The sequence below is a fragment of the Nesoenas mayeri genome (genome assembly GCF_963082525.1).
Source record: "Nesoenas mayeri genome assembly, chromosome: 1".
Classification (NCBI taxonomy): Eukaryota; Metazoa; Chordata; class Aves; order Columbiformes; family Columbidae; genus Nesoenas; species Nesoenas mayeri.
The window spans coordinates 92087447-92375804 of record NC_137541.1 but is presented as its reverse complement, the minus strand read 5'-3'; the positions used below and the strand labels follow the sequence as shown (position 1 = coordinate 92375804).

At 37.8% G+C, this 288358-nt stretch overlaps 1 protein-coding gene across 1 annotated transcript; it reads left to right on the top strand.

The window, feature by feature from the left end:
* Nucleotides 1–47743: 47743 nt before the first annotated feature.
* Nucleotides 47744–276315, top strand: EPHA3 (EPH receptor A3). The gene is made up of 17 exons (XM_080346111.1): nucleotides 47744–48009; nucleotides 66173–66237; nucleotides 124947–125607; nucleotides 200041–200196; nucleotides 200675–201010; nucleotides 218753–218877; nucleotides 225744–225906; nucleotides 228234–228336; nucleotides 228797–228864; nucleotides 233066–233191; nucleotides 239806–239991; nucleotides 245659–245720; nucleotides 248035–248244; nucleotides 257762–257911; nucleotides 259833–260026; nucleotides 274051–274206; nucleotides 275666–276315. Exons 1-17 carry the CDS (start codon nucleotides 47898–47900, stop codon nucleotides 275769–275771), a joined length of 2979 nt encoding a protein of 992 aa, XP_080202237.1. The 5' UTR covers nucleotides 47744–47897; the 3' UTR covers nucleotides 275772–276315.
* The last annotated feature ends 12043 nt before the right edge of the window (nucleotides 276316–288358 follow it).

Below are 288358 nucleotides of genomic sequence, written 5' to 3'. Positions count from 1 at the left end.
TCTACAGAGATCCAAATCCAGTAATTTACAGGCACAAGATTTACTTTTCTTCTCACAATTGTTTTGCTTTGCATTGCTTTTATATTCTTTTTTCTTTTTAGATTTTATAATGAGCACATGAACTCAAGAAACATGGAATAGCTTAAAATAAATTTTAATTAGCACATTTAAAGCAAAGTTAGGCCCAGAGGAACAAGTGCACTATGCGTATTGTTTCAAGTTACTTTAAAAAAACTAAGCTGAACAAAAATGCCAACATTTATGCTTATTTACACAAGCGAGTGTGTGTTTGTGTATAGTATACATATGTCTTTTTATTATTTAAATGAAAAGTCATTTTCTAGTTGCAAAAACCAGACATTATGAGATCGCTTACCTCATCTAATAGCAATAACTCTATGTTCTCCCCATATTCTGCTTTGTGCTTGGCTGGTGTACCAGCTTGCTCCTTTGGTGTGAGCAATTACTGTCATAAGGCATAAATCTGCTTCATAAAGCGACAGTTTAAGCGCACAATTCTTAATGCTGGGCCTCTTAGTATAATGGTTTCTTAACATAACACTTTGAGAATTACCCATGTGGATCAAAAAGAAGTCTTGAGTGAAAAAAAACTGTTCTGTCTTCCAGATGAGTCTCTGATTGGCTTAGTACTGCTTAAACTGCTGTTGTTTCATGCAGTACTAAAACATGTACTGAGCTCGTGAAAGAACTTTATTTAAAGAAACTAAGAAAAAAAGGAAAGAATTTCGCTTAGCGCTATCTTCTCCTCTCATGTGAAGTCTCTGTTAAAAAAAAAAATTAAATCAATGGAGAGGCACAATGGAAAACAGTAACTCCTTTAAGACATGAGGTTTATGTATTTGTTTGAAAAGCTTCCTTCTGTAAGACATGTTGATTAGTTTAAAAGATATGTTAAGGTAGAATCCTCTCACCTTTCAGTGTGGAGGAAAACAACAAAACAAAACAAACAAAAACAAACAACAAAAAACCCTCTCACAAAAAGCAGATGTCATTGAAAAGCTTCATCAGTCCCTATGTAGACAATGTAATGAAGAAAAATTGGGTGCTTACTGCTCTACTTTCTTATTAGAACTGTATGACGTGTAGATTTGTTTATACAATTGTTGTTATTGAACCATGTGGAAATTTCTAGATGATTGGGTGTTACGGTCCTCAAATTCTGGTCCCAGTTCAGTTTTTGACTTACTAATAAGCTTGGCAACCTCCACTGTCCTTCCCTAATCACAAAGGAGAAATATTGGCCACTTGAGTCGCTGGTAGAATTAATGCCTGATGATTCTGAGATTAATGTAATCTTTATGCAGCAGTTTCCACTGTTGTCCAATATCCAGGATGAATCTCTTCATAGCAGCTGTCATATATTTCAAGAAATTGTAACTTAGTTAAGAGTATGAGGTACAAATCTAATCAGAACTTCTGAATGTAAATCATATTCATGCAAGGCAGGCAGATTTCCTTGGTAAAATAAGTCAATAACACTAACTAGGAAAAATTAATTCTGTTGAATACATAGTACTTCTAATGTGCTCAAATTTTCTTGGGTGCTCTTAGATAGTCTTTTAAATTCAGATTTCCAGACACAGCTAAGCCACATCCTGGATGCAAACCATACCGCAACTATATGTGATTTTGATCCAGAAAAATTACTCACAGTCATCAAGGGCTACAAGGATATCTATATTTAATTTCCTTTCAATACTATCAACATCCAAGTAAGTCTCAGCAAATATGGTTTAGTCAATAATTTTTACTGGCACTACTAATATTGCTTAGAAGAGAGAGAGAGAAAAAGTCACCTGCAAGACATAATAACTGTGTTAGGAAGGATGCCATTTGTCACACTGATCTTGTCTGCCTGTACAGCAGGAGATGAGAAGGCAGCTTGCCTGACTTTGTGACCTTTTTCCCTTTCTCTGATTTGGCTAAACCTAGTTCTACTGAAGCCAGTGGAAATACTTTGCTCATCTCATGTAGCCTTGGCTCATGTAACCTTTCACAAGTGTCTATTTTAGTTCTGTATCTGAGACTAGCTTTCATTCAGGAATCTCAGCAAATATTGCAAAACCCCCAGCATTTACACTAATTTATAAGGGAAATCCTCCATCATTTCAAAAGCCTACAAATCCTGTAAATAGTATCTGAATAACATGAAGCAAATGTGTAAGGACAAGATTTTTGAAAATCCAGACCAGGAAAAGACTCAAAAGTTTTAAGTTTGTGGTAAGGCTGAAAGCAAGAATGTGTTATTTCCTCTCTTAACTTCAGCTGTTGCCACTGCTGACTTGGTTTGTATTAGTTGCTGCAGACTGGCAGTCTCACTGAGTGTTAATTTTTTTGTATTTCTAATATATTTTTAAATTAGAATTTTTAACTTTGTGTTCAAAGTTGGTTTCTTGTTTCATTTTGTTGTTTTTGTGTGTTGTTTTGGTTTGTTTTTTTTTTCCTGTTTGTGTTTTTATAGTCTAAATCAACTACAAGAAAAAAAAAAAAATCAAATGCTTGCTTTGGTGAATCATAATCTGTTTTATCAACTAGACCTTGGTGCCGGAAAATAGGATAAGATGAGATGTACAATGGATGGGCTGCCACTTTTTCTACAGCTGAGTGTCAGCAAGATGGAGACCTTCCTGCCCCAAGGTCTCAGCATTAGCTAAAGAACATTTCCTTTAAAGTAACACATGAGCTAGAGCAGTATAAACAGTAAGGCTGCCAATTCATTGCTATAGAATTCTGTCAGGAATCTGAATCAACTTGGTACTTGATTTTGACATGCATGTTTATTTTACACCACAAGGTTTGCTTTTTCCAATCATACTTCTCCTCAGGGTTTATTTAGTTTTGCCAATACTAACAAAACTATTTGTGTGGTACCTGCTGGATTATTATCAAAGACATCTAGCAAGTCATTCTACACCCTCTTCTTAACGTCTTTTTAACTCAACTACATAAACAGTTAACTTATTCCTTAAGTAACTGCCTTCCAAATCCCAAGTCACTTAAGCATTCTCTGATTATGTATTTACTGGATGTCAGTTGTTAAATTTTGTTTTCTCAACATTATTAGGGTGAAATGCTCTGGCTATCAGAACATACCAGTGGTGTTTCATATACCACAGTCATTCCATGCTTGTCTGGGCCTCTCATCCTTCTTGTACCGCTTTTCCTTGTCAAAATGTTGATTGGAGACAGAATCATTTTCTAAACACTTCCTATGATGTTTGATTTTTTGCTGCCTTTTTGTGTGTATGTGCATGTGTGTTGTTGGGCACTAACTTTAATCTCTTTAAGGACTCCTGAGATGGACAAACAGGTTGCTTTTTCAGCTAATAAACTTGAAAGACTAGTTCAGTGCTTAACAAGAAAGAAAATTAATGTCTATTTGCATGTTCTTTTTGCTTCAGGATACTCTAAATTTACCAGATCTCCAAAGTAATCTCATTCTAAGTTTCATATGCTTAACAGCTCATACTATCTCTGCTTTATTTTCTGCTGGCTATCATTGATCAGTGTTGAGAATTCCTACAGACCCTTGTGTATTTTAGCATTTTTGTGTCATGACTATTATTATGCACTGTGTTTTCCAGGGATGAATTTCACATGGGATTGGTGAATCAATGTTTTCTGCCAAATTTCATGAGTGTTTGGCAATGTGACAGTATTAATTGAAAAAACCTGCTGGCAGTTCATGCATGCTAATGTAAACAGGGGCACTTTTTGTTTTCCAGCAGTGTATTCTAGCCATTTAGTAGTGGAATTGTAGTTCCCAGTCATAAGAAAGCTGTCATGCTGAATGGCAGGTAAGTCTTCCTTCAGGAAGAATCTTATTCCCATTCCAGATGAAAACAGATTATGTCAGATGAAGCTGTCCCCCTTCATGAGAAGACTGGTGTTTATTTCATGATTTGGGAGAGATCTGAGAGAAGAAGAGTAGGTAAGTTTTCACTTGAGGTGATCATCTACCAGGAAAATGAAGTAGGTGAAGAGACACATAATTTTCCATCACCAAGTTTAAATAGGAATTTCCAAATCAATATTGATGTTTCTGCATCATCTGCCTAGAGGACACGCACAAGCCTATTTCACGCTTAAGTGATTTATGAGCTGTATGATACCAAATTGTTGGTGAAATTCAGTTGGGTGGGCACAACTGCAGTCTCCTTTTAAGCTGATAAGCAGGCTTCTATTCTGCTATAAAGGTGTGTTATTATATTCCAGTGGATAGGGTATTCAAATTCAGGTTTGAAAACAAGAGAACATTTATTGTGAGGAGCTGCAGTTACCAGTTACATAATAAGAGGATTTAATTGAGAGCGTACATAAAGACTGCTGTATCTCACTTGTTACAAGGGCAAATTCTTATCTGCTAGGATCTGCTGTGTTTGCTGGGACAGATGTTGATGTACAGCTACAATGTGGTTCTCTTTTCCCCTACAGTTTGAGGGAGAAGGAATTACAACCGAGACAAGCCCAGGGCTCTGCCCATTTACCTGCTTTGGCATCATTTGCCGCCAGGCCCTGGTGCTTGTACTCTGCTCTCCAGCTGAGTAGACTTTCTTGCAGGCAAGGAGGCAACATTTAGAGCTAAGCAACCTGGCCAGAATATTTTAATATGTAGCACTAAAAAGCTATTTCTAGTTCAGAGAGAGATTCTAATTTAAAGTAGCCCTGCTGTTTTTGATGGGACAGGGAAAACACTTGAGCCCTGCTTTAATCCAGTTACTCAGTCCAAGTATCAATAAGAAGGTTCCAGCCAGGGCTCAGGATAATTAGGCCATGTATTTATATGGTGCTTTTTTCTCTTGCTAATACTCATGCTAGTTGTCTTCAATTTATCCTGGGTAAGGATACATTTGCTATTGTCATGCTTCTGACTGCAGTGTAGACATAGCCAATGACTCTTATTTCTCAAGGGAAATAGGCAAGTTTTCCTGGCATAAATAGAAAAAACTAATGACTGCAACTACTTTTCTTCATTATCTTCATCATTTTGCTGCTGCTGTTAGGCAACATGCCAGCATTTACTCATAAACATCTCTGCCATGTAAAAGATGTGTGCTGGCCTATAAACATCATGCTATATTGCAAGCACACATATGTTTTTCCTTCATGACTGCAGGGTTATTTCTGTGGGTGAGATTCCTTACTGGCCTGTATCTCTGCTTTCTTCTATTTTTACTAATTGGCCCTTGCTTTAGAAGAAAATCAAACTGCACAGATTTGTTTCTGATATAAACAGTGAATGTTTCTGGTAACAAAAGCTATTTGTGAACTTACGTGCTCAAAAAGAGGGAAGCACAGAGTTGTGACATTTTTATTTGATGGAAATCAATATGAATCTTTATGAACTTTTCTAAGAAGGAAGAAGGCAACAAGAATTGACTTGTTTGTATAAAATCCCTGTTTGTGCATAACTTCTCAAAAACTAATGAAAACTTGATCCTTTTTAATTAAGCTGCAGCTTAGCAATTGAAATAAAAAATGACTTGGAAGAAATTGATTAAAAATCTTGAAAGGGTTATTATGGAATTTTTCCTGAATTTAAATCTCATGATGTAGTTCAGTAAAATCATTATGTGCCACATTCACAATATATATCAGCTGATTTTAAATGTACTTCATTAGTGTAATGCCAGCAAGAATTTTCTACTTACTGAAAACCTAACGAATGCAAAGGATTTTAAAATCTTTTAATCCACATTAATCTAAAACATGAAGAATCAAAAATAACAATGAAGTTTTCACTTATAATGCACTTGGTCATGTTAGTGATCCACACAGCCTAGAATCTCTGTACCTTTTTTGAGACTTTAAAGATGGTTAAACATAATAAATTTATATACAATGTTTTCCTTCCAGTCTTTCTGGTGGAAACTTGAGCCTAGCTCTGTTCATTAGGCCATCTAGTTAGAACATAACCATTAGTTATTAGAGCACCACTAAAATTCATCTTAAAATTAACAAATTTATATAGAATAAATTCCAGTGCTTCAATACATCAGTCCTTAATGTGAGTTTGGTATGATCTTGAATAAACTTGCGCTTTATAGAGGCAGTGTGCTTACTTTGTGCAATGCTAATAGTAAGTTTGGTTGTTGTTTTTTTCTGTTGTTGTTAGGTTGGTGGGATTTTTGTTTGTTTGTTTGTTTTCCTGTAAAATTCATACTTTTTATTGTATTGCTGTTCCCAGCAGTGAGTTATTATTTCTTCATGGGAAGACTGAAAGATTTCTTAAACTGACATTCTTAAATTGAAAGTTTCTTTTTAACATTTGTAGATAAATGGGATGATTCTGATCTCATACTTTTTATACCTGAGTGACTTCAATGCTGCTATTATTGTTTTTCTGCCATTCAAAGTCATGATCTGGCTCAGTGGGAAATTTGAGACCTAAAGTTCAAATAATTGGCATTAGTTGAACATTATTTGGGGATTGGTAATATTTCAGACTAAGATTTTTAATCTTTTTATTCAATTAATTAAATTTTATTAAGAGCTACAATGAAAACAGGGGTTGATAGTCCTGTTATGTGCCTACATCCAGCTTTAAAGACAAGTCTGAAATTACTTCCTGTCTGCAACTGTTTAAGCAGTCAGATTTAGTTAAACTGGTTGAATAAACCCACAAATGTCACTAAGTAATGATAGCATTTTCCTAGTGATTATAGTAAGCTAATATTGCCAAAAAGGAAAGCCATGGACCTAGAAATCACAGAAATTAGTGTACTATTCAAAAAGCTTCTGAAGTTCTTTTACAACTCTGACACTAGAAATCCATGAATATGCAAACAGTTTTTTATATTAACACAAATCTTCATGTATTATAATGTCGAATGAGTGAAAGGTAAGGCTTCAGCATAAGAATTTTAAGCATTTTGTAAAGACATTTAAAGCATTTCTGTAAAGACGTTTAAAAAGACATGATTTGGTGACAGAGACAGGAATCTTAGCTTGCAGTCTATGCTCCATTAATGACTCTATCTTAGGCAGTGTAATAGTATAAATACAGAGACAGGCAGAGCCAAATGTGATATTTTTGTTCTATGAAGGAATATTGAGAGGTTTCAGTTGTTTTCTGTCTTAAGCTAGGTTAAAATGTTGAAATTTTGAAACTGTAATTATGTTTGTAGAATATTCTATTTATTTCCAAATTATAACATTAGTGATGATATATATACTTTTAAAAGAAATTAGATTTTTAGGGGGAGATTCAACTGACAAATCACATGGGTGTAACATTGCCTTAGAAGCACTACACAATCACACCTGGCCTCCAGAAGGGTGGAGGACCTCAACCATGCATGCTGTCCCAATATGCGTGTCTTAAACACCTTAGAGCAGGAGTGTCAAACTCATTTTCATCAGCCTCGTGGTTGCCTTCAAAGGACAGAATGAAATTTTAGGATTGTATAAATGTAACTACTCCTACATGTGTATAGTCCTAAAATTGCATTTGGTCCTTTGAAAGCAATCGTGAGGCCAATGTGACCCCCGGTGAAAATGAGTTTGATGTCCCTGCCTTAGAGGATCTAAAATGGCATTAGATACATATAGTTAGGCAACTGAATACCATTTTTATATGTGTAGCATACTTATAATTTCTATTGCTTGGCTTTAAGGTCTTGTGGAAAGTATAAATTTTTAAGTTATAAAAATAATTCTATGAAGAACTTAATGAAGTATAACATTTGATTATTTAACTCACAGTTGCTTTCACTTAGAAGAGTTTGCAATAGGAATTTTTTTAATCTTTACTAGCTCTTTGTAGATTAAATGACAGACAGTAGCAGAAGAGATCAACTGGTTAGGTAGTTTAAATTGCTGGGAGTGTTAATACAGTCAGTAGTTCATGAAAAGAAATTCAGCCACAACAAATCAAATGAAACCCAACTGTTTTCAGATAGAATTTTAACACTGTACAAATGATACTGTGCAATGAACACATAAGACATATAGATGCTTTGGTCCTGTGCCGAGCAGCTCATATTCATAGAATCATAGAATGCCCTGAGTTGGAGGGAACCCACAAGGATCATTGAGTCCAACTTCTGTCCCTGCATATGACAATCCCACAGTTCACATCATGTGTCTGGGGGCTTTGTCCAATCTCTTCTTGAACACTGTCTGGCTTGGGGCTGTGACACCTCCCTGGGAAGCCTGTTCCAGTGCTCCACCACCCTCTGGGGGAAGAACCTTTTCCTAATGTCCAACCTAAACCTCCCCTGGCACAGCTTCCTGCCATTCCCTCAGGTTCTGTCATTGGTCGCTAGAGAGAAGTGATCAGCACCTGCCCCTTCTCCCCTTGTGAGGAAGCTGTAGCTGCCATGAGGTCTCCCCTCAGTCTCCTCTTCTCCAGGCTGAACAAACCAAGTGACTTCAGCCACTCCTCATACAGCTTCCCCTCCAAACCCTTCACCAACTTTGTGACCCTATATTGCCTCAGCCATGTTGATGAATCCTGCAATTTGTGTCCATTGCCCCTTTGTGGTGACTTACATATGATATGGGGACAACCCAAGACAGTACCAGTAGTTTACCTCAGAGAGATATTGTAATGTTCAGCATCTACAGTAGGTTATGCATGTAGACATCTGATTAGAGAAGTTTGCCCTGCAGTTTTTAATTTTTGAAGCATTTTGCAAGGCTTACATGAGGTTACTTTCCACCTTTTGTACTGGAAGAGACTGCCTGGCTAGTGTTATGTCGTAAGTGATATAATATGTCCTAGTGGAACAAGAACAAAAAGACGAAGGGAAGAAAGGAAGAGCCTATTAAGGGATTAATTCTAATGAGGGAAAACAGTGCCTTGTCACAGGAAGGTGAAAATCAAGAACTGGTTCTCCAGTGCAAGGAAGAGGAATGTTGACAAAAGATCCATCAGCACAGACTGAGTCACATTGTTTTTCTTAAAATTGCAGACACTAGTTTCCCCAATTTTCATAGCTAAGTCACTAAAATTAGAATGTAGTTAAGGTAGAGAAAGTAAATATATGGGTATATATAACTGGTGTATTTAATCTTTCTTGTGGAGAACACAGTAGGGAGAATACATTATGAAAAGACCTTGTTGAGCATTACTGACAGAAGTTGTAGCAGACAAAGCCAATAAAGTTAACATGCAAATAGTGACTCTCATGAATCAGCCCAGTCTTCTGTTTGTCAGCGTAGGAGAAATACAGTATGGTAGACATAGGAAATCAATGAAACTGCCACACTTTAAATACTCTGAGCTTCTAAAGGTCAGAGCAGCCTGGCTATTCTGCATTCACTCTCTTCTGTTACAGTCCCCTTCTCCCTCTGCTGAGCTTGTCTTAAAAAAAAAAAAAAGAGAAAATTCCTTAAGTTTTTCTCTTTTTTTGTCCCTCCCTCTTGTAATGCTGTTACTCATGGTAACTCCATGAATAACTATTGTCAGAACTATGCGATGCAATAATTTTTCCCTCTTAAGAAATCTTGTACTCATGGAATTTCTGGGAATATATGCCGAAGTGTCATCTTTTCATTGGGTGTTTGTACAGCACCTGCTACTGCATCTGTGCATCCCATGCAGAGGGGATGCACAGATATCCAAGTGTGCATGCTTGTTACTATAGCTATATTAATAATAAGCAAAACTGAGTTGGCAGTTAGATTTAGGCTGTGGTCATCACTACAGGTCCACCCTAACAACTCTCCTTAATTTCTGAGGGAAGTGCTTGTTTTTGAGTCAGGACAGGGTCAGGCAGTTGGTGAAAGGAGGATTGCAAGTATCTTAATATTGGTACAAGAATGGCCTTGACAAGCATGAAAAGAAAAATCTTAGTAAAGACAAGGATGTTTAGACAGAAAAATCATGCTGCACTAGAAAAGAGAGCGCAAGAAATGTGGTGTTAACTTCCAAGTTCACATATAAGGCTCTGATTTCATAATGTAGAATCACAGAAGTGTTGGCTGGAAGGGATCTATGAAAGTCCAGACATATGCTGGATGAAGGACTGTCACCAATGGTAAATTAGCTCAGCTGTGGCTTTATTTAGCTGAACATCAAAACATATAAGAACGCAGATTAGAACATCTCTCCAGCCAGAAAAATTAAGAAAAAAATGTGCCCCATAGACCGAACTAAATCCAGGTGATGAGTTACTTCTGATCAGTGATTTTTTTGCACAGTCCTTAAAGAATACCTACAATTAGAAGTGAGAATTTGATTATTCTGTTTGTTTTAATTTTCATAGGTACCTGGAAATCCATAATATGTTGATAAAGAGATGTGTTATTCTTGACACAACCATGTTTCTTCACTAGTGCCTACATGATTTATGCGTGGCAGTAGAAGGCATTATAAATAAGCCATAGATACAATTTGGATGACCAGGTAAAAATTTGGTAGAGAGCAATCCTTTATACATTAAACTACCATTTGTCAGAAAGCGTTATACCTATATGCTGCTATGGGCTGCACAGAATAGATGTCAATATATAGAAGAGAAATATAACCATTTCCTCAATAAATGTGACTTTACTTGTACCTATCAGCTGGACAACAGATTGATCTGAAGGAGCCGTGTACAGCAGGATGTGCAGTGATCCATGTTGCAGGCACTGTTGGATTACTTTCCTCTTTTGCAGTAGTGACAGTTATCTGGATGGCTGAGTGTGTGCTGTTAGTGCTGCACAAAGTTTTTAATGATTTATACTGCTGGGAGAAAGCAAAGTATGGGGATTTTTTTTTTCCCTCACTTGGTGCAAAACATTTGCAATGTCTGAGTACTTCTACTGAAATTCTAGGGTTTCCTGAAGACTTAAGAGGTAAAAGCAAACTTCAAAAATGTGCATGCAGGGGATAGCATAGGAAAATGTATGCTTCAATGTCACATAGCAAATATTTTTCAATTGTATGATCACTTTTCTCTTTTTTGCCTGAGATCTTGTTTCTACTTACTGTGTCTGAATGCTGTGAATTTCTGGTTGCACAACAAGGCAGTTAATTTAAATTACTGTTAATAGTACTTCTACATAGCTCGCTATGGGTTTTAAGAGCTACATGGATGATAATTACTAATGTCACATCACACTTATGAGATGTGCATAATAAAAAGATGAATCTACAATGCTTCAGTTATGAGAGTAAACTGGAGTACATTGTCAAAGCAAATTGATAAAGCTGAGGATTCTTGATGTAATAGTGGTGTATTATTTTGTCTTGGTTCACATTTCTAAACTAGGAAAAATACTTATTCAGGTACAGATTCTGATGTTAACTGGAATGGAGACCATCGAGTTTCTATAAGGTTAGAAAGATACATAGAGCAGAATGAAACCAAATTGTCACCATGGAATTCAAATTCAGAACTTGGGGCATCTGTACCACCACATCTTGCAAACACTGCTTAGGAAAACACAGTAATATCTAGTGTCATGCACCTTAACTAATCTTGCCAAGTTTTGGATAAAATAATTACCACAGAACTATTTGCAAGTTTTGTCATATTTCTAAGTTTGTTGATACTCTCGAGTTGATTGTAGGGGGCTAGGAGAATCACTGAGTTTTCGATGCCACAAGAGTACCAAATACCACTCTAAAGAAACCAAACAAAACCAACAACAAAAACCCTTTTTGTCCATGGAAGGCAGAAAATACTAATTTTGGTTTCTTTAGTATTTCAACGGTGTTTGTGAACATCATAGGATACACAAAAGTGTGAATATTCTGCATCCTATTGCCTTACAATAGTCAAGTGATACTATCCTCAGCCTGAAGATGAAAACAGATAAAAGTGAGAAGCTGCTAATTTGACCTCAAAAAACAAGAGAAGTTCTGTGTGAGGGTATTCCCACATCCTCGACTGCTTTAGTCTTTAGCTTCCTGACTGAGATTTTCAATTCAGAAATATTTTTTTAAATCTATTTTAGACAGGTAAAAACTGGTGTCAGTTTTACAGAATTGCTACTCTAGATTAGTTTGAAAGTTGTGATCTACAGCTGAAGTGGTATTCCTAAATTGATTCATATTTGTCTTTGTTAATGGGATTTTATAAAAGTGAATACTTCAAGCTCTGCTCTGTATTTGCTCCAGGTGGGACTAAAAATCTTGCATGAAAGGAGCTGAATCTGCTTGTGTTTTGATGGGAGAAAGAATGTATGGTTTTGCTTGATCTGGTTGTACTTAAGCTCATTAAGTCTAAAAAAAATAATCTGGCAAATGCAGGGTCATGTGTAGTTTTGTTTATTTGTCTTTAGCCCAAAAATGCTTGTAGCAGGAGTTTATGTCCATCTGCAACTGTCTCAAAACTGGGCTTTCTCTTGTGAAGTATGCAGAAGTTATGTTTTTTCTTCCTTCGTTTTAGTTCTTAAGATTTTACAACATTCTTTCTGGTTGAATAGCAAAGCAGAAAGTCAGCCATTTATAGCATGTAATTAAGTTCTTTATATGCTGAACATTTGTCATTCATATAGGAAAAATGTTTGCTTCTCTTGTGTAGAGTTCTGACAGTAAATACTGTGAATACAATCCTTTCATTGTTACAGGTGGATTTTGAAAAAATCACATTTTAAACAGAGCTTTGCTTTTCTTTGCAAAGAAAACAGCTGAAATACAATAGAAGAGGCTGCAAATCAGAAGTGATTTATAATGCAAGGAACATAACAAAAATCACACTTCCATTGCACATCTTCACAGAGCACTGTGTATTACATTTTATGACAGTGCAAATCAAGTGCCATGCACTCTGTTGAGCTTGGAATCAGCCTTCCACATGCAACCCTCAGGACAGAAATAGGTGGTACTGGAGGGGATGAAAACTGATTTGGATGAAAACAATGAAAAGTAGAAAAATAGATCTCCTAACAACAAAATCACACTTGGTGTTAAAACCTAGTCTTTCATTAAGCAATGATTATTGCCTGCTGTGTATAAAAATAGCCAACACAAATAGCATAGCTTAGCAGAGTTAATTTAGTAGTTGAATGTGCTTATGAGTGTTCAGTGGAGCAGAGCGAATAATCCAGCAGGAGTAGTATATTCAATGATTTTAGTCCCTCTTTTCTACTTATGAAATAACCACAAACAGATCACAACTTACTTGTGTTCATCTCTTCGAATATTTTTTATTAATAGCTTTTCCTAGATACAATTTACTGAGTTGATTGATCATGGATATTCTGAATTTAAATGATAGTGCTTACTTTTGGCTAATCAGGTAAGTCATATTTTATCATTCTTGTTAACTGACTGGGTTGAGTACACAGCAGCTATCAGGGAGCTCAGCCCAGGCATATGTAAAAGAAAGCAAATGTGCCAAAAGTGAGTGCCATGAGGATGGAGCCAGGCTCTTCTCGGTGGCAAACAATGATAGGACAAGGGGTAATGGGATCAAGCTGGAACACAAGAGGTTCCACTTAAATTTGAGAAGAAACTTCTTCTCAGTGAGGGTGCCAGAGCACTGGAACAGGCTGCCCAGGGGGGTTGTGGAGTCTCCTTCCCTGGAGACATTCAAGAACCACCTGGACATGTTCCTGTGTGACCTCATCTAGGCGTTCCTGCTCTGGCAGGGGGATTGGACTGGATGATCTTCTGAGGTCCCTTCCAAACCCAAACATACTGTGATACTGTGATACAAAAGCACACATATGACTAAAGTATGATATTTCTCAAAACACATTTGCATTATTTATTTTTAATATAGGTAGAACAGAATCTTCACCGCATGCAATAGCTATGAAGTAGAATGGAACCTGTAACTTTAGTCTTAATGAAATGTTGTATTTTACTACTGCAGATGTGTATTTTGGTGGGTAATGTGCACGCTATGTTTTGTTCACAGGGTAAAGTGAAATAAGATATATCCAGTGACTTTCCAATACAGGATGGAAAAGTCACACTGGAAAGGCACAGAAGCCAAACATAAATATTGTATCTTTAAACTGAATGGGAAGTCATGCACTGGCCAACAGCCTGCACACCCAGTGATGAATCCTAAGTGAGAGAGTAGGATGATGCAGTGCCACCAGGCAGGGCTGCAATGTGCAAGGATTTGCTTCAGAGAGCAGTAAGTCAGCGGCGAACATTGTGCAATAAACAGGGATGAACACAATGGTGATGACCCTGTGCAGAAAAAGAGGCCTGCTGGTAGATTAGGAGAGTCCCATGCGAGATCTTGGTGCATCTATATGGTCCCATTCTCTTCATTTCTTCCACTTTAACTTTGGGTATGTTGTCCCATCTCCAGGTGCATGCTTTGTAAAGTTTTTTAAAAGCTAACTAACTCATTTGGACTTGGCGAGCAGTTCAGCTTGGGCTCCATAATATGTTCTTAATATTATGAATTTTCATTTTGCATGAACCTACAGGGATCCAGTCCCAAACGGGTTTTTGGAGGCAATGGTAATCAACTGAAGTTATAACCACCAAAATATAACATAGTTTGGGGCTTTACAGATCACTCTTATGTACTTATTTATGTATGGTGTGCATCACAGAAGATCAAGGCTCAGTGTGTGAGCCAATGGGGAAACCTGGGAGGTGTTTTTTTGTGGAAAATCCACTATACCTCAATTACATTTAGCTTGCACATAATTACTACTAAATTTTATCACTTGTAGCTGCTACTTCTATGCCTAACAGATGCTCAGGAATATTTTCCATAATGACAATAAAATAAAGTCACGGGTACATCAATGTATTCTTCTTTGTTTAAAAGGAGAAATCTCCAAGCTCTTGGTCCCAATTTTACCTAGATTACTTGAAAACTCAAAACAGCCATTACTGTATTGAGTATTTCTCTTTCACGCTTTGACTTCTGCTGGAGAAATAGTTCAAACAGATGACAAAGGCACTGTTATGTGTATGCTACCCTATGGTCATGTTTTACTCTGAGACCATAGGACGAAATTAAAGATGAAATAAGAGGTGAAAATAATCTTGAAACGTAGCTAGTATTGATTATCTTATTTAATGTTTTGCCAACTCTTTCTGCCTCTGGAAGTTGCTGAAAATTTATCCCTATAAAAGGCAGGAGGCAAATTAACAGTAGCTGGGAAATAATATATTAAAAAGGATGCTTGAAAGAAGAAACTATTAGAGTTGTTATATTTACAAAAACAGATCTGGAGCATCACTATAGACCTCTGGACATAAGGGGTTTTTTTTTAAATTCAGCTTTCCAGTCTCTTCCCAAGATCTTTAGGTACTTATTCAGCTATAGGAATTTAAGATTTCATTCAAAAGGCTGGGAAGGAGGAACAGAAGCTGGGAAGCTCCTAATATTAATACATTGGAAATTGATGGTGCTGATTTTATAGGTACTAAAGGTGGAAGGTATTGTCTGCTTTCAGGTAGGGCATAACTCTGCTCCATTTAAACTTGCTAGGCTGTTCTGCAGTGACTAGAATGAGACACATGTAACCATAACATTTAAGTATTTATTTATAAAAGTGAGAATACTTATTCTGAAATCAACCCCTTTTTTCTGAGAGCATTTCTTTGCTGATAGTGTTCACATATGCTTTCCTCCATTTGCCTCCCCTCTCTCCTTTAAAAATAAATAAACAAATAGAATCTTGCAAAAGGCTTTTTCCTAGCCAGATGCATTTGCTGATCCAATTTGCTGCAGAAGTAACTGTGTTTGCCCAGCAGGAAGAACAAGCATGAGAGGATGCTCCAGCTGGTTTGAAGTTACTTGTGCAGCCCTTTTCTCAAATGTATGAAAATGCAACTCCAGCACCTTTTGACACAAGGTAGCATATGAAAGACTGCCATCAAATGAATGTCTCCTTTTGTCAGGAGAAGTAGGACAAAAATTGAATTTTTATACTGAGAACTGCTGAGCAGTTTCAGCATTTAGTGATTCACTGACAAATACCTGTATTCCATTATGACTAATCCAAGGTTGCTTTTATTTGTAGATTTAAGTTTGAATTTGACATTCATTTCATTGCAGACTGAAAACAAACATTGAAGTTTACCACCAAATAGAACTTTAGTTCCAGTTGCGGCAGGCGAGTCTTTAAAACGTGCCTAAATAGGACCCGCATTGACAGGAGATGTAGGACTTCAAATTTCTCTTGCTTATTGGACAATTGATAAAGTTTTCAGAATGTGGATAGCAAGTCATAGACACAGATGACCTTGCTGTAGCAGAAATGAAAGGCAGGAATCTTGAAACTGATCTGTATCAAACAAAGGTACTGTTTCACTTTAATAATAATAACCTGAATTAAATATTAATTAAATAGCCAGAATTACCGTATGGTTTTAAAAATATCCGTTAAGTGTAGTGAGCTCAGTGTCTCAGTGAGCTCAGAGGGATATGCATGCATCATCTTTTCTCAGATGTCCTCCAGTCATGAATTCCCAGCTGATCTCCTTCAGCCAAAGCTGCTGTAAGCTTTGGGAGTGAACTCAAAAATCCTCTCTCCATACCTATGTACTTTAACTGGAAATTATTAAAAACTGTTGATTCAAAAGTTGCTACAAAGCTTGCTCTCTCATTTATCCCTTGGATGAAAATGCTTTCTAAAGATGGGTGACAGATTATATTCTTTATTTCCTGGTTTTGGAGAGACCTTTAGTTTATTTACACAGCTTTCCTTTATACATAAACACATCTAGGCTAGGTAGGTGCCATTTTAAGTAAGTGTGTTACAGAAGTAGACATTTCATACAACTCATCCAGCCTGGATTTACAGACCGTTGTAATCTCCTATTCCCTTCCTCACACTAGTATCCCTGCATTGTGCATGCTACATTTTCTCCCCTTTCTGTTCCACTCAGTCTTCTCCCTTCCTTCTCCACTATCCTCTCATAAAATCTCCTCTACTTCACAGGTACCAAATAACTTTACTCAGAAAAGTCCCAGCTTGTATTTATCTCTGCTTTGTCTCAGTTCTTATATCTCACATTCGCCTTTGAATATCCTGCATATATTAAAGACCAGAAGAAACCTGCCTAGTTTTCCTAACTGTATCTATTTGCCTTATAAATATTTTTCTTCTGTCTTCAAATCTATTTAAGTACTGAACTCATCCACATTAATTTGTATCTTATGCATATAATCTTCTTCCTCAGGAAGATAACATCAAGTGTAGAGACAAATCTTTAAAACTTAATTACAAGCATCACGAGGAAAATGGAATGATCGAGTCTTTCAACTTGCTGGGCCATAAGTAAGATGTGATATATAACAAACATTAAAACTGGAGATGACACACAGTTCATTCAAGAAAATTTAAACACTGTAGGATAATGTAGACACAGATGACTGTTTTCTAGAATCACTGTGATGATTTATAAACTTAGTGATTTCTAAAATGCTAGATGAGAAGCTTTCATTAAAAGCTGTCTTTACTCCTCTAAATGACAAATAGCTGACAAATAGAATAAGACAGAGAAGCCTGCTGTCATCACAGGTATGAGATTACCTCAACTTTTGTTGTAGTGGACGTTTAGAAAAACAAAACAAAAAAATGCTCAATATTATCTCAGAGTGCTTTACGCTACACTAGTTACACCACTCCTGCTTATTTTTTCTGAACTGAGAGCTCTTGGGTGAAGTTCTAAAACAATGCTTCATTATATTTTCTAATTAACTGTGTAGATAGCTGTTGTTAATTTGGCTAAAGCTTAATTTCAATATATATGGAGGAATAACATTACTAGCAGAAAAATGAACTTTCTTTTTTAATGTATTAAATTTCTAGATTGGTTCAAATAAGACTTTTCTTAGAATTACGAAAAAAAAAATCTGAAACAATAGAGCTTTGACTAGTTTTACTTGATCCAAAATTGTTGCTTCATCCTGTTTCATATACCTTGTATAATTTGTCTTTGAAAGACCTTTCATTTTTTACAGAAACTAATTCTATGTGTGGTGTTCAAATCATAGAGTTAAAATGAAATTAGTATTACATGGGGAGGGGATAATACAAAGAAAAACATATTGTCTTAATGGGCTATAAACCGAAGTGAAGCACTATTTTCAAACTGATGAGACAACTGTATAGTCATCTTTACTATCTGTGATTCGAGTTATAATTTATACCTTAAAGAAAAAGACTGTAGAGACTGAGAAACTACATTTTGATGCTGTGAGATGTCTTCCCTGGGTCAGCAACATAAGGCAATGTTCTTAGGCTGCTCAGGAACTGTAAAAACTTCCTAGAAAAATTAAATAGGGGCACATGTACCTTGTGTCATAGCATTAGCTAATAACTTACTTGTAGTCAATTGTCCAGCACAGAAAGATGCTGTAAGATTCTGGGCCACATGCATGTTTCAGCAACATGACAATAAGGCTTAGAGAGTCCATGGCTGTATGGATTACAGCTGAGATAAATTAAGTATTTTACTAAATTTTAGTGCCAAGGATTGACGTGTTAAGTTTTTAATATGTTCTTTGAAGAAAATTCATGTTCCATTATATTAATATGAATCTTTGAGTTGTGCTCTTTTTTTTCTTAAGAGCACATGTTGTAAATTAATGCAGCTTTCATTTTCCTTGTTATACAGTGCGCTTCACTTTCACAGTGTACACAGAGATCTGATCTTAGCTTGTTTGCTCTGAAGATAATGTAAGTTTTGCCAATGACTTTGACAAAGAAAAGCACTTTGCCCAGTAATTGCTTGTAATATGCAGATATAACTATCTATAATAATACGTGCTGTATTTCAAAAATAGAAGGAACAAGAAATATAAAGCCATAATACTGAAGAACTCTGGGTCTTCAATTCTCATTTGCACTACAACCCCCTTTTATACCAGTTAGCTCTGGGAATGTAAAGCACTCTTGAAATAGTGCAGTTATAAGCTAGGCTCAGTTCAAGGTTGTTTTACTGTGACACAACATAAATAAGTCTTTGTGTACCAAGGGACTAGCACCTAGGAAGACTTGCCACCTCATCCCTTCCTTAGTGCACCTATCTATAGGTGTACTAGAATGTATTCTTTGGGCTCTGTACACTTCAAGTAGTTGCACTTCCAGTTGTGATGCTCTCTTAGGTAATAGAATAGGAAAGTACAAGAAAAAAATCTGTTTTAAATATATTTTTTTACATTTGAAAATAATTAGATATTGTCTTCAAACCCTCTTCTGTAAATAGCAACATCACATTGAAGAGTTTAAAGCACAGAAGCCCTTGTGGTAGTGGGTCTATTCTGTGTTCTTGTATCCGGCTAAAATAGTCTTTGCTTACCTATCTACCATCCTCATCCAGAAGGGTCTGCTGCCATTTCAGTACTTACTGCACTTTGGTTGGGCAATAACTTAAAAATGTTGGTTTAAAAGAAAAATGTCTGAGCTGTAGAGCACTGCTGCTTCTTCACTGTGGTGAAAGGAGACTTCCAAGGATACACAGAAATGTCACCTCCATCGGGTGGCGGCACGCACAGTACTCCTGCTTTCCAGCCACTGTTACGCTGGAGCACAGTTTGGGCAGAGGACAGCTGCTCCTTGCAACTGAATTGCTGACTGTGGTAGTGAGCACTATCACCATATCCCACTGGATTTTAGCTGTTGTGGATATCATCCTAGACTGGGCTCATGGTCACCTGGAAAAATCTCTAGCTGAGATGCTGAAAAACAAGTGTCAGGTGTACATAAAATGAAATCATTGTTTGGTAAACCCCATAAATAAGTATGAAGATCTTAACTAGTTTACTTATGTCAATAAGAACCTAAAGTGACATGTCCTATGTGTTTTCCATCCTCTACTTTGGAAATATTATTCAGTAGACTGAAACAGAATGAAGTTCGTACCACTTCTAAAAATATGTTACATGTGCAGTGTGAAGATAGCTTTCTAGAAATGTTGAAATATCAGATATGATAACCTGCCCTCTGGAATATTCAAAGACATTTAGAAAGACTACTGGACAAGAATTATACTTGTTGCTACTCCTGTGATATGCATTTAGCAGGGATTGTTTTTCCCTTTTAAAGCTATATTTCTAAGCTTATTTGTTAAGTGGAAAAAGTCTCAGCTTTTATTTACACAAACAAACTTCTGCCTTTAGAGAAAGACTTACAAGTGTAAAATCAAAGGCAAGAAAAACAAAATTCTTGTCTTGGACTTTTCTGTAGTGTGTTCCAGTTTTAGCTACTCTCAATATTTGTGCATGCCTAAAGCTGACAATACTGATTAGGCATAGTCCTGAGACTGTAGAAAACAAAGATGACTGTTTGTATTGCGTCCTTCCACTTATCTTACTGGATTGCAGAGAGAGTGGGAAATGATAACAAAATTATTTCCTGAAAAGTAGCTCTAGCAGATGTATCACCTCTGCAGAGTTTCTGATGTGAAGTTGCTAATGTGATTGCTGGAAAGGAGAGCATCCCATGGTCACCTCACTGGCAGCACGTCAGTAAACTTGCACCTATTTTGATTCAGCTCTATTGAGCTTCTTCCCTTCCATGGCATCCAAAGTGGAGAATTCTGGCAAGATGGCTAACCCAGGGAAAATAAATATAATTTTCCTTTGTAACTTGAGCAAAGGAGGGAAGGTGGTCACCACTGAATTACTTGGATGCCCTTTCTTACTCAGGTAACGCCTATTTGTTGTCTGAGAGTGAGAAAGCATACAAAGCAAATGAGAGCTGATTGCACAAAATTAAGATATTCACATCCACATACATCCATCTTTTAATAAATAAAGCAAAATAATGGCCTCTTCCTACATCTCTGTGGTGAAATTCTGAAGTTGCATATGTATTTGAGAAAGAGATTTGAGTAAGCATTGCTTATCAAGAAAGGCCTGATCTTGCAAATTGCTCATGAATGAGTACTCACTTGATCCTTTCCAGTTCTTTGAAGCTCCTTTAAACTGAGTAAAAAGGGCTTGATTCATCTTAAAAAATGTGGTATCTCTTCCATATACATTCACATTTCTTTAACTTTTCTAGCTGAGGGGAGTTGTTCAGAGATATTGATTAAATCTGTAAAATATATACTATTAGTATACAATTTCTAAGACGAAAAATGTTTGAAGTACAAACCATACCAGTTCACACTTCTGGACTCTAGTTTCTAATTTATTTCTTGTCAACAGTACAAAATGTATTTGGCATCTTTGTTTAATGTTCACACATCTGAAACTGCTGCTGTGGCTCTTTCCAACAGGCACTGCAGTTATGCTCCACTGAAATTAAAGGAATTTCATTTGCTTATATCTTTGGCAACTGGACAAGAGAGTTGATAGGAGAAAGTCTTTGCCAATTGTATAATAGCTTAGTAGTGATAGAGGATAATGTATGTGAGCTGCATCTGCAAATCAGCAAATGATTGGACTAAGTATGTTTGTCTGCAGCTAAAAAAAAAACAACTTCGTTGTTTTTTTTTTTTAATTCACAGAATTCTACAGAATCTTTTGGATGAAGGAAGGTGATTTAATTTATATGTTGTAATTGTCAATTTATAGTTGAAAGAATGCTTGTGCTTGTTAGCAATGACTAATAACTATACAAAAGAAATATAGCAACTTTAAGTGATATATTGTTTTTTTCAGTACTTTAGTTGTTATTCTTCTAAAAGCAAGGATTGATTTATAATTTACAGATGCAAAAGCATCGCTGTTAGTAACCAAATCATTAACGTCAAATGTCACATTTTGAAAAGTTAGAAATAATGCAGTCATTGCTTCAAACTGAAGGTTTTCTTAACCTTCATAATGCTGTAAACTATCATTAACTTCAAAAGGATCTGAATGTATTTTTTTGTACTTTCCATTTCAGAGTAACTGAGGGGAATTGTGATCACTGTTCACATTGAGAGTAAAGATGATTAAACATGAGGATGTAGCTGAAGTACAGTATTTTCAAACAAAGGTGGGTTTTTTCCATGGAAAACAGTGGAAGTATGCAATATTTAATCACATGTAAGAAACTTTTTTTCCTACCTTTTTATCAAATAAGGACTACTGTGAAATCATTCAAGACCTTGAAAAATTAGATTGGCATTTTATAAACAGAATCTTTTAAGAAACTTTTAGGAAAAAAACCAGCTCTATTCCTTTAAAAACAAATGGACTTGATATAAATTGAAAAATTACTTCAGCTGATCTGAGCAGCAGTGTTGGTGTGGGCAAATAGCTCAGCTGTATAAAAATCAAAATGTGTGTATTTTCAATTTAAAATTATATTCAGAGAATATAGATACCTTCCTGACTGAAGGACACAAGATGAAATTTTAAACATATTTACAGAAAAATGCAAATATTTTGCATGCAAATTATTATGTGGTTGTAACTTTATTGTTTATAGCTGAAGTTTAAGATACGTGATACACTCAAAGTGAAAACAGTTGTGAGTGAATGGGAAATTTTTCTTCATTCTGCAGAAGTATTAGATAGATACTGACAGTCAGCAAAGCAAACTCTTGAGTTCTACGTCTACAGCCGTTAGTTCAAGTCAGGTTCCACCAACCTGTTTTACCATGAGCAAGGGCCACACAAACATCAATTTCAATAGCGGAGTCTACAGAGTTCAATTATATAGCATCACCCCAAGGGTAATAAGCTGAAACACAAAAAGGATGCCCATTTCTATGTTGATTATCAGAAAAAAAATTTAGGATCATTAAAACAATTGTACTTGGTGAAGTTACTTACAGCTGGAATTGACATAACAGAGAACTCAAGCCCTATTAATTTATTCAGTTAATAGTGAATTAGTTGAAACCTAAGGACAGTGTTTTCTGGGAGAACCACAAATGGCAACACAGACTAAGAGGTTTTTTGTTTTTAGTTTAAGTGTTGGTCTTAGCTGGAAACCATAAAAAGAACAACTCTACACTTTTAACACTGTATTTTGATTTTTGTGATGATTTGGAGGTAATCTAACAACTAAATTGGCTTCACACTTTTCTACAGGTAATCTGTGGTAGAAAAGGAAACTGAGGAGATAGAAGCATTATCTAAATGATATGAGGAAAAGCAGTGGGACATCCAAATGAACCACAATTGCCCATGTCAGTAATCAGAGCAGTAGTATTTATAATTGGCATAATGTTAACCTCATTTCAGAGTGTAACTCAGCACATATTTTGTTTCCTTTCTAACAGGAACAGAAAATTCTTACAGTATTAATTTAGTTATAGTACATTATGAACTTTTAGACAGGGAAACACATCCAAAACTTTGTGAGAGTCCTCAAAAATTAAGTATTCGTGACAGTTCCAAAATTCTTCTTTTATAATCCCACTGTGTAAAAGTAAGAGATTGCTGGAAACAATATTTTCCCTTAAAAAGGAAAAAATGTAGTCACTTTCCCTTGCAGATGGGAGGTATCAGGGAAGCAGCCTTAACCATGGAAAGAGAATGGTTTTGCTGCAAGGGGTAACGTAAATCAGATGCATCTTCAAAATTATTTCCACTACAATTTTTTTGCCATTAGTTTCAGAATCTAGGAAAAATAACCCATAAAGAAATGAAAATGTGGTTGTTTTCTACCTTAGGGATATAGAATGGATTAAATTACTTTAATTAGATTAATCTGCTTCTTAAGTTGAAAACATTTCCTTGGTGGAGTAAACAGACAGGAAAGTTAAACTTGTGAAACTTTGTTGAAGTCCAAGCTAAGCTACCTCTAAGAAGTTTCCCTTTGATTCCTCGAGAAAGATGAAAAAAACAGCATAGAATAGTAGCCATTCTCCATGACCACAGAGATGAAGGGATTTTTTTAGTTGTACAGAGCTGTTACCCCTTCACATCTTTTTGTCTTCAGACTCAGTATATATTCAGTTTTACAATTTACTTTTTTTCAATATCACAGTCATGTTAACTATTGACTGTCCTTCTCTGTAGTAGAGATGAGGATGAATGTCAATATATACCGTGACCTGATTTTTTTCAGACAGGAAAAAATCCTATAGGAATGCCTGTTATGCCTATATAATAAAATTAGTACTTTATTAGTACTTTTTTGTGAAAGCAGAAGGGGAAAAATATGAATATGACAACAAAGACATGACTTTCAGTATGTATGGCATCTTCCTCCCTTATTTCTGTAGCTGAGACATCAACCGGATTAAAAGCCCCACATTGGCTGTAATTTTTGCATGTAATTGCAATTTAAACTTTAATGTTCTTGTAGTACTATTAAGAAACAAATAACAAAACAAGTTTTGTGCTCTCATACACACACACACAAAGATCTTATATCTGAAAGCAGAATTAGGGTGTTTTCATTCTCTTACCTGCTTTAGATGTTTGCTTTGTTTACGTATTTAATTTTGCCTGCCTGAAATCAGCTCTAAAAGACCCTAGACTATGTTCTGTCTTCACTGCTAAATCTGGCACAGGATATGGAATCAGTGCTGGGAAAGATTATTTCTTGTGCAGAAATGATGAAGCAATAAGAACATTTTTTATTATTATTATTTTTTTCCCCCTGGATTTGAATATACTCAGTGGTTTTGAAAGATCATATACTGAAGTTTCCTTGAAAAGTCCCATGAGGAATTAGATGTTTATTCTTGGATTTATTTGAAAATGCCAGCTCAAGTTCATAAATTTGACCTATGGATAAGAAACCATATCAAATGTGGAGTAATTTCAGTCAGGATAGCAAGAAGTGTCCACACCTAACTTACTGCAGGCAACAGGAGATAAAAAAGAAGAAAGACATATAGTGATTCAAACTTATCATTTAGGAGTATTGATGGTACTGCCTGCTTAAGAATGAGTTTTGAAACATTTCTGTGAGAATCCTTTGACTAATCTATCATGAAACATTACACTTGAGAGTCCCACTCCTGTTGTTTAGTCCATTATTTAATTTCTCTTTCCTCTTTCTTTTTGCTTCTCCTTTTCTCTGAACAAGTTTCTCTTGGACTTCAGTTTTTTAGTGATGGTTCATTTCTGCTCAGAACAATTCTACTGCATTACAAAATGTATTTAAATTTATTTAATTTAATTTAAATCATGCCTGTGAAGTCCCTACCAGCTGTCACTTGGATCCACCTGAGCAGAAGCTCTTTTGATTTAAATGAGTCATAACATCCTAAAAAGCCTTTGCAGATCTTCATCAAGATACTATTGTGTAACTAAAAGTTAGCTTTATATTGACTATCACAGAATAACGAACATTGCCACTATGGGAATGTGGACCTCATCTTGTTCTTCTGCCCAAAGTGTCTTGACATTGGCAAAAGTTTTTGTGCTGTGAAATCACAGTTATTGACCAGCTCTGGGCGACTTAAACTTGTTGTCTTGTGAACCTTTCATCAGCACTATTAGATCATTATTCTTCTAAACTACATGACTTGTGTGTGATAGTGCTGGTCTGTGGTATCAGTAATACTAATTAAATGACATTCTGATAACCTTTTCAAATGGGTTCATTTTGATTCACAGAGAACATAGCACTGCTGAAGAGGCATTGTTTGCATCTTACATGGCTGATGCTTTTCTGACTGAACAACATGGATGATCAAAATACGCTATTTATACTTTCCTCTTTAATTCTAAGTTGTTTTTGTATTTTTTATTTAAATTCTTGAAGTAAAATTAGTTTTAAAAAATTCTTGCTGGAAAAAAAGACTGAAAACTCATCTACACATTTCCAGTGTGTAAAAAACCCAAAGACAGATGTTCCAAGCTCCCACTTCAATTTATGGTAATTTTAAAAATATCTAAGTAGCATGTAGAAGTTTTGGAAATGTGACTAAAGACTTGTGATGTTTTCAATACTGTACACAGTCCTAGAAAACTCTGAAATGGTTACTCAGAATGATAGATAAGAGAAGATTAAGAATTGCAAGGCTGGGTGGACTGATGCAGATGATGTCTTGGCAGAAGCTACAGGTGTCACCATGTTTTTGTGAAGAAGCAAGCCTTGCAATTGTCCAAAGAAGAGGAAATCTTGTAAATGTTCTTTAAAGAAATGAGGAATCGTAACATGTAAAAAGTGTTCAATATCTCTTCCTCAGAGCAAGCTGATATTTTGATCCTTCATAGTTTTCCTTCTTGGTATAATTTTGGTTAAGGATATTTTGGGACAAGAAAGATCCTTAACACTTCTCATTCCTCTAAGAATGGTATGAAGAAGTCAGAGGTAATAACAAATTTGGTGGCTTTATTGCATACTCCAGCTGCAACATGTAAAATATGTGACATAACTACCTATATAACTCCCAAGCATATGTGTTTTCTCATTTGTCTTTTGGCAATTGCTAATGTAATTGTGAGCCATGGCATAAGGTATATAGTCTTCCTGGGATCAATGCAAACGTGCATTTGAGTGATTAAATGCGCTAACTGGGTATGGAGTATGCTGCCTTTATTTGGCTTCCGTGTGTGATCTAACCCAAGGTGTAGAAAAGCAAATGAGGATCATTCTCTTACTCATTGCTGCACAATACTGGTGGGAGATGTTTGGCTTCACTGTGTTGACAAGGGTCATGACTTTACTGTGACTCAACCTAGTTACACAGGTACCTTGTTCATCTGTGTAAACCAGGAAGGAAAGCACAATTGTTTTCCAGTGTTCTGCATAGAGCAATAAATGCAGCTTTAAATAGACAAAAATGTGATCAGCATGTTTATGAAAATACTGAAACTGCCCTGATTAGTATTTAGAAGGTGAAAAATTATTTAGGCTCTGTTTAATTAAAAATATAGCTACCAATTTCTTTGAAAAGCAGTATGCATTATCTAAATATTACACTCAGAATATTCTGTCATACTTGTCAATTTTGCTGCATTCTGTCATGTTGCTGATGAACAGTGACAAAAACAAATGGCAGTTCCCTTAGAGACTCTTGGTATCTGAGCTTTTGCCTGTTTGAAAGAGCTGGGAGAATAAAGCATGTGAATCTTCTTCTAAATGTGGTCATTATGTCCCACAAACCATGTCTGTATTCTAATGTACATGTAATGTCATTCCTTGGGTTGCTGCTGATGGCAATTGGCTTGGACACACTGGCAAAAATAGTTGTAGGCAAGAGACTTCAATTTTAACAGTGAATTGTGACTTCAATCAATGTGAAGTAGCATATCCCTCATTATCGTTACATTTACAGCTATTCCTAGATAAAGGATGCCCCACTTTATGACCACATTTCAGAATACCAGAATCACTTACTTCCTTTAGTGGTGATGTAGAGCAAAGAATGAGGAGAACGTCTGCTGTAGTTCTTGGAGCCCCCAAACCATGTGCTGCCTTGGGATAGCCCTGGTCCAGGACCTCAGGTTCGTATTTGAGTCAGCCTTGATTATCTGGTTGCTTACAGTCACATCCTTTAAACTTGTGGCAGCATCCACAAAGCTTGTCAAGCAACTCCTGCTTTTTCTGGTACTATGAAGAACCTCAGAATCCTGCTGGCTCAGTGCAGCCTTATTTCCCAAGAAAATTCTCTTATGGTCCTGCTACTTCAGATAGTGCCAACATGGTCCTGTTTCTGGGACCTAATGAAGATAAGTTTTGCAGCTTCGCAAGCTGAGTGCATTGACCTCAGTGTTAGTCAACGTATATCAGTTCTTTTTCCATATAACCACCTTTACACTTCAGGCCCTACTAAGGGGATTGACATTGCAGTAATAGTGATTTGCTTTGAATTGGGACTGCCTAGCTGTGTCATTTGCTTAAGGCAGCCAACTCCTACACCTGACAAAGTTTTTTTCTATTGCAATCAAATTAAACAGAGATGTAAACAATCAAACAGTACATCAGCAGTCAGAAGCAAATATGACAAACACTGCTTTAGCATGTAGAGGTTAGTACAGTTTAGTACTGCTATTCTACCAGGAAACAGCTTAGGAGAATCGGTGTAGAATGGTGCAGTTTGTAGTTTGTTACCTGCCAGTATTGTTTGTGGATTGCCACAGCCACTCAGCAGCACGGGAGGGATGATGCAGGAGCAGGAAGGAGAGGCAGAAGAAGCAGAGGACCTGATAACCGAAAGCTAAGGAGCCTGGCAACTGCAGATAAGCACTCACCTAACAAGATGCTTATTACTTAATCTATGAAGAAGTATCATGAGACAAGTAGTAGGGCTGGCACACTCCAGAATTTATTTAATATCTTATTTTTTGTTTTGCTTCTGATTCCTCTTTGGATTTTAGAGCTAAATTTTCACAGATGCGGAGACCTGCCTCTTGGCACAGGAATGCACTGAGTTTCATGCACTCACACTACAAAGCTTATAGACTTCCTTCACAGATCATGGGTTCTGTCATATCTGCAAATAAAACTGAAAGCACAAATGTTCTTTTTTTGGATGCAGGCGTACTTCCTGAGCCACAACTTTTCAGTCAAAACCATAGTCCTTGTTGAACAGAACTAAAGGATGAAATTCCATTCATTTCTATAAATCTGATGTTTTACAGGACAGCTGCAATGTGGACAGAAATAGAATTGCCTGTGACATATAGCTACAATATAATGTACCACCTCTATTTAAAAAGAAAGTGTCTTACAAAGTCTGCTGTCCCTTAATAAATATAAATAGTGATAACAATAAAAAGCTTGATGTAATTATACTTGATCCTGTTCAAAGCTTTTTTCTGTTGACAGAAACATGAAAGACTTTGTAGCTACGAGAATGCAGGGGTTTAGTAGAGAAAGATTATTTCAAAAGCATGCAAAGATGGAGAAATAAGCGAATAAAAAGGGAGACACATTACGGGTTTCAACCACAGAAGTCAACACGAGTATTCAGCCCCAGGAAATTCAAAGAAGGGGGGATCTCCTGTGAATTTAAGAACACTGTGGTTTCACTGTAGTTTATATCTTGTGGCATGCAAGTAATCTAGTTAGAAACTTTTTCTGTGCTTAGCAAAAAAAAAAAAAAGAAAAAAAGAAAAAAAGTTTTGCTTTTTAATATTGAAAGCATTAAGATCCTAAACAATAGCATGGTTTAATCAAGTTTTACAATTAACTCTTAGATTTGTTCCAAAAGTTCCTAATGTTCTGGCAACATTTCCCCTTTTTCATCTACCACCCATAATCCTCATGACATTCTCTCTAGTCTCATCTAATGCACACAGGAGTCATCGAAGAGATCACTGTTCCTCTGATCACAGTTCTTCACTGGTGAAACTGCTTTCTATTATGAGCTTAAGTTTTGGGGTAAATGGATACCTAGTCTCAGCAGTAGCCTTTTGATAACATCAAGAGTCATTCCACTAAAGTAACTCTGGGACGGTATCTTTTAAACTTCTTATAGTTTTGAAAGCATCTGTATTTTTGCTTTTTGTGTTTTTATTACGAAGCCAAAGATATGTGATGATTTATGTTACATGTAAACACATTTGATTCACATACAGTTGGATAATAAAATATACACATTGTAAGGTAAATAGCACTGTTGTTCAATTTAGATACTCTCATTTGTTGCATTGTGTTTATCAAGCGGCATCTCTAGAGAGTATCTTTTCTGGAACCTTCTCAGATGCTTTGATCAGAGGCATTTGCAAACTTTTCAGCACTATCAAGAGCACCCAACTTAAAGAAATGTCATTTCTTTGTTAAGGTGCTTACAAAAAGCACATAGTCCAACATATGTGTAAAAGCCCATATTTTACTGAATTTTTAGGGAAGTTTACATTTATAAGTAAGGAATTGCTATGCTGGGAAACTTACTGCTAAACCTGGACTTGCAGCATTGGTACACAACAGTATCGATGTTTGACAGAAGTGAGTTCTGATCTTTTTCTGACAGTCCATATAAAATGCTTTACAAGATTACTTTGCTATAAGGTTGCACATCTCTTTCTTGGTCATGTGATTTGTTCTTTTACATTTACACATAAAACACGTGTTTTGGTAACCTAAACTTCCCTAAAGAATCTGAGTCTACTAAGCAAACAGATTATGGGAGGAAAAAAAAAAAAAAAAAAGAAAAAAAAGTTGTGTATTTCCAGTAGGGAAGATTTTTTCCCCCATTAGTATTTGTTCTGTTACATCTCTTGTCTGAAGCAGGTGTTCTGAGAGGGTCTAATTCTTTGTTAAATTAGGACAGTAGTTATTATCAGCCCAACTATAGCTTTATTTTTGCTGTGAACAATGTACTTAAATGCCTCTTGAATGTTTTCGTTAAGAGTATCATTTAAATATTATTGTTAACAATTGCTGATTGCTTTATATCCTAAAAACTACCACACTTTGTGTTCCTTTTTTAAAGTAGCACATATGAGAGGATGATTTTGAACATGACCAATAACTTGTATATATAGACAGGGTGAGAATAAGTTTGCATTTGTGTTAATTGTGGGATTGTTGCTTGGCTCAAAACAATATTAAAAAAATGTAATATTAAGATACAGGAACAATTCTTCCAGGCAGGATGGTGTCTTTCTAAATCAGAGGTGTTTAACATATGTATTCCTTTAATATAAAATGGAACATACTTGAAAACTTCATTATCCAAAATACACAGAGAAGGTTTGGATACCTTAATTGCATCAAGTCCTTATATCTATGTCAGTGCATCCTAGAACTCTTTTCTTCCCAAATAAGCTATCAAACATCTGAACAAAGAAGCAAATGCCTTCCCTCTCATCTTTCTTCTTGCCCCTACTGTTTTTAATAATGTATGTCTGACATGCTAACAATCAGGCACATGCTCATTCATTGTTGTCTCGTCTCAGCTGTCTGATAATGGCTTAAGAGGGATGATGAGTGGAATCGCACATCAAGGATCTCTTTTGTTGATGGAGTAACCAGGAGTGCGTTTCCAATTTGCAGTTTGGCTCCAGGGCTTCAGAAGCTCCATGTATGTTTGATATCCACTTGGTTGTTTGCCACCAAACTTGGGGATCAATCACTATGTTGTGAGAGTATATATGTATGTATGTGTAAAAGATAACAGAAAAAAAAAAAAAAAAAAAAAGGCAGGAAAAGCATGACTTTTATTTTGAAAAGAGTAGTACATCTTTAGAAGTAGATTGAGAGTTTGCCTATTGCAAAACATGTGGAGTAGCAACTGTGTGTGTATGTGAGAGAGAGGGTATATGTATGTTTGTATTTCTCTTTCATCATATCTCAAAGAAAAAATAATTCATAATTTGATTTCACTGACTGTTTTTGAGACATTCTTAGACAACCATTTCCATGTTAGTTCAGGACTCCTTGTGGCAAAGATGCATTCTTTTTAATCATTTGCAGTCAATCAGATTTTAATTCATCTTTGTCTTCAGCCCAGAAAAGTTTGGGCCTGGGATCCCTTTGCTTCAAAGATCAAAGAGTGTTTTCCCTGTTTATGTCAGGCACACTTAGGAATGATCTTGTATGTTTATTTAGCTCAATAATTATTCCATATTAACAAAAGCAGATTGATTCAGGAATGTTTTTCAGCATAGCCTTTTTGAAATCCTGCTTTGTTGGAATTATGGCACCTCCAATTCTGTTATTTTCCTTTTTCAAATACGTTGTAGGAATTCACTACAAAATCTATAAAAACCCCATTCAGGGATGAATGGCTTATTCTGCTTATTATCTTGTTAATCAATATTGTTAACTAGCTGTGATGGACATAATTAATGGAATGACCCTAGTCCCCCCTAATTAAAGATAATTGCCTTGTTCAGTCACATTCACTCTCCAAAACAGAGGTGCGTGAGCATAAATGTCATAACTTATTTGAGACTCTACCATGATCATTACGCATTCTGTTTTCTTGTTAACAACTAATTTTAATTCTAGCTCAGCCAGCAAAGCTGAAAACCATGAAAAAGCGCTCTTACCTTTCTGAGCTGGATGGCTAAATAACATATTACTGTATAGCACATTTACAGTTAGTAGGGGTTGATGAGGGTAAAAACAGAATTCCACTACTTCCTGGGTTCTGATGCTGGATTGAATCCATTGCCCAACAGCTTTGTAAGAGGCTACCTGATGAGATTCATGTCTTGGCTTGAAGTTAAATTGTGCTGATATCAGAATAAACCTCCTGGCTTTTGGTATGTGTTTCATGTATCCTTTTATCAGCTTTATTATTTGTCATGCTTTTGCTGAGCTCCCTTGAACAAGAACAAAAGGGTACACTTATTATGCAGCAATCTCATGAAAGCTATTTAAAATAATATTTGAGGAGGAAAAAACAAATCAAAATGAATAAAAGCTTAGGAAACACATGATGAAACAGAATGAATATCAGAGCCATTAAATTAATAAGCTCGCAAAGCATTATTTATGGTATCTCAATGGAAGTTCAGAAATTGATACTGACTTTCCAAAATTAATTGACTACCTTTGTTGCATTTCAGGAATACATGTTCATACTTACTGTACCCATTCCTTGTGGGGAAAATTGTTCCATCTGCCAAAAACCTCAGGAGTTTCATCTGATTTTTATCTTCTCAAGGTAAACAGTTGAGGTATTTACTCAGTATGGCATTCATTCAATGAATTTGTGTAGTCTGAGATTGTCTGTAGATGCTTGTCCTTGTTTTCTCAAGTTGTCCATTAAAAGACTTTTTGAAACTGTGCAGAAGCAGTAGCATGAAAAAGATTTGGCAACTCCACAGCCCCACAAGGTGTCCTGTCAGGGAGGTTTACTTTTAGGTATGCCCTTCCCTAACAAGTACGTGTGCTGCTCATGAATAGCAGAAATGCAGATGAAGGATTTGTTATTAAAGACTAACGTGCTTAGGAAGACTATGGGCTCACCTCAGATGTCTGGCCATCTTGAAGCCCAACTGTATGCTACTGTGGAGCATCTCACATGCTTGGGACTGGAGGACATCCCTCAGCCATGTCCCCAGTTCTCAGTGGCCTACAGAGAAACACAGGGTCAGGTTTAGCTGCAACCTCCAATACTGTTACAGGCAGACCAGTTGATGGGACTGGAGGGTAGAGGACTGCACAAATGGTCACAGGGCCTCCCAGTACAGGTTTCTTTGGATGTTACCTCTGTAACCTTGACTAGTATTCAATAGTGCAAACTAGATGGAGACACAGGTGGTTAGTTCTCTGAAAAATGGATGTCAACAGACCAGGGCTGTCTTCTCAGAGTTAGCTGGCTGCTTTCTGATGGATTTGAGTTGTAATGGCTGGCTGAAATTCTAGTCCTTTTTGCTACAGCCATGAAATCTACCTGACTTACTCACATTTCACCATTAAAAGTACATTTGTTAATTTTTCCAGGACAGATGATTTCTGTATGACACTAGTTTGCCCAGGATTTACTAAACTGGCTAGTTTTCTTACAGCTTCTCATGCAAAAATGACAGCTGAAGTGACCCACCAAAAAGTGAACAGGGAAGATGCAGCAGTACCAACAGAAAGAGTCCTATACCTGTTGTTTCAGTTTGTTATTCCGTTTCCTTCCCCTCTTTTTTTGCTTCTTAATTTCTCTGAATGCATTTCTCTTGGACTTTCTTTTTCAGCGAGGGCTCTTTCCTGTTCTTTTTCAGAACAATTCTACTGTGTTACAAAATTTTTCTAAATCATGCTTTTCAAGTCCTTAGCTGCTGCATCTCAAAGCTCAGAGTTACATAAAAATCCCATGCACAGTGTCCCGCAGCATAGGTCCTTATTTTTGTAGTGTTTAAATGGAATATTATCTTAAGCTTTGCACTGTTTTTCCTAAGGCAGCTTGGGTGCTGTGATGGATAAGGGAGCCTGGTGTGCGCATAGCAGACTTGAAGGATTGCTCATGTGGACCTGTTAAAACCAGACACGTTGTTCCTAAACATGTGCCAGCACCCACAGCAAGCACATCATTGTCTGAGCACTCTTCCTGGCCTCCTCGTGGCTGTTGGAAGAATTAACAGGCTTTTCAGGCTGCTGAGGTGCCCAGCCCGGCAACCTTCCTGGGTCACTCTGTTTCAGGCAGCCTTACACAGGGGCCTTGCAAAACTGATGCGATTATGGGGAGAACTGGCTCCCCAAATGTGATCTTTAAATATCGTATTGGATGAGACCTCGTGATTTTCAGAAAACATTTAAGGTTATGTAAAAGAAGCAACAGAATGAATTGAATAATAGCACAGGAACAGCCAGTTCCATATTCAATCTTTCTTGCAAATCTACTTTTGCAAGTATTTTCAGTTCTGCCAATAGCTGCAAATGTTATTTGCTAGTGCAAGACATCAGTTCATAGTAAGCAGTAAAAATCTCTTGTACATCAAGCTGTTTTTTCCTCTTATTGCCCTCCTTAGAATAGTGATAGCTTAGCTACAAATAGGATCATTTCTAACCAAAATTCCAAAGCTTGATTTCTTTGATTGGTAGTCATCACCTGAAAGGTGATATTCACTACTGAGGCAGTAGTACCATCTCCCCAAGTCCTCCCCTGTTTAAATGAAGAACCTTGCAGAACCTTGCTATAGATAGCTATCAAAGCTAGCTAATGATGAAAATCTTTATTTCTTTGTTCAGAGACATTATCGAAGTGCTATCCTTCCCTTTTGATATTGCCTATGCTAACTTTTTTTTTTTTTTTTCCTCTGAAATGTTCCTGACTTGAGTTCCTGAGATTAACTAGTGTTTTAAATGCTTAGGGTTGTTCTCAGTAAGGGTGAAAGCCCTAGTAATGGTTTGGACCACTTTTGGCAGAGAACGGATTTTTACAAACCTAGTTTCTATCTGCATAGTAGCAATGAACAAATGCTGGTGGTTTTGTTTCTCTTTAATTTCTTATCTACACCTTGCATATCTTATTGGGTTGATACCAAGGACTTTATTGCCGAGGACTGTATTGTTATATATCACAATTCTTATAGTTCTTAGCTGGTATCTCCAAGCACTGCTATAATGAAAAAAAAAAACCAACAACAACAAAAAAAACCCAGGGTAATTGTGTATGCTGTTTATATTCATGTTTGTACATGTAAGGATGTGTTGATGAGGAGAGGTGGTGAAATGATAAAAATGTTATGAAAGGCAGTTATTCCTTTCTGTGAAATAAGGAAAACTGACAGCACCAATTTAATTCCTGGGAGCACAGTGAAAAGGACAAGGACTATATAAAGGTAGCACAAGAAGGAATTGAAAAATAATAATGGAAAAATCTATATCTAAAGCACTGGAAGGAATATATTTATACATGAAGACCGTTCCATGATTGATCTGCAATAAAACTGAGTGAGACACAGAAGCAACATATAGATGTTTGTATAACTCTACAACTTCTGCTGGAGATAAATATGACATATAGTCATTTTTCATGGGAGACATAATTTAAGCCTTCCTCATTCCAACATGCCCTTAACTTTTGTAGTGGATTTGTAACCCCTTCCTTGTTTCTGATGGAGTCACATTCATCTTTTTGACCCAGGAAATGCTTTTGGGGAGTAAGTTTCCTCCTAAATATTGAAATGGTTACCTTAAAAGATACCTTACAAAGACTACAGTTGAGAGATACATGTTGAGAGACAAAGGCCCTGATTCCTTTCAGTCATATCTCTTAACCTCTATTCATGTTACACAAAGAGAAACTTCTGTCATGTTGTCACTATACTCATTTTTCTATTAACCACAAAGTAGAAAAATGTCCAATGAATTACCGTTGCCTCAGTCTTTCATTGGGTAAATTTTTGTTCAAATACAGAAAAAAATGCACAGACAACTCAGATTTTCTCATCTCCAGTTTGTAAAAAAGAGGAAAATGAACTAACTTTTAGTAGATTCAGTAGATCCTTCTTTTGAATTTCAGGAGTACTGGGGAGTGGTGGGGATTTGTATATTCTCATTAATAATCTACTTTTATTTGAATGCACATAAAATTTAATGCACTGAAAGATATGTTAAGCAAACCCACAAGGCTTCTGAAATATAGAAACTGACAGTCAAAACCACCAACATGTCTCCTGAGTTTGAAACTGTAAGGTTGTACTATACTCCTGGCCTCAAATTTGACATCACATACCTTAAATTTGACATCACATGCCTTGAATTTGACATCATATGCTTCTTCAGCAAAAACTTTAAATATTGCATTTCTTGGAAAATATCCACACTAGGTACTCTTTAGTTAGAGTTTTTCCAATCAGATACAAACCCAAGAGATTTCACTTTTTATCACAAATTTGTTTACGCATATACATTTCCTAAATCAGATTATCTGTTCGGGCTAAGGAGGATGTGGTCCAGAAATGACACAAATGGGTAAAACACAGCTTTGCATCCCTTAATGTTCAGGACCTCACAGTATTCTTTAGTGGGAAGAAATTAGGATAGTTTATCAGCATGTGGAAAGGAGAGAAGTCTACATATCAGGAAAAAGAACTTTCCATCCCATCTTTCTTTGATAACTGAAGTCGGATTGGTAGTACTACTGTTTTCTTTTTCATTTCAGAGCCTATAAAAAATTAATTTAAAAAGGCAGAAATGCACAAGTGAGTTCAAGTGAGACTTGATGTTTACACTCAAAATGGAAAGTCCAAAATGAAGAGCTGTGTGATACAGTAAATGACACCTATGATTCACTGCCCAAAATAGAAGCTGGCAAAGAGATGATGTTTGAGATCCTCATGGGATAAAAAGGGAAATCTTCTGTGATATGATTGGCCTTTACTTCTAGAAAACAGTGTGATTTAGAAAGCATTTTGTATTAGGGTGAGTGATGGAAGAATCAGGTGAGACAGTGACAAGGTTTTATGGTAGAAATCCATTTTCCATCTTGGTTTTTAAGATTAAGTCTCAAATTTTGTAACATTTAGTGTCACAGAACCACATAACTACTTTCAGAAAAAGCTTAGTATTTGGCAATGCATAAGGTGAACTGTATTCCCTTTTGAGAATACGCAGCCCTGCAGAAGTCATTGTGGTGTCTGCTGGCTGATAGACACAGTGAGGCAAGCCTCTAGAATGAAGTATTAGTTTTAAATCTTACATTCACTGCATCATATACCATAAGATTCATGGATTTGTTCAGCATTTGGGGGAAAAAAATCACAAATGAGATAATTGTTCTGTAATTATTGATGGAAAGGAATACTCAGCAGTAGAAAAACTAATCTAAAATTCAAGTCAGGATAAGGGAAAGTCATTAGCTATGCTGTGTAAAGCAGACATATACAATCAATGTGTGAATGTCACGTTTGTCAGACCAAAGTGATGGGAAAAGACTTCTACTAACAGAGAGAAAATTGAACACATCTATAACAGTGGAGGATAGTTCATATCCTGTTGTAATTGCAGTGCACTCGAAGCAGAGTGAGAATAGCAAGGGGAAAAAAACCCTCTCCTGAGCTTTACAGCAGCACTTTCTGGAGAGCGTGACAAAGGTAAAGGCTTGAAAGGTGGTGTTGTGAAGAAACCTGAAGACAAGTGAAGAAGCTCGGGGAGATGCTGTGGGGAAAAAAAAAAAAAATTAAAAAAAAAATAAAATATATATATATATAAAAGCTGAATTGAGCTTTAAGCAGCTAGGAAGAACGTAACTGTTAAAAGAACCCCAGATGGTGCCAGGGAGAACTGATAGTTTTGTTCCTTCTGTCTATTAAAATGTGTCAAGTGTGCAGGGTCAGAGTGCACATGATGATCTGGTGGCAAACAGAGACATCGTAAAAAATAGAAAGACTTTGGAAGTTTGGTTATGCATTATTGATACGTGTGTACTGGGTAAGATAGTTGCATATTGCTGCTCGCTCTTGTGGTGTGAAGTAAATGAGGTGCCACCAAGAACAATCCTTTATGGAGAAAAAAGAGTGAATGTAAATAATATTACCTCATTATAAAGCCATGAATCCCAGGTTTATTTCAGTCTGTATCAGTCAAAAAGTCCAAAAGCCTCTGAGTGTGCACAGAAAAAGGAAAGTTTGAAAGCATGAAATAGTTCTTGCCTGAATTATTGAGATATACTTGATGCTATAGTCATGGGCAAGGATCCCATTATGTAGTAATAATAACAATGATAAAATGTCCACAATTAAAACTCCAAAGCACTAAACCACTACGTATAAAACAAGAGAAATAACAGGTACATAATTAAGACCATTGCTCAGCAAGATAGTAATTTAATCTTCAGTTGCACCAGAATGAATCAATTTATTCTGTGGTTTGGGGGTTTTTGCTTGCTTAATAGTTTGTGAGGGTGTAGAGCTGGGCACATTTCAGTTCGGTGCTACCTTGAAGACTATGCCATCCTTTGAAATTTCTGGTGTTGCTGCAGGTTAATCTAGTGCTAAAGGAGTTGAGGAGACATGTAAGCCAGAAGAGCAAGATGCCTGTATTCCTGTGCATGCATTTCTGCAGCTAGTTTGGAAAGACTGCTCACTTACTTGAAATATTCTTTCTTTTCACAGGCTGCTTCATTGTTCAGAAACATAAGCAGCAGCTTCCGTGTGTTAAGGGATTGAAACAGTAAATTTTACAGCACAATTCATCAATGGCGTCAGTCAGTTTTAAGAGAGAGAGCATGTTTTTGCAAAGCTGCAGAGATTGCTGTAACTGAGGTCAACAGCAAACTCTAGTGCTTTTAAAAATTGATTTTACTGAAATCTTACTCCATTTTCCTAGTAATAAAGGCCTCTAAGGATTTAAACTGCTGTAAGTGAGAGCAGTGTTTGGCCCTGTTCTCTAAGTCGGTGTGGCATAGTTCCATTACAACTCCAGTACAAATAATAACATCCTTTAAATTGGAGTACTCTTCCTAATATTTTAATAGGCAACCTTTTTTTTTCTCTTGTAAAAGCTTGGAGGTCATAAGCTTGAACTCCTAAAACTTCTAAGAAACCTATTTATCTCCTTTGCAAAAGGTCTAAATGAAATAAGAAAATATATAAGACATATAACATATAACAGGACAGGAATAAAAATATATTTGCTTACCTGAACTATCCAGTGCAGATTGCTTCATCAAAATAACAGGGCAAAATCAACATGTCTTGGTTATTTAATTCTAGACAGAACATTTGATGCTGTACGAAATAATAGAAGATGTTGCTTTGAGTATTCCAGAACTCACAAGAATCTTTCACAGTTTTCTTAGGGAAAGCTAAACAGCAGTGGCCCTAGCATATCAATCTGAAATTTGCACAACAGCAAATTCTTTAGAAATCAGTAGTGTTATCATTTACAATTTTAATTAAAAACAACAACAAATAACCCAACAATCCGGACCTGTACTATAAATGATGTGAGCCTATCTTCTGTCTTTGAATGAATATTGTCCCCTCTGGGTCATAAATTTCAGGCTTTTGTGTGTCTCTGAAGGTGTCTGCATGGTTCTCCATTCTTAAGCAGTCACAGAAGTTAAAGTCCTTCTTCCACTTTCCGTGATTTATCTCAGCAGTTGCAGTTCTCTTTTTCTTCTGGGCAAAGCTAATAAGTCACCCAACTACAGCCTTAAAGCAAAGTATTATTTAAAACAAAGTCACATCAGAGGAAGTATATCCAGAAAACCAGCAGAGTACACTGCTTGCATACATTGTGTTTCAATAGAACCTTCCCCTCCACAGATCTGGCAAGTCCCTTGAATTTTTTTCAGACTCTGCAGAATGTCTCCTTCTTTTATTTTGTGTAAGGCTCCCACTTTATGTCCTTTTTGATGAGTATCCTCTTTTTTTTTTTTTTTTTTTCTTTTCTCTAGAAGTACTCTTTGATTCTAGTGCATTTTGGATTTTTAGTTTTGCAGCTTGGTATGATGTTACTTTGAGTTCAGCTTAGAAACTGAAGATGGACTATTTTCTACTAATTGCCCTCAGCTTTTCCAAGACTTTTTTTTTTTTTTTTTCCTTTATTCTGGTCTCTTTTCTGTGTATGTTTTCTACAGCTGTCTTTTGAACTAGATCATTGCATTATTTTAGGAATATCTTGCAACTATTTGTAATAAATTTCCCCAAGCATATTGTCCAGATTATTCAATTGTCACATCTTTCTATTCATCCTGCTGTTAATTCCCCATTCCAAAGCTCGTATAGAAGGCATCTGAGTGAAATGAATGAACATTGGATGGTTTATTTCTCTCATGAAAGCCTAAAGAGAGATGTTCATATACCTTTTCCTAGTGACTTTTCTTTAGTTTGATAATATAAATGACTAGGAAATAAATACAGGCTTTCCACATTTCTGGCACCACAAAAGTAACATACACATTCTTCCATGTTTTGATGACAGTTAAAAAAAATGAAAGAAGCTATTTATTCAAATTCTTAAGCTAACAGTCCCATTAAGCCTTGGACTATCTTATAATGAAAAATAACACTGATGAATAAAGGTGTTTTAAAAATTGAAAATTTAGTTCACATAAGGCGAATCTGATGTTGCAGTGGGAAATACCAGCTTTTTCATGTTCAAGAAAACAAGAAATCTCTGTAATATGTTTTCCTGACATAGCACATCTCAAGCACAGAATATGAAATGTTTTCATTTATAACCCTATTTGGTGAGCCTTCTGAGTTAGAAAGGTTGAGGAGCTCCATCCTTCACTACAAGAAGCTCCATCCTTCACTACAGAGCTGCAGCTGGCTACAGGATTGGGTAGGAAAGCTTATCAGCATAATATCCTATTTAATGGGTAAGAATGGCTCGACTCAAGGTTGACCGACTGTCCTGCTATGGTTCTTTTATTTCCTCTTGAGCTGGGAGAATACTAATGACATATAATTATTTATTGCATGTGTTTTATAATAATGATAACAACCACATTATAACGAATAATATGTAGAAAATGTTAGCTTAGTCTTTTGCAAAAACTGCCGCTGTTCATTGCCCAAGTGGCCATAGAGGATTAATAGAAAGCTACCACATCCATTCTGACAAAGTCATTCTCAAGAAAACTACACTGGAAGATTTGAAGAGCTTCTCAGGATGCCCAGAGTCAGCTGGATGGGGATGTTCCATACTGTGTGACAAAACTTGAAGGCATCCAGCAATAAAGGTGAGACTGCCGACAGTTTATTCTGCACCCAGAACATTGCTGACTGCAATGGAGGGCAAGTCTGGTTTGGGGAGCTAGGATTAGGGTGTTACCTCAATGTTTGTGGTCTCACTTTTCCTGTCTTTTGATTGGAGGCTGAGAAATTTGGGTAAAAGCTGGGTGTGTACATTTGCTTCCCCAAAGGAACTTCTGAAAGACCTGTGTACCACGACAAGGATTTGTTCTGAACTTCCGTATCTCTTAGTCATCATATATGATGTTGCTCTCAGTTTCCAGATTAATTAATCTCCCCCCAAAGACCAACACTAAGCAGTTTTTGAAGCAAATAGGAACTCTGAATCTCCATGCAGTCATTAGAGTTAGGGACAGGTCTTTTGAAAAAGGTTGGCACCTTTTGAGTTCTGATTTTATTTTCAGGTGGAGGCTCTTAATTGGGAAGTACTAATCATACGTACACCATACAATCAAATTTATATATCTTGCCATTCTGAGCAAAGGCATGAAATGATTTCATACTTTTGTTCTAGATGTGAAGTTGAGGTTTCTAAGATAATGCTACTTTATGGCCTTTTACCAATCTTATTCCATCCCCAGATGCTTCCTTGAACCATGAATAAAACTCATGGTGCCAGTTCCAAGAGGGTAAAACTCCATTTTTGAGTACAAGGGAGGAGGTGAGAGGATTTGAGAAAAAACAGCAAAGGTACAAGAAATTTAAAAGGCCCAAATTTATATATGGGACCTCAGATATTCCTTACTGTAGCTAAATCAATCGCCAAGTGCAGAAAGTTCACTGTGGAAACGAAACTGTTGAGGACTTTCCACATGTTGTGAACACTGGCTCTTCAAATTGTTTGCATTATGCTATTTAAACTTGCATTTTACAATAACTATTGCTGCAGTTAGATTTTTAGTTAGCAAAAATGGATGACCTATTTTGCCGTCAATGTGCAAGCTTGGCTCTGCAAAAACAAGGGAATGCTCCCGCTCCAGCTCATCCTGACTACAGAAATACGACTGTGCACTCTCCAAGTTCATTCCTTAAATTGTATCCTGATGCCTAGAATTAGAAGTATTGTAGTATTTATTTTAAAATATGTCTACCTATTTATTGTCCAATACTTCAATACTTCCTGATAGTATCTTCTGAAAGGAAAAAAAAAACAACAAAAAACAACAAAAAACAAACCACCAAAAACCAAAACCAACAAAGTCAGTCAAAATACATGAGAATAAGTAATTTCATGTCTTGGTATCTTTTTTTTTGCCCCCAGCAGTTTCTTTTTTTTTTTTTTAACATTCGCTGTGTAAGAAAAAAATAAACTAATCAAACTTGCCATTATGCACCTCACTGGATGTCTGCCAATATCTCCATAATACAGTCTGGTTTTACAGGATTCATAGATTTCTACTGTAAATGCTCAGTCCAAGCCGAAATTTGGCAAGCTTTTTCATGTTACAATAATACTCTCTTCTTCATGTAAAGGTTGCTTTTCTCTGAAAACTGGCAGTACTGCTAGTGAAGCTTTTCTTTTATGGCTTCTATAGATTTTTGTTTACAAATAGGTAGATTCAGTCTAAGTGCTTGGAGTGTCACCTTTTTATTGCATACTTAACAAATGATTCAGCCTTTATGGGGAAAACTTGCAGCTAAACTGCATTTGCATTTTGCATGCTTTTCCACTGTATTCCATCTCCATAATAAGTCAGGCTTTTTTTCATTATGGAATTGGTGTGCAGTCACTTCATAATTACAATTGCAGCTATGTTGCTGCTCAAAGCTGAATTTCTTACCCTGTGTAGTTAATCTATTTTTCTGGATTTTCACGTAATTATTGTATAAGTATTGATTAGAAAGAGCTACAGTTTAGCTTTAAATAACTGACTTATTTAAAGTAACTTTTCACACTTCATTTATCATTTGTTTTTATTGCATCCTGTCTTTTATTCCTCAACATCCTGCATTTTCTCATTCACTTGCATTTTCACAGCAATCTTGTACATTAGGAGACCTTTGGGTTATGTTATAAAATTTCTCCCAAAGAATACTTAAAACAAGTAGATCTACTTCCTTAATGGCTCACGAGGGGGTTCTTCCTCCTTGGTCACCATTTCCAAGACTGGCCCACAGTGAACTCCTGCCTTGTGATGAATTTGAGCAACAATCCTTCCATTTATAATATTTTGAGCTCAGCACTTAAAGACTTAATCTGAAAAGATGATACACAGATATATATACAGATGCTTGTTGGGAGGCCCAAATGATCACTGAATGACTTTGAAAACCTGCCTCTGGTATGATTTATGTGGAAAACGTTGTCTCAGTCCAGGTGTCTGTGAAGTGGGAGGGATATCAACATCACAAACAACGACCTTCATAAATAAGTATCAGAAACTGAGGAGGAAATGTTCTCACGCCTCCAAACAACCCCATCAAATCACAGGCAAGGCACCTACCGATGGGGAGCATTGTTCTGCTGTGCATGTTGCCTCCTCCCCATATAAACTGGGGATTGTACATCCACCTTTCTTTAAGAGTACTGACCCTATCATTAATTCTTTTTGCTTGTTTTAAAGGAAAACATTTTGTCTTTTAATCTGTAAGATTAGAAGTTTCACGTCATTCAATTAATTAAACAATGCAACTCAAAAGCCGTAAACATTACAAAGCCTTCTTGGAAGCAGACTGTGGTCCAGTCCATTGGATAAATTGATTGATTACTTCTGTGGCTGTTCCTAATAATCTGTAACATTTTTTCATTAGGCAGAAAGTTGTTTTCCTATTTAGTATGCAAACGTGAGATCTGGAGCATTCTGCCCATGTGTTATGATTTCTTTTTTCCATTATGCAATCACAGAATGTGTCACTTCCCTGTTTACAAAAGAAAAATGTAAGAGATAAAATTTGTGTTTAGTAAGGATTTTGATCTTCAATATATTAAAGAAATTAAAGTCCAGGGTTGGCAGAAAATCATAAATCATGGTTATGTGTTTCTCTAGAATGATTTTATGGATGCTAGGGCAAAGATATTACCATATGCACTCTGGTTATGTAGAAATGCCACTAGAGGCTATTTTCTTTCTTCGAAGGTGCCCTTTAAGCTCACATAAAATTACTCTTAATAGAGTAAACATGCAATTTGCACAAAACTAACACAATGCATTCCGGCTTACATGTCACAGCAGAAAAAAAAACATAGTGAAGAATTTGTAAGGAATTTTATCTTTCCTGCTGAGAATTTGCCTCAGAACCTGCAGTTTTCAAATTTTTCCAAATATTTTTGCTATTCATTTTTAACTTGAGAGGTGTTCTTTGTAAAGGTTTGATACTAACAATTTTCTTATATGGTTTGTGTTGTTTGATATTATTTTCTTCCTGGATGAGTCCTCTGGTGTGAAGATATTTATGAATTCAGAATATGTTTGCTATGAGTAACCTCAAAATATTTGTTTAATGTAATGTTTCTTCAATCTGTAGAAAAAATTCTGCAAAATTCTGAAAAAAGTTCAGCTTTAGTGTTTAGCCATATCATCTGTGTTGTCCCTGTCTCACAGCTTTCCACAATACAATGTGAAAATCTGATCTTTCATTTGTTTCTAAGAGGAGCATTTGTAACCTTCACAAGGAGAAAAGAAGGCTGAAAAATACACCTTGAGGCATGGATAGTGAAAGTAACCCAAAATATATGTCTCTGTGTGTGTATGCACGCTGTCATGAGGCAGAATTGGGAATTCACAATCTGTTGTTTACTGTGTAGACCTTAGTTTGTTCTTCCTCTTTCTTCTTCTATCTTCTTTACCCTTTTTTTTTTTTTTTTCAACAAAATATTTGCCTGGTAAACACATTGTTACCTTGGAAAAAGTTGCATTGATATTTCTAATGTCCACCCCTTGTTTTGTTACACTGAACCAGTGAAGGAGTTAAAGGTGACATTAATACTTGGAGCACAATTGCTTGTAGCATGTATAATCTTTCTCATGATGTTTTCTACAGCTGTAGACCCAGGAGCAGTTCAAAAGCAGCTACCATGCTGAGGTGGAACCATGCCTAACCTGGAGGGATGATGGTCAATCCCAGCGTCAGAGCACAATACGGGGTAGGGCAACGTGAGGGGATGCTGTGGCTGGGCTCAGCGCACTGGCTGCTGCCTCTGGTCCCTTGGAGGAGCTTTTTTCCCCTCTGGCAGGCAAAGATGTGTGGTGTGTGTCCTGTGACCACCAGATGTATGACAACATTAACAAGTGGCTCAGAGGATCAGGAGGATCGCGGGAACTGGTAGAAGGAGAGAGTTGCACCTTGTCCTTTGGCAAAGTGCTGTGCCCTACTTGCTGTCAGGTACTGGCTGGAGAATATTCACTTCTCATGGAATCTAAGGAGTTGCCTCTCCCACCTCTACCCATTAAGTGTTGTAAAAGCTCCTCTTTTCCGAAGCAGAAGCATGGGAAGGGGAATGCTGAAATCCTGCGGCTCTTCCCAAGAGGAGGAAAACAAGGTTTGGCAGTTGGATGTGGTTGCCTCTCCTTTTTCTCTTTTTCTTCTTCAGCAAATCACTGTTATGTAGTAAAACCATGGTGGGTGCTCAGCCTCCCTCTCCCAGACGGGGAGCAAGAGCAGAATCAGGTGTTGCAGCTGGAAGGTGCAGATGTTTTATACACACACAACTTGAAGACTGAAAAACAAAAATGCCTTTCTTTGCTTCGATGGAATGACTTTCTCCCACTAACAGAAAACAGAAGTGATTTTTTTTTTCAGAGATTTGTTATTTTTTTTCACCCTTTTTCTTCTTCCACCTTAAAAAGAATATTTACCTGAAGTCATAAAAGAAAGATGTGGCTCAACAGAGACCAAAACTACTAGTCCTGAGAATTTAATGATGTTTTAAATAGTAGAATTGCCTCTGCTGTACAAAAGAACTCAAGGAAGACAGCTGTGTATTCTAAAAAGGATTAGGAAAAGGAAAAAAGGAAAAGGTCTGGGAAAAAAAAAAAAAAAAGCCCAAACCAAAACAGGTTTTATTGTTAGGGAGAGTAACTTTTTGAGGAAATTAGGGTATGTTTCTGGATTTTTTGCTGGGAAAAAATATCTTTATGAAATAAATTAAAAGGTATAATGAAATGAGCCATGACAAAGACAAAGGAGGACAGGAGGTCCCCTTCTCTGCGCCATACACTGTTAACCCTTTGGCCAGATCACCCTGCCTCTGGAGATCCCTGGTCAAAAGACTTGGGCATCAGTCTCTATCCTTTTGGAAATTTAACCAGAGAGGACATAAGTAGGGTAGATGCTAAATCCAAGTATAAGTGAAAGGAACAGCTGGAGACATGAAGCAATGGATGCTATTAGATGTGATGATTTCTTAATTTGATTGAGTAATCAAACCTGGAAACAGGGAAGGAGAGGAAAATAATGCTCATATCCTCAACTGTACTCCCTTGAAATGAGTGCTTGACTGAGACTGACTTCTCATGGCCTCATATCTCCTTTAGTTTGCCTTACGTATATTTCCAACCCCTTTAGCACAGTGCAAACCTTGCAGAGCTAAACCAAATAGTTTGGGCTATGCCAATACTGTGCAGGAGAGACATTGGCACAGGCTCTGAATTGCAACCAGCCCAGCACCTCCTCTTCTGCTGTTGGGGGGCAGCAAAGGTGCATCACTGCTGAAGTGAGTTGGTGGTACTGTGTTGCAGTGCTGCCCCACAGGCAGCTTTGCCATTGATAAACTTGGAGCTCAGGTGCTGCAGGCGGCAGCGCTCAGCTGTCCTGCTGCTACCAGTGACCCTGAGGACACATAGGACAAGTCTTTTGTATTTGTGGAAAGGAAGGTTGTTCAGGGATTTTATATATTGGTTTCTGAAATATCAGGGTTTGGTTTCTGTGATATCAAAGAGTTTTGATGTTACTTCTGCACTGTAGTTCCACATCTGTTGCTGAAGGCTCCTTTCCTTCCAGCCAGTTTCTTGCTGTCTGTGCAGGCAGCATGCACATTCAGAGCAAGACCTCATACTACATGGGTGCATAGCTTTGGTTTGAAGTAAAATATTTATTTGACCTCAGTATTATTCAAATATTTTTCCATTTCCACAGAACCACGCTGGGTGGCTCTGGAGACCTGAGATGAGTCACTTGGGAAGAGAGGTATCCGTATTCTGAAGAAATGATCCACAGGAGGGGAAGCTTGGGAGGTGCTGCTCTGCAGTGATTCCCCCCTAGGAACAGTGGAATAGCAATACTGCCTGCATGCTGCTCTGCCCTCTGCTCTGACAGGTACTCTGGGGCCTCTGATGGGCTGAGGGTACTGGAGGTAAGGTGAACACAGGTAGCAAATGCTTATAAAATACACATTTTACATGGTAACGTGGTAACTTCTAGAGTAAAGCTGCACAACCCTACAGAAAGCGTCTGAGAAGAGACCCCTACCACCACCAAGACTCCAGTTTGCTGAGGTCAAAGTGTGTTCTTTGGGGTCAGAATTATGGTTCTGTGTGAAGCAGACTGGGCTAGAGTCACTGTAGGCGGCAAAGGGATGAATGATCTAACTGGCATTTTTTTAGCAAGCCTGCTATGGCTGCGCTGTGAAACTCTGAAGGCTCTACCGCTACTTTGCAGTTGTGTTCAGCCCTGCAAAGGCTGGTAATTGGACACGATCATATTGTAGCTGGCTAAAACGGCCAGCCGAGGCTTCTGAGTTATGTGATTTATGTCATCCCGTATTGCAGAGATCCCGCTCAACGTCGCATGCCACGGGGCATCCTTTCGGGCGCAGGGGCAGGTTCTGCGCTTTGCCCCTCACTGCCCGGAATTTGTCACTCTCCCCTACCCCTCCCCTTGCGACGAAGGTCCCGGTGCGCGGACGGCGACCTCTCAGCGCGCAAATCCCGCGGAAAACCCGCTCGGGAGCGCCCCCCCAGCCCCCCCCCGCCCCGCTCCCCGCGGACAGGCAGGTGGGCGGGGCGGCGCTAGGGCCCGGGGCGGCGCGGCGGCGGCGGCGGGGCCGGGCGGGGGCGGCCCCTCCCGGGCGCAGCGCGAAGGCGGGCGGGCGCGGGGCATGGTCCCGGCGGCGCAGCGCGGAGCGGAGCGGGCGCGGAGCGGTGGCATGCGGTGCGGAGACATGCGGCTCTGCCTGCGCGCTGCCCCGCCGACATGGACCGCCGCCGCCTGCCGCCGCCGCCGCTGCTACTGCTGCTTCTCCTGCTGCTGCTCTGCGCTGCCCTCGGCGCCGCCGGGCGTCTGAGCGCCCGCCCCGGCAACGAAGGTGAGCCGCGGCCCGGCCGGGTCCCACCGGGGACGCGTGATTGGGGGACCCGCTGAGCGCTCTCCCGTTTTTTTCCCCCGTTTCCTATATTTTTTTTTTCCCCTCTCTCTCTTTTTGTTGATTTTATTTGTTTATTTATTTCCCTCCCCTTAAGGTGGTCCCGGGCAGCAGCGGCTCCTCGCCCCGGGACCGCAGGGCTCTCTCTCGCCTTGCGCTCTGGCAGCGCGGCCGCGTCCCCACTCACAGCCGCTCAGGAGCGGCCGCCGCCCGGTGCGGTGCGGGAGCCGCAGTCGGAGGGGCAGCCGCCCCCTACCCGTTCCCCGAGGAAAGTTGGCGAGGGAAGGGCAGCCTGTGCCGTCCCCCGGCCCTCCACTGGCGGGGTGCGCTGGGGGCGGCGGCGGGGCGATGCGCGGCGAAGAGCCGCAGCGCCCGGGGACGAGGTGGGGAGCAAGATGGGCGGCGGGGAGGAGAAGGGGCAAGGGACATTTGGCGGCGGGGGCGGCAGCGGTCTCCCGGCGCCGGGGGAGCCGGAGCGCCCCAGCACCCGGCAGGTGCCCCGCGTCTCCGCGGCTGCCGCTCAGGGAGAGTCGCCTCCTTATTTGTAGCCTCAAATAGATGGCTGCTAGCAGACAGCGGTAGGAGTCAGATTCGTGTGTTAATTAATAAAAATAAGCTATAAAGACTAATGCTTGGCCCCCGTCTCCCTCACCCCAGTGATAACTGAGCTGTGATGCCTTTTATATGTGCAGGGATGGTGGTTTCATTAGTCATCCTCTCTTTCAAAACTTTTAATTAATACAAAAAAGAAGCTTGCTCCCCGATAAAACCTCTCTTTGGTTGTGTAGCGGTTTCATATCAATTTTTTTTTCATGTGTTAAAATGGTGTGTGGGTATGTGAATGTGTGTAAATTTTGGGAAACGAAGCATGAGTGATTTGTTCTCCTTCGCTATGAGAAATTTTAAGATGACATTTGAGGAAAATGTGTTTTAGATTTCAGAGGGAAATAATGACCACTAGGCACTGCTTGAAAAAGTAATTGAAACACTTTTTGAAGAAGAGAAGATTGCACTTTTCCTATTAAAAAAAAAAAAAAAAAAAGGAAATGCAGCTTTTGCCTTCTTGCACCGTGGATGCAGTCGGCATGACCAGGATGTCCAGTGCAATCATCTTTAGGGATAAAGTCTAGAGGCCAAAGGTTGTGAAGAACTTCTAGCATCAAGCAACCATGGAAAACTTGCACCTGCTTGGGTTGTGGCATTTCTGTAGAGAAACTGATACCAAAGCTATTAGAACAATCATTTGTCCCGTATAAATAATGCTGACGTATTTATTGATATTCTGTGTGTCTGTGGGATAAGACAGTAAGATAATGACTTTAAATGATTTCTGGAAGGAAAAAGAATTATAACGTAAAAGAAATAAGGAAAGATTCAAACTTTACAAATCCTGGGTAATCTTGAATCAGTTGGTTTTATTGCTCGGAAGGAAGCTATGGTACCACCATACCAGAAGAGCAGTATATCATCCGTTTTTATGTTTTATGTAAATTTGTTTCGCCTGCACAGTGCTTCATATGCTATTTAGAAGAATGTGCTTCTAACACTTAATCACTTCTAAGCCTCCAGATATATGTTATTTTGTAAATATTGTCATCTTTCACAAATGATTTTCAGAAATGAAAACCAGAGTGTTGATGGGGTTACTCTTGTCTTATTAAAAGCTTTTGGGGAATGTATGTAGTTCTGTCAGTCAGCGGAGCAGCTCTGCCGCCATGGCAGTGGTAGACAGACACAGTCTGTAAACTGAGACTAATTATGCAAAAAAGATATTAGAACATTCCAATTTGCAAATCCACACTTTTTGTTTCTTTGTTTTAAATCACTGACACTGAGAATTGAGACAGGAGGAAAAAATTTGTGTCGTACAGAGTGCGCATTAAGCGTACTTGTCTGAGTCAGCTTTCAGCAGATACTGCTTCTGTTCTGTATTCAGCTTCAAGAACTTGTATGATTTGGGCAATGTTTTCCAAATGGCTAGTGAAAACAACAGTATAAATGCAGTTACCAGACAGTAACCCACTTTTAAATGCTTGCTTTTTTCAATTATGTATTTTGCTGTTCCTTTAAAAATAAAAGGGAACACCTAGTGTTTCTTCTAAAAATGAGATGAACTTTAAAGAACCCCCCCACACACACACCCTGTTAGAAGAGCTCAGTAATTCTTCCATTTGTTTACAGCTTATTTAGGCTCATCATGTGAGTTTAGAAATCATAATTATTATAATTTGCTGACATACTAAATTGTTTGGTGATCAAGCATTAGGATGCAGTTTTAAATTATGTCAGAAGATTGTTTTCCTCTTTTAAATGATCTTTTTCTGACCTCTTCACTTACCTACCTGCTGTTGTTACCATAAATTTTCCCCCAAAACTAGAAATAGATGTTTCTGCATTTCTGTGGAGTGTTTAGAAAAGTTGTCTTTTTCCAACACTGAGAAGGAGATTGTTAATATAGGCGTATAAATAAAAATGTATACAGTTTCTTTCGTACGCTTTATATTAAAGCTACTGCTGAAATTCTCCTCATGGATTGTTTTAACAAAGCCATGGATCTAATTTTTCCTACGTGTATATAGCTTTGTCAAACTTCTGGGAGACATGAATTTTGCAGTAGACACCCAACAATAGTATGTTCAGAGTTCTTAGTGATGTTTCCTAAATTTATCTGACATGAAATGATTACTCTTTTTAAGTACAACTTCAGTTAACATTTGCAATTAACACTAAAGCTGATGACTGTTTGAATTAGTACTAATACTGCAATGGAAGCAGATGGGATGAAGGGAGAAAGAATGAAAGAGGCTGAAAGTGAGTTGTTGGCTTACTTCACTTTGTGGTGTTAAATGCAGTTTTTTCTTTATTTTTTTTTCTTGGAGTGCTTGAATTTTTCTTAATTGGCTTAATCACAGAGAAGTTTTATTTAAAGGTTTTTCATGATGAAATGTAAAATTTTCCATTGCGTTTATTTTTAAACTCTCTGCTGTGCTCATCGCAAAGCTTCATACGTTCTACCTACGTAATCAGAGAAGCTCAAGAAGGTTCCCTAAAGTTCAAATTTATCAATGTGCTGTGGTAAGGTGTGTGCTACTTTCCGTGAGGCAGGAAAATGTCAGGAAGATTTACCATCTAACTTTTCCAGTTTGAAGTTGCAAACTGAACCCTGTAGATATGTAGAAACCACATTCTGCTCTTCCATGCTGTTGGATATTTTCCTTTTAGGGAGTATTGTGGGGGTTTTTTTAGAAGGATGTAGTTTCTTTCCGAATAATTTCTACCGTATCAAGAAACTGAATGAGCTATATCATTCTATAATTTAATAATTTTTCCTCTGTCCCTTCGGTAACTATATTGCCTGCCTGAGGGTACCAGCAACCTTAATTTCACTGTTTTATAACCCACAACAGTTAACACTTGACCTAGGTCATTAACAGGATTATCAGCAAATTTGTTTAAGCTTTTACTGACAACCTGAATTGCTTCAATAATATTTTGACTGTGCAGACAGGAAACTTCTTGTAACCTCTCAATCTAGCATAAAATTAATTTCTTGCGAACGCAGTTATCAAAGGATCAATACGGTAAATCTGCTTACAGTACTTGGTTTCAAATAGTGTCTGTTTTGGTTTACAGCAAGAAGGTTCCAATCATCCTCTGTTTTCAGTGTGTATTGGATTTGGAGATGCGGTTTCATCTTTTATTCATTGATTACCATCTCAGAACTTCGTGTAACTGCGCAATTAAATGCACCATTTTATCTGGGCTGGTCTCTGTTAACAGTTATAGTCGCTAAAGACGACTTACTGTGCCTTTGTAGTAATGACAGCTCTTGGCGTAGTTCTGAAAAATGCACTGTCTGCCCATGCAGCAAAATGCCTGCCCAACTTTTGCATGCAATTTTGGGAAAGGCTGGCAATACTGGAAAATTTTCAATAGAATCTAAAGGGCTTGCATGGGGGGAAATGCTGTTTAGAAATCTTTCCTCACTATATGTCAGGTATGATTAGGTCCAGATAAGTCCTCATGTATTGTGACACAATTCCTGCTGGTGCCTATAGCTTGCTCCTGAGTGTTTATCTGCAAAAAAAAAAGTTAGGTTTAGAAATATTAATGTGATACTTTTTAAAATTTAATTTTAGAAAGCTCAAAGTCATGGAGGTCTTGAGGGCTGTTTTTCATACAGCTGTATCTTATTCAAAGCTTCTGTGCTTAATCCTAAGCTCTATGATTAGACAAATAATGAACATGTTTAAAATTTACATCATGATGTTTTCAAAATCCTGTGCAATGGGAGAAGTAAGTTGGTTAAATTCCTTACTTTCTGTCAACATTTTTTATAGCGGGCTGTAACACATGGAATAATTTAATTTATTTTCTGTTACTGAAGTTTGTCTTGTCTTACTGCTGATTTCAATACTGCTTATTAAAAAGAAAAATCACTACATTGTCTATATCAAACTTAAAGCAGATGTTTGAAATACAAAGATGTCCACATTTGACACAGCAATTAATTTTTATTGCAGTTAGTTAGGATAAAATGTATTTGGTAACCTACAAAGCAGTCAGGGTGTAGAAACGGCTTAGAACTCTTCTGTACTCTCAGCCTCAGGAAATTAGGCTTCAGGGGCACTACTAAAGGAAAAGCATTAAACAGATAACAGGCATGCTAAGTTTACACGTTGTTTACGTGAAATCTTTGCAAATCAGGACAGCATTCTGATTGAACTTAAATTTTTCATTCCCATCTGGGAAGACGTACAAATTACTTTTAATTTTTTATTATCCACCAGAGTTAAGTAAATTGCTATTAGTATACGTACTTTTGATTCCATTTCACAACTTGCAAGTTTTCCTCTAGGAGTGTATGTAGTGGCTCTTGTTCTTGTAATCCCCACTTGATGAAAGTTTAGAAATACAGATGCAGGTGTTCGTTTTCTTGTTTTCAGAGCTCTGGATTTTATCACCAGTGAGGGTCACTACAGAGCTGTTACCAAATACAACAGAACTGTTAGTAGATTTTTATACAGAGCCTGAGTTAGTTCCTTAGATACCTGTAATTCATGTAGGTACCACCGCTTTGTAGCTGCTCTTTTATTTTTCTTTAAAAACAAACACAAATCCCAACAAACAAACAACTTAGAGATTGAAATTTGTCCTTATTTTTGTTAAAGTACAAAGCTCTACTCAGTGTAGCTAATATTGAAACACAAAGAGGTCACCTTAAGATGCAAAATTGATGGGACTTGTCCAGAGGTGTTGGATAAAACTTCAGAGGTGGGCCACAGGAATCTCACTAACCTGTTAGCTTTCTTAAAGAAAATTCCAACATCCAAAGAATTGCTTTTCTGTAGTGAGATGTAGGGATTTTTTTTTTTTTTAACATTTCCTTTATTATGAAAACAAATTGTTTGATTTGTTCAAGCATTGTTGAAAATTGAGGGAATTACATTTTTGAGAAGGAAAAAAGCTAGACTAAGAAATGATACAGTGAAATGGAAAAAAAAATTGTTTACAAACACATGTGACTACTGTTAAGTGATCTGTTTTGCTAAAAATTAACTGCAGTGCTGTAGCCCTTATTTCCATAAACACTTTAAAACAGTAGTGCTTTTTTTTTTAAAAATATATATATGTATGTAAACTGTTTTTAAAAAGACCCACAATTTAAAAGAAAATGGTTTAAGTCAGAAGATTAGAGATGAACTCCCAACAGTGTAATTTTGGAAAGAGAACGTGGTAGTAATTTGCTGGGTTAGGATTTTATTCCTTGCCATTACTCTTGTGCATCTTAATTTCTTAGGCGCTTGATAAATCCTAGCACAAGTAGTTATTTTGCAGAGTAAGTACTCATTTTGTAGTGTGAAACTGATGTAAGCTTAAAATTCCATCCCTTGGACTGAAGATTCCTTCTAAATTTCTGCAGTGAATGAATGAAAGAAAGAGAGATGGAGAAATAAAGATAATCCTGTCTGAAAGAAATCTTGGGACAGTGACAAAAGAGTTGCAGTCTGTGAGAGTGACGGGTAGATTGAATGAAACAGCAGCATGTACAGCCTTAAATTTGCAGAGATGTTATTAAACCAGACACACTGTAAGCAGAAACTTTAGTGACACGCTCCTTTTTTTTTCATTAAACTACTGTGTCCTGCTGTTTCAGGCAAAATATGGAAGAAAATCCCATTAATCTGCTGGAAAAATATTGATGAAAGAAGAATAGCAGACCAAACGAACAGTGGTTAAAACTTGCTAGCAATTGAGTGAACAATAGGATGAATGTTAAGGTTCAGTCAGGGCAGTTTAGTGTAATAAGGTGTGGGAATGGTGCTTTCTTTTTTTTCCTTTTTTTTTTTTTTTCTTTCCAGCTGGCTTCTCATAGTGTTTTTATATCTATATTTGGATGGAAAGGTTTGCATTGCATCGGTCTCTTCTTTTAAAAATAATTTAAAAAAATTGCTAAAGCATAGCATAAGAGGACAATTGTTAAACCCAGAACTTTTAAACTGTTGCCTAGGAAGGGAGGGGTTTGTAGAAAATCCAGAGTGAAGGGCTACTCTTTAAATAATAATTAAAGCACCAAAATATGTTTTGGTCATGGTAGGCTTCCCACAAACTTTGTGGGAACAGGTAACGATGAGTGACATTGGATTTCTTGATTTAGTTGTTGAGAAGCTAGAAAGCAGCTAGAGGATTTTTGCTCTGTTTGCTGTTTTTTTGAGAGGCAAGACTTTTTGAAAGATCTCTTTTGGAGAGGGAGAGAGAAGGATTAAAAAAGAGCATAGGTAGGCAGAGATGAAGTGAAAGTTGGACCTGAATCCTAGAAAAAATCAAACCAAGATCCAGACTTTCTCCAATTAATGACAACGTTAGGAAACCAGAAGTCAGTGCTGACCATGATCTGAACACTGAGCAAAGCACAAATTAAGAAATTCCTTGCCTCCCTGAATGTCTAAGCTTTGTTTACGTTAGTAAGTTTCATGACTATGATTTACCAGTGGTGAATTTCAACAGAGGCTGCAGTTTAGGCAGGGTAGAGGCATTTTTACCATTCTATTTAATCTTTCGGTAATGGTGCTTGGGTTTTTTTGTTTGTTTGTGGTTTGGTTTGGTTTGTTTAAAAAAAAAAAAAAAAAAAAAAAAAAGGTAAATTAGGTCTGTCCAGCCTTAATGTTCATGACCAGCCATGGAGAACACACACTTATATTAAAAACAGGTTCTGAGATGGCAGGGACCTTATCCTGCAAAAGCTTTTATCCCATGGATGATTTACCTCTGAGAGCAAATGTCCTAGTAATGGTTGAGAGTTGAGCTTTCCTGGAAAAGGTGGTTACAGCTGTGAAAAATGTACTGTGCTCACCTCAAACCATGTAGAAGTAACCTGACTGTAGGGAAAAACTCATTGGTCTCTCTTGTTCTCAGCCCACGCACCCACACTGCCCTGCAGTCTTTCCCTCGTGCCTGTGCTTTTTCTTCTGTGTCTTCCTTCCCATAAATCAACATTCAGCCAATAAAGAGTACATGGCAGAGATTGTCTTTTCCTCATTGGGAAGACCGCCTGTCTGTTCCTTCTTATTAAATGCTGCTTACGAAAAAGGGGGATGCTTTGATTCTGTAGATGCCCAGAAAAAAAAGACACAGGAAAAGAATCATATGTTTAATGGCATTGCTTTTTCCATAGTTGCTTGTGTTGGTCCTGAAAGCTGGGTTAGAGCTGGACAGAGAGTGTTCAAGAAATGGAAGCAAAAACTGTCCATGGTAACTAAGGAAAGGAATTCTGGAGAAGAGGTATGAGGAACATTCTTAGTTTGTAGAATGTAATGGAAACCGGACCCGTTTGTGGAAAGGCAATGGAAGTAGAGGAATAAGCAGAAGACAGGGGTCTGAAAAACTGGCTTGTGGGTAGATGGGAATAGAACAGTCATTTAGGCATTTACCTTTGTTATAAATATTTGTATTTCTCACATATGGAAATAGTGAAAAAAGATGTTAGCGAGGTTTTGGTTGCAAAGGCAGCAAATGAAGTCAGGGGCAATTCCATTTTTCATATGGATAGCTCAGCACACATGTTCTGCATTAATTACCTCCATAAATTCTGTTAACCTGGCAAACAATGAAAATATCATGTTGGTGACATCACTGTACTGGAAAATAAAACTGGTTTTAGCATCTTGATTTTCTCAACGTGACATTTGAGGAGATTTCATGTGCTATTGGCATTTTACTCCCCCAATTTGTACTGGGATGTTTAGCCATTTGCTCTGTGGGTTTATTTTTATTTGTGGAGTAGCTGTTTAAGAACCCAAGCATTTCATAGGCCATGAAAGCTGAAACCCTCGAATCATGGAAAGAGAGAAGAAATGCTTGACACAACTCTGTCAGGGCACACCGGAGTAGGTGGCTTTCCAAATGTAGTATTGCAGGATTCTCCGATTTTTTTTTTTTTTTTTTTTTACAAGTCTTATGATCCGGTTCTTGTCTCCAAAATTTGTCATCAAAGGACTATTGATTAATTGCTGTGATTTTTGGTGATTTCAGGACCTTGAATGTGCTTGAACTGCAGTAAAATTGGTGGGAACTTAAGAACTTTTAGTCATGGGTGCTAGGTGTGCCCAGGGATCTTTTCTGTGTTACTTTTTGGCATCTAGATTTCTAGAAACTGATCATGTCTTACTGGGTTTGGAATTCTAAATTTACTTTAAGTGAACACAGACACTATGTAGCGAGGTTGGTTTTTTTTTGTTTTTTTGTTTTTTTGTTTTTTTTCCACTTTAAGTTCCTAGAAGGCTTCCCAAAGGAGATCTTTGTAGCACTCCAGTGGACCTCAAATCTATCAGATCTTAGGAGAGCTCAATTCTGCAAAACTAATGAATACTGAATATTATGTCTTTCCCAAGGGAGGAGGAATGCAGAAGTAAAAAGATTTAGTTGTGCAGTGTGCTTAATCCCTTTTGAGAAGTGCTTTAGAGCTTATTAAAATTGTTTGAGAAATGTTTGCTGTTGAGTTTTGGCTAGACACAGGCATATGGTACCATTTTATGTGCCTCAGGATTCAGCCACCCAACGAGACTGGCAAATACAGCACATCCTGCGAGAGACCCACTTCTAGTCTGGGCTGGTGAAAGGCACAGGGCAGCTGAGTTTAGGTAACTGAATTTCACCCTTAGTTTCTGTTGGTGGTTTTGTTTGTTTGTTTTTGTTTTGTTTGGGGTTTTTTGTTTGTTTGTTTTTCCTGAGAAAGACAAACTTGGCTTTTGCAATTTAAACTCCCTTTTAACACAGTGTCCAACATTTTGCATTGACATGTTTAACATGATGCTTCAATGGTTCAGAGTTAACATTATAGTAGTAGAGTAGAATGAGATTTGCAGGATTTTGATTTGAATGTGAGTTCAGCTGAACAGCAATTCAGATATCTAGGGTGGTACTGGAAAAGGACAAATTAGAACTGGTTTTTAAAAAAATGGATGCTAAGAAGTGAAAGCGACACAGTAATTTGGAACCCATTAGGGTAATCCATTTTTAATTTTTATATCCTTGTCTTAATGAAAAGAACTGGCACATATCAACTTACAGGAAATAGCCTAATAAAACTGAAACCTTATTAGGCCCCTTTGATAAACATTGCATTCCAGCCCGCCAGTCCTATGGTTTTGCATACTTGGAAATTGAGCTTTATGCTACTTTAACAATATCAATAGAACTCTCTTGTTTCAGACTAATGAAAAGAAATAAAATCTGTTTTGTCTTTGGTCATCCATGAGAATGGATGGGTGGTTGTCAGCTTAATGCAGACAGGTAGTCCAAGAAATAGCACTGTACGGATTTGTCACCTCGCTCCTACAAAAAGAGCTGCTAGTTCATATGTCATCATTAGTGAAGAAATGACTTGTCTTTGTTTTCTCTTTACAGTAGCCAGAATAACTTCTGCAAGGTGCTAAGGCAGGAGGTTCAAGTGTGTCCACACACCTAAATAGGCTTGATACTGATGAAAGAGAGGGTAAGATGAAGGCTTTATATATGCTGCCTTAGCTATTGCTTGGAGCCCTTCCACAATAGCATGAAGGGAACAGCTTTTGGTGTGACATGAACACTTCCAAGATTTCTAGCAACAAAATGTTTTCTATTCTGCTTTGAAATCAGTTCCAGTTTTGCCTGCTAAGAAACAGTGTACTTCTGCAGTTTTGCTCTCTGAAACCTTACGTGGGTGGCTTTTATTTTTGGACCTGATTGTGATTGCCTTGGCTGTTTAGGGGATTTAGGATGGCATTGTTCCTTTTCTACATGCAGGCTTCACACTTAGCAAAAGGAGGAAGTGATAGGACAAGATGAAATAGCCTCAAGTTGCTCCAGGGGAGGTTTATATTGGATATGAGAAAAAAGTTCTTAATGGAAAGGGTTGTCAGGCATTGGAACAGGCTGCCCAGGGAAGTTGCGGAGTCACCATACTTGGAGGTGTTTAAAAAGTGTTTAAACGAGGTTCTCAGGGACATGGTTTAGTGCTAGAGTCAGGTGCTAGAATTAGGTTATGGAGATCCTGAGGGTCTCTTCCAACTTAAATGATTCTATGATTCTATGAAAACTGCTGGAGAGCTTCTGCTTGGTGTTGAGTGCAGGTGATGAGCGCCTGGCTGGCGGGACTGAGGTGTGCTCAGAGCTGAGGCTGCCGGTTGGCGTGGTCTGAGCCACTGTGAAGGGGGCACAGGAGCGCTGCTGATCCCCAGCAGTACTGAAATTCACTCTGTGTGCAACAACAAACAGGGAGAGGGCTGCTGTGCAGCCGCAGGGCCTCCCGGGTTGGCTCTATTTTTGCAGTTTACAATCCATGCTTTTATTTATAGGCATTCCTGCATTGCTCATCGCTGTCCTGTGTTCCCTCTTTTGTGGCAGCCTTTTGTGAGAAACTCGCAGTAAGGTTCCTGCTTTGGCTGCTTCGGTATTCAGCTGTAGGAAAAACTGAGGTATCTAAATGTGTTCTCAGACGCCCTTGAGGAATGGGTTTGATGAGAAGAGTAAAATCTGTGAGGACAATGAAACTCTTCTTCTTCAAAAGCTATGGGCAACTGCTGTAAAAATAGAATTTGCCAAATAATCCAAATTGATGTATATGTTCTATAGAAGCAATAATCAATAGGATAACTTGACACATATTGCTAGTCTTTTTTCTTTTCGTCTAAGATTTGTAACACGATGTCTTAATTTTGGAAACAGTTATTTACTGATCATTAAAATGAAAATAATGGAGGCTTGGGCTATCCGGTCTTCTTTTGTTAAGATTCCTGTACTAGAGCAACTGTTTTTTAATTCATTTTGGTTGTCCCTTGTCTGTTAATCTCTTGCCACCACCCTGGTGGAGTTCTTCAGTCAGCAATTTAACCACAGATTGAACATGACAGTTTCCAAATTTGGAATGTTCTGCACAAAATCATGTTTGTATTGTACAGTATAATGGCACAGGCACGAAGGGTTGAAAGTGCAGACCTCACAGCATTGTGCCTCTCAAAGGACTGTAGTCTGGCTTTGAGCTGTAGCAGAAATCTCACTGAGAAATCTCACATTTGGAAAAGAGTTGTGTGGTAAATGGGCCAAACTTTGTTGGCATTTGGGTTGGGTATGCATTACAAAGTATGTTCCATTGGCTATTTTTAGGAGACTTTACTCTGTGTAACTTATTGTCACTTTGCTCCTAGGGTGCTCCAGGCTGGAGGGAGACACAGTTGTAAAAGCAGAGCTAGTAGATGGGGACCTAGCAGATACCTGTTATACTAAGGTCATTTTCTTCTGAGCAAGAATGACATCTGTATTACAATATTTGAGGAAAAATTTAGGATCACAAAATCACAGCAGATGACTTTTTTTGTTAATGGATGAGCGGCAAATCAGGCCCCAAGTCTGCTGCTTAGAACCAGGCTTCACTGTTGATCACCCTTCCATGAAGGAGAATATTGCATTGGTTAGCATTGCTTCATGGGACGGTTTCTTATTTACTGATTTGACTTATGTGTTGTCCATTTCCAAAGGTTTCATGGTCTACCTTAGCAAATTTCAGCATGATTTCTGCAACATCAGCATGATAGCTGATCCTAGTTGGCAATTATGGTGAATGCACCAAGGTGCATTGCCTTTGGCCTTGCCTGGCCAAGCCCAGCTTGTCCGTCTCTCTATCTGTTGCTTTTGGCCTCAGAATAAACCAAAGATACAAACCTGATCTGCTGCAGCTCCACTTACTTCACTTTTGCCACTTCTGGGGGAGTGGAGAGTTGAGAAGACTCAGGTCTGTACCCATAGGTGGATGGAAATCCAGGTGCAAGTCCCTTTAGCCAGGCAGAAGCCACCATTCTAAAAATGTATGTCAGGGTTTGCACTGACTCCACTCTGTCCCACCCCAAAACCAAGTTTTGGCTGACTTCTTGCCACAAAGTATTTTCTTTGCTGCTCGGGATTATATGACACATTTCAATTATGGGCATTCACCATTTTTTCTTTTTTGTAGTTGCATAGCAAATTTAATTTTCCCATTTGTTAGCATTTTTTTAATAACTAACTAGCGTATTTCTAAGCTGACAGTTTGATGCCAAACAGGAAAACGCTAAACAGTGATGGTTTCTTGTTCTTTGGGGTTTTTTACAACTTTTAATCGGAAATGTTAATTAGTTGAAGAAATATTTTCTATATTTTACCTCATTGACTATACTCCATATTTTTGATGTAAAGAATATGATTTGGAAATGCCTTCCAGTGGTGGAGTTGTTTGTATGTTCTTTAGGTATTGCAAGTTGCCTTCTAGCAGGTTTTCCTCATCATTTCTTGGGTTAGTTCTATCTGGGACAACATTTGTTTATTATTTTTATTTTTTTTACTGGGAGTGGTATTTATACTGTGTTCAGTTCTTTGTAGCAGTTGTTATTCCATGTGTTTCTGGAAACGCTGCTGCTATCAGACTGTATTCAGGTACCTTGCTGGTTTTACAGTTCTTTTTCTTTCACTGGCATTGCTTACCCCTGATGAAACCTGCTGTTAGTGAGCCCTGCGGCAGGCCCTCTGCGGTCAACCTCAAACTGGAAGCAGTTTCTGATAGTGTGAGCAGGGATGTGTGTCACATTCTACCCGAGCCCTCATTTGTCTTCTCCCTGATGCCATGAGTAGGAGAGTGAGTGAGCTTCGCATTTCACATCCATGTCCCTGCTCTAGTTGCTGGAAAGAGATTTGTCCTTTACCCCCTGGGCAGAAATGCATACTGAGGGAACTAGTAATGCTTTCTCTGGTGGCTGTGAACAGGGAAGACCAGAAGAGTTAGGCAGGAGAGAGCTTCTAAAAAGAGAACATGTTCTTAATCAGCATTTTGCCAGTTTGACCACCCTTGGCAGAGATAGCTACATGTACAGTACGGTGAGCACGGCTGTTGTAGGAAGGACCAAGTCAAGACACCCAGCCAAGAGTTTGTATAACGCTGCGGTATTTTAATACCAGTAAATTCTCCCTTGTACTTACTACTAGTTTTAAAGGGAGTTAATTAAATTATGGGAACCAATGCAGGACACTGAGATAATCATAACCAGTGATCCCTTTCAAGGCATTCTGTAGGAAAGGATCATTGATAGCAGCAAAGCTGTTCAGCTAGTTTAAGAGTTACACTTGGTAACTGGCTGGTGAACCTCAGAGATTTCTATAAGAGTTAGCTGAATTATACTCACACAGTTTTGCAGGAGGAGGAGATACAAGGAGTCCAAATGAGTTGGGTGAGAAATGCATAAGCTTTGGAAAGAATTTGGAAATCCTGATTCTCTTTCATGTGGTTTTACTCATAAAAACACCTCTTTACTCTCTTCTGGAAAGCAGCAATAATTAGAAAGGACGAAGTGCTGTTGATTTCATTTTTGGGATGGAATATGCCAACCCTTCCTCTTCTTCTGTTCCCCAGCATCCCATTTAACGACATGAGAGCTTGGGTAATTGGACCCTGAAGTTAGGACCATATCTGACCTGCAGTTATGATGGCTTGCACAGCCATGCTCTTTGCTGGGCCAGTTGTTCAGGAGAACCTGGTTGTTACACTTGCAAGGAAAGAAAATCTATTGCCACGTGAAGTAGTGTGACCTCTTTTATTGTGTGTGTGTGTTTGCTTGTGTCGTTCCTTAAAGACACACATCTTGCACAGGACAGTGCCATGAGAGAGGTTAAACTCACTTCTCTCCAGTTCCCTCTTTCATCTGGTAAATACATGGCTGTAAGCAATTGCAATACACTTAAGCATTGGCTTTCATTTAATTGTATGTGGGAAAATGTTAGGGTAACACTGATACTGGCCTACTGATCATGATCTGACTATGGCTTCATGAATTGGTCAGGTCAGTCTTGTGAACTAAGTACTGCCTTTTGTTACACTACAGGATGCATCAGGGTTGAAAAAAGTTGAAATTAGTAATCAATGTTTGTGTAAAGTTTCACTTTTTTAATTTTCATCTAATCCTACAAATCCATGCAAAAAAAATGAATCAGAAAATTAATATCTAATCCACTCCTTAAGTATTTCTTCAGTCTTAGTGTACAGAAATGCTATTTTCTCCTTCAATTTCCAGACTGATAGGTAATGTTAGAACATAAAATGATAAAAAATAACATTACCCTTCCCTATCATTTTTGCCTAGGGACCATGATCATGGCAGCCTATAGGTTCTGTATTAATTGTTTGCTCTTTGTCGAGGTGTACAACTCTATCTTGAAGTCACAGGAAAAATGAGTGTCGTAGAAGCTTTTCTCAGGGAGAGGGAAGCATTTCTTTCAGGTGACTAGCTGAAAGGGAATATGTTTTACATTTTAGATACTATTAAAGAACAATACACTTTTGGTGAAAAATATTTATTTCTTATTTTTTAATAGGGGAAAAGTATTCTATGTATGAATTTCAGTTGAATTCTAAACAATTTCAGCACTCAGGCAGTCTCCTATGTGTTTCTGCTTGACTGTAATATAATCTTACTAGACAAATGACAAAGACATCCAGGCAAAGGCAGAGTTATCTAGGGGGTCAGTATAATTATGCTTGCTTTCTTCAGGTAATTTTTTGCTCCCCATGTCTTTTATTTCTTGGCATTTCACCAAAATAAAATGGAAACAAGTGGTCTTTATAATCACTGAAGAGCACGTGGCTAGAAAGGTGAAGGAACTTAAGGTTTTCTGATCTTATTCTGCTAGATGTTAAATAGTTACTTGACCTGCCAAACTTTGTTCCTTCTTGCACAAATGAAAGAAGTTGAACACTGTGCAGTGTGAAAGCATATAAATATGTTTAGCACAAAACTACTTATTAATAAAGTTACAGGACTGGAACATAGCTTTGCTTTAATTATTTTGTCAGTAACGGGAGCATTCGTACCACTCTTTTTAGGTACTTACTTGCATTCTCTGACTTGCTTCTGAACTAGAATCCTACTGTAGTCAGTGTGAAAATCTCCATTCGAATGATTTCTAAAATGAAGTGAAATACCTAGGAGCATGGAAAAGTAGTTTTCCTAGCAGTGCCAGTTTGAAGGAGGTGAGGAAGATAAGGGAGGTGGAATCAAGGAGAGAGGCTGAAAAAATGTTAATGTCATAGATTTCATTTCGATACACAGCAACACAAGTTGCCTCATGGCTGGGACATCCACCTGTCGTGGGCCACACATAGTTTGCACTGAATATTCAGTTGTCATCATGACCCTGTTGTAATGCCTGTGAGCATTTCTCATAGGAGTACCTGGTAACCTGATGAACATGCTCTGAGAGACAGGCAGGCAGCAGGGAGTTGGCATTATCGAGGTAGCATAGAGCAATATGAGATAGTGATGCTGAAGGCTGATCTGCACCTTGCGGGCATGCTCTGCCAGGCTTCTTGGCAGGTCTGGGCAGGGAAACTACCACCAGCTCGTCAGTCTGTTGCCTGTTTATTTTTCAGGATGAGACTGATGAATTTGGACTGAATTCATAAATTTCAGAGCAGCTGCAATCATGTTTTCAAGAAGCTTATTCTTAAAGAATAAATACATTACTTAAGTTTAGCCCTGAGTGATTTGCCTTAGCAACTTATTGCCAAGTAATTTACCTCAGAAGTCCTACTTCTTTCACCACCATGTATTGGAGATGCACAACAAACATGTCTGTCTTATCGCGGGAAATCCATAATCTGTATGAATTTGTAGTCACGAAAGCAAGATGTGCACTTTTTCTTTTTGAATTCTTATTAGTATTTCCTTTTTGTACATGCAAACCTCACTTCAGAATAGTCTGCCTAGGGCCCTATGCACTCAATAAAGGACTGACTGATTTTTCTTTGTCTAGGTGACTGAGAATTTAATTATTAATAAATGCAGAGCAAATAAATATATAATACTGGATTATGTTATTTCTGTAAGATTAGGAACAATATTTTGTTTATTGATGTAGGTAAACATTCAAAATACTGCAGGAGAAAACATTTTCCTCACATAGTTGGCAGAGCAGCTCATTCATGGTAGTATAGCACTGCATATGTACACATAACACAAATGCATGCACACACAAATGTAGACAAATGTATGGATTTATGGTTGTTTATGATATGGTCTTGTTTCTAATACTAGACATTTGTTTTTCCCTACTGTGTCTCCTCCTGTACATGCCAATAACAGGAAAAAAATGCTTTCATAGCTCTATTTTTTTTTTTTTAAGTGATGTCCAAAATTGAACAGCAATTAAAAGGAGAATGATGAAATAATACAAATAGCTTAACTTAGCAGATTCATAGATAATCTCCCTCATTCGTTCTCTTTTTAGTCCTTTTGTTTTTCTCTGAGCACCAATACCATCTGGTTCTGGGAGTGGTGACAACCCTTCAGGCTTACAAATAGGAGCTGAAGCTGCTCATACTGCTATAGTGGCCACCTCTTTCAGGTCCATCATTCTCGGGTGTTAAAATTCCCGTGCATATGATGGGATCTATTTATTTTCTCATTGCCAGTAATTTCCACATTGAAGGGGAAAAAATGAGGGTGGGAGCACAATGAAAGTAAGCCCAAATTGCAGATAATAAATATTGAAGGTGCATATGGTGCCGTTGCAAACAGCATTGTAATGTGTGCTAATACTTAATGGGTTTGTATTTATATAGAGGCTATTTGTATGTGTGTGTGTGATACTTTGTCTCAATTAACCTCTTATGGTTCATATTAATACATAAATGATTAGTTAGGGAACTGTGTGGTTAAGGACTTAGAGACTATATGTCCAGGGTAAGGAATAGAATTTATTTTTATAACAAGCAAATACAAAAGAAGAATAGCCATTAATTTGTATTTTAAATACCTGTCATGTTTTTAAATAGATACAAAAATACTGATTCAATTGACTAGAAAATGCCTATATCAGACTGTTTACAAATAATATCTTCCTTCTTACTCTGAAAATTGTTGCATGCCTCTTTAAAAAAAAAAAAAAAAAAGATAACAGGAAGATTAGCAATGAATTGATGACCCCCTTTAAAAGTAGGTTTGTCTGAACTTGTAACATTGTAAATAATTACTTTTGTATCTAATGTGTTACACATTACATTTAGAAAACACTTCACTACCGCAAGACAATTTGAGAATAAATTAGATCAGGAGGAGGAAAGAACCACAGGAAAGATTTTAGTCAGCATTCATTATTTATTTCTGTATTCTGAGAATATTATATATGCCAAATAGAGGCCTTTAATCAAATAATGGTTAAAATATTCAGATCTCACCTATGTGGTTAGATGCATTGACCCAAATTTCAGGCATCCAAGGGGAAAACGCTACAGTTTGTGCAGCTGATAGAAGCGCTCTGTTCCCACCCCCTGCTGTAATTAATTTGGCCAGTGATCCATTGTTTGTTTTTTGTCACTTTTTTTATTTTGAAAAGTTCCCCGTCTGCTGTTCATGCCATGTTTTAAGATAAACAAGAGGATCCTTTTCATTTGTCTGCCTTTTTCTTTGTAGCTAACTGCCAGGCCACCTGAACAAATCAACTGTTTCACAAGGTCCCCGAATAAACACATCTTCTGGTATGGGTAACTGGGGTTAACTGGACAGAGGCAAATGAGACTCATTCCTCTTCATTTTCTCTTCTTTTGTAGTTAATCTGCTGGATTCAAAAACAATTCAAGGGGAGCTGGGCTGGATCTCCTACCCATCACATGGGGTGAGTTCACTAGACTGTGAAATGGGAAAGTGCTGCTACAGACCAATGTGCTATTTAACCATTGTTTCCTCTTCAGAGGACACTGTGCAACAGTGCTGGTGGTTTGAAGCTTCAAAAATAGTCTGCTCTAAACTTGCGATATATAGCTTATACAGGTATGGTGCCTTTTCTTTAGGACATACATCGCTCTGCATATAATCCCCAGGAAGAGCTCACTCTTATTGGAGAAAAAGAAAGAGGTGCATTGAGGGGGAAAACAAATAAAATCTCTTTATGTACTGTTCCTTCTTCTATCACAATGTGTATTTCTAAAAGATATCACAGGACTGTATCTCATAGTATTACTTGCTAATTTATTCAGATGGAAGTAGTGGGAGCTGAAAAATTTTTGGGCATATCCAGGTGGTGCAAGTACTTATAACTTTTGTGCTGAATTGTTCAAATACTGTTACTTACGAATTAAAGAAATATCTAAATAATGTTCTTGAAGGGTTTTTTTGTTGTTTGTTTGGTTGCTTTTTTTATGTTTTGTTGTGGTTAGTTTGTTCTGTTTTTCTTATTTACCTTGTATCCAGATCTAATGAAACTAGATGTTCTATTTGGAGACATGGAAGTGCAGTCTTAGAGCATCTGCACTTTTGGACTTGCTAACTGTAATTTTTACAAAGCATTTGCGACCAGTCTCTTTTTAAAATTTTTGATTACTTAATATTACTGCATAACCATCCAGTGGTGCTGATATGTGGTCACTCCCCAGCTTCTTCTCTCTGTGGAATATGTATGTGTGTTTGAGCATAGTAGGAACAACCCATTACTCTCTTGCTACCTTGCATAGTGCAGATATGCAAGGATACTCTTGCATTTCTGCGTTCTGTCCCTTGAACAAAAAAGCTCACCTGGCAGGCTGAAACCCCAGTGCCTAGAGCTTCCCTCAACTTCAGAGAAGATTATGCTGTCAAGTCTTTGCTGAAAGGCAGCTCTTGGAGAGCTTTCTCTTGCTTTCTCATCACTTGTACCTGCCTTCATGGTGTTCTGTTTCCTTCATCTAAGGCAGGGGTGTAGTTATGTTTATACAGTCCTAAAATTGCATTTGGCCCTTTGAAGGCAACCACGAGGCTGTTGTGGCCCCCAGTGAATATGAGCTTGACACCCTTGATCTAAGGCTGTCTTATTTTGGTTTCCTAGCTTTAAGATGACAACTCCTAGGAGTTTTCACAAGTCTCTGCTTTCCTGTGAGTAAACCTCTTTACCTTGTGAGTAAATCTCTGCCAGAGAGTACTGCCACTTCTAAATACTTATGAAATGTTGTCTCTAGCCTTGATAAGGGTGAGGAGTTGCTAGCTAAGAGTCCAGCCACTGTCCTTTTTGCAAACCAACTGCATTTTGAATTCTCAGTGTTGGCAGGTATTTGCTCTTTGGCTTGTTTGTAGGATCATGAACATCTGCTTTTTGATTCTTCTGCAGCTTTGGGCAAGCTGTAACTTCACTTCTATCATTCTTACAGAGATTAGTCGTGACAGTGCTTTTGCATCTCTGTCTTGTGGAATTCAGTTGTTAGTATTAAAGTAGAGCCTTCTTGATATTAAGTGTTATGTGGGTGTTTAGCAGTATTTAAGGATTAAGGCTTTGTTTAATTTTTTGAGTTTATACATGGATGTCTCTCTGTGTCTCTAAACAAATTGTTCCATTCTCATGGAGAAGAAACGGGAAGAGGGTTCATGTTTCTTCTTAGTGGCTGTTCCTGCTGACTTTTCTCAATAAGAAACCTCTATAAACAGGATGTCCAAGAGAGAACTCCGCAGCAATTTCTAGCTCATCAGCCTTTTTTGTCTCCTCTTGCATTTTTCTTTTTTATTTTCTTGCAAAGCCCCCACCTTTTTTTTTTTTGTTGTTGTTGTTGGTTCAATGGTTGGTTTTTTTTGTTCCTCTCCCATATGCCCAGCCCTCTTCTCTTCTGCTCATCTCCTTGCAGCTGTGCATATCTACTGCTCTGCTCCCTGCAGCTGTGCCTCTCTTGCCTGGGATGCCTAAAGAAGTTGGTAGGGAATGATTCAGGGTATCTTGGGGGCTATAAGAAAAACAGATGTGCTACATTACCCCACCAAAAAGGGCCCCCAGATCTCTCAAATAAATTTTATTAGCTTCTGCAAATTTTTGTCAGGTAAATCCAGCACAACTTGTTTGTGTGTGTCTGTGCATGCTGTTCCTATTTACTGTAGAATCTACAGATATCGAAGCCAAAGTAAATAATGGAATTGCACTGATGTTCTCACAAGTTAATGAAATTCTTAATGAAAAATTGCATGGTCATACATTAAAGTAGATCATGTACTATGAGTGGTTTTGTAAAAGGACTGCGACTCTAAACTGTATCCTTCACAATACTGTGAAAGGTTTAGCTTACATATTGAGACATGAATGTAAAGTATAGAAATAGCAACATCTCTCCTGTCTGACTTTGCATTTTGCTGTAAAATGATGACAGCTTGAACATCATGTAAAAGAGACGCCTTCTTCTTACAGCCTTTTATTTATAGTCAATTAATTAAACCTGGTAAATATAGCTGCATCTGTCTCTGAGCTAACTAAAATATGAACTTAAACTTTAGTGGAAAAACATTATAATAAAGATGTCACATCATATTGAAAGATTGCTAATAGCATAGTGGTGATTTACAAGGTGGAGCTAATAGAGCTACACTTGAGGCTGTGATTCACAAATGAGAATATTGGTGTTGTGCCAATTCCTCTCCAGTGTGCAGCAGTGTTCTTATCTGAAGCCATAAATGTCAGTAAACTGAGGCCGGTGACTTACTGAATTTTTAAAAATAATTTAGCTGAAGTGTTTAATAAACCTCTTGCCAGGTTCATAATTTTATCTTATCAATAGATGATATTGATTGATTTCTGGCAAAATGACCCAAATTGATTGGTTGTCATTTTCAGCATTCAGTGCTGGTTCTTTATTCTTTTAAGTCTGCCTTGACTTGGGCATATATAATAACAGCTTTCCAGAAATTCCTGAATATTCATGTTAAGATTTGTAGCTCATTTGTATTCAAAGACTTCTGTGTCCCACATAAGAACACTGTAATGGCAGTGTTTTAGACCATGGTTAATAGTATCACCCTGTAAGAATGTGATCTCTCCTTGAACCATCCCACACAGCCACAGTCTTGGCGTCAGTAACACTGATCTGGTCAAGCTCATTAAAATCCCTTAAGTACAAAACATCAGCTCTTCTAGATAGCAAGGCAACAGAATTAAAAATTATAATAGCGGGCTTTGCTGATGCTTGAACATGATTGGCAGCAGCCACAAGGCCTGTATCCTGTACTACCATCTCCAGCACCTGCCTAGGCAACCTTTTTGTAATGCTCGTCAGTCAAATACCAGTTCCATTTCTATAGGTTTCATTAAAGGGGAAAGAAAGAAGACCTACTTAGTCGCTGCAGACTATATTATTGATATGCTGATTAAGCATAACACAAGTGATCATTAACTGCAATTCATGTAAATTACAGCAGCACAGATGTGGGGGTTGGGAAGATAAAAAAGCAAGTCACTTTAATAATATACAATAGAAACGCGATGGATAATTCATACAAGACAAAAAGAGTACAGTCTAAATCCCGCTCTGCATATTCATGCAAGTAGTTGTGTTGGTTTCAGCATCATTTATTTTAAGTAAGAAAGATGTTTCTAATTTGACTCTACCTCCATGTTATTTGGGAAGTTTGAAAAAAATATATATTTGTGACATAATAGCAGTACATCATTCTGCAGCCACCCAATTTGTGACTTGTTCTTTACATGTTTATTACTCATATTTATGGAGTTGAACTATTTGGGCAGATTTTTTTTACACAGTTAGTAGAAAAGTGAAAGAGAAATCATGCTTATCTAGTTTTGCTTGTAGCTAGAGAAAAAAATGCTCTGGCATTTATTATTGTCACGTAACCAATAATTGTAAAAAAAACCCAAACCAAGCCAGAAAACAAACAAAAAAACCAACACTGAACTGTTCTCTTCATGGCCAAAGTTAGTAAATTGCAGGCAGAGTTTTAAGAGGCTGGTTGGGCGATAAAGCTATTGTCTTTGATCATTACAGTTTTCTAGGTCCTTGAGTTTATTCAGAACCATCTGACTTCTTTGAGAACCAACAGTGCTCAGTACCTTAAACTTTTGGTCATGTACTTGAGCTGCTGACCGTACACTGAAGTGCTTTGAAAATCTGGCATGAATAAATTTGCTTTTTCTTAGTGGTCACTCTCGTGATCATTTGGACAAAGCCAGCTGATCACCTCAGTAATGGAAATTGGTTCATAAATATTAGAGGAGAGCAGGATAATATCCCCCGTTTCTGTAATAGTTTGTGTGGTGCTGGGAAGGCTAGAGCATGAGTGACTGAGATTAATAAGGGTTTTTCCATCAACTGAAGTTGGGTTAGAATCCAAAAACCCAAGCAAAAATGAGGAAAATGCCTCCTTTCTTATATTTCAAAAGCCTGAAAGTAGTTTGTCACATTAGACTGTATTACTGCTTACCCATGAGAGTGGCAGTCTCCCTGGCTGCATTTATTCTGGTTTCAATATCTGGCTGATGTATGGTACTGTAAAACTTTTTGGCCTTTTTTTTTGTGAGATATTGTGGACACAGTCACTGAAGAAGACTGACTAGATAAGCATTTGGATATCAGATGTGGCTAGATGAAGGTAGAGGAGAACTTGTGCAGATCTACATTTTGCCTGTGATTAATAAGCTGCATTCAAGAATCCGGGCACTGGGAACAGAAGGTTTCTCTGTTTATATAGAAGACATTTTCAAGATTAATAAGTATTCCCATAAGCGGTGGAAATAATGAGGTTTATTTTCTTGCAGCTTTGTGTCTTGTGGTTGTGGGCTGTGATTGAAGGGTGGTTTTCTTTTTTTTGCAGTAGGTCTGTAATGCCAGTGGGTTTCCTGGTGTCGTGATTCAGCCTCCCCCTCAGCTGGGCACGCAGAAAGTTTCTCTTCCCTACATGTGTCTCTTATTTTCACACCACTGCAGAATCTTAGGACAGCTGAGCGTCAAAAAAACCCTTGAAACTGGCCAACAAATACAAAAATTTATGAAACAACCTAATTTTAGTTTTCTTTTGAATATCGACTGACATCTTAGTCTGTACTCATTTCTTTTGTCTGGGACACCAAACTTAACCTTGTCAACTTCGAAGTGATGCTGTGTTTGAAGTGGGGAGTATTACCAAAATCACCAGGTGGTTGTCAAAATGAGTTTTAAAATAAAACAAATGGTATCAAACAATTGTTATGAGACAAAAGATTGAAACTGAAACTTATCTTGGTAAAATAAAAAATTAAGTACTTTTTTTTCAAAATGAAAACAGGCATGTTATACTGTAATATGCTTTCTTTTTGCTATTCATTAGCAGTGGAATTTCCTTAGTACTTCTTAAAACAATGCATTCTGTTAAAACCAAGATTTATCTATGTTTTGCCTGAGCTCCAGTCTCCATACAACTTTATATATTTCCTACTGTCACCCTGCATGTCATGACTTGTGTATCAGGTCTGAAATGCAAGCAGACTATTTTGGAGATTGAAAGCCAAACTAACCACTTGGGATTCTGCTTTTGTGAATCATAGACTTTGTTTCATTTTACATTGAATGGCTGATTGATAAAGTAGGTTTTTTTGTTAATATATATATATATATATATATTTTGTTGTTGTTGTTGTTGCTAACATTTACTGTTGGGGTGCACTGAAAGTATATTTCATTTTATTCTCATTTTTTTCTAAATAATGAGTAGAGATAGTGTTAAAAAGTAAGAGCATTTTTATTATGGCTTTCCTAAGTTCTTCTCTTCCTCTCCAATTTTGTATAACCAAGCATGTGCTATTTCTTATTTTTAGATTTTTTTTGTTTTATTCCTACTAGAATAAAACAATTTGAATTTATTTTTATTACTATAAAGTGAATTATTTTGCTTTGGAGAGGGACACTTAAAAATCTGCCTCTTTTGAAATAAAAATTTCTTAGTTCACACTCAGAGCCATGAATCAGAGTGCAGGGATGGTTTCTTCAGTCTCCAAGTGCTTCTTTTATAGGAAATCTGAACATGATGAAAAATAAATTTATTTGTACTAGACTTTTTTCCCCTTTTTGACAGGTATTACTTTTAGCAATACAAAGTTATGAGATACACCAGATTATTATTTTAATTATATGAATATTGTTAAATTTGTGACAGCATCGTTTAGTACTGCTTTCTGAATGTAATATGGAAGTTTTGTTGATGCCTTCAGAAGCAGTATCAGAATAGTCAAGGGTAGAATGTACTTTACAGTACAGAATGTACTGTAGCTGGCTTTGACTTTTGTTTCATCTGTGCAGTATCTTCAGCTGCTTGCATTAAGAATGCATTTAAAATGGAAGTTTAAATAAAAAAATAGTTTGAGTTGACTAAACAAATGAGGGAAATGTTTTGAAAAAAAAAAATCAGTCATGTTACTTCAGAATTATATTTATGACTGTCTCTCATTATGAATTGTTACCAGAAAGAAACGTCTTTTTAAAATGTGGAGCACTATGATATTCTTTAGATGTAGTGTTTTGATAGTTGTAAGCTGTATTTAGTTAGCTTGAAAAATTCAATGTGAACATAACGGTACTGTGTTTTGCTACATTTTAAGAACGGCTTTTATTATAATTTGTCAAAGTAAAAAGTGGACTAATTTCCATTCCGTGATCGTTATTGAGAGAGAAAGCCTTCCCCCACCCCCTTCTTCTGAAACTAGCATTTTTACCATGTTACTACAAATTATAAGATTTCTATTAAAAAAAAAGTTTCAGCAACAACAAAAAGCTAAATGTACAATAAGTGCAATGTCCTTGTACCATTTTTTAAATGAAAAATATGGAAAACTCCCTCATATTTCATTAGCCTCATCAGTCATTTTACTTACTGGTAATAGGTTGCTGAAGGTTGGGTATCAGTTTTCTGTGGTTTCAAAAAAAAAAGGGGGGCAAGTTTTGGCTTCTGTTCCAAGAGTTAAATAAAGATCTTATTTAATGTTGGAATTGCAGATACTTCAGCTTCCAGTTTTTTTCTTTCACTCTCAAAGCTTAAAAATGACAACATTTTCCTCATGGGCAGAATTTTATTTCTGTCAGCCTTGTCAGCATAAACACAAACCGTTTGTGAGAAGTTCTTTCAAATGGCCTGATGACCACGAGATATTTTTCGCCTTGTAAAGAAATGCTTACTTTATAATTTTATGCGTTAGTCTTTTGTGCTGAATTTATTTGCATAAACCAGAACAGAACAAAGTAAATACAGTAACTGTCAGGAAATGCGACATTATTTATCACAGGGGCACACTACAGTCGATTTTAAGTGTGTTTTTATAACATCAAGACCACAAGAAGAGTAACTACAGTCTCCAGTTAAAAATGCCCATAAATGGTTTCGCCTGATAGCTTTTGCTGTGGTTGTGCATTGTATTTTTTTACGGTCTAAGTAGTTTTGGTAGGTAATTTATCCTGGATATACATACAGGTCTATTAATGTTTTTCACACAGTGTGAAATGATTGTTCATGTAGAATAGTATTTTCTACCATTTAAAACTGTTTTTTTAATAAGTATCGGAAAGTAGGTGCCTAAGCGCACTGATGGCTTGCTGGCTCTTAGGTTGGACTAGCAAGACTGAGAATGCAGTAGTTTCTAGGCAGGAGACCCAACATATTGCTGATTTCTCCCCCCGCCCCCCAATTTTTCAAAGTTGCTTGTGAAAACAGCCCGAGGATTCTGTTCACTAATTTTCTAGTTTCGCACACATGAACTTCTCCAGAGTGATTTCCCAAGCTTTGCCGTCAGCCTTTCAAAGCGCTTGGGGGAAGAAGCGGGGAGCAGCAGCCTGTGCTCCCCGAGGCGAGCGCTGTCGGGCGCTGCGCGGCTTTGCCGTCCGGCGGGTGGCCCCGGGCGGCGGCGGGGCTGAGGCCAACGGCGGGCGGGAGGGCAGGTGAGCAGCAGCGGGGAGGGCCGGAGGACACCTGGGCGAAGGTCCGTCGGGGAGCTCCCTCCCTACCCCTCAGAGCCTGCGGGCTATTGTCCCCCCAGACGACGCCGCGAGTCCCACACAGGGCTGAGCGTTACGCGGAGCCCCGGTGAAGTTCAAGGCGTTTCCTTGGGGCTGCTATGAGATCCGCGGCAGGTTTTCCCGGGGGTGGGAGCACCCACAGGGGCGGAGCGCCGCGGAGGTTCCGTCCGGGAGGTGTGTTCGAGGAGGGGTATCGCGGAGGTCTGACCCGCCTCACCGTTCCCTTCACCTTGCTCAAGCCCCTCGGGCGGCGGTGGGTTTCTGCGGGGTTTACCCCCTTGCCTGGAGGCCACGGGTTGCCTTGGAGGAAGGTTAATAATTTCAGCGGAGGGCTAGGACGATGCCTCACTTTGCACTTCTCCTACGTCCCTCCTGTTATTAGTGCTATTAGGGTTATTCAAAAGCGAAGAAGAGGCGCGGGTTCAGCAAACGCAGCGCGGCTGGCACTGCTCGCTCCGACCGAAAACGTACTAGCGGCCCCTGACGCCTCGGTCCTTCCCCGCCGGCCGCCCCAGCGCCCCGAAGCCGGGGCGTGTCCCACCGCTGGGAGCGGCGCGGGCGGCTCGGCAGGTGGCGCTGTGCCTTCAGCGCGGCCCCCCCCCCCCGCCATCCCTGCCCCCCTCCCCGGGAAATGGGGGGGTCGGGCTAGTGGCCGGCGCATTTTGGCTCTCGCATGATAAGGCTTGCCACGTCCTCTTAGGCAGCTGGTGTGGTTGCATCTAGGTGTACCATCCACCTCCAGAATACAGCGAGCAGGCCAATATTTCAGCTCTTCAATATTTAAGTTCTTTCTGTACTTGATTTGGTTTGGAGCAGAAGGTGTTATGGTGAAATGCATCTTTCATACTTGTGTTCTGCTTTTAATCAGTGGTTGAGCTCTGTGAAGGGTATGCTGGGGTTAAGGGCTCTTTGCACTCTGTGTAGGTACTATCTTGTACATAAATGGTGATGAAATCTGTGAGTTTTACTCTGTGACATTTGGTCCTTGCATCTATGTGTTGGTTTTCCCTTCCTAACTGCTATTCCTCGATATTTCTTAGACTAGAACTTTATTTCCAGAGGCCCCAAAGGGTCATTAAGATACACAGAATGATTGCTGGTTGTCTGTTAGCACATGTACATGGATGACTGCTGTACTGCCATGAGGTTTTTGTGCTCTAGCATTACACAAGTAGGGACAGTCAACACCATCCTTCCTCAGGGCCTGACAATTGATTTTAGTTAGACTCCAGGGAAAAAAAAAATAGTCACTCTATGTTCTTGTTTCTAAACCAAATAAAAACCTAAAATCAAAGTGAATCTTTAAAATCTATAGGACAGTTGCTGTTTACAGTAGCTGAAGCTTAGTTTCTAAATGGTAGGAATTAGGGGGTTTGTATTCTTTATCAGTTGTTTATCTTAGAATATTACAGGTAGATTTTGGTCACAAATCCTTTAATTAGACTGTTTAGACTTGATGATATTGACCAGAAAATTGTGGTGAATTAACTTGCTTGAAGTTCTAATGTTGCCCCAAAATTACAAGAGGTTGATGATACTAGTGCTGGTTATGGATCAGGCGGCAGAATAGCATAAATTAGAATCTACTTTTCACTTGAAATATTTTCTTTAAAGTTTGATACTGAAATGTGTCTTAGTTTCAGAGATGTAGATTATCAGAGAAATAATGAAGTCTTGTCTGGAATAGTTGCCACGAGGCCATCTAGTCCATCCAATCTCCTGCTCAGTGCAGAACTATTGCTAGTGTTGTATCAGGTCAAACAGCTATAGTTTTGGTTCATGGAGTCTAGGAAGCCTATGAGGATAGAGATATCACAGCCCCTTCAGGCAGCCTGTTTCAATGCTACACAGGCTTCCCGTGGACAGAATTCTGCCTGATATATAATTTGAATCTCTCAAGACACAGTTCATGGCAGTTTTCTTTTCTTACTCACTTCTTACACATCATCTTACACCATCTGAGGAGAATTTGTTAAGTCCCTTTCAAGTTGTTGCAGTCTGTGGTTAGATCACTCCCTGGCTTTTTTCTTTTTAGAAGACTGAACAATCCCTGCTTCCTCAGATCATGTACTTTTATCTTCTGTCTTGGTATTGAGCAATCTTATTAGGTATTATGCCATGCTCATTGCCATACTAGCTTCTTTAACTGGGTGAGATAAACATGTGGGAAACCTTCCCTAGGATAGCAGAAAAAACTCTAAGAATAGGTTGATGTAAGAGTGTAGATGCCTTATCTATGTAACTGACCAAGTGTTTCAGTCTAGAAGCGGCTCACAAAAACTTTATATTTTATTTTACATCCATTTTACCACCCAGGGATTTGACAAGTAGAAGCTAAATGGTTTCTGGAAGAGTTGGGATTTCTTGGAAAGATAACAGCATAGTGTGGCTTACTTCTCCACAGCTCCTAAAAATGAGAAGTCTGGTCCTATACTAGCTTGGTATCCAGAAGCTCTTAAATGGGTGACATGTTTGTCTAGAATCTGGAAAAGGCCTTGAAAATGTTCCATCTTAAGAGCTTTTTCCATGAAAGCAAAAAATCTTAAGCTTATATTTTCTACTTGAGGGGGAGATTATATTTGTTTAAGGTTTGGTAGCAGGAATGCTTTTTGGATTTGTGTGTTTATATATATATATAATATTTAAGCTAAACATGTTTCCTGATGGTGAACGGTGCACAAAAAAAAAAAAAAAAAGGCTAAGGAAGTAATGGCAGCTGAACTGAAGATGAAAACTCTGGGTAGAATTACATCAAACAGTCAAAGCTGGTGTGGAGAGATGTGCCAGGTGTGAGGGTGAGCGAACAATCAAGATTGAAATCTGCAGAAAGCAACCTTGATTTAAGCTGCTTGTGGGGCTATCCTCCTGTCTCTATCTGGGAGAGTTGGAGCTTCTTTCTCATGTGACACTAGGAAATTAAGATGCAACAACAACCACCATGTTGAAAGGCAGGATCCTTTGGCTTCTATGGCAGGGAGAGAGCTTGGGTTAACTCCTAGCTTCCTGTGACTCTGTCTCCTTCCTTCATATTGCAGAGATTGATTCAGTGACATTTGTGCCTGTCATCTGTTCAAAATTCTGCGTTCATGAATCTCTGTGCAAATACTTACCAGCAGTAAACAAACAGACAGAATTCTTGCTTTTCTGCTTCTCATATAATGTTAATGCAAAATTAAAATCCCAACCAGAACTTCAGAAGTTAATTTTATTCCTGGCCATGTAGTTTGAGACATAATGTGCAATGCTTTCTGTCAAACTTACAGGATGTGTAACCTGGCAAAGCAAACATTGCTACTGGAACTTGAGCGTTTATGTTCCCTGATGGCCTTGCTTTACCTGTTTAACTTTCACTAATATTTTTGTGACACTTTATTAATAAACATAACGTATCCATGACTGTAATTTAATTTTACTCTGAAACTTGGTAATAAATGTTTGAACTGCAGAGCATATTTGTAGAAGTGTTTTAGCCTGAAGAAATGCTTAGAGGAGAAGCTGAGCTGTTCTTCCTCTGATGGCACTGTAATTCAGCAGCATATATTCAGAAGTAAATGGTTTTCAAATTAGAACATCCTCTTACAATGAAAACATCCAGAGGGGCAAACGTTAATAAGATCGGTAGGAAAGTACTATGTGGATGAAGGACAAGCAAGGGCGGTGATGTAGCACACAAAATGAATGTGCAGCCCAGGTGGAAACTTTCCCCTCTACTATGTGACTGATTTGCCAGGACCATTGGAATCCTGAATTATTGTTCCTTTGTAGGCTGGCAACTAACTGGAGGTATCTCCTAAATACACATGTGGCTAAATAGAGGTATTGGCTTTAACACACAGAGGATGGGATTGGATGGGCAGACAACAGTTACCAAATCTTTGAACAAACCACTTACTGAATGTCAGTACTGTCAGATCTTTAATTTACATAGTATTTTAAGAGAAGGCCAGGCATGTCTGTCTTGTGCTGTGGCAGAGGATGGATTGTGGGCTACCCCACTTCTGAGTTCCTGAAGAGTTTGTGATTTTATTTTGAAATATTTATAAGTAAAATGTAAACAGAAACTGAGAGAATGGAGAACGTTTTAGAAATAGAAAGTAAATGCCGAGTGTTGGTGTTTTAATATTTTAGGAAAACTAATAGATATCTGGCATACCACATCTTGAAAATTCAGTTGTTGCCTGTGACTGCACTAGTGCAGTGTCTTGATTTAGAAGGTGGAGGGCAGTGTTGAACTCAGAGCTAACTTATGTGATTAAACCCCTATTAATAGAGACACAATGTGAAGGGGTCTGCAATTTGTGTTCTGTAGGTTGAAATTTAGTGACTTTGAGGACTGAGCAAAACAAATACAGTTTTACTTGACTGTGAGTTGTGTTTTAGTCTGAAGAATGTCAGGTGTCCATATCGAAAGTGTAAAAAAGCAATACAATCTGTTATTTACTATATAATCTATTTTAAGTATATAACCTGTGTTTATGTCCTTGGTGTTTATGTCCTTTTAAAAACAAAAAATTCAACAGTGGAGCAATGAAGTATCTAAACTGAAGGTATGACCTTAAACTCTTGCAATGACTGATGTACAAATTTACAGGATTATGTCTGCCATCCTATTTTATATTAAATATAAAATGTGAATTTAATTGTTTCTGACATGTATGGAAGTGTACTTTTTTAAACCATATGCATTTTAACTGGTGCATGTTAGAGATATTTAAAAACACTAGTCAAATGTGATGTAGGTTTATTTAACCAAGTTTACTAGTTGAGTTAAAGGCAATACTGTGACCAAATGTAAACAAGTTTTGGCGTGGCTGCTTGCAATGTGTTTTATTTAGAAATCAAGATCGTTTAGTAACCAGGGAACTGTCTTCTATTTATTTTTTTTTTTCCTCTTTGGTTATGCCTTGTTTAGAAAAACTGATTTAAATATGCAGATTCAAATCTTCCTTTTGCATTTCTTGTAAAACAGAAATTTTTAAATTAAAACCTTGCAAGTTCTTTTCCTTTTATTTGCCTGTTCAAATTCAGCAAAAGGTACTAATCCAGGAAAGACCTAGGAAACAAACAAGAAACAGCCTGCTTATAATTTGTTTCTATTTTTAAATAAAAATGTTTTTATAAAACAAAATAAAAGGGGAGGGGAAGAACAAAGCTGCGAGTGATCGCATTCCATTCAGCTTAGCTTCTTGCTGCTAAATTTCCCTCCTTCACTGTTACAGGAAGAACACATCAATCTTGCTGTCTGTTTCTTGCCAGTGAATGCTTTGGTCCAGTTGTTTCCTCTTGTTACCTACAGCGAGATTGTACCAACTGTGTGAGAGGAGTTTGCAGAATATAGTTGAGTGCTAGGCCTGGAGCCTCCTGAAGCCCCTGTAGGATGGCAATTATGTAGAGGTCCTCTCCAGTGCTCTGATACGGATTGTGCAGAATTAATGGACTATGTTCTCAAAGTTGGGTATTCTGCCTTATACTTCAGCTGTTCTTTTAGGACACAAGCATTCTTGAGTTGATTTGGTGACCTTCTGTCAAAAGGTGAAAGATCTCGTAGGGTGCTTTGTCAGTGCAAAGATGTTCTTCAGCTGTGGTGTTGGTGCACATCTCTGGAACGTACTTATATACAGATACATTCTCCTGTACGTTATATTACTAAAAATTATTGTAATATATAATTGAAAAAGACCCCAACATTTTAAACATTTAAGCAGTTACAATATTAGAATTGAATCCTGCCATGCTTAGCTTGATCTATTAAGGAAATAGGTTTTAGTAATCCTGACATAAAAGCTGTAATTTTTCATCCATGCCTAATAACTTTTGAAGACTGTCTCTCCAATTTCAGCCACATTTAACTGGAGGCAGCATAGGTCTCAAGTGTACTTAATTCCTGTGTTTCATATAAGAAGGACTTTGTCTTCTGTTGAGTAGCCCCACTCAAGCTGTAGTTATTAACCATTGCAGTACCTGCATGGAGGACAGCCATTTTAGAAGTCCAGCTCAAGAAAATAATTTAGATCAAATTCTGCATCCCTAAACCTGAAGTCAGATGAGCACCAGATAAAAATCAGTATGAAGCCAAGGTTCCTTAGTTCTCACATACATAGGAATTACTTCCTTTAGCAAGTTTCCTTTGACTTGGAAGGGCTTCTAAAGCATGGTACATGACATGCAGTAGCAAGTGACAGGTATGACCCCACACAGGATGTAGCTCTCTGTTTTACTGTATAAAAGCATAATACATGGATAGAATTTAAAAAGCTTTTGTAATCTGTGTATGTTTGAAAGTAAGTGTTTATATTCCTAGCAATTATAATACTGTAGAAAACATTGAGCATTGCATTCTGCATTTGAGAGAAGCATCTTAGGGATGTATGTTCATGCTCAGTATATTTTCCACTAAAATGTGATTCTACATCCTAGTAAAAAACTACATTGAATATCAACAATATTTGAAAATTATACAAGAACAACAATTTCTGAAATATATACTATTAATGATATAGAAGAAAGTGATATAGGAGTAAAATATTGGTGGTGGGGCTGGAAAGTAACCTGTTGCTTCTTAGTATATATACATGATGCAACCCTTTTTATCTTAGATATGCCAGATGACAAGATCAAGTTAAGTGATATTTGCTTCCTAGCAAGGAATGTCAGAACCCTTGCCATAGTTGACATAGTAACTTCCCATCTGAATGTTTTTAACAATGTGGAAGAGTTGAAAAGGTTTATATAGAAGAACAGAAGAAAAATAATGTAAAGGATGACTATAAGAGTTACCCTGATAAATTTCCTAAACTTAATTCTTAGCAGGATACAGAACCACTTTTATCCCAGCACCTCTAACACTTCGGACAAAGTGAAGGTTGGACAGAGCTCTAGAGTCAGTAGTGTATTGAAGCTGTTGTTAACCTACCTGTGAACCCATTTTAGACATAGGAATTGTGCTGGATTTACATTGTGACTGAGAGTAAAATACGGCTTCATGCAAGTAATGCTGCTGCAATGAACATAAAAAAAAGACCCCTTTTTTTTTTTTTTTTTTTTCCCCTTACCTCTGTCATCTTAGATGTGAGTAGTATTTTGTAAATGTGACAAACTGAAATGGATATAAGCTGTTACATTTTGGCACCACATTTTGTGCCAGACATTTTGTGGGATAAAGTCATGGCTGGAAAGGACAGAGATGAAATAAGTGTCTGAAGAGAAATCCTTGGTTCAAAATGGCTGTAAGTGCCTTTGTTTTGAAGTGCGAATGAATACAGAAGTGCTATAAGGAATTGCTGGTGGTTGGTGTGAGCGATGTGTATGATATACTAGGCAACTGTAAAGGTTATGGAATGGTTAATGGCAATATTAAAATGATAATAAAGTAAGAATGCCAAAAGGTCAAAATAAATAATGAAGGCATATTGTATTATCTGAGAGAGAATGGACCAATAAAAATAAAAGAAAAACTGAAGAATCTTTGAAATAACCCAGAATAATTTAATTAATATGAAATTTGCATAAAACCAAAATTAGATTAAAGAACTGTTTCACTCTCTAAATTGTTCGAATCTCTAAAAATGCATAAACCAAGAATAACACAAGAAATACCATCATGGGCTAACTGACAGTGGAAATGGCTTAGTATTAGCTTTTTGGTGATACTTGACATTTTGTGCACTGAAAGGAACAGGGATGTGGGGGAAAACACGGAATAACAATGTAATAGATATCTACAGCAAATGTGGCACAGAAGCAGATGGAACTAAGGAGAAGAACTAGAGAGGAAATTTAGAAAGTGGGAGAAAAAAGAAAAATGAAGGACGCAATCTTTAAAATGTATAGATGTGCGTGAGCAAGCTGTAGACTGATGTCGTGGTTTAACCCAAGGTAGCAGTACAACCGCATTAGCTGCTCAGTCGCACCCCAACTCCCCTCTCACTCCCACACAGGGGAGAGAATCCAAAGAGAAGAGAGAAACTTGTGGACTGATACAAACACAGTTTAATAAAATAACACTAATGTACTGCTACTACTACTAATATAAAATAGAAATAGAATATAAAATAAATGATAATGCAATTCCTCATGGACTCTGCCCACACCGAGTGTCCATTCCCAGGCAGCAGCACCTGGTCCCGAACAGCCGATCCCAGAGAGAGAGAAGACAAAAAGGCAGAAAAGCCCAGAGGCCTCTGTAAAACATCAGGATGGCAAAAGGCTGAACCAAAGAAACTCCCCTGAACAAGTCTCTGTCCTGGCTCCAACCTGGCTCAAAGCTAGCTAGAAGAACCTGACTCTCCTTAAATGTGAAGCATAACGCTAATGGGATGGAATACTCTTATTGATCAGTCTGGAGATCAGTCAAGGTCTGTCCCATCTATGCCCCACTTCCTGGCCACCTCACACCTGTGGGCAGAGAGCTCAGAAAGTTCTTGGTTCCCAGACAACAACAACTAAAAACTTTAACTCTGTCCTGGGGTGTTGTCTTCTTGTTCTCAAAATAAATCCAAACAATGACCATACTAGCTATGAAAAAGAAAGGTTTTTAACTATGTGAAGAAAAGTAACTCACTTTTAGTTAATTCAGCAGAAGGGAGAAAGAGAGCCATGTGGCTTACAGATTAAATGTTTTTTTCCTGCTGTTTGTTAAATAAGTAGGAGAGAATCCATGCTTGCATCATGCCCTGTGGTCTGTATGGCAGTGTGGTTTTTTCTCTCAAAAGGGCTGTCTGCTCCTGGGAGCCTGGAAAGGTGATGGTGAACAATGGGTTGCTCTCAGAGCAGTGACTCCTTCCACATCAGCCCTCTGTAATTTCGTCAGAAACCGTAGACGATCCTTTGTATCGTTGGGGTGTTACTCTCTGGCTAGTTGCTGAGTCCTTTTACTGGACCTGAAAAGTGGTGGTGGTGGGTAGGTGTGGGAGATCACAAGGTAGGCAGGCAGCAGTTGCTGGATCCTGTAGAGTACTGTCCGTCCCAAATCATAACTGCCCTTGTGTTATCCACATAAAATTTGATTTAGTCGATAAATTAAAAATTGCCATAATATTTGAATTTTAATGTTAAGACACAATGCTTTTGAAAGTTTACCAGTGGCTTTAAAACAGTTGACATTGCTCTATGTTTATGAGTCTGTTGTTTCTCTGTTGTTCAATGAAGAGAGTAATTAAAAAACCACCACCAACTAGGAGACCTCCTGTGCCATTCCAAAGCACTGTTTTTGCTGCTGGGAATGATTTAAAAAAAAAAAAACACAAAAAACTGTTTTCAGAGAAGTATTTTTGCTTCATCAAAGCAGCTTATATTGCAGGTAGGAGAGGATGCTGGGAGCAAAGGCAAAGGGCTCCGTGTTTACAGCAAAACTGTAATAGTTCTTTGCCTATGCTTTTATGAACATAGTAGAAGTTCTCTGTGGTCTTTTTTCTATGAAGGTCACACAAATGCAGATAGCTTTACAGCCATGCACACACTGACTCTTCTGCCTGATAAAGTAGTTGAAAAACAGAGTTGTGCAAAGTTGCATACATTTAATACTGCATGCAGCCTTTTTTATCTGTAAACACACACACATGTATTTCATAGCCATCCAATACATACTTGTTATCTGTGAGCTGCGTAAGTCTTGATAGTTTTGGTTTATAATGAGTTTGTTTAATGAATTAATTTTCAGGCACTTTCAGCCATAGTTTCACAGATAGATTGTTTCTGGAACACTGAAGAAAAAAACCCTGAAAGAAAGTATTTAATTCAGTGCCATCTATATACTGTGAAAATTAAATTTTTGCCCAAATTGACTCACCGGACAAGAAGATATGATCATAGTTGTAAAAGGACTGGGTATCAGAACCTGACACAGAACTGGTGTGTGCAGTAAAATAGTATTACATCTATCCGTCCAGCCAGGAATTGCCTGAATCCAGCTGGCTATGGAAAATTGCTATTTTTGCTTTCTCTAAGTAGTTTTTACATTTCTTTCTTGTTTTGTGTATGAGAAGGCTTTTCTGTGGATGCAGAGAAGAAATATAAAACAGTCTGTTAATGTAACAGATACCACATATCCCTTTTCCACATGGGTAGCGTCTTTTGTCTGTCAAAAGTAACAGCATCTCCCTTTAGGATTGTTCCTAAACTCCAGTGGGATGAAGATGAATTCAGATCTCAGCAGCAGGTCACAGAACTTTGTAAATGTGAATCTAGTTCTCACATTTACTTAAGTCTTTAAATGACAGCTTGAGTTGTTGGTTTTGGTGTTTGTTTGTTGGTGTGTTTGTTTTTGTTTTTTTTTTTCCTCTCCATTTATCTTTCTACATATTTCTCTTATTAAGGTTTCAAACTGCTAGGGACATGACATTTTTGAGTCAGCTTGCATATTTCGTCATGCAGCAGCAAATTTTGAGAAATATTTTTGCTTCATCAATGCAGCTTATATTACAGGTAGGAGAGGATGCTGGGAGCAAAGGCAAAGGGCTCCATGTTTATGTAGGAAGTAATCAACAAGAAGTAGGAGACTGAGACCTGAGAAAGTCTGTGCAGTTTGATGACATGTGGGCTGCCTTTTGTAGATGCTAATGTTTGGGTGCTGTGGGACTTCCTTCTCTGTAGATTTTTACTTTTTCAGAGATCTGTGGTACCTACACACATGTGCATAAGAATGATTAACCCTTTCATTAAAAGTGTTAGTTTAGAATTTTAACCTGGGTGAAATTGATTGCATAATGGAGACATAAGTTCTCTCTTTCCTTCCCTGCTTTCTGCTCCTTGTACCTAGGCCCCAAGAACAGAAATGGAGTTGAAGTTTCTGTTCTTGAATTTCTGAGGTAGTCAGTACCTTGATCTGCAAGAGGCTCTTCTGTAATTTTTTTTTGTAAATACAGCTTACCAATTCCAGACTTTGGAGTCAAGCATTTGAAACTAATTTTATAGAAGTTTGTTCATATGTTTTATCACTTAGTTTCTTCTCTGTTTTGTTCTGATGTGCTTAACTGGTTAAAGATTTCTCTCAGCTGTGGAATTAAGTCTTGCTTTATTGTAAGGGTGGGAGTGCCGGCAGGTATCACAGCTACCATTCAACAGGAGTCTCAGGTGTCAGCACTTTCAGAATTTGTGAGGTTTTTTTGAACAATTTTTTGCCTTTCATTTGTGTTTTGACAGTGGTCAGTGTCAGAAGATGTAGTCCTTGTGCTGTTTGTAAATACCTTTGTTCTGGCAGTGTAAGTGTGAAATAAAAAGCTATTCTCCAAGTAGCTTCTTCTCGCAACCGGCAACTGATACAAACAGTCCTAACATCTGCTAGCACTTGGCAAAGGGCAGCTCTACTTACAGCATTTTAATTTCCAGCCCTGGAAATACAGGTGAGCTTTAGGGAGACTGTCCTAGTTTCAGTAATGTGATGAAATCAGTAACAGGGTAACAGAGTTATTTGAATAATTTTAATGTCAGAAAATTGGTGTTAGGAAGTGTTTTCTGCTGAACAGCTGACCTTTTGGTGCTTGGTGCCATATGCCAACATGTTAGCTCTACTTTCCTATCAGGAATTTCCCATTGGAAAATGAGCTGTTACTAGTCATTTAAAAACAATAACATCCCACCCGCCAAACTCTGGGAGCATAGTTATAGCTTACGGCATTCAGTTAAAAATTATGTACCGAATTATCTGGTGTTTATGGCACTAAACAGAGAAGTATCTCACAGATCAAGAGTTTTTATCGTTGCAGTCTACCATGCAAATCTTGTCTTTTCATCAAGCGAACATGTCCTTTTCTAAAATTTAGTATATACAAACTAATTTTAAAAAGAATCTTCTAAAAGAATATGAAGTATGCATACTTTTTCATAAACTAGTATTTATTACTCTAGAATGTCTAATACTAAGCAGTGTGCTATTATATCAGAGTAGCCCAATGCAGTGAATGTGAACTGAGGGAAACACTTTCAAGTTTTGGAAATCAGATTTTTATTTTACTGGAAAAAAAAAAAAAAAGGCCACAAACAAACAAAAAACCTCCGCCCCCCAACAACAACAGAAAAAACCACCACAAAACAAAAAAGGTCTTACCATTCCCAAACAAACAGCAAGTGTTAAAAGAATTCAGTTCAATTCAAATGAAGGCTATAGACCAGATCGTAGTATTGATATCAAGTCCTTTATGATTTATGGTTTAAGAGTGAGTATGAAATTAACTTGATAGTCATTGATCTTGTACTCCAAAGTATTGGCAATGTGCAATGCAGTATTTGTCTTCCAGAGTGTGATTGCTTTCTTATAGTTCTTAAAGGTTATTCCTTATTACTCTACTTCCTACTTTTTTATTAATATGAAGGAGAAGTGAGAATTCCGACCTTGCTCTCCTATTGTTTTGAGCAAATCATTTGATTTCACTGGCATTAGATGATTTGGCCTGGGCCACTTTCCTCTGAATTTATATTTGAGAAATTAAATTTTCATTAAATGCCTTGCTTCTCGAGTCTTCATAACAAAATACAACTTACTGGATGATTATATGTATAAAAGTTTCACCAGGTATGCAGTTAAAGTCTAAGTGATAAATTCCTTTACCTTGTACCTTGGACCAATATATCTGGCCTGTATTCTCTAATCTGCCTCCCTTACATCTATTGCCTTAATTCCACAGCTCTGCATAATTTCAAATAGCTTATCTGAAAAGTCATCAAACCACATAAATATGATTTATTTCATAAACTTCAGAATTTAAGTCACTATATAGTCAGCATTTGAACATGAATGCAGTATTCAGTGTTAGTTTTTCGTGATATTGCCTCTGGCTGTTTGATGCTTGTAAGCAGAGGAAAAATATTGTACTTACTATTGAGAGCTTTTGCATATTCCTCTGATCCATTCAGATCTGCTATAAAGGCTGGCTGCAAGGAGTAGCCATATAAATATCTCTCAAATATCGCTTTCATAGAGAAATAGAAAAAACACAATAGTGTTTATTAGAAGTGTAAAGGAAAGTAGTCACATATTCTACAAAATCCTTTAATGATTGGACTTTCTTACTAAAAATAATGGACATTTCAGACTACATAACAATTTCAGGTGAGATGTGGGAATATGGTGTGCAGTGGGAAAAAAAAATCAATTTTGTCAAGCTTAGAGTCATAGTATTTCTGATTGTGGCAACTTAATTTTAATAGACAGTGAGTGATGTTCCATATCACAAGCCTGGTCAAATCCTAATTTCTAGTAGTAACATATAGTAAAACATCTCAATGTATCTCTGGGGAAAAGAAGAAGCCATTACTGTTGTACACTAGTAACTTGTAGTGACATGAGACATCAGCTTAACAGCTCTAATCTGAATTGATTCAGTACATTACAGAATGGTTCTTATTTAAGTTCTGGTCTTACTAAATGTTGGTATATGGAGCTATTTTCACTGACCATTCTGTGAACTCACAGCATTGAGTCTTCCATTGGTGTTAAAGTAAATCTATTTATGATATAAAAGTCACGAGAATAGAATGTGCCTGTGACTGACAGGTAATTTGCAATGAGCTTTTCCAGGACTGTATCATAATTTCAATAGCAGCTATAATCATAGTGTCTGAAGAGTTTTGAATATGTGTCTGTGTGTGCTTTAGTAATTTTTTTTCTTCTTTGTAGATATAAATATTAATAGGAAATTATTTGCGTGCAAATTTGATTTCCGTTTTACTGCCTTTTACTGTATCATTGGTCTACTGACTTCAGAGGAACAGTTCTTATATGATGTGATTATATCACTATATACTAGAATAAATGCTTACTTTAGAGTATTGTTAATGAAATAGCATTTTCTTCCCAGAAATGTAAGCAGGTGAAAGTGTAGTAACACCTAGAATCCTAACTTAATGAAGTTCCATGGTTGTTTTGATACTTATTTATGTCAGACTAATTTTACAGGTTTGATTATTATTACAACTAAGAAACTTCTCCCCTATGTATTTTATTTTATTTTATTTTATTTTATTTTATTTTATTTTATTTTATTTTATTTTATTTTATTTATTTTATTTTTAACACATAGGCACTTGGTTAACATGACATATTGCTGTTTTCTGAAATGAAATTAGTAGTCTGTGTTACTTAGTGATAAATAATAAAAGAAAATTTGTTCATTGGATAGCTGCTGTATGTCTCACTAGCATCTCTTCTTTGGGGGAAAAATAAAAAGCAATCATGAAAATGTCAGTGGTGGGCTGGCAGAAAAAAAAATCACATAAAACCAAAAATTTTGGGGGGATATGAGAAGGTGAATGAGAAAGTAGTTTTTAATGAGAAAGTAATTTTCTGAGAGTGATGCGCCAGTTACTGTGATATAAAATAAGAGTTAAAATTAAACTAATGGTACTAGAAGTAAAATTACTGAGGTATGGTGTTTCTATTTGAGCTCTTAAACTTTGAATTGTGATTTTTAATACATCAGTAAGCATATCTCAAAAATATAAAGAGTCTTGGTATTTGGAGACTAATAACTTGAGTAACTCTTGTTGCTTTGCTCCCTGGACTTGATTTTCAGACTTTCTATAATGTCATTTTGAACAGAAATTCTTTAATCTTCTGTTAATATGGTTTGACACATGCTGAACTACCAAATAATGTTTTATTTGGGTTCTGTTTGCAAATACTTAATTGAAGACCAGTGAAGAGCTTCAGGTAGGCATTTTTGTTGTTTGAAATTAAACAGTAAACCACTGTTGAAGTATGCTCCACTAGGATCATTAAGTCAATTTAGTAGGTTGTTTGAACTACAGTTGCAGGAACTTCTTTTGTAAGCTATATCCTTAGGCCTCTCCAAAGATCCGTCAAAAGTGTAACTTGCAGCAAAATCCACGTATTTGAGCTTCTGTGATTGTTTGTCTACGTTATATAGCGTGTACCATGGGGGTTTGCACAGTACGGAATACTATGGTACCTGGAAGCTCAGGACATGAAAAAGAAGTTTCAAAATTCAAAAGGCATCATGCTGGTTTTATAGGTATAAGCATAGCGGGAATTGTCCTGAGGCAGAGTTTCAATTCAGCAAATGCAAGTGTTTGAGTTTGCTGGAATTATCTCAGCAAAAAGCTGAAAAAAGTAGCAAAACTTAAATATTTCAGTGGGTGGGGCCATTTTGGAAATAATTTCATTTTAACATGGTGGATTGAGGATTGCTGTCTGTTTTTTAAAAAGGATTATGTAACATTTTGGGTTCCTCGACAAAGCTATATTGAATTTTAGTTTTCATTTGTGCTACGTGATTTGTATGCCATGCACAGGATATGTTTATGGTCGATACATTTACCAGCTGTCAAAATGATACATCACATTTTTGAGTTTTAGCATTTTAATTATGTGTATTTGACTTAAAAATGCTTATATGTCTCCTTTCATGGTCAAGTAACTATCATAAATCAGAGGAAACCAGAAAAAGGATCATCTTGGTGTTGTGTCTTTTATGATGTGGAGTTTGGGGCTAAAATAATTTTCTTGCATGACGCAGATGTTACTTAAGGCTAAAGAAGGAACGGGAACCTCCATAGAATATTTTTGTAGGAGCAAAATAGTTAATAACTTTCAATCATATCCATAGCTGTTGAAGTGTGTATAATTTGAAAAATTTCTGGACAGTATATTACAGGGGAGGACTGCAGTATGATAAGAGAGCACAGGATATTAAAAGAGAAAATGTATAAAAAAGAAAAAGAGATTTACCTTACTCAGAAACTGCAGCATGGATGTGGAAAAATAAAAATGGAAAATTAGCTTGCAGATAAAAAAAGATAAAGCTCAAAACAATTGAAGGTCAACCACTGACAGATTTTGCCTTTGCGTGGTAGATTGTCACTTTCTCCAGTGTTCTCCTGCTCTCCGTGCTTGCTGCACAGTGGTCTTGAATGCTGAGATAAACATCCTCAGTCCTCTCCTAAAGCGATCTTAGGCACATTAAGGCAGCCTTAGATATGCTTATGGCCATGGCCATGGTAAATAGAGGCAGCAGTGCGATGCGGAATTGGAATACAATGTTTTACAGGCTTTTCCAGAAAACTGAATTGCAAGCAATTGTATAATCATGAAATAAAACAGCTCTCCTCCAGTTCTTTTATTTTTTTTTTTTTTTGAAGGGGGGGTTATAGGGGGTACTGTCTGTCTTTTTGTTTCTTAACATCAGCCAGTCTGTTTCACCCTGAATTGTATGTGTTTCACAATGTGCAACTGACACCATAGTTCATGGCATCTCTTGAATTTGTTCCAGACTTTGTCATAAATACTTGATAGTTCATTGTCCTGTTGCTTTTAGTGTGCTTGAGCAAATGCAATAAACAGGATTTTATCTTTTTTCCTGTTAATATTAGTTTACTCAAAGCAGATGTTTTGTGACAAATAATTTCAGGGTGTAGCACTGGAGAGACATGAAATAAAGCCGCTTGGGAGCAGCGTTGTCTGGAGAAAAAAAAAATAGGCATATGGGGAAAAATAATCCAGCAGTTTGATGCCACCATAGTTGAAAAACCAAATGTTTTCCTTGTGGTGAAATTTACTGATAGTCATTTATTTAAGGTTACCGTGATGTTTTAGTGCCGTTCATAGTATAATTTATTGTATTAATCTATTTTATGGTAAGATTTAATTAGTTCCTAACAATATCTGGATGTAATAAAATAAGGATAAAATATTTGTAGGTAACTCTAGTACTAAAAGTGAGCACTGAGAGGACTATAAGAAACAGCTTTAGATTGAAAGGGAGCAGGTGGATCAGAAACAGAACTTTTTAGAGGTCAGTATAAAGGCTCATTACTTCCCCTCCGCCACCAACTCTTTCCTTTGGTCTTGGAGTTTTCAGAGTTTTATAACTAGGAGAAATGTGCTATGCAAGTACAGAAGAGCGGAAACACCGTGCCTTAATGTGGAGGTTTTGCCCAATGTGCTACTGCAGGAGTGGTGTGAGACCTTGTGGGTTAGAACCTTGTGAGTGTATTCATCACTGCTCTAGAAAGTAACAGTACAGTGCATGTCTTCAACTTATCTTTGTATCTCTCTTGTGTTATCTGATACATAAAATATATAAAAGGCAGGTAGAAAAGAGTTAAAATAACTGAGGCAATAACTGAATACTCCACCCTTGTAGACCCCCACCCAGGGAGGGGGGAATCATAGAATAGTTTGGGTCAGAAGGGACCTTCAAAGGTCATCTATGCAAACAATGATAAAAATGCAAACAAGCATCAAATGATCAAAATTAACGATCAAAATGTAAACAAGCACCAAAACTATTTCCCTAAGGACCGATCACTAGTAGTTCCACCTTGTTATTCATAAAGCTACTGCAGCAATACATATATAAGATCAGTGGAAATTTTTTTGCTGTCTATGTTTTCATAACTATTTAAATTTTGCTATATTGGGCTTCTTGGAGAGAAGCTAATAGGCCTCTAAGAGCTGTGGTCAGGTGGTGCTTGTTATGTTATTGACTGTTTTCTGGCTTTTTTTTAATAGGAACAGGAAATAATAGTATTTAACTGTAAGAAACTGTTCTGTTTAGCAATCAGCATGTAAACATGCTGGAATAAGCTGTTTATTAAAACCTAACTTGGGCTATTCTGTGTTCTTTGAAGTAATGTAAGTGGTCTTAACTGCTTGGCTTTCTTCTCAGTACTTTTCTCCTTTCAGAACTTCTAACCAGGTATCACACAAAGAAGCAAAATAAATCCAACTAAACTGGAAAAGTAAGACACTTGAAAAGGCATCTTTCCATCCCCTAGATGAGCAGGTTGGATCCTTGAAGTACATGTTTTTATACATTGTTCAGCCTAATTTTAAAATTCCAGCTAATGGGGATCCTCTGGGAGATCGTTTTTCAGCTTGCTTTGTATGTTTCACTATTATTGCTGATAAACAATCTCCTATTTCTTAATTTTTTTTAATAAGTGTTTTTGGAATTTTAGCCTGGTGAATCATATGTATTTGTTTTGCTCCTATGTATTTGTTTTGTATTTGTTTGCTCCTTAAATAGCTGTTATGAGAACATTTTGGTTTTGCTTCATTTAGCAAAACCACATAGCTCCCTAACTCCTATTTCTTGCATCAGTCTACCCAATTTCCATTTCTGTTTTGGTTTTCGTTCTTGTTTTCTTTTTGGTGTTTTTGGTTTTTGTTTTTGGGTGGGGGGAGTTCTCTGCCATTGTTGTAAATAAGTAAAACGCAAACTCACCATTCAGTCTTCTACTTTTGAACTTACGGAAATAGAGTTGTCACTTTAAGGAATCTAAACAATTTTCATCCATAGTAAGTGATGATCAGCAATGAAGAGAAGATCTAATGATTATTTATTAGAATGGGAATGTGTGAATTAATGATGGTTGTGGAGGGACTGCTTGAATGAATCCAGTGAATCATGTAAAGTGTTTGAAAAGTTATAGTTGTCTTTGAAAACAGTAGTATATAGATGTTTTATTAATTGCTTGCATTTAATTTGTACACAAAGCTGAATTTACACTGAACTGTGGTAAGTTAGAAATATAGAGATAGTAAAAGCAGTAAACCACTTTCATATATACAGTAAACAGGAACTCTAGGCATTATTTATCACTTGAAGGGAAAAATATAATAGCTGTTTCATATTTTGATATAATTAAAGGAAATCCTCCTTCTACAGGGGACGCAAGAACCCTGACAACATGGTAATCTCTGGCTCCAGCACACTTGAATTAGAGAAAAACAGAAAACTTTATTAATGTTTTTCATAAACTTTTTAAAGTAATATGCACTACAGTTAACCCTGCAATTTAGAAAATATGATTCCCCATAGAAAAGCAGATTAGGCCATATTAAGATTTAAATAACTGATTCCAACATAAATGCTACTCATTGTCCAAATGAAATTGTAATTCTTTCATTTTATGAAACTTTTTAATTGTTTTTGTCACCTTAAAATCCCAATGTGACAAAGAGAGAACAAAGTTAGTTTCTTCTAAACAACGTCCATTTTTTGTATTTGTTGAATGATTAGCGTAATATTCATTTTTCTGTTGTACATATGACTTAAACACTAGTTTCTGTGTATATATAGCAAATGTAAATTTCATGTATTATGTCAGGAAAGAAAAATTGTTATTACTAATATTTAACTACCTATTGGCTGTAGTTGTTGTGAAAACTTTGCTCATGACAAAGGTATCAATTTGCTCATAATAAAAATAAATCAGCTTTGAGGCACATTTAGAAATCTACACCTCTCCTTGACAGGGTGTGTGATGGATGGAAGGCAGCTGAAAGATGAGTTTACACCTTTGTTTTCTCTTTATGGAAAATGAAAGTGGAAAAAGGTCACTTGAATCCCAAAACTTAGTTCACTATGGTTGCATTAATCCAGTCCTGAAGGACCTGGAGACATCTGTTCTACAAGGACTCCCTAAGTCTTTATAACAAACAGAAGTAGATTGGTAAATAACGAACTTCAATAGTGTAAGATCCATAGTAGTAAAACAGCCACAACTATATTTGATACAGAATTAAGATCACACATAAGCATGATCTCTCTCATCAAGAGGAAATTTATGTAAAATTGCAGATGTTCCTGGGAACTGGGCCATGGCATGGGCAAGATGACAAGATATGTAAATGGCAGTTCCTGGACATTATTTTCTGATACAAAATAATTTCATAGAATACCAGAATCATAGAATACCAGGTTTGAAGGAAACATAAGGATCAGCTGGTCCAACCTTTGATGGTGATCACTTTATACCTGAAATGTCGAATAAGAATCAACTACATACACAAGAGACTTTAATGTCATTGCAGCCACAAGGAGAACCTATAGAGGAAGTGAATTTACCTTCCCTCTTCTGTATCTACTCTTCAGGATTCTCTGAGAAGAATAATTTTATTCGAGTGTTAGAAATACGGAGTTTGCTCATCAGGAGATACCCTAGTACAAAATAATGTGGTGCTAAAACATCCAGTGCAGCTAACTTTCTAACACATGTGGATGTGACAAAGCATCTGATACTCTAAAGAATTGCACTGCACTGCTTTGGATTTCTTCTTCTGTTTGGGAAACTTAGTAAGCTCCAACTTAAAATGTGTTAACTTGCTTTGTCTCCTGTCAAAATTCTGTTGATGCTGCAAGATTGTATGTCAACTTTAGAACTGATCAGACTGTGTCTACTTCATCCATTAGTATTTTAGGATTATCTGAGTTTAATAGAAGAGCAATTTGTAATTAATGTTTTAAGTAGCTATCCAGAAGAGAGATTGAATTAATGTTTTCCCATGTGTGTTTCCTTTTCAATAATGTCTTACATTTTGTTACTGAATTTAACTTTAAAAATAAAAAGTCTCTGCTTTGATTTTTTTTTTTTTTTTCATTTTGAATCAGGGACATTCATAAGCATATCCTTAGTTTAAACAACTTCAGAACTCAGCTGGACTGGTTCCTGCATGTCTTATACTGTTTACTGAACAGTGGAGTATTTATCATCCCCGAGAGGTCTGATGTTTGTGTATTCATACCTGAGTGGAGGAATTTGTAGATGTTTTTTCCCTGAGTAAGCAATACTTGTAATTTGTGCGTTAATAGTTCTGGCTACTGTTACATATTTTCTGTTGTCTCTAAAAGTGAAGCATCTGTACTGTGTTGCCAAGCTAGAATAGTGTTTAGGAATTATCCGTGGTATGGTCACTTAAATTTTGGTATGATACATGTTTCTTCTATTAATCTTTTGGGAAGTTAAACAGATACTTCTGAATTTGCAGCAGCCAAGTGTCTTACCATTTTATTGTTGTTGTTATTTGAAATGTTAGTGTTTTGAAAGTTCTCCATAAGGAGTTACAACTGTAATAGGGAAAGTTCTAGGGACTGAAGTAGCTTTAGGTTTAGAGTACTAGAATTAACTTTGAGGTTGTGGAAGAGGAATTGTGTTTTTCTAAGAACCTTTCTCCTCAGTCGTAGAATTAGGTTGCATGTGCTGACCTTGTCTCTAAAGTTTTTCCTGTTCATAAACTCATTGTTGGGTTGTGAAACATAAAGGCATTGTTAAAAAAAAAAAAAAAAAAAAAGAAAAAAGAAGAAGGAAAAGGAGGAACCTTACTGGACATTTTATTATAAATCTTTAAAGCATCAGAAAACTACTAATAGAAAAGTGAAATGTTGGCATTATATTAAAAAAAAAAATCTTGAACTAATTTGAAGTCCATAATTAGCCTAGATCACTGGTGGCAAGAAGAAGTTTTAATGATAGACTGGCCCAGGCCTTGAGGTAAATTATGCATAATTATTCATAACTGCTATTTTTGGCTTGCTTGCATTTGTCCTAGACCTCTGCCTGAGGAAACAATTTGAAATAATTAGTGTGTGAGTGCACTGACAATGATGAATGAATCAAATGCATCTGGTGCCAAACATGGATCTTGATAAGAAGCAGATAACTTTGGCAACTGTGGATTTTTGGGCTCTTTTTTTTTCAGTCTCTGAGACTGGGAACAGTTTGTTCGTTTTATTAGGCTGACATGCTCAAGGTAGAAAATTACCATTCACTGAGCTGTGATCAAAGTGCAGCTAGGAATTCTAGCATTGCGAACACGAAACAGTTTAGCAGACTGTGTGCGCAGATATTTGGGGCAAAGAAAATGAAGGGGATATTAAGGCAGAACGTTTTGAACACACAGGTCAGAAAAGCCACAAGCGAACGTTCCAACAGTAAAATGCATTGCTTGTCTTGCATAGGTTGCAGGCACATTTTACATAAATATTCAGCGATATAAATACAGCTGTATGTCATTACTCACAGCAAAGCAAAAGCAGAAACACAAAGATTCTTTGCTTTCATGCGTTGTAACTTAGTTAAGAAGGGTTCTGGAGTCTTCAGGAGTGTTTGTTTCCTTCTTGAGTGCTCAATGTCTCATCTATATAATTGACTTTATATGGCTTTATATGCCAGATGAATATGAGGCTCTTTTTAAATTAAAGTGTTTAATGAAGAGGGAAACAACACATTTCAATTAGTATACCCAAGATAGCTCATTTTTATCTTGTTGAATAAAACAAGAAGAGAGCACAAGATAGTGTTCAGGTCAGTGACTCAATAACTTACCTATGACCAGCAATCTCTCAATGCAGAGATTAAGTGGCTTGCAGTTAGTACTCTGAAATTATAACATTGGGAGTAAAGTTCTCGGAAACAAATACAGCTGTAAACAAAGATTTTTCAGACTGAAATGCAAGATATGAATTTGGCAGAAGAGATGACAAGTGTGCAGCTGAGCTGTTTATTCTCTTTTGTCTCTAGGTGTTCCAGGTAAAGCTGTTAAAATGAGCATTTAAATTTTCTAGCTTGTCAGCTGCTGCTGCATGTGCTGTCTTTTAAAGGAGTTTCTTGGTGACATGCATTTTATGCATTTGATTGCATCTTAAACTGTGTAAACTTGAATAAGAGGAGCTTAGTGAGGCTTCTAGCTAGTCTTCTAGCTTTTGCTTCTATATGTAATTAATGTTTTTCTAGTGATTTTTTTCTAATGAGAATCTTAACATTACCCCAGAAACTTACACCTGTGTGGCGCTCATTACAAACCTCTAATGTGTTGTGGATGCCTTTGACAGAATATGGATATAAAGACATTTTGGGCCTAAGTGAAATTCCTATTCCTAAGAAAAGTTCTGCTGTCATGATATTTGTATGATCAGATTTTTTTCTTGTAAACATCTCTCAGGGCCATGTCCAAATCCCCTAAAATCACTGGAGTTGTTAGTTTGTTTGCTTGTTCTTTCATCTCAGTGGTCTCTGGATCTGCTGCTTGGTATTAATATGGGAGAAGACTGAGGAAAGAAAACATTGTGAATGAGATTGTCTTTGAACAGTTCAGAAACTTAAAAAAACAAGACTAAGTATTATATGCTGACTCACTGCATAAGCACCATTCAACTTGTTCACTCAGAGGCAAAATGTGTAACTAGCACAGATAATTTTATATCATTTTAACTGCCAAAGATCCCAGAAGCAAAACTCCTTAGAGTCCTGAGGCTACCACGTAAAATGCCAGGTGAATGCCAGGTAGAATACTCAGATGTTGTCTCTCTGCAGCCTGGGCTCTCTGCTGGACAGGCATCCTAAGATATATCTAAGTGGATGCTCCATATCCACTGTACCAAATCCAGGGGCATCTTGACCTGTGGCCAGAAATTGGAATACAATATTTAGTTTCCCTGTAGACTAGCACTCTCTAGAAGTACTGGAATCCGTACCAGATCTTACTATTCAGCAAGATTTCCCACTCTCCTGGAACACAAAAGTCCTGTGGGGAAAAAAAAATGTATAATCACCTAATTAGCTGGTATTGTAATACATATGCACATTGGAGCGAAGTTAGGTTTCCATGTCTCAAGGAGCACACAACTGATTGGCATTTCACTGGCTCTGTGAAGAATGAGAGGAAATGATGTTATTTTCTGCATTCCTGTCTTTTTGAGGATCTGGTGGGGATGCTGTCTTTCAGGAGGAGTTACAGGCCTTTTAGTAAAACATTTGGAGCTCTGGAAGCAGCCTACCATTTGTCTTCTACACTGTTTGGATCTTTTGACCTGCATTGATTCATTCCTGTTTCCCATTAGCACTTGGTGTTCCATGGGAGATGGGGCAAGGATAGTGTTTCTTGGTAGGTGAAAGTGTTACCTGATAGTGCCGTAATTTTTAAATGATGATTGGAGCACTGGATGAATGTGTTTTTTTCAAACTGGCAGGACTAAGATAATTAAAAAATGGGTTGTGAGCACTTTAAGTTGTTAAAGCTGCTTATAATCACAAAGTTTATGTATTTTTTTTACTTTATTGAAAACTTTGCCACATGTTGCAAAATACTAATGCCTGCTCCTGTTCACTCAGCTGTACTTCCTTATGTGCAGTGGCTTAAAATGTAATGAAGCTCAGACTCCTTTGTCAGAGTTACTGAATTATATCTGGACAATTAAATTCAGTAGCTTGTTCCACAAGTGTCAGAACAAAGCTATTTTTTTTTCTCCAGATTGATATCCTAAGCCTACCTTGCCCCCAAGTGTCCTGTGGCTTCTACCTTTCATAGCAGTGCCATTACTCTAGTGTCCATCGTCATTCCTTTTGTTGAGTTTCAGACTGATTTCTGTGTATGCTGGTTTTCTCACTTTACACTTGTCATCTTCATGCACTGCCCCCTGAACTTTGATGGATAACTGGCAGTCCTCCTGCGCTGGGCGTAGTTCCGGAAGGGGAGTGCATGTGTACGTGTGTGCAGACTAACTGGATGGCAGGTCAAGCAACTGTTAAGTCACACCTTGGTCTTGGCCTTCAAAAGTGACATTGTGTTTCTCTCCTTTACCTGTGTACTGACTTTTACAAGGCCCACAGAAATCCTTAGAGACCCCAGTCTCCTAAAATTGAGTTGAAATCAGCCGATAGATTCTAAAGTTAGTGGGGGCAGCGTGGATGGGGGAGGGGAGAATAAAATTGGTATGCATAATTATGAAACCTTGTGTCTTAGGGAAACCAGACTAAAACATATTTCTGCCTTTTTGCAGAGGAAGTAATGTGTGATTATCTGGTTCAGCTGTTGGTTTGGGATCTTAAAGTTCTCCAAAGTGTGTTACTTACCTGTCTGATTCCAAAAAGTGTCAAATTTGCATGCAGATCTGACTAGAACTGAAAGATGTGTGAAACCACTTTTGGTAGTCAGCTTCTTATTCGCTGCACACCTGATGAGGTTCATATAGAATGTGTATCAGGAATTACATGGAATATGTTGTACTAGTTATATATCACATCTCTCTAGACACCCAAATCTTTCACTGAGTTTGGATGGCATGCAAACACCTTGAAAAAAAGGCCTTTGTTTTGAATGTGTCTTCGGAGACATTATTGAGAAAACGTGTGTACCTTCTGGAGCAAATACCACTGCCAGTATTATGTACATAGGAATCTTTGTCAAGTGTGCAGTTTGCCCAACAAAAGGAGCTTTGAGAAATTCAAATTTGTTCTGTTCCTATCAGGTTTGTTTTGTAACAATTCAATTCTGCCGTTCTTTGTCTCAGCTCGTGAAAAGAAACAGTAAAGAGATTTTCGATTGCAGGTAGGCAGGTTTCTAAGTCAAGTTTCCCTGTGCACATGTTCATAGCAGGCTTACCTGCTACCCAAAGACATGTGTCTTGACGAATATTTAATTTGTCAGTGGGTCAAGAATCATGCAAATGTGGGTTTCTCAATTGATGATTAATAAGACCAATTGATAATTCTTGCAATTAAAGCATGATAATGTTATCAGGAATGCCTGCTGTCCTGAGTAATTGCAGGTAGAAGCCTGGCAAGGTTTGATTTCATGGTGTCGCAATGTAAGTGCAGACATCTGTGTGAAAAGAATCAATTGCTGAAAATGATCGAATGTGAACTAATCAGGATGAATGATGTTTTCTGAAGTGAGTGCTCTCCTGCTGGCTGAGTAGGAAGAGACAGAAAGTTTGGTTAAGTTTTTTTGTGTGTTGTATTTTTTGTGTGTGTTATCTTAATTATTATAATTGATGTTTAATTATTGAGGTTTTTTCTCATGGAAGGAGTGAAACTACAAGGATTTCATAGCTCAAAGCTTCTTTATAGGCCTAGTTTGACTTCTGGAGAAAAGGACTGAACTCTGAGTTTGAGGGAAATTAGAATTTCTATTTGCAGTCATTTAAAAAAAATCTAAAATTTTCAGTGTAATGAAAATGGAAAGATTCACAGACTTCAGTAAGTATTAATAAATAATTTAGTGTTCAAAGGCTATTTGGTGGCCCTAAAATTAGCTGAATTTTTATATTGTTATAGAAACAACAGTAATTTGCTCTTTACCTATAAAATAACTCTTCCCAAATCACATCAATATACACCATTTCACATGGGTTTTGTTTTGCTGCAGCCAAATATTTTGGTGAGGATTTTAATGTAATTTGAAGTTACTAAATAATTTTTTTATTTTACAGTGTACTCATTTCCCAAAAAGCAAAATGAAGATAATTACTCTGAGGCAACAGGATGGGTCTGTATACCGGTTCTTTCCAAATGGAAGCATAGCTTAACCAAGGAACTTATTTGAGGAGGAGATTATGCAAAGGCTTTCTTTCTAGCAGATAAGCCTATTTTTTGTGAGTGTCTGAAGCTGGCACTGTGAGTCTGAGAACTGAGTCTTGGTAATGGTGGGCTTGAAGGTTATTAGCATCTTCTTATAGATGCTAACAGCCATACAAACATAGAGGATGATGATTTTGGTTTTGGTAGTGAGGGTTTTTGTTTGTTGTTTTAGTTGTCCTTTGGTTGGTTGGTTTTATTTTTGTTGCATGTGATGGTTGTTAATACAAGCCTAAACAGAAAAACCTTGTCATTCATCCTATATCCCTGCCCTGCATTGCCGTATCAGGAGCCTATTTTGGGACTGACCATCCTCAGCTCTTACCAGCTGCCTGCTGGTGGGTGCTGGGCAGGAGAGGACCCTGGCACAGGCTGCCAGGTGCTGCTGACAGCCAGATAGGTAACATGCAATTTAACCAAAGTCGGCTGCAGCGTGCTGCGCAGGCAGGTCTGGGCAACAAAAGGCACACATGTGTCCTTCATAAGCTTCATTAACTCCTTTAGAAGACAGAGTGCTACTTTGACATATTAATTAGTTGCCATGCTTTCTTTTACTCCAAGTTAACCTTTGGTTTGGTCACTTGATTCAAATTACTGATAATTGCAAGGCTGTTAGAGGTCTGTTTATGCAAAGTGTACTTAAAGGGGTTTTGCTGTCTGAGGGAACAGGCAAATGTTTCATATCATTTGAGGGCTGCTGGATTGTGCTTGCCTCACACCCGTCTGCTGAAAAGGAAGAAGAACAACCAAGGCGAAATAAAACAAAGAAACAAAGATAAAACAACAATACCAGAAGAAGTTACTGCTAAGGAAACCAGTTATTCTTATTGGAAAATAAACAGAATAGTGAAAAAGTGGTCTAATACGAAGTTGTTAGGCAAATAAAATATTTCCTATATTAATTCCTGCATTATGTTACAATATACTGTGCTCAGAAGTTACTGACTTCCAAAATGTTCAATACATTTTTTCATTTTTTACATGAGCACTGCATAATGAATTGTACTCCCACAGAAAAAGAGTAAGATTTTGGAATCTTTGTTTGAAACTTTCTGGCTAAAGTAAGAGCAAGAAAATGTACAATTTATCTTAAACTGGTATAGGTTTTTGGATCTCAGTTGGGTTCTATAAATGTTAAGCATTGTGCCATGTTTAATATTGTCATTAACAGACATTAAGACAAAAAACACCGAACATTTTTTATAACATACTTTTTTTATTTAAACAATGAGAGCAAGCAATGCTTTTAACAAAATGTTATTTTGACAATTTGTTTCAGCTTTTCTCCACTATTTCAGTGAAAGCTATTGCCTGGAATCTGTATAGTTTTGATTGCCCTCGAACAGGATCAATTTTTTTTTTGTTTTTATCAATAAGTTGAGTGAAAAAATTCACTCTGACCTAATTTCTAGGATTATTTGCAATGTGTATTTTCTGTTAGCTAAGTATTGGTTGGTGAGCACTGATAACACAAACAGTAGCATGATTTTGGCCAAACTTTGTCCAGTTATGTCATCTTAGCTGAGGTCTCATTTTTCAGAAAATAGTGGCATAAAAGTTGACTCTGTCCGTTTGTATGCACAGACATTTGCATTCAAATATTATAGAAATGTACACTTGAGTTTCCTGATTTGCATTTACTTAAACTAGGACATTACAGTTACTGTACAGCAGGAACTTAAGACTAATAAAACATGAACTTCTGTTTTGAGATGTGTTGTATTCTTCTTGCTGGGATAATTCACTGTAAAAAGGCATGGGACCATCTTTCTTAAATCTGAACTATTAAATAGCATGCACCTTTCAGACTGAAAGCTTTTTCTTGGCAGAGATGAGTCATTCTTACATATTCCTATTATGCCTTTCACAATGGGATTGTTCCTTCCTAGTACTACCACTTTTCAAGTAATAAATGTAGCAGTAAAAATACTTTTTCCTGAACTTATCTCCTGCAAAAAGTGCCATTATCTTGCTGTCAGGAACATTAAAGTTTATATTTTTTTTCTTTAGATGACCTACATTGTAGGGTAGATACTTAGAGGTCTTCCTTTTCCCACAACCAATATGTCTGTATTCTTTATTGTGTAAATCAGGTTTTTTGTCATTTGTTGTATTGTAAATAATTTTAATTCCATCTAAATCTTCAGTTTTAAGTTAGTGCTATATTTTATGATCATAAACCAGTAGTATGAACATGGATCTTATGTAATTTCTGTAAGACAGGTTTGTTTTTTTTTAAATACAAATATATATTTAAGGTCATCAACATACAGAATAAGAGTGTTTTGAAAATTTAGTGATTTGTTTTTAACTTTTATAGTTTCAGGCTAGGATATTTACATTGTTCATTGTAGATTTGGATGATTGTTATTCTGACTGTTAAAAGATATAAAGCACAGGAGCAGGTGTTATATACCAAAATAAATGTTGTTTGAGTACCTAAAAATAAGGTACTGTAGCTTTCTAAATTGGAAAAACTCTTCCAGCCTCTTCATCATCTGCTACTCTTCCAGAAGACCTGCGATAAAGGGAAAGTGACCTCCAAGTGATTCAGTAGTGATATGGGAAAATAAGGGCTTTTTACAGTGACAAAACAGCCTGAACAAAAATGGCATAGGCTGCTTTCCTGCTAGAGGTTTTATCTCCTAGTTTTGTACTTTACTTTCTCCCAGCCTTGGTATGAGGTAGGTAATTTAAACTACTTTTCTGCCATTACACATTTCAATATTGCAGTAACTCAGCAAGGCCTTTTTTCATGTAGCTGTATAGTGTGCAGTGTTATGTTCCTAGATTTGATGCAAACGATCATTTCAGCATAGGTATACTATAGCCCTCCACAGATATATGTACCATAGGTGATGGGGGTTAGTCTTCACTGTAATGAATGTCATCTATTTCCTTATGATTTTTGAAATGATTTGCTTGCTGGATGATTATTCTGCAGGGCTGAGGTCTCTTGAGTATTGCTTTTCATTTCTCATGCTGTTTGTGAGACAACTAGCCAGACTTTTTAGTGAAGCATGTGATGATGTGGCATGTGTTGGCATGCAGTTGTCTTACATGACCATCATTCATATGTTCTGATTCCTTTTCAATGTGTCACATTTGTCACACCTCTGTTTTACTGAACAGAATTCTGTCACATGGATATGGTTATTATCTTTCTCTTCCCCTAGTTAAAAAAAAAAAGTACTTAAGTACTTCCCAAATACTGACCTCACCTCATCTCAAAATGAGTAGAATTCTGCCCATAGTTACAGGGCTTTTTCAGTTTTTGTCTAATACTTTCCTCCGTCAAAGCACGTGGCTGTGTGTAATGTCGATGAGATGAGTTTGGCCACCCCCAGAACTGACTTTTTTTTTAATCTCTGGTGTTATGCAGAGGATGTCTCTTTCTCTTTGTGAAAGAAACTTGATCTTTTTTAAAAAACTCTTTCTTACATCTCTCAGTTACCCTATATATGCCGATGACCACAGAGATCTGTTAAAGACCAAACTGTCGTAATTAGGAGAACAGCTGGATATGCTTGCTTGTACCGTTCTTTAGAATCATGAATGAGAAGCTGTTAAATGCATTCTCATTTTGTTCTTTCCTACTTGGATCATGCATGTGCAGTCACCCCAAAATTGCTGTCATGACTGAATTAGCACTGTTTAAATATATGTCTGCCAAGTATAGCCTGGAAAGAGTTAACAGAAATTAGGTTCCTACTATGAGGTGAGAATACCTTCCCTGCTGATAAAAGGAGCGAAGCCCTTAGGGTACAGACTTGTGGAATAGAAAATGTTGCTGATTGGGTCTGAGGAATCATAGAAGAAAGTGTCTGTGGAAGTGCTTTTATGCTGGAACAAAAGACCTTGCACAGGTATTCTGTACAGACTTCTGTTTCTCATCCTTGGTTTAGGTCACAGTTCTCTCATAATAATTTGAAGAAGCCAGTTTGTGACCTGTGTGCATACAGATGCTATAAAGTATAGATAACCAAGTTTCCAATTTAACCTTAAATCACCTGCAAACTGGTACTGTTTTACTGAGGTTTATGCTGTGCTTGCTAGTACTGTTGCTGAGATGGACAACTTCACTTGCATGGTCAAATGGTTTCTGCCAGACACAGGATGCTCTTCTGAGAACCAGAATGAGGTTGCTCTGTAAATTATGTAGGAAACCAGTAATGCTGAATCTGTTATAAACTCTTTGCTGCAGCATATAGAGGCGTATCAGTGTGGAAGGGAAAGTAATCTAGAAAGCAAGGATGTGGATATAGGTGTCTTTTTACCAAAGCTAGCTGCTTATGTTGGGGTTATGGGGAACTGATGATGTGCTTATGGGCAGAGGAATGCAATTTTGCTGAGTAAATTTCCAAGTATGTTATTACTCCCCAGGTGCAGGACTGTGCACTTCCCTTTGTTGAACTTCATCAGGTCCCTGTCAGCCCATTTCTCCAGCCTGTCAAGGTTCCCCTGAATGGCAGCATGACCCATGGCATGTTAACCATTCCACCCAGTTTTGTGTCATCAGCAAACTTGCTAAGGGTACAGTCAGCCCTATCATCTAGATCATTGATGAAGATGCTGAACAGAATTGGACCCATTATTGACACTTGGGGTACACTCCTAGTTACTGGCCTCCAACTAGACTTTGTGCCACTGATCACAACCTTCTGAACTTGGCTGTTTAGGCAGTTTCAGTCCACCTCACTGTCTGCTCATCTAAACCTGTACTTGATCAGCTTTCTCTGTAAGTGTGTTATGGGGAGACAGCATGAAAAGCCTTACTGAAGTCCAGGTAGACAATATCCAGTGCTTTCCCCTCATCTACTAGGTTGGTCGTTTCATCAAAGAAGTTATCAAGTTGGTCAAACATCACTTCCCCTTGGTGAAGCCATCCTGACTCTTCCTGATGATTTTCTTGTCCTTTGTGTTCTTGGAAAGTATTCCTAGGATTAGTTGTTCTATCACCTTCCAAGAGATGGAGGCTGACCAGCCTATGATTCCCGGGGTCTTCCCTATTCCCCATCCCTCTGTTCTTGCCCCAACCTTGAAACTGGCATTAACACTTTGTGAACACTAATCATAGTAGTTACTACATGGCATTATTTAGGGGTTGTTGTGTTTGTTTTTCATTTGTTTGTTTTTTTCATTTTGGTGTATTTATGCCAGGTTGACATTCGGATGGATGTTTCCCTGTATTAGCTGCCTGCATTGCCACTGTAACATTAATGCAAGGAGCAGAAGGCAAGGCAGGAGTCGGGCAGAACACAATCAGCAGTTCAGCTGTTGTAGGGGCAAAACTTCACTTGTTGTACAAGTTCAGTCAATTTTCCATGTTGTGGTTAGAGGTCACATGCACATTTCTGTAGTCTTCACTAGAAGAATACATCAGATAGAGCGTATTTTGGCAAGATATTGTGTGTATGGGGTTTTAATTTCAGCTTGGTGTTGCAGTAGTTGGGCAGTGGTTATTTTTGAAGGACACTGTCTTCGTAGTAAGTGAATTTTAATTCTGATTTAATTAGGAGTTGCCTTTCTAACTTTTGGAAAGCTGTATGAATTTGCTTCACCTTCTCTCCCTGCCCTTCATTATATTTACTTGCTGATCTGAACCTTGATCTCTCTGCTATCCTGCCCACACTTAAAAGTGGCTGGGAATAATTCTTGGAGAAATTACCACCTTTCTGTTTACAATGCCTCCTTTTTCCCAACCTTCATCCTTTTTTTGTGTCTAAGTCTCTTGCTTGATTCAATTACAGCTTTCTTTCCTTGACTCCTTTGTCCATAGTAGTTTCTGAATCATACCCACTTCTGCATTGGATTTTATATCACCTTTTATTCTTTTCCCTTTTCTGATTGCAGCAGCATTCTTCTTTCATCATTTCTTGTCACTTACTGTCCTTCTCTCTGTTGCTTTGTCTTGTAAGTCCTTTTGTCCCTGCTTTTTCTTTCCCACCCAGGATTCTGATGCTTTCCTTTTAACTTTTTTTTTTAATATATATTTTTCCCCAAAGTCTGTATTTTTGTTTTCTTTCGGCTTGGAAAGACATCCTTGCCTTTTGATACAGAGCAGTACAAACAATTTATAATTTATTCTGTGCATTTAGGTTTCTTCTGTAAAAAAAGAAAAAAAGTTTGTTCAAAGTTGGATCGTTCATAAACATCATTTGAATGTTTTCTGTGAACAAATTTCAGCTGTGGGAGGCTCACAGTGAAACTTGCTGTGTGATTAATTAGATACATTGCATACTGATGGTTCTGTTCCTTTGCTAAGATTACGAAAACTTTGTCAAATGTCTACCTAGAAAACTACTTTGCTTGCTTTTCTTGTCCAACTCCCATACACCTTCAGGAGATAAAGCAAAACCATTGCTAAAACTAATATGTAACCCCTGAACAACAGCAACAAGAGTAAACAATTATTACATTTGGGCTTTTTTTCTAAGTGTTATCTGCCTTCTAGTGCAGAAGGAAGGAAAAAAAAAGCTCAGGAATGAAATTACAGTTTTTACTTGAATTCAAGAACCTGCATACGTGAAAGGTAGTACAAATCATAATTAAGTTGTACTTTTGCTCTTTTGTCACCTGTTTTCAAAGTAAAAGACTTCTGTCTTTTCTTGTCAGTCCAGCATTTTTTGTGGGAAATTGAGAGACAAATTGCAGTACATGATAGGTGTATGTGGCATATATAGTATGTCCTTTATAATGAAAAATGCCTCATTATTAAAAAAAAAAAAAAAGAAAAAAAAGAAAAGCCTGTATCAAAAGAAAGTTCTTGTTTTACTTTTAGCTGCTTTAGCTTTCTGTCCACACAATTCTATTTAGCAATATTTCTAAGTCTAAGCAGTGTCTTCTTCTAGACATATAAATAATATTTTATTATTTAATTTCAAAAATGTCTCAATATAGTGAATGAAATGTTAAGTCTGGTTAAATTATATTCAGACTTGTGAAGCATGATTTTTCAGTATTTTCACAGACTTTATATTCGGTTTAAATAAATAATTGCTGATTTATCAATAACAGTGATAGAATGATTTTCTGTTTGGAAGTATTCTTGTATATGGAGTGACATAGGTGCACTGTAGTATAGTTACAGTAAACACAGTTTTTCATTTAGTGAGAGACAATATTGCATTTAAAATTAATAGACCGGAATATTTAGGCATAAAGTGTATATTTATCATCACCTGCATAAAATGAATTCCAAGATATGTGGTGGGGTTTTTTAGTTATAAATCCTGCCTTTTTTATAATATGAATGATTTTTTTTTATTCCTGCCTAAATGAAATGGAGACAAACAGATTTGTATATTTGGGCTGTTTAGAGTGGTAAATTGTTATTTTAAAGACAGAAGTGTTAGTCTTACCACTTGAAATTTTGGTCTATAAAATATGGGATCTGGTACTACCAAAGATAAAATGTCTATTTAACACATTGTTTCTTTGCCTGACTCCTTTGGTTTTGAATATTGTACCACAGAGGTTTATCAGTAATAATTTTCTTCATTATCGTTTCAAGAATTGCATTTTGCATGTTACGGTTATCAGCTTCCTACATTCTCTATCTCATTTTCTGCTGTTGTAAGCTATAAGTGGCATATGGGGTTCAAGCTGTAGTTCTCATATCCTAAAACATTTCCAATTAGGATGTTGGCTCTGGGACATGTGAATATGAAAGAACTATGAAATGCACTTTTGAACTTTATTCCATATCAGTAAATCGGTATTACTAGCTGCATTTCATGGGTTATAAATCAGTAGCGATACCAAATTTTTCCTGTTTCCTGTGGCTTGAAACACATTCCAAGTGTTTTCATGTGATGGGTTTCTCACTAGGTCCCATCCATCTTATAGGAAAGAGCTCTGATTCCAGCAGTGGTGAGGTTTCTTGACAGCTCAGGTTTTCCATTAGAAACGTGTGGGTTTTGAATTTCATTCTCACAACATGTTTACATGGACACTGGGAAGCAAGTGACTAAAGCCAAAGATCTGAAAGACAGTTGCCTACATATGGCAGCTTTCCTAACCAAGTATATTAAAACGTAATTTTTATCTTCTGGTTTATGGGACTTCAAAGACTTAACTCACACAGAAAGTCTGTGATGGTCTTATCTCAAAGTTCTGAGATTGAATTGTCTTTATCAGGAGCATAAATAATTTGACACAGTTCCTGACCTGTGGGCAGGAAGAGCCCAGAGGAATGAGGTAGTGTGAAGATTATTTGGTCTCTCATCCTTGGAGTTGTGGTTTCCCATTACTGTTGAGGTCGTTGTCAGGACAGTGGAAGACCACAGGGCCACTACTGCAGGGCTACCTTGTTGGCAAATAGAAGGTTTCATTGTATTCGGGATCTGTGGAAACTTTAACCTCTGGAGCCACAGTTTGGCAAAATAAATAAAACAGTGAAATCCTTGTCTGATTTGCAGTCACAAATTTGGAGATCTGACTCAAACACACATGTATCGATACATATTCCCAGCAGGCCTTCATTTACATTTAGTGCTGTGGTTTGTGGAAAAAAACCCCTCTCTCCTATGTAATTGTTTTCATTTTGAGCTTTTCACAGTATGTAATCAGCGTCTTACTGAGAGTAGTGCAAGGTTAACTTTTTTTTTTTTTAAACAACAGGACCTAGAATTGAGGCAGTTTTGAACGTTTGAGTACAAAAACTGCAGTGCTGTACTATTGAGTATGTTTATATCCAAGGTAGTTGTGACAAAGAAATGAAGCTTGAGAAAATGAACGTTAAGCTATAGAAATATTTTCAGCATTGCAGGTAGTGAGCACTGTTTAGCTTTAGAGTAATTCTCTGAACCATATGTAATTTCTGCAGTAAACTATTGATAGTAATCACAAAAATTAGTCTGGGGTATCTCTTGAAGCACATCATGTTCCGCTGTACTACAGTGGGCTAGAAGATGAAATACAAGCCTCATATTTGCATATAAGGTCTTACGGTCTTAGTTGAATTAGAGGTGTCAGGAGTTTGTGTTCCTGGTAATGTCTCTCAACCTCCTACATAGTAAGTATACAAATATACCTGTACATTGAGATTTGAACTGAAGGTTATTTTTTAGACTTCTCTAAAATATGACAATACTTTTAGTATTGCCTGTATCCTGTTCCAGAGAGACATTTGACTCCTCCTTGAGCTTGCCATGATGTTGTGACATAGGTCTACAGCAAAGACACTGTGCAAGATGCTGGTAATGTGGTGTGAACCACCGATTTTATTTAAGGTTTTGCTTTGTGTTTTTTTTTTTTTTTTTTGTTTTTGTTTTTTTTTTTTTTTTTTTTTTTTTTAATGTGTGTTTGTGAACTATTTTATCTAATGAGGTTCTATTTACCCAAGGCTGAAACTGATTGAATGTGAAAGGTGCCCAATGGGTATGGGACCATGGATAACTTGGTTAGCTGTGTTGTTTTGTTTTTTTTCCTCCTCTTCATGTAAGACTATGTATTTCTATGACACACTACTTTTTTGCAGTTACCAATATGCACAGTTTGTCAAATAATGAAGAAAGAGTTTGAAAATGGTGCATCTCCAACTTACTGCTACAGTATAGAACTGTGAAGATTAGCTAATGCCTTTGCTCCTCAAGAGTCTTTGGTTAAAGTCCTTGTTAAATTCCTTTTGTTTATTTATCTCATATTAAATTAGGCATGAGTTCCTCTTTCATCTCCAGCTTGGCATATGAAAAGTAATTGTTTAATAATGTTTCAGAGCCTTGAGAAATTAAGAGCATCTTAGCCAGAGGTTGAGAAGATACCTGGACTGTCTCTAGAATTCCCAGTCTAATTACTTTCTTCTTGTGGAACTGAAGCAAATTTATCTCTAGAAAATATGAAATGTCAAGCAATGAATTCCTGTATTAAACATATTTTTCAATTAAAATGACTATGGAAATAAGTGCATAGAACTAAGTTTTCCTAAGTGCATGGTGAGAAAATTAATTTTCATAGAATTACAGTGAAAATATAATAAATATCATTACTTTTTTGACCCAACATTTGACAAAAAAATAATCACCTTTTTGGAGGTATTTTTAAATTAACATTTTAAGCATAATGACTCTTCTCTGATTTCAACATGCACTTAGTTTTTAAGACCGTCTATGGCAGTTAGATTCAAAAAGTAATACCTCTACTATTTTTATTTATTGCCATTTTTGCAGTAGTTCCCAAGCAAGGAATTGGAGGAAACAATATTATGCTATTCAGGTACATCTCATGGCTATTTCTGGCTTACCCCCATTAAAGGGGAGGTATGATGGCAGAGACAGGATTTCAGAAGTTGTTTCCTTTAAGAAAAGAGTGGGTGTGTTGGCTTCTACAGGAGTAAGAAGTCAGTTTTAGGAGGAAAAATGGCGGGATTTATTGATGAGTTACGAGAAGATCATAGTATTAAGTGCTTCACATACATTGTTAACAGCATAGCTGCTGATTGACTTTTGTTAACGTGTTGTGTGGGTTCAATTAATTGATTCTGAGCTGATGAGGACCATGGTAGTCCTTATATGAAAGCTTTTGTGTACCAGACTGAAAGCCATTCTTACCTTGTGGCTAGGGGTGCTGGTTCTGAGTACAAGCCTTGCGCAATGCCTGAACAGAGAAACCTCTCGGTGCACAGCTAAGGTAAGGGCAGTAGTGTAGGCTGTGGTCACTTCTACAACTGAAATATGTTGGAGAGATGTGGAGAGAGCGGTAAGGCTGGACACTGGATGAAGATCTGCGTGAAAGGAAGCATCTACTTAATGGGATGCCATAGCTGCTTGCATCAGCTGAGTTGAAGCTGAGGCGGAAGAATTGGTAGTTGATAACTAACTTTAGTGTATGCCTCTAATATTTTTTTTTCTGGTGTAGTCATGATAGTGAACTTTATAGTTTAAATAACTATACTGAAGAATGATTTTTTCAATGGAAGTGTGAAAGGATGAATGGAAGGAATGTCTCTTCAAGTTATTACTAAGAGATGATGCTGAAGATGGGAGAATGGAGATCTGTATGTGTAACTCAGCTGAAGAAAATTAAAAAAGAGCATTGCTGTATGAACCAAGACCGACCAAAACAACCCAAATATGTCTAGATTATGGTAATTACACTGAGCAGCCTTTTATGAAATTGCCTGTGGGCTGCATCTGTCATGGACGTTGTTTGAGTTTTCAGATTAAATTGTTCTCTCATATGAAGTTATGAAGCATTAACTATGCTTCACTCATTAAAATTAAACTTTCCCATTTCTATCTTAGCTCTCCATTTAGTCTGTGCCAGAGAGCTGAAGAAGGTTTCAAGGTTCTACAGAAAGGAAAAGACTCACAGTACTTTCACTGTCTGCTGTGCAGGATTAAATATAGTGTTGTGATCTTAAAGGCGGTTATCATGTTGGTGGCTACAGATCCTGAAGCTTTTTTCAGAACCTGTGAAGCTGCCTGTAAAGGGTCCCAACACTTTGGACTTGCTGACCCTTTTTACTTGGAGGGAGAGGACTACTACATTCAGCATTAATCTGCTGCATTTTTACTTTGGCAATGATGTAGTCATTGAGTCTGCCAGAAAGCTGGAAATAGGGACACAAGTCTTAGAGCATGTCCATAGGGCAACTCTGTTATGTTTGTGTTCTCAGGTGCTTTGTACTCACCTTCCACTCAACACATTTAATCTGCTTATGAGAGGTAAAATTATCCTGCACACGCATAGCAGAATTGCTTGTGGGATTACGAATAACTTCTGGATGGGCTGGTACTGTCTGACTGTTTTCTAGAGTGATCCAGCACTTTCAATGGAATGAATAATGAACTGCTTCCAGCCTGGAAATTTATGCTGTGTCCTGTCTTTCTACCTCAGCATGCTGTCCGTACCAATTTATCTTTATTCGTGGTCTGTGGAAAACACAGGTTGAAGGCTATGTTGGTCTCAGAGCAGCTGGCATAACGATGCTTGGTATTTTTTTCTGTTCAGTTTTGCACCTAGAAAACAAGCAAATATTGTTTGGATTAAAGAAAAAAGACAGCTATCTAAAATTTGCTCAAAACTCTGCATCCATCTTTGGTTTAATCATCTAAGAACAAATAAGATTTTCTGGGAAGCAGTTTTATATGTATTTGTGTTACTTGTTCTTGTGCAGTAGTACTGCCAATTATATTTATTAGCCCTAAATATTAAACAGCTGGCAGGATTCCATTGTATATAAATAAGACATTTGAGACCTGGAAGAATGCCATTTCTAATACAGCCAGCTGGTGCTTTTTACAGTTACATTCAGCACAGCATTACTGAATTTCACTGTACATTCTATGTTGTGTTAATGACAATAGGAGAACATAGGGTGGTTTGGGATTTCTATAGGAAATGCCATGTGTAAAAATACATTGTTTAGAAAGACTGACTGTACCAAAGAAATGCTATATTATGCACCTGTTTTACGCATTTTGATGTAAATACTTTTGTGGTTTTCTGTTTTGCTGGCAAATACAAAGCAACAAATTGCAGAGGCTTTTCAAATGTGAATTTTTAAGTGTTCCTGTGCCACAAATGTTTTTCACTTTCTCTCTTTCTGTGGTGGTGGTTCCCTTTTTAAGTAATGGTTTCATGCTTAAACATCCCAGCTTCCTGCTGCTTCTGAAACCATTTGCTAATCATTTGGGGCTTTTTCTTTATGAAAGCATGATCAACTCTTTGTTAGAGTCCAAGTAATAACTAAAATAGTGACAAATATATCTACTCACTGTTAATTTGTTCCTTTTCTACCTATTAGAAAACTGAGGCATAAAGGTGGATAGAGGGTATCTTCAGATTTACCTAACCAGCAAGTAGTTTGGAAAAGAACTGGTGTCTTTGCATTCTTGAATGACTATGCCATGATCATTTCTTTGTAAAACTTTACCATCAGTATTTGTCTGGCTACATGCAGAGATAGTGCTTTACGTGATGCAGAAGATAATGCTGAGGAACCTGATGCTTTTTTATTTGTATTATTATTATTATTAAATATTATCAGGAGCTTATTGTTACGAGCCATATAGATGAAAGTGTTATGTCTGACATCAAGTGTGAAATCATCTTTAATTGTAATTACCAAAGACACAATTTTTCACCAGATTGCCATGTCCATAGCCTTGGGTGAGTTCCATCTTGGATAAAATTCTGCTTACTGCAAGTGCCCATTGTGCTAAACAGCTGCTTATTTCCATCTCTGAAACAGCTACACTTAAAGGCTGGATCTTACTTTGTGCAATGCCCATGAATGAAAGGTGCTTTTATGTGAGCAGTAGTTCAGTACAGATTTCAACCATGGGGACTGCTGCATTGGGAACTTCCCAGAAAATCTACTTAACCTGTGAGATAAATAAGATTGAAACCTGTTTCTCAAGGAGACGTGTAGCTTAGAGAAAAATAAAGCTCTGAATGTTTTGCTTGTCCAAGCTTTGAATGGGCATTTGAATGCTGGATTCAGATGTCTCTTAGGAAGTCAGATGTTTTCCTCATTGTAGTGACCTTTTTACCTCACTGTGATTTAGAGGATTTTGCTTGCAGAAGCAGCTGTCCTTACAAGTTTGATGGTGAGGTGCTTGGCTGTCTAGCAATCGGAGATGGGGAAAGAGATGGCTTTACTTATCTTTCTGCAATTTGGTTCAATTATTAGTGTAGTATTCCCAAGATAAAGTGTGTACTTTGGCTTTCTCAAATATTGTGTGTTAGTGTGTGCTTAGTACCTGTAACACAATTGCTCTTATTTTTTTAACCCTATTTATTGTAATATTTATATTATTTTACTTCCCAGATGAAAGTTCTTTGAAAACTAAGAGGCATTAGTGAATCTAACTCTTCTGGTCTTTTTGTTTTGGGAGAGGAAGAGAGTCAAGATTTATTTTAAATTATGTATGTATTTGTTATACCTTGGTGAAATGAGGTTTATTCAGATACTCAGATCACTGTGGCTCCGTATATTGTGCTGGAAGTAGTGGAGAATGATGCAGCTGTAGTAGGTAGAGGGAGGAGGCTGTCATCCTTTCCACATTCATCCATGTCTGGTTTTATTTTTAAGAGTCTTATTTTAGGTCTTATTTTTCTGACCAGGCTATGATTCTATGGTCACATCATGGGACACAGTTTCTCTCCAGTCTCCTGTCAGGTCATGTGTCAGGAGCTACGTGTTCTTGCAGCAAGGGAAAGGGTGGGCTTGTGTAGTGTTTTTTTTTGTTTGTTTGGGTTTTTTGTTTGTTTTGGTTTGCCTTTTTTTTTAAAAAAAATATAATTTTGTTGTTGTTTGTTTGTATTTTAGGGAAATTTTTATTTTTTTTTCTGAGTTTCACTGATTTCACTTTCTTATGGTGAAAGAAAAAAAAACATGAAACAAAAATCAGCAAAAGGTCAGATAAGAATTTTCCATTAGGTCTGGTTGTTTTGGATAATTTTGGGTAAATTTGGAGCTATGCATTGTATGGCAAAATGCTGTATCTTGGGTTTTGTTGGCCAGACTTGATGTCTGGATGCTCTTAATGAGTTTCTCATTTCACCTGAGCTTTCATCAGACAAGAAATTAAGATTTTGTCTTGGTTGTAATTCTTCAACTGTTTTGCTTAGTTATGAAGAAAACCCAGCTCTTTTTTTTTTGAATTCTCCTGAATACAATGGTACACCATCAGGTGTACTTCATATTCCACAAATATGAAGACCAGTAGAAAACTGAACAGAGAGGGAGGAGAACACAATGGTAATACTAGGTGGATCTTAGACTTAATATTGTTGCATGTAATTTTATTACTAATATTGTGCTTCTTTCAACCTTACATTCTCTCTAATATGCTTATTTGCACTCCCAGTATAGCTCTTTCATTTAACAGTTATGACTGGTTGCAGTAAAATCATAGACTAGTAAAATAGCATCAAGAGAACGTGTACCATAGTCTGTGTCTTAGAAGGGTTTATGCAATGGTAATAATAATTTTGCCATGTGTGTAACTTAATCGGGAATCTCTTGCAATGTGTCTTCCTCTTCTTTCATTTGCAACTTAGAAAAAAAGTAAAAACAAAACCCAGGGGAAAACCCAGTATCAGCAGGTAATTTCACTGACTTCTGAAAGCCAAATGTAGAAGAAAATTTCCATGGTACTTTCTAAATTTCTAAAACTCCCAAATCCGATCATTTTATGGCCTGTGATCTCACCTGGTTGGTATTTATAGGCCTTGCATCAGCGCCTTTGGTGATGTTATGAGGAAACTGTTTTCAGGTTGATGAGCTGGTTTGGAAAGCATTCTTCTATGATACGATCATTACAGGGCTTTTGTTAATAGCAGGCTTTCAGAGCTCTTCCATCCTGTTACTATGTTGTTAAACTTGTATATAGCATGTGGAAAGGTTCCACTTTTCATTTAGACTTGAATTATTTTGTTCCTAGTCTAAAGCTGTCTTAAAATGTGTGATAATTGTTGTTGGTTGATTTCCTCACTCCTCCTCAGAATTTTGCCTGTTGTTTATAAAAATCTCTCCCTAAATATATTTTTACTTTCTAGTAACTGAAAAAGTTCTTGTTCTTCTTCTATTGGCTATGAAGTTGAGTAGGATGCGTTAGAATCATGTTCAGCATATGTGAAAGTTTGATTCTCCTGCTGATCTCACTTTGGACATATTTAATGTTACAGTAAAAAAGTCAACAGCAGATCTAAGTACTAAAACAAAGGAGGAATCAAAGTTATTCATCTTGTCATAAGTCCTGCAACCTGTTTCCCAAATGTATGCTTCAGCATGATGGAAATGTTTGAAATATTGGACAGTGTGTGATAGAGAAAAAAAGTGTTAGACTGAACTATATATATGTTTAATTAAGATATAATTCCCTATTATCATACTGAAAGATTTTTAGGCCATATTCTCTTATGCAAAGTTCTTAAAAAAAGAAAGAAATTATACAAATGTTATTTATATAAGTGGTGAATATTCCCATGCCTGAGGCTTTCAATCTTGATCTGTTATGTTGCTATGGTATAAAGTATGTCAGATGTTTCACACTTAACATGAATTATATTTTCAGTTAATTAAGGTGACAAGCACAAAGTTGTCAGGAAATGACTTGCAGATCTTCTGGATTCTTTTATAAAGATACAAATGTCTGTGATGGTTTGTCTTTTTTGTTCTGATTTTGTTCTGCCCAATGTAATTTCTTCAGTTTTCAGTCCTTTGTGAAAGTCTTGCTTATCATAATGCATCTTTCTTAGGGGATGGGGTTTTCTTTCAACCTAGCCTATGCTCATGCTCTTATTAAAGTTAATGGCAAATGTCCCTTGAGAGCAAGATCAGGGATTCTTAGGCAAGTGCCAGATATACACCAAAAAGTTAATGGAAGTTTTATATCAGTGAAGATTAATTCCCCATATTTGTGTAATGCTGAAGGATGCTTAACTATTACAGCATCATATACACAAAACAATTTGTTGTAATATAAATTTGACAAGAATGTCTTTGGAACCTAATTTCTTCAGTTAAGAATGTTTCCTGGTAGCACTTCCATTTTCCAAAATAAGAAAACTAACTTAATGCTTATACTTTTCTGGCACATAGAAATATAATTCTGGAAAAACTGGGGGGCGGGGGGAAGTCAAATACTTAATTTTCATGTTGATCTCTTATTTCAAATGGAATAAACTTTTCACCAGGAATGCCTACTTTATGTTCATACTCCAGACTTCTACTGAGTTGCCAACTGTAACTTTTTTCCTTTTGTTAAAAAAATATTAATTTCCTATAAAATTACTCAGTGAAGAAAATACTAACTGTAAATGGTATTAGTATAATTTAAAGAAATATCTCAAATGCCTGCTGATTAGCTGTCTCAGGACTTACAGGACTTGAATGTGTATTATACAGCTTTGGAAAATTTCAGCATTTTCAAAGTGCTGCATGAAACCTTCATAAATATGCCTAACTTGAAGCTCAAAATAGAACGTTTTGACCATTTTGATTTTCTGCTTGCAAATATAGATTTTTTTTTTCCTGTTAAAACTTTAATAGAAATGCATAGTATCTGCACTAATTTTAGCAGTTTTATATAATATGCTTGGCCTGTATATGAAGCCATTGACTTCTTTTTAGCACAATCTCTGGAAAAAAAACAGAAACTACACAGACATGTATGTGTTTAAGTGTGTGTATATACAAGGGAAAGGAAGACCCCACTTAATAGTTTTTGAACTGAGAGGTGCATTTTTACAGTTTCACAGAGGAGCAGAGGTCTACAGAAGCTTAAGTCCCTGCAACATTTATGAAAATAAGCAATGGAAGGAGAGGATGAGGGACACAGAGATGGCATTAATGCTCCTAATGAGGAAGAGACTTTTTTGAGTTCACCTTTTATCAGAAATCAGAGTCCATGTTGAAGACTAGGTGTAAGACACAGATTTATAGGAAACCAGGCTTCATTAATTCTGTTGCTCATGGCATGGCTTGTTTGTTTACCTTTTTATTGTGATTGGCTGGCAACTGGGGAAGGGGACGAGAATGAAAGGATTATTAGCCAGTTGGCATTCTGTCAGTGAAATGTTGAAAAGTTACATGCACTGACTATCTGAAATGTGAGATTCCTGTCATAATGATCTTTTTGTTTGGGAAGGGAATTGCTTGAATAAATAGCAGAAGGCCGAAAGTGTGCATATATGGGAATGCAGGCTTTTCTGTCATTGCTCATCAAGGCGTAATAACAGTGATTTTTTTTTTTTTTCTGGTTGAAAAAACTGTACTGAATACTAAGAGCCAGTAGATGAGAGCAGGATAAGTTTCCACTAGTAGAACAAAAAGCGGTTTTTGCTTTCAGGTAGAATTTTTGTGGTGGTTGTGTAGAGGGCTATGTGAATACCTCATAGATCATAAAAAGCAATTACACTGACAAAAAAAAAAAAGAAAAGAAAAAGATTGATTTAGGAATAAGCAATTATTTGACTGCGCTGCTCAGCAAGAGTGGGACATTCTAGCACATGAAGATGTTTTTGTGAGGTTCCAAAGTAATTTCAGTCAGTTACTATTTTTCTTTCAATTTCATAGAATCATAGAAACATTTCAGTTGGAAGATTTCTCAGCACTGTATTCCCAGTCTGTGTTCCAACGTGCACATTGATTAAATTATGTCACATCTAGCCACTATTAGAAGGCTTAATATATGTTAAAGGATAGTTGGACATTACCTGAAATGGTCTCATACCAAATTATGACACATGCATGATCATACCAAATTCCTTAATGGAAAATAAAATTGTAAATAATTGTTGTTCAGCTGTTGTCTGAGATTGTCACTGGAGTCTTGGGGAGTTAGCTGCCTGGGTTCCATAGGTGCCTCAAAAAAGTATCAAACTCCATTTTTACTAGGAGTTTTACAGTTTATAGCAATGTGATACTGAAAGACAAAATGTAGTTTTTTGGAATCATGCACTTGCAAATGTGTTGTATTATAAATCACAAAATAGCCTTCAATTCTGTAATGTAGACTTAAGATTTTATATATATATATATATATATATACATAGGAGGGATAAAAAGCCACTAAAACTGAAGTATGCCACAGGAAGGATGAAAGAATTGAGGAGATCACTTATGCCCTAGATTCCACCATTGAGAGGTGAACTTTTTAGTGAGACTGCTTATGACATCCTAGGAAATGGCCTACATTCACTTTTGTATGTGGCCTTGTGTAAAGGGAATGGAAGACAAAAAAAAGGCCAGAAGTCCAGCACACTCTACTGGATCTCTTTTGGAAAAGAAAATATTTTCTGTCCCAACTTTGTCAGTCAGTATGACCAGAGCGTATGAGTTAGGCTCTCTCACTGGGGATCCTGGAGATTTTTCTGTACCACTGAAAGCATTCTCTTGTTTCCTGCCATTAACAATATCCAAAGAAGGTTTAAAAAAAAAATGAAAGGCAAACAAAAGAACACGTTCCAAAGGCCAAATTACATGCTGGGCAGGGAGTGGTGCTATGGCACTTCAGGATATGTTTCAAAAGTGTTGACGGAGCCTGAAGGTATTGGAGCAGGGGTGTCAAACTCATTTTCACTGGGGGCCACATCAGCCTCACGGTTGCCTTCAAAGTGTTGAATGTAATTTTAGGACTGTATTAATGTAGTAGTGCCCTGAATTAGATGAATATGATATAAGTACTGTGTAGTAATGTGAATTCAGAAATGGTGGTCACACCTCTGCTTCATCTCGACAATAGCAACAAATCCGGCACCCAAAGCTTCATACCACAGACTCAGGTTTCCAGCTCCCTGATTATGCTGTCAAAAAATCCCTGACACAATTTTATTCATCTCTTTTCTAAGAAAATTTGGATTTAGCATCCCTATTGAACTGCTGGGAAGATGGTCCTGTTACTTGACTCTTCCAGTATTTAGAACCCAGCTACTAATTTCCAGCCTAAACATAGCCAGGGCTGATAAATATCCTTTTTTTCTGTATCTACATAATACTGAAAGAAACAGTTGGGACACCTTTGAAGTATAATATCCCATGGACAAGATTTACCCAAGTAATTGCATGTATTATAACTGAGGTGAGCATCTGGTTTGGGTCCCACCAGTGTCTGATTTACATGGTATAAGTACAGACCTTTCATACAGTTGTTCTGCCAGTGCCTCAATGGATTTTCTCTAAGTTCTCAGCCCAACTCCCACCAACACACTTCCCCCTCAATATTACACAGTGCCAGTTCCTTCTGTCCTGGCTTAGGTAACTTTCTCTAGGTCTTTACTAGCTCCTGGGAAAGTGCCTGTGCCCAAATTCTCTGCAGCATTTCTCTGCTATCACTACTGTGTAGTCTGTCTGTCTTGTGATGGCTTCTCCTTCAACATTCTGCTTATTCCACTGGTACCTTCTGATGTATCTTTTCCATCTGTCTGGAGGATGAAAACACAAACTGTTCTTATTTTCTCTTAACAAAGCCTCAACGAGATGACATTTTGTATGCAAAAATACAGTATCCTCAGAAATAGATCTGTTTTCTTTTTTTTGAGTTCCAGGTGGTTTGGGTGGCCATACTTTCTTGCTGGAGGCTTTCTTGTCCCTTGCATTACATTCTTGCTCCTGCAGAAATGCTAATGATTTCATGATGTACTGTTTAAGAGAATTGATTCAATAGAAATTAGCTCCTCACCCCATGCTAAATTTCCATGGGAAGCTGAAGGTGGGAGAATGGGAAGCTGAGACTGCAGCAGGCTGGACTCCATGCATAAGGTGAAAAGGAGCATCTCTGGCTGCCATCTGGTTATCCTATATATCTGAACTTTTCCTTCAGCGCATCTTCTATGTCTGCTGAATTATTCTCTTTGCGATTCATTCTCACACCTGCATCTTGGATGAATTCCTCTTCATGACTTTTCAGGCTCTTATTATTTAGGCTCCTTGCCTTTCGACTTGTTCTAGCCCCAGTTGTCCAGGTTCCTGCATGCTCAAAACGCTATTCTTTTTTTTTTTTTCTCTGTACCCTAAGACACAAAGACTCAATTTACTTGATAAAGAGTAACTCTGGATTTTCTTTTAGCTGATTTCCTCATCCCCAACTTCCAGCAAATCAGAATTTTCCTTATGGATTTAAATTACCTTAGACACTTTTTTTCATTTCTAATCCTTCCCTTACCTACTAAGTCTATTATTTCAGCTATGTGTTTGGGAATGTAGGGCAGAATGATGCCTGTACAAAGCAAAATTGCACTAAATATTGTAACATTGAACAGGCTATGTGGCAATGATGCACAGGAGGTTTGCTTCCTATTACCACTTAGCCTCTTAACAGCCATTTTGTTTTATGTTTCTCTCTCCTTGATTGCAATCCCTGGAATAAGAAAATATATATATATATTTTTTTTTTTAACTTACTTTTATAACTATTGTAACTTTACAGAGCAAGTTGAAGACATGAATTACAAGTGCAGAAATAAAAATTAAAACAAGTACAAATATAAGTGTTTGAGAAATCTTGCTTAATAGAAAAAACTAATGGGTCATGGAAGGAAAATTGTCTTGATGTTCTTGATAATCTGTTTAGAATTAAGATCACATGGGGATGGCAATACAATAGCTTACTGAGAAAAGTTGCAATGTATGAGCAGTGTAAATGGGCTGCTTCTTTTTTAGTTTGATCATAATAATTACTGAAGTCGGAAATCTACTTGAATGTGATATGTGTTCTGATTTGGACAGTCTTCCTGTAGTTTCAGTGACTTATTTGACCTTAGCTCTTTCTAAGTGATAGCTTCAGTCTCCATAATTTTATAACAGTTAAAGTATTTTGGTCAAGTTAGCACTCACTGTGAGATTGGTTCTTCCATTCAGCAGTGCTTTAGCATTAAATGATAGATTTGAAATGTTATTGTTTATGTAAGTGGAATGACATGGCAATCCACATTTTTTTCCAAACAATTTGATCTTCATTACATATTAATGAAGTGATAATTGAATGTTGCAGCTTCTGGGTGAAGAACATAGGCAGTGGTGCTACCTTTATTGTGCAGTTCATACATCTACATTCGACTGTCCATGTGAGTGTATTGGATAAGAAACTTATGAAAAAAAAATTGCAATGAGACTTGTTCAGAAAAATAATGTCCGCTGTGGAGATGTTTTAAATTCTGCAAGTTTCTGGTTTTTCTTCTATGTTCGACTGGCCATGTAATATATATTGAACTGATTAGAAATAACATAGAAGAGATAATAAGCAGATCATTTATGAAGTAGTGTGAGCTGCTTTAAGTTTCGATAAAATTATGTTTCATTATGTGATCTTTTTTAACTGCATTTTTTAAAATATTTGTCCAGGTAAGACGTGGGTACATCCAGCTTCATGGGAGGCAATTATGACATGTGAATGGCTTTTTGAACAGCATTATATTATTGGCTCAGGAACATCTGTACAAGGACATCTATCAGATGAAGGTCCTCCACTCAGCTTTGGGAACTTGGCAGAGACTGGGAGCCCAGGGTTCATTTGTTTCTGACGCACACAAGATCTTGTCCTTGTATGATGAGCTGCCATGTGGTCCTCAGCTCTCAAGTGGCCATGAGCTCTAGTGTAGTAACTCTGACCTAGAAAGTGCTTGTACGGCTCTCTCTCTTTGGCAATGTAGTGTGTTATGGCTTGCTGCAGCATTTCAGCTGCTGTATACACATCCAAGACTGTGTTTTCAACTCTGTTGAACTAGTCAGGAAGAGATAAAACTTGTGTATAGTCAGATCTGTTAAGTGAAATAAAATAAACTTTGTTTCAATTAAAGGAGGAATATTTATACTGCTTTTATCTATTGGTTTAATAACAGGGTTTAAAATCACATCTTCAGTGGTGCGTGGACAATTTCATTGTGCACGCCAGCTCTTAGTCATATCAAAACTTCTTTACAGTCAGTGGCTTGGGACTGAGAAGTCTCAGATGTTACTCTGATGTGGTTTCTTTATCTCTTTCTCGCTTTCCCTCTCTTTCTCGCTTTCCCTCTCTTTCTCGCTTTCCCTCTTCTCTTCCCCTCTTTCTCCCTCTTTCTCTGTCTTCCTCTCTCTCTCTCTTTCTCTATTATGTCTTGTAAAACCAGGAAACTGTAGACAGTTAGCATTTCTGCACCTCAGTTTCTTCATCAGTAAAATGGGAACAGTGCTTTCCTAATGTTTGCTCTGCAGTACACTAAGATCCTTCAGCAAAAGGTGTTTATGTGAAAGGAATAATTGTTAGACTGAGATCTTAAATGTAGCATTGATGTGACTTGATTTTTGAGGGAAGATGTCTTCCTGGTAGAAGTTCTTTGTTTCCATCCATCAAGAGTGGCAGTGATTTCTCACAACATATTTAATTTTGTCTGCTTCACGTCTCCAGTTTTTGTACTGTGCAGCAGCTCTGTTTTAAGTTCTACTACTTCCCAGCTGCACAGCATCTGGTTTTGTGGGGCAGCATTTGTGGTTTTTTGCAGAAGCTGTTTCTGTGGGTGACAGCAAAGTAGGGGTTTCTGTAGCTTCTGTACCTACTCTACCCTCTGTTAGTATCCGCTTCATTATCACGATAGGAGTTTACCTCTTTTGTTTTTGTAATTAACTTTGAAACATAGAACAGAAGATGATAAGGCTCAGGGGGATCTTACCAGTGTTTGTAAATGCCTGATGGCAGGATATAGAGAGTATGGAGCCAGACTTTTCTCTCTGGCGTCCAGTGAAAGGCTAAGAGGCAATGGATACAAATAGAAATACAGGAAACTCCATTTAAACACAAGGACCAATGTTTTTACTTTGAGTACAATCAAACACTGACCCAGGTTGCCCAGAGGGTCTGTGGAGTCTCCATCCTTGGAGATATTCCAAAGCCTGACTGGTCAGCATCCTGGGCAACCTGCTCTGGCTGATCCTGCATGAGCAGAGGGTTGGACTAGAAGATCCGGAAGGGTTTATTTCAACTTCAGTTGTGTCGTGATCCTGTAGCAAGTATTGTTCATTGTAATAAGAATTTTAATTCCTGTGCTTTAGTGGTAAAGCTCTTCATTTTGCATTTTAAGACTCAGAATATAGAACAACTGCAGTTTTTGTGTGGGTAAAATCTGAAGAATGATGACCTTAAAAAACAAAACAAACCAAAATGATCCTGGTCATCCATTCATGGAGAAAATAAGAAGGGTGCATCTTAAGTCACTTAATTGTGTATGGTGAATGACTAACAATAAGTATTTACATTTTCCTGTGATTGATAAATATTCCTCTCTCATAAGTGTGACTTCAGAAGTCAGGTAGGACTGGTACATGAGTAATCCATAAATATGAAACCCATTCCTTCCCTGTCTGGATCAAGTAAGTTTGACAACTGATGACTGATCTAAAAATAAATGATGACTGTGTATTCTTCAAACCCATTTTAGTGTCATAGCCTATATATTCCACATAAGTTAAATAACCAAGATATGGTAAGTTGGAGGTAGCTTATAATAACTCTGGAAACTGGGCTATGCTTGACTGTCTAGAGAAAATATATCCCAAGCAAAATCAATTGACATGCTTTGAAAAAATTTAAAACTGTAACATTTTATTATGACTATATGGAATTTCAGTGGGAACCATTTGCTTTGGTTTGGTAAGATGTTAAATCTTGTTTAATCTTTGAAATACAGCTCAATTCTAGCAGTGCAAATATGGTGTTTGCCTAGTGAAGCTCTTCTGTTTGAGGTGAAGTGCGGTTGCAGTAAAGGCTTCTCGGGTTCATGACTGAAAGAATGGCACTGATTATAGTTTAGCTTTTCACACACTTTTAGTAATGCAAAACAGCTGTAGCATCTCTTTTTGTGCCACCTTGAAATAACTTGGTAAAAAAGGACTTCTTAATGGTGAATTCTGTGTTCATTTAAGATGTTCTAATAGGAAAAAAGCAAGTGCAAGTTTAACCAGACTTTATTGTCTGTTTTATAATGATGCCCAAGTAAAGTGATTTTACTTTTTCACAACTTTTCTCTCTAAATGTAATTTAAATGTGATTTTTATTGGTATAATCATTAATCTTTTTTTTTTTTTTCCTAGTGGGAAGAGATTAGTGGTGTTGATGAGCATTATACTCCAATCAGAACCTACCAAGTGTGCAATGTTATGGATCACAGTCAGAACAATTGGCTGCGAACAAACTGGATTCCACGCAATTCAGCTCAGAAGATATATGTGGAGCTCAAGTTTACCTTGAGAGACTGTAATAGTATCCCTCTAGTTCTGGGCACTTGCAAAGAGACCTTCAATCTCTATTACATGGAATCTGACGATGACCACTCGGTAAAGTTCAGAGAGCACCAGTTTACAAAGATAGACACCATTGCAGCAGATGAGAGCTTCACCCAAATGGACCTTGGGGACCGAATTCTCAAGCTGAACACGGAAGTCCGTGAGGTGGGACCTGTCAGCAGGAAAGGCTTTTACTTGGCTTTCCAAGATGTAGGTGCGTGTGTTGCCTTAGTCTCGGTGCGAGTATACTTCAAAAAGTGCCCTTTCACTGTCAAGAACCTCGCCATGTTTCCAGATACGGTACCCATGGACTCCCAGTCACTGGTGGAGGTGCGTGGTTCTTGTGTAAATCATTCCAAGGAGGAAGAGCCACCCAAGATGTATTGCAGTACAGAAGGAGAATGGCTAGTGCCCATAGGGAAGTGCTTGTGTAATGCTGGCTATGAAGAAAGAGGCTTTGCGTGCCAAGGTAACAATGACCTCCATGTTCATAGTTCGATTATTAACAGGGGCTTCACTTTACGTCCCTACTCTGTGTATTGGGTCATGTTAATTTTCTCCAAATTCTTGAGAGAAATTAATTAGTTCATCAAATTTCCATGAAAATGGGGTTTATTTAATCTGTGTAAATAATGCAGTTTGCTAAAAATATTTTATAAGGGTCAACAACTAGTTTTTAGTTAATGCAGCATGTAGCAAATCTGTCTCCTCACTCTTGGACTTCCTTTCAGTAGATTACAGGTTTCTCAAATGCATTGTTTGTGTCAAAATATTGAATTTCTTTGTGTGATTTTCTTTTTTTAAACTTCATGGCTTAATGTATAATATTTGCTACTGAACTGTGTTGATTAATTGGGATTGGTCAGAAAAAAAGAAGTAGCATTGTTTCAGGTAGCAAAATTCCTAAATGCAGACACATTTGGAAAATTAATATTTGAACTTCAAAATTGCATTTTCATAAATACTCATATATTTAGCTCAAAATAATTTTCTCCAGACTTTTGGTTTCTGCAAACTGTGGTTATGTGAATGCTCCCAATATCAAGACTACACCAGGGGTTTTGAGTTAGAAAAGTTCTTTTAAATGTTAGATAAATGCATATTGTATTTACCTGATTTTAATATCTACCAAAATGGAAGTGGTCTAAATTTTGCTTTTTACAAATGTATGTTTTGAAATTTCGTGCTGATTAAGTCTAAAGCCTCTTTTCACAGAGTACCTTAAAGGGTGCTGGCTGTGGCAAAGGGTTTTCTGTTAAATAAATAAATCAAAATTAAACAGTAATATCTAGAAAGGCCATGGATGGAAGGAGTAGTAGCTGACATATTTACTGGGGGGGTGTGTATGTGTGTTTGTGTACATGTGAATATGCATATATCCATAAGAACAAGAAATGGAAAGTATTCTGAACCTCACTGAGAAAAAACCTGTTCCATTGTCATCAGTCCTACAGAAATCTTTATGTGTAAACAGCCAAGCCCTGGGAAGCTACTAGGAGCCCACCAAATCAGAGCCAGGTAGTTGTGAAAACTGTTGCTCTAATAAAGGTGACATTTTCTCAGAAAATGCCAGGGAGATTTTGGGGGGAAAGGGGCAAGAGTGTGTTTTGTTTGTTTTTGCTTTTAAGTAGGTTTTAAATTGGTTTTGCCCAATTTGAATAAATTGGGAAACAGAGTCTTTTGAGTATGATTTTCTGCAGTTAGCTACCAATATTAAGAAAAATAAGTTAAACTCTTCTGTTAGAAGCTGAATCCAGCAAAGTATATTTTATTATTCAGAAATGCTTTATCTATGGCCTCCTATCGCTGCACTTAAAAATGCTAAAATGTGATACTCTTTTAATCACTGTATATAGTCTTGCTTGTATGTAGAGCCTGTATCCTTGTAAGTGGTTGAAAGGTCTTGGTTTAGAATTTCAGTTACACATGAGCACAAAAAAACAATCACTCCAGAAGGAGTCAGAGTACAATTGAGCAGAAGTTGAGCTAAATGAAGTAAAACAAAATAAATTGTTTTATTAAAAACAGGTTGTCAGATGTTTGGGGTAGGCAAGGCCGCTCCTACTGGGTTCTGCAGAGATTAGGAATGAGTTCACATGCATGCGTGAGTATAACATACATGATTTGGAAGCCATAAAATCAGACCATAGGCTGCTAATTTATATTTTTTTTTTACTTCACCAGCTGTTGATCAAGGCAGTGATATATGATGAAACCATTAAGAAAAGCGACAGGTCCTTCTAGTTTATTCTGATTTAATGTATAATGTTCTACTAACTTTTATTGGAAGTCCTGTTTATCAAATATTTTCAGTGTGGTGTGATTGAAGTGGCACTCTAAAAGCAGTCAGTAATTCAAAACCTCCCATTTGTCGGCATCGACAACTCAGCAGGAGTTCAAAAGCTCAGAAAAAAATCTTGAGTTTTGACCTTAGGCTCAAGGCTGCTCCTGCATCTTTTCTTCTCTCCTTCTTTTAGTTTTTGATGTTTGTTTGTTTGCTTGTTCATTTGTTATTTCAACATAAGGGCAGTAGAGACAGAATTGTAGAGGCTGAAGAAAATCCAAAATGATGTTAAAAGTACAGGCTGGAATGAAGTAATGATTTAGGAAATAAAGACCTTCATCTGAATTTTGAAAGAGTAATAAGTAATAGCAATTCTTGACTTCACAATAGTTGGAAGCATTCAGCAACTTAGTGTCTGTCGCTACTTGATCCTGCGTTCAGACTGTTGCTGATTTGGTTTGTTTCCATAGTGGTGTTTTTGGAAACAATGTCATTTTGCATTATCAGGAGATTATGACTAATGAATAAGATGAAGGACCCTATGTGTGATTAGCCTGTTTAAGTTTCATTCAAAAAAGCTTTACCTACTACTTTGAAAAATATTATGGCATAGTTATGCCCTCAAATAACACAAATAGTACTGTTTTTCATGACTGCTTCCCTTTTTCTGCATAACCACGAAAAGAATGCATAAGGCTTACCCCTTCTTTTGTTAATGGTATACATGTATGCATAAAGACATACATGTTTTTGTAACAACTTTGTATCTAACCTCTGAAGAGCCAAAATTGGACTATTTGCTTTACTCAGCGTATTGGTTCTTGTTGGAAAGATTATTATTCTGTTCTGGGTCCTACCAACTAAAAACCATTTTACATGTATGATATGTACCTGTCAGTCAGTTAAAGAATCAGGACCGATTTTGCGGAGACTTTCCTTGTTCTCGTTATTGTGTGTGGAGAAATGATTCCTCAAAAGCTAAATGTATACCTTGCCTTGAGGTATTAATATTCTGGTCTTTGTGGTATACTTTAGGTTCACAGCTTAAGATTTAACACCTCCTCTAGCAAAGACTTTTGCAGCTGTTCAGTACTTTGGAGGGAGCTGGTTTGTATAAGGCAAGGTGAGATGTGTCAGGGAGCATGCTGGAAAAGCCACTCTTTCATACCTTCTTTTCCCCTTAGCTAAGACATATGTTAGTTAATAACGTATATGTCATCCACTGTAGACTTTGTTATTACATCTTTCTTAGCGCTTGCATCATAGTCATCCTGTCTATTTAATCTTATTGTAATATTTCATGGTTGTGTTCATGACTTTTTGGCCAAACTACATCTTTATAGCATCATCTCCCTTAGGATTACTGTGTTTTAATTTGTTTTAATTAGAAAAAAAAAACAACAACCGTCTGGAACTGTACACTCGACCTAATGCTTTCTGTCAGTCTCCATTCTCTTCTCCAGTCGACAAGGGTGACTCATCTTCTACATTTGTTCCACATCAAGCAGCCGTAGTAGATCAGATCAGAGGTTTATCTACCTTAGTATTCTTTCCTGACAGTGATTCTTAAGTAAAAGTATAAGAAACTGTAAAACACTACTTTACTGGGTATGCCTTTCTACTTCTGCCAATCAACTGGTGACTTCCTAAGACTTAAGACACATCTTGTAAGAGAAACTATGTATGACAGGAATTGGTGACCTGTCACCTGTTAATTTGTGTGGTTTTTTTACTCAGTGATAGTCTCTGTAAGTTTTTATGGTAATGAATGCCATAACTTGTGTGAAATATATGTCTTTTTGCTGTGTTTAAGCCTTCAGTTTGAAGTGCATTGGATAAGGTTTTCCTTTTATAATGAGAAAATAACTGTTCCCTTTTCAGCTTTTCTGTTTACAGTTTTCTAGATCTCTTTCATGTTTACTATCTCACCTCTTATACCGGTTTTCACAACTGTACCTTTCTACTAGCTTTCTACTACCTTTCCTATTTGGAGAAGAGTCTGATTGCTCCATAGCTCTACTCATCCTTTTTGACTGTCTCTGTACATATTCAAAATAAACACTGTGATTTTTATGAAAAGGGCAATGAGGCTTGTGTGCGCTATTTAAGTTGCAAGTAAACCAGGAGATTATAGAGTGGCGTAATGTTTGGAACAGCCCAAAGATCAATAAAAGAAAAGGAGCATTCACATCACCTGCCCAGTGAGTGATTTGTATGTGGAGAAGCCAGGCTTACTTTCGTTTTCAACTCTACAGAGAGGAAATAGATCTCATGATGTGAAGGTTGGTTAGTTGGGGTAATAGTATAAAATAAATGGGAAAATGTAGCATAAATGTTAGGAAAAAATGTCTTTAGTTCTGTAATGATCTGGAAATCTCCTTGGAGAAATAATGGAAGCCTCATTTCATTTAAAAATTTTTCATTTTTTAAAACTGCAGTAACCAAATGATAAAGGAAATCCTGCACTGGCAGGCTTGGACGAATAAATCTTTTCCATCCTGAATGTGTCTATTCTGTTGTTGGTTTATTTCATGCACTTCAGAAAGACTAGTGGGACATGTAGAATGATATTTTTCATGATGATATGCTTAATTAGCAAACATGTAGTGGGCAATAATTTATCCATGTGGGAGCACAAGCCAGCTTGAATGTTCTTTTGAATGCTTCCAACAGGTGACCCTTTTGACCAAAACCAGACTTTGTGGTTCCAGTTATCAAATGGAAAACTAAATTGGTGGGCCCAAACAGAATGAGTCTAAAGCACAGAATTACATTTTCTGCATGCTATCATTTCAGTAATTCATAATTCTAAATTTTAGTTGCTGGAATTGAGTAAGCCTGAATTGTAAATTTCCTATGTAATTCTATGTAATAAAATCGTAAGTTTTGACCACAAGCTGACTGACACATTTTCTATAACAAAACCAGAAGAAAAAAGAGAATGTAATCCAACAGTCCTTGCTTATGTACATAATTTTTAGCTATTAATCAGGTGAATTTAATGGGAGAAAAGGGAGTAAGGGGTAAAGGAGGGAGAGGTGAAGTTCACTCACTGTACCTGGTTATTGCAAAAATGACTTCACAAAATTTCCCCTAACACTATAAATTATTCAGTGCTTTAAGTTGTGTAGTGAGCATATCCTAAATCATGTTTCTCTCGCTGACTTTATGGACATATGAAAGGAACGCCATCTGTGGCTGCTAAATCTGAACCATCGTATACATTGCTTGATTCTTACAGTAGAATGAATGCTGTACTTGAGACAAAAATATGCAAATCATCATTAATACTAAGGATAAAAAACATTTCTCTAGATTTTTTTTCATTTACTTCAAATAAAGATTTTGTTGCTGCATAAGTAAATGTAGTTTTTACTTGCTTATAGCAGTAGATAAAAGATAACTTTACATGTAGAAAAAGGTACTCTGAGGAACTGCTCAACTTTGTGCAAGTGAAAACAGATGGAAGGCACAATGTGCTTGCTGCAACTGCAAAGACGGTAACATTTTCCTTTGGAAATAGCAGACTGGCTTGGATGCGTTCCTTACACTACAAAAGCGCATGGTTTTAATTCTTAGGATCTATATAGGAACAATTACGGTTAATGAAATGTAGAAACCGATCATATGAATATCATGTAATGTAATAACAGAACCATTAAGAGTTTCCTTTTACACAAAATCTGAAAAAGCTAAGGATTCATATTTTTTAAAGCAGAGGTTTGAGGTGTATTCTTTTTTCTTCTGTTTGATGTATTGTTTTTATTTTAAAAAGCTATTTTAAAAAGCTGATTTTCAAGCTAGTAAATTAAAATGGCAGCATCTATAAATTGTGAATCGATTTATTGGTTAAATGTTCATTGTTTTTATCCATTTTATATTCTAGAAGTACATAAACAGAACACACGAAGATGGATTTACTTAGAATTTATTCTTAGAATTTATTTAACTCTTACAAAAGTTGTCAGAGATATCCAGGTGATTTTTCATAGGGAAAGAATTATGCTCTACTGAATACTTCCAAAAGATTACAGTCAGCTTTTTATGTAACATTTTCTGGCTGTTTCATATTTTGAAAATATTCTCCAATTTTTACATGGTAAGCAGGAGATTTAAAATGCAAGTTTTTTAAGGCAGAATTTCTTGGGCACAATCTTACGGTTTGTAAGCACATTTGTCACTTGTCCTAATGAAGCAAAAATTAAAAAGAAATGTTCTGAAATTCCTAGAAAAGATATTTTTTTCAATACCACACTATACAGATTTTCAAGTTATAAAAGTGTTGTTTCAGTGCTCTGTAGAAGAATCTTTACTATTTTTTTTGAGATTGTGATAGAAATATTTAAACAAATACATGAGTATAAATATTTCTATTTATTTATTAATTTTTGATGATTAGGAACTTAGTGTTCTTTAAATAGGTTTATTAATGCATCTCTGCAAGTTGTTCAGAACTACACTGTCAACATATAACATGATTAGGTATTTCAGAATTGAATTTTTGTATCTAAAACTAGTTGGGAAATGCACAGGTTCACTCAGAAAATTAAACACTTGCAAAAGTGTTAATGACACACAAAATGCAACTTAACATGATTACACTGTATGTTTGTTCGATTCAGATCCCTTACCACATTGTATGTATTTTGCAATTTCTTCCTTGTCCTCTTCACCTACTTTACAAGCAACAAAGACACTCCCCACCCTCCAAAAACCAACCAACCGAACAAAAAACGTACAACCTCCCCTAAAGTAGTGGAATATACTGGCTATTGATTCAGACTCTCTACAATTTAAAAACTATGTGTGGGCTGTTTGCTTTCTTTTTTAACATAGAAATTTTTGCCTTAGCTCTCTAACACAAACATCTTCAAGACCACTGTGTGTTGAATTTTTGTGCAGGATTTTACTGCAAATATCTTACGATTGTCTATCACGGAGAATCCTAAGGGATCTTGCTGGCATTTCCTTAACCTTTTCATTTTAATGGCTTTGCTTCTTTGGAGGCTTTCAAAAGATTAAAAACTAAAGTAATTGTATCATCTTGAGCATGTTTTGCTTGTACTGCCTTTGGTGACTTTCAACATTCAGCTTAGCTCAGAGTTGCACAGAGATTGTATTGTCAGTGTGAATTCATTGAATACACGCTTCTTCCATCGGTTTCTCTGCCACTTGTATCTGAGTGTAGAGCTATTTGGCAATCCCTTATTAGTTCCAGAGTGGAACTTCGAAAGCCTAACAAGGGTTTGCATTACAACTGACAGCTGGTACTAGACTTTAATAGAGAGCAATTGTAGTAAGAGCTGTAAGTTTTGATAACATTCAATGAAAATGTTCTTAAAGTAAGAACCGTCTTTGAAAGATAAGTACAAGACGACGACGACCTTCTATATGTCTGCCGCTCCTCAGCGTGAAGCACAAGATGTTGTCAAAACACGCTGTTGGCAGACATCTAAATAGCTAGTAATTGATATCAGGCTTTAATGAAACACTTAGACTGCAGAAGTATCAAATTGACTGTTGCTTTGGATTACAAACTGAATAACAAGGGTTGTATCTGTAATGTCTCCTTTTCTTTGCATTTGAAATTGCAGTTTTGTTTTTGATATCACAATAGGAACACAGTGACTTGGACTTCACAGTCTTTTTAGGGAAAGAAGATGAGAAGTTCATGGCCTAGAATTAATTTGTAGCTTCAGCTTTAAGTACCTGCTTGCCTGAGATATCCCGACAACTGATGTTGTGCTAAGGCAGAAATAGACCTAAACAACAACAAATCCTTGATAGGTCAAGGAGGCAAACTATTTCACTGTCGTGAATCTGTGGGTTCAGTGGTTGTCTACTGTAAGGTTAAAATTTGATGTGATAATTTAGAACAGCTGCTCTTTGACAGAAAGATTCACTTTCAACAAGGGAAGAAAAAGCCATATGGTAAAAATTGACACTGTGCCAAGCCTGAATAACTGCAGAAGTGATACAGGACAGTTCTCTTCAACATCATTGAAATAATGTATTTTTACTTGCCATTGGTGTTTCCGATCTGTTTGCTTTTTTGAGTTGTACTTTATCCCATGATACTTCTTTTGCAGTTAATTTTAAATATTTTTTTTTTTATTAACAGTGGTGATTAAGTGACAGAAAAGGGCTGTGGGCTTTAAAAATATACAGTTTGTTCGTAACCTTGTCCAGGCTACTCTTTGTGCTGTAAAAACTTATCAAAGTTTCATAGAACAATTGCTTCAAAACTTTCAGTCAAAGTGACATATATTGTTAGAGGGGATGTCTAATACCTGAGTTCATACACTTTTAGCAGAGTATTTAAGAATTACTTAAGTCACACTGCCTTTATACACATACTTAAATTCCAGTGAATTGTGCATGTGAATAGCATGAAACCAAATTAAAGTAGTCATTTACTGTGCTCAGCCTAAGCAGTAGTGGTCAGTTTACTTGTAGGAGTAAAGTAACATCAGGAGTTCAAAATCCCAGGAAGAGTTAATTTGTTCTCCAATTTGGAGGAACCATTTTTCACAACAATTAGTTCTAGGTAAAAAAAATACAGACGGTCTCTTTGATTTGGCGGAAATTTTTAATGGAAGGAGAATAACAGAAGAAATTAATTAGAAGTACCCAGCTCTTAACTCTAGGAAATGCTAGTAAACAAGTGACCAAAAACCTTCCACCAACCGTGTACTTACCTCTAAGAATGCATCTTTCCCCCATGCCACCCCATATAGTGAGAATGAAGCACAAAATTGTTGTTTAAGGAAGAAAAATAATGCTTTTCATTCTCTTCTGAAGAAAAGAGAAAATTTCTAAGGTGATTATTATAAAGCAGTAAAATATGTTGAAACGGTCATCTGTTACCCAGCTGAAGTAAGAAAAGACATAAAACTCAGCAAACATGTTAAATATTGAACATGTTATTTTATGTTTTGCAACCTTATATAGCATTCACTTACAGGATTTGACCTAACCTGAACAGTCCCTTAATATCTATAAAAGGTAATTCTAAGAGTTAGAGTATGCATGTATGGAGTATTTCTATTATAAATGTGTTCTGTAGCAGTTTTTTATATGTCGTGTTAATAGTAGGAGGCTGTAGGATTCAGTAAATAAGAATTGCTCTTTTGCTTTCATAATGAACTACATAATGTACTCATTATTATTATGCATCAAAACCCAAGCAAATTATTCAATAGTATTCAATTATTCAATAGTATTTCATTCCAGTTTAACAGAGGCACCCCCAGCTGCTGTCATGTGCTTCTTTAGATTACAAACCACCTTGAATTCTCTAAAGGTCTAACAAGACTTTTTTTCTTATTTTGGTAATGCAATCCTAATACTGAGATGACAGGTATGGGCAGTTATTTTAACAAGCTGCTCTTCAAATCTGTTCTAGGAATTTCCAGGTTTGCTCCCAGAAGAATAATATGGAAAACTAAAGCAGGGCTGAGGGACTGTGGCTTGAAGTGAAGTCAAGGTGTATTAACCATGAACATGAGATCACTGTTCCAGCTGTAAAACAGAAGTTGGGTAGGAAGCAAGACATATTAGCAGAAGAAGTTGTTCAGAAATCTCAGCCATGGCTAATGAACCTTCTGTCTCCTAAATTAATAGACCATTCACTAAGCTGCCATTTTTATACAGCATATAATGTCCCTGGCTTTTTTGACTGTGAAAACACATGTCCAGAACTTTCACCTCAACGCCATACAAATATGTATTTGTGAACACAGGGGGTGGAATTAGAAGGACATATAATTATACTTGTGCGTAACATTTAATAAGCAATGATGGTCTTATTTCTCGTACTGTGTGAGGGGATGAACTGGCTGTGAAATTAACAGTAAAAGGGAAATCTTTTCTCTGCCCACACTAACCACAGCAGATGGTGGAAGAAAGTAAGCTAAAGACATTTTCTTAAAAGGGTCAGAAAATTAAAGAGAACAGGAGGAGAAAGAAGAATGGAGGGAAAAATTTACCGTGGTAAGTAAAACATGCCTATGTAATTGTTTAACTGAAACCTAGATGCTGCAGTTAGTATTCTTAAATAATATTTTTTTAAAAAAAAAGTTTAAAAGTATTAGGATCTCATGAGAAAGGGAAGAATATTGATTTGAGTTCAAATGTGAGTATGATTTAATGGTGTCTTTAAAGGAAGATTAGTATCTCTGTGCAAATTTACTCAGTGCCTAACTGCTAAAAAAGATATTCTTGTTTCAGAAGGGAAAAATGGAGTGACTGTTTGAATGATAGGTCTTGCATGGAATTGGTCTGCAAATAATGATAATAAAATTGTAATAATAAGTGTGTTAGACTGAGAAATTTAAAGCTGGTTTGAACTTCACTAAATGGGGACACGCCTCCTGTGATTCAATGAGCAGTGTCTAAATGAAGTTGCAGTCTAGAAAAGATTTTTTTTTTTTCTTTTTCTCAAGGCCCTTCGCCTCCAAGGAAGGCACAGTGTAAATGGTCTCTCTGATTCTCTTCGGGCCAGTATTTTAAGAATTTTGCCTTGATGTTTCTTTACATCGCTGAATTTTCAAGAGCTCTGAGCATCTACCTAACAGTGTCTCAGAAATTATGGAAACAGCTTCAAAGCCAAATGGCTGCATCTTGTCCTGAACTCATTGGACTGTTTTTTTGTTGTTGTTTTTTTGGTTTTCTTCCTTGTACAGTGATTCAAAGAACCTTCTGTCTCATGGAGTATTTACTACAGGGACATGAGGTAAAGCACTTGCCAGTGGTTATGTGTGTACATATATATAGAGATATATGTATAGTTTCCCTTTGTAAGTGTGACTCAGAGGTGCAGTTTATCACCCGCATCCTTTGCATCCTTTGGGAGCAGGTGCTTCATGCTGTGTTCACAGGCAAACAGCTGCCCTGGCCTGGCAGGAGGTGTGTGTGCAGTGGGGCTGTGGCCAGGGAAGTCCTAAGGCCTCCTGGTCTCTGCCTTCTCCAGCCACTTGCTTCTAGCAGTGAAAGGAAAGACATCAGGTGGTGAATCCCTGAGAGGGCTGGAGGAAAAGGGTAGCAGAGGTTTTCAGGCTAAGCAGGGGTTAATCCTTGTTTGCCCCCACACTGCAGCTGTGCTACTGTTCCATTCTAATCCACAGCAAACCTGAGATGTGATTGTAATATGGGTTGCATTAGTTTTCATTCAGGCATATTTCTGGTTTTACTTCTAATTCACATCTGCAGTGTGATAAGAACCTAACCTTTTAATTCTTTATCTCTTCCCTGAACAAGTAGATTCTGCTATTCCCTGAAAAAGTTAAATATTAGTCTTTTAATTGAAAAACACACAAAAACTCCTAAATCCTGTGGTAAAAGCAGGTATTCAGCCGCAAGTCTGTTTAGTATAGAGCTTGTTTAAGCATGGATTAAGGGCTTCTTTGGAATGAAGTACATTGTTTTTTCTGTGTAATAATTACTTTCCAGGGCCAGTATGTTTAAATTACAGCCTTAAAACCCAGGCATGCTGTCTATCCCAAATTCTTTTCTAATTAGGGATTATCTTATAGCTTGTCAGTTATGCATCTGTTGGGATACTTTCTTATCTATCTTGCAATCCTAGCAGTCAAGCTGTTACCTCATACTTGGATGTTAGTATCAGATACCCAGATGTTCATCCACAGATTGCACATCTACCAGGTTGAAACAATAATCCAGTCCACAGGTGTTTTCTTCTCTTTGTACAGCAGGAAATATTCTAATATATTACACATAAATGCAATATAATATATCCATTATATTATATTGCATTCATGAGTACATCTGTGGTGTTGTAAGTAGTTTATCTCTACTAGAGAAAAAAAGTCTCAGGTTATAATTCTTTCGAAAAGATAGCAGAATAAAAAGCATACTGAATCAATGATTTTTCATAAGTTATTGTCTGTTTGTAGTCTATATTATTTTCATACCATGCTTTAAAATGCGACTATTTGGAAGGACTTTTTTCCACTGTAATGTAGCAATTTGGCTTTTGAGTTGTTGCATCTTTCCTTTTTCCTCTGAAGCACTGGATTGGCCACAGAAAGCAATCAGATGTAGTTCAAGGATGTTGATGCTCCTCCAAGTTGACTTTTCTTAGGCACTGCGGGTACCATGTTCTGCTCCTGCCTTCTACATTAATGTTTTTGTTAGATTTGAGATTTGAGAGCAGGAAGGGGATTTTTTCCTGGATCAGTTTGGTCAAGTCATTAGATTCCCAGCCCCCACGCCAGACACATGTGAACACAAGCTTATGCATTCATTGTACTGTGGGATACATCTGATTTTCTAGGACCATTTAGGAGACTCTTTAAAAAATGCTTTACCATTGCTGTGAGCTAGGACTTTGGAAATGCTCTTGACATCTTAGAAATTATGTATTTTGATACAGTTGTGGCTTTTGGTCTTTTATTATAGATTGTAATTCTGATTTGGGGCACTGAAATTTGTTTTGTGGTGGCTGATTATGTGTTTTGTTGACTTTCTGTGGACTATTTCCATGAGTTAAAAATCTGACTATATGCAAGGTTGATTTGAAAACAAACCAAAGAATAAATACATTGTTGCATACTGTCTCTGCAACCAATTTAGAAACACTCTTTTTGGATAACAGTCATGTCCTACAGTAATATGAGGAGGTTTCTAGTTGAAGAAAAATGAAAATGTATTATTCTTCCTATAGTAGTTATGAAGAAGTTTGGAGCCAGACAAACTTGACTGTTACATACTAGGGATTCTTTGGATGTAGGCAGAATCCTTCATACCAGGTCCCATTAGGAGTTCCCTTTATGTCAAGTTGAAAACATGAAGAGCTGTGATGATTGTGATTTTGTATAGAGATTAAAAAAAAGTTTGTGAAGACAACTATGAATAGCATAAAGCATTTTTTAGCGCCCCATTGGAGAGTCATCAAGAGAATGCTTAGAAGGCTTTCAAAACTCCTAATAAAATGTATCCTAATAAGTAAGGGCTTGTTCATTCTGAAGGAGTCCAACTGAAGAGAAACTGATCAAAATTACCAGTGGCTCTGTGGCTGGTTTTCCCTGAAGAGCGGGGACATGTGTGGAGAAGGCAGGAGGAAGGGGTTATGGTCCACATCAGCAGCTATTCATAACATCAAAGCATTCATTTTTTTTCTGTGTTGTTGTTGACTTAACTTTTTACTTCACCTTCTCATGCTGCGATGGACCTTCAGACCTTTGCACAAGCTACCTTTTTTTATCCTTGTCTACTGTGTTCCCGTTTTGGTAAGAAAGAGCGGGTGGGTAGAGAAAGCCAGCTTTCTCATCTCAAGCAGCTGGCAGGCTGTTTGCCTGTGGGTTGATGCTCATTGCTGGCTCTCAGTAGGAGTTGGGGGAACCTGTGACAGAGACAGATGATGGCACGCTGGAGTCTATCAGATGAAAACGGCAGTGGCCCGAGTGAGGAGGAATGCTTTCCTCATCAGCAAAGCTTGCTTTCACCTTCTCTGAAGGTGGGGAATGGGGGAATGGTTGCCTGGTGGAGTACTTTTTTCTCTTTTTTCTTTACCTTTTACATGCAAATGCTCTGACTGCTTATAGGGGTTGCTTGTGCCGTCTTTGAAGTCAGTTGCAGAGTTCCCACTGATTTGATGGGAACAAGCCAAGCATTTCACATGGTAAGAAATTCTTGGACAGATGAGAACATGTGGCTTTTTGATAAAATACTATTCCTCTTGAATAGCAACATATCACTCTACAAGTAGGGAAAGCAGTACAATAAATCAGTGAATAAATTTATTTTTGTATTTGTGAAAAACCTTACAAATGAGATTATGAAATTTGCAAAATTGGGAATGAATCAATTGTTCAGCCAATTTACCCAGTGAAGACCTTTAGCTCTGTCAGTCATTTAAAACCACTTCATATTATATTGTAATTTAAAATACGGGACAGTTGGTGTGCTAATAAGATTAAACTAGTGGTATTCTTTTAGATTCCATTTGGCTAACCTCCATAACTAACATCAACATGAACTTATAAACATTTCAATGAAGTATGTAACATTAAGTGCATGTTATCCAGTTAGAAAACAAAAGCAGTTGGTGGTGTGATTTTACTTATAGAAAGAGTCCAGCTTTCAAATTATCATTTGGATTAAAAAATACATTAAAAAGTTCTTTAGCAAGTGTTTAATCTAAAAATAGTGTCTTATAAAAAAAGCAGCAGCTGAGCTTCACCAGTGCAAATATTTGCAATAATTGTATATTTGCAATGTAATTTGGTCCAGCTGAAACTTAGGTTAGAATGTAGATAGCTGTGTACACACTACTGTTTTTACAACTCTCATTATTCAGAGTCCAATTATGACAGCTTTATGTGTCCTGGGTAATTGTAAGAAACTTAATGGAATGTTTGTAGATCAAGGCTCTTTAAAAAATAAATATTTGTTATCAGTTACAAAAAATATCACCAGTTGCCCACATGTATCTTGTTGCAGAAGAACTATGATAACCTGAAGGTTTTGTTTTTATTGCTTTCGGTTTTGTATTTCAGAGTCTTCATGATCAAAGTTTCATTATAGCTATGCTCATGACAAATGCTTCAATTAGCAATATATTGAAATGGTTTGCAGCTGTCATGCTCCTTCTCTATAATTTAGAAATTTGCATAAATTACTACATTCACAGGGCTGAACTCCCAGCATGTCTGAGGGCTTTGGGTCTGGTCTTCAGGTTCAAATAAGTCCTTTCAATGTCTTAAAAGAAAAACTGTCCTTTTTCTTCTCTTTTTGTCTTAATATATATTTTCTCTGTGTCATACCCATACATACATCTGTGTATGGATATGTATAAATACATAGATACATCCCACAAGAAAAATGGAAGTCTGGCCTTTACTTGCTTTGCGTGTCTTGGGAGAGTAATTTGTAAAATACAGGACAGGGAGATTTATTTGAAAACATATGGAAACCATGGGAGTGAAGCCTGAAGAGGCTACTTGTCCCAGCATGGGACGCTCCATCGTAACCCGAACAGAAGCTGCTGGATCAGGCTCGATGACCCCATGCTGGGGCTGGTGGTCTGCGTGAACTAGGCTTTAAAGTGACCAGAGGACGTATTTGGCTCACAGGCCACTACTGCCACGTACTGTATTACCCTGTTGCTAATGCCAAGTAGCAAGACTTGCAGTAGAGCAATTTTACCTAACACAAGATATGTTAAAAAGCAACCAATAATTGTTACACATTTAATCTAAAAACATAGTGTTACTGCAAAAAGAAATTGCATTCACATGATTTTGACTGAAATGGAGGGACAAACTTTGGCATAAATAATAATTAATGCTTTTAAATGTGGGAGGTCTGTTTTAATGACTTAACTGCTCAGACATATGCTGTAAAAAGAAGTGAAGCTTGATGTGGAAATTAAATATTAGTGTTATTTAAACCTCCCAGCATCTATAGTGTCTGTAGCCAAAAAAATGTTTGTTTGCTGGGCTTAATTGGAACTGTGGTTTGGTTACTTTTCTTACCAGCTGTTTTGGTCTGGTTTACCCTGAGGAAAGCTCATAATCCGTTATAGAGCACTGCTTAAAAATAATTATTCAAACAATGCAGTAAATTATTACAATCTGAATGGGTGGGTTTTTTTAATAGAGTTTATATCTTCTCAGCTTTGTTTGCAAATGTTATGCATTTGCTATGAGAGCTGAAGTGTTCTCTTTTTAAGCTGCAGTCATCTTTTTTTTTTTTCTTCCTTCCTTGAAATGTGAGTGATTTCCCTCAGATCCCAGTTCCTGGTAGACTTGTTGAGCTGCAGGATCAGTTGAAGTGCTTGCTCTGCAATTCTGCCCCCCCCAAGCGCTGCGGTGCTTCTGAGATGGCAGCAGGCACAAACCTGCCCATGATCCCCTGGGAAGGTGAGCCTGGACCATCACATCCCCAGGACTGCTGATTGCACAGGGGAAAGTGACTACTTTCCCTATCACAGTGTCGTGGTGCAAGCAAGATTTATACAGGATTTCATCCCTTTTTTTGGAAGGGGGAAAAAATGAAGGCTTTTTCTAATACTTTGGATGTGTATGGGCATTGCGGGTCACCGTGCAGCTCCAGGCGATGGCACCAGCCGATCGTGGGGTCTGTACTCTGATGCTACGCCAGCTGCTGCTCCTGCTCCACACCTGAATTCCCACCTTTGCCTCAGGGTGGAACTTCTGGGCTCCCCTGCAAGTGCCTCCGTGACTTGCTCTCGTAACCTACTTTTTATTAAGTTCCTGCCTTCTTTTTTTGTGTTTATACTCAGTTTCCCCTCTCCCCTGGTCCCCCTCCTTTTCTTTCTTCAGTGTCCAGGGGTTGTATAGCTCACCCATGCTGCTTTTTTTTTCCTTACTGTTAATATGACTTTTTCTTGTGACCTGGATTCAAATGATGCTCAGGAGCTGGCTGGGTGCAGCTCCTCCTCTTTGCTCAGGAAAATCATTGCTTCTAGCATTTCTGGTAAATATAGCCTCAGAAGCTTTTCTAGAGGCAGATAGCTCTCCAAGAATAGTGTTGATTTTTCTGACCTCCTTCACCATGTGTTATTCTTGTTTAAACTGTGTTAAAAAGATTACTGTAGTGCAACTTCTGTCAGTGTTTGGGGAGCAGGTCCTTCCTGGTACAGAAACAGCCTGTCCACTGTTTTTCAGACCTGATTGCAGGTTTGGAGTTCACAGGTGCACACTAGAGAAGTCAATTCCCAATACCAGGAGCTCTTTTTTGTCATCCTGCTGTTCTTCCTCCAGTCCCAGGCACGCTGGAGCTCCGTGGTGGGGAGAAGGTTGAGGACTGTGGTGACACCAGTGTGACCCAATGGAAGGGGCAGGCAGCAATCATGCTGTGCAGTTGCTGCTAAAGCAAAACCATCTGTAAGCTCAAAGGACTTGAGATAACATGACCATGCAAAGAGGAGTGGCCATATTATGCCCAAAAGGGTCATGAGAGGCTACATCCTTGTAGGGGTTCAAGTTACCTATATACTTTTTTTTTTTTTCTCTATTTGGTAAATACAGTAAAACTGGACTTCCATATAAAGGCCAGAAAATTAGGTGATTGTAGAAAATGGTCTTTTAGTGAAGGTGGACTGAAACATAACTTCATGTTATGGAAATATTTTAGCTCTCTTAAATGAGAGATTTCCTGCTTCCCTTGCATCTCATTGAATAGCGTCTCATTCATATTTCATTGTGCTGTTGATTATATTTGTGAAGAAGTCTCTTTGTTTAATGATCAATCAGGGAATTTAATTCATTAATCTAAAAGCACTCTGCAGCATAATAAAATATCATCTACAGTTTACAAAAAGATTATTAAAATAGGAAAAGATGCAGTTCTTGGTCCCATAAATCTGTCGCTCATTGAGAAACAGAACACAGATTTCTAGACTCTCATCTCTCTGCTTGCTTCATGAACCGTGGCCACCTCATCACTGTTTGAGAATGATAAATGCCTCCCATTTATAAGCGCATATGCATGTTCTGGTAATACAGTAAACAATGAAACCTTTCAGTATTAAGTGCAAGTATTTGCAAGAGGCCGAGTCTGTGGTCCTTAACACAGACAAAGCTCTTATGAACTTGAGTCAGAATTTTGCTTTGAATGATTACTAGACCAAGCTATAATGTGTGTTTAAACCTTCTCAGGGGAGGAAAACATCTAGCTTGAAACAAGTCAGAAGTCAATTTTTTTTTCCCGTGGAATGAAAGAGAATAAATGTAGTATCACTGTGGATTAGGTCATACGTGAAAGCTCATTGCAACAGAAGCGAGCTGACTTTTGCTGTTCCTAAAATGGCTTTCCTTGAGATCACTTAGTCCATCTAACTTTCATAGTTCGTCTACCTAGTGACTTAGAGAAGAGGTGTTGCTTTTCTTTGCTCAGTAATTTATGTGTGTAACAGATGTTATTCCTAATTAAAATTCTAGAAAATAAGATAAAAGTTTAGCAAAAGGTCTCACAGTTTACATTTTTGCAGACACATTAATTGGACTTCGGTTTTGAAGGTTTTGAAGTTTCAAATCAGAGGTATTTTTGATTCAGCTACTGTGTTCTCTAGGCTGCTACATTATAAATATACAGAGATTAAAAAGTTTGTGATGGACTGTTTTTTTTGTTGTGGTTGGTTGGGTTGGGTTGGATTGGGTTTGGTTTGGTTTGTGGGGTTTTGTTTTGTTTGTTTTTTTAAGATACAAATAAATCCCCCAAAACCAGCCAGCCAACCAACCAACCAAACACCACCACCAAATAAACAACAAACCACAACCACAAAAAAAAACAACCAACCAACACCCAAAACACTCAGGCTTTACCAGGAACACATTTTGGAGGTGAAGGTGCCTTAGAGTACTTTGATAATAGAAAATATAAGAATAATTATCTTAATCTCCCCCTCCCCCTAACACAAGTGGACATCTATATTCTGAGATGAAATAACCTCATCCTAATGTCAACTTCATAGCTGCTTGTAAGTTACCAGTGTTTACACTCCTGTGTTATCTTTTGACAATACAGTCTGTCTTTCATTCCTTTTGTCTTTGTTTTTAACTTTTCTATATTTACCTTTATAATGTTTAAAGAAAAATCAGTCATTCAAGAGGAAATATAAAAGCACTTAGTATTTGTAAGTAAAAAGTACTTAACAAAGACAATACTGAATTAGCTTTTTAGCAGTTTGTACCTATCTTGATCGTTTGTGCTCATATTTACATGCGTCAAGCATACAAGTACGTAATTGGCACAGCTATGAAATGCAACTGCACGCATTTGCACTGGGCTCTTTACAACGGTGGTAGAGCACAATGATTTTATTGAAATTCTGTATGCAGCCGTGGGCAAGCTTTCAACTCTCTCCTTACCTATCTGTACAGAAGGATCGTGCCTCGTGTGTATACTGTCATAACAGCTCAATGTTTTTTTCCAGCTGACAATGTAGGGCTAGTATATGTGTAGAATATAAAACAATGTAGAATATCAGGAACTGTGATTAAAACACACTCAAAAAAATGAGTATTTTTGCAGTACCAGATGGTGTAAGCTTCCAATAACCCTATTTTTTAGGATGACATTCTTGGATTTGTATGCTTAAGCATAAATTGTTCATTTACTTTCTCACAGTCACCCAAATATGTATGCACATGCACACATCTTGTCAGTTTTGAGAAGGGATTTCAATCTTAATGTAACAATATTTTTGAGCAGAAAATTGTTTGGTGAAGGATTTTCCAATCAGCTATAATCTTCTATGTCTGAGTAGCTTTGAAGTCATTCTGGTTTTGGAAATGAAATACATTTCCTGCTTCAAATATTGAATCTACTTACTGAAACCATCTCTGTCCTAGAATGAAGGGGAGCAAAATTCAGTCAGGGATAATTTCTCTACTCTTAAAAGCATCATTGTTTTAAATTGATATAATTGATACAGTTAGTAAATGTATTTTTTTAAATTTAAAATTAAATTTAAAATTATATACTTATGCAAACAAATCTTAATGTAAGTGTTTTATCTCCTAGGAAAGAAAATTCCAACCTTTCCCTTGAATCTTCTGTTTCTGTCCTAGGATGACCAGGGTTAAGATTGTAAAACTGCCATATTTCTTTTATATATAGAAAAAAAAATAGGTCCTTTCTATGTGTACATGCTAAAATGCTGGACAGCCATATAGTGACTTTGATTTTTAGAAGTTTTCTTGTTTTGATGTTTTCAAGCTCAGGCAATTTAGATTCTTGGCTAGTGAGTACTCTCAGTTTTGCAGGTGACATGATTCTGAAAATAATCACAGTAAATGTTTTACACTCCTCCAACTTCATACACTGCCAACTAGTATAAATGATGCACAGAATGTTAGGGTGTGGGGCAGTGGTTTTACCCTTGTATTTTTAGAGGACATCTGTAGTTATTTCTGTACTTTCACCTGTTTAATCATTATCTTATTGCACTCAAGTTGCGGGACTGCTTGCCATGAGACACTGTGGATGCTGAAAACTTATGTGAACTTAGAAAGTGGCCGTATAAAAACGACGGAAGAAAAATCTATGAAAAGTTATTAAATACAAAGGCACCTTCTCTGGCTCAGGAAGTCCCTTTACCACAAATAGATGGAGTCTAGGAAAATACTCTGAGGAAGCATCGAAACATTTGTCTTGTTGCTATAGTCTTATGAAGCATAGGCGGTTAGAGAGATGTCTCACTGCATGTCTGGTCTTACTTTATACAGTACTTCTTATAGTAGTTCTTACATTTATGAGGATGTTGGCTATGAAATTTTATCCTTAAGAAGCAAAGTAACCTTATTTGTAGCCAACTGGCATTCAAAATAAGAATATGTGAATGTCAAATGCATATTGAGTAGGGAGAAAAAGAAAGGCGTAGTATAGGTCTCTATGCTCAGTCCCATTTTGTCTGTTTATCTAAAATGAACTGATGTTTTACATGTACACTGAATGCATCATATTCAGTGCCATGTTTCTTATGCTATCACTTTGTGGTGCCTAACATATGAGTATTAAAAGGATAATATTTAGATCAACTCAGGTTTATGCTCTGAGTTTATGAAAGTAGTTATTCTTCCTTTTACTCCAGTGGGTTCTAACCAAGGTTTGAATCCATACTTCCAACACAATACATCTGAACTTCAAAAACTAGAAAGCACGCAACACCACCCCCTCTCAAATTTTGTTGATGAGTAGAGGTGGTGTATCTTGCGTGAGTTTTATAATAATTCTGATGGAACTGAAACATTTTCCTGTTGTAGATATGTATTTGATAAATAACTGCTTTGTATTAACAAAGCACCAGGAGGCAGGAAGAAGGATAACAAGCGAATCTTATCAAACATGTCAATATCTCAAACTAAGATTATTTCCTTTTCCCCAGACCTATGGTGAAAAAGTCTGAGGACACTGAGAGAAACATGGGATGTTAATATTTTATATTATATTTCATTATTTTTATTGTATAAAGGAATTTTACTCTACTTGAAAAAAAAAATCTAGATTATTAAATCATTCAACAGGCTAGAATAGCAGACTCTGGCTTACAGAACTCAGAGCTGTTTAAATATTTTTTTTCCTTTTGTGCCCTTTCTGAAACAGCATAATTAATCTAGGCAATATTTTATAATAATTTCTGTGAAAACTAATTTGCTTCCGTTTTGTCTCTCGGGTGACAGATTGCTGAAGTTGAACCTGTGATCAGGCACCTCTTCAACAGACAGTTTCCTATTTCAGTGACTGTTTCCCTGGCCTGGTTGGCTTGATTTATAGTAGTGGAGGTTAGTGTGAAATTAAAAATTAATTTATTTCAATGAATTTGTAATCAAGCAGACTGGCCTGAGCTGTGGAGGTGCTAACAGGTCTCCTGTCTGTCCCCCTCCAGCCAGATGGTCCCTCAGAGTGCAGGATGGCTGCCTGGGCAAAAGTGACATCTGACCACAGGCAAAGGACAGGGCTCTGTCTGCCAGCCCCACCGGGGCTGGGCTTCCTCCTGACACTTCAGGTTATGGAGCAAAGTGTAATGCCTTGTTATTATAAAGTAATACATTAGTAGGGCGCTCATGAGGGAAGCCTCTGTGAGTAGACATTGGTGTTAATCTTTGGTATCTGCTGTTGCCCTCTGTGGTACAGATGTCTTAATACACTTAAATACTTGAGGGAAGACTAAAGTGATTTGAATACTTAGGAGTAATGTACTAGGTTATATGCTGAACTGGAGGGTGGAAACAATTGAAAAAATACTTGGCTTTTTTGAAAAAATAACTTGGTCCTTACTGTGGCTTGTGAGTGGTGTATAGCACTTCAGAAGCCTCTTCAGGAAAGGTATGTTTATGTTGATCAGGTATGTGATTTACAGAAGCTACAGCAGACATTTGGATGCTGTGGAGTGTACTCACTTCTAGTCTGTGCAAGCTACAGCCTCTTTCATGCAAACAAGTTAAAAAGAGTCCAGTCTACAGTAAAAGCACCCCTAAGTGCTCAGTGATGTGAAGTATTCTGTAGAGGAATATGTTATAAATCTGAAACAACTGAATCCATCCTGTAAAAAGAAAAGAAAAGAAAAGAAAAGAAAAGAAAAGAAAAGAAAAGAAAAGAAAAGAAAAGAAACAACAACAAAAAACCACAAGAAACAAAACAAAAAACAACCAACCAAACAAAACAAAACAATAACAAAACCAAAACAAACAACAACAAAATCTCCTTCACAGCAATTCTTGTATTGTAGAGCTGGCATTTTCTAGAAGCTGTTCCTGTCAACATGAGAGAGATGGTGCACTAGTTCTTTATCAGCTCATCTTTATTTTGCCTGTGAGAGAAGAAGAAAATGGTAGAAACAGATAGCAAAGCACTTGGTTGCTTTCTGAAACACATTTATGATGTATTTCAATGCAAGATGAACAATTAGACCTTGAAACAAGTATTTCCAGCCTTAGCTGAAACAGTAGGTTAAAAAGGCATAAAGGTGTGATACTAGCCTCATAAACACCCCTTTCTTCCTCCCTGCTTTTCATCATACTTTCACTTTCCTGGCTTGGATTATGATGATGTACAACTTCAGAGTCTAGCTGTACCACTCTGTTGAAGAAAAAAGAGATGGTTATATTTTTTTAATACAAAAACTTTAGTGAAGTAGTAGCTGAGTTAAGCCATGTGATTCCATGAAAAAAAAAAAATAAAAGGAAAAAACCACTTTTTTTTAAGATATTTTAATTTAGATACTTAGTGAAGTTTTCAAGTTTTTAACTGTCTGAGGATAAAACTGAAGGAATTAAGTAATGTGAGACAAATTTGACCAACTGAAAAGGCACAACTGGATTTGAAACAAACCTGTTGTTGTAACATTTTACCAAATATTGACTAATTGTTTGACTAAATGCTCCTCTGACCAAAAAAGTCTACTGGCATTAGTTCCTATCAGGCTACGGATACTAAACCATTATGAGTTATGCATAAATGTTTCATTTATAAATGTATCTTTTCATGAATGGCTTTCCATTAATTTTGCTTCTCCCACTGGATGATGGTTTGGCTCTGTTTTGAATAAAATTTAAATCGATCTGTTTGGGGACTCAGTTCCCACCTAATAGCACAGAGTCATAGAGTGTATTTCTGATCTAAATTGAAGTGGAAGTAGGTATAACTTACAGGAATGCTAAGCTTTCATTATTGGTTCTTTGCCTAGTAGGAATACAACCGTGGCTCTATCTGATCGGCTTTGAAGGTCACTAATTCTTTAAAGGCTTGGGATAAATGTATGCATAAGGACCTCTGCAATCCTCACACTGTACTGCATTCATTTATTTATTTAAGAATGTGGACAGAACAAGAAAAGGAAAAGAGTAGTCTCATGTAGCATCCCTTTAGAAATACCTTAATTGCCAAAATATCATCCTGTGTGTGCACCTGTGAGTGTGAGTGTACATATACAAATGTTTATGTGTATGCATATATAACAATGTCTCTAAAACTTTTGTAAGATTTCCTTTCTGTTGAAGGAAGGTAGCTTAGCTGGAGCAAAGCTGGTAACAAAGATATTTTACCTTCTCGAGTTGTTCCATGCAAAACAGAAAGACATTTAGAAATGTCAGTATGAAGTATTTTCTAACATGTTATACCATAAATGCTGACTCAAATGTCATGAAGCATGACAAATATAAATCTGTACATTTGAAATTTTACCTTGAGCTGAATATTCTATCAGCAGCAAATACTCAATATCAATATGTGAGATGGAAGGTAGCTAAAAAATAAAGATTCATGGATTCATTTTTTTCCTTGTGATATAATCATGACCAACCCAAAACTGTTTGGTGCTTAGTTTGTTGTTTAAGTGTTGTATTTGAATTTGTCCTGGTGAAACTGAGATATCTTCAGCTATCAGACTAGCGAACTGTAGAAACGTGACCCAGTTGGGCTAGGAGTGTCATTTGGGAGGACATGTGACGTACAGAAATTTATGAGTGCTGCTTCTAGAGGGACATTTGTTGGACAGAATCATGAAGGGTAGCCTACCCAGGTTCTGCCTGCTTATCATGGTTATAAGAAAAGATACTTACCGAACCTAAATAAAAATGAAAAATAAGACCAGCAATGCACACACAGGGCCTTCATAAGGGCCCCATATGCATTTATCTCAGTAAGAATCTGTCACAGGTTTAATGGAGTAGTTTGCAAGTACGTGGACATGAGGGTTTGTACTTGAAATGTCACCATATATTATTACATATATTTGGTCTACTTTGACATACAGATAGTATGTCTTTTTGTCTGTCATGGTAATATTTTTATTATTAATGGCAATGACAGTTATCATTTTATTAATATTTGACACTCAGTGTGTTTGTAACAGTTAGATACCTTATGAACACAGAGAGACAGACAGCTTGCTTCCCTGAACACTTGCATCCTATAATATTTTACCAGCACAGCATAACACAGAAATCCTGCAACAGCATAGTGTTTTTGAGCAATTTTTTGATTTTTCAGATCTTGATTTTTTTCCCCCCCTCATTGGGAAAGCAGATATATAGTGAATTTATGCTTGGCTGTGGGCTTCCTTTTCTTAATTAACTTTTACAGAGTGTCTTAGAAGTAGTCCAAGAACTATAAATTGAAAATAAAATGCATCATTATATAAATGTTTTTATTTTAGATACTTCTTCCCAAAAAATTTAGCTGACACTGAGGTTGTGACACTGTTAGGTTATGTTTATCATATGTTCCTGAGAAGAGAAATTTATTATCTTTTAAATATATTGTACTTGGTAGTATCAAGAATTTAAATAACAAGGATTCTTGCATGATTGAGGAAAGTTGCCTGATCTGATTGTATAGGGTTGATATTTGGATGATATTTCAAATGTAAACTCAGTAGTGTAGATATATTCATCCCAAAAAACATGCTTAAGATGTCACAGTGGAAAGAAGATTAAACTGTGCCATGAGATTGCTGTTCCTAAATTGTTTCATATCCGGAACATTAACCTGGTAGAGCTCACAGTAGTACAAGCTGATCTTTAGCAGTTTGTCTCTAGGAAATTACCAGAGTGAACCTGAAGTCAGGTTTTGAACCCTAATGATTTTTATCTCTTATTATTTAGAAACAGAGTTAAAATGTATTTTGACATGAGAACAGTGGTTTCTCAAAGCATGGGCTCTCAGTGTTGCTAATGGAATATTCACTCCATATTAATTAGAAGACTGTGTCCATTAACTGTATGGTATGGACTTCATTATCTCTTATCCCATTTCAAAAATGCTCTGAGCATAAAATTAATATATTTTAGATGAGCCTGACCGTAATATTTTGGATAAATCTCCTCTCAAATTAATCTGGTTAAAGGAAACATGGGAGTCTTTAGGGTGTTTTTTCATCCTCCTTCAATACTGTTCCCAGGTGTCATTCAGTTATTCCCAGCGATAATGAAAGATTTATACTTTGACAAGTGTGGAGGTGAAACAGTGGTTAAAGCAGTGCTGCAAGTGATACTCCTGATCCCAGCAGGAGTTACAGGCATACTTGCATTTTTTGGAAGATTTTGCAAAGTTTCCCCTTGTGAATAACCATAAATTATTTTCTGGAGGCTTTACTTGTGGAAGCTAATGTCAGCTCTTCTGGCCTAGAGATTCCTGAGGTGCATAACAGAAGGTAATCTAGTACATTTGTGCTTAGAAGGTCTGAAAGGGCTTTACTATAGGAAAAAAAAAAAAAAAAAAAAGGATTTTCAGGCTTATGAAATAAGAACAATTACCATCACATAATAGTTTGAGTACTTCTTATTCCTTTCATCCACCACTTTCTTTAAGAAAGGAAGGAATTAAAAAAAATCTATACAAACGGGGGAAAAAAACACCAAACTTTTAAGGATTCTGAGTAAGCCTTAGTTGCTATGGTTGTGCTCTAACTGCAGTTAGTCTCTTGAGAGCTTTAACATGGATTGAATTCATCAAAAAGAGAATGTGTGTCAGAAATGACCCTGTGTTTAATGGGGAGAGATCAGGTCCTGGTTTCATGGTGTATTAAAAGTAAAGGCCAGTTTCAGGTCTCACATATAAAGAAAAGAGGGAAGGCTTTGGGGGAGATTACAGAGTCAAGCAGTCATGTTATAAATAAGCGCTTGCCTTGAGTGGTAGAGCACAGGCTGCACTTCCAAATATTTGTGGTTTTGAATGAGCTTCAAAAGCCCTTGCTGATAGCAGGGAGATTCTTGGAAGGAAAAAAATAAAAAAGAAGAGAAGTGCAAATCATAAAAGTTTGGTCTGTCTGTGTATCTTCAAGAAATAGTTGAATTTCAGCTGTTCTTTACAGTAGCATTTTAAAACTAATAGCTGTCATCCTACACTGCATCTCAGTTGTTTCGAAGGCAAGACCTTTCCTCTAAGCCTGCGCATAGTGTATGTATCTTGTTTGTTTTTAACAGTCAGGGAAATTAAATTTATGATAATCTGGACTGCACGAGGTCTGTCTTCTGCAGATTACATGAACAAAAAAGGAGGAAGTCTAATTCATTTTATGCAATGATAGCATCCTAAACCATGGACTTGAGGCTTAAGGATTTTCAAACTCTGAAGTGAAAAAAACTTGTAAGCTTGAAGGATTGCATAGCAATATCTAAAAAAATATCATTAGAAAGTACCAGCTGAGATCACAGGGGTTTATGGACTATCCCTCCCATTCTCAAACAGGCTGATAGTGTCTGTGTTATCATTACCACCCCCCAACCCTCCAGATGTGCTTTCCTATAAGTACCTTTATGGTCAAAGGCATGCTATGTACAGCAATTTGTAAGCTGAAGACTAAGCAGCTTCAGAGCTGGATTTGAAAGTTCTAGGGATTTGAGTGAAACAAGCCTGTAAAGGAAGCTTCAGATGGATTGTGGTTATCTTTGAGGTATGAAAGTATTTTGTACACCTGATTGACAGTAATTTTTTTTAACGTGTCACTGGCTGTATGCACAGCCATATATATAATGCTTTTCTTGATACAAAATGAAAATAAGGCCAAGAGATAGATCGGTCAATGTATATTTGTTCTTCTGTCAGTCCTTTTAGCAGAATTATTGGTCCAAACCTAATTTACCATCAGCTTTTTCTCCTTCAAGTTTTGAAGGGCACAACAGAAGACATGACTGATTTTAATAAGAAGTAGACCCATCCCGAGTTCACAAATGGAGGTGCTTATTTTGAGAGACATGACATCCTAAGAGGAGTGTTAACAACAGACCTTTTCTTAACACTACAGGAACTGGTCCTTTAACCAACTGTCAGGCAACCTACTGTTGCCTTTTTTTCCCCATGTATTACGATTTGTTTCATACAAATTTTATTCTTTGTGGCTTAAAGGAAGAATTCATAGATGCAGAAGATTTTTGGTTAGTATTGCAAAGAGAATGAAGCATGCCTTCTAGAGAGTGCCATGGTTGTCCTTCTTGTTACCCATACAGTCTCTCAGGTTGCTGGACTGTGAGAAGCTTCCCCAACATCTGTGCAAGCCTGTCCTCTTGTTTGGAGGGTTACCTACTTCTCTCTTCCTCAGAAAATGAACCACAAGCTGAAACCTGAGAAAGAATGAGATGGGTAATTAATTTTTTTCACTCATGTATTTCAGTTTACCTGCTTGTTCTCATGCTGTCTTAGATTTGGGAGACTGATGGGAGGAAAAAGCAGGAAAGGAGGCAAAGACCGGCAGAGGAAAACACATAAGAGTCAAGAAATTGAATGAGACTTATGGGTAGCTATTAACTGGGAAACTCTCCATTAACTTCAGGCACAATTAATAGTTCCAAGTCAGCAGTAATGGATTTGTTTCCCCAAGGTTGGAACAAAAATTGCCCTAGCCATTAAAAATACTTATCTAGGACCAAAAGTAGGGCCTGAGCTCACATTGCTGGCCATGGAAGAATGTATCCGTGCAGTCTGTGTCTTCTGCTGTGACCAGACAATACTTATGCTGAACAGAGCTTGCCAGAATTATAGGACATCATAGGTAGATGTTTGCTGCTTTGCCTCATTTTGCAGTTGTTCTATTGTAGCTTTGAAGGAGGGAAAGGTGCCTCTTTCAAGACAGCTGGCGTACCTTTGGGAGCAAACACAGGGGAATCAAAAATACTGTGGCTTTGGTATTGCTGACTGATATACATATGGGGGCAGTGGGGGGAAAGATAGAGGACTATGTATACAGCAGCAAAAGAAACGTAAGAAAACTTGTATATTTTTGGCAATATAGAGAATAAGTAGTAAGTGCAAAAAATGAAGCAGGTGAAGTATGATGATCACTGACCTTGTAATTTGTCAAACTCCCCATGCATAACGTTGTTGCACTGCTTCACTACTTTATGATATATTCTATTTTGCTCAGATACTGAGATCCTCCTACTCAACCGTTAAAGTCCTTCAGGAGTAGTTGACCTTTAAAAAAATATTTAAAACAAAATGCCAAACAAGAATTTTCTTAAGTGAAACAATTTTCCTTACATCCTTCTCCTCAGATATTATTCATTGCTTGGACACATTCATTTTATGCTCTCTTGCTATTACAGCACAGCCAGGCTTGCCAGTAGAAGCTGAGGGAAAAGAAAGAAGAAAAAATAAATTAAAAGAAACACCCAGACCCCAAGACTGCTCTTTTTCTTTGGTAACTAAATTGTAAATGAAACTGAGTAAAACATGTAGCAGAAAATTAGTAGAAATCAAACTAGTTCAGTGGGAAAAAGTAACCTTATCTTCAGAAAGCCAAATTCTGAAAGTTACAGAAAATGTTTCAAGGCCTCCAGAAGTAATTTAAGGAGCTGGTGAGCAACATTATTGTTTGCTTTGCAAATGAGTTCAGTCAACCGTCTGCTGGTGTGGGAGCTTGAGTTCTTGGTAGGCAGTTTGCTGTATATTCACTGAAACCATGTAATTAATTATCTGTGGTTATTTTATGCAGTGAATAAATCAGACATTACTGGGCCAGCGAACAGGAAAGAAATACGTTGTAGGAAACAATCACATACTGGCCAAGCAGGGAAGGACGGAGAGGAAGCGAAGGCATGGGCTACATGACCCAGGTCTTTTCCACCTCCAGCTTCTATGAATCTATGAAATAGGCTTACTGCGACCTTGGGATATCCTCATTAAAAAGATGAGGGGTCAGCAAATATTCCTGAGATGCACAGAAAGAGCAGCCACACTACAATTCATGCTGGAAACTGGAGAGGGGAATGATAGAAGAGGAACTAAGTGTCAGGAACTGCTGGGCTCGGGCCATGGCACACCAGTCACAAGGAGGGTATCAGCTAGACAGTGTTGCTTAACATGTATTAGTTAAATTCAAAATGCTTTAAAAAGTTTCCATGACAAATAACAGGAAAATATACTGTCCTTGTAATGCAGTGTCACAACCTGAAGATCTGCTTTGTGATTGAAATTTGTGTTCAGCAAGCATATCCCATTCTGTTTGGCTCTGCCTGTTTTCATGTAGTTCATCTTTTTCCAGCTTCGGTAGAACTTCCCTTGCTGTTACTTTAGGCCTTACATGAGGCCTGTGTACTTTTTTAAGCTTCTTAAATCTGACCTGTGGTGGGGGTCTGTGCCTATTTCTGATTAGAGAATGGTCTAAATAGGTCACACTGGGAGAGCAAAGCAGGTACGATGCCATGCTGGGATACTGTCCTTTCTCCTCCTGTTGCCTCAGCCTCACCTTCCTACAGTTTGTGTCTCTGCTCTGGGACATGGACAGTCATGTTGGCCAGTATTCTGTGTTTGTGCTAACTGCAAAACCCAGAGGCCTTCTGGAATCCAGCTGGTTTCTTTTTATAGATAAACCAAATTGCCCAAAGCCTCATCAGTCAGGAATGTATGTGAAAAATCAAAGTGTTCAGGTTTCACTGCTTGTGTGCGTTGATTCTGCACCTCTGTTGCGCTTCTCTGTCTTCAGTGGTTATGCAGAAGCATTGGTATGAAAGTAGCGCATAATTTTGATGTGAAGTCATTTGTTATACTAATTTTAAGATCTTTCATAAAACTTGTCCAAATCCTTGAATAAAAACAGAAACCAGGTTGGAGAAAATCTCTGATGGCATAAGGGCTATGTGGTCTGCATTTTGACAGAAGCATTTCACACAGCCCTATTTTTACAGCTACTCAGGGCTGAACAGAGATCCTTCAAATATCAGCTTTCCTCTTTGTTAAAACAGGTGAGAAATGTTCTTCAGAGGGATTTATTTATTTTGCCATGCTAAGAATTTTCTAAAGAAGCATTGTCAAGATTTTGTTTTGGTTATATACACAATTGTAGAGACTATGTTTAAACATTTTAGTATTTTCCTAAGTGAAATGAAGCTATGAAGAGCATTCAAAAACAGTCCAGCATGCTTGTGGCATTAAAGATTTCACTTTCAATTGCTTCATAGTCATTCTAATGATTTTAAAAAAAAAAAAAAAAGGTAGAAGAAAAAAAGAAAATCCATAGTAAAAATTTCTAATGATAAATTTAGAAATGTCTAAGCTAAAGATGAAAGAAGACCTACTGATTCTGTCTTTCTCTTTCAGTGTTGATTGCTCCCTGCAGTACGGGGTTTTTTGTGCTTTGCTTAATCCTACCTTAAAAAAATCTGAAGTGGCGGATTCCGTTGTTTCTTTTGAGAAGTTATTCTGGGGTCTAAGAGATGTCAGTCTCATGTATGTATTTCTTTCTCCTGGAACTCATTAAATCTTTTCCCTGTAGTTTTAACTCCTTTTGCTTCCAGTTGATACAACCTTTTTGGTTTCCCTTCATTTTCTTGGTGTCTGATATTCTTTAGATATGTTAGATACATATTGAGCCTCTCTCACTGTAATAAAGTGGAGCGGGAGGAAAATGTGCAATCGCAAAACTTTTACATGACATGAATGGTCAGATCAAGGCTTTTGTTTCACCCTTGTGTTTCTTTGTGTTGCGAGTAGTGTGTTTGCTGGCTCTATTGTGCCTCTTCTTCCTTAATACTTAAAACTGCTCCTTGTGTTTAGCTTTCAGAGCCTGAGGAGTCAGCGTGATAATATGGAAGACTAGAAGAAGGCCATAAAAATTAGATGCTTGTTACTGTAAGAAGGTGTTTGAGTGTCACATATAATATAGCTAGGCAGTAGTTCAGCGGATGCGATACCGAATCAAATGCATTTGCATTGTACTGTAGACAAGTCCTCATTTTCTAATTAGAGCTGCCATTAACTGGCTAGTTTTCCCATATAGCTATGGCTACAGAGAGTTCAGCTATCATCTTGCCTAACAAAGCTGCTCAGACGATTTAGGGAAGAAATGGTTTTAATGAACTATTGGGAAAGGTTGCTGTTCTGTAAGGCTGATGTATCTTTGTTCTTGCTCGTGTTTCTTCCTTCCCAGTTTCTTGTCCGGTCTATGTTGGTCTCTGTGTTCTGTGGCCTTTCCTGCTGTTGTCCACATTTTTTATTTTTTTGTTTAAGCATGCTTCAGCCTTTTCCTAAGGCTGAGTGTCTTCACCCATTGACTGCATTCCTAGTTCTTCCAGTGAGTGCACTGTATTCCTGTGTAATTCACATGCCTGAGGTTGGAAAGGGGAAACTTTCTTCTTCTCCTGCCTTACGCTCCATCTAGAGCTTTGCAAAAATGCCAAGTTTTCTGTCAGTAGAATTGCTGTAGTTCTGGAAGGAAAACACTTGAATCCCTTCCCACTGCTGGTCAGAAAAATGCTGCCAGACCCTGCTGCCTCTCACCCCAGGAATGGCAGGGAATCACTCGTTTTTGCTTGTGCTGAGGTGCTAATTGCCAAGCTGCTGCTGTTTCAGAAGAAAAGTGCTTTATTAACAAGGGTTTGGGCAACTCTACCAAATCCCCTTCCCATATTCTCCAGATGGATTTGGTGACTTTTTTTCAGCCTTAGTAGTCCATCTTTAAAAATGAGCTAATGTTCCCTGTTCTGGTGAGTGCATTGTGGTAACTAGTTTCTCTTTGTGATACCCAGATAACATGTCAAACTCACATAAGTGTAGAAAATAGAAGGAGCTCCATCAGACCTCTTAGGTGAGAATGCTCTGTCTTGCATTATAGCTTTTGCAGGCTACTCTTGCATCATGGTCTGAGCTATTTTCTTCCCACTTAGTAGAATGTCTGTCCGGTGCTCCTTTTTCCTTTTTTTTCTGTACAAGTATTTAGAGGTTAAGCACATCCATCAGTTAATAATGACTAAGATAACAGAGGAAATCTGAGCAATGTTCCTGGGTCTTGAATTCAAGACAGGAAACCTATTTAAGTTTGTTTGTTTTTTCCAGGTAAGCCTTTTCATTTTAACAAGTGATGTTCACGTGGAAGAAAACTGATCTTCTAAACTGACTTTTTCCAAAAAGTTCAACAAAACTTAGGAATAGAATGCTACTGTTACTATCTATGTGTAGTATCTTTGTTCACATAGCCATATCTTCTGTTCCTGAAAATAATGACTATGATCTGTCTTGTGGGAGAGAGTGTGAAATAAACTATAGAGGTCTGTTTTTGGGATCATTATGTTTTAAAGTAAAAATTGTGCAATCATTTGTACTAAATAATGAAAGTTGTGGCTCCCTCTGAGACTTTAGTGCAGGCATTTTTTGGAGTGAGAAGAAAAAACGTTTCCTATCATAAAGAAATGAAATGCAGTTTCTTTACTGATTTTTGTCAACAATGTTGATAGAGCCTTACTTGAGATTCTGATATTAAAAGGTTGGGGTGTTTTTTTTAACCTAATGGAGCAAGACAAATGCTAAGTGAAATAGGAATATGAAAATTGTTCCAGATAGCTTAGCCTTTGCACAGTGATGCTTGCATGTAACCACAAAACCTTATGTTTGAAGTCCCAACAGAGCTTCCAAAAGGCTAATAGGATACTTTCACTGTTAAAACTAGGGCTATTGTAAATGGGTTATCATCTTACATGTAGTCAAATGAAAATTCCCTTGAGAACCAGTGGACATGAGGATGAAATGTCTCCTCTTTGTTTTCTTTCTTCTTTTTTTTTTTTTTTATTATTTATAATGAGCTATATATTACCTTTTCATTTGAGGGACTTGAGAAGCACAGCAAGACTACAAACTCTGTTTCATGCCCTATTTAGTGAGGATTAAATGTACAATTAGAAATTTGTTCTTGTCTCTTACAGCACTGAACTGTGTTTAGGCAACTACTATTAGCTAATAGATTCTGTTATTGTTTTGAGGAAAATTAACTTGAATCACCTGAAAGGAGAAGAGTTTTCTGATACTCTCACACAATTTCTACACTTGCTTAACAGTATACGTTTGAATTTCTTAAAGCTACTTTTAAATATATTTGTTTATTTAACCTATGTTTACAGTTTTCCTGTGCAATGTTGATTTCAGTGCAGGCTCAGTTTGTACCTCAGAAAACAGAGCAGAATAATTTTAATTGTTTTCAGATTTATTTGGGAGGCTGAATGGACTTGGAGACTGATCCTCTTATTTCTTAATGCCAGATACCTTATTCCAGATTAGAAGTCTTTGCTGTAACAATGCTGGAACAATTGTATCTGGAATAAAGGTTTGTTGCTGTGTCAACATGCTGTCAGTTGACTACCGTAAATTTCTTTCATAATCCACCTTCACTTCTGTGAATCCAAAATCACTTCTGCAACTTGACCACCTTTGTCTAAGTTACAAATGGCTAAGAATAGGGTTTTATGACTGTAATGCTGACGCAACCCGACCTATAGCAATAAAAATACTGTGCTATTTGGAAGGCTCTTTAATAAGTTTCAACTGAGTTCTCAGTGTGAGGAAAGATCCACGTGCCACACTGAGGCTTCACATCCAGCCTTTGTGGGTTATAAATCATTCTACCTGCCGCAGACTGATATTTTAGGGCAGGGCAAAAGGTGGCTGAGTGGAAGAGAATTTTTAAATGGTTGCCTGCCTGTGAGGAGAACAGCATTGTAGATCCTTTATACCCTGTGCCTAATTACAGCCTCAGTAATAACATATCCAAAGGTAACTTGCTGTCTTCTATTTTTGATACAGTAGTTTCACATGGGCATATAAATTAAAAAACACAGGAGCTGACAGCAGCAGTGAATGGCAGAGAGGTAGTTTAGCTACTTAGATGTTGTTTGAAAAAAGCCTCATGAGATAAGTTTCATTAAGTAAGTTTTATTGAGCTTTCTGCATTTGGTAGGAATATTCATGAGAATCAACAAAATGCTTCTTTCAGGAAGCCAGAGTTCCCACAGAATGCAGGCAATCACGTATTTTTTCTGTAACTCTAAAGAAGGCTTTCCACATTAAAAAGCATATCTGTGAGTCACTGGTGTTCTGAGGGAGTGCAGCTGTGATACTAATCCAGACCACTGTAATTTTACTCCCATTTAAAAAAAAAATAAAAAATAAGCAAGGATGAATTTACATATGTCTGGCAAATATCTCAAACTGAAGATTCAAACAAGACAATTTTAATCTGTAATCTTTAAACATTTTTTCTCTGGCTTCCCCACATCACCATATTTCCAAATATTCATTAGAGCTCACTTCCAGCATGAGTATTTGAAAAGCCTTGTTCTTCTTCTTTTCTGCTATCTAAGAGCTCTTTGTTTCTTTGTTTTTTACTAAAGTACAGTATTTGGCCTGAGAGTTTTATTTTCTCAAACAATTACTGTTTTAATTTTTACTGCATGCACTTGTGATATTGTTGAAGTCGATAACCATTTTCTGTCCCTGATATCTGACAAAGCGTGAGTACTCCAAGTGAAATGGAAACTCTGATTTAAGATATTTTATTTCAAGCTTGTTTTCATAGTTACTGTTTAATTTACAAAATGTGAACATAGATTCTTACAGAAACTACAGAAGATCACGTTTTTTGGCTAACACCATAACAGTAGCTTCTTTTTCTATATGCTCTCTCTGCTTATATTTAATGAGCGTCACATTGAAGGATTAAACTCATAACTTTTAGTGCAGTAACATTTAAAACTAATTGTCCTATGCAATTTTTTTTTTCCCCTTAAAATTTTATAGATTGGAATTTTCTGTATAGCATGAAATCAACAGGCTTGCGGTCATCTCTTCCTGGCAAGACCAGACCCTCTTGGTTGAAAAGAAATCCCACCATGGATTTTCTAGCTGAGGTATTTTTGTCATTGATTGGAAAGCTTGAAGTTGAAATGACCTCTTAAGAAAGTGGATAGAAAAAATCAGGGATGAGTTCTTGAGAAACAATCCTGGGTTATGTCTAATTCCATAAAATTCTGGGAACGGCTTTACACCAAAAAACAAACAAACAACAACAAAACTTTTCAAGATTTCACATGTTCAAGGAACTTTTATTTTGTTAATGTCTAAAGAACACTTGTTTAGTTTACAAAAACACAGAATTGAACATCCTAAAAAGGAGCAGACACACCATATGTAACATAGATGTTGATGAGTGTATCCACTGCTTTAGCAGAAAGGGCAGGATGATGTGTTTAGAGTGGCATTCAACATACATCAGAGAAGTCAAGCATTTGCCTGGGTTGTTGTATTATCTTTTGTAGTAAGGTTCTGATTAGGTGATGATATAAAAATAGTTGATGAAATAAGAATATGAGCCAACAATTTGTTAAAATGAGGGATTGCATTAATGTGCTTGTCATAGTAACGGTACCAAGACACTGATTGCATCTCAGAAAGTGTTCATATTGCTAACAAATAGTTTCATTTAAAATTATTGTCTTCTCCTAACTGTGCTTAACATAGAGAAGCATTTCCACGTGCCATTTAGATTTTCAAACAGAACTTGGTACTGTCTTGCAGTAATGAGTTGTCAGCTTTTTACAGTTTCTTACCACTTCACATTTCTATATGGATCGTTATTTTCCCAGATTCTAGGGACCCAAGACCAAAATGGGCTTCCTCTTTAATTTTCTTCCTTAAACAACAAAAGTTCAGTGCTGTTTACCTTACTGCGTAAGACCAGAAGTTCATCTACATTTAATACTAATTTGCAGTAACAACGTGATAGAGGAGTTTTTTAAGCAGTAAGGTGTTTTAAATTGTCTTGATCCATTCTGAATAAACCCCAAATTAGTGGAATTATCACAATCAGATCTGTGTTTTGTGTGGTAAAGACCCTCTAGGGAATAAAGATGGCAGAGAGGAGGGAAAAAGGCATTAATCTAGAATAGCCGTTAAATATATGCCTCACTCTATAGGATGTAGGTGGGTGCTTAAATTAAAGTGTATTTTAAACACACTTCTTGAATCAGAGCTATAGAGAGCAAAAGCTCCTGGAGTACATACAATAAAGATTGGAAAATAAGGAGACAATAAAGCCAGGCAAGGAAAGGGAAGAGAATTCAGAAATTTTAAATCATGAATAGTGTGTCTTATAAAAAGAACAGCCAGTTGTGCCAGTTCATATTTCAAAGCTTTGATCTAACTTCAGGACATGACACTTCTGTCTGTCTCTTTCTAATGGGGAAGAAAGTGACTCATCATTGAAAAATAGTTTGGAGTTGAGGAGAAGTTTACAAACCTGGACTTTTGATAACTCTAAACACAAAATGGAGAAATACACAGCACCTTTATTTTCACCAGCTAAACACAACTGATATTCAAGCAATGCAATTTCTGAAAATTTTGTGTGAGGCATCAGCTTAGCTTGCAGTGTTTTTAATCTTTATGATAAGAGTGCCAACATCTTGTTTTACTTCACAGTTGGTCATCCTTCCCTTTTAGAAGCTTAACAATAGTTTCATCATTTCTACCAGATGTCTTTTCAAATAAGACCTTTTTAATTCCCTTGAAGCTTTTTAAAATGGCCTTACATGCTTTGCTGCAATATGAAGATTACCCTGAAGACAGATTTGTGATAATTTCTCTTGGTCACCTTTCCCTTTTTGAAAATGTATTTCTAATCCCAAGCACACTGAAATGGGGTTCCAAGCATATTGCTTGATTTTATTGCAGTGCTCTGCTGGTTCCCTATCAGTATCTGAGTATGTCATATCTCTTGAATAAAGGCAGCAGCAAGCATGTGGTTAGCTCTGTAGGTGGTTTCAGGTCGAAGAAGCTGCCTTCTTTCAGGTGGGAAATCAACCTGTCAGACTGAGTTATGGAAACATGATTAGTTTACTGAGTTCATTAAATGAAAACTTTTGCAGCTCTGGATTCCCATTGCTCACCGTATTTGTCACAGTGAAACAATCCCGTTTTTCATTCACTGAGTCGAATACCATGTGTAGAGCCAGCGGGAGGACATTCCAGGTTCCCCGTTGATTTCCTCTACCAGAAAGCTGTTTTGTGATCTAGTTGGTGTCATGTATAGTATCTGTACTATCAGTTCTCTTTTGTCTTGCTCTCTTACCACTGTATGTATGCACATATCAGTATTTAGATAAAATGTGAAAGACTGTCATATTGCAGAATATCTCAGACTATTATAGCTACCCATAAAATATTTTGCTCAGTGCAGAAAATGAGTATTGATACCCACTTAGGTATGTGACATTTGCAATCCAAAAAGGTTGAGTCCCCACAAGAACTCTTTAGAATTTAGAATTTAGAATGGAATATTGTGCAAGATTTGATAAAGAAGGGTCTCTCTAGCTCCAGATGTTGCCATCATTCACTATTTTGAGCAGCTAAGGAGCTCCCCAGGATAGACAGAGTGATGAATTTCACTCTCTGACAGCAAAGAACTGAAATGTGGTACCTGTTTACTTTTTTCCTAGGTTCACTGCTCTTTGTCACCTTCATTCATGAGTTAATCATCCTCAGCAAATGAGACTACTTGAGGATAGAAAGGGCTGCAGGATCTGGCATCAGCCTGCTGTGGTGTAGCCTTGTGGGGCTCTGCAGTGGCAAGAACACGGTCTGGGAAGTCCTTCCTGTCAGAAGTGCTGTCACATGTAGTTTTCATATTTTCCAGTTTGTTATCAGCAGTACTACTGAAAATAAAAACAAATGAACTGAAACCTTTTATGCAGGCTTTCAAGGGCACTTTCAAGATTTTTATCTGGCATCGACATTCATTAGGAGTCAGTTGTCTTCATTCCATTTTGTGCCTCTTAAAAATCATCCCTTAAGAGGTTTTTGAGGACGGGCAGGGTTATTTCCGTTGTTATTTATTTATATGTTTGTAAGTGGAAAGAGTGTCCTTCTTCTTAATGAAACATATCATGTTCTGTTAAGGTAAAAGTGGCCATTTCTGACTTAAAAGCAAACTGTTATCAGTCAGGTATAGATTCTTCTCTGAGCAGTAAGCAATGTGTTTAAAAGGTTGTGCAGCCCTGACTAATACAATAGCCACTCTCTGCTTGTCTTTGAGGGAGAAGATGGAAAAGGTCAATGAGGTACAATTGCTGTACTGTAATATTTACAGATAAAGTACCAGATAAGACCTAATTTATAAAAGAAACATCATGAGCTCTCCATCATTAATTAATTTTATACTTTCCTTTTAAGCAGCTGTCTACGAATAATTGGTTAAGGGCTTAAAGATTTGTTTAATAAATGCCTAGGCAAATGGGGCTGAAAATTCAGAGAAATGGCTCAATTTGCTCAGTATTCACTGAAATAAGCTGTTGTGTCAGCCAGTTGCACGCATAGAATTTTGACTAATTGATCACAAGTGACATCCCACTGTTTCTCAAATGAGGACATTCATCTTCAATAGTGTCTTATGAAAGTACGTATTTGGTACAACATCTACAGTATACTGAAGGTAAACGTGCATTATGTCTTTTAATTACTGCACCCTGTCCTCATTAATTTTTAGCTTAAGCTAGGGTTAAAGCCTTTGAAAACTAGATAAGATTTTGACATGTGAGTACTGAGTAATGAGACCATGAGGAGTACCATTTATTATCTCCAGCATAATTACACGCAAGGCTGAAAAAATATCCTCTTTTCAATCTATTTTGAAATGTTTTAAAAGGAGAAGAATGTATTCCTTGGATAGAATAAAAATACCTAGTCCCTTTTAAATCAACACAAGTGCTGTTTCTTGACAATAACAGTTTTGCAAATGTAAATTACTTCTAGCTCACTTTATTTTTTCTATTCTATTCTTACAGTTGAGAATGAAAAATTAATAATCACTGTTTTTCTCAAATGCTCTAAAGAAAACTCTTTTCCCTGTATAATAAGTTAATACCCCTCCCCAAAAAAAGCAAAGCAAACCAAAAACTAGCAAAACAAAACAAACTAGTAAGACAATAATTATTTGGGAAATACATGGCATAACTACAAAAATCTACAGCATATAAATGTAACTACTACATTTACACAGTCCTAAAATTACACTCGGCACTTTGAAGGCAATCACAAGGCTGATGTGGCCCTTGGTGAAAATGAGTTTGACACCCCTGCTCTAAAGGGTACCCATGATCCATAAATGCATGGAGTGGCATTAAATGCATCACTGTTACTCATGTTATTAATTAATCAGTCTCTGGAAAACTCTCTGGAATTCTTTCAGTACAAAATAATATTTCACAAAAGTCTTAGTGTTAGGGAAAAGATTGCTTTAGCTTATTGAAGAACTTCTCTAAGATTCAGAAATTGAGAAAACATTCAGAAATTGAGAAAAATGAGCCTAGAATGCTGAGACCCTTTTAGATAGACTAAGGGTAAGTGTTGCGTTAGACAGCTTGTCTGCATCCTCACAACAGTGGTGTAGAGAGAGCTTCTCAGATTTAACGCTAGATCAATATGAAGGCTGCCAGGGTCTGGTGAAGCAAACCAGGGGACACATTGTCGTCTTGTCTCTGCTGCCTGTTGTACAGCTCATACAAATCAAAGCGCTTCAGCAGTGACAAGTGATGTTTCTATTCCTATCGATCTCAGCTGAGTGAACTATCCTGGAGGGAATGACTGTTTTTCAGTGTCAGATGTCCTATGATTGGGTTTCAGACGTATCACGAGCCGCACCAGTACAACTGTTAGAAATGGTTGGAGTTCGTGTTGATACCTGCGTACCGCCGTGTAGTTGCATGTGTGTAATGCACATGCTGTGAAAGTGGTAGAGTGCTCACTGTACGTTTTTCATCTAGTTGATCAACATCCTGAAAGAGGAACTGAGTAAAAATATGTAAGAATTGAGTAGAAGCCACAAGTGGATTTGCAGTGTTGGTGACCCTGGCCTTCTGGTACTTCTTTGTGGCCTGAAGGCAGACATACCACACATAGCGAGCAGAGCCAAAGTTTGCAAAGTTTGAAGGTTCAGGCCCTAAAGCAACACAGGCAAACTGTAAAAGTTTAAAATTAAAGATGGGAAATGGTGAAACTGTGTTGGTTTTGAAGTGGCGTGCTGGCTTGTATCAGCTGGTAATTTAATCAGATACTGCTTTCTTGGCAGAGATCTTTTGGCCTATCATGGTCTTCTAGACCAGTTAGCAAACTCTTTCAGATATTATGTACGTGGGTGAGTATACTGCTCCCAGCAGGAGGATGCACAGCATGAGATCAACCTCCAAAGATAAACTGGCCTCACCACAATAGGAATTTAGGCATATTTTGTTGTTGTTGTTCAAAATGAGATGGAAAAACCAAACTAAACGTTGCTTCAGCTGATTTTTTTTTTCAGACAAAAGTTGAATTTCAACAGCTTGAGTCAAAGCTGAGGCTAAACAGTGAGTGAATCAAAAACTTATTGGAACAGTTGCCTTTTTTCAGCTCTCTAACACAGCTGACCATATGGGATTCAGATTTTGCTGTTGGAATCCTTTGCAGCTACAGCACAAGATGAAGGCAGCTGGGCACTTGTGCTCATCGCATCGGATTTGAAGAAGTTTTGTCAGCGGGAAGTGAGTTTCTAACTCACAGAACAAGATAAGTTTGTAATTGAATATTTGCCTGTTATCGTAATATGTTTTTTTATTTGTATTATTCCCTGCAATTTTGATGTTCCGTTTCTGGTGTTTTGACAAGGAAAAGTACTAAGTGTTGTAATGTGCTGGTGAGGAAGACAGAGAGATTCACTCCTCTATTTTCTTGCTTGGTGACAGCCATGAGGAATAGAGTCTTATATTTATTTAAAGTTTTGGCTAATACTCGGTAGACAATATCAGTAAAATTTTCCCATACTGGTGGGAAATGGAAATCAGCTGGAAAACAAAATGGTGATAAAACTATATACCTGATATTTATCAGTATTGTTATCTATATATAATTGTTGATATGTTCTACAGCATGGACACTCATGCTCTTTAAGAATGAGAAATTTGCCAAGCATTTCTGTGGTGGTGTTGGCCCACTGGGGCAACAGGACATGGTCTGGAAATATCAAATCTCTTGTTCTGCTCAGTCATCTGATGCCTAAGTCATCAGGATTTTCATTCACTGTAAATCTTGCTTTAAGGAAAATGAAAGGAGAAAAAAAAAAAAGGTACTATTAAGCTGTAGAGGTCTAGGTGGGACTATGATATGCACATACTCTGCATTTTATGCCATTATTAACTCCAGGAAGAAAAGAATGAAGAGTATGACACTGGTAGTGTTTTATAATGCTTTGCATTCATTTTCCCCTGCTTTCAATTGCTACATGTCATACAGCACAAGAAATCCAGCTGAGATACTAGCAGCACTGGGCAGAAATGATTCTGTAGCATACAGTTTTGGAAACTGATAGTCATATGTTGTGCAAGTTTTACAACAGCTGAAGTGGAGTGTTTGATTGACACCATTTCTTCTTCACCCCTTGTCATTGGCATTGCATGTAGGAACTGTTGGATTTTGAAGCATATGAGGACATCTGTCACAGTAAATCTATTTTTGAACAAATCTTCTGTGCCAAAACTATACAAAATTCTGTCAAAGCCTATTTCTCAGAAGTTACTTAGTCCTTAGCATTAATAATGACTATTTTGATGAGTGGCAGTGGCAAATGTTGCCTTAAGGACACAGATTTTAAAGCTGCCTTTTTTTTTTTTCCTTTCCACCTTCCAAGATCAGTATGTTACATTTCTAGTCAGAATGAAGAGACATTCCTTTCTTTATTTCTTTATTTGCTGATTTTATGCAAGCACTTACATTCTGCTGGGGGTTTGTATTAAATGCATATGCTGTTTGGCTATTTCCTATTTGCAGCAAGCTAATTTTTGTAAGATATTCAGCATCTGAAGTTAGGCTGTTGGCAGTGGTTAGTGTAGCTAGCTTTGCATGTCTCCAGAAACTCTAGCACACAGAAGTGATAAAGAGGAGAAGGAGAAGGCGGTGAAAAGATAAGTTGCAGCTGGCAAGTGGGAATAGAGGCTTCTTGGCTCCCTAGCTCCATTTTGCCTTACTGCGTAACCTTAGATACATTATTCATCCACGCGGTGTCTCAGCTACCACAGAGACAAAATCAGAACAATACCCCCTTGTATAAATGTCTCTAAGATGTGTGGATGAAAAGTGACAGAAAATGCAAAGTAATATTATTTACACTCTTCCCATGTCCTTATCTGTGTCCCTGTTGCAGGTTTTAAAGCCTCATCCCAGCTCCAGGATGCTTACTATCCAAGCAGTTCTTTGCTACTTCGATCAGCGACCTGTCTTTGGCACAAAAGCATTTATGACGGGCTCTTTGTTCTCTATCAACAAATAAGTTAAAATATTGATTCTTCATTGATGTTCTGTAGTGACAACTCAAATCATTCTGTCTCTGACCTTCCTTTAAATTTATTTACCTCAAAGTATCTATTGAGGCAGCTGAAGTTTTGGTTTGGTTTGGGTTTTTTTGTGGTTTCGTTTATTTCTTTGTCTGTTTTTTGTCCAGTAAAAAGCTAAAAATAAGAAATCACTTCATTGACACAGATCAGAGAGAGGCATGCAGGTGGCTCTTTACAGAATATTCTGTTTGAGACAAACTCACTGGTGGTTTAGAGGTAGCGATGGAGGTACCATGCCAATGGAGATACTCAGGACTGCAGCTCTGAATGTTAAAACTTTGTTTTCTGAGTGTTGCCTTGGTGTACTGTGTCTGAGTTTCACTCCGTTATACTACGTTCATGCATTTCTTACGTATGCTAATCAGATGATATTTAAAAATGAAGTTTGTACACATACACTTTTGTAAGTAACAAGCAGTGCAGGATTCATTAATAAATGGAGCTCCTAAGGATTATAGCTCTTTTTCTGATTTTCTTTTTAACTTAGAATGTCTGTTCCCAAATTATATGTAGAATTCAGTACTCCTATAAGTTATTTATTTGAAGTATATTTAGTTCTTCTTTCCAAATCTATCATCTCTGAATTATAAAATAGCTTAGGATTTCAATATCTTAATACATTTTCCATTAATATCTTGTGAAGAATGACTAAGATTGACACTGAATTGGTGCTTAATTTTAAAATCAGAAAGTTAAAAAACATAAATTGTGGACAATCCCCATTTTTGTATCAAATATACCCTTTTGGGAGAAATGGTTCTTCACAATTTCAATTTGACTTCGCTATTTTTTTTAGTTCTTAAAAAGAGGGTGGTTACACTAGCTTGTGTTTCCTTGCCTTGCAGTTGTTCTGCCCTAGAGGAAGTTTTGTGGCTGAACACACTGTGAAAACTCAGGAGAAAGCAGCCAGATAGAGAAAACAGAATTGTTGCTTTTTCTGGTTGGCTTGTTACTTGGTGTGCCAAGTTTAGTATTACTTTTGTATTCTATTTTCTAGACTGCCAACCAAAAAGAAAGTTTCTTGTTCCTAAGTCTACCAATAGGCTTGCTTTTACAGATGATCTTGAGGTAAGAGCTGTTAGATAACTAACATAAATACTCCAGATGAGTGAGGAAGGGAACCTTTTAAGTCAGCATGGAGTTGAATTTTTGGGGTTTGTTGGGGATTTTTGTTTGCTTTTTGTTTGTTTGTTTGTTTTGTGAAATCCTAATTTTACTTTTTGTAATTTCTAGACCACTAGAATAATATAAAATAGTTGAGTTGAACAGTAATAATTTTAATTAATTGGAATGTCTCGATGTTTTCAGTGTGCATTCCAGAATTTTCCCCACTTAGTTCCCAGATTATCCTGTAGGAGTTCAAAAGAAAAAGCTTAGCAGGAAGCAGTGTTTATGATTGCCTAACTGTAAACATTTTAAGACTTTTCTTGGAATGTGGGGAAATTGTGTTAACATCTCTCTAGGCTTTTTTATTTGGTTCTGGCATTTTTCTTAATCTCAGAACATCCTTTGTAATTTAATATGGTTTGGATTAGGTTTTTTTTTTTCCATTCATCAAAGTAAAATCTTTCGTGTTTTCTTTCTCTAAAGCGGTTTGTGCAAGATTCTAATGTGAAGTGTGTCATAGGTGATGTTTTGAGGGAAAAAATATTTATTGTTATTATAGCTGTCTAGATCATTGATGTAATGATGGTTTTATTATGTCTTTCATTTTTTCTTTTATTTTTTTCCTTTTAAAGGTGAGAAGCAATAGTCTCATGGATAAATCCCTGATGTTTGTGTGGTTGAATTTCTGGCTCTCTTGGATCCTTTTGAGAGCTGAATTCCCCTGTCTCTTCCTCTGTTCCCTGTCTGTGGTATCAAGCTCTTACATCTGATGGTTAGCAAAGGATTTGGGATTGTGGTGTGACTGATTTTCATTTAATGTAATGTATAATGAGTGGCTCTTTCTTTTCTCTCTCTCTCTCCTTTTTCTTTGATTTCCTGTAGATGTGTGAGCATATTCTTAGCGCAATTGGTTTGTATGAAATGCAAATATGCCAGTTGTCCTGGCACTCGCTACCTTACATAACTTCTTAAAATGGCTGTGATTCTAGAAAGAGCTATGACTTTGCAGGTGTTATGTTCATTTTCAGAAGCCAAAATGTTAAAGTATTCATTGCACTGATGAGAAATCATTCTTCTAACTTGCAATTGAGATGAATAACAGATTTTCAAACTAAACTTGTATGATTTACCATAAACTGTCTTTATTATTTACAGTAAGTTTGGTGTGACTTTGGTATTAGTCAATAGAGCTTCAAAAACTCTACCTGTGGTAGCTGGGCTTCAAACCATAATGGTTTCTGTATGCCTTGCAAGATCTCAATATCTTGAATTGACAGCTTCGATACTTTAGCTCTGACAAGAGTAGCTGAGCAGTTTGTTTTTCCTAGACCTGATCAATATGGGTGGATAGTGTTAGATTACAAGTTACGAGTGACCTCTCAGATGAAGTAATTGGTCATTGACTCAGTTTTAACAAGCCGATAACCATGTGGAACAGGGTGGTTGCTTCTCTGGGCAAAGTGCTGGAACAGCGTGCTGAAAAACGATCTGGCTGAAACCATGCAGAGAATGTGCCCAAATTGGAGCTCTACGTAAGCTGACAAGCACATCCTTCAGACCGGGGCATGCCAGGATCCTGAGTTAAGAAATAGCAGAGTATCTCTGCTCTTGAAGAGGCAAAGGATCCAATGTTTGTGTTTTTGCAGGTTCCTATCCTTCCGAAGGAGATAGTACTCAAGAGCTGGTTAAAAATCCCAGAGCTACACTGTATAATGTACAGTGATAAGACAGGTTTCTAAACCATATCTAACTCTAAATATGGTTGTAGATCCTACAGTGTTTGATATATTTGCATGAATGTGAAGAGACTTACAAAAGCAGTATTTAGTAGCAAACTGTAGGACATTATTTAAGGCTTTTGAAACTATAGCATTGTTCAATTACAGATATAGGGCTTTGCCACTGGGATTGCATTAAATCCAAGGGTTTTTTTGTCTCATTTTTTAATAGAATAAATGTTACTAATGCAAACATTCATTAATATTAATATAATGGTTCTCATCGTATAAAGACCACTGTGTTTGCCTGTATTCAGGCGCTTTAGTACAGTAGCCTTCATATTCTCTGTGGCTATTTAAGATAATCTATGAAAAGGGCTGTAAATGCCAACATGGTACAGCACCATAGTACTTCATTTGTATCAGAAAAGACATGTTACCAGTTAAATATTTAACCTACCCAGAAATTATATTTGGCATCCATTTAGGCAGATGTTTAGAATGAAAAGCATATTATGAATGAGATGCCTCTCAATACGTGACTGGATATGAAAAATGTGTCAGTCATTAATGGAAGAAAAATGCTATTGTTTTATAAATCTGACATAGTCAGGATGATATTTCACTGTAGATTATGTACATGACAATGTGTGTGCATGGTATAGTTTAAGACCTGTGGCAGTGCAGTGGTAATAGAGACCTGAGGGGATGAAAAAAATCTGAGTTTTTGTGGGGGTCTTTTTCTCAACTCATATTGTTTCATTCCTTTCAGCGTCAAAGCCTTTTTCTTTTCTCTCAGCATCAAAGGCTGAAATCTTACTACACAGTGTGATTTGTTGAATTGGCAGCCTCACTGCTGTAATGAGAACAGGAGCAACAGCGCAATGCGTTTTATCTGTTCACTGGACATCAATATAGAATGGATGTCTTTAGGTTACAGTTTAGTGGTATGCCCTTTGAGCGGCCTAATTGGGTGAAAAATCTATTTTAACAGCTGATAATTAGTTGTAACATTCACAGATTTTTCCATGCGATTGTCATCACATACCTTTTCCCAAGAAGACGATGTTTGTTAAAGTAACTTGCAATGCAATTGGTTATTTTTTAAAGCGATCTCTCTGAAGTTTGCTGTGGGAGAAAGGGCTGTTGATCTGGTCTCTCTGTAGACATGCAAAGCACACCAGAACCACACAGAGGGGTGGTATCATGCAAGTATATGTGAGGCAGCAAAACCTGAGACAAAACCTTTGAAATTAGATTGTGATGTTTTAGAAGCCTTAGAATATATGTTTTACATGGCCTTGCTCCAGCTGACACTTTAGAAAGCCACAGGGGCTTTCTGATGTAAATACTTGACAGAAAATTAAGGCATCAACTGAAACATCAGAAGACTTGTCATTATGTCAGAAGTAAAATACATGCTGTCAAGAGTAGTTTCTACCATTGACTGTTGGTATGAACGGGGGAAAAGCTTTTAAGCTCTTTATTTTAAAGTGTTTATAAGCATATGGTGATGATATCTAGGTACCATTTTAGGGAGGTAGCTCCTAGAAAGAATTTTAAGGATTTTGGTCAGTTTCGACCTGTGCATAAAAAAAAAGAAAAAAAGACACGTGCCTGTGCTGAACTGTGAGTCTGGTTTGGTTTGCTGCTACGGGGTTTTGGTTTGTTTCTGAGGGGCAGTCTTGCCTTTACAAGGCCAAGTATATAATACATTTCTCCATATTAGATAGGGTATGGGAATAGGGTAGGAACTCAATGAGAAATCGGGCATGGATTATTAACATCTGTGGAATACATAGACTCTATTTTCCTCTTGCAAATCTGTGGAAACACAAATGTGGCAACATAGGTGTAACTCTGTGCATAGAGATATGGCTGCCACTGGTTAGAAATAGTATTTCTGAGCTTGGTTACATGGAAAAGAATATTTTTCTTGGTAGAAACTTTAATTATGATAAGTGTCTACTCTGAATGGAAATGTTTAACTTCTTAATACAAAACTGAACACCTTAAATTGGAAAAAAAATGTTTTTCAATTCATACAGAAAGTCTTGATTAGAAAATGTCATTCTGTGACTGTAATATGCATTCCTTTAATTTTCTGTGTTAGACTGCCTGTGTAGATAGACTGCATCTCATTAACACACTGTGTTGTCGAAGGTAGTTTTTTTCCCTGAAAGTCCCTCATTAAAGTAGTGTTCTGAACAACTCTGAATAAAGGACCATGTTTAACCTCACTTTTCTCCTACCTATATCTTTAGTTTGGAGTTGGGGGGAGAGGTGAGTTTCATCAGCTTTGTCTGATGAAAATTAGGAGCTTCCCTCAGCACACACAGAATCAAATTCTTAGAAATGCCTTGTCTGTTTTCACTGCTAACAATGTCAGGGAACTAAGACATTTATACACAAAAATTATTTTGTATTTAAGAGCAATACTTTATCCCCAAGTAAAGCTGAATTCTTGATTTTAATGAACTAGTCCTGTAATTTTTTAAGTCATGTTTCTTGGCAGTGGGAGTAGGTTTTCTTTTCTACAGCAGAGTATAATTTGCCACATTTTATCAGCACATTTTGTAGAGTATATTTCAGCATTGATCAAATGTTTTTTGATAAAGTTATTTTGTATAAAAGGATAATGTCTTCTCAAAGTTCAACTTCTGGGCACATGAAGTTTGTAATACTTTTGCTTTTTAAGAATATAATGTGAGATAGAATGTAGTCTACCAGAACAAATTTTTGCTTTGGAAGCTATATTTTTGGAAACCTGGCACATTTTCTGTGACCCAGGATGCTACACATTCCTGTAGCTTTGTAAAATGATAAAAAGCGAAAGGAATATATCCTTTTTGCATCGTTCATGAGACTATCCAGTTTGTCACATTTGACCATGTAGGTGAATCTAACATAGTGTATAAAGGTTAGTAGAGTTAAAATAAATCAGACTATTTCTTGTAAAAGTTAATAGCTTAACAACTACCTTATGCAGAATGGATTTTCACAGATAAACTCATTCAACACTACAAAATAGTAAAGCCTCCTGAAAACAGGACATGACATCTCAGAGGCATCTGATGGCCGTATTTCAAAGCTGGGAAAATGGATGAAACCAGATGGCATGACCAGAGACTCAGGCTTGAGTCAGTGACAATGATAGACTCACTTTTGTTGTTAGTTTTGTAGTTACTTATTTAAGAGGCAAAATATTTGGCACAGTGAGCAAATCAAAACCCTAGCTCCTGTGATATGAGTAGATACCTTTAACAGTTTATCTCTAATGTTTGATTATTACCACTTCTGACTGGGCACGTAGTTCTGAGAAGACTAATCCTCACCTTTACTGAAGGAGAGGGCATTTGAAAACCTCCAAGTTATACAAGAAACAGCTTTCTTTAGCATACCTGAGGCATGTGAGGGATGCCTAGTTTGGAGAAAAATTGTGATGTTCTAAACATGTAAAACCTAATTCTGTAGAACAGCTTGATGTATATGCAAAAATGCTTAAGAAAAGCAACAAATGCACTTTCAGTCCTAAACAAAAGCCCAGGCCTAGAAGAAATGAGAGGAAACATGAGAATTTTTTGCAGAATATTTGAATAATGAGATCAGTACAAGATTGCGTATTGAAGATACCTTTTAGGTAATATAAGTACTTAAGTTGAAGAGTTATTATTAACCACTAACTGAGGACCTTGAAGTGCAATGTGGCATGAGATTATGTGCAAGGATCATTTCCTGCACTTTATAACTGTCGCTTACTGACAGCAAAAAGAAAGAAACTTTGTCTTGCATGGCTAAAAATTTGGACTGATTTATGTGACATGGGTGCCCGACTGGCATGATATATGAAAATATCTCTTCTCCTGATGAACTTCGTGTTGTTTTGCAAGAGGTTTGATGTATTTTGGGCAGGTTTACAATATGCCCTGTGACAGCTTCGGTGCCCAGTCAGTAGAGATAAATTGGAGATGGCTGGCAGTAAAATCCTAACAAATGTGCTGACATTTGAGCTGAACCACAGCCACATAATTTGATTGATTAATTTTTATTTTTTTTTTGGGAATTGGGTGCATGTAGAGACTTGCTGTCACTTAAGGTTCCTCTGTTCTGTAAGTCTCAGGAGATGAGCTTTTTTAATTGATGTATGCTGAAATAAATCAGAGACTGCTCTTTTCACTCAACACTAATGCTTCTGTTACAAACTTTGCTAGTTTTCTCTCACTATTGTACACACCAGGCTGGGCAGCTTTTTGATGTAGAGTAATCTCAGATGCTGTAATATGTAGTCAGCGCTTTCCCATCTGTTTCCCCCTAGTCTAATTATAAAGCCTTTCCAACCCACACCATTTCTTCTGTTCAACTTTCTTTAGTCAGGCTTATTTCTGAAACTAAATGAAGGAATAGGAACTGAAGAATACTGGCACCTGCCAGTGCTTGAGTTAATGAACTATATGAGGGAAAGCCTTGTGAAATTTCCAATTTTTTTTCTGTTTTAATTGCTCTGGTTATCCTATAGCACCAGTCAGCACTCAAAGTAATGTCAATTTATTTGCCGCAAGAAAGCCCATAAAAAAGAGCTACTTCTGCATGTAATTTCAACCCTAACATTTTTCCTAACATCTGATACAATCAAGGAGAAAGCCTAAGCCTGGCATTGCTGTCTCTTACACAAGCAGAGTTTCAGTGTGAAACTTGTCTCCATCGTATGCTGATCTGGGACCTGTTAAGGCAGCAATTGAACCTTGTTAATTGACCCTTGTTAACTGACCCTCTTCATTACAGCTATCTGGCACCGCTTATCTATGTTTCTGGCCATTTGAGTGCTACACTTTGTGCTCAGTGCGGCTTTTGGTTGTTGCATAGAAAGAGATGTTGAACCCCAAATGGTACACAGTATCCAGCTAAGCTGGTTTGGAAGGAACAAGTCCTGCAGTGCTTCTGTGCTGCATATTCAGCAGCAACTGTGCAAGTTACAGAGTTGTTTTGGGTTGGTTCGTTTGTTTGTTTGAGGTTTTTGGGGGCTTTGGGTTTATGGTTTTGTTTTGTTTGTGGTTTTTTATTATTTTCAAATGACTGATATTTCAAATTAAAAAAAAATTGTTAAATGACACAGTAAGGTGAACTGCATTTCTGTCTTGCTTATCACCTACACTGTGTTTTTGTGTGAAGTGGGCAGTAATAGGCAGCAACTCATTACCGTTCCATGCAAGTTAGTGGCTGCCCTCAAAATGTCTCTTGCCTGTTAAGCTGAGACATTCAGTTACCTCAGCTTCTGGAAAATCAAAGCAGCAGCACCATTTCTGTGGAACCTTGACAATCATAGATTAGAATAATGCTCAGCATGTGAGGGTTAAATTCAGGATGCTGTGCTGAGTTTTTGGAAAGGTGGCATGGGAAAGAAGAAGTATCTAAAGAGTATTTTTGTCCAGATATTCGTTAAATAGTGGCTTCATCAATCCAAAGGGCGCACAGGCAGTGAAGCAGCAGTCTCAAGAGGATGCTACTTACTAGCAGGAGAAAACCACCTAATTAAAGGAAGACATCAGTATGGCATGTTAAAGTGTCAAAATGACTGTTTGTATTACCAGCAGGTCCTTGCTAACTTCTCATAAATAAAAAATATCTTCCTATGGTAGAGTGTTTGACTAACTTTCTCTTTATAGAGGCAGAAAATATAACTTTCAGATTTTGTGTTTCCAAATGTTTAGTATAACTGTGGTGTAAGTAAAATAAGGGGTTTCTTTTCCCATGTCTAAAAGGTAAGATGCCTTCATTTTTTGGAAAATTTGTTCAATTTTCAGTTCCACAAAAAAAGCCACTGCATAATTTCTCAGAAAAGCTATAGACTTGTCATGGAGCAGTGAAAAATGGCTTTATTTAACACTTCATTTTTAAAATGGGAATTGCATCTTAATAGCATTTCTTTTGTGCTGAAGATTGCTATTCTCTCCTTTGGGGGTGGTTGAGTTTTTATCTTAATTTTTTTGCTTTCTGCTGCTGTTTTTCTTCTCCTCCCGTTTGCAAGAATTACATCCCACCTGCTTATACGTTACTCATTCAAAAGTAGTTGCACCATAGCAGCCTCTTCCTAAAGTACAGCGGCAATGTACTAAGTAATTACTACATAAAAAATGAAAATAATTTTCTCTGTCTTTTTTGAGAATGTTTACTTTAAATGAAAGAATTTGACTTTAAAGGATTGGATTGTTTATGATATAGCCCTAAATAAAGAATTTGGGGTTGCTTGTATTGCTACCTTGATACCTTTTTTTAGGATTACCAAACATACACACAATAAATAAATAATCAGAGAAAGACAGAGAATTTCTCCAACCTTTCCACAGCTAGATAAACAAAATATTGCTGGTGTAATTAACATGACTCTATCACAGTATTTATTTGTTCTGATTTTGTAACTTTTTATTTTCTTTTGTTTTTGTCTAATTTAATATTGGTGGTTAAGACTTCAAAGGATCTCACTATCTTCTCTGAAAATATGAGTAGTGGACTGTAGATAATGTTTTGCTCAATCTGAAATCTACCTTTAAAATATCTTTTTTTTAATATGCATTTAAATCCATTTCAGTTTGGGTTTGTTTGTTTGTTTGTAAGACTTGGAAGTATCTTATTTATGAGAATATTAGGATAAAAGAGTGTGATTGAAGGATATTAATTCTCATTGCAGTTGCATCACTTGGGCAAAAGGAGGGCCCCTCATCTCTCTGTGCATGCATGAATAACACCAGCATCTGCAATGGCTATTTAAAATAATAATGAATTTAGTTCTTAGGAAAGCAAGGATTAACAACAGTTGCTCATGCCAGGATTAGAGTAGGGAAGTGCTGCGGCAATGTTTCTCAACCACTCTGCCAAGACACTTGAGTTTTAGCTGGTAAAAACAAAGCTGTTCAAGTCATTTAAATTATATTTTGCAAGAGGAGACTCCAAGGTCCCAGAACACGTGTTCTCAAGATGTGGGTCATAACTACGTTTCAGCATTTGGTGCTTACACTTGCTTGTCTAATGGCTGACAGGGAGCAAGGTCATTACACTTCTTTGTTTATAACATAATCATGTCATGGCAAAGGCTGAAAGTAAGAGTCAGATATATTACGGCTGAAAAAGAGCTTCTGGAGTCATTTTATACTGAACTTTGGGTTATTACATGATAGCAGTGCTAGTTTTCTACAGTAGTTGTTTGTCACATCCAACCTTGAAATCCCTGTTTGAAATGGTGATCTCAGAATCTCCTTTGCCAAATCATTACACTATTTGTTTTAGTAGTTTCCTTTTCATCTTTTAAGATGTTAGCTTTAGTTGCTTGACTACAGGCATTTTTCTCTTGCACTTGCCTCACTTTTTGTGAATACTTCCTAGGCTTTTATGAATTATGCTAAATTTTAGCAGTTTTTTTCTTTTTCTCTGGTTAGCTGTTGAAACCGCTTTTAGAAAAATCTGACTTTCTAAACAAATGTGGCATTTTGTTACTTGACATTTTCTGGATGCTTTTCCAGACAGAGTTAGTGGGCATTCTGAGTGTAAACATTGTACACATTCACTTCACCACCAGGTAATGGGTAGGTGGACCATATTATTCCAACATACCGGGTAAAAGATTGGGCATGCCTGGAGAGAGTATTCTTTCTTCAACTTCAAAACAGAGATTTCATTGTCTTCTCCCTAATGCAACAGCATTTTTTTAAGTTTGGGTAAGTATGTAAATGCTGCAGTTATAGCTTCATTCTTAGTTTTACATGAAGTTCAAAAGTATGATCTTGAATCAGCACATCATTCTACATACCAACCCCGTATTGGCTTTTTTCTGCAGAAGCATCCCATTGCATGACTATTTATTACCTTATTTAGTACTGTCTGCTTTTGGTTAGCTTGTCTTCTCTCTGCAGCCCTGATTTCTCTGAAATATCCCATACAGACTTACCAAAGTTTTAAATCTATTTATCTAGTCTTGTCCACTGCATTTGACACATCTGCAATAGCATTAACTCGTGACGTTTTATGGGAATCGGTAATAACCTTGGAGTTGCCTAGTGGTCCTTGGAGAATTCAGATACTGCCTTGATGATGTTCCAGTATGTCTCTAAATATGGTCATATTTATTTTCATATTAGTCAATGCATGTGCTGCTTCTGCTAGCTTAGCCCTTTATCTCAGGAAATATTTTCCCTGCAGATTCTAATACTATATTTTGGCAGTGGTTTTCCAAAGGCCGTTTTCCTTTTTATTCAGTGGCTCATATGCGTCAAATCCTTTCTATTTGAATAAAATTCTAGCAGCTCACTATAACTCGTCACCTTTCTCTTTCTTGCTCTTTTTTTTTCTTCTCTCATTCATTAAGAATACCAAAATTCACTAGTAAAATAAACCAGAGAATGTTTTTATTACCTTTATTCTGTGTTAGATCTTAATCTTGGTGGCACAGAATTAGTGGGTGGGAAGACAAAGGGACTTTGCATTGCTTGGGCCCAGCTCCAGTCATGTGTAGCAGCAGCCTTCAGCCTCAAGAGTTGTAGGTCTCAGAACTGTATAATGAATGAATATTTCTAAAGAGATGTGACAGGCTGGAACTCAGTAGGCAATTTCTCTCAGTTCAGGATAATAGAAATCTTGAACTCCAAAAAAATATTATTCTGAAATAGGAATATGTTTGGTAGTCTGCTGCTTGAATCAGCTTTATGTGGAAGAGAACATAAATTTCTTCAGAGTACCACAGCTTGTTCTTAGTAATGCCTGGCAATTCTGTATCTCAGATACTCAAACAATTATGTTTAATTAAACAGCAGATAGCTAAAGGAAATCAGCATACTAACAGTGAAGATGATTGTGTTAAGTTTTTAATATTTTATGTTCAGGAATATAAAGCAGTAAATAGTGGAGTATATGCATTATTCTTCCTAATAAGAACACAACGAACGTTAACACATTTATTTATTAGTACTTATACATTTCTCCTTATATATACAAAAAACGTATTTTTATACAAGTAAATAAATATATATGCTCATATTTATCTGAGCAAATGTGAGTTAACAAGCACCATTTGAATCATCCTAGATAAAGCTAACAGAAATCAATAATTGTCCAAATTAGAAGTTATCCTAGAAAGAGCTACATTCACCAAACTTGATGTTAAAGGAAATAAAGCACTAAGTAAAACAGCTTCAAGATAAGAATGCTAGATGGATGACTTGCACATTAGAGGGAACTGTAATTTGAAAATCTCATTTGTAGGACAACTGGGAAATCCTTCCTAGTCAGAACCTCTAAGGAAAATTAAAAGTTGTTCTTTGGAAAATGAGGGAAATATTCTGCTGCATCTATGTGATAATAAGCCTTTTGAAAAATCACAAAAAATTATTCTTGTAATGGCATAGGTGAAACGAAAAGGAAAGCATAATGAGAACACAACTCTGATGTTTTGGTGTGGTTTGTTTTGCACACTAGGTTGACCAGCTTAGGGCAGACTGTTTGTATGAGAGTTCTCACAGGAGTATGACACTGACTTGAGGAAGAAGAGTCAAGAAATGCTCAACTAAGTAAAGAAAGCAAAGCGAAAAAAATAGAGAAGTCCTTAGATGCTATTGTGGAAAGACAATGAGAATGGAAAAACAGGACAACATGGGACTCAGCACTCCTATCCTAAAATTTGGGAATTAAATAATTAAACTCCTGTTGCAGAATTTTTATGTGTTTGGCCCCTTTCCAGTGTGTATTGGGATTTTCCCACAGAAATTTTAGAAATGCCAGTATCTGTCATTTTCTAATATGTATTTTAGTATATCGGCAAGCTGTGTAGCTTTTGGTGAGATTGTTGTTTGAAACTGATTTATTTAAGCTAGTGCTACTCTTGTATAGATCCTTGCTTAATTTCAGGCTAATTTTGTTTTAACTGGAATTGATTAAGAAGCTACTTAAGGTAAGCTGATATAAACAACTGTTAAGTAAAACATGTGCAGAGAGATTTACAGTCATGGAACTAAAATAAGTTAATACACACATTAGGTGGTCCATCTTTTTCTTATAGTTACCTGAGATGTGATTAGCATCAGCAAAACAAAATAAAATTGTATTAAATGTTTCAACACAGGACACAGTAATATGGTTGAATTACTTTGGATCTGATGATACCTCTTGCAGATCCTGTTAAATACTGGTCGTGATTGTTCTCTTAGAGCTTAGCTCTGCACTGGAGTTACTGAGCCAGACCTTCCATGTTTCTATGATTTGAATGGTTGGACTTCAAGATGGTCTCAAGATGGTCTCTTCCAACCAAAATGATTCTATGAATAAGTCATTCTATGGAGGAAGGGTGAGTATCTGCCATGCCTGTAGCCCAGAGTAAATGATGAAAGCAGCTTATACAAGTGCATTTTACAGTCTCATATTTATACCAGGCAAAAAACATGCACAAATGCAGTTGCTATTTCTCTTAGCCATCAGGGTGCCCTGGCAGCCAAGAGGGCCACCCGTGCCCTGGGTGCATCCAGCACAGCATTGCCAGCCGGGCAGGGAGGTGATTGTCCCGCTCTGCTCTGCACTGGTGCGGCCTCACCTGGAGCACTGTGTGCAGTTCTGGGCAACACAGGATAAAAAGGATATAAAACTACTTTAGAGTGTCCAGAAGAGGGCTGTTGGTGAAGGGTTTGGAGAGGAAGCTGTATGAGGAGCGGCTAAAGTCACTTAGTTTGTTCAGCCTGGAGAAGAGGAGACTGAGGGGAGATGTCATGGTGGCTACAGCTTCCTCACAAGGGGAGGAGGAGGAGGTGCTCATCTCTTCTCTTTAGTGACCAGTGACAGAATCCAAGAGAATGGCAGGAAGTTGTGCCAGGGGAGGTTTAGTCTGGACAGGAGGAAAAGATTCTTCCCCCAGAGGGTGGTGGAGCACTGGAACAGGCTCCCCAGGGAGGTGTCACAGCCCCGAGCCTGACAGTGTTCAAGAAGAGACTGGACAACAACCTCAGACACATGGTGTGAACTGTGGGGTTGTCCTGTGCAGGGACAGGAGTTGAACTCAATGATCCTTGTGGGTCCATTCCAGCTCAGGACATTCTGTGATTGTATGATAACCTCTTATAACGTGGCTAGTCAGTCATGTTTGAATTCTGTTGTCTGTTTCTAAACATAGCCCAAGTCAACGCCTGTCTCCTTCTCCCCAAAAAAAAAAAAAAAAAGGTGAGGAGTTTTTGAAAGATTTATTTATTTATTTTACCAATAGTTATTATTTTGTATCCATTAGGATTATGTTTCGGCTGCTGCTAAGGAGAAGTGGTCTTATTGCTGGCTATAAAAATGCAATTCAGATTAAAATATGAAAATATAGCTAAGAAAAATATTGATATGCGGATGTTTCTATAGCAATTGCTGAAAGAGAAAAAGATACTTTATCCAGTTATACTAGTGTAATTCTAGAAAATCTGGGGACTACCATGTGGAATGGATGGGGACAAGTGGTTTTCTAGTTTGTTGTCCTCTTTCTGACAGTGATCAATCTTAGGTACTTTTTGTTTGTGGTCTGTTTTTCTACTTGTGAATATGTGATGATACAAAAGTATTTCTTTCTGGTTGGTTTTAAAGGCCCATCCAAGAAGTTCCTGGATCTGTCTTGAGGTGGGAGAGAGTAAGGGAAGACGTTACTGCAGGGCCATCAAAATGGGCAGGCAGGTATCTTGAGAAGACTTTCAGTCTCGTCCCAGAGGCAGCTGACTCATTATTTATCATTTATAATCTGATCATGTTCCCTTTCACTGGTATCACCCCTGGAAAAGATTTTCATTTTTCCAGAGGAGAGATTCTGTCTCTGCAGCTACCCTTCTTCTTTTTATATTTTCTTTTCTCTTTATTCACCCCTGAACTAATTCACTGCTTCAGTAGCTGATCATTTGGAATCTCTTGGACCCAGATCTGGACTCTGTTTTCTATGTGTGGACAAAAGTCTGGCCTGTATAATAACTTTTTTATAACTTTTCCATCATTTCTTATGTTCATTTTCCCAGTCTCGAGTATATAATTAGAGAGATAAAAGCTATAGACAAAGCAAAGCCCCTACTAATCTCTTTTTGCTGCTCAACATTCCTGCAGTCAAAATCAAGCTAGGTAAAAGCAAATGTAGTTCCAATTAATTTTAGTAGGAATTCAGGTTTTTCAGATCATGGCTGATTAAAAGTGTTCCTGATACCAATTCGTCATAAATTATTCTTGTTTTGCACAACCCTTGAAACATATTAATTTGCTATTTAAAACTGCTGCTGCCTGCTCTGAACAACCACGTTGTCACTCCAAGCTTGTCACCACTGAACTTGTCAGTGTCTAAGTGTCCCTCTGCTGTCTCATCTCTGGGAGTCCATCCCCAAAAAGCCAATGTTAAATGTAGTGAACATGAAGACTGAATAATCACACGGACTCCTCATAGCTCATCTAGGCCAACTCTCCTCTTGCTTAAGTTGGAACTGTTTCAAGGGCTCTTGTAAAACTGAGTTATTTTAGTAATCTGGAATTCATAGTATATTTGGCTATGAAAATATCATAGTAACTGTTTTTCTGTATGTTAGGAAGGATACTACTTAGATATTGCACACAGCTGCTACTTTTTACTTGGACCATGGTACCTTAGAGCGAATGACTGTTGAGGTAGTACATTTATTTGAAAATAATAGAAATTAGATGGGTAAAATGCTAACTAAAAAGTATTTACTCTCTCCTCCTGTTGTTACTTTATGATTATTTTCTACTATCTTCTTTATGTCCTTTAATATTTCTTTCTCTCTGTTTGTGATCCAGTAGAAAATTCAACTTAACATTTGCTTACAGTGGTAATTTTGAAATTGTTTTGGCTGTACAATGCTTTTCTGGGATGGAAACTACCTAATAAAGATGGCTCTGGATAGGGCCACAAGTTTCTTTTTAAAAATCTTTTCTTGTAGAAAGTTCTCTTTGCAGGAAAACCTGAATTTGTCGAAGGGTAAAGAAAAATGGAGAGGGAGGTCCACAGTATCCTATCCCACATGTTTCAGATGCAAGAGGAAAATGGGCTGGTTTTGTTCTATAATAGCTGCTGTTACAGCTTTTTTAAAATAGTTGAACATTAGCCATACACAATGAAACCACCATGGATAAGCATTCCTAATGTCTGAGAGTTTTCTTTTCCCTCCCCCACCACTTTGGAAGTGTTGCAGAGGATGGAATTATGTTGGTTTAACCTTATGAGGTAAGCACGTTACAATCCAGGAGTTTTAGGAGAAAGATGCTTTTTCTAGAACAAGTTCTTTTACTGGTAGCTGAGCCCTACCTCCTATTCCAACTTTGTTGTGCCACAGTTGTAAAAGATGGAGAAAAGACTCTGTAAGAATAATGAGGTAAAAATGAAGTCCAAACCTCATGGAGACTTTGGAGAGTGCATGTAGAGGGGAGCAGGGGGGGATTTACAGTATTAAATGCAAATCTTGTACTTGGTAATGTGATATTAACAGCTGATATTTTCAAGAGGGTAGAAAGAATTGGTAACAGCAGTTTCAATTCTCTAAGAACTCATGTGTCTGTGAAACCAGCTTTCATTTCCGAGATGTCAGTAGCGTGGATATACAAAATATGGCAGGTACAAATCATCCTACAAGCCAGAAGTCTAGCATTTCTGCCCCTGGCCATTAGGCAGCTGGATGTTTCTTCTGGTGAATTTTAGGTAATTATGTTTCTCCCCTGAATATTGAGACTGAAAGAATTGTAGGATGTGCAGAAAGTGCACCACGTGTCCCTCTTTGTTCATTAGAAGAGCCAGCTCTGGGAAGTGCTGTTCCTTCTTCCTCATTACCATCCACTGAATTTAATCTTTGCTTCTGAATTTTGGAAGTGGGCACCTATTAAGTTGGGTGAGAGTCTCTTACTGAATTGATTGTGGTGGTCTCAGTCTCTGAGTAACTTCTGAAAAGTTGAGGATAGGAGTAAGAGGACCCTTGTTGCAGATATAGAAAAGCAAATGGAGGATGCTACTGAGCAGGCAGGGCAGTAACATTTCCAACTGCTTGCAGGGTAGCAGCAGGGGTTGATTAATATGATTCAAGACAAATTTACAAGCATTGCATCAGTCTTTTCTAAACTGGGACTGTTGGCAGCTATTAAATCAGTTGTGCGTATTACAGCTCTTAAGTTACATTATTCATCAAGAATAACAAGGCCTGTTGCTGTTAGCCTGTTTCAGGTATTTGCTGTACACACATTTAACCCAGTGTTCACTGTAACTGAGAGAAGAAGTGGGAAAATAGCAAAATATTCCCTAACAGTGAGTCCTAATGTAAAAGCAGTTTTCCTTCTTAGGGAAGAGTTAGAAAGTGAGCTGTAGTTGTATCTGAAAGTGACTGGCTTCCTGGTCAGTGCAGATCAGTGTCCCTGAATGCAGTAGCTCATAATCCCTGTCACAAGTGGCACAGAGCAGTGGAGAAGATTGTGGTGATACTGGACTAAGCTACCTGCCCATATGTTGCTGGACATACGTTATTCAGATAATGGAATTTTGTCAGTATTGACGGCAGTCCAAAGGAGGTTCACTGCACAGTTCATTTATAGGATGGGAACAAGCTGAAATGAAGGATTGTGTGTGCCTTTTTCTTGGTGCCAGGTGAGGATGTGAGTGCTCGATCAGCTGCTATGGCCTGATGTTGAACCTGTGTTGCCAAGTTTAAATCTGTGGAAAGCTGTCTCAGTCTTACTTCATGATGTCAGCACCACAGTATTAGTGACATTCATGTTACTGGGAGATCATTTCAGATTAGTTATGCTCTAATATGGCATTTCAGTAATGCATTTTGACAGTACCTTCAAAATACAGTTATACTTACCTATTGTAATTACTCATTCTATACATATAATCTGACATACAACACAGGCAACAAGGAGAGGAGCAAGAAAAAAAATGTATAAAACCTTTACATACTTACATCAGCACTGAGGTTTATATTGGCTGCAAAGCATGTTTATGGATGTTTTTACATTTATTGTTATGATATTTCTAGTATACTTCAACTAACTGGATTAATCTGTCTGATGAACAGAGCCACTAGGAGAAAAACTGCAGAGTGGATGCTTACAACTGGCATACACACTTATTCTGTGGTGTTGGTGGTGAAATGAGAGATCATGATCTGCTGAACCATGGATATGCAGAAAGACACATTTCAAGTAAGCTCTTCTAGTAGTCTAGTGGTCTCCCAAGCTGGCATCCTTGAGCAGGCTCTGGATGAACTACACCAGAGCAGCAGTTTGCCTGAGAAGCTGGCTCCTGCCTATGATGGACACAGCATCCCAGGATGGGACTGTAAGCTCCAGCTGTGGCCAGGAAGCCTTTACCTCAGGTGTAGATGTTGATCTATCAGTCCTAAGTTCTCAGAAATAGACATAGTTAGTAATGGATGCAAGACTTAACCACTTACTGAGTCAGGAACCTTTTTGCTGTTCTGTGTTTTGTCTTGAACCTCTGGGTGCCCCAGGCTTTGCAATGAAATTTATGAGAATCAGGGCAGGGAGAGAGTTTCTTGTGTGGCACACAGGGCGGTAGAAGAAAAAGGAACAGAGGATTTAGGCTTTTCTTACAGTTTTGCTAAAAGCAATTTGCAAATAATATTTTTTTTCAGTTATCTGAACTGATTTAACTTGATTTTTCAGTTAGCAATAAAACAAACAGTCTCATGGACACAACAAACATGATATTTTTTGGTTTTATGTGCTATTTTGTACTATTGGGCTGTATGTTTAGAGTATGCAGAGTGCCTCTTTCCAGATGTTTTGTGTTCTCTAAAATAATATAATTAAATACAATACTCAATATGTGACAGCCAAGAAAGAAAACCTTTTTCATTGTATTGAGATTTACTCTACTCTCTATGGTTGTAACTTGTTTTAATTTTTGTACGTAATAGAAGGTTTAAAAGGCTTTTATTAAATGATAAAATATAGGCCTTTTACTATAGTTACAACCAGATCAAAATATGTCTGTATATGAATATATTGGTTATTCTTCAGAGGACTGATTAAACTACTATTCTATTAATATGCAACAATTTCCTGTGTTTTATATACATCACTGTGATGATATATCACCTATAATCTAGACAGCAATGGATTGCCCTGACCAGTAAGATTCAATTTTAGTTCAATATCCTACCATATAATTTACTTCATTATCAAACATGCCATTGGGTTTTATGACCTGATTTGGTCAGAAGAAGTGAAATGCATCTTTTAGAAACAGAACTCTGATCAGAGTTTTGATAAGCAAAGTGACGAGCCATAACTTGACTTCCTTGTTTCCAAGATGAAGCAGAAAAATAGTTTCAACTTAACTTCAGACTGTATGGCTCAACAGTCTTATCCAACTCCAAAGGATTCTATTGGTAATGGGTGGGAATATTCCTATAGCATTAGGAAGAGCCATCAGTAGGGAACGACTACAACCCTTCTTCTCCATCATTTGGTACCGAGAGATGCAGCATTTCCTGTCTCTCGGCGGATTTACCTTCATGCTTTCAATTTTTGAGGGGTTTGTATGTTCTTTCAGCCTCCTTGGTTCCTGCTTTTGAATTTTTAAAGCTAGAAGTGGAAAAATGAAAATGAAAACAATTGTGAAGTTAGATAGTTTGTGTTCACAATGTTCTTCCTTCAGTCAGAAAATAGTATCATGTCTATACAGCAAAATCTTTTGTATAATACAATGCAGAGTCATGAAATATATTTTAATCCATTTATTCAGTTATTTTCCACATAAAATGCAGTGGTGTTACCTTGCTACTAGTGTTGAGCTTCAGTGGAATTGAAAACTGTCAATTGAATGTGTGGCATTTTATACTAGCACACAGTATCATTTATTTTGAGAAAATGTAGGCAGAATGCAATACTGGAAACTTAGTTTTCTCTCCCTTCCAGTGAATTTTCTGCATTGCAAAGTGAATGCTGTTGAAGAATATTGAGTTCTCGTTACTGTTAGTGTTTATAAAGCTTCCCTACTATAAGCAGCGATTCAGTTCTGTAGCAAATGCCATGTAAGATGCAATACATCAGATTCTTTGTTTTCTAAGCAGCTGAGATTCTACCCCCCTTTAATTCACATAGGTATCAGGCTAGTGAATAAAAATGCTGAACTGTGGGGTTTTTTTTTTAATTTACATTTAATTGGGTTTTTGTTCAGCGAATAATTGCTTACCCTGCAAAGCTAGACGTTTTTAATACATGCCTAGAAAATGCATGTTAAGTAATTAACAGTTCTCTTCTAAAAAGGCAAAGTACCAAGGAAGTCCAGATAAAAGCTAAAGCAAACAATGTATAAATACTGCACTTGAGTGGTTAGATAGTTTTGCGAAAGCCTTGGGCTTTTCCTTTCAGCTGTGAGAAGAAGATTGTCAGCGTGCAGATATCCCCAGAGGCCGTAACTGTTTAATTTTCAGGCTTTCCACTGGAAGGATGAAAATACACTCAGTGAAAAAGGCACATGAAGGAAAGAGGTTGTGATGATGATGATGAAGCCATAATGTTTTCATCTCCTTAGTTAAAGCCTTTCTCTAGTAATCAGTGAAACCTCTCTTTGTGCCTTTTTCACATTCTATTAAATGTGGTAAAAACTAGACAATAATTTCTGTTTATTTATGGTCATATGTTTAATGGCTTTCCAATAACAAAATCATACTTTATTTTTTCCATTACCAGGGCTTTTTCTTTGTTCTCATGGAAATACCTAACCATTTTAGCAATCCTGACTGCATTGAGATACTTGAAAACTGGTAATCATGCGCGAAGTCTGCATTAGCAAGTAGTGTGGCCAAATAGGAAAAGATCAGTAGCATTAAGGACTTGGTATCACAGAATCACAGATTGTCAGGGAATGGAAGGGACCTCAAAAGATCATCTAGTCCAATCCTCTTGCTGGAGCAGAAACACCTAGATGAGATTACACAGAAATGTATCCAGGTGGGTTTTGAATGTCTCCAGAGGAGACTCCACAACCTCCCTGGGCAGCCTGTTCCAGTGCTCTGGCACCCTCACTGTGAAGAAGTTTCTTCTTATATTTAAGTGGAACCTCTTGTGTTCCAGTTTGTGCCCATTGCCCCTTGTCTTATCATTGGTTGTCACTGAGAAGAGCCTGGCTCCATCCTCATGACACTCACCCTTTACATATTTATAAACATTAATGAGGTCACCCCTCAGTCTCCTCCAAACTAAAGAGGCCCAGCTCCCTCAGCCTTTCCTCATAAGGGAGATGCTCCACTCCCTGTTTCAATACCATAAACATTTCAGCATGTTTTACTGCAGAATATCCCTAGTTAGGTCCAGTAGACTTCCCTGTAGGAGGGATTGCATCATCCACTATACCTATTTGTGTGCTCTGGAGACACTTTACTGTGTGAACCAGATCATGACAAGAGGGGAGAACCACGATTTTGCTTTGAAAGTGCTCTCCAGATCTGAACTAAAACACTCATGTAGATGCACCCATTAAGTGGTATTAACAGCATCACTAGCAAAGCAGTGACTGTTTCTTATATGATGTTACAAATTATTACTCTGTTCTGATACACTAAATTACATCTCAGACTTATGTCAGCAAGTAATGACAGCAGTTTAAACCACAGGAATTTTTTCAGACAGGTTTAAGTGCCTGCTGTTGCAGCACCATTTCTCTTCTTAAGAGCTTCTCTTTCCCAGCGCCACCTCCCAGTGAATTCAGGCACCAATATGTCAGTGGTTGGCAGAGAAGCTAACAGTAAGGGATTCGGTGGCCCTCATTGAATGAGGCATAGCAGCACAATTTTAGCTTTTCATCTCCTGTTAATCCGAGCGATTAAAAATGCCAACTTTTTTGTTGTTGGTTTGTTTTGGTTTGTGTGGGGTTTTTTGAGGGTTATTTTTTTGGTGGTGTTTTTGTTGTTGTTGTTTTGGTTTGGGTTTTGGTTTTGTTTGTTTGTTTTGTTTGTTTGTTTGTGGGGTTTTTTGTTTTGTTTTTTTGTTTTTTGGTAAGGAAGGACAGTATAAGATCTCCAGTGATTGCTTCCTGAACCTTAAGACAAATGCATTTTGCCATATCTTGCCTCCAGTGGCTGAATTCAGAAATATCTTAAAATAGGGAGAACAGTGTACTGTCTTTTGGATACCTCTGCAAATTAGAGATAAACCAGAAGAACTAAATTTGCAGTGTGAGAAAATTAGAGTTCATGAACAATGAATGTATAGATATTCTAGCCACTGGCCATTAAACATTAATTGAGCCTTTTTTTTTTTTCTTTTTTTTTTACCAGCAGCTGGAATATTTCTGTGTTATAAAATTGATTGTCTTTTTTATGTCAGTGGACTACTTGTGACAGGTACCTGATTAACAGCTCCAGAAATAAAAGTACTCTCTTTTTATCAACAAAACAAGTTCAGCAAAGGTGTAAGGAACACAAGCTTCCCCCACACTGCTCAACCAATATGCCTCAACCCTGACCCGCAAGAATATCTCTAAGGAGAAAGGCATTTGTTAAATTTCTTTTCCAATTAATTTGACAGCTCTGCTGAGACTACTAACAAAAGTACTAATTTGTGCTAATTGCAGTAGTGGACCTATGTCACTGGGGAGCTGGGCTCAGTTCTTTGTAGCATCACGGAGCCCACCAGGCACCATTTTGATTAGGAGTTGTCAGTGGAAGAAATAACATTTGATTCAGAGCCTGTTCTGCATTAATTTTTTCACCTGCCAAATGGGGACAACGACACTCTCCTATATGTGTTAACGAGAGTGGGAAGTTGCAAAAGAACATTCAGTCTCAGTAAATAGAAAATTATCTTCCCTCACTGACATAGAGAAAATGCAGAGTTTTTGTACATCTGAATTAACTGTTTTGGCTTGAGATGTGTGTGTTGACACAGACAGCTGGAGAGGTAAGCCTGGTCAATGGAGGGCTGGAAAGAAAAACCAAAACAAAGCCCCGAATATGTTAGAAACAGGGACTAAGAGATAAAATATAGTCTGATATATATATCTATAAATATATATATAGATATATATATTAAAAAATCAATCTGTTTCATCAGGAGTCTTATGAAAATATTGAGAGCATTTTCCACCTGATAAATGACACTGCAGAACTAGAGATGAGTATAACCAAAGACATAGAAGATATTCCTATGAAAGCTGATTGAAAAGTTTGTGATTGTTCATCACAGAGAAGATAAGTTAATGATAGATCTAAGGTAAGGAATGGCTTAGAGAGATTACATCAGGAGCAGCTGTTTTCCCTGTCTCATAATAAAAACCAAGTATACTTCCATTTGGCTAAATGGCTGTCAAATCTGAAGGTAAACTGAAGGTAAACTGAAGGAAGAATATATTTTTTCACTTCACGCTCAACCACCTTGACTGGAGAGGAATGTCAGAGACATTCATTGAGACCAATAATTAGCAAAAAAAAAATGGCTGTTCTACATGAAGGACAGTACAACCCTAACCTTTATTGAAAATAAATTAGCAAATATATTGAACCTTGGTTTCTAGGTCTTTGAAATAAAATCTAGGTTGTAGGGCTGCAGGTGAGATAATGAGGGATGGCAAATGCGCTTTCATATAGTGCTACCATAAGATGTGAGGTGGGCACCAAGGCAAGTGCTAGGGCTAGATGTAATCTGTCTGCTAACTCATTTGTTGTTCTTTATTCATACTACCTTTCATATTGTTCACCTGTTAATCTGGCCTCATTCAGGCACAGGGGATTTATATAAACATCTCCAGGTTATGAAAGTCATTTTTAACTTATTAGCTAAATCTAGCCTGGGAGAATTACCAGGCACTGTCTTGAGTTTTCCACTGAGTGGGAGAGGAATCATCCTCCCAAGAGTTTAAGTCCCGTGGGACAGAGCCTGTCATGTCTACCGGATCTGTTTGGTTTGCTCTGTGAGGAGTGGGGGGTTGGTTGTTCTTCTTTGTGTGTGTTTGGGTTTTTTTAAGTTCTGGCATAAAGAAGGGAGCTTGAGGAAAGTCTAAACCAAAGCGGTACCATGGTTATCCCTTTATGGCACTCTCAGCCTGATGCTAGAAAACGTTTATCGTTTGAAGCTGTTGGGATCCTACACCTAGTTTGCCTTTGAGGAGTACATAGTATAATTTCAGTTCAAGGAAAATTAGTCTTTTTTATCCTTGCCAAATGGTCATTTAAAACTTCCAGATTTCTTGTGTGTGTGTTTGTATAACCTTTTTTTGTCTTGTTCAAGTTGATGCTGGTGTTGGGGGAGGTGGGGGGGTGGTTTTTTGGTTTGGTTGGTTTATTTTGGGTTTTTTTTCTGTTATTTCTTTAATCTAGTTTTTTGGGGTTTTTTTTTGCAATGCTTCTTGAATTAGGAAGGTATTTTTCATCTCTATGTGGACTAAATTAAGTTTTAAAAATAAACAGAACATTGAATTTCTTTGTTTGACAAAATTATAGCGTAATAGATCCCAGTGTGTCCAGACACTGCTTCAAGAAAACATCTTGCTTAGGAAAAGTGAAAGACAGTGCTTATAAACATGGATTTATTAAATTCCCTGTTTAAATACTTGTATTCACTAAGTATGAGTAGAATTAAAGTAGAACTTTGTTTATTTTGCTTTAAGTCTGAATCAAGGCTGTGGTTCTCAATGTTTTCCTATTAATGAAAGATTTTGCCCAAAACTGCAAATAAGCTGAAATGTCTTATGCATTTTGAAGCAAAGTATTTGTGTATCCACAAGTGAGAACATCTTTGCTCTAATGCTGGTTTTTAGACCTATCTTTGACATTGCACTTTCAACAATATTGCTGTTAGCAATCACAACTGTAATGCACTTCATAAGAAGAGATACAGAAGCCTGCAAGGCATAACGTGGAGCTAGTACAGACTGCAGTTGAAAGGTGCAGTGTTATTCCCTCAGGATAAAGCTATCTCTTATGTACATATAATTAATATGTCTGCCAGTAAGAGTTATTAAACAAAGAACAGGAATTGTTTCTGTTGAATGACTTGACCTGGGAGTAAAGCCAATTTAAAAGGCATCTGATTAAAAGATGTTAAGGTCACAGATCACTATAAAAAATGAAGTTGGGAGGAAAAAGCAAAAATTTATTTATAAGTAAGATTAAATACTACTGAATATAGTTTTTGTGATAGTAGCAGCTTTCAGGTGTAAAAAATGAGAAGTGCTTTTTCCGAAGAGTGTTTTTCTAGACGTATTTCAGTGTCACGTAGAGCTGAATCCTTTTGCCATGCAGACTGCACAGTCCATCCTGCTGGCACAAAGGCTGACGGGGTAGGAAACAGTGGAGAGGAGAGAGATGATTTCCTGAGCCTGCAGATTATTGACAGTTGGAGGCAGCCTAGTGATTGGAAAGAAATTGCACCCATTTTAATTGTTGATATCTTCTAGCCATGGACAGCTGCAGTAGTTCTTCAACTCTGTCAGCAGCTTTGGCTCTGATTACTGTATTTTCCAGTCTAGAGATGCAAAAGTACACGATGCATGTTTCCTTCTGCAATGGTTCTCCCCCAAAATATAAGTTATAGTAATAAACAGTTTAATTTTTCCAGAGCTATCACACAGCTAATAATGAAAGGAGTGGTGGGAATTCACTTTAGCATTTAAAATGCAAATTTTAATTTTATGACTGCATTTTCATAGTAAAAAATATGTCTTGGGTACAGAAAATGCAATGTGAGATTTTATTGATTTGATTATAAAGCTTAGCAAAAATGACTGGGTTGCTTCTGCTGCTGGTCCCAGCACTACCTGCTTTGTAATTATTTCAGGTGTTATATATAGTGTGCTGAAGATGACAGGTAAGACAATATAAGAATACAAAGAATGCTAAGAATAATTTTAAGTTTTTTTTCCCCAACAAACAGAATAGACTTCTATGGGTAATAAAGGACAGCTGATGTCCTAACTTCTTCCTAGGGATCTTATTATCTTGACAATAATGAGATCCATCCCGACGAGGGCTTTTAACCCTCACTAAAGTCTTTCTAAATCCTATTTCCCTCCTCCCCTGAGCACAGTACATGTACATGCCAGCACCACATCCCAGCAAAAAGAAAGCATCCTTTGTCTGTGCAGTAGACTTTTCTGAGGATCCCCACCTGCTGAAAAGCGTTTGAGTTGCCCCTCCCTCCTCCTCCTTCTCTTCTTCCTCTTCCTCAGCAGGTATAGGGACTTGTCAAAGTGTTTGTGACATTCAGCCCTTTACCTCTCTTTCCACTGTAAGGAGTAGTACTTAGCTTTGAGACGTACTCCATTAAGTGGTATCTTACCATTTATTCAGATTTGGTGAGAAGAAGCTTGCCTTGAATTCAATGGAAATAAGAATCGAAAAATACACTGTAATTTTTAGAAGCCTGTTTGTGCTAAGTGTGTTTGCAAGAAGGTACCTAGAAGCCCAGGAGAGAGAGAGGATATATAAATATGTAATGCCATGAGTTATCTGGCTTTTCATATACTAATGGACAATGGGAGCTGCTGAAGATGGTTTCCCTGCTCCGAGGGATTTTGGACAAAACCTACATTATAAAGCATTGTTTCCTGCTGCACGGAGGTGCTGTAGTGAACAAGAGAGGAGAAAATGAGACATTTTCAATGTTGTGAATGACATCTGATATAAACTGAGGGCAGGATGATTCACAGCAGAATTTTACCTTCATTTCCTATGCTTCATATATCTGAATCAGAACCTTACCATATCTATATACTGTTATTTTTAATTTAGCAAGAGTAAGATGTAGAGCCGGATATGATTTGTGACAAAGGTGTGAAATGAACAGTTTTGAAATCTTCATTTAAAGTTATTCAAAATTTTCACCTTTTTATTGTTTCTCAAAGATATAAACAAGTACAAGGGAAAGAAATGACTCACCCAAGGGCAATAAAATGGTTTTGAGAGTTTTATAAGGTTCATCTATGCTACTTGTTATGCCATCCGTTTTCACAAGCTGTCAACTGTGTTACCTCTCATTTTGTATGCCCATGTGTATCTGTGGGTGGGTGAATGTGCAATCCTGTTACTGGTGATAAACATAGTGCTGTTGGCATCTCCAGAGCATGACCATAGTAGGCATAGTGAGAAAAAAACAGAGCTGTACAAATGCTTTTAAAAGGGATCTGAGAACTTGGCAAAGATTCAAGGGTCTACATGGGTGTCGAGGTGAGCAAGTCAGTAGCGTTCACTTCCCAACACACCTGCACAGCCAAAGGTCATCCTGTGGCTTCAGGCCCAGCATAAGGACCTGCTGCTCATTGGTATGGCATTTCTACAGGGAACAGCTTGCAAAACCCCTCTAACAGGGACCACATGTGTGGGAGATGCTTCCCTGTCCTCTCTGCAGGGGACAGGGACAGGAGGCTTGTTCCAGGGTTGCTGTCATCTGTGTTGCACGTGATGGGGAAAGGTTAAGGTATCCATGAGCTATACAGGTTTATGACTGAATTCCCTTCTTTTCCAAATGCTGTAGCTTAATGCCACAGTGGCATTTCACCCTCGGGCTGTTTTATTGAACAACAGAGGAACAACAGGAGGAAACGCTGAATTGCTTGGTGGATGCTGCCTGTTGCACACCCAGTTTCATGGCTGCGTATACCCGCTCCCAGTGCATTGAGGTACTTGGGCCATGTCTCGGAGCATCACAGCTCTATTCAGAGCACAAAAGGCAGAGCTTCTGTAGTTCCTGTAGGACCAGCGAGTGTGGCTCATTTTGCATATAAGGAGTTGCTTTGACCTTGTGCAGGGAAATGGGCCCTGTCAGGCCAGGAGTACCAGGGCTGGGAAGTCCTCTGCTCAGACAGCAAAGGCTCAGGTTGTTAGATGGTGTTTACAGCTGGGAACTGATGATATCATTTTGTGTATAAAGGGCTGCAGGGTCTGAATAGTAAAATGCTCCAATTTACTAACAACTTTATATTTTAATTTACAATTAATTAAAATTTGAATAAATCATTTAACCTTTAATTAGGAGCATATATTAATCTCAAACAGATCAGTCAAACAGAATTGAAATTCACTTTACTGTTGAAAGGACAGTAAGATTGCTTTTAGCAGTAACTACCATGTATTGCTACATACATTTATTTTTCTTTCACTGAAATAATTTTCCCTGCTTTCTGTCTCTGAGACAGACTCATCAGTTACAGCATAAGGAAATTTATTTTCATACAGTAATGAGGACAACTGTAGTTCTGAAACTCTTACCAGTAGGTGACTTCAATAACATCAGTGTGGCTTCCACTCAAATAAAAGAGATTGAAATCAGACTGCACATGGTTTTAAAATATTTCGGGCTGGAGTTATCACAAGGGTTACCAGGCTCAACAGATATTGGGCATCTGACTTGAGGAGACCTTCTTAAAGAGAAGCAACCTTGCTGTACAGTTTATATCACGTATGTAGAAACTCTCAAGGTTTCCCTTACTCACTTTTAGTTTACCGAAAGGTTTTTATTCCTGGCCCATTGCATCTATTTCCCCTTGCATTGTTCCTCCTTGTGAGTGGAAAATAAAATTCCTTAGTTTTTTGAAAAAAATGTTGAGAAGCAGCATGTGCCGTTCATAGCTGGTTCCTGTGATGAAATTACAGATTCTGTGGAGCCTTTGTGTGCTAGTCCTTTTATTTTCAACCTGACTGAAACCAAAGCTTTCGTATTCACCTCAAAAAGCCAAACTTTCTTCCATCAGTTCATGTAATCCAATTTTTCTGGCATTAAAAAAATGAATGCCTTTTGAAGTAAAGGCTTCATTTTTTTTCTCTTGAATATCGAAATTAAAAATTGACCAGGAAAAGAATAGTAAGTACGTTGGCAACATTTTCTATTGGCACCCCCCATTTCAAGCATCAATTTCAAGTATAATTGCATTTTTTTTCTCCTTTGGGCAACAGTTGTGAATAATCTTAAATTGGTCTGACAGACAAGGACAGAAAGCTTGAGACAGCCAGAGGGGAGGACACAAGATTGGGATGCTCTCACTAGGGCACACCAAGGCAGCAGGGATCCAGGGATCAGCTCATCTCCAGCTCCAACTGCTCACTGTGTACTGCGACAGCAGAAATGCAAAATGATGAAATCCCTGCCTCTCCAGAAAAGATGATGACTGATATCCTGTTACCAGTGTGCTTCCTGCATGGGCCTCTTTCTTCTTTCTTTTCTCTGGCCCTATACTACCACCACCTTTTCTTAAATGAGATCTACGGCTTTCCATCTCAGGGATGAGAGAGGCTTTTATGAATGGATCAGTTTGATACTGTCCTTTGCCTTCTTCACTCCACAAAATCTCTCAATTTCTTGCACAAGCTTGTTTACTTATGTTAAATTCATTGTCTTATTAAAATGTTGGTGGTAGGTGCTTTGAAAGTGTCCCAAATAAACAGTCTTACTGTAGTTCCATCCTGTAAAGGAATTACCCATGTGTCACAATGCTACGAATAAATTAGGCTTAATAAGCAGTGGAAATTTTGTTTTGTAGGAAGACCAACCATGTGCCAAAGGTTCAGTTTTAGGTTATTAGTCTTTTTCCACTCTTTACATTAAACTAGTGTATAAAATTATTGACAAATTTAAAAAATTATACTGTATGTATTCATAAATACATCTTTGTCTTGTGTATGCCTGCCCATAAATTTAAAAAAAGTCCCTTCAAGGTGAGTAGATATAGTTACATGAAACCATTTGATTTTACTACCTGGCAGTGAATTTCCTTGAGAAGTTTTGATGAAAGTGCTGTGTAAATATCTGGACAGAGGTAGTGTGGTGTTTGTTTCTTGATGAGTTTGCTTATTTACTTGTGCAGGATTGGTGTCCGTTCTTTTCTGCCTGGCTGTTTCTCTTAGGGCCAGGAATGGCCATCCTGTGCCCAGAGACAGCAGAATCACTTGAAGCCTCTTCTGTCAGCTGGAGACCAAAAGAGGCTCGCTTTAGGTACCACACATGTATCATGGGGCAGTATTTGGGAGGGAATGAGATTTGAGTCTTAAAAGGCTGCAACAATAACAACAGAACACCAGCAAAGCCAACACTGTTTCCTGCTGCATTTTCTCCTAATTAAGGTGTTTGAGGAGGCTGAGGATTCCTATATTTCCTGAAGTTAAACAGAAATCCCCAAACACCCTTGCAGCCTTGGAGGAGATGGAAACACAAGCAATGCTGGCTGAAGTAGGACAGGATGCGCCAGATTGGGAAGGGTTGGCATTAGGCCCTGTGAACTTCACCACAAGGTCATTTTTAGCAATTCTGCTTCCACAAATTGCCTGTTGGGCCCACGCCTCAGAGGCTCAAACTGGGATTGTTTCCTCAGGGCTCGCGAGTGAGAACTTGGAGCAGGAGGTGTCTTTCCCAGCTGCTTCGCTAGCATGGAAGTCGGAGGCAGCAGCTGCAGCCAGGCGCCTCGGTTTGCCAGGGCTGTGAAGTGCTGAAGAGTGGCTGAGATTAGCGCTTCCTTCTGAAATGTTTCATGCTTCTCACGCTGTTCAATGCAGTGTGAGGAGGGTTTTCTTTATTAAGATGTCTCAGAACAGGGCATATGACTGCACAGGGGTTTGTTTTCTCTCTACTTGTCAGTGCGTTTCACTCAGGTGTTTGACACCAGGAACTAATCAACAAATTTGCCTAACATAGATATTCAACTAGGGTTTCAATTATGGATGATAATGTAGAAACCGAACATCTAGTTTAATGCTGCAGCTTCCATCTCTCCGTTGCCACAAAGATGGTGAGATTTATATTCTGATTTTTTTTCCACCTCAGGCTGCCCATCCACTTTTCTTTTTGGGCAGTGCATGAATGAATGGAAAAGACCACACCTTGTATCTTGGATTTTATGCTACTTTTATGAATCAGTTCATAAGCAAAACTGAAAAGTGTGTCCCTGTTCAGGCTTAGGCTAAGACTGGTGAACCCATTTTTTTGGCTTCAAATTAGTACATAAATCAGTGAGAGGTCCAAGGCCATTTTATCTAAACTTGACTGTCTGGGCTCCAAACACAAAAAGAAGTCATGGTTTTTATTGTATATCTCTTTTTTTTTTTTTTTTTTACGTTATATAGGCAATGAGAATATGCTGTGATTTTCGTAGTGTGCTTGTGTGTTAGGCAGTGCTTGCTGTGGAACTAAATCGTAGCAAAAGGTGAAGGTGTTTTAAGATGTACTCCCTTACATTACGTTGTCTGTGTGTGATTGTTGTACGTATGAGTACGGACCTGTCGGTGACCAGTGTCAGCCAGAATAATTTTACTTGGTAAATTCTATTTGGAGAAAGACATGTCTTGGAGTAAATCAGCAGCAGAAAAGTAGAGTCTGCTGTTTCTTATCTGGTTTTGGTCTCTTTTTTTTTTTTTTTCCCTCTTATTTTCAGATGGTGATATCACCTTAGTGGAAAGAAGTCAACATTGTTGTTTCACTGCATTGGGTTTTTCATAAAAAACTATTTGCTGAATTGTTCATTTCTGTAACTTAATTCAAAGACCATTTTCTTCTGAGGCAAACATGGCCCCAAATCATTCTAAAATGCAACAGGAGCCAAAACAGAAGGAGCATGTCAAAGTTAATGAAACACCACCACCCAGAGATTGTCAGAAGCAGCTTTTGTGGGTGCAGGCACCATCCCGAGGGCACTGGGTTAATGTAAAAAACATCCTTCTTGTAAAGACTGTGCAAGTTCCTGATACTCATTCAGCGTCAGAAGCAGCTCACTGAGCCTGATGCCTGGTCCTTCAGAAATGGAATAGATCTTTGACTGTTCAGGTTATTTTCTTGGTTTTGGCTTGCTTAGTCATGCTAAACTGAACAGACACAGGTTACAATCAGTGTGGCCTTGTAAGCAAATCTTTGCAGCAGAGAGAGGATAAAGTTGGCTCCTTATGTAGGATGGGACCAAAATTTTGGTAGGTTAAGCAGATATAACATAAAGATGTTTCTTCTTAGTGGTGCAATAGACTCTTTTGTTTTCCAGGAAAAATTAAATGCAAATCCAAGTTGATGCATGAAGAGCTTAATTCTACCAAGAGGTTTTATTTCCTTCAGCCTTCTCATTATGAGAAAAATACATATTTTTGTACCATAAACATCACCAAAAATGTGATCTACATATGGATAAGTACCAGGGCAGTAACAAAGTCACATGTTAAAATTGAGGAGATGTCCATGGAATTTAAAACTATGCTCCTGTTATTTTGCAGCTTGTCGACCTGGGTTCTACAAAGCCTCTGCTGGCAACGTGAAGTGTGCCAAATGCCCACCCCACAGCTCTACCTACGAAGAAGCATCTCTGAACTGCAGGTGTGAAAAGAATTACTTTCGCTCAGAGAAAGATCCTCCATCCATGGCTTGCACCAGTGAGTAGCATCATTATGCTCGGGGCTGTCATTCTTGCTCCTCCATCTGTATCTCAGCGGCTTGCTTGCTTCCTTTCACGTCCCATTGCAGTCAGCCATCACTGCCTGCCATGTCTTCTTACATGTTGGACAGGCTGCCAAAAATTGGTGTGCTGGGTTTATGTCTTTCTATTTCCATTTTCTCCTTCTTATTCTCTATCAGATTCAAGATGGAGATCTAGGATTTTTAAATTGCTATCAATATTTCCAGCCCTCAGTCCTGAACTGTACCCTGAGGGTACTGTCTGTCTATAAGAAAACATGGTCTTTGATAGTCTAGGTCTGTAGTCCAGTGAAATGGTTCAGCAGTCTCTATAGAAAATAACTAGATGAGTTTGGTTATTTATGTTTTTCACTCTTGTATTTTTGGGCCCTTTTCACTTCCATCTTAAAGCACTACAGAAAATCTCATCCCTCTGCTTCATGTTTCCTTTTGTAGGACCACCATCTGCTCCAAGAAACGTTATCTCTAACATCAATGAGACCTCTGTTATCCTGGACTGGAGCTGGCCTCTTGACACTGGAGGTCGGAAAGATGTCACTTTCAACATCATTTGCAAAAAATGTGGAGGAAATGTCAAGATGTGTGAGCCGTGTAGCGACAATGTGCGATTCTTACCCCGTCAGACTGGGCTCACCAACACCACGGTGACAGTAGTGGACCTTTTGGCACATACCAATTACACTTTCGAGATTGACGCAGTCAATGGGGTATCTGACTTGAGTATGCTTTCCAGACAATTTGCTGCTGTCAGCATCACAACTAATCAGGCTGGTGAGTCTCTTTCTGATTACCCTTTCTTTGTTCAGAACTACTGAGATGTATGTACCTTTGTTGCCTTTCCCTGTTTTACAGGAGTTACTCTGACCACTCATGTGCTAAGGTAACTAATTGACTTGAATACGCTAGTAAAAGCAAAAGCTGAAACAAACCCAGTGTGTGTTGCTGTCAAAGGACCTGGCAGCATGACTGTTATGATTAACTCCCAGTCCCCAGTTAATAGTCTCTAATAGCAGGCTCACATGGTTCCTTAGCCAGAATGTGTTTTATTAATAAAACCAGATTTTAATAAAACACTCATTTCAATAATCTCCAACACAAATTACTGTAGTAATCTTAGTGATTAATTTTGATTAAATGGAAGTGAAAAAATGCTTTGATGTTAGACACATAAAAAGCTAACATTAAATTACAGAGGTTTAAAACACTCTTTTTTTTTTTCCTTTACAAGTTGTCTCACCAACTCTGAATTATTGCCAACATGATGGGGGTGTGGAGCTGAATACTGAATTAGGTCCTGGTGCTGTAGTTGATAGTGTGCAAAGGGACTGCTCTCCTTCTGTGGAGACTTATTAAAGTCATCAAGGCCTTGTGTGAACACAGCAGTATGCCCTGACTATCAGATCAGAGCTTTTGTCACCACTGCACTATTCTACCATTTGCTTCTCATTTGACAAGGTTTCATTTATCTGAGAGACGTGAAGAATCTAGACTCTTCTCGAGCATTTGTTTCGGTACCATTTGTTTAGGAGCAATGTTTGCCCATGAAAAGAAACATTAGATCCTGAAATTTCTGTAGTTCTCCATGTGGTTCACCATCAGAAAGCTCTGTACTGGAAGCATGTGTGTGTGCAGCAAGTCTTCTCCCACCTCCTCCCATCCCACACCCTGTCCCCAAAATACCTACATTTCTGTCTTCCTCAAAGCACAAACCAAGTTAACATCATTCTCAGTAGATGTTCTCCTAGTGTGCTATCTTATTGCAATGCTTTTCACTATACAGGATATATCTCTTGTCCTCAGATCACAGATAAGCCTAAGTGGGAAGGATAAAAATGTGAGAACGGACTGTTTCCTGACAGCAGTTGCTACATTTCCAAATGCTCTAAAAGACCAACTATGTAGTAGGCAGAGGTGAATTACCCAGTTGAAACATCTTCTCATGACCTCTTTCTCATTTAGGCATTACCTTTAGCTCTGAAACACTCATGTTCATTCCAAAGAATTTACTACTGTTATAGTTACATTTCTTGGATATTTGTATCAGCAGCTTGGGCAGCCTTTGTTTAGTTGCTCTCTTTTCTTCTTTTTTTTTTTGTATCAGAGATATTACCTTTCAGCCTGTTCATCACCATAGCAGTTAAAAATCACCAAGGGACACTCCACAGAATGAACTCCCTAGGATCAGTGATGGGTATTCCTCTGCTGCGGCCTCCTGCTTTGCAGTGTGTTTCCCCAGGCCCTGGAGCTGGCAGCCTTTTTTACCATGATACATGGTGGATTTTGATTTTTGGTTTGGAAAGAATAGTTCCTGTGACATTGCAGAGTCAATGCATTTCTGGAAATAGCAAATTTCTTCAATGCAACCCACAGGTGGCTTAAGCAATGTGTTTTCTATGTTTATGCATAGCACATTATTGCTTTAAGTACCTTTAGGTGGTGTGGGTTGCTACAGGCTTAATTGTGCTATCTCTTCATCACGCCAATTGGTTTACTATACTAGAATTCCCTTGGAAGTTCTAAAGTTGCTAAAATTAGACCTTAAATTTGTATATAAGTAATTGTTTAGAGTATATTACAAAAATGTGATTTCTCTTGCATTCCTTTCCTGGTTAGATCACAAAAGGGACACACCAGAAGCATATTTTTAGCTAATGTCATACTTAAACACCTGGGTGGGGACAGAAAGTCTGAAGACCTTAAATTATATTCAACTAACCTTGATTTGGGAACCCTGTGCCCTCACAATGGCCATGGTGAAGTTGCAGTTTTAATCCTGGATTTTCAGTATCCCTGTGCTTTTTTCAAGCACTGTCAGGGCCTATCCCAGCTTAGTGAAAGCTGTTCTGCAGAATGTTCCTCTCGTACCCAAAACACTGGTTTTCAAGTATGTGGGTTTCCAAGAGCCTGAATGCTTTTTACTTTCTAATGATAAAAATGTGATTTTTGTGGCTGTTCTCTTGGTGGTAAAAATCAGACATTGTACATCTTTACTTCAGATGAACTCTGTTCAAGAAAGGCATTGGTTGGCATTATGTTTTCTGTGTCTCTGAGTTCCAAAGGTCTGCTGAAAATTGAACGAACTTTTATTTACATGTTCCTCACTGTACACCTGCTCATTTCTGCCTACGAATCCATCACCAGCCTCATAGATCAGAACGTGCATAGTACTAATTTTCTGTAATGCAGAAATTGTGATATCTGCCAGAGTGTGTTAAAATAAATTCAACCGATATGTTGAGTCAGTCAGTTTGCATAGCATCTCCATTTTTGTACATAAACACATCATATATGCACATGCATACACATATTTGTAATTTACATATACACGTAGATATATACACTCACAAAATGGGTCACCTTCAATGTTGCTGAAAAATTTGCTAATACCTTTACAATGACTCTGAGTTTTAGAATCCATAAGAATCTTCAGAAGATTTTCCTGGAAAGTTTTCAAATGTAGGCTAAAAGTAAAGGAAATATGTGCTTCATTGTTATTTGTCATGTTTGAAACATCCAGACTCAGATTCTGAAAGATAAACATTTTATAGTACAAAACTGTTGTAAAGCTAAGATCCAGTCACCTGAACGGAGGGAAAATTGGAATCACTTGGGAAAATTGATTGTTTTTTTTTCTTCCAGCTGGCTGGCCTGAGTTTTGCTGCCCTTTTATTGCACTTTGTTTTCCTTCCCTTCCAGTGAAGGTTAATGAGCAGGGATCTCTGAAAAAAAGCCTCTTGCAAAACATAGCTAGATAGGTATGACACTGCAATATTTCTAACACCTGTAAGTCTTTCTGTCTTTGGTGTGAAAATAGAGGGGGCAGACAGAATCACAGAATGTTAGGGACTGGAAGGGACCTTGAGAGATCATCTAGTCCAATCCCCCTGCCAGAGCAGAAACACCTAGATGAGGTTACACAGGAATGTGTCCAGGTGGATTTTGAATGTCACCAGAGAAGGAGACTCCACAACTCCTTGGGCAGCCTGTTCCAGTGCTCTGTCACCTTCACTGAGAAGAAGTTTCTTCTCATATTTAAGTGGAACCTTCTGTGTTCCAGTTTGTACCCATTGCCCCTTGTCCTATCATTGGTTGTCACCGAGAAGAGCCTGGCTCCATCCTCGTGACACTCACCCTTTACATATTTATAAACATGAAAGAGTTCACCCTTCATTTCTGTTTAGTTTGTTGATCATCCTCTTTAATTACACTCTAATGCATGCCTTCAGCTGCCACCTGATACACCTCCCTCTGAGTTATATGGAAGCCTGCTGCTGCTGCCGGAAGAAAGCTCTCACCTCACGCCATTATGTTGCACCACACATATGTTATCTCCTAATGGCACAAATCAGCCCTGTTTAGAAAGGGTCACTGGCTGCTACGGGGGACGATGTAGAACTGGGTGGCCCTGGAGTTGTGTGCTGGTTGTGAACATGCCGCGCAGAGAGGCTGACAGCCAACAGCTGTGCCACACTGCCTGGCTTCTCACTAGTGTGGTCAGGTGTCTGGACACAGATATTCTTGGTTCGTCAGGTTTTCTGACCACAGTTTATAGGCTTTTTAAAAATGCATTGATCTGTACAGACCAGAAATTTGTCTGTTCCTTGGAACTTTATAAGTAACCCAAACACAAAAGACATCCAGTCCAGGTCAGGGTGGTTCTGCATTTGCTGCCTTAGGGCTCTAGTAAGCTTAAAACTCACACTAGAGCCCAAGGTGGTTTTTGATGGAAACAGGGAATTCCCTGAAGAAAGACTAACATTTGGAAGGGACAACACAATCGTGCTACTGGATAATCAGTTTACAACAATGAGGGAGGGGTTTTTCCAGTGCAGAACATGGCCATTGCATCAAGAACATATGTGACTTGAATATGCTTTGCAGATGCTGCATGAGAAAGTAACAGTTTTGCTGCCATATCACTGCCATTATGGTACATACACTATCATACAGATTGTAGGTATGAGTCAGGAATACTGAGCAAAAAGATTTTAACCAAGGTATTTTAACCAAGGACCTAATTGACTTAGCACTACATTAAATAGACATATTCTCTGCAGTGATCTTTGCAATCTAGAGAGGCTAGGAGAACTTTTAGAACTTGCAGAAATCTAGACCATTAGCAGATGGTGATCTGCCAGGTAGGTCTTTGGAAGCATTGGCCGTCCCACTGATATCCCAGCACACACAGTACTGTCCCCATTCTTTCCTCCCAGTAGATCTGGGACCACAAGAAGTGGTTCTGATGTTTGGTCTAAAATCTGTGTGCTTAGCTTTGTTTAGCTTTGTCCTGAGCAACTTGCTCTAGCTGACCCTGCTTTTAGGAGAGGGTTGGGCTAGGAACGTGATGTGAAGAGGCCCCTTTGCACCTCAATCCGTGTGTGATGATTGTGTGCAAAGAGGATGGCAGGAACTGGAAGGACACCAGGTAAGGGATGGTTCAGTAATTACTGTCATCTTTTAACTGTGATCTTTTCATCCAGGTAGCAAGGCCTTTTCAGTGAAATTTGGGGGAGTAAACTCCCCATACACTCAGTCAGGTTGAAGAGAGAGGAAACCTATGGGTAAAAAGAGGCTGTAAACCTTAATATCCCAATTTCAAAGAAATTCAGGAGAGTATTGTTGAATCATTTGTTTTGGTATTTAGCAATGATAATCTCAAAGCTCTTACAATTTGTCACAGCACATAAAGTTTATGCATACATGAATGTGGAAAACTGCAGTAAGATTGGCTTATTTTACAGAATACATCCATAAGACTAGATCGGGGGTGCCAAACTCATTTTCACCAGGGGCCACACTAGCCTCGTGATTGCCTTCAAAAGGCCAAATGTAATTTTAGGAATGTAACTACTACATTTATACAGTTCTAACATTACATTCAGTCCTTTGAAGGCAACCGTGAGGCTGATGTGCCCTGCAGTGAAAATGAGTTTGATACCCCTGGACTAGATGGCTTCAGAGAGAGAGATTTGTTTTAGTTAAATTGCCTGTGGGTTACTGCCTCTTTCTAAGCTTTGTCATCAGACAGTCTGCAGGATCCAGTCTTATTCATCCGTGTATTGTACAGCATTATTGTATGCTATGGTACTATAGCAAACAGCTATGGTACTCCCCCTTGGTCAGCAATTAGGAAACTGAGACCTACTTTCCACTAGCTAGCTTTCCCCATGTGAATATTAGGATGCCTGATTATGGGGGAAGTGGTTTTAAATTGCATGTGAGCATTTCAGTTAAACTTCTGCAAACCTCTGAAGAGTCATACTTATATTACTCTAAGAATTAGTTTTTTCCTACTTTTTTTTTACATTACAGTAGTACAGTTTTACTATGGAGACAGATAATTTATGCTTGAAGATGTCTTTGGATTTCCTAGCTGTCAGAACTATGTAAGCTCTAGAATATTAATTGCTGTCCTGAGCGAGCTTGCCTACAGCTTTGTCTTTAATTTCCATGTACCATATTCAAATGGCTCTGGGTCATCACGTAGAGTAGCAAATCCAGTTGTCCAGATTAGACTGGAGGAACCACAGGAGCAAAGCAAAGAGAATGAACAGAATCAAAACCCTGTACAGGGTAGGTGAGAACAAATGAGTTAAGTCTGTGATCCTCTTTTTCCCACAGGCTTTTCCCAGATAGAGCAGCTACTCCATGTCAGGTTGTACATTCTACTTTGCATGTGTGCCTTCCTGAGCTCTTACCCTTTCTATTATTTCCAAAATGATTCAGTGTCCAGGGTTCCAGAAAAAAAAATTTTTGCAGCGAAGTTTAATGAAAACAATTCTATTTTCTGTGTTTTCCAAACATACCTGTGCTGATGCCTAAACATTTTTTTAATACCTCAGGTCTTTACTGCGTGTGTGCTTGATAATAAAATAGACTGTTTATTTTAATCACTAAAAGCACAGTGTAACAGCTTTAAATGCAGTTTTATGTTTGATTAGTTCTTAAGGACTTAGGGCCTTGTAAACCAAGGTCTCAACAGTGCAGCTGTGAATGGTGGTAGCAACTGAGTTCAGCTACAATAAGCCAGTGTCAGTACTAAATCGATTCCAGAGAGTCTTGTGCTGACACATATCCTGGCATCAGGAGAGGAACAAAGGGGACATGTTGTAACAAGAAACCCCCTCTGCCTTCATTTCAACTCAGCTCTTCAACACAATCCATACAGGATTCGGATAGTTGGAAAAAAAAAAAAATGGAGTATAAATAAGAATCTCTGCTTATCTGCTGTAGAAAGAAATGCAAAGGAAATACAGGGAAATACAGGAGGCTTTTTGTGGGCTAAATTCTACCTAGAGATGTCAGTCTTTTCCTAGTAACTGTAGAAAGTGATTTTGCTCCTCAAGTAAGTAACTAAAAGTTCCTAAACCTGAGTTTTGGTCCCCCCACAGGTCAGCTGTGCACTTGTAAATTGTTGATTCCTTTCTCTGCACAGCTTCTTTCATATAGGAAACCTGAAGAGAAAACCACCATTGGATCCAAACTGGGGGAGGTATCTACACAAACTATATTATAAAGAATAACAAAAAAACCCGCTACACCATATATTATGTCTGGCTTTCCTAGAGGAGGAATAGCCTGATTATCAGGAGTCTTCTCCTTTCGTTTTCTGTATTTCTAAAACTCACAAAGCAGAACAATTCCTGTAGCCTGTTTAATTGTCTTGCTTGATCATTTAACCCATGGATGAAAAGGTGAAGGAAAACAGATGACTGCAATTGTAGCTGTGCATGTGCATTTCTGTGTGGCAGCATCATGTCTGGAAGCTGACTCCATAATCTATCTTTCTCTCTTTTTTTTTTTTTTTTCTGGATTCATGAATAACAATGTGATCAAAACACATCAACCAGATATTTTATTCAGGTGTAAACACATAGCTTAGTCTTCTCTTTCCCTCTCTTTCTTATATATGTTAGCAGTCAAATCTAGCAGTTTTGAAACACAGAAGGGTTAAGTCTGTTTAAGGAGAAGATAACTGACAAGGCACTGCGGAGTTTTTGCAAGGGTGAAAATTGTTCAAAAAAGCTTGAGAAGAAAACTGACCTAGGTACAGAAATTGGGATAACTGGGAGGAGAGTTAAAGGGTAGATGTAGCTGGTTTGTAATATCTTGATCTACATGTCATTTGCAGATTTAAAATTTCAAGTTATCCTTTAGTTTCAGCTTGGGGGATAAACATTTAAAATGGAGAAAGAATCAGTAAATTTGTCAGTGCTATTACAAACAGAGACTCACTTAGCTCCCAGGAAAAGTTGTTAAAATCTCCTCAGAACTAGAATTTTATTTGCTTGAAGTCTGTGGCTTCAAGGGAATAAATTCAGCACCAAGCGGCACCAAGCTTTATTTCAGTATATGTCTTTGATTACTTGCAGAAACTGTGATGCTATTTATGTGCTCAGCCTTTATTCTGTTAAGCTAGACTGCACTGTCTTCAGCAACTCGCAAATGATGTGTGATGCTCCCTGTTTAAATAAAATCCATATTTAGAAAGGGTTGTGTGCACTTTACAATCTGTATCCCAAGGCAGGTCCCTTAAGTAGATCTGTCTTCTAAGAGAGACAATTTGAGAAAGCCACAGATGTTTGGTGCATGATCTATTTCTTTCTTTCCCTATGGTCCTTATAAAAAGGACAAGAAGATAGACTTATTAAAAGTGAGCTAATGACATGATGTAGGGAGTCTCTGGTTCATTGACTGTTATTACAGCTGTGCCCCATTACGTACTGAATACCTGGGACATGCTTGTTTTCTTGAATGACATTTATCTTTTGAGTTTCAAACATTCCTGGCATAAATAAAGATTTTACGCTTTTCAAATGTGTTTTACAGTTCAGCCCAGAGGCTATTCAAGGATCATTTTAACTCAATAAAACTCCTCCTTTAGGGATATAAAAGGGAAGTGTTTTAACAATGTCACTCCATGCATAGCCTGTTATTAGCTAGAGACATTCTGCCTGCAAAGCCTTTGATCCCTTTTCCCCTGAATGTCAAGGAAGCTCTGCCGAGGCTTCAAAGTCTGTGACATACATTGGTCTCTTCTGTGCGCACACAGTCCTCATGTGAACACTTGTGACCTTAGAAGAAGTTCGCAGGTGAAGTTTGTGGCTCAGCCAGTGCTTTTCACCTCCAATGCTTTTAGCTACCTTTCCCAGAGGTCACAGTGAAGTTGTATTCCACAATCGGTGGATCATGGTTTTCCCTACTGCTTCTCTTTCAGTCTTAACATGAGGCTAAGTGTGGATCCTCATTTAATATCTTGGTTTTGTAAAACAGTAAAAATAATGTAGGTAAACAGGATGCTTAGGACTCAGACATTCCCTGGACTTCTCTCTTGCTTTCCCCTATCTGCGCTAGCATTCTCAGTAATCACTGAAGGAAATAGTCAGTGTTCCTCTTGATAGTAAACAAAACTATCAACTTCCTTTGCTTGTTGAAGCTATTCCATCTGGACAATGTGCAGACTGAGGACAGCTGGGAAAAAGATGTTACTTGTTTCTCTGGATTTGGGGATTATTCCTGTCAATGGGAATTATTAATATAAGAATTATTTTTTTAAAAGCATTTTTATATAAAACCAAATTATAAATTCAAAGTTATGCACCCCTGCACCTACAGTCTTCACATACATGAACCTTTGATTTTACTCAGACCAACTACATAAGCTGATCTGAGACTGAGGATATGTCGTCCTCCTCATGAAGACAGGTACTTTCTTAAACCAGTAGACCTTGTTCTGAAAACTGAACACTTTGCTGCTTCTCTCTAGTGCCAACTTCCTGGTGTTGCGAAGTGAACATCCTCAGAATTTGTAAGCTTGATGCCAGAAATCCCTCATGGAAGTTATATTTCTTTGTTTCCTTTTGCTTTTCTTGCAGTGTCTGATTCTACAGTAGAATACATATGAAAAAGTTTTCTTTTTAACATTCATTCTAGTAAACTATACTTCTCTTTACAAAGAAACTGTTTCATACCAAACAAAAATAAATCACCCCAAAATCCGAAAGAAAGTGAAAGGAGATGTGATCACCTTTCAAGTCTGTTCCATCAGAGATTCTCCTGTCCTGTTTAACCTTTGTAAAACCAAATGGTCCAAATTCCTCTGTGGAACTACCAAAGAGTGATGTTTCAGATATATTGTTTCCATTTGCAGTGTTTTCTCACCAGGTTGAAAAGATTCTAATGGAACTTACTGACAGAGCAGTTCAGGAGCTCTTGATGATTACTTAAAAGGAGAGAAGTACTTTCTGTCATAAATTACTTATATGATGGCAATTGTCTTCTCCAGTTTTGGAAATGGGCATTTGCATTTCTAGAGATAATACTTAAACACTTCTTAAATTGTGAATGTGATTTCTGTGGTTGAGGTAATAACTAAACTTTCACAGAAAGGGAAAATCTACTCAGCAGCTGACAGTTGATGTTATGAGTATGGTGAATAGATTCTTCTTTCTGAAAACTTCCTACCAGGAAGCCTGGGTCTCTAACATCCTATAAAGTAATGTAACAATGGGGCAGGAAAGACAAAGCAAAACTGTTTATTTTAAACTGATATGGTCTTAAACACATTCAGTGAAAAATATGAAGTATTGCGAATCTCCCACCATCACCATCTCAAACAGAGAACAGAAAGAATAACATTTGTGTTATGAGTACCTTTGGGCTGAATCCTTATGAAAGCATATACGGCATTTGTCTCCTCTCTGAAATAACAGCTGCAACCGCCATGGCACCATAATTTTTGGTTTCTGAAGGGAGTGCCTTGTCCAGCCTGATACTTCCCAAATGGACGTGGCATTTCCACGATTTATTACACACGTGTTAAACATATGAGTAAGTCTAACATTTTGTTTGCTTTGTGAAAGGCATTTACTATCTCTTTTAATAAAAAGAAGGAGGACTGAGAACATGAATGTGCAATACTTAATGAAGTTTGCTTTTAATTTAGAATTTATTTGTAAGAGTGGGAAGTGAGCTCTGATAATCACTTGTATAGTGACAGCTGCTGCCCAGAAGGCTGCTTTTCTCTGCACTTGAGAGTGAAATCAAGCAGCTGCCTTTTAGTGCAATTCCTGCTGAAGCTGCTTGTTTTCCCCTTCCCAGTTCCCTGCTGCCTTTTCTTCATGGCACCTGTGCAATGCCCGCAGACATGGTGGAGTCTATGACCACAGGCTAGAATCCACCAACTTCCAGAGGCATTTGGGTACTTCTGGCATCATGTACACAATCATCTATTAAAATAACCATGGACAAGTCAGTCTTTAAAATGTTTGGGAGAAACACACACAGCTCTCACAGACAGCTTTGGTTCATCCAAACTTGGCCTGCTTCTGTTCGCCCTTAAAGTTTTGTCCTGTTCCTTCCCTTCCCTTCCCTTCCCTTCCCTTCCCTTCCCTTCCCTTCCCTTCCCTTCCCTTCCCTTCCCTTCCCTTCCCTTCCCTTCCCTTCCCTTCCCTTCCCTTCCTTCCACATTTTGATTGTGTAAATGCCCAGATCTTGATAACCCTCTCTCAGAAACTGGGAACCTTTTCACCCACTTCTTCATGATTGCACCCTGCTCAGATCCAGCCTGGATCCTGTGTGAGAGTCCTGTAGGCCAACATGGACCTTTTGCTGTTGGGGTGGCTGGACTCCATAACGCCTGCTCCCTGGCGACATGAAAGGACAGGGAAGGTGTGTTGCTCTCTGGCTGACAGTCGACTAATGATGTTACAGAATCAGATGACGTTTTACAGCCCAAGTTGTAAAAATACATTGAGTCTGCTTCAGCTCAAGGAAGAGGTGCAGGAATGCAAATACAAGCGCTGTGCTGGTTTAACTACGTGTCCTGCAGATTAAAGGGCAAAGGACTGTGTCTGCACATGCAGTGAAAGGGTGGGTAATCGTATCTGGAAGAGGAGTGTGTAGGGTTTAGCAGGTTTCTAAGGTGTTGTTAAAGTGTAGCTGTTTCCTCTTCCTTCTGCCTCCTGGGAGGCACCTGTGGATGCAGCACTGACTGAGCCCTCTTGGAATGTGCCTCTGGGGTCGGCCTTGCAGAGGCCGGCAGCACCTTTCACCACACTTATCCAAGAAAGTAAATAGTAATGCAGTCAGAGGAGGTTTACCATAGTGCAACTACTGCTTTCTGTGAGCCATTTTCTGTAATAAACCCCTTAGATGTTAATCTGCAGACTAGATACTGGAGATGTAAAGGATACAAGGACGAGCATAGTGGTTCACGCAGGCACCATGTTAATGTGGTCATGTCATTATAGTGATTTGCAAGCCATTACTAAGGACTGTGTCACAAATTGAATACTGGTTGGTAGTGGAATGGTTGGATAAACCTAAAGATAAAAAGGCTGGTTCACAACAACCCAGATGTTGAGTTCTCATTGCGTGGTTGAAAAGTGTATGTGCAGCATTATGAGCAGTGCCAGACCACGCCATACGTGGGTGCCTAATGCTTGCACGGGGCTAAGATCTCACATGTGTCCTGACTTGACAGTTGTGACTCCAGTTTTCAAGATAAAATGTCTCTGAGTGAGAGATTGGTTTGTTGATTCAGACACTGGTATTTCCACTTTGACTTATATGATAGTTTTGTGGTTTGGACACTGGTTCTCTAAGATTTACAGATTTGGATTTGGGTCCCAGTGGATCCTATTGTCACAGGCTGCAGATTTAATTTTCAGATTATGATCTTTGTTTACTGTTCTTGTTTCACATTGTCTCCTAGGAGCATCTAGACATTAAAGAAAATGGATATATTACATCAGATGACAGTATTATGATTAGATAACAAAATTATCAGTTTTCTAATGAAAGAAAACAGAACAAACCTTCCATTTATTCAGCAGTGCAGAAGAATTTGCAATTTGGGTAATACGGTCAGCTCTGCTGGCTCAGATATGTTGTTGGTCACCATCTTTCAGCATAGCTTGAAACAGTTTACTCTCTGATGCTGATAGCTGGTTGCTAGCAAAAGCTGGAAATGAGCAAGCAATAGTCATTTTAGAATGAGAACGTTTCCTAAAATTTAATTTGATACAGAGACCTAAGCAAGAAACAACAGGACTCTAAATATTTCAGCAGTTGTACCCACATGGCTTCCCAAAGTTAATACTGAGTTCTCTCTGTCACAGGACAGGGGATTTTCTTCCAGTGTATATATGCATCTGTAAGCCAGTCACATATGAAAACAATAAGGAAAAAGTCAATAAGGAGATTTATATACAGCTGCTATTAAAGTGGAGGAAAACAAATGATCTGTTGGGGTCAGTTTCACTGGGAAATCAATTTGAGCAGAGTTTTATTGTCCCCTCTGCTAGATCCTTCATGTTATTTGCTTGCACCTTTAACAGTCATGAGTGAGGAGGTTTTTACACTTGTGAGTCTAAGCTCCCTGGATCATTGCGATCGTTACCTTTTCAACATCCACATTCCCAGTTGTCACAAATGCTACCTAACAACATTGAATGCTCAAAGTACATTTCCCCTTGTAACTCTAGGGAGTTTTGAAAGTTCATATTAACTGCTTAAACTAGTCATAAACCGGTTAGGCTGTAGTACCAGACAAACAGTAACCTTCTAATGCATAAAAATGCATTGCATGTGACTATTGAGAATAAGCACCTTTTTCTTAAGGAAAAAGTGACATAACCTCTCAATGCATGGCCACAAAAGCTTGAAGTTAATTGGAAAAAAAAAATCTAACAACCCTTATTCAGAGAGAGTACTAATAAATTAATCAAAACACCAATAAAATGTAAATACATAGAGGAATACGAGCCACAGAATTTATCCAACTATCACTGAAACAGCATTTATTCAACTTCTTAGTCTAAGAAAGTACTCTCTTTAAGTTTTTCCTTGCAATGTATATTGTCTAAATGATAATTTAGCCTAATGTTGATATTGATGCTTTAATAGAATTTTGAGAACTTCAATTTATCTTAAAAAGCTCCATAATATGTCATTTTTTTGCTAACCAATAGTTTTTGTAAATAGGAGCTGCAGGCATTTAAAATATTTGTTCCAGCACTATGTTGTTCCAAAATCTAATTGTCTTTATGAAAGGGAAATCCTGGAACTGCAATGGAAAATTGATGTTTTAAATATGAAGAGCTTCTGATCCTTTCTGTAGCCTGATTTTTAATTCAGTCTCAACTTACTGTAGTTTTTTAGGTGGTCTTCAGTAAAGAGAAAGCTCTTAGCTCTCTCTTCCTCATCCAGACAACTAAAAACATTTAGTCTTTATAAGGATCACTGTTTAATCATTTGTAATTTAACTTCTTTTAACTGCAATTTCTCTCTCTGCTGTTATTTTCAGACTCTTCCACGTAAATAGTAAAATATAATACATAAGCTGTTCTGGTGAGAAGACAGGACGAGTGGTGTTACAACATGGAAACTAAGGCTGACTTCTACTTTGGGCCACAAGTGATTGCTCTGAGATTAACATAGCTTTCTTGACTTAATTGGAGATTTTCTTTTTCTGCTTCATAGGAAATACTCAAGAACTTGAGAAAAAGACCCTCCTATGAAAATAAGTATATATCAAAAGGCACTATTTAGAACACAATTCGTGTTTTGATTTATTACACTGTATTCTAGAGATATGTACAAAAATAAATGTAATCCATGGTGTGGGTATCAAGTTACTCCTCCTAAATGTGGCCCAGACCTTAGCTGGGGCCATAGGTCAGGAAAGCGCTTCTGTTGTCATACTGTCCCTGTGCAGGACGATACATACTTACAGCTTACCTCAACTTTTACTGTATCTTATATCCATTGGTTGCAGTAGATTTAAATGTAAACTTAGAAGTTATCTGAACAAGATGTTTTCTTTATTTAGGGTTCAGGGACTTCCACCATTTTTCTAACGAAACTATATAACAAGTATAGCAGAAAAAGAAAAAAAGATTGCATTCAGATTTAAAACCTTAACAGAATTAGATTCTTGTCGACCAGCAAAGAAAACTCCTGCTATGTGTTGTGCTGGTAGTTTTTTTGTTTTAACTCATCTTGGTCAAACCTAAGGGTAGTTGACATGTGTTCGTCAGTCGATCCTCTGTGTTGGTAGAGGGGTCAGTTCTGGACATAGGCAAAGAACCAGTTTAGTAAATATGGAGACAGACATCAGCTGTGGGGGGCAGCAGACACAGCAGAAGAGCCAGGCCACCTCTGTCTCTCAGCGTACAGCAGTGTGTGGTTTGGGGAAAGCCAGGTTGCTGTGCAGCTGTGCTGGGTGGTGCAGGATGCAGCCCCCTGGGCACAGCACCCTCACATCTTGCTCTGCCCCCATCCACCAGGGATCCATAAGGATGCCTGTTGGGGATGCTCACATCAGGATTTGTCCTTGCCACCCACTACTCTCCTTTGTGCAGAATAGAATAATTTTGTTTGGAAAAGATCTTTGAGTCCAGACATTAACCTAACACAGTAGGGTCCTGGTGCTGAACTCTTCCCAGGAGCAGCACCGTTCAGTTTTGCCTGTGCTTCAAAGAGCTGTAAGCCTGGCCTGGGGACAGGAGAGTAATTGCTGGAAGAGGTTCTTGTGAGGGCTCTCCTCTCTGGAGCTCTCTTCCATGCAACAGAAATGTTGCAGGAATCAAAATCAGCTTGCGAGATCTAGTGTGAACACAAAGAGATAATGGGAACAGCAGGAAAACTATGAAATGTGTCTACCCAGATACTGAGTCTTTGTTTTTAAAAACCTGTGTGCTTCAAAATTAAAATGCTCAGATGAAATACAAGATGGTTGAACAAGATGGGGGAAAAAAAAAAATATAAAAACTTAAAAATTAAAATTGTTACAAATACTTATCTTGCTGTCTGAACACAGTGTGCCTTATATTTTAGAAATAAATAGTTTGAATAGTTGACCACTGAAATATCTGAAGACGTTGTTCCTTTATGCACTGAAGATTAATGCCTTAAAACTAGGTAATTTTTGTAATCAATGTAGTTAAAGTAAGATGCTGGTTTAAGCAGATTTAGAATACGTAATTCTCATATTGCAGAGGTTCAGTAGCTGTGGAGTGGCCTGGCGTGCAGCACTGTGTTTTAGAACCTGGATCTGTTCTGCGCATGGGATTAAAAGTGCCTGAAACTTTGTGTTCCCCGTGATTATCCATCTCCCATTTACCCATGCAGTGGGATGCTGTCTTTTCCAGACACTTTTTGTCTATAATTTGTAAGCAGCTTTGGGAACCCTAGGTATTAGAAAGGTATATGAATGTTTTATAACGTTATTGATAACTGCAGAGCAGACGCTTTTCTAATAAACTGCTGTGAGATAAGTTACTGGTAGCATCTGCAGAGATGTGTGTAAATGAGCTCAAAATAATTAATACTGTGTTAGAAGAAAGCTTTTTTTTTAAAGTACATCTTTATTGGAGCATATAAGATTATTCCAGCCTGGCCTGAGAGTGTGTTATAGCACAAATTACCATAATTTATTAGGGGAAAAACCATTTATGTTAATCATCTATTAATTATTCATAAAATCTATATTAATGTTACCTTAATGGGAAGCGCTACCAGCTGGGCTACTGGTCTTGCCAATCTATTCACATGCAAAAAAGAAAAAAAAAGTAGAAAAGATGAATAGCAATAGCTTGATTTAAAAAGCAGACATAAAAATGACTTACAAGAATATAAAAGCAGCAAGCATGGGTATGTGAGTTAACATAGAGCTGGCAACAGTAGAGCAGTCCAGCCAGCTAACCACTTTGTATTTTAGCTCTAGCAATGGTTTGTGCCTGAGTGGAATTAAAGTGGAATTACTGAAGGATGTTTATTACAAACCAGTCCTGTATACCTTACCCTAATGCTTTTCAGCTCTCAGCAAGCATAAATCTGGTGAGTCTGAGTAAAATAGAAAGAAATGCTTTCCCATTCTGCTTTAAAAACAAAACAAACCAACTAACCAAACAACCAAAAACCAATCAATCTAACAACAACAACAACAAAAACCCTCCAAAATCTGATTTCAGTAATTTAAATTCAGGATAAGTTTTTTTCCTGCTGGGAAAAGCAGCAAGTTTTTTATTATCTCAGAAAACTATTGTGAACCACGTCTCATCTCAGAGGATGTGTTTCAACCCAGAATGAATGTGAAAGTGTGTATATTCATATGTGCTTTTGCGAGTGTATGTATCTTTCTAGATGTTCTAGTCAATTAAAGGAGGATGTCAACATTTAGATTATGACTCAAGACTAGAAAGTATGTTTTGATGTAACTTGAGAAAAATCAAACACAGAATGGATTTTCCAAAATTTATTTTAATTAAAACTTCTTCTTTTTTTCTGGTTTTTGAAGGATCTCTTCCAGGAATGAAAATCCAAACAGAAATGGCACTCGCGAAGACATACAAATGTGTAATGCCTGTAAAGTGCAACTAGTTTTATATGAACAGTAAAAGCTTCATAGGATTCAGCTGAAATTAAATTGTTTAGATCAGCTACAGCATTTTTATTAGGATAGCACAATGTTGAACTTATAAACACATTTGTTTTACATGTTAAGATAAAAGACTTTATTGATAAAAGTTTTGATTTGTTTGTTTTGGTTTGGTTTGTTTTTAATTATGGTTATTACCTTTAACATGTGATCTGTAAGTTATCATCTGATCACTTTTGGCCAAAACCACGGAAAAGAAGCAGTTGGAGTGGGCTAACCCAAAAGAAGCAGAAAAAATAATTAACAAAATTGCATAACTTTCAATGAGTCCAGGAAACGTAGACGAGGTCTTGGAACAATGTGTAGAGCTGGGTGGTCTAAAGCTGAACTGGTATTCAAGAATCTTAGATAATTATAATTTTTTTTTTTCCTGTAACGTTGATAATACTTCCAAGTTTTGAGTGGTGGGTGAGAGTCTGTGGCCTGCAATTGATCGTCATGCCTAACTGATTAATACAGATCAGATATGAGGTTATTTTGTAGTTCAGGATTTTTTCTTCAGATTTCATTTTCAAAGAAATGTGGTAAAAGAGAACTGTATATGGGAGCAATTTGTATCTGGAGATCTTACCAAGTAATGTCATAAAAGAGACTGTATTCCGCAGTATGTTGATGGTTATTACTAGCTGTGGATATGCAGAGCTCCTTGTACATAATGCAACCCAGCACCATTTTACACTTGCATATGAAAATATTATCAGAGTTCTGCAGAGTCTGGTAGTGATAATACTTCAGCATTACAACAAATAGGTAGCACTTTATTTTGTTCTGTATTTTAGTGTATCAAATGTATTTCATTGCTTGCACTGTAGTAGCAGATTGAAACCATCTGCTCTCTTGCCACTAGTCCTCCAGTCTAACAGAAAGTCTCAGTTCATTTTCCTCGAGGCCAGCGTGCTTTAAGGCATGTGTACCAGGACTATAATCCAGCTGCTGAATGTTGATACAAATCTAGACCTATGCTCATGAGTCTTTTAAATGGAAACAGTACTTTTTGCCAAGGATTGGAACAGAGATGATAAACTCAGTTTGCTTTTCTCTCTTCCCTCCTCTCCCCATCCCCTTTACAGCTCCATCCCCCATCACAGTCATAAGGAAAGACAGGACATCCAGGAACAGTGTGTCTCTGTCTTGGCAAGAACCCGAACATCCAAATGGCATCATCTTGGACTACGAGGTCAAATACTACGAAAAGGTGGGAAGAAAGATTGAAGGGGGGGCTTTTGTGCTTATAATACTGTAATGAAATTATTGCATCTTGCCTACATTAAGGATTCAGAGACACCCCCTTTTCACTCACTGTCCACCTCAACGACACTAAGTGTTGAAACTGTTCAATTTTTTTGTAAGGAGAACTAACGTCATGAACATATGCAGTGAAATTATTACATTGTGTTGTCTACCAAGTTCATCCCCAAACACATCAGAATAGATATAGAAAGTAATGCAGACAAACTGTAACACTTTTTTTTTCTTAAGTACGATTTGCTTACTCAGTTCTATTATGCTGTCAGCATTCATACATTTATTTGTCAGCATCCATGTGCTGGTGCTTCCCTGTGGTGCAAGCATCTTTTAGACAAACATTATTTTGAAAAGAGAAAGACAATCCTTTGGGCTAGTTTGAACTTTAAAAGCTCCCACTTTTTATGAATAACTGTATTCTTCATAAATTGTATGTAAATAAATGCAAACCAAAGAAAATCTGCCATTCAATAGCTTCTGCTCTATATTGACATTTTATTGTATTTACAGCTGTTGATTTCTACATCCTATATAGATCTGTATTTAGGAAAAATTTAATCGTCATAACAGAACAGTTTTTTTTCTACTAAATCTTACGGGTAGAACTGAAAAGGCCATAAGTTGTTGTGAAGACTGTGAAGAGCAGTATTAGCCATTTTTCATCAGAGAGTCCTTTTGATAGAATATATTGTTACTGAAGCTGACATACTTTGAAAAAAATATCAGAAATAATGGTTTAATATAACATTTACTAATGCTGATCCTATCTAGAAATCAGGCTTATATTTCATATGTCTCAGCGGAGACATGGTGGCAAAATCCACTTAGAGACTGGTTTTAAAAGACTCCATGGATATTCAGTTAGTCTTTAAAATGTTTTCTCATGGAGTGTACCAGTGGGACAATGATAGTCCACGCCTGATGTTCAGCTGAAGAATGGAGATCAGAAGGCCATATTCTGAAAAGATTTCCCCCAAATTAATGTGCCATCTGAGTTTGGGTGGGGTTTTTTGTTGAGAACTTGAACCTTAGAAGACCTTGGTAAGATCTGAACATGCATAGTACTGCTGATACAACTGGAAAAAGAAAGCTTCTTAAACATTTCAGTTCAGTCTCACCTTATAGAACAGTTGCCTATAGAGCAAGGGTGTCAAACTCATTTTCACTGGGGGCCACATGAGCCGAATTTATAAATTCATAAATTTATACTCCTGTATAAATGCAGGAGTAGTTACATTTATACAGTCCTAAAATGACATTTGGCCCTTTGAAGGCAACAGCGAGGCTGATGTGGCCCTCAGTGAAAATGAGTTTGACACCCTTGCTATACATTTTCACTTTTTATTTATTTATTCCCTCCCCACCCCGCCCTGTTATTTCAATGGCTACAGGATCAAGTCTGGATCCTGGGCTTGAGAAATGAAAGAGAACCAGCTCATACATCAGATTGTCTTTATTTGTACATCCTCAGCACTGAAGTCACACAGGAATCATTTAGACTCGCTTGTTCCCGTTTTTTTAAAAGAAAATGAAAAGAGATACTGCCCTTTAATAAGGTTTGGAATAGCTGTTTACCTCACAAAGAGACTATGCCTGAAGTATCCCAGAACTTCAGCTTGTTTTGCGCAGGCCAAGTTATTTATCTGCTTGATTAACTTGTGCTTCATTTGAGACCTCCCTGGCTGCTCTTGCTGCTGGTGGCTGTACCTGTATTTCCCAAGTGCTGCAGTGGCCCAGTCTCAGCTCCCCCTCCAGTCTCCCCAGTGTCAGCCAGTTCTGCGCAGGTACCGTAGGGTGTAACACCTGGGTGTGCTGCGCATTGTGGCATTAGGGTGACCTCTTTGGTTTTAGGTGCTCCAAAGGGAGAGAATTTTTCCCCTTGTGTGCATTTAATTCATTTTAACTGAACAACCAATTAGTGTATCTGGGTTTCTTTACAATGTTTTGATCATCGTTCTACACAAATTTCTACACAAGAAAATTGTCACCTTCCAGTACTGTTGTAGGCACAGACTGAGCATGTGGCTGCTGCTCCCACAGAGCATATCCAGTCTCATGGAGCAACTGGTTGTTGTAAGACAGCTTCATAAGACAACCAGTCGTATGATGCTGACCTTGCACGTGTTTCTTCCCTTTGAAGTCTGTGATCAAGAGTTCATATGCACCAGGCAGCTTTCTTAAACTGGAGAGCTAACTCCTTGACAATAGGAGCCAGACCATTTAAAGCAAAGAGGTTTTAAAAAACAACCTTCTGACGCCAGTGTTTTTAACGTGTGGTCTGCAGCCCATTGGGGAGTCAGAGGCCTATTCCTCATGGTTTATAAAAGGTAACTAAAAAAAGCAAGTTATTGTCAGGAGGCTTTAATCCATTGCCCTTTTTAGATCTGCAAATTGAAAAAGATTGAAAACTACTACTCTGTACATATTAAACTTACCTGAGGTCAGAGCATCCCATGCTGGACTGTTACTCTTCATTTATTCTCCAGACACCTTGGGAAGATGCTGCTTTTCAGTCTGAGATCTCTAAGCAGCCCCCTCCCTCTCCTCTTTTGAAAAGAGCTTTCATTTTAAACTGGTCAAGTTCATTTGGCTTTCTGCTTCAGAAATTACCTTGGTTGTGCTCATCAAAAAACCTGCTGCTGTTAAGTGGCAGCTGATAGGAAATAAACCATTCACATTTAGCGATCTGGGTATTTTTCCTGACAAGTCATAGCTGATTGCTGATAGTTGATTTGTATTGAGCCATTGTTTTCCCTCATTCTTGTTTTCACCTGTGTCCTGGTTTTGGAGCATTAACAGAGTAATACAGGTCAGCCCAATTCTGTCATACACCTTGTCCATGCAAATTTGTTGGTTTTGTTGTTCAGGCTTTTTGTTTGTTTATTTTACTTGGTTAAGTTGTTCTTAAATTTCAAATAATACATGATATTTATTGGCAACTGCATGTTTCTGACAGTCAGATATTCAGCTATTCAGGTTTGGAAGAAAAATAGAACATCCTGTATCTGAATTATGATATCTTATAGTTTTTCTAATGCATTATTGGTATAAAGCATGTGGAAAATATTTGTTTTCTGCAAGGGTAGCTAGTTAACCTATTCAAGAGAAGAGTTTATTCTCTCTAACTAAAAGACAACAAAGCTTTATATGATGTTTCTAGTGAAATTAGGAGCTACCATTTGGGGAAACTATTTTTTTGCACGAACCTATGGGATTTTAATGCATAACATTATGAACGGAGAGTGTCATTTTTTCAGACTCTGTGTGTGGAACACAATTGTATTTTTCTGTAAAAATATATAGGGCCTGCTTATAAGGCCCCAGTTTCTATTTATTGAAAACATTCGAAAGAAATAAAATCCCCTTTCAGAGGAATGCTGTATGAAACTTCTAGGCATTTATTTTGTGGTAAGGCATAACATTTTATGTTGAGTTAATGGAACCAAATGACACCCCAGTTTAGTCCATCCATATAATACTGTACTGGAATTTAATTGTTTTGGCTGTAAAAGTGCACATATAATAGAAGTCAGGTTTCTTTTTTTTTTTTTTTACACAAGCAGATACTTTGTTTCCTCCTTGTCCTTGCTCCCATGATTATGTTCTCTGAAAGGAGTATCTTGTCAGGCAAACGTATGAAGAAAAACAATTCCCGAATACCACACACAAACTATTAATTGCTTCATTTAAATATGTTATGGTAACTAAATCCTCCACACTGTATTAGGGTGAAGTCATCTGCAAACAAGTGACAATGAATTGCAGACTCACAGTACTAAAGTAGGTTTGCCTTCGCCATCATCGAAACTGCATGTTCAGTAGACAAATGAAAACCAACAAATAAATAATATTTAATTAGCGCTCTTTCTGAGGCTGAAAAAGTAAATTCTACGCAAATGTGCTTAATTGTTTTAAAACTCTTACTATTTTGGCTTTGGGAGTAGGTAGGCCACGTATACTCCACAAGGTTTGTAGGAACTGTTGTATTGGTGAACAGTTCACACCTGGCAATAAGGGGAAACAACATCGGGACTGTGGGTGCCTCCCAAAGATGTGTAGTCAGTTTGTGGCCTCTCAAGTGTACATGCTGCTGATAGAGAAAATGTTCTTCCTCATGTAATGTAAACACTTACTGTATATATCTGAGAAAGGACATATCGTTCACTCTCACTAGTACTGCTACTATAAGTGTTAGAGGTATCAAAAATATGTCTTTTGTAAAACATAGTTTAAAATTATAAAATGTCATTTGCAAATGAGACACTAACAGTAGTGGGATTTGCTTCCCAGTAAAGATTGTGTCTGGTAAACCAGGCAGGAATATTCAGGAAGAATATGCTTTGTGCATCCAAGTTCAAATTTATCATCATCAGAGTGTTTGATTGAAGTTCTGCTTGGCAAAGACTGACTCTGCTTTTTGTATATTCCTTCTGCTTATGGCAGCTATAGTGCTCTATCTCTGAAGTTTTACTTCATCCTCAAGAAAGATAAACTTGGGCTTTTATGTGGTGTTTCACTGATTTGATTACTAGTAACATAAAAAATGACTTACAAAATATGTGTGTAAAAAGCTTACCATAAACTAAGATACCATGATATCCTCCATACCATTGTTTTAAACGTTTATTTTCCAACTTCATAACTATTTATGATGTGTCTTTCCAACTCCCACTGCGGATTATTAACAGACAGGGCCATGACTATATTTTCCCTTGCACGTATGTATCTGCACAAGAAGGAAATGTTTGCATTTCATAAAAGCAGACTGAAGTGAGATCAAAATGAATGTCCAGTCATAGCATACACAAAAGATTTTATGTTTTAAAGACAAGACTATTATGTCTTCGAAATTAAAATAGTTGCCTACATTCAACTGAATGATGAGATAAGGAAAGCCTGGAGATTATAATACTAGGCCTTTGTTAGTGCAAAAATAAATAATTTTATGTAAACCTGTTAGCTCCTTAGAATGTCTTTCTGTAAGTTTTCTCCCCTGAACTTATAATAGAAAACTGTCTTGGAGAAGTATCAGGAAACCGTGAAGAGGTCCAATGCTGATTCCCTTTCTGTTCTTAGTGTACAATGAAAATGTGCCATGGTAAACATTTTTATAGTCATTCTTTGAAGACTACGTTCAGCTCACCCTATTTAAGGTTTTGTTTCTGGATGGTAACTTTTAGGCACAGGCTTAGGTGCCTTTATTTTTTTCTTTTTTTTTTGTCCTTCACTTTATCTACTCATGTTCATAATGTTGAATATTATATAGAGATTCTGGCAATTTCCCTAGCTATGGTGCGAATGTTTCTGTTTCTCTCTATACCAAAGACTGCCAAGAACAGGGTAGTTATGTTTCTGTAGCACCAAAGTGAACAGTTTCTGGCGTCAACCTGCTATCCTAGAATAAGCCCAAGTTTCTTACTCTAGACAACACTGTAGAGCAAACACACTAAACCAGCTCTAGGCACTTGAATTTTTCATGTGAAATGAGATGGCTTTGACAATGAATATGTTGAGTATTTTCCAGCCTCTGTACTTGCACATCAGCACTCTAGTGTTGTCAGAGTTAAAAGGTCAGTACCTTGCAAGCTAATGCGAAGCCATAAAACATAGCAGGAATCAGGTGAAATTGTTTGCATCTGACATACGTTAACTCAGATTCTGTTTTCAACCGGGCAAAACTCAGTGATTTTAATGTATTTCAGAGCATTCGGAGTAAAAAGGCAGCATATGAAATCCCCGCCACCTCTACAATAAAAAGTTCATCTTTGCAAACCTAAACAACTGAGATTCTCACAGTTCCCCACATGTGTGGCTGCTGTCCAAGATTTTTTCTGAGGCAGTTTCAGCTGCCATTTTTAGGAAGTCCAAAATGCTCTTTTGATACAGGATGGCTTTAGTAAAATAAGCAATACCTCAGATCCCAAGTGCATATTTGAACTTTTAGACTATATGTGCTTACAGTGGGAGTGAGACATACTGTTATCAGAATTAGTTTTTTACACAATGTGAAGTGCATCCAAACTTACTATATTACAAAATGGCCCATTTCTTATTTTATATAAGAAGTAATTTTGTCAGAAATACATGACTGTTAAGCAGGGTTGTTGTGAGCATACCATCTGTAGTGAGCACACGTCTAACTCTTTAGCAAAAAGCATAAGGAGCAAAAACGTGTTTCCTTTCTGGCTACTAAAGACCAAGACTTATTCAGGAGTAACTTCAGTGATGCTTTGCTCAAATGAGGATGTACACATCAGTCGCATAGTTTTTATAGCATAGTAGAAAACTAGTTATATTTGCCTGTTTGCAGAGCTGAGGTGAGGAGCCTGAGTAGAGTTTCTCTTCTGACTGTTATAAAGGTAAACACCACCTTGTAAAAGGAGAGGCAGTAAAAACTGCATCCTGCAATAGCTCTACAGGGCCCTAAAATGTCTTAAGTTTGCCTGTTCCAGTTCAATGCAGTAGGCAAATGTGGTTTATAATTTTTAAATAACATTTTCGTCTTCATTTTTTTGTTATATTGCAAACTATGAGTGAAATGATGCAAAGCCATTTATTGAAAAGTCATATAATTAGCATGTCTAGTATTTGATTCACAGCACAAGGCCATAGAAGCTCTAATGATTTAGATTTCTTGCTAATGAAAAGTTTTTTAGCTGATTGAAAATGCACGGCTGTACAAACATTTGTCAGGCTATAACTATTTGAAAAATATGCTGTTTCTCTCCAAGTGATTTGTAGTAATTTTGTACCAACAAGCTCTTGTTTCTGTTTTTTAGGGTGTGGTTTTAATCTGATAATTTCTCTTCCCAAAAGCAGGAACAAGAGACAAGCTATACTATTCTGAGAGCCAAAGGAACCAATGTTACCATCAGTGGCCTCAAACCTGATACCACATATGTCTTCCAAATTCGAGCCCGAACTGCAGCTGGATACGGGACAAACAGCCGCAAGTTTGAATTTGAAACCAGTCCAGATTGTATGTATTCGTTCAAACAGTTCAAACTGACATCCTGCCCAGTTTGTGATTGATTTGAATGGCTGCTTTCACTCCCTTTCTAGTTCAGTAAATACAACTTCATAACTATTTATGATGTGTCTTTCTGGGTAGCGTTACTGTATAACTTTACGTTTTATCATTAAACTTTAAACGGACTGTAAAGAGTATACCATGAATATCACAGGTAGTATTTTCTTACATTCCCTACCCAACCTCCGTCTTGTGCCAGAATCAATACCTACTGAGAGAGGAGGTCCGACAGAAAACCAGATTCGCAGCCTCATGCTGTTCCAACTTCATGGCATGAACCCTATGGGCTATAAACCCCTGCTCCAAGAGAATTAGTAGTATATTGGTCTGTTGCTCCTGTGGGTCAGTGTGTAATTCTCCACATTGCTGTGAAGCGTAGCTGATATCTCCCGCTTGGCCTTGAGGTGAAAGTAATGTGCATAGGCTGGGAAGAATGGTCGTTCACTTGAGTAGCTGAGCTGTTTGGGTCTATTCTCCTCTCCATCACTACATTTCTGGGTGGCCTAGGGGAAGTTATTTACTTGTCTGGCACTCCTTTTTCTTTTCTCTAACGCTCAGATAACAACATTATTTAACTGATGTGTTCTTTACAAGTTCTGTTATTATATCAGAAAGACTCATAATAGAGCTCATAGTCTTAAATGTTACTGTCTCATCACTTCGTACTAGATAGTAAATCAGACCTTTTATTTGCTAGAAGCTGAAAGTGGCTTAATGCATCAAAAAGTCAGCCTTTGCCTAGATACCCCGTCACTAGTGTTGACTGATGCTGCATAATCAAAGATTGCTTTTTAGAAGATCAGGCTCACACGAAGGAAGACTCATATCTGCTGATCAGAGTTGTAACACAACTCAGGACTATAATTCTGATACACTCTCATAAGGCTTATTCATGTACTCATGATAAGGCTTGAGAAGCCATGATGTAAGCAGTGCTCAGCTAAAAGCAACAATATTTTAACCAAGAAGAGTAGCATTGAGGCAAATGCTCTTTCACTTGCTATCTATGTATTTTTGAGATATATGATGTATTTAATCTCCACTTCTTCCTTCCCCACCTCAGTTCTTATTCTGAAAAGCAAACAAGCTTCTTGTTTAAAAAAATAGTTACAAATTGCTGTTATGTGGACATGCAGCTCTGGCATACTGGATGAAACTGAAACTCAAGATAGGACAGACAAGTACAGCAAGGAGAAGAATTCAATTGCATTGATAACAAAATTCATAATTTAGAGGTTAATGAGTTTTCTCTGCAATGTAATGCTAAGAAAAAAAAAAAAGAAAAAAGTAGCTGTCTGTTAATGTGGGTGATGGCAGAACACAGAAGTGCACATCTCAGTAACGAGTGTACAAGTTACACAGACAACAAATGTCATAACTTTATTCTTATTACCAAATTATCATAACTACGTGGTTGCAGTTGGAGGTTTGTAATAAACAGAATCTTCTTCCCAAGAGGAATGGTGTGACTCCAAGCAATCACGTATACAAGCTGTCTGATTTCTGGGGGGATGGAGGGTTAGCTTTCAGCTCAGCTTGGACAGCTAACTTGAATCATAGTGCTGGGGCACCTAATTTTGCTGTGCTCTGGAAAGTTCGATAGGTATCTGCTGAGGATTGTTTGTAACACCTAAAATCTAAAGGTGTCCTGTCCTGTCACTGTATAGCAGTCTAGTGCACCAAAGCTCTATGCATAGGGACCACAAGGAAGCATCCAATGTAAGGCAGAAAATAGCCCTTCTTTTTGCTGTAAGCATTGATTAACCCTGGGTAGTCCTTGTATCTGCTTCTGTCTGCCCTGAATTTTCACAGCCGTTGTGGGGATACTGTCAAGCTTAACGGGAAAGCTTAATTCATTAAAGCACTTTCCATCATATGGAAGTGAGGGTAAGGGTGATGAGTATTGAGTGGCAGGGATTTCTTGCTAAGGAAGAAGCCCTTACTGACTCTGACAAAATATACATATGTTTGTATTTACATATGTGCTTATATATAAATATCAGTTTAACATCAGTTACTGCAATCCACAAGAATAAAAATCAGCAGTACCAGAAACAACTTTGTTGAATTGTTAAAGATGGCTGGAGTCTTTTCTTTTCTTACCTTGTATTTATTTGTCTGGTGAAAAATTACTTAGTAAATTAAATATTTGGCATGAGACCAAATGCCAACCGTGATGACTCAATCTGTCAGTTCTCTGTACGAATGTCAATTGTTACGTAATCAATGTTATGTATGGGGAAAGTTATTTATACATTTTTATGTTAACTTTCCAGCATTCTCCATTTCCAGTGAGAATAGCCAGGTCGTAATGATTGCCATTTCAGCAGCAGTAGCCATTATTCTCCTCACCGTCGTGGTGTACGTCTTGATTGGCAGGTTAGTTTATCGTCTGGTTTGCACATTTACTCCCACCTCCGTTTCCCTGAGGGGCCTTGATGGGCATGGCAAATTGGGTGTCATCGGGCAGTAATGTGGCTGGTTTGCACCTTCTTTGTCTGCTGCCCAGGAGCTCTGAATACTGCTTCGTGCTTGGTAATGAGCCCGCTAACATTAGCAGCCCCAATCATGCAGCAGTTGTTAAAAAATGCTATAAACACATTCTTAGGCAACTGTAAAATTAAACTGTAGGGGTCAAAAATCAACAAATCCTCTCATTAACCAATTTCCTCAAATTCCCTGAGAACATAACATGCCTCTATAGGGCACAGAGAATGTAAATATAATTAAATTTCAAACAGGCATTTAATTGTGGAGGGAAAACATTTTATTCTGTTTCCACCTGCAGTTAACATATAAAATTCTTTATATTCATTCTTTTTTTCTCTGTTACTTGTAGATTCTGTGGATACAAGAAGTCTAAACATAGCGCTGATGAGAAAAGACTACATTTTGGGAATGGCCATTGTAAGTTACTGAAGTCTTTCAATACTTCCAGATCTGTTGAATTCATCCCCTAGATAACTGATATTTTTCAATTTTAAAAAGTCATACCTCACTTAAATGAAGGTGAAATTGGAAAGAGAATTATCTCTTCTCTTGTGAGTAAGGAGATTTTCCCCAAACAATTATTCTTTGTTTCAAATTCTTTCATCTGTGTTCAGGTTAGTAATGAGCAAAACATTGCTGTCTATGTTCAAACAATGCGTCGGGTTAGCAATACGATATGGATTCTGCTGTGCATTACTGAAATGCAGAGTGTAACTTCAACTTCCTCATTATCAGCTGTATAAAGTCTAAGAAATGACATATTTTTCCCAAAGCAATATATAAAATCAATGAAACCTGTCTTGATGACTACTGAAGGGACTGTGAAAATTGCTTGCTTGATAAGGTTTGGAATTATTCTCAGCATAGACTGAAAAGTGATTTGGAGTAGTTTCTTAAATTAAGAATAAATACTAAACCAGTGTCACACAAATTAATGTTTGTTTGGGTTTATTTTTAATCCAGCTCTACATGTTTTGTTCGAGTCCTGATTCTCTCCTTTCAAGACTGAGTATGTCTACGCTTGCTTTGTGCCCTATTCAGGACTAAGAGGAGAACCTTTCTATTGACTAACATTGTCTTTGTAATGCAAAAATTGTGTATAGTTATGAGGTTTTGCTCATCCTGAGGAATCTGGGCTACTTTTGATATATGTTCAAAAGCCAAACCTGAAGACTATTTCTGATGTTTGCGTACCTATTTTTAGTAAGGCTGAATGGGACTTTATTAATGGCTACTCTGGGTCATTTGGCCATGCCCTGTGAAAGGAACAGCGTAGAGCAAAATCCCATCCAAGAGATGCTTAGGAGAAGAAATGTTGATTTCCTGAATGCAGGCAAGTGTCCTGGCTACCAGGGAGAAGGAGCTTGCTATGGCCCATGGCTGGAGTGGAATATCATCCTGTGGTATATCAGCTCCTCTCTGATCCTGGGTCCTTTCCACAATGTACATAACCCTTCAGCACTTTTCTACAGCAAAGGAGCTGTGGATCATGAAGACTAGATCACAGTCAAAGCTCCATCCATACTCCCTTTAAAATAGCAATACATTAGTTTTAGATCTGGAGGAGCTAAAAGAGAGGAAGGTCATTGTTTTACATTCCTGATCAGGACTAGGGGGGGGATTCTTGGTTTTTTTCTATCATGGCATTTTGGATTTTTTTCATCCTTTGAGGCTGAAATAATGTCTTTCATAAGCACCAAGACTGGAAATTTATTTTTTTCTAATGAGCATGTTTTTGATAGGAAGCAGTATTTTGTCTTTGAAACTCTTTCAGCTCCAGATAAATATCCTGCTTCACTGTGTAAAACCATATTGAACCATATATTTCTATTGTTTAGCATGTTATAAAGGTGAGTGGCACTGTACCATCTGCAAGAAAAGAGCTGTTGGTACCGTAATCAGATGCTTCCCCACCAACTATAATTAACATTTTAATGAGGTATTTACCTGCAGTAGTTGGGAATTAGAAGTGCTTCCTAGCCCTGTGACAGTGAAGTAATGGTTCTCTGACTGTTCATATTATTCTTATTTTATGTTTGGAGCTCCTCCTTGTCTCCAGAGAACCGTGAGCGTGCATATCCACAACACGTGTGCTGCTTCCCCTGCAGTGTCAAGGGGTACACAAGCTGTAGCAGTGGGTTTACTTCATGCAGCCCAACCACTGCTAACCAACTAGTCTCAAAAAATCTATACAGTTACATGTGGCCCATAGAATTAATGCTTCATCATCCAAATTTAATGAGGTTATAAAATAAAAGCAGCCAGTAAAAAAAGTGTCACAGACAAATAACAGGTCAGAGTTTGCTTTCCTTACTCCCACACAATGGAAAGCAGCAATCACTATTCTTAAACATGCAAGTGCTGTTAAATTCCTGCGGATTAACTTGCTTTTAATTTGGCTTTAGTTATTTATGTACTGTTTTCTGAGCAGTACCATGCTGATTCACCATGTAGTAAGAACAGAGCCAATCATGGAACTGGTATTTCTGTTAGAAATTATTGGAAAATATTCATTGATTTTGCAGATATTTTTCTGTTAGAATTTGTATGTGTGTGTGTGGCTGTTGTAACTTTATTCTACTAAGTTACAGTCTTTCTCAAAGGGTAAGAAAATTGCTCCTCTGAACTAAAAAAGGATAAAGTAACTTCCATGGCTGTCATAAACTTTCAGCATCTCAAATACAGCAGCTGGTTTATTTCAGTCACTTTATACTGAATTACTTTAAAAAAGGCTTCAGCCATGAACTATTCCCTGCAGCCTTATTACAAATCCTATAATATTACTTCAAAGGAGCAAAAATGTTTCACCTCCTCAGATCCTCTCCCTTTGCCTTCTTTGGCTAGGTCCTTTTTATTTTTTTGCTACCCTTAGGGCAATCCATGCTGTTAAAATGAAAATGTAAATTATTATGTTTGCACAGAATGAGCTGTAAAGTAGTACAGCTTAACACATGTGCATGTGTTTATTATCTGTTTTTCATGACAGAACCCAGTTACTATACAGGCTGCCCTTAATTATTGGTGTGAAGGGATTATTCTCCTTGCAGTCACCATCACCTGATCTTGGGAACCTCTGGGGTCAGCATTAAAAATCCACAGCCAAAAACCCCACAGTGCAGAAGCTTTTAATTGTTGTTATTTTTATTGGAGGTATGAGGGAGCCTGTAGTGTACATTCAGCATGGACGGAAAGGAGCATTTACAAGATTTTTAACCAACAGCAATATACAGCCAATTACTTTTTGTTTTACTTGCAAGTAATTCTGTAATCATCAGGCTCTTGAAGGAAACACAGTTGGCATTTAATGCCAAGCACACGCAGCCCTTGTGTTAAGAGCATGGCTTTTAGTTTGCATTGTTTTCAAGGCAATTAGCTTGGGAACTCAGTTTTATCATTTCTTTGTCAATACTGAGGCCAATAAATCTTCAAAAATTGGTTATTATTTTCTTTACATACACTTGGGATTGTTTGAGAAAACAATGGTGTGCTCTAGCTAATGCTCCAAAGGCATTTTTCCCCATCTGTGTAACCCAGCAAAAAAGATTTAACTATTCTAGCAGTCAACAAATTGATACAGTATAATAATGCCAAGGTAGAAAGGATATTCCCAAGTAGGTTAGGGCAGTGTTTGTAGGAGGAGTTAATATCTTTTACAAGACCAACTGGCACAGTAAGGGAAATACACGTCCAGGAATGCAGGTTTTCTGTCAGGAGCAGAAAACTTCAAGCCGAATGTAACAGATATTTCACTTTTTGTTAACAAAATATCTTTGTGTTCCAAACTGAATACAGAGGTAGGCACACAAGGTACTGCGTGCAAGCACAAGTAGGACCTTGGGCTGGGAAGGGGAATGAGGCTATGCTTTGCCTTCAGCACCTTTGCTGGAGAGAAGGATTGGGAATGATAACCTGTTCACCTCATCCCCAGTCCTGCTGGACAAAAAGATGTGGAGAGCTTGAAACTGCCTTTAAAGTCTTTCAGTCATTTGAACTAGTGCTTGCCCTGGGCAAACAAAACAATCTCTGGCCAGGAAATGGTAGAGGGGGACAAAATAATAACACGGATGTTAAGGTAACTGCATGCTAGAACCAAACTTTAGTAAAAAGAATAATTGTCTACTTTCCTTGCATGTACTAGCAGAGGGATTGAGGCAGAGGTGTGTTTGTTCACATATAATTTTCTTGTGCATCTTATTGGAGGGCTTGGAAAGAAAAAGCTTGACTTAATATATGCTTAAGAACTTTTCAGGTTGACTGTAGCATCATACATTTTGTTCCTTGCCTCTTTGTTGTTGCCTTGAAAGGGACAATATAAGGCAGCATCTAAACAGACCAAGCTGGGAGGGGCAGGTAGTATTTTAATATTTGAAAAGCAGTTAAATATGGTAAGTGGAGATATATTTTAAATTCGTTTTCAGATTTGGGTGCAACAACTACATTTATGTCTCTGGTTTCACTCTATGTTAAGGTTCCTGGAGACCCATCCAAAGCAGTTTGATTTGAAGAAGCAGTATACCTTTTTCTTCTATTGACTTGATTTCTGTTCTCTCATGAGCTTTCTTTAGAAGGATTAATTAAGTCTAAGTAACATTTTCTCTCTGAATTTGTTTTTACACAGTGAAACTCCCAGGCCTGAGAACTTACGTAGATCCGCATACATATGAAGATCCCAATCAAGCTGTGCATGAATTTGCCAAGGAATTGGATGCTTCTAACATATCCATTGATAAAGTAGTTGGAGCAGGTAATGACCGTCAGATAAACTGAACTAAAGATAGCCTTTTGTTGGATACACTGTTTTACATCCTTAAGTTTATACTTGTGCCTGGAAAGAAAATGTTCTAAAGTCGTCAAATTAGTAGGTCAATTTTACAGCTGACTTCAGTGTATATGAAAAGTTAAGGGCTTACTGTTCTATTTTTTTCCCCAAAGAAAGCAGGAAGTAAGACAGTTTTTCAAAGAGCATTCATCAGCCCACACTTGGATGCAGCACTGTTGGGAGTGAAGAGAGTTCAGCCTCACTTTTATGTTTCTCTTTAAAATCTGTCAGCACAGAAAATGGTATCAACTGTGAAGATGTTTTCTTTTTTTCCCTTGAAAGGACTGTTGACTATTATGCCTTGAGTGAAACCACAAACTCATTTCATACCAGTCACCACACATCCATCAGACTGCAATGACCTTTGGTCATTGGATTGATTTTGGTCACTGCTTTGGATTTGAATTATCGATTTGGGAGGAAAGGGTTGTCTGTCTGATAACTGATTGTTTGAGCCGTACAGACGCCATAGATTGTTTGGTTTACAAAAAACAAACTGTTGAAATGAGCAGATTTTGTAGCAGAGGAGCCATATTACAGAAATTCTCATCACACTGACTTGTGCATGTTCCAACGCAGCATGTAGTTCCTGATAGGATGTGTGCTTGCTCCTTGAAGTGAAGTGGCAGATTGTCTTGTCAGGTCAGAATATCATAAATTGTTAGCTTTCCTGCTAAATTAAAGCATTTGTGAGAATTACTATTGATTTTTAATCCATTGAAAATTACTAGTTCTATTATTATTGATTTTTTGCTTCTCTCTAAACTTACTATTTGAATTAAAATCATGAGATGTGAGAGACACAGACTCCTTCTGCACAGCAAAATATTTTCATTTGCAAAAAAACAAGCTACTGTACTCTCCATCCCTCCTGAATCATCCAGTAAAAGGAAACAGTATTCATCGTCTCTTACTGCAGCTACTCAACTGCTTGTATGAAGTTAGGTTATTTTCTGCAAAGGTAGAATTTTTATTCCTTGCTGGTTTTAATTTTGCCCCACAAGAGTGCACTGTTCTCCGTCATCTTCAGTAAAAGCAGCAAAGCTCTGCTTACTGCACATAACAGAGAATTAACATGAGCAAAGCTAAGATGCTTACTGAAAAGTTAAGTCCAAGATCAGTATGTTTCCTTCTAAGGCTTTCAGGAGCATTCATTCACACCAGTAAGCTTTCTAAACTTGGGTTCTATGCAGTATATGAATCTAGAAAACAAATTAATAAGAATCGGGGATATGTCATATTTTATAGCTCATTGTTCTGACCTATTTTTAATCAGCATGCACATGAGAATGAGAGGTAAATCAACATTTTCCAAATATGACCTCTGAAAATGGAGAGAGGTTTCTGAGAGGCTTCAAAAAAGGGATGTGTCCTAAAAGATTCAGGTGGTTTGAAAAATAGTCCCTTTCTTCCACTCCAGTGAACGTGACAGTTGGTTCCTGCAGGTCCTCGACTTTGAAACTTGGACTCAAGATAATAATGAAACCATTTGTTGGAGACTATGACACTAAACTACATATGGTGTTACAGTTAATATTCCCTTTTAACAGTTGCCAGAGATCATAGATTCATAGAATAATTTGAGTTGGAAGGGACCTTCAAGGTCATCTAGTCCAACCCTCTGCAATGAGCAGGAACATCTTCAGCTAGATCAGGTTGCTCAGAGCTCCGTCCAGCCTGGCCTGGAATGTCTCCAGGGATGGGACATCCACCACCTCTCTGGGCAACCTGGGACAGTGTTTCACCACCCTTGTAAAAAATTTCTTCCACATGCCTAACCTGAATCTTCCCTCTTTTAGTTTAAAACCATCACCCCTTGTCCTGTCATAACAGACCCTGGTAAAAATCTGTCCCCATCTTTCTTACAAGCCCCTTTTAAGTACTGAAAGGCCACAATAAGGTCTCACCAGAGCCTTCTCTTCTCCAGGATGAACAACTTCAACTCTCTCAATCTTGAGCGAGGCAGAGAAGAACAGATGAATTCAGGCTACAGGGGGCTGGAAGCTTCCAAAATGCATTCATAGCATCACTTTACACTGCTGTCATGTTCAGCACATGGTAGCTTTTGCATTCACAGTAAGTGCCTCCAAGGCTGCTTCTGCAGGAATGATTCTTTCCTCCTCAAAAGCAGAAAGGCATTTCCTGTCTCTTACTTCAGTCAATGACTCATTTGAGTGAATGACTTGGTGTTTTCCTGCCCTTCTCCTTTACAAATGCAAGTGTGAATGAAATTATAAAAATACAGTGATATGAGAAGAAGGGATTCATTTAACTGCATTGAAGTGTGACGTAAGTAATGAGGCCTTCAAGTCAGGCAAGTAGTCTTTTCCAAGTAGTTTTTCACAGCTTTAGCCAGAAATCTTGGAGAATAGAGGGCAGCTTACATAGCTTTGAAAACACACCTAAATGCAATAAGGAAATACTCTTGTCCAAAAGAACCTCAAGAAAAACACAAGGGATTTTAGTGGGAGGCTAAGCATAAGAAAATTGAGGTCAGGAGCCACTTTTTCATATTTTTCTTTACAGTAATTCTTTATTTTAAAACAACTCACTTCAGTTCAGCAAACCACGTAAGAAGTTTAAATCCAATTGGACAGCAAGAGAATACTACAGAAAGTGCTTTATTGATTTGGGATAGATTTAAGTTTGTGCTTTGCCAAACATGAAAGCAAGCATTTGCTTTTCTTTCAAAGTTTAAATGTGCTTGTAGCATAATATCTTGTTGATCAAAGTATTTCTAAAATTTAGGTGCTATCTGTCTGTGAACTTATTGTGAAGGTTTGCAGTGTCTCAGTGAGGGCTTGTAGAATGTTGCTGAGGTTCACAAGGTTTAAAAACATTCAGTTTAGGTGCCTCTCCAGCTCCAAGGGAGTTCTGTGCACAGCAATACAATCATGATTTAAAACGCAGCAAAGTAAAGGGAGTAGCTAATTTCACAGAATCATTTTTACTTGTCCCCTGGGTCTAAATGCACAGCAAATTCCATTCACTGGTGCCCTGAGTAGCGTATTTAAAAAGAAATTAAGATCTCCTGAAGAGAGATCTTTATATTATGAACAGCCCTCTTAATATGTATTTGCTCTCCACATGTAAGTAGTCTGCAGGGTAGGTTATACGGTGTTTATGTGTGTAGCATAATTAAAAGTAAACACTTCAGAAAGGCTTTACATGAAAAGCCATCAACCTCATCTCTTAAAATCTGTGCCAGGTTTTCCACCTTCCAAGTCAAACACAAGTCCTTGTTCCTCCTAAACAATATCTGATGATATCCAGCCCATTTCTTACTAGGACCATATTGAAATGGTTTGCAGGAAAAAGATGTAGTGTAACTGCATATCACTATGGGCATTGGCTGAAGTTATATAACACCCATACTGCCATGTATATGAAAGAACCAAAGGTTAACGTAGTTAGGCTGCGCAATGAGCTTTTTCCATCAAAATAGTTTTCCAAGAAAGTAAACCCATTTTATACCCACAGACAACAGTAAGCTCCATTGCTATGAAGGGTTCAACTTTTAGTTTCTTACAGCATTCACTGGCCTTGTAGAATCTGATTCATCACACAAGGTCTAAATTGTGCAATCACAGCTGAATAGGACTGTGCTGGTGGACATTAGCCATAACCTTTTCCTTCTGAAAAGTCAAACAAATATCAAATATACAATTCTGATCAGAAATGAAGGACTGATTGCTGGAGTGCTTGCTGAAATAATAGCTATAGTCCCCATTGACAGTAACTGATCAATAGTTTTAAGAGGTTAGCTTCTTATAGCTTTTTGGACCATTAAAACCTAGAGAAAAGGGAATACGAAGCTGGACATAACAAGATTTATTTCAAACACTTTTTTCCCTTCCTTCTGTTTTCAATATGTGCTTTGGTCTTCCTCTTTGTGGTGCTCTGATAGTATTGAGCTGGGGTTAGTATTTGAACTGAAGCAGTGTTTGCTCTTGGTAAAGTATACCAGTCATGTGGCTTGCAGAGGTTGAATATTTTTAATTAAGAATTCTAAACAGAACTCAACACCCATTAGTTACTAGTAATAGGTTCTACAACTCATTTCCTGAGCTGCTGCCTTTCTTGGCAGCCTGAAATACAAATAATGTTAGAAACAATAGATGTAATCTAAGTGTTGTTTTAGTAGTATATATGTATATGTATATGTATATTTTACATCAATAGCACAGTACCACGTCTAGGAGATGAAGAAGCTCAGCAGCTGGTGATAAGATATGGTGACATTCACTTCTGTGTTTTTTACTCAAATCTAGCCTGGGTTAGCAACAGAGAAAGGGCATTGCTCTATGACACATGTTCATTTTTTTTGGTTAAACTGGCTGTCTAACAGAGAAACCTTAGAAAATAAAGCTGAAAATTGACCTCAAGAGGTCATCAAGTCCACACCCTTGCCCAGAACAGAACTTGGTAGGTACCATTCTTGACAGATACTTACTCTTTACAATCTGCAAGATAAAAGAGTTTATAGCCTCCCTAAAAAGTCTTTTATACTGCCCAAGTGTCCTTATTGTTAGGATTTTTTTCCTGATCTATCTGACCTTTACTGTAATTTGCAACTATTCTTTGGTTTACCTCTTGTACAGAAAAAGGAGTTAGTGTCCATCCTATTTATAACCATAATTTTGATAAGCCAAAACTATTGTTATGTCTCTCTCCTCATTCCTTGTTGTGCATAAAAAACACCAGTTCCTTGAGCTTTGAACGTGAACACACAGCACTGTTAAGATTCTGGTTACTGTTGTGACTCCCTTTATCATTGCTAAATTGCAGTGCCACAAATGGGACATGGCCATTGTCATGTTATATGCCAGCCGTATTGATGGCAAGCTGATGAAAGATTAATTTCAATTCGCAGATAAATGGGCTGATCATAACATCTAAAATGTGTCCCGTGTGGTATCATGTCTGAAGTCAATGGTGAAGGGCTGTCAATCCATTGCACATTTTTTTCTGAACTTTAAATCTATGAAGAGCAACATGATTTAAATTTGCCTATTAAATAGATCTAATTTCTGTGGGTTTTGGTCATTTTTAGTTTGCACAGATGTTGCTTATTGTAAACAATCAGCTGCAGAGATAAAGAAAGAATCATTGTGGGCAAATAAGCTCCAACAGCCTTTGCTCTTTAGAGGAATAGTAATGCTATTGCATTTAGGATCATTACACATTAAGTTGGAAAAAGCTCATATGTAAGCAGTATAATCACTCTTTCCGTGATGAAAATAAAAACCACATTCGCAGTTTCAATAAAAATTATGCCAGATAGATGTAGATGTATAGGGTTTGTTTGTTTCCAAGTCAAACTTTCTATACAAAGCCACTTGACAAAATACGGCATATGAGGGGCTGTTTATATTCAGATCTCATGTATTTTGACAAAAGGACCTGAAAAGGCATGTACTGTTGGAAAATGAATGTTAAAGCCCTCCAGCATCACCCTCTAGTTTCTTGAAAGGAAAGAAACAAACAAGCAAGCAAACAAACCTTTATTTAATCTTGTGGGGCAATTCTTACCATCATATTTCTTGTATGTTTTATCCATTCACAGTTTTTACTGTAGTTTTATTTCACTTATTTTATCGTTAAAGCAACAGTTGCTACTGTAATTTTAACTGGGATATTGTATGTGCAGTTCACTATATCATATAAAATCTAAGGTGGGGGGGTTGGATAATTGGGAATAAAAAGTCAGTTGCTGCTCAAATGTCTTTTAAGACACTGAAACTTCCTTATATGCTTTCTGTAATTATTAATTAAATACAGAAATTTGCAAGTGAGATGTTTTCTTTCAGCAGTTTGTCAATATATTTAATACTTCTCATTTGAATACTAGGATAATTTCCTCTGTGCATTCTTCTTCTGTTACATAGCAAAGGATAAACAGCATTGTATGAAAGTAAACATGCAGTGATATCTGCCATTTTCTGTGTAGGGAACTCATACAATATACAGTGGGCACAACATTCATGGTGGACTATCAGGTCCTGTAGTCCCATAGTGACAGTAAATATTTGCACAATTAAATCCATTTGAATAACGATAGAACAAAGATAATCTGCATGGATTTATTTTTTTCTTTGCAGCTATTGTAGATAAATTCATTTGATATTAATTATCTTGCTATTTTAATTGAAATAAGTAAATTAGAAATTTACTGGTAGAAATTAAGGCTATAATGGGTGCATGACTATTCTGATACCTGTGTCTTAATCAGTTAGCCCTCCTACTATTGTCTCAAAGTGCATCAACTTAAACAGAAAGTGAATTTTCTGGTAACATTTATGCATTCCTCTGCTCTGTAGTCATCTGGATATACTGTGTAAATAAGTGACATTGTCCAGTTTGATAGATGGAGGACCCAAGCATGGAAATGTTAAGTAGTTGTTGGAAGGCCTCCTTTGGGTCAGTGGCCCAGCAGTAAACACCACACTTCAGGGGCCTTTGCTGAATACTATGTCTTTTTTCTTAAATCCCCATGAAATAACTGCATTTCATCTTTTGTCATTTTTCCACTTTTTTAGGAGAATTTGGAGAAGTGTGCAGTGGACGCCTAAAGCTGCCTTCTAAAAAGGAAATTTCAGTGGCTATCAAAACCCTGAAAGTTGGCTACACTGAAAAACAGAGAAGGGACTTCCTGGGAGAAGCAAGCATCATGGGACAGTTTGACCACCCTAATATAATTCGATTAGAGGGAGTCGTCACTAAAAGTAAGATATGACAGGGATATCTCTTTTGCATGGGAAGTATCACTGGAGGTCCTTTCCAACTTAAATTATGCTGTGATTCTCTGATCTTTCAAGGAAGAGCAAAAGCAAATAGAAAACCGAAGCATCCATGTTTATGCTCTGCAAACACTTGCAGAAGTGTTTGTGTTATAACCTTGTTGATATATACCAAATATCCTTCAAAAGAGATAACAGCAGAAACACATAGCTTGGCTTTTGCAACGTATATTGTTATTTCCTCAAAAGCAGGAAAAAAATTACCCAATGTGAAAGCACCAGCTAAGCCCACACTGAAGGATCCAATGAAGAACAGTGGTGTTGGAGGGAATTGCCCACAATGCAACTGCAGGAGCTTCACTGTTTCAATGCTCTCAGGATGGCGAGAACTCAGAAACAGTACCCTAGGTTGATGAGCTGGGAAAAAATGGGGAATAAAAACAGTCTGCTTGAAAAAAATAGAGAGAACATGGAGAAGAAGGAGCAATTCTGAAGAACAGTGCAGTTCAGTAATAAACTGGCAGGTTTAATAAACTCCAGAGCTACAAATTGCTTCAAAGTGGCCAAGAGGCACTTGCTGATAATCTGTTAGGAGTCCTGGAGTCTGATATCCTAATGTTTCCTAATTACACTGAAGCAATATGTTTGGCTGTCAACTAAATCATTAGATTTTGTCATTAGCACAAATTAATGAACAGCCTACCTGGCTACAGCAACTGATACTAGTCCAAACGTTTTCCCACGTGATTTTCATGCCAGGAAAATACTCCATGTGATATTCAGTATGTACCAGTATGAGGCATTTTACAGATCCTGATCCCCTTAGTAAAAATCTCAAAAAAACCCCAAAATGTGGAGCTTTAGTTTATTGGTAGTAAAATTTATTTTTTTCTTTGATTATATATATATATATATTTACTAATAGTAATTTTCTACATCTGCCTTTGGGTGTTTTTGTTGCAGATTTGGGTTGGTTTTTGGGTTGGTTTGGGTTGGGTTTTTTTCGTTTTGTTTGTTTGGTTGGTTGGTTTTGTTTGTTTTTGTTAAAGTATATTTTTGTTCATGTTTTTGATAACAAATCACCTTCTCTTTTTGAGACCAAAAATAATTTAAACCTCCATCCATGCATGGTACCTTCCTGCAAAAGTAATATATTTGAAGAACCCTCTCCAGCTCCACTTTTTTTAAGATACCAGCAAGTCATAACTGGCATTCCTGAACAGTGGTGCTGGTCCTTGAGGTCCTACCCAGCTTTCCCATGGCAGCCACAGTAGTCTTCTCAAAGCTGCCCAGATCCTGTGTGCTCTTCTCCTTATGAGCAGCTGTTGGGATTTGGTGCTGGCGATGCTGCCTCATTTAGGCAAGTTCTGACTCTTCATTGCTTGTGCTGCTGATTGTCCTCTCCCTTGAGGTGGAAAGGCAGAAATAGCTGGTAGCAGAAAAGAGGTTGCATGAAGTACTAAAACCGGCTTCTTCCATGAAATATAAACTCAGAGACATCAGCTATACTTTCTAAATATCTATTGCAGCATAAGGTGGTAAATTTAATGATCAAAGACCTGCAGTAGTTATTATGTGGGAGATCACTAAGATTTTATTTGGGGTATGCTTAAAAAAAGAAAAGAAAAAAAAAAACAAACAGGAATTCTCTGAGATTTTTCAGGGGAGTGGAAAAAATCAGTAGGATGTTTCCTAGTTCATCTTAGAGGACTCTGCTGGCAGAGAACATTGTTACCATTTCAATCAACTGCTTGCAATGTGCATTTCCAGTTTAACTGGGTAGAAGTATACCAGATTTTTTGTTGTTAAGTAGATGGTTTTATTGGTTTTAAGGGTTTTTGGTTTTAAAATTGCATGATGCAAGGTTTTACAAATATAGGCTTGAATTTTGTAGCTTACTGCAACAAATTATTTTAAACAAAAAAACCCACAAGAATGTGTCTAAAAATAACTAGTCTGAAGTATGCAAAACCTTATATGTTATGAAGAAACATAATTACAATAATAATGCTTTCTCTGGGTGTGATTCATGAAAGTCTGTTTTGCTTGATTTAAATAACAAAGAAGTTATTCTTCAGCTTAGGTCTCATGGTCCCATCAGGAAAGGGCTGCCAGATCTGCCTGTATAAATCCGAGTTATCTTCTGCTTTTCAATGACACACGCTTTGTACAGTCAGAATAAGATTTGCAGTCCCCAAATTACTTGAAATGCCAGCATCAGTCTGTACACAGCTGAGCTAAGATCTATTTTGTTACATTTTGTATTTCTGTGGCACTTGAGAAAATAGTTTAATTGCTGTGCATGCAGGAATTTGTGCATTGCTTTTGAATGTGCACTACTAATTCCATCTGTATTCTCTATAAGTGACTATTAGTAAGTTTGCTACTCAGCTGTATTCACAGTAGACTTCTATCTGTTTCGGAGAGGGTGGGAGTGCCAGCTGCCTGTCACATTTAAGTATGAGAGAGCAAGCTCTGAATATTCCCAGCTGAAATCAATAAAAGCCTCAGGGTTACAACACCCTCTCCAGATAGCTTGAATACAGGCATTTAGAAAACTGATCTGGAACTATTTGCTGGGTAAAATTATATGGCATAAATGCAAGTAAAGATAATAATTTATGTTATTTAACATTCTATAGTGTGATAGGATGAGAAGGTAGTGGGATTTGGCTTTTCTAAACCAACCTAATATACCATTATATAAAATTAACAGGTGTTCATATTTTTTGATGTTAGTTATTAAAGTACACTCACAAGTGTTAGTTTATGTACAGTCAGTAGAGAGTCTGTTGGAGTATTTGCTGGATCGTTCTCAGTGCAGGTAATGCATGACAAACAGGTGATGTGACCTTTTCTTCATTATGCAAATTCTTTTTGACAGGTGACCCTTAGCAATGATCTAGCTCTTCATACTAAGCAGACCTTCTGAAGCAACTCCTAACAACTGTAATTGTCAGAATCCCAATAATAGGACCATTTGTTATGAGGAGTTCCCAAGCTGGGGTGGCCGTGGTGTGCCAGTGGGACAACCCAACCACAGTCTGAAGGAGGTGCACTCACCAGATGAGGCTTCAGTCCTGGGCTCCAGTGCAGAATTGTTCCCCCACTTCACACAGATTTCTGTTCTGCCTTTTCCAGCCACTACACTGGTCTCCTGGGCGCACTGTAGGCAGTAGTCTTAATAACCAGCACACATGTTCTGCTTAGTTTACTAATAATTTACAGCAATTTGTAGCCTGTTAGTGTAATAAATTTCAGCAACACTGTTGACACAAGTTGTTATCGTGTATAAACGGCTGTGCTTTGATAAATGAATGCAGAATGTTCTTTTAAAAGTGCACCGTGTTGCTCCAGAGCATATGCTTCTTATTATGGACACGTTTCCAACTGAATGAAAGTAGAATCCTGCACTTTGGGCTTTCTGAGTACGGGTGAGCAAGGCAGGAAGATGGTCTCTTAATAATCTGAAAGACATATATTCTTACACTATTTTCAGTCTTCTGATATGTCATAAAATGGAGTTTATACAGAAACCAGGCAACTGTCTCCCGATTTCAAAGTATGTGGATTTCTTATAGAAATTTGTGGGTAGCCCCATTGGTGTCCTCCCCTTTATTTGAATGATCCAGCAGCATTTTCTGTCCATTACTTTTGCCTTTGGGTTAATCTTATACATACAGTGTAAGTTAGGTACTTTTCCTTGTGGTGAAAATTTCTTGCTAACAAGAGTAGGCAAGCAAAAGATTTTTTTTTGAGAGAGAGATTTTACATTTTTAGGTCTTTTATCTGCACCATATACTATACATATCCTATATGATTCAAGATTAATATTTTGGATAAAGTGTTTGTTCCTACCAGTTAATAGATGACAGAGCCGATTATCCATTAATGTGACTCTCACAGTACAACACATCATTTGCACAGCAGAAAGAAGGTATTTTAACCAATTAATCTATACAGTAGGCAAAGGATTTTCTTCTCATTATATTAAACTCATTCTTTGGAATTAGTATCTCTATTCTAAGAATTTATATTTGATAGGAGTGGTATTTTCTCAGAAACAAACAAAAAAGGAGTTGTTACCACTTGCTTTTTTAATGACTTTCTTGCTTTTGGTTATACTGGGTACCTCTTTCAAGCCTCACACAGTTCATTTTTAAAACCTAAAATGTCACCATGCCTGCTGTACAATATGCAGGCTTTTGTCAGGCTTTTAGGGTCAGATGCCTTCCTGTATTATATGTGAAATAATAATTCATCTCCTTAAATAACTTCATGCTCTTACCCACCTTTCACTCTACCACAAAGAGAAAATAAACAAAGCTTTAGAAAATATTATGAAATAATAAAATCCATATGATGATAAAATATTAGCAGAACAATAACCTTTGGAAACTTTACTGTAATCACATTAATTTTTGCATTCATGTCTGTCCAATGTGTCAGAGTTGCATATAAAATCTTGGTTATATCACAAACTAATCTAAATCTGCATGGGGAAGTTTTGAAAGATATTAGAGGCTTTTCAAGGATGCAGAGCTGTTTCTTTAGAGCATGCTGTTGCCCTGTGAATGCAACATGTTTGGTTCCCAGCTATGTTGTGCTTGGTAGGAGGGGAGGTTTGTGTTCATAGAATCATAGAACAGTTTGGGTTGGAAGGGACCTTCAAAGGTCATCTAGTCCAACCCCCTGCAATAAGCAGGAATATCTTCAACTAGAGCAGGTTACTCAGAGCCCCATCCAGCCTGGCTTTCAATGTTTCCATGGATGGGGCATCTACCAACTCTCTGAGCAACCTGTTGCTGTATTTTACCACCATCATTGTAAAAATTTCTTCCTCACATCTAGCCTGAATCTCCTCTTCTTTTAGTGTTGCCACTGATCCTGCTGCAGTGGGCAGCAGGACTGCCTGGAAAGAGGGCTCAACCCCAGCAGTGAAATGTGGCTGTGTTACAGCTCAGCTTTTCTTTCCAGTGCCTTATCTTACTTCCATTGTGCATCTTCCATCTCTATCCCCACCCCCAACATTTTCCTCTACTTACACTGGGAAAATGCTGAAGCTCTACAGTTTAAATGCATTGTAAATACCCTCCTGAGGGAGAGGGTTTTTTTGCTGTTGCTTCCATGTAGGCTACTTAATGTTCCTCATACCATAGTATCTGAGGAACACATTGGTTGTGCCCTTGTGGCAGAGTACTGCTCCACAGTCCTTGCACTGCTACTCTGGAAACTGCTACTCCTTCCACAGCAAGTGCCCAGTTCCCTTCCAGAGCGAACCTGAGGACAAATGCATGGCAAAATACATCTACTTCATTGCATATATTCAAGGGTTGTATGAAGAATTATATCCAACAGTGACAGATAACACAACAAACACTGAAAATGCAGGATGCTTCACTCTGTTTCTTGGGAATTGAGCTGCTAAAAATCGTATCAGTTTATGCTGAAATGACTGTATTTCTGTTGTTTTAAGTGGAGGTACAATTATGTTGTGGATACAGTTGGTTTTGCAGATGCATCTTTTGCTTTCTTTCTAAATTTGAAATTATCCTTGGGATTTGAAAGATATGGGTGCATTTCTGAAATTCATTTTCTTACTGATCATTATGTATTCTTTTTAAATGCCTGACCCCTGCCATCTGTTCACAGGTAAGCCAGTTATGATTGTTACTGAATATATGGAAAATGGGTCCTTGGACAGCTTCCTACGGGTAAGTGCAATGGAAAACTGAAAGGTGCAGAACTGGCTCTATTTCTGAATTACTTTTGAATTTACCACCACTCTACTCTGACTCATCATGAGCTCTTGTTGCTTGATATTTCATTATTTCCATTTGGTTTTGTGTGCAAGTAGGGATCTGCTAGTCCATTTTGACTGTTTACAGTAAACATTATTCCAAAATGAAGAAAACTTTGGGTTTATGAGTATGTCACATCTATTAAAAAAATTCTGGCATGCAAAAATGAAAATAGTTTGCAGTTTGCAGTTATGCTTATTGGTTGGCAGCCTGTAAGTCTTACCAAGAGATTTCCAAAGTGAATGGATTTGTGGAAATTTTTCAGTAAACCAAGTGAGCCAAGAGCTGTTTCTCTAAATGTGAAAAGTTTAGGGAATAATTCTATACCTCAGGGTGTTTGAAATGTTTTGCTAGCAAACTTTATTGGCCTGTTTTCTTTCCCCAACCTTAGACATACTAATACTGTTGTTGATTTATCTTTGTTTTCTGTCAAAGTTGGTAGTGAGCCTAAAAAAATTTAAACGCTCCCTGTGTCACCAAGATTTACTTGTGGCAAAACAAGAAGTGTAGCAGAAATGAAATCCCATCTGACGGGAAACACTAGTTTAATTTTAATTTGTTAGGGCAAACTCAGCTGTGGCTGAGAGACTACTTTGGTTCTGCCACGGTTGAGTGACATTATCCCCCAAATTCATAACACTGAACTAGACATTTAGCCCCAAAAGGGGATATATTGTCAACCTTAGTTTCAGTATGTACTATATATGTTATGATGTCCACTGGAGCATGTAAAATACATATGAATAGTGTGTCAGTATATCTAAATGAAATATATCTGTACTGAACTATATATATTTTGTTTAGGCTTATAATTCTTGAAGAAAGCTCTGAGGAATGAAGAATAATTTCTGACTGTACGAAACAGTTGTTCAACTTGTTTCTTTATTTTAGTGTGGTTTTTTGGTTATTTGAGGGTTGTTTTTTTTCTCTTTTTTGTTTGTTTGTTTGGTTTATTTTTTGTTGGTTTGGTTTGCTTTTTATTAGTTGTGTGGAAACATAGATAAGAACCTTGTGACTCATTAATATCACAGGCAACTCAGGCCACATAACCCTGCTATAGAGGACTTTTAAAACTGGTCAGTTTGATTTCCTTATTGCCATTGGAAGGCTGTCTGAGCATCTCGATCTCATTCCTTTCATGGTTAGAAACTTTCTTCCTATTTCAAACTAAATCTTCTCCAGGGTCTATATACATCCTCTTGTGTTGGCTCTAGTTAAAGAAGGTTTCATAACAGGGAACTGCTAAGAGTCTTATAATAATGAATTTCTTCATGAAAGGGAGTTTTGAGTCACTCTTTAAAGCATCTGCTGTGCCATATATTTGCTTAATGTTTACAGTGCTAATATTGCCTCTAAGCTTATTAATCAAAAATGAAATTAATGCAGTCATTCTTGCAGGCTCATTCATGTGAGCTCACCCCACATGGCAGAACCAGGTCCCATGTATTTAATAAATTTCTGGGAGAAGCAGCAGGAAGAGCTGCCTATGGTGATAAATTTACAGCACTGGGGAATTCATTTGAGAGCACTAGAATGTACTGGTGTCCCATTGTCTATGTATCTATATATCAATATCAAAGCTAGATGTTAACAAACAGCACTGGTAAGAGCTGAGCGATTTAAAATAAGTCTAGAAGTAGATAATTAGAAATGTATGCAGCTATTGTTTTCTAGGCTGTCACAGTGTGATTAAGTGATTTTTGTTTTCCTGAAGTTGAGGAAAATTTTGAGGAATGAGTTTAAACTTAATGGAATTTGAAAACCACTGAATCACATCAGTATTTGCTTTTGTTAGGAAAAAAAAAATGCTTGCGTAATAGAAAACTTTCATTATTCCATTGAGTAAGTCTGGGATTTTCACTAATTCCTATGGCCTTTCAGGGAAGTTGGACATCTGTTTCTCTAAAATCCTGGCACTCCAGTCTCAGGAGCACACACAACTTCAATTTATATGCTGCTTTCACACAGATCCCATCTAGGAAATCAAAATTCTGATGACAACAAGAATGGGAAAAATTGATTTTTATCTAAATTGAAAATCTGTCCCCTTCCCTCAGGTGACTGGGAAATTATCCTCCACAGACCGAAGTATTTCAATGTGTGGTGTTTAAATCATGACCCCTGACTCGTGAGCTCTTCCCTTGAAGAGCTTCCAGGATCATTATCAAAAATCTGTGCAAGGATGAACTTAAACAATCTCTGAAATGACATTTCAAATGTTTTCCAGAAACATGATGCCCAGTTCACAGTCATTCAGCTAGTAGGCATGCTGCGAGGGATCGCATCTGGCATGAAATATTTGTCAGATATGGGTTACGTCCATCGAGATTTAGCTGCTCGTAATATCCTCATCAACAGTAACTTGGTGTGCAAAGTCTCAGATTTTGGTCTCTCTCGTGTACTGGAAGATGACCCGGAAGCTGCTTACACCACACGGGTGAGTTTCTGTGTTTATTTAAAATTCGTGTTGATTGTGTGTGGTTAGACTGAAATCTGAGGGAGTCCCCGAGGCTTGTGCTCTGTGTTCTAGAGGCCATCCAGTCTTGCATGCCAAGAGATGTTCAATAAAACGTAAACTCATCACAGCTATTTTTTAATTTATGTACCAGAGAAGACAGAAGCAAAAAAAATATGGTTTCTGCTGGTAGATTATTTTTCTTAAAGTATGCAAAATCCTTAACTCAGTTTCTGCTGGGTGTGTAAAGGGGTCAATACTACTGGTAAGGCCTGAGTTTGTTTGGCACACAATAGTGTAAGGCTTCATATGTGCTTTGAGCAGGTTTTGTTACACTGATGATCTAGCTCCCACCTAGTAAAAAAAATTCTACCCAGCAATAATTTTGTTTGGTTTGGTTTTTGGTTTTTTTACCTTTTTGTCTCTGCTAGTATGGTGGGAGATATGTCTGATTGGAGCATAGTGATATTGCTGTTCTACAGCGGTGTATGAGCTGTACCTGCTGTTGTACGCCTACCTAACTGAGTAAAAACTTGAGTAAAACAAAAAAAAAAGAAAAAAAAAGAAATTTTGCTTAACAATGTAGTAAACCTCCTGTACTTTCTCCTCCCTATATCATACATACAAATTGGAACCCATCTCTTGAAGCTGTAATGATATCTGACTTTCATCCTGAGACAGAGAAGCTTTTATGAGATAGGGGACTTCCCATGGTGCAGGCTGCTGCTTGCTTCATTTTTGGATTTCATCCTTCCTGAAAAGCTACCTGGAAGCTACAAGGTTGACTTAGAGCCTTAGGAAAGCCACAGTGTCTTCTAAATACAGCCTTTCTGCACCTCTTGTTCTCACTTGAATAATGCTTCTGTTTTATTGTGGAAACCTTGAAGGCATACATGTAGTTTTGTGTATATAGATATTACACTGGGCTGTCTGTCTATTCGCTTTAATCCTATTGCAAGTGGATTTTATTAACTTTAGAAAAAGTGGCATTAATATTCAGTATCTTAGAGAAGTGTAATTTGCAGTGATGCCTAGTAATCATCTCATCTTCACTGTACAAACCAGATTAGAGTAGAATGTATCAGCAAAATCTTAATGTGGGTTTTCCAGTGCTTCCTTCATTCCTGATCACTGACAAGAGTAATCACTTATTGTGGTAGTTTGCATGTTATATTCTTCATGATTGAAATAAAATAACATGTGAGAAATGAACCTTTACCAGGGTTTGAAATTCAGTTCTCTTACTCCAAAATTCATCTGGGCATGCGAACTAATCTATAACTTAGTAATGACATTCTGTGTACTCACATTAAGAGCTGAAGATACCTTTGAGTCCTAGTTAACTTAGATGAAAAAGTTGTTTAGGGAGGAAAAAGTAGCTCTTCATCAAACTACATAGCACACAGCTTTCTGAGGGAAGCAGACTTTCCTGAAAATGAAGTGTATGTCAGTGACTTATACCCGTGGGTGGCTAGGACAAACCAGGGTGGATGAGGGGTCAGTGTTTATCAGCCAAGGCTATGTGGGAATTTCCTACAGCCAAGTGCAGTGTTGATTTTTTTTTTTTCTTCCTCTCCTTCTGCCACCTATTTTCTAACCCTGCCTGCCTATTTACATTTAGATAGTGAAATGAGATGGAAAAAATGTATTTTGTAAAGTGCAATCATCTGTATTCAGTAAACTCCATCTGGCATTTATGGTGTATAAGCAAACTACTGCAGGAAGATGCTCAGATAATTAAAACCTTCAAATACAACCTAGGACAAATCTAATTTTCTTCAAAAGTAGTTGCTGAACGTACCTGTGCCACATCTTGACTCTGAGAGAAGGACAAGGCTATTTGCTGTTCATCTTTTGCTCAGGTTTCCTCTGAAGTGAATCTTGTATACATGCCCAGATAGTGTGTCCCTGGAGTATGTCTGATCTTCAGCTTAAACAAGTGAGGACCATGAGTGCGAAACAGAGCTCCAGTCCACTGGAAGAAAGCGGGACAGTTCATGTTCCTGCTGCTTAGTCATATCACAAAGCATAGGACTGTTGCCTAGGCTGCTCCTACTGCCTTTCACAGGCACAAATTATATGGCAAAACCAAGACAAAAGTAGCGTCACTTTTTAAAATACTGGCATCACCCCAAACATTTTAATGCCTTTACAACTAATGAATCAAAACTAGTCAGTAGGATCTTTGAAAAGACAGGAAAAAAAAAAGAAAAAAATCTAAATTATGAACACAATTCCAAACATTCAAACAGTAAAGACTATTTATTATTGAGTGGAGACTTTTGCCCCCCCTCTACTTCTTCCCACTACCAGTTTTCCATTTAATATCAGTGGTGCTAGGGAAATTCATAGAATTAGCTGCAAAGATAGATATTTTATTTATTTAGCCTCATGTTCTGTCCCTATTTTCCACCTGTAAATATTAAAGCCTGAGAACAATTCCATTACTTTAATTCATAATTGCAATTCAGGATTGGTCTGCCCCCAAGAAACCCAGTCAGCCCTTCAAGCTTTCAATACACACCACTGACTGGGTGAAATTTTATGTTTTTCTGTTCTTAAAAGCTGTGTCTGAAGCTTTGCATAAAGGATATGAGCATGTATCCCTTTATATATCAATAATGTATATATCCCTTTATAAATCAATACATAATCCGTGATATTCATGCTATTGTTCAAGAACTCTGAAGAACAATGCAAAGATCACAGGTGCACATGTGAAATACAGGGAATCAGGACTTGTAAGGAAACTTTTCTACCTAACAGAGTCATTCTTTACCTCCTGAATTATTGTCAGTGACTTGATACCACAAAAGGCCTCTGGTAGCCTGTGGTCTGCCTGCTTACAGAAGCAGAAACCAGCATGTGAATTAAGCTGCCTGAGTGTTTGGATTTTTTTTAACTGAGCCTTTGTGCCGGAGGGGATGTACTGTAACTATCTGCATTCTCCATACCTATTCACTTTTAATTGAAAGGCCAAGACTGTATTAAAATTGTCATTGCCAAATTGATTCTTTCTATTCTTATTATTTTTAGATGGCTGTATGACAAGTAGGTGGACTAATAACGATATGAAGTAGAAGTAAATTTAAACCATCACACATGTAGAGGGACTGCAATTATGTCTCTCAAAGGCATAATAATTGGGTAATCAGTAGATTGACTATTTAAACGCATATTTGGATACAGTATTGGTGTTCATGGCATTTCAATGGAAAACTCCATCCAGTTATTCTATTTCTTAAAAAATACAGTGATTTGATGGCAAGTAAATATTCTGGTAGCCTGTGCCCCCAGGTGATGGTGCCAGAGCAGGCAGGGCACCCCAAAGCACTGCTCAATTGTGTGCCACAGGGAAGGGCACACAGGTCCTTTCTGTTATGCACATTATTGCAACTGCTTGACAGAAATTTGTCGTGGTTTTTCCCTATACATGCAAGAATACATTAATACAGTCTGAATGCATTGAAGGATTTGGTAAAGAAAGAAAAAAAAGAAACACAATTTCTCTTGCATGATAAACATGAGAGAGCGAAGCAGTGGTCTGTTATCATTTACCACTCAAGAAGAAGAAAAGTCAAGATAAAATACTCATTTGTAAGGGATGAACAATTAACACTGTGTAAATTTCAGGTACTGAAGAGAGCCTAAGTCAGGTTCATCTCAATCATATGAAACCATCTTTTCTGTGTACCAGTGAGATATCTCCTGAACTGTCTTCATGTAATGAAATATGTCAGGCTTTTACCTTCAGGTTTTCCTGCAAAGTTCTTTCAATAATTCTGTTAGAATCCATTTTTCTTGATTCTTGTCTCCCCAGGCCTGTGGCTTAGGTGCCTGTGGCAGTCACCCTGTAACAGATTATAAATCAGAATACTGGAATGTGTTATGAAGGCCTGGAAACAGCTGCATTGTGCTGGAGTGCCAGACACGCAAGAAATAAATTGAGGAGTTCATTGGTTTTAGATGAATTATGCTGAACAAGCAGATACTGTAGGTAACACTGCTCCACCTAGAGCAGATAAAACTTTCAGTCACTGCTGGCTCACTAATTTCAAACCCCAAGCATGGTTCTCTTACCTATACTGCAGTAGCAAACTCCTACAACTCCTAATACTACTGCTTGCTTTCTACTCAAATTCAGGGAGCTTATATGGCTTCCTGATGAGCACATTCTTAAAGAAAGACCATGACAAAAATATATAAAACTGTGTCTGTCTTCAGAAAATAATCAGTAAATATATTACCAACAGCTAGTGATGCATACACATGTAGACTTCTCTTTATAAACCTGTATCAAATAGATTTGGGCAAACCTTTTTCCTAGGCATATCTGTAATGATTTTTCATTTAGTGAGTTTGTCTTACATGTTCAGTCCTGATAGTACTAATTTTGAAGGGTAGGAGCCCACTGGTACCAGCCAATAATATTGGGGTTTCAGATTTTCCAGTGGAGGATAAGCAACAGAGACAGCAGATAAAGATTAATTTGCTTGAAAGCCTAATGGACATAAAATAAATCATATTAAAAAAAAAAAAAAAAATGCGCAAGCTAGGGTTTCCTAGTACATCATAGTAGTTTGCAGAGCAGGTATCATTAAATTAATCTTAAATATTGGGAGACTGGGGAAAGTGGGTTAAAAAAAAAATAAATGAGAGACGAGTAAAGAAACACGTATGGGAGCTTAGTTTTTCCAGCTCCAACCCTATGGTCTAGAAGAAAGTGTTTGGTTTAATTTATGTGAAGGTAAATTATGTAAGACATCTTTGATCCTGACAAAGGATATTGCAAAGAATATCCTGATTTCTGGTAAAGCAGAAAATTGGAGAAGTGATGCGTGTTCAAATGAGGTGTGTATGTCTCAAAAATGATGGAAGTGTGCCCAGGTGGCCAAAAAGGCCAACAGCATCCTGGCTTTTATCAGGAGCAGTGTGGTCAGCAGGACTAGAGAAGTGATCATGCCCCTATACTCGGCACTGGTGAGGCCCCACCTTGAATCCTGTGTTTGGTTTTGGGCCCCTCATCATAAGGACATTGAGGTGTTGGAGAGAGTTCAGAGGGCAATGAAGCTGGTGAGGTGACTGGAGCCCAAGTCTGATGAGGAGCAGCTGAGGGAACTGGGGCTGTTTAGCCTGGAGAAAAGGAGGCTGAGGAGAGACCTTATCACTCTCTACAACTACCTGAAATGAGGTTGTAGCATGGAGGGTGCTGGTCTCTTCTCCCAAGTAACAAGTGATAAGATGAGAGGAAATAAGCTCAAGTTGTGCCAGGCGAGGTTTAGATTGGATATTAGGAAAAATTTCTTCATGGAAAGGTCTATCAGGCATTAGAACAGACTGCTCAGGAAAGTGGTGGAGTCACCATCCCAGGAGGTGTTTAAAAGGCCTTTAGACGAGGTTCTTAGGGTCATGGCTTAGTGCTAGAGTTAGGTTATGGTTGGACTCGATGCTGAGGTTATCTTCCCACCAAAATAATTCTATGATACTGTGATTCTATGAAAAGGGAATTTCTAATGCGGAGTGATTATGTTATTTTTTTTATTTCAAAACAGACTATTTGAATTACAGCCAGCCTCATAATTTTCAAAGGTAATAGCGATAGAAAACTGTTCATTTAGCTTGATACAACTCTTCAGATTTTCTCCATATATTGCTATTGTGTTAAAATGCTTATTTGTCAAAAAAATCTCTACCAGAACCTTTTTTTCTGTTCTTGCTCTTAAATTATTCAGAAAACAAATCAACAAAGTCTCCTCTAAAATACAGAGATAATATTGACATTTTTATTACAAACTGGGGAGCACAACAGCAAAATTACAGTGGCAGTTGATTGCTTTTTTAGCTAAATTTTCATACTCTTCTTATTTTACTCTTATTTATGGTAATGCTACAGGTATCTGTAGGCTCATATAGAGTTACTGCTGAGACTTAGCAAAGAAAATTTATTTTCTTGTAATGGAATCCAGAGTTGATGTACCTTCATTTTTCACTAAAACAAACGAAGCTAGAAGAACTTTGTTTCATTGGATTTATAATCTTTCTTGCCTTGCAATAAAGCAATCCTAAAATGTTAAGAGACTAATTATTGTCATTTTTTGTAAATGTGTTTCTCCAGTTGTGCAAATTACTTTTTTCATAAGATTATAAAGGTAAAGACTTTCTGTCACATATATTTCCTGCACTTGCCTAAAGCGCTCATGTTCTAGCCATAAGCAAACTTTTCTGTGTGACATCTGGCAATTTTTTCTCTGGGGTTCAGCAAGAAGGGATTCATTTTTGTATCTTAGCATGAAACTGAAAAAGTGAACCTGAAGCCACTCATGGAAATTCTGATTTTTTAGCGAATAAGATTCTGAAAACTCCAAAATGATACAGAATCAGTCATTATGCTGATGCAAGAAAACCAACATAACTACTCTCTGCCTCAAGGGCTTTCTGATGTGGCATGTCATAGGTGTGTGTTGTGCCATCCCTTTATTAAAAATGTAGCTGAAGCAATTGCTGGAGAGTGAGACCCAGCCTGGCTACATCGCCAGGAGCCCACTGGCAACACGTAGCTCTTTATCTTTCTTTTTTCAAATCAGGTGGCACAGTATCTTTCCAAGCAGTGTTGATACTGGGTGTCCAGGCACAGGGGGAGGGATCAAAAGAGGCTTGGGGCTTGTCTGAGGTGGCAGTGCTACCAAGGAAGCAGCCAGGATCAACAAGAAGCTGTCAGAAGCAGCAAGGATCAACAGTTCCCTCTTTTATGTCTCCACCTGGCCAGGAATTTGAAACTTTTTGTCTTGAACTAAATGCCAGTATTGGTCTGGCCTGTTCCATGCTGGACACATTCACCCATGGAAGTGCTGGCACGGAGATGGAGCTCAGAAGCCCCTGCCAGCTGTAGGGCATAGTGGTGGCCTCTTGCATCTGGTCTCCAGGAGCCCCACAAGCTGCATATTCCAGATGTTGTCCACTGGGTTTGGTTTGATCTGTAAAAGTCCTTTGCAATTCAGGTCTCTGGTCATGTAGAGGCAGTTTTCTCCTCTCAGTTGAGATGAGTTGGGTTGGATGGTCACCCTGTGGGCAAGTCTGTGCTGGGAGGGCTGGCATCGCGGGCATGTAGCCCGGGGTTCCCCTCAAATGTGTGTGTGCCATCAACATCCAGGCACCTTGGCCTTGCACCTGAGCTGCAAGTCTGCTCAGTTTTGTGGGCGACTTCTGAGCCTGTGAGGTAAGTGAGAGAAGTTTGATTTGGAAGCTCTTTCTGTTCATGGTGGCGGGATTTTTTTTGGTGTACATTTAGGATATGGCTTTCCCCCGGTATTGACATTCTTTATTGGAAAACAAAGTCCACTCTGCTAGTATGCTTAGAAAAAAAAAGTAGGATTGATTTTTTTTTATCATCCTCACATCTAAAAGTATAAGTGGATTTGTTGTGAGAACACTAAGACACAGGAGAGTTTTCTTGTTTCTTTGCTGTGCCTTGGATTCATTGAGGGACCCCAGATGTTTGTAAAGTGGGTGCTCATGTACTATTGTTTCTCAATAGCATATGAGAAAGACTATCATTTTTATATTCTTGGTACTGTTACGGAACAGAATTGGGAATTATTAGTAAACCTGTAATTAACAGAAAATACAATGTACTTTTAGTGACCAAAGGACATCATCTTACAGATTTCCAAGTTTGAGAGAGAGAGAGATATCAGGCTCTCTAGTCTGTCTTCTGTGATGAAACAGTGGTTTCCAATCCTGCTATTTATTTTATCTGTCATATTTGTTGGTCCACAAGTAATAAGGAAATTCAGTGTTTACCTAATTTTAAGGGTTGTGTGTGAAATGAAGGTTTGTCTTTTAGTTAAGGTAGGGACTCTGCTAAACAGGACGGAATCCATAAACACTGCATGCCAAGATACATTCCCTCTCTGACCTTTACCAAGCCTCTAAGATCTATCTAGTAACATTTTGGAGGTCTAAATTGTAGCCTGATTCAGGCCTGCCTGTGTTGCTTATATTTAATCTAATTTGTGCGATATGAGCCATGAAATTGCAGATGCTTAGGCTCCAGTGTATTTAGGGTATATTTAGGTTTTTAATTAGCACTAATGTCCACATTTCTGTTGTTAACCAAGCTAGTTAATCTAAAGCTTGTGTGTGTATCACTACTTTCAGTGGAGGTACACTTTATGGAAGTGTTGGCAAAGCATTAATATATTTACATTTTATTTCTTGCTGATTATTCAGCGGAAATACGAGCACTTCCTTCCCACACAGGTTATTGTGGAGATACGTATATGACTGTAGTATATGGGCATTTCAGAGGTACCTCAAATAGCTAGTCTAGTGTGAAATCTTCAGAGTGCATCTCTGTACATGTTGTGCATCTCCAAAACTGGAAATGACTTTAAACTCTCACAGTTTTCTGTATTCAAATACATTCCCTCCAGAATTACCTCAAGTAACAAGTTTTGCACCACTATCTTTTAGAACTTCTCAAGTGTGACTCACAAATCAGAGTCTTGCAAACCTCCATCAAAGCTGGCACCATTGGAAATTGTCTTTTTCCTCTAATTCTCATTTTGCAGAAACTCAGCCTGAGGCTGCTAGTGTGCGTGTTACTGATTTGACCTATGCCACCAAGTGGCGGCCATAACCAGAGAGAGATGTTCCCCTAAATGTAATATTAATTGTAATGGTAGCTTTAATTCTTTTCAAGTTTACATCATTTAATGACGGCTTGCTTCTCTTGTGACTGTAAAAGTTGTTTAAGACCACTTCCCCAGATGGCATTTCTGTACTCTTCTCTCTGCACAGATGACCCCATCTGAATCTGCCTTTCTGTGACTGTCTCTGACGGCTTTCTCTGGAATAGGAAATTGTGCATATGGTCACACTCAGTGCCTTGTGCAATCAAAAACTTGGTGTTAATGAAACAGAAACATTGTGGCCCCTCATTTTCCTCAAATGTCTTAGAAAACCTGGGGTGAAAACACGGTGAAACCATGCAGGTTCCGCACCAACAGAAAATTCACTTGAAATGGCTTATGAGTAGCCAAGTCCAGCCCTTTTGTGCTACACAGAAAAAGAGATCTAGGATGCAAATGAGGACCTGATACTAGCTTTTTCATCCTTAATGCTGTATGACTGTCTCACCAGTTCTTGGACATTTTATAACTGAAAATCAAATGTACTTAACTTACCTTTTATTATTATCTGAGCATATTTTGCTATACATAAATATGCATGTATACATAGGTATATGTATACTATACAATATATCTATACCTCCGTTTGATTTTGCACAACAATGTATTTTACTCTGTTTAGTGTGCAAGATGCTTTCATTGTAAATGGCATTAGCATTTTCCATTTTTTTAGCATTTTCCATGTTTTTTACACCAGTATAATAATAATAACTGAGAATCTCAGAGACTTATTTAAAATAATCAGTCATGCAAAATTATATTAATTGTCTTACAGTCAAATAAACTGTTTTATTTTGGTCTTCTCCTAGGGGGGCAAGATTCCTATCCGATGGACATCACCAGAAGCCATTGCATATCGGAAGTTCACATCAGCCAGTGACGCATGGAGCTATGGGATTGTTCTCTGGGAGGTGATGTCTTATGGAGAGAGACCATACTGGGAGATGTCCAACCAGGATGTGAGTATATTGTTATCTGAGCTGTGTTCTCAAATAATGGATCAAGCTGTGAAAGGAAGTGAAGCATAATGAAACCAGGTGGCTCCGAGTTTTTAACATTGACATTGAATAAGATGTAGAAATAAAAAATTCTTAATCTCCCGGGCCAGGTAAAAGTTCTAATGAACTTAACAAAAAGACAGCATCTTTTTGGCAGTGTATTTCGGACCTTTGAAGGAACATATTAGAGAATTTTATCATGCTGGTGGTTTTCTGTAGGATAATTCAAACAATTCCACTACAATGAGGTCATTGCCTTTTACATTCCTTAGCTTATTGTTAGAAAACCCTCCTAAATTTCTGTTGATCCCCTTTGGTTCCACTTGTATAATATTCTGTAGAAGTTTTCTGTAAATGTCAAATACACAGAATAAATGGCTCTTGGCACTTGTGAAAAAGAGAAGCAAAGCATTTCTACTAAGAGGTTAATGAAACCAAAATACTTCTGGAAGTAATCAATGGATAAAATAGAGAAGTAGAGTGATCCAATTAAAAGACTTCCAATACAGGTTTCTTTGCAACATTGCTAAACTATCCAAGCCTGCAGTCCAAATGATTGATGGATCACTCCCAGTATTTTTGTAAGAAGCAAAACATTTTCCCAAATAATATTTTTTTTATATATGTATTTTTTTTTTCTGTTGGCTTATTAATCCTAGATTTATTCCATGGGAATAAATAAATCACATTTTCTGAAATGCAGTCACTGACACAAATAGGTTTTTTCAGGGGGTTGATATATATCTTTAACTAGTACTAAATTCAAAAAAGTCAGTAACAGTAAAAAGAGAAAGAAAACTTCCTTTCAAACGAGTACCTCTGTAACGCAAGCCTGTGCAGAAAACTAAGTATTTCTTTTAATTAGTCATGAGCAGTTTTTCTATTGTTTGTGGAGGTTAATGAATTGCACTATATATGCTGATGTACCAGTGGAACGCCTTTAATAATAGCACATTCAAAATCAGAAACAGAAGGGTTAACCTCTTTATCTGCTTAATGACTGCTTAAACCACAGACTGTTTTCCTATTCCTGTTCTGACTCAGTATAGTTTTTTTCTGCTTTTGAATTAACTGATCCAGTTAAAAGTGAAAAGTTAACAGAATTTGGCTTTATAATTTTCTACTTAGAATGCATTTTCATACATTTCTTTTTTAATTCGTGGTGCAACAGATGAAGAGATAGATCAAGAGATGTTATGCTCCAATGAAAAGGTTGTATTAAAAAGCTTTGTAACAGTGTAAATACTGGGCATTGTTTTTTGTTTGTTTGGGTTGGTGTTTTTTTTTTTTCCCAATGTAGACAAATGATAAAAGAACTAGGCCTGCCCTGCCTAGTTGGAAGTGTACAGGTATCCTTGTGGTAAGTTTGAAAAATATTTTTGGCCTTGTGAGATCAGTTACATCAAACTCTTTCCACAAGACCTTCTGTCTATCAGTTCAGGATTGCCCATGAGAAGGTAGGTTCTTTTTCTGCCAAGTGCAGTGTCCAATGGAGAGTGTGGGAATCAAGTGCTGCTGAGGATGATCAGATGACAGTCAAGACCTTTTGAAGTTTTGCATAGTTAAGCAAGCACCTTACTAACTGTAGCTTTTGTTTATGCATTGAGTTCAACTAAGTGTGAGTTTTACAGATCCTTTCCAGACTCTCACCTTCCTCAAAGTCATATACTGTATCTTAACTCCCCTACAGCCCTTTCTGTATGCCTAATTTACAGCCTAGTTTACTTTGCAGATAAACCAGAGGCATTGCATGGTGAGACAATTAGTGAATAAACACATTTGTTTAAACACAGAATGTCCATGTTAAAGTGGTTCATAGAACTGATAAAAACAAGTAGACTTGAGTGCCTTTAAGTTTTCAAAAACTTTTATCCTTGTGCAGGTGATTAAAGCTGTTGATGAAGGGTACCGCTTGCCACCTCCCATGGACTGCCCAGCTGCCTTGTATCAGCTGATGCTGGACTGTTGGCAGAAAGACAGAAACAACAGACCCAAGTTTGAGCAGATTGTCAGCATCCTGGATAAGCTGATCCGTAATCCCAGCAGTCTGAAAATAATCACCAATGCAGCGGCAAGGTGACATATTAGATCTTACATTGTACATAAAGAAATGTCTTTGATTTTGTCATCTTTCACAATTAGAATTTGTTTACTTTGTTCAGCTGCTTGTTCAACTTTTAACTGTAGCTGTTCACAATCTTGAAGGCTAGAGAATGCTTCCTGACTAGCCCTTCAGAAGGTTTTACTATTATTATTATTATAATTTTTATTATTGCTGTTATTTTTATTAATAATTTGCTATTGTTTATTCAAATGCTGAAAAGCTGTAATGCTATGGTTTTGAATCCCATTGTAAGATTGAGCAGAGGTTTGTGAGAAAAACACAGATGGCAGATATGGCCATCACGTGATCTTCCTTTTCATTCTGACCTTATGTGTTTTAAGTGCTTAGTGTTTCACAGGTTACAGCTAGTCATGTTCCTGAATATCTTTCTGAATTGGGTCCAGACACATATTCCACACTCTTACACTCTGTTCTCACAAGTCACCTGAAGTTTAATCATATGAATAGACTTTTTGCTTTCAACACAACCCACAAACTTAAAAATGCACTGGTGTTCCCTCTTGGACCATTGCCTTAACTAGGAATTCATTTCCAACCTGTGCAATATTCCTGAACGCGTTAAAAACATTCATTATAATCCTGGCTTTGCAACTTATCCTGGAACATCACTATCATGAGATAAGAATTATCTCATTGAGAGAGTGTAACTGAAGAGTGGGCTGACACCTAAGGACATAATGAGGATGTGGTGAAATAAGAGCTTTGGTTAAGTAGGGTTTAAGTGAACCAGTTTATATCATGCACAAAATCTCATACTCTTACTGAAGTGATCTGAAAAGATGTAAAATGACTTTCAGCATGAATACTAGCACAAAATCTTCTGTCCACAAATCAAGCAGAGTCAGGAGAAATGCAGTCTGCTGCTCCAGACCCAGGTCTTAGAGGGTGTTTCAGTGGGTGAGAGACCAGAGTCTGACAGGAGGCAAACTTGAGACAGGAACACAGTGAAGTGTTCCTCTCAAACCTTCACTTCTAATGCAGCACACTTCTTGCCATGGCAATTGAATGGGAAGGCACAGAAAGGACATGCATCCTGAGCTAGAGGCTGGTGATCCTAATTACCTCCTCTTGCCATTCCAGAGACGTGAGAAAAAAAAGCAGAGATGGGAGGAGGAAGACAACCATACTAATGGGCTCTGCTTTTAAAAATATATAATGAGAGAAGACTGCTTGCACAGTAATTATATTTCAATAATTTAATTGGTGAGCATTTAAAACGCAGTAAACCAACATGCTTATTGAAACAATTATTTCTGTTACCTACCAGGTAACAGAAAACAAAAAAAAAAGCAATCAACCAAACAACCAAACAAACAAAAGGTTGGAAAATAACCCCAGACTATTTATACACTATCTTCTCAGTCAAGCATATTTCTTTTAAACATCTTGCACCCTATGTGGCAAATGATTGCTGCAAATAATTATTTTGTAGGTATATGTTGTAGCGATCTGCTGAATAAGTGAGTTGGGGGTCATGACTATGTTTTGGTTTGGGGGTTTGATTGCAGAAACCAGTGCTGCATGTTTTGCATTCCAAACAGAGACAAAATATTCCCTGTTTCCTCTCCTTCCAATTAGGAAGGTGAACCACAGCAGAGCTGAAAACAATGTTGACCCATCATTTCCAATTTACCTGTTCACAGCCAGTAAAAGCTGACATTCTCTAACGGAGATGAAATTCAGTCTGAGGGCTGCTTGCACCTGCTGGGTTCTGCGCAGAAGCACCACAGCATGGTATTGATCTCTCCCGTTTCTCTCTTGCTCTCTTTGCCCCTCTTTCATTATATGCTTTATTGGCATGGGCAGCTGAGGCTGCACATCACTACCATGATTCCATGCTCTCTGCTTGTGTCACAACATGGGGTAGGAAGGAGGTAACACAGTAGGGGACTTCTCACAGATGCTTTAGGTGAGCACTCAGTAAAATGCTCCTCATGATAGGCTGCTGCTTTGGCTTTGAAGTGGAGCACCTTTGTGAGAAGGAGAACGTCAAAGGTGATTTTAATTCCCTCCTTCCCAATTACATTTCCACTGCTAGGTCCCTGCATCCTTTGCATTCCCAAGCAGTGCAGTATCTCTTCCTCTCTGCAGCTCCCCACTCCCCGGTGACAGACAGGGGCCTGTGGGGTGCAGGTGGTGGGCACACTGGCATGGGTGAGCCCAAGCCCTTCCCCTCTGGCAAGGCGTTTGTTGAGGTTCATGAAATGCGTGATCCTGATCTGTGATCTCTCCATATCATTCTCCTCTCGTCAGTGTCTGAAGACCAACCCAACCTATCCTTAAACCTGAGTACAACCAGGAATTGGGTATGACAACATGAGAGGTGCTGGGCAGTCCGATGTAGATTTTGAAATCCATGATCGCCCCCATGTAACCTTTGCCAAAACTGACTAACATCAAACCTCAGGTCTGGCTGAAAGGCTGCAGCCAGCTCCACACCCCTTTGTGTCCCGTAGAGAGGCACTGCTGGCAGGCAGCACATGCTCCTTCTGCAGCGGGAGATGATGGTGCTCCTGGCTGGGGACCAAGCACTGGAGGTCCATCCAGCATCGCCTTCTGACAGACTGACAGAGAAAAATGAGAAGCCAAACTTAAAATGGGTTTGGGTCTTGCTGTGGCCTTGTATGCAGAAATATGTAACGGATAAGAAGCACAGTGAGTCAGGGCAGCTCCTTGGGAAGGAAATGCAGAGTGAGATCCCTGCCGGTATCCTTGTTCTGCCAGCAGCCGGGGAGGGACAGGCATCGCTGCAGAGGTAAAGCTCTCTGCGCTTTAGCCCTGAAGGCTCAAGGGGTTTTATCAGCTCAAATGACTGCTCTTTGTTGTTATTTGAGGCTGTAGTACTCCCGCAGCACCTCTCCCGTACCCGTAGTAAGCAATTAATCTAAATTATAGAGGTCCCAACTCTCTTTTACCTATGTCTGTGCTGCTACTGGAAGACTGCTAGAGCTTTATGTCCACCATATGCTTGTAGGTGTTCAGAATATACTTGGTCAGGAAAAATGTTTAACCTGACGATGTCTGTTGCAGATGCAAAGCCTGTCTCCCCTTACAGATTTTAGAGCTCATGTTTGTTTAAAATAGTCACAGCGCTGTTGTATCCTATTTAAAAGCACATTGCTGGAGGTGCATGGGATATCCCTGTCCCCTGGTATGTTACTGTTAACTGACTTCAGCTGAAGGATGCGCTTGACTGTACGTCTGATCCCAGGCCATAATGCAGGCACGTTTTATACTAATACCTCACAGGAATACAGGAGAGGAGTCAGAGCCTTCTATTCTATATTTCCTTTTCAGTTTTCCATCCCATCTGGCAACTCCATGGCATCTAATATTTTCTTGATACCTGAGGGGATGCTTTTATCCTTATTGATTGTCTCTTTGCAGACCGTTCTATGTGCCTGTGAACTTTACGTCAACAAAAGCTTTTTGTAACCACAGCACAGCAAACGTTTCATTATACATTTCCTGGTGTTTGTTGCGCTTTATCTCTAATTCATGTGAAAATTCCTTTCCCATTCTTTGTGAAGTAGATAGTAGGGCTGTTTTTGTCTTACCTGTTAAAATTCACTTTTTAATCATGTGGCCACCTTGAGCTCTTGGTGACAAGAGCAGCATTGGTTATGGACCCCTGGGTGTTTTGTGTCTTTTAGGCTGCCTGGAGTAATGTAGCTCTATAAGGGAGTGTAGAAATGGAACTTAGTACGCAAAAAGTTGCACAAGTCATGCAGTTTTCTAAAGCATAACCTCATGATATTTTTATTTGATTTATGTCTTGCTGTTCTTTCCTGTTTTCAGAGCATTATGTTCATTTTTATAACGGAGTCCTTAGGTTGTTTGGATATCTTTAGGGTGGAAGTGAGTTCATAGTTCTTCCAGTTTTGATCAGGTTCATTATTTTTGTTCTTGAGCTTATTATTTTTCAGTCCACTGTGTATTACTTCACATTTGTGAACATTTCATGCAGATAAAAAGCAGATGGAAAGTTTTTTAAACTTGAGTATGAGAGACAGAATCACCTCACCCACCTGCTAACCAGTTGGTCAGGCTGTGGTCTGAGAGGGTTTATTAGTTGTTGTTTCATTTGTCTGGGAAAAAACGTGTAAGCCAAGAGTCATGCAACTGGAAAAACTTTGTATACTCTGCAAATCTTAAGTGGACTCATAACACTTCATTTTCTTAATCTGTTTCTTTTTAATTTTTTTCCACTTATTTATAATTCAGGTTTTTTTATTTATAGTTCTGATTCTTATCTTTTCATATATCTATATCTATATCTATATATCTATCTTTTCATATATCTATATGATGATTGTCTCGAGCTACAATGTATATTATCATTTTATGTACATTAATTTTACTTTTACACAGGCATTTGAAAAAATGTATTTAAAACATAGTGTATAATTAAAAATATATTTAAGGCATTTCTGTGTCCCAAAGTGAATTAAGGATAGTGTGACCTTGAGGTATAAGGATTCTGATATGGGATTCAGGCAACCCAAGTGTTATGGAAGCTTTCTTACAGTTACTGTGTATGTTCACATCTGTCATGTAGGTGTGACTAAAGGAACTTATTCTTCATGAACCTACTATAAAACAGGAATAGCCAAATTAATCCATAGCTTCTGCAAAGAAAAAAGCATTCGGGAGAAAAAAAAAAAGTTTCTAATTCCAATGCACGATTTTTAGAAATTCTGAATTTCTGACAGGTCTGTGATTGATTTCAAAATTGAGAAGGAATTCACACACAAAAACAGCCTGCTTCTGTATTTGCTTTTGTTTCCAGATAAAATTTTGGTAAACTGAAAGTTCACATCAAGCATTGCTGCTGTTGTTTCTTTATACAAGCACATATTTAGGAGACTATTGCAAAAAGGAGGAGAAAACCATCTGAGAATTCAGGATATTTCTTTATTAAGTGGTGTGTAACCATTTTTTGTGTGTTTATAGCTGTATATATAGCTATACCTAAATACAAGGATTGCAAGAGATGCTCTTATATATCACATGCAGAAAATAAACAGCTGACAATCTTCCTTTTAAAAAGATCATTATTTTACAAGTTACTTAGAGTTAGTGGCTGACAATTTTGTTAGTTTCTTTGGTTCTTCACAGAAAATTATACTTGTTTTGCATTGCAAATTGAGAGGAGGCACTCAGAGGAAGGAGATTTTAATGAGACATTTATCATTCAGTATTTTTATTGTCAGTTCATATCTAGCCCAAGCATCTAAGATGGGAAGTCATTATCATGCCTTACTCCTTACAGAATGTTGTATAAAACTATCTGGTGATTTTTGTCCACTTACTAATAAGATGCCAATAGTTTGGTTTGAAACGCATCTGTGAAACAGTTTTCAATTTGGAAATACAGCTATCAAATATTTTGCAAAATCAGTTGAACTTTGTTTTATTTTGGAAAATGTCAAAATGTCATCCATTTCAAAGGCAGCTGGCTTGCTGGACTTTTTAAATGATTGTTTTCTTTAGCTAACTTATCTGTCTCTCTGAAAATTTAAATTACCTTCCTCACAGGAGGATTAATTAGCAAGTTTGCCCCAAATCTTTGAAGATGAAGGTGTTACTTACAGGCTAACCAGCAGTCATTAATAAGATTCAGCATCTGTTTCTTCTGGCATGGAGCTACCTTTGGTATGAAATACATGGAAAAGAGTAAGCTTGGTCAGCAAAGGTAGTAAATTACATTAAAGCCCTTTGATTTTGTAGACAGAGGCAGGACACAAGGCTGGCTCTCTTGCACTTTATGTACTCCTCTCTCTGCTCTCCAAGCAGTCCCTGTGGTATCAGCCAGACAATCACATTTCTGGTCAGTCCTTGAGTTTGAGATATTTTCGAAGGATTGAAAAGCAGAATCTGTGTTCTCACATATAGAGGCTTCTGAAACAGAGTTTTATTTGGTAATTTCAAGTAGTCATTTTAGTCCACTAGCCTGCTCTAGATGACATAAATGTTACGTGTTGCAAAATATGAGAAGTTATGTCTGCCTTTTATTTGCAGTTTATTAAAGGATTTCTGAACAGATATACAAAGTGAAAAGCTAATTTTAAATATGGAATTCAAATCATATTTTTAAAGCAATAATGCTGCTTAACAAAATAAAAATACATTTACAACTATATTTTTGCGAATTTCAACATTAGAACCATTATGCGTGTTAACTATACACCTTTTAGGTGTGTTGAACTTAAATAAAATGGAAAGCCAAATTTCTGGTTTCCATTAAGGTACCTCATCAAGCTCGATCAAGTTCTTTTTCATTTACAACAACGAATATGCACTGTTCTTTGTGTTTATGGATGACAATTAAGGTACATGGATAAAACCTCTTAAGATTTTATTGAAGGCTCCGGAACTGACGTTTACAAAATGTGTAGTTGCCTCCCTGGAACTCCACTCAGAGGCTTGAGACTGTATATCCCATACTATTATACAAATTTTACATCATCTGTTAATTTCCAGGTTCCAATTTAGTGATGAGGAAACAGCATGCCTAACTATGAGATTAAAAAAAAAAGAAGTTTCATCTGTAAACAGTTATGCGTTTATTTTTTTTTTATCCCCAAATACATCTTTTTGGTACTTTATGATAATATTAACTGTATTACCAAAAAACAAAAAGGCATTATTTCTGGATTGTGCTGCAGCATTGGAGGTAGATTTGGTTTCAGCTTTGTTTTATCTGTTAGAAGTTCTCCAGTTAAATACAAACTCTGCTGGTGTTGTTATATCTCTGTCTAGAAAAACAAGAAAGACACTTATTTTCTGAAAAAGCATAGTTGAAATTCTTTTGATATAGTCCAGGAAATTTAGGAAGTCAGGGTGAGTTAGTTTTCCTGATGAAAATAAGAAAGTGTTTAAAATGTGTGTGAAAAATTCCTCATATATTCTTTCATGTATTAGCATGTTGTTTACAACCCAGTCCTGATTTTCTTTAATTTGATGTGCTGTTTGAATTATTCACAGGAGTAATTTCCTCAAGCAGTTTTTGGGCTACCTGTTATTCGGGAGTAGTTGATTGCAAGTGTTTACTGCTGAACGTGTGCTTTGTTGTCTGTCTTTGCAGCACTCTCAGTGGTGTCAAGCATAATGTTTGCTCAAACGTCCAGAGGCATCATTTGCAATTTAAAATCTGAAGTTGGCTCCTCACAAAGTTTGTTTGTACTTAATATCGGAGATGATTCCGTGGAAACTGTCTAGTACACTAGCTTAGTAGGATATTTGGGAAAATTAAATTCAGTAGGAGCAGCGAACAGGTCAAATAAAAAATTCAGGCTGCTCCATTATGCAGCATAATTCAAGACCTGTTTTTACAGTAGTATTTGCTGCAAAATTACTATTTTATTTGTGTTGGCTGAACATTTTGTTGAAAGTTCCATTTTTTTTGCTATTCATACCAGAAGGTTTCAGATGCTTGACACATATTGCTGACCTGCTGTAATATTGCTTGTTTGCTTCTCCCTGGTAGGAACTTTCAGGCTGGAGGGCTGAAGGAAAGAGCTTTCAGTTTTATTTCAAGTGTTTCAGAGAGCCACACTTTGTGGTTGTCAAGGCATTGACAACAGGGTCCTGGTCTGGCCAAATGCTGCATAATGCAAGCCTACATGTGAATTTTTAGCTCCGTTCAAAACCCAGCGACAATATAATTTGCATCCTGAAATAGACTGCTTGCCCTGAAAGAATTCAGGCAATGTAAACCTACAACGCTTGCCTTCTTTCTGAAGTCTGTTAAACATAAAATAGTGAATTTATGGAGGGGGGTGAAACTTAACTACAAATCATGCAGAAAAATGGAAGGTTACAGTAAATTATACTCCTTGGTGCCTAATCATAGTTTAGATTGTGCAGAGAATCCAGGAGTTAGACTGAGGAGATTTTGAGGGAGTTCAGTGAGTTTGCATGCTGGAGACAGAAAAGCCCTATTTTCACCTGATTTTTCCAGCAGCCATTAATACCATGCCTGGGGCAGACACAAATCAACCATTGTTCTTCCAAAGTTAAAAGTTGTTGAGGTTCACTGTTAACAAAGACAGTAAAACATCTATTTGCACTTTCGCACCTCTAATTTGACTCTGCTGGTGAAACTCGTACAAGAATTCACAGTACACAGAATTGGGAACTGTATAAATAGCAATGCAGCCCAACCAGTGAGTGCCCTGACGGTGAGCGTTTGCTGTTTACTGTGGGTTCCAGGGGATTTTCGTCTGCTGTTCTCAGCTCGATGTGCCAGGTTTACAACATGAAGCCCTTGTTAGCATTAATGGCGATTCTGCCCTGGAAATGCTGGAAAAAGAAACTGCATGGAGCTGTTGCCTCGTGCAGCGAATGCCCTAGCCAAAGTCTGTAGAAAATCACAGCGCAGCCAAATGTGAGATATAAGGGCAAGTCGTGCTCAGCAAATGGGAGATGCAAGGAGCTAGAAAAGCATTATAACAGTTCTCTAAGGCATTTTTCTCTCCCTCTTGTAAAGAGCCTATAGACTGTCCTAATGTTAATGACTGGTAGTGATTAAGGGTCTTGCCTCTGGGCCAGCTATGAATCCCGGGAAATGGGCAAGTGACCTTACTTCTGCAGCTTAAAAGCACAGCTTAAGCGACATTCTGAGAGAAAGAAAACCATTACCAGCAGAGTGCTGGTATTTTTTTGCCTTCAGTGGTTGTGGCGGTGGCAGGAAGTAAATTGAGGAACACTGATACATCCAGTCATATAATTTCTACCCCACAAGGATGGTGAAAATATATAAGCCCCTCGAAAAGCACGTTCTGAGGGGCAGCTAAAAGATTAGGGAAGACTGGAGGACTGACCTGTGGGTCAGTTGAAATTTTATTTGATCATTATCCTAGAAGGGGCTGTGGGAAGTTTTTTGTCAACAGACAACATGGAGCTAGAAAATAAGAAGTCCTGGGTGACATTTAGAGAGATGCATCGTTTTGCAGCAGGCCATCAGCCTCACCTGTGTTCTTTTCTCTGTTGGTTATTCATATTGCCCCCCCTTCATTGCTCCATCTCTCTTTTGGCTTCAAAGAGTAGTCACAACCTGCTTATTTTGAGAGTGTGCAAGCGTGATATATAGCTCCTCAGGAAAAGCAAATGTACCAACCTAAGAAGTGAATTGATTTTAGGGACTAAGTTACAAATTTTGCTAAGGATACCTTAAAAATGGGCATAAAGAAGTGGAACTCCAATTCTTATCTTTAAAGTCCAGGGATACTCAAGTAAACACGACTCCACTTCTCCTCAACATGTCATTTATTTACTGGTCTCCTGTTGATACACATGTATACTTTTGATTTTGCTTGCTATAAAAGATAAAACTGAAATTTGCTTTCTATGCCAACTATATTTTTTTCCTTGAAATAGGAGATATCCTTCTTGTTAGACCTGAATACTGTGCTTCAGCTTGCCATAGTAATAAAGCACATCAGATTTGCGTTCAAGCCAGGCCTGGCTCCCTCCTAGGGAGCAATTTCACTTTACAAAATCAGCTTATAATTACCTAAAATTTGCCACAGGAAATTACTTTATGTTTTTTAAAATGCTTTATCCTTTAAAAGAAACTGACTGTGGAAGAGGAAGTCCAGATTTAAAAACTGGATGTTGGTTGTGTTGTTTGGAGGAAGGGATGGAAAGAGGGAGGCTACTGCTATACGAAGTCTGGGATTGTGTGCACACAGCTCCTCTGTGTGTTCGCATAATACCACACTTCATGCAGAAGAAGTGGCAGGACATTTTCCTTTTGTCTCAGCTCCTGGATTTTACAAGTTAATGCATCCCTTTCTCACTAGGCAGCGGACGGTGAGAGACGAGATTTCCATGCCATATTGGGAAGGGTTCTAATGATGTTTTCTGTGGTCTTTGCCGTTACTATGTGGTGCAGCAAAACTTTCTCTGTGTTGTGACAAAAAGCAGTGCTAATGATAACAAACTGTAGTTCTCTCTGCTACTGCGGGTGACTCAGAGGTTCATTCCAACTGATAATGTAATGGGTACATCCAGAGAAATCTTTCAGCAACAGGACATTTTGTAACTGGCATCTCGCTGTTAAATTTGTCTCTCTAACCTGAGCCTTGCTGATGTTTTTTCAGGGCACCACATGTCAGCAAATACAACTCTGTAGATAGACACGCAGTCAAGATGAAGAGGATAGAAAGTCTTTCCATGACTGTTGAAAGATAACGGGGTGGGGTACATCATAGCTTGGTCAAAGCAACAAAATAAAAAGAGTTCAACAAAAAGAAAAAAAAAAAAAAAAGAAAAAAACAGAAGAGGAGAGAAGAAAAGACAGAGGGAAATGTTCTATTTCACTTCCCCTGAGCAAACATGTAATTTCCATGATTTCTTTTTAATGACTCTCTTCTGAAGCTAGTAGGTACTGATTTATGAAAAGCTGTAAAAGATCAGGTGGAACCCTGCAGGACGTCGTTTACAGCTGCACGGATTGCAACCCATCTAATTTGTCTAGTAAAGTGTGAGCTCATGGCGCACATCACCCTGACCATAAATTTCATGGTCAGACCTTCTGTCTAGGGGCTGGGTCAGGGGAAAAAAACTGCCAATGTGTGCAGATGCTCTGAAAGCCCAGCTTTCCCTTGGTGCGAGTGAGGAGACATCACAGACTCTTCGCAGTGAGGCAAATTCCTGTTCATTGATAAACTGTCCAGATGTCCTCTCTGAGGAGGAAAGTAACTAATTTTTGTTTGCAATCCTACAAGGAGAAAAATGATACTTTACAGTGCTGGTTATCCTGAGGTCACTTGCATTAAAATTAGGTCATATTTTTTGTCCTGATGATACTTTGATCCAAGTAATAAACATAAAAGCTCTTTTGGGCCACTAATTCCTAATCCTAGAGACCTGTTCTATTTCAATGTGTTTATACTTTCATTAGTGAGTCTTGAGTCAGGCCTTGTTTTATTAGATTTAAGTTGAAAAGACATACTAGACTGGAAGAAAAAAAAAATCTCCATGCTTGATCACTAAGATCACTTCATAAATATTTTTAATAAATGTCTTGGGATTCGAGACACTATATCCAGAAAACTATAAATAAAAAGCATTGTCTCTTCATGGGACAAACAGTAGTCAGGGAGATGCAGGCTGTACAGCTACTGAATGAAAATATTTTGGGCATGTTTATCTAACCTGAGCCTTTAACTGGAGGATGTTTAAAACTGTGTATCATATACATGCAAAAGATCTGGTTTTTAGCATCAGAATAGCAACTTGAATTTTGTTTGTGTCGGTGCTGCTATGCTATATTTTCCCTTCTTCACTGTTTGGGGGCCAGAGCACATTTCTGGTGTCTTCTGTTGCTTTCCGTTCCATCTGCAGTTGTTTCCAGGATGTGAGGTTTATAGTTGGTATCGGTGATCATGGTCATTTATAGCAGCTCCTTGTCCTGGCTGAGCTCTGGAGGGAAGGTAGTCAGGCAAAATGTCAGGAACATTTTTTTCTCTGAGACCTGGTGAAAACTGATGGTGAATCTACAGTGGTGTTATGTCCATTTGTGGTTTTTGTAGTTAAGATTTTTCAAGCATCTAATGAGCTCTTTAATTATGGCCTGAAATCTCAGAAGGGAAGAAGATATTAAAATAATTTTTTGAGCCTGAAAGAAATCAGTTGATTGGTAACAATTGGCAAAACATCAGAAGTAAAAGGTGCTGTTTAATATGTAGAAAATACCTAGAGTTATTGTTTCACAAAGCTATATTGTTCTTTTCTTCAAAGGTAAAAGTAAAATTCTTGGTGTAACCGATGTGATATCTCCTGATTCCAGTGCAAGCCAGATGTACTGCAGGGGTATGCTATTGAAGTGCTGCTAATCCTGTTGAAACTTAATAAAGACTTGTATTAGGATTGAGAAGTTTTGTTTGGATTTTCTAGCCTGCTTATGATCCTAAATTCACTGGTATTTAAGCACTTCTTTCACCTTGGAGCCTTTATAAGTTTTCCCTTTATGTTTTTTCCAGTGCTTAAAGATGGCTTGGGCTTGGCGTGAAGAGGATGTTTTACAGTCTAGATCCTGTAATCTACCTGTAACACTGCTTAATCACTACCTTTAAATCACAGCGTTAGTTTAAACACTTCTTATTTTCACTTCTTTCCAGTGACAAGTCACTTCAGATGGATTTAGCTGTAGTAGTTGGACTCTTGTGCAGGTGATGTTTCACTAGAGCCATGGGGAAAAGAATTATGAGGCAGAAAATAGACTGTAAAGTTGCAGTGCTAACTGCTTTGAACATCCTCTAGTTCAGTCTCCTGTGCTGGTGAGTAGCACCATGGTAGCAGCACAGCCAAGCACAGGCTTAGCTTTTAAGCTTGAGATAGGTACTTTACTTAAAATAGAGCACATATGTTTCTGAATGGAGGCTAAAAAGCTGTCTAGTATAGGCATAGGTTTGTCAGTATAGGCGAAAATGCAGAAATAGAGTTGATGTCTCTAATAACATCTGACTCGTTAAGGAAGTCATTATTGTGCTAATGAGCACCAAGAGAGAAAGGTAATTAGAATTAGTAAGACGTCTTGTCAGTAGAAAGAAATTACTGGTTGTCTTGCTCTTCAGGGGCTTCTCACACCGCTCCGAAAAGATATCAAGTCAGTGAGGATGGACAGCTGAGAACAAGGTCCCCTCTCTGAGAGCTGGGTGGCTGCTCCAAGCTGTTTGCCTGGAAGACCTCTTTCAGAGAGGACAGACCTCCTGCCTGGAAATGGTGTATCTCTCCATGGACTGCAGCAGTAATTCAGAAAACTAGCTGGGCCTATTTGTGGTATTTTCAGATGGCTAAAATGAGGTGTGGGAGAGCCTGACACTAGTGACTTTATGGAGAAGGGCTGTCATTCGTTTTTAGCCTCAGTGCCCACAAATAAGAAGTCACAGTATGCTCACAAAACTGTGAAAACAATAGTCATCTTACAAGGCAGAACTAAATTTCTGGATCAATATGGGAGGTGCCCCTTCTGCCATCTGCAATATGCAAAGTGCAGAGTTAGCTGCAGTATATTCCTTCTTGTTTAGAAAGTTATATATTTAATCATTATTTTGAGAAGGATATTTTTCCTCAATAGCTTCTAGGTAGACTTATGCAGATGTAAAAAGGTTTAAATAGGCAAAGCATGGACAATTGTTCGATTCATTGAGTTGGTTTGTTTGTTACTTTTTTTCATTGTTGTCTAAGTAGAGAACTTGTATGCAAGTCATGTCAGTTCAGCATCCTTCATAAGCATGAAAGACAGGAGATGATACACTTCTCACTTCTCATTTATTTGTATGATGTCCTTCTGGAAGTGTCAGTCTTAGAGAGGGCATCAGTTTTAAACTGGATGTGGCAATTGCATGTTAAATCCGGCTAAGTGTATTTAATAACAAACTTCCTCATTTCTGCTTCTGTGCACTGCAGAATGCAAGTCTCATGCAGATACATTTAATTCATTTAACATTTGATTTTTAGACTTGATACATTTTTTTTAAAGCCACTAGTGTCTTATTATTTGTGCTTCTAACTTAATAGAAGCATTTAGGATTTGTCAGTGGGCTACAATACCCTGAACATTTGATATGTGTAAATTCTACCAACATGGTCAGCTTGGAGTCTAGAGTGTGCAGTTTGTGAGTTGTTTGGGACTAAGTGAAACACAAGACTATCATCTAAATTAGGCTTGTCTTTGCCGATGCTTCACAAATTAAATTGTAGTGTAACAATACACTTAATGAATTGGTGATGCTTCAGTGATTTAAGTGTGGGCATGAGAAGCCAGAGCTCTTAAGCAAGATGATTATGTGGCTTTCATCAGAGCTGCCAGCTTGAGTGCATGTGGTGGCCTCAGTAGCAGACAACTTCCACAGTCAAAAAGAAAAGTTGCATCTCTTGCCAATGCCAGCGCTAACTTTAAACACAAAATAAGTCCCTATGTATCCCTGCTACCTAAATGTCATCACATTCTTTTTTATTTCAGGCCATCAAATCTTCTCCTGGACCAAAGTAACATTGACATTTCAGCCTTCCGCACGACAGGTGACTGGCTTAATGGTTTTCGGACAGGACAGTGCAAAGAGGTTTTCACCGGCGTGGAGTACAGTTCCTGTGATACAATAGCCAAGATTTCCACAGAGTAAGTTTGACTTGACTTCAGCTCTTTATTGTTGGTTATGGCTGGGTGTAGAATTAAACAAAAGCATGAGTAGCATTTTCATATGGAATTTCCAAGTTTTAGCTAAAATATTTTTACATTTACAGAGACAAATGTAAATTATTGTTGTAGTTGCAGTATACATGAAGGAAACTTAGATGCTCTGGTTGTTGTATGAAGGCCAGAGTTCCACAGCTTTTTCTCACTGATGCTGAGGAAATTCTCAGTTTTGTCTGATACAGTAGCATTCTGCGTCATCTGGTACACCAGCATTCCTTTCACTCACAGTTTAGGAGTTTCTCTATTGATTCTTTATATGCTGCCTTTTATATGGGGGTTTTTTCACAGTTGGCACATGTCGATCTGTTCCTTTATTGTCCATCCCATATTCTATCAAACCAGGTGTGGCAGAGCAAACCCTTTGTAGCTGCTTTCCTCCTACACGCTAATAATTATTCAGGGGCTGAACTCCCTCCTGCCTCCAGTTTTGACATTTAAACATTATCAACTTGGAAGTTGACAGCTTGCAAGTTTATTACATTCAAATGCAATACGTCTTTGTTCTTTAGATGAGGAAGAGTAGGATAATGCTTCCTCTGCACCTGAAAAGGCATCAAGTGGCGTTATGAAGTTAATGCCAAAGGAAATCTTGACTTGCTGTTGCACTAGCTGGAGACAGGACAACTTATGAAGGAGTAAGCAGCAGCTGTGGTATCGACAATTAAACACATCAATGCTGTTAGTTAGTTTATTATTGCAACTATAAAAAGGCTGCTAATGGCTTTTTATAACAATTACCCTTTGGGGACAGTGCAGAAATCCTCTAGGAATGCCCAATTTCCTGTGAGCCACTGGTTAATTAGCCCTTCACAAGTTTTGAACCACTTCTGTGTTGCGCAAGAAACAAGGAGACCGGACAGCCTGGAGGAATGAGAGGTGGGAAACAGGGTAGAAGCTGGAAGCTTGGCCACGGAGCCATCAGTCTCAATGCTGATACCAGAGTTAAGATGACCATCCAGAGGGCTCAGCACGTGATAGCAAGATGTCAGCAGTGCTCAGCAAAAGTGACCAGGCTGACAAGGGGATGGAGGTGGTAGAGAGGCTCAAGATCACTCCTGGCCCAGAAGTGATCCCCATGCCTCTAAATCCCAGTGCATGTACCACCGGAGAACACTGTTTCATTGTCTTTTCTTCCAGGTAAGCAAACACAACAAGGCTAAATGAGTTTTCACTCTTTTTTGGCAGCCTCCTGCTATTTTCATACAACGGTTCTCAATATTTTTTGTACCTGGTCTTGCGTTTCAGCAATATCACCATACCTGGAGGCTCTTCCAGTGCAGCAATATAAGATCAGCAAGTTGATTGCTATTTGCTCACATCAGCGTTAGGAAGCACAGAGACACTATGCTCACTCACCCGGTGCATCTTCTCTTTTTTTCAGTGATGTGAAGAAAGTTGGTGTTACGGTTGTTGGGCCTCAAAAGAAGATTGTTAGCAGCATCAAAGCTCTAGAAACTCAAACAAAGAACAGCCCTGTTCCTGTGTAAGTTGCCAAAATGATGTTACTCAGGAGAGAAAAAAAGAGAAAAATTGCATCAAATGGCAAAAGTGATGGCTGATAAACGGCAGAATTTAAAGGAGTTCTTTGCAACAGCTTTGGAAACTTAATGGTTGAAATTTCAAACCCACTAAGACACTCAAATATTGAGTATAAATGCCTTAAAAATAGGAGCGAACTTGTTTTCTATCTGTTAATCCTAAAGGGTGGGTGCTCTTGACTGACTGTTAATGCAGATAGTAAATCTAAAAAAAAAAAAAAAAAAAATGTAAAAAATCTTTCCAAGTAAAAATCAGTGATACTAAAACCTAGAGCCATTTGAACATTAAGTGACTGAATAACATGAAAAACACGTGGACGTAAAAGCTGTGTATTTGATCTATACAGCAAACAAGAAGACAGACTTTCGGTATTTTTATACAGAAGAGATCTGTAACAGGTATTTTATTTCTTTAAAAGTAAGGAAAATAGAGGACTATACCTCACAACCTGTGTGGCCATATTTACTTATAATGTCATTGTAACATGCTATTTCAACTTCAGAAAGGAACACAGAAATAAAGTTTGTAGTGACTTTGAGTTAGTTGGCAAAAGATTTTTGCCATTGTGTTAGCTTCCCTAATTGTGTTCATTTAAATAGAAACAAGTCTTAAATTTTAAAAGACTTATTTATTTTTTTTTTCATTATTGTTTATATTTATGCTTAAATACCTTAACCTGGCTGTATTATTGCCAAGTGCCAAATGTTATCAAAACTTAATTGGTTCAATCTGAGAAATTGTCTGAGGGTTAGTTACTAGACTATTTTATACTCGTAACATCATATATGAAATAAAGAAGGGAAGAAAGATGGCCTTTTTTCCAGCTCTGACACTCGACGAAGCATCTGGACTTGTTGAGATTCCTTCCATTTGCAGTGAGTGGCATTTTAACCCTGGCTTGAGTTTTGGCAGAGTTTGGTGCATATCAGTCTCTAGATGGTATCTGTCCCGGTGAAGTACATCTCATTTACTTCCCAAAGGCCTGCTTTCCTGTCAAAGTAAGGACCCCTATTCTCATGTGGTGTTTAGGTGTCAGATTTGCTTAGCAAACATTAAAAAGAGTCAGGATTGCATCCTGCATTAACTGAGGATGCTCTCTGAGTTCACGGGGAAGTGGTCCATTTCTGGTTTCCACCTGGTGGGCTCTGCTCCTGACGCTGGGAAGTGGGAGGTGTACTGCCATGGAGACAGCCACTGGTAGTTATGCTGAGATGGTGACTTGCAGCCAAGCATAAGTGGATAGTTTAGAAGGATGACTTAAGCTTGTGAAATGAGACTTTGGTATGTAATTCTACCTAAGTCCAAGCTAGAAAACATCTGTCCAGGGGCTGCCATCCTTCAGGGGCCTTGCTTTTTGGCACAGGTTCCTTAGGCGCCTGTTCCTTGAAAGAAAGGAGAAAGAAGCCTATCTATAGGAGAGCATTCACATTTCCTGGTGGAAAAAGGATCCTGGAAGGTGAGATTTGAGAGTCCTTCCCGCTTCAGCATCTTCCCAATAGTGAGTTCTTAAGCTATTGCTCCGAAACATGTCAGTCCTGGTTCTGAGCAGGCTCAGCTCTTTGCTCTGAAAATGCATCATCTAAATCACAGTGAGGAACTTCTTGTGCTACGTAGTGATGAGCTTCTGAATGCTCTAGATGTGATGGCAGGCACACAGACATTGGAGCAGTTTCCACTAGCGCTCAGAGCCCAATTCCCAACCTGCTGTGCCGAAATCTAAACCTGTCTCTGGTGAATAACAGTGAGTCCCTGAAAGTCCAAGATTTGGTGGGAGGCAGATGGCATGCCGCCTTTCGCTGTGTGTGCAAAAGCAGGTAACTAGTCATGCTTTCTGGTAATGGTTTGGTTTTTGAAGCTCTGTGTAGCACAAGGCACATAAGTAAGGGAAGAATCAGTTCCTAGGATTTATGTGACTGAATCAGCTTTTAAATTTTTCTTCATGGGCCCAAGACTTATAAAATGTAGAGACAAAACATTTATCACACATTGCTAAATAGAAGCAGAATTAGAGACTTCTTCATGAGTGCTGGCAGTGAGCATGCAGTGAAGGACTGGATTTGAAATACAGTCACAGGATAATAATTGGTAATATTTTCTGAAAGAAAAATGCATGGGTTTCAAAGTAAGTTGAAATTAAAAAAAAATAAAAAAAACTGAAGAAAATTAAAATAAAGCACTTAAGGTGTAAAGAACACTTCTTATCTGCCACAATCTATTGTGAAATGCAGCATGCTGAATAGAATAGCTGTATCTTCAGTTGCTTAGTTCATTCAGAATCTTTATTTTCTTCAGTTTCAGGTTCCTCTAAATCAGATACTGTTCTTGAATTTAAGTCACTAAAATCCATTTGCAGACACTGTCTGTGTGGGGACAGCTTTTTATAACATATTCCTCTTGACATTTCTCTTCAGCTTCATTCTGCCACTGGAGAGTGGGGGGTGAGGAGGCTGGGGTGAGGGGAAGACATCTCCGAAATGCTTCTGAAAATACAGAACCACTTCTTAGAACTTTAGATGATGACCAAAAGCTTTGCACCAACCACCCTCAATTTTCTCTTAGTATCATGTCATGTTCCTTGCCCACTATTTGAGCATGCTCAGCATAAAAGATTAAATCTCACTGATGCTTGGGGAAAAAAAAGAAACTCAATTTTGCTTTTCTTTTCTATTAGGAGCAGAGAGTTTTAAGACACATTTAGTTTTCTCTCCTGTCAAAAGCTGATTTGTACTGTAAGTGGCCTCTGTTGCAAGCATCCTATACTCCCTGTACATATGTATACATAGCAGTGTATAATTCTTCATTATGGAGTAGAGATACTAGAATTCGTGTGGCCATCTTCCTGTACAGGACTTGCATAGGTTGTCGACATCAAGCAAAATGCAAATACTCATAAAATGACATGCCGTATTATTGGTTTTGTATCTTTAAATATAGTTTCCATTTTATTTATTTCTGTTAACATATCTAGTTTTGTGCTGTTACTTAGCATTCGATAAGCAATGTATAGATGTGATTTGATTGGCAATATGTATTTACTTTACTTGTATTTCAAAGCATTACTTACTCATTTAGATTATATATTGTGCAATTGTAGATGGCCTCTTACTAATGTAAAATGATTTGTAGTGGAAACATTTATATTTTTATAATAAACATAATGAAAGTATTTTTTACATACTGGAATACTGAGGTGATTGCTTGGAGGACAAAGTAAATTTATTTGATTAGAGAAGTGTGATAAAATTGTAATTAAATATGGATAAATTCTGAGTGTTAAAGCATGGGTTCAGAGTGAAAGCTAGATATTACCTATATTATCTATTAAAAGAAACCGATAGTGCAGGTTGTAACTAGACAGACCAGCATTTGTGCTAAACTGACTTACATCAGTCAAAGACTTTACTCTCTCCATGGATACAGGAAAAAATTGTCTCTTACAGTCTGCCTATGGGATATTGCAAAAGCTGACATTTATTTTAGTTGTGTCAAGTACTTCCAAACTTTTGCTTTTTTTCCTCCCTTGCCAGTGGACCTCTTTTCATCTTATTGCTATGTTGAATCCAGTAAAAGATGTACTTTTCAACAAAATAAAAATTCCCACCACTTACTGTAATTTAACCCCATGATAATTTCTTGCCTCTGAGTATCTGTATTAGATAGTATTTTGCTCCTGTTTCATTATGTCCCTACCAAGTTGTTCCCATATGCTTCACTGAATTATGTTGTCTTTGAAAATGCCAACATACAACTCAACTTTGCATCTCAGGAATTACCTTCCTAGAAAAAACAGGAGTGGTTTAAATGTTCACTAGTTACTTTTGAGGACTAAAGATAATGGAATCTTTCTGTACTATGAATGATTTTGCATGCTTTTGTATATTACTGTGCTTACTGGTGCAAAATAATGAATGATATACCTGTCCTGGAGTCTGTAAGTTGATAAACATTATGGACGTGGATGTAGCATATATATATATATATATTTGGTATTTTGTCTTGGTATCTTCAATAGAAAGAGGAATCACTGAAAAGACCTACCCAGAATTGGATTTATCCACTTTTTCTTGATACCATCAGTATGCCCTATGTTGTGTTGCAGTGGCTACATATGGTGTCATTTTAGCTTCTATTGGGTGGGGTTTGTTGCTATACCTGAACAGCAGGAAAGCATCTCTGTTGGTTGAATCTATGCAGTGTGCAAACTATTTACATTGTGAGTAGGTTTCACTTCAGCAGTTGTGTTACTCTGACGCGCATCTGTCCCTTCAGCCTTACTGGTACGTTGTATTTGCTTTATAACTCAAAGAGAGATTAATGCTTTTGTAACTATTGTGTTTGTTTTAAAAGGGTATAAATACCCACAGCCAGTTCTGGAACGGCAGCAGAACACATTCACATGAAGAACAGCAGAACAAGCAAATGCCTTGCAGCCCACCACTATGTCTCCATTCAGATCTCAAGGGATAAATTGCTGATAATTAGTTCCACAAATTTGGATATGCCTATTTTTCAGTAATGTCCAAGTGACATTTTTCCACTTTGCATCCCTGCTTAAGGACGATACCCAGACCTAGATATCTTTACCAATAAAAGCCTAAGCTGTGCCAAGGGGAATCAGACAATTACTTATGCTGTCTCACATGTGCCACTGCTGTTAATTCAGACAAGTATCCATACTATTGACTTCCATTTATTTTCTGAGCATCTATAATTCCTCAGATAATTTCCAAACCATCACTACTGGGTCATTAATTCCTCATATATGTGCATGCCCTCACTTCCTTTTTCAGTCCTCAGTCCAATTTTTCACATGTTTCTTGATGAATTTTGCTTTCCTAATTTAAAAACATTTCTCCTATAAATATTTCTGCCATGATTCATTCACACGTATAAACATGCACATACTCATTATACTGGTTACTAATGCAAATGGTGAACAGTATAAAACATGAAGGACAGCCTTCTCTTTACTGCTTTGTTGTGCTTTTCAGATGGCAAGAGAACCTCTGACAAATGAAGAGTACTCAGTACACAATATTTTTCAGTTCACTCTGCTTTCACATTAAAATTATTTCATAATAGCCCATATTTCCCTAGTTAGCTCATAAGAATGTCATATGGGACAGCACCAGAAGTCTTACTAAAGACAAGATATATCACATCTACTAGTTATCAGATTAACTAGACTGGTTTGACGTGATTTGTTTATTCTTGACAAATCTTAATTGGTTTCTTAAGACCTTGTAATCCTCCAGCTGCTTAGAAATTTATTTTGTGGTATATATATATATATATATATTTCTTTGTATTTGAGGTTAGCATACCTACTCCATAATTGCCTAGCTACGCTTTTCTCCCTTTTTTTAAAGGTCAGGATGATCTTTGCTCTTCTCCACTTGCCTGGACTCCATGACTTTTCCAAGAGAATAGCCAGTGGCTCTCCCTTGGTGCAGTCCCTTAAGCTGCAATAGTAAATAACAGACTCTGCAAACCTGAATGTGTTGATCACTTGTTCTGATTCCCAGTATTCCTAATAAAATATAATACATATGGGCAAATGTTTTTAGTGCATGCCCAGTTTTTCAGTATATGTCCTGAATTTTTGCAAGCAAGCAACTACTAAGGGTCACCATTAAAGAAGCATGGAGTAACATCTGTTTGGTTAGCAAATTTCATTTTTTACTTTTAATTAGATTGAAGAACTGTGGTTCATCGCTACTGTATGACTTTGAAGCTGGATGATAAGGTCAAGTATCCTACAAAGGTAGTTGAGTTTCACTGTCTGGGATCATTGGAAATCTTTTAATTCACTCTGCTGCTATCTACACAAGGGGGAAAATATGCTTTATCTCCACTGCTCTTCCATCCAGTTTATCCTAATATTATTAGAAAGCTTGATTTTTAAATCTCTTCAGTAAAGTAAGCCACTTGAGTTTACCCACCATGGATTTGTAATTAATACTGAGTTTAGTTTCCAACCCTTTCAAAGGTTTATGTTTGCAAGAGAGTGTGAAATAACCAGAGCTTGATATTCTTAATATTTGGGGATTTAGAGAAGCAGATGTTGAGCTTATATCTGAACTGATTTATTGCTAAGCCATGATACGTAGCAGAAATTTCAGTTTCAGCAACAATAGAGCATGTCTGGGTGTAAAGCAGCAGATATGAGGTCTCAGACACCCACAGATATCACCATCCTGTGTGTGTAAGGTGCTTGTGAGTCACTAATAAATATTACATATCCTTCCGAGAAGAAACTGTGCTGTAGCTATATATTGAAGCTGCTTCTACATTGGCAGAGTACCTGTCACTCCATGTTGCTGAGCAGCCCTGTGTGCCATGAAGGCATCACCTCCAATGCCTCAGCCAAAGCAGCATCTGCCTTAGGTGGACCATGGCCCTTACCCCAAAATGCTGCACAAGCCCCAGCCCAGCCCTCCCCACTTGAAAATGAAGTGTTTAGTCTTGCTGTATTCACATGAACACAGAGTATAACATTTAATTTCAAGGTGCCAAACTGAAATGAAGCCAGAAAAAAAAAAAAAAATATATATATATATGTTAAAAACTACTTGTTTGAATGAAAAACAAAATGGAAGTTTAGCAGCTTCAAGCCATAGTCTGACCAGGGATTCAAATAAGCATCTCTGAGGCTAGTTTTCCTGTCATCTCCTGCTCCCCACACAGCAGAAATGAGCCCTTGGATGTAGTTTACAGCTTGAAGCAATTTATTTTTGCAGGGTGGTTCACTCTTTACACTTTCATTACCCTCAGAGCTCCCATCTTCCCTTATGCAGTTCAACAGGCCCCGAAATCAGGGTCAAATAATGAAATTTTCATGTCTCAAAGCACCCCTTCCTCCTGCAGACTTTCCTTGTTACCCACCATCCCCTACCATGCCCATCAAGCATCATTCTGAGCCTCTCCTCCCTGGGCTGGTGACAGGGTGTCCCATCCACTGTTGTTTATAGCCCAACCTACCGGTGAACCCAAAAGTTAGGATGAGAGATGACTAAAGCAATATTTCAAAAGTTGCTCAATTAGTTGCTTGCCTTGGTGCACTTTCCATTTCTGATCTCTTGCCATACAAGTTTAACTTTGTGGAGTCCTGCTAGACTGATTTTTTTTTCCCCATAAATCAGGTTCAGTGTAGACATTTTCTCCCCCTTAGGATTTAAAGTGGTGGAATAATAATTTTAGCTACAGAACACTTTATTTTTATTTATTTATTTATTTATTTTTTTAATTACAGGTTATGTTTAAAGCAAACAATAAAAATAAAATTAAAAAAAAATACAGCACCCAAAATCCACCCTAAAATCCAGGTTACTGAGAGGGGTAGTACCTCTCAGGCTCATCTTTTGGACATTAAATAGTTACCTCCCTCACAGACTGGTAAAGTGTTCTCTCCATCTTTTGCTTGGTATCTGGGTGGCTTTTTGCACAGCTAGCTGGATGCATGCTAGTGGGTTTGGTCACTGCTAAAACATGCAGCTTTCCCTCAGGCTGGTTGTCAGCTAATCAACAGTAATGATTCCCTGCTTTTAGTATGCCCCTTTAAAGTTGCATCACCTCTTATTATTTTACTATTTGTAATCTCTTTCCTTCACTCTCATAAAGTTTTTGTTTGGGGCTTTACTGGTGAACTAATCCACAATTCCCAGTTGTATATACTTCTTTAAAAAAAAAGTTATGCCTCATTAACTGAGTTAATACTTGCCTAATTGTAATAGCAATGCAATAAAATTCAATCCCTACAACAATGTGATACTGTAACTTCCTTTACTCTAACTGATGGAGCACTGGGCTACCTGCCAAGGAAGTCAAATGGCAATAGGAAACAATATGAACAAATAAAATCTCTTTCTGAGGTTTAGATATAGAAGTTTTCTCAGGGTTTTTGGGGTGGTGGTTTTGTTGTTATTGTTTTTGGGGGGTTGTCTGGTTTTTTTTTAATCGTCTGTCATTACTTGATTCGTTTTTCTTTCTCCCTGTTCCCAGCTTTCATTCTGTCATTATGCATGTAGGACATGAGCAAGAATTGTCCCACAGAGAAATACTTTTTTCTGCTCCTTTTTACCTCTTCCTCGTATGTAAGGTGTCCCCTTCATGTAATATAAGCAATTAAAAAAACTTAACACAAAACCAAAAAAACCTACACCAAACCACAACAACAACAACAAAACCCCACAAACAGACAAAAACATCAAAACCACCAAAAATGCCTATGTGAACACTTACCACCATGGACTAGATAAAGAACTGTAACTAAGCCAAAGAAATAGATTCCTTCAAACAAATATAAAATGATACAAAATCACACAGAGAAATCAGATTGAAGCAAACCCCTGTCCCTGACACCAGCCAACAGAGTTTGTAAATTTCCTGATGCTTATGCTCCAAGCTGGCCAGGTAAGTGGTCCCATCCTCAAGCAGGAGAAGACACTCTGAAGCATAGGGCTGAAGAAATCAGAGATGTTTAAGTCTTCACAGCCAAAACTAGAGTGTATTCTTTCTTCTTTCTCCTGTGGTTTCTGCTTGCTGTATCCTCTGCTGAAGAAGTACCATAGCTGGCTAAGCTATGCATTTGTACTGAGAAAAGATATTTAACAGCACCCACATGCTGCCTGGGTCCTCCATGGTAACACTGCTGAAGATAAAGTTGCCTTATGCTAGATGATGACCTAGGTCTACCTTTTATAGACCAGGCTCTGTTACCTCAGCTGGTTTTTTTTTTTTTCAACATAAAACTTAGGAACATTATGGATACAAGTAGCTCTGTGGCTTATTCTCTTTGGCTGCCGCAATATCTAATGCTGTCTGGTTTTTAAGCGCTCTCAGTCTGAAGTGCATTCTAGGCAAAGCTGCAAAAAACTGACCATATGTATCTAGTCTGGTTTTGACTATGGGAAGCACAACAGCTTTACATCCTCCCCCGCAATCTACCTGCTTCAGTGACATGCCCGTTTTCACTGGTATCTGTTAGGTTCCTTTGTAGAGGAACCTTTCTCCCAGTATTCCATCCTTGGCCCAAACATTTAAGTTTAGTATAGACACTTGCTAGCTGGAACAGCTCACATGGCTAGAATGTGGTCATGGATGTCTATGTCCTTCTCAGGAAAGACAGGCCAACCAGGCATGGCAGTGGAGTTGCACTTTACGTGAGAGAGCAACTACAAGGTATTGAGTACTGTCCTGGGCGGATGATGAGCGAGTTGAGAGTGTATGGGTCAGGATCAAGGGGCAGGCTGGCAGGGGCGATACTGTTGTGGGTGTCTATTACAGGCCACCAGATCAGGCTGAGGAAGTTGATGAGGCCTTCTATGGGCAGCCTCACAGTCACAGGCCCTGGTTGTAGTGGGGGATTTTAACTTCTCTGATGTTTGACACTAGTCAGCCAGCCACAGTCCAGGAGGTTCCTCCAGTGCGTTGATGATAACTTCCTCATGCAGATGGTGGATGAGCCAACTAAAAGAGAAGCACTACTGGATCTCATCCTCACTAACAAGGAGGGTCTGGTTAAAGCGATAAAGGCTGAGGGCTGCCTTGGCTGCAGTGACCATGAGATGGTGGAGGTCAGGATCTTGTGTGGCAGGAACAGCATAGCAAGCAGAATCGCAACCCTGGACTTTAGCAGGGCAACCTTTGGCCTTTTCAAACAATTGCTAGGGGAAATCCCGTGGGACAGGGTACTTGAAGGTAAAGGGGCCCAAGATAGTTTGTTAGCACTCAGGGACTGCTTCTTCCAAGCTCAAGATCAGAGCATCCCGACACGTAGGAAGTCAAGGAAGGGAGCCAGGAGACCTGCACGTTTAAATGGGGAACTCCTGGGCAAACTCAAGTGGAAGAGGAGAGTTAATAGATCATGGAAAGAGGGGCTGGCCACTTGGGAAGAATATAAGGCTGCTGTCAGAGGGTGTAGGGAGAAAACTAGGAAAGCTAAGGCCTCCTTAGAATTAAACCTGGTGAGAGGGGTCAAGGACAACAGAAAGAGCTTCTTCAAATACAAGGCAGATAAAACTAACACTAGAGGCAATGTAGGCCCATTGATGAATGGGGTGGGTGCCCTGGTGACAGAAGATACAGACAAGGCACAGTTACTGAACGCCTTCTTTGTCTACTCTGCCGGAGGCTGTTCTGAGGAGCTCCGTGCCTCTGAGGCCCCAGAGGAAGGCAGGACAATGGAGGAGTTTGCCTTAGTTGATGAGGGCTGGGTTAGGGACCAATTAAGCAATCTGAACATCCATAAATTCATGGGTCCTGATGGGATGCAGCCGCGGGTGCTGAGGGAGCTGGCTGAGGTCATTGCTAGACCACTCTCCATCATCTTTGCCAAGTCTTGGGAAACGGGAGAGGTGCCTGAGGACTGGAGGAAAGCAAATGTCACTCCAGTCTTCAAAAATGGCAAGAAGGAGGACCCAGGTAACTATAGACCGGTCAGCCTCACCTCCATCCCTGGAAAGGTGATGGAACAACTTATCCTTGGTGCCACCTAAAGGTATATCAAGGATAAGATTAGGAGTAGTCAACATGGCTTCCCAAGGGGTAATCATGCTTCAACAACCTCATAGCCTTTTATGAGGACATAACGAGATAGATGAATGATGGAAAAGCAGTGGATGTGGTCTATCTTTATTTTAGCAAAGCATTTGACACGGTCTCCCACAGCATCCTCGCAGCTAAACTGAGGAAGTGTGGTCTGGACGATCGGGTAGTGAGGTGGACCATGAACTGGCTGAAGGAAAGAAGTCAGAGAGTTGTGGTCAATGGGGCATAGTTTAGTTGGAAGCCTGTATCTAGTGGAGTGCCTCAAGGGCCGGTATTGAGACGAGTACTATTCAATATAATCATCAATGACTTGAATGAGGGAATAGAGTGCACTGTCAGCAAGTTTACTGATGACACCAAACTGGGAGGAGTGGCTGACACACCAGAAGGCTGTGCTGCCATCCAGCGAGACCTGGACAGGCTGGAGAGTTGGGCAGGGAAAAATTTAATGAAACATAACAAGGGCAAGTGTAGAGTCCTGCATCTGGGTAGGAACAACCCCAAGTTCCAGTATAAGTTGGGGAATGACCTATTAGAGAGCAGTGTAGGGGAAAGGGACCTGGGGATCCTGGTGGACAGCAGGATGAGCGCTGTGCCCTTGTGGCCAGGAAGGCCAATGGCATCCGGGGGTGTATTAGAAGGGGGGTGGTTAGTAGGTCGAGAGAGGTTCTCCTTTCTCTCTACTCTGCCCTGGTGAGACCACATCTGGAATATTGTGTCCAGTTCTGGGCCCCTCAGTTCCAGAAGGACAGGGAACTGCTGGAGAGAGTCCGGTGCAGAGCCACAAAGATGATGGAGGGAGTGGAACACCTCCCGTGTGAGGAAAGTCTGAGGGAGCTGGGTCTGTTTAACTTGGAGAAAAAGAGATTGAGGGTTGACCTCTTTCATGTTTATAAATATGTAAAGGGTGAGTGTTAGGAGGATGAAATCGGGCTCTTCTTGGTGACAACCAATGATAGGACAAGGGGCAATGGGTACAAACTGGAACACAGGAGATTCCACTTAAATTTGAGAAGAAATTTCTTCTCAGTGAGGGTGACAGAGCACCGGAACAGGCTGCCCAGGGGGGTTGTGGAGTCTCCTACTCTGGAGACATTCAAAAGCTGCCTGGACACATTCCTGTGTAACCTTGTCTAGGTGTTCATGCCCCAGCGGGGGGATTGGACTAGATGATCTTTTGAGGTCCCTTCCAATCCCTAACATTCTGTGATTCTGCGATTATATGGCCTTCTAATGAGATCATATAAGGATTTTGGCTATAGTCTTTTGTTGCGAAGTGCCTGCTAGAGAAGCACTAAAATTGCAGTTGAAATACTTCTCTACCCTCAAAACAAAGGATTCCTGGGTTGTAGAACATACTGCACCACAAGAAAGGATGCTGTTCAAAACAAAACAGAACAAATGTTTCCTGTTTTGTGAGAAACTAGTGGAAAAGTCAGCTTGAAATATTGTCTTTCTGAACTTACTGAAGAAATCTGAAATTCAGATCAGTTGCTTTCTTAGTCCATGTCCTTGGTGTCCTTGGCACAGAGCCAAATGAGTCAATGGTCAAAAATGTCTTAGCAGCTTGCCCAAAAGGAAACTTTCAAAACCAACTGATTACCTGTATGCTATCATCTTATCAACAGATATGACTTATTTCTCCAAGTAACTGTTCTTGTCACACTGTAAACCATGTTGAGTTTGCTATGATCATTCTGTCCATGTGCAAATGGTCTGAGTTAGTGTGATACTGAAACTATAATTTCTTAAGTATTTATCCAATAAAAAAAATGGCATGGACTTGGATCACTAGACACATGAAATGCACTTAATGTTTTAGGCTAAATGTTAGCTCTGTATCTTGAGGGAGACATAGCCACTACCATATTGAGAAAAACTATATCTTCCAGTACAAAAGAATCTGAAAAAGCTCAGGAGAGTTGTCAGAAATTTCATCTACAGCGTGTGAAGAACTGATTAATTTTCCAACGGGAGGGTGAGGAAA

What these genes read in the sequence shown, in the direction of transcription:
- EPHA3 (XM_080346111.1), top strand. Translation starts at nt 47,898, where the DNA reads ATGGACCGCCGCCGCCTGCCGCCGCCGCCGCTGCTACTGCTGCTTCTC. An exon ending in ATTTGAAACCAGTCCAGATT is followed by an intron (nt 225,907 to 228,233) that starts GTATGTATTCGT and finishes TTAACTTTCCAG; the next exon opens with CATTCTCCATTTCCAGTGAG. An exon ending in ATAGCCAAGATTTCCACAGA is followed by an intron (nt 274,207 to 275,665) that starts GTAAGTTTGACT and finishes TCTTTTTTTCAG; the next exon opens with TGATGTGAAGAAAGTTGGTG.